A 276,583-nucleotide genomic window follows, 5' to 3' on the forward strand; every position below is an offset into this window, starting at 1 on the left:
CCTCCTCCTCCTCCTCCTCCTCCTCCTCCTCCTCCTCCTCCCTTAAAGATCTCCTTTTACTTCTCAGAAATTGTCCCTGGGGCTCTCTGAGCTGATTGCTCCCTCGCAGATGTTTTGGAACCCAAACTAGGCAACATCATCCGTGCTAATCAGAAAGACCCTGCAGTTTATAGTCCTTGCCAAATGTGGCTTTGCCTCTGCTAACAACTAAGATAGCTTCTTCTCTTCTGGTGCCCTCTAGATGTGTAGGATTCCAGGTCCCATAATCTCCCACCAGCAGGGTTAGAAAACTAGAAGTTAGGAGAGATGAATTAGGTTGGGGGTTGCTGGTAAATCAGAAGGTACAGGAGGTACAGAACAGAACAGCAGCTTTTCTGGTCAACATCTCCCTGTCTGGTCTTGTTTTGTACAGATTAGGTGCTTTCACTTCACAGAAATTGAAGCTCTGTTGCTGCACTTCTGTTTTCCCCCCCCACCCCCCCACCACACACACACACACACACACACTCCCAGCCCACCACCCCAGAGGGCAGCCACTGGCAGGAGAAGGGAGGAGTGTTTGCAAAGCCGCATTTCAAAACCATGAGGTCAGTCTGTTTTCCATGGAGAGCAGCAAATGACCCTTGAAGCACAAACAGAAGCCGCGGAATTGCTATCTAAGCAAACTGCAAAGAATGGGTCGGTCAGCATTCCACCAGGCGGGACCTGAGGACTTGCTTTCCAAAGCGGGGAGGGGGAGAGAATGAAAGCATCCTGCTGATTCTGGGCCTGGGGTCTTTTTGCCCAAGTGCTGGTCAAACCCTCCCTCCTTTCGGACTGGGGGAAGACAGCCAGTGGTGACCTAAATTAAACAGGTCCCTGGCTTATTAGATCAGTTGGAAGCTGTTTGCCTTGGGATTGTTGGGGGGGGGGAACCGTCAGGAATTTCCAGGAGGATGGGTTGAGAAATGATTCATGATTTGATTAATGATCAGTGAGTTATTGATCAGGTATGAAAACATACGTAAATTTCCCCCCCCCCCCCGGAGATCCGTTATCCGTTATGGTGGTTAAGTGTGAAAAATGATCATAAGTCGCTTTTTTCAGCGGAACTTTGAATGGTCACTAAGTGAATTGTCATTAAGTTGATGACTTCCTGCACAGCCAACTTGCTGTGGGTCCTTCTCTTTCTTTCCGCCTTTCCCGGCACTGGTGACTTCTCAAGAGAGCCGTGTCTCTGCGTAACAGGTCCAGACATGATGAGGATCCGAGCCTCAAGGGATCAACTCTGGCTTGATTTCTTCACTGAGACATGGCTTGTTCCCTTGGCTGTCCAAGGCTTGGCACCTGGGCCTGGAGGTCTTGAGGGGGTCATCAGGGATCAGGGCACTGCTGGCAGTTACTGTGCCCAGGTGTGCAGAGTGGGAAATTCAAGCCAGCTGCCACAGCCGGGATTTCTTCACAGGGGTGTCCTCAACTTTGGCCTGTGATCTTCAACCAGCTCCTCGACGGTCACTGCTGAGAGCCCCTGTGGCCGTCTGACTCTGGGTGACTGGACAGAGGTGACTCGGAAGAAGGGTTGCATGGCGGGAGGAGGCAATGGGCCAGGATCTCTCTCGAGCAACCTGGTGTAGACAGAAATGCCCCAACTTGCAAGTGCTTCTGTGAGGTGCTGCAGCTCTGCTGAGAACGTGCTCTGACCGCTATTGTTAGAGAAAGGACTGCAGACCAGGATCGCCACAAGCGAGCTGCTTGTGAAACCCACATGGACCTAGAGTAGGTTGAATGGTGACTATAGAACCTCTTGGACATTTGGGTATGTCTAGTTCAGGGGTAGGCAACCTTGGCTCTTTTATGACTCTGGGAGTTGAAGACCACGAGTCATAAAAGAGCCAAGGTTGCCTAGCCCTGGTCTAGTTTAATGAAGAGGAGGACCAGGGGTGACATGACAGCTGTCTTCCAAAATTTGAAGGGCTGTCACAGAGAAGAGGGGGTCAACCTATTCTCCAAAGCACATGAAGGCAGAACAAGAAGTAAGAGACGGAAGTTTATCAAGGAGAGATCCAGTCTAGAAGTAAGGAGAAATTTCCTGTCAGTGACAACAATTAATCAGTGCCGTGGCTTGCCTCATTGGAGGTTTTGAAAAAGAGACTGGACAGCCATTTGTCCAGAATGGTATAGGGCAGGGGTCTTCAAACTTGGCCCCTTTATGACTTGTGGACTTCAACTCGCAGAATTCCTCAGCCAGGCACGCGTGCCGGGCTGAGGAATTCTGGGAGTTGAAGTCCACAAGTCATAAAGGGGCCAAGTTTGAAGATTCCTTGTCTAGGGTCTCCCGTGTTGAGCAGGGGGTTGGACTAGAAGATCTCCAAGGTCCCTTCCAGCCCTAGTATTTTATGTTCTATTATGCATGTGTGTATTTATACACATAGACCTTTGTGTGTGTGCCTCTGTGTCTGTGTATTTTCTTCAGCCTATTTTCACAAGATGGACCCACTCGAAGAAGAATTTGGGGTTTTAGTTCGGCTAAATGACATTCTGTCTCTACACCAATTACTATATTTTAACTGTGGGTTGGTCAGATTTGACTTTAAATCCTGACCAAGTGCCTCAGTCCAGAACACGCATGGAGAAGACACAAGAGTCCTCCAGGGGTTTGGTGGTGTGACCACAGATGACATTTATGGAAACTTAGGCGAGGAGCTTTCTTTAGCATCAATTCTTGGTTTGGGTTTTTTATTTGGTTTGGGGTTTCTGCAGTCCTCTTGAAGAAAACTCTCTTACTGCATTGCTTGTTGATTGGGAAGACAGTCATGGACAATTCAATCCACCCCAACCATCTTAAAATTGTCCGAATGCATATACAGATCTAGTCACAGTGCCTAATAGCCTGACAGCTGTGAAGCTTTTATTTGGACAAATAACATCTTTGCAGAAGAGCACGCGAAGATGAACTTCAGATATTTAATGTTAAAAGTGACGCCATTTGAAATAAAAACATTTTAAAAAGTATCTCTCAGCCCAGCCCATACATACATACATACATAAAACAATAACAAAGAATCTTGGAATGAATCGGTTTATTATTGCATAAAGTTTCGGTGGATTGGAGCCCACTGAATTCAGTGTGGCCTAACTCTGAATGCACAATAATGATGACCATCTGAATATTATAAATCAGACTTTTAATCACATGACCAGATAATTGCTCTCCTCCCTCCGCCTAGTGATGCAGCGTGTTAGAAAAAGTTTTTTGGGCTCCAGAAGGTTATTTTTGCAAAACTGAGCCAGCGTGAATGTTTGCACAACTGAGAGCTGCTGCTGAACCTTTGAGGTTTTGCTGCCTTTTCACCTTCTCACTTTCCACCAACGTCCCTCCCCTGAGTCAGGTACACACACTCCGGTTTTCAACCCCCTTGTCCTTCCACCAGCCAAGATCAACACCGGTGGGGCCTTTTGGTCACGGACTTCAAAAGTGGGGATGACATCAAAACATGCCACCAGGAGAAGGGGAGAAAAGTGGGATGCCCTAGGATTTTTTTTTCTGGAACATAAAAACAAAGCCAAGGTCCTATTTTAGAAAAAAAGGAAGAAGAGAAAGAGGAAGAGGAAGAGGAGGAGGAGGAGGAGGAGGAGGAGGAGGAGGAGGAAGAAGAAGAAGAAGAAGAAGAAGAAGAAGAAGAAGAAGAAGAAGAAGAAGAAGAAGAAGAAGAAGAAGAAGAAGAAGAAGAAGAAGAAGAAGAAGAAAGTTGGAAGGGACCTTGGAGGTCATCTAGTCCAACCCCCTGCTCAGGCAGGAAACCCTATCCCATCTCGGTCAAATGGCTGTCCAACCTCTTCTTAAAGACTTCCAGTGTTGGAGCATTCACAGCTTCTGGAGGCAGGTAGTTCCACTGGTTAATTGTTCCAACTGTCAGGAAATTTCATCCTTAGTTCCAGGTTGCTTCTCTCCTTAAGAAGAGGAGAAGGAGGAGGAGGAGGAGGAGAAGGAAGAGGAGGAGGAGGAGGAACCTGAGCCTTGTGTAGGGCTTGCCTGGAGAGAAAACCCCCCAGGGTTTGTCTTAGAGTATAACTGAAACACACAAACTTCTTTGGCACCACAATCTGTGAAGGGACTCCAGCTCTCGTTTTGACTTTCAGATCAGGAAATCCAGATTTATGTCACGTTGGGTTTCTTCCGCTGTCTTTCCCAAGCTCACTATTGCGTGTTAATGGTAACAAAGGAGAATGTTTCTTTGAAAAAAATAATGTTTTAATTCTTTTTCTCTCTGTTTTTTTTTTGGGGGGGGGGGTTGGGAAGAACACGTCTGCCCGTGCATCTACGGTGTCACCCATTTGAGAAGGATGGCCAGCACAGGCGGTCCTCAACTTACAGCCACAACTGAGCCCAAAATTTCTGTTGCTAAGTGAGACATTTGTTAAGTGAATTATGTACCATTTTTACAAGCTTTCCTGCCACAAAGGTTAAGTGAATTACTTCAGTTATTAAGTTAGCAACATGGTTGTTAAGTGAATCTGGCTTCCTCATTGACTTTGCTTGTCAGAAGGTCGCAAAAGGGGATCACGTGACCCCGGGACGCTGCGACCGTCGTAAGTACATGCCAGTTGCCAAGCCTCTGAATGTAAACCACGTGACCGCGGGGATGCTGCAATGGTCATAAGTGTGAAAAACGGTCAGTGCCATTATTTCAGTGCCATTGTAAGTTTGAACAGTCACTGAATGCACCGTTGTAAGTCAAGGACTACCTGTAACTTGCCGATTTTTCAAAGCTCACAAGTCTTTATAGACTTTGAAATTCTTCCCCTTTTAAACTCAGGGTGTAGACAGCACTCTGAGCTCCCAGCATTCCAGCCTGCGCAGACCCCATTTCTAGGAAAGTCCAGACGCCCACTAGTCCTCTTGAGGTCCAACGGGAAATTTCTCAGCCTTTGAATCGTTCAGCATCTTCTCCCTGATCCCTGCCGGCTCCTGCCATCCACTGGGTTTACTTTTCTAGGGAGGTGGAACTACCAGGAGGAAACTGGCAGCTTCTCCTCCTGGGGCTGGGATGTGGGGGGAGGGGGCATTTGAACCCGTGTCTCCTGGCCAAGGCTCCTATTGTCTCTGTGGGGGCTAGCTGCAGGCTCCCTACAAGGACGGGACTACTGAATTGGAATTTAAATACTCGGCGATTGTTGTCTTGAGAATAGGGAAGGGCTGTGTTAAATAGAGTAAATGAGAGCTGAGAAGGAAGCCGCTGGGAAAGAAGAATGAATGGGCAGAGAGAGACATTCCAGGCCCTCATCCAGATGATTCTCAAAGTTTTCCCAATTACGGAAAGTTCATAGAGATTGATTCTGTCCAGGACTTTAATGGCTGTATCAATTTGACCTTTTACTAATTAATTGGGTTGATTAAAAGAAGTTGGGACCATTATGTGCAGTCACATTACTGCCCCCCCCCTTTCCTGGTTTGGAGAGTAATTATCCAAAGACATCAACTTGCGAGGGAGAGGCAGAGTAAGTGAGGGGTCCTTGCTGTTCTCTGTGCTTGGTTGCTTTCTTGCAGCTGTTTCGTTACCCAACTAGGTAACATCATCATTGCTAGAAGGGAGAGAGGTTTGTGGAGAGGAGGAGGAGGAGGAGGAGGAGGAGGAGGAGGAGGAGGAGGAGGAGGAGGAGGAGGAGGAGGAGGAGGAGGAAAAACTGTGGGGTCCTTGGTGCTCTCTGAGCTTGGTTGTTTTCTTGCAGATGTTTCATTACCGAAACTAGGTAACATCATCGGTGCTAGATAGAGTACGAGTTCCTAAAATCCTTTCTCTTTTTTTGCATAACCCTGTCATCAGCTTGCAGAGCATAACCGCCCCATGTTCTTTGTGATGTCATCTCGATAACAAGCCCTGATAATGTCCCCCACTGTCTCTACATGCTGGAACATTTTTTAGGAACCACAACCTCATTTCAGAGGGAGACGAGCAGTTCCCCGCAGGCTTGACTGAAAACAAACCGCTTGAGAACGATCACTTCTTCCTGTGAATCTTGTTGCATTTCTTGGCTTGTCCCACAACCCTTGAATCACCCACTGAATACAGTTTATTGTTTGTTAATACAGCAAAGAATGGCACTCTTCAGCATCTGCTTTTAAAAACCCCTCTGCGGGCTCCTTCCCTAATGGAAGAATGAAGGCTTGCAGCTACAGTTTAAAAAACCTCTAAAAACCCGCCAGAGGAAGGCGGGAAGGGCGTTCATCTGCTTCGCGGAATAAAACATGCCTGTTCTGATTTCCTATCGTTCCTGGGCTGATAATCCCTGTGCTTTGGGGGCATCTGGTATGGTAATGCAAGATTTGATCGGTTTACTAGGGTGTTAACAATGTCATTTAAAAATATTATTACTGCTTTGACTTTTTTTATTCCAGATGGTTTGGGTTTATCTTTCCCTTTTTGATTCTCTGGAAAGAGTGCAGAGAAGAGCTACAAGGATGATTAGGGGCTGGAGGCTAAAATATGTGATGGACAGTTGCAAGAATTGGGTATGTCTAGTCTAGTCTAGTGAAAAAGAGGACTATGGGTGACACATTTCTCTTGTTTTGGGCAGCACAAAAACTCAACTAACATTGTCACACTCAACAAGGGAAAAGGGGTAGATGTAGAGGGGGATTTTGGCATTGTACAGATCAGGTTATGGTCCGTTCCTGCTAAAACTCCTATATATTTCAAAGTAAGCACCGCTGAGACATTCATAGCAGACTCTGAGACACAAAAGTCCTTTAAAGGATTGCTTTGACTCTCCTCATTAATCTTACCGCTCTCCATTCTTGCCTTCCAATCCATACTTTTAAGCTTGCAGATCTTCTGTAGATAAACCTAGAACACTCATGTAATCCCTAGATTTTAGACTAGACAAATAAAGAAACTGGAAGTGATTTAAGACTGGGTGTTCTTCTCCTTTTTGTAAGTATGTGGGGGTTTTTTTCTGTTTCCATCAGCCCACATATGTTGCTGGAGACAGACTCCACCATATTTTCATTTCTTGCTAGAGTGTCAGTCCATTTTAGACACAGCAAAAGCATTTATAACTTGCCACACACACATGCACAGACACATACAGACAAATACATTTTTTGTAACTATGTGGAAATAGTCAAAATGAGTTTCAAAGCCAGCCTTTTGCAACATCTGGCATGTGGCATTAATATAATGTTGTTTTTCAGTCCATTTATTTTGCTGTTTGTTCTGCCTTTAATTCAAGGAGGAGGAGACTTTGCTAAACATCTGATTCCGTGAAGGAGTTAATGTGATTTCAGCCACATTCATCTTGATTCTGCAACAGAAAACTGCACGTAGAAACTGCTGCCCTGAATTTGTCCCTTTGCCAGAACCAGGAACACCAGTTCAAGACTGGAGGCAGACAGGTGTTCAGTTAGGAGGCATCTCATAGCTCAGACTATGCTTTGGAGAGGAGGTTGACCCCACTCATCTATGTGGCAGCCCCTCAAATATTGGAAGACTGCTATCATGTCACCCCCGGTCCTTCTTTTCATTAACCTAGACCAGGGGTAGGCAACCTTGGCTCTTTTATGACTCATGGACTTCAACTCCCAGAATTCCTGAGCCAGCCATGCTAAGGGGAAAAGGAGAGGTTTCCATGCTGAGCCACGCTGGCTCAGGAATTCTGGGAGTTGAAGTCCACGAGTTGTAAAAGAGCCAAGGTTGCCTACCCCTGACCTAGACATCCCCAATTCCTGTAACCGCTCTTTGTGTGTTTTAGCCTCCAGCCCCCTAATCATCTTTGTTGCTCTTCTCTGCACCCTTTCCAGAGTGAAGGTAATCCCACGGAAGATAAACGACTAGCTCTTTAATCTTTTGATAATCCTCCAGCCACAACTTCATACTCCTAGTTCTGAAAGAATGTGCTCTCCTTTGACTGCCGCTATCTCCACAAAGCAATCGCTGGAGGTCAACACAGGTTCCCATCGCATGGCCCTTTTACGGGCACTCCAGCGGAGGGGGGGGGAACTAAGGCAGCAGATTTGTAGAATAAACTGGAATTCCAGCCGGAGTCAGGGTTTAGAGAGCTGAAAAGCAGCCTCTAAAAGGCGGATAATGCTGAAGCTATGACAGACACATTCTTGCTCGGTGTGTTTTTATGGAAGAGAACCCAGAGAAGGCAGAACGGTTGCTATTCATTCTTTCTAACGATTGCTCACTTTCTGTATCCGGGGAAGGAAGGAAGGAAGGAAGGAAGGAAGGCTGGGAGAATTGAGCAGCGGCCTAAGGCTGTTCCGTTTCCGCAGAATACTCTGTATGTTCCTTCCCTGCCTGGAGCATGGCCCTTCCCCTTCATCCATGTGAGATAACGCACTATGGGTGGGAGGGAGGGTTTTGTTGAAAAGTGTTAACCACCCCCACCCATGGTCTATTAGCCTTCCCTGGGACCTTTCTAATTCATCCCTTTGGCTACTGGTGGTAAAGAGTGAGTGGCAACTTACCCTCACTCATCCCTTTAGTAGGGTGGAATTCCTCTCTCAGGCATTAACCTGAAACACCACTCAAAGAGAATATTTGTAGCTCAGGAGTCAACTGTGGCACCCACGATGCTCTCTAAGCTTGGTTGTTTCCTTGCAGATGTTTCATCGCTCAACTAGGTAACGTCATCAGTACCGTATCATAAGTGGTGACGTTGCCTAGTTGCGTAATCAAACGTCTGCAAGCGAAGGAGCCAGGCTCAGAGAGCACCAAGAGTGACCTGAAACACAGTAGTTGCTTCTCTCCTTGCCCTCATTCTAGCTTATATATTTGAATTTGGGGTGCCCAAGGAGAACCACAGTGGCCTCTAGGCAAACCTTTGTCTAAGGGAACCCCCCCCCCGGGGCCATTTTGTGGGGGTCCAATCAGTGGCGTAGCGTGGGTTGTCAGCACCCGGGGCAAGGCAAGTAATTTGCGCCCCCTAACCCGTGGATTTTAGCACTCGAGTCTGCCGCAGGGAGCCCCGCATCCTGGGCGTCCGCCGCACCCCCCACCCACGCCTCCCCCGGGAAAAGGGGGAAGGTCCGGCATCCCCTCCCTCACGTGCGGCAGAAGCGCCGGGACCCGAGGCCGTGCCAGGAGGCGGGCGGCGCAGCGGAGCCTCCGCTTCGGAGCCGGCGGGGGGGGCGGCTGGGGGCGCCGCCGTCCCTTTCTTACCTCTGATGCCTGGAAGAGAGCGGGACCCGCCAGCGCAGCTGCCCGTTTTGCTCAGGCATGCACCGCGGCTGGCCAGGGCTTCCGCCGGGGGCGCATCCGGGCGCGGGGAGTGAGGGAGGGGTCCGGCACGACGCCCCGTGAGCTTGGCAGCCCTTGGCCGGAGCTGCGGCTGAGCCTGGAGCCGCACCAGCCCGCACCTGCTGCCCCGGGAGAGCTCGGCTCGCTCCTCTGACCCCCCTCCCGCCACCGCCGCCCCCTCAGCCACGTGTGCCGGGCCGCCACCACGGGGGCCGCTCTAGCGCGGAGAGGGGGAGGCCGGTCCCCGTTCGGCCCGCCAGCCCCGGGAGAGCCCCGCGCAAGCGCCTCGCCAGCCGCTGAACTCTGGCTTTTGAGCAGGAGCGACCTTGCCCTGCTTGCCCTTGCCCGGCGCCGGGAGCAGCCGCCGCCGACCGCCCCGCTTTTCGCAAGCCCCGCTACGCCGCCGCCACCTGCCGCGGGGTGAGGGAGTCGGGGCCGCACCAGCGGGCGCTTCTCTGGCAGTGGGGCATGCTGGTGCCCTGCACTGCGCTCCGTCTGCGGGGGCCGCCCTGGGAAAGGTGGAAGTGCAGCTGTGGTCTGGGATGGCTCCGAGCCCTGTCTGGCCGGCTTTGTGCCTCCGTCCCCCAAGAGTAGCTGGTTGTGAGTTGCTGCTTCCCCGAGTGCGCCTCAGCCCCAGATCCCCCCCGCGGGACTCCAGCCGCGCGAAGGGCGCTTCGGCGCGTCTTCCATCCCTCCCGAGTGCGAGCGCGCCCCCCCCCAGATGTTGCGCCCGGTGCGGCCGGCCCCCCCTGCACCCCCCACGCTACGCCACTGGGTCCAATTCCTTCCATTTGGTATGGGAACAAAACCTTTGCTTGCTGGAGTGCCTTTCTTTCGTTCACAGTGCCACAGTGAACCATCATAACGGGGGGGGGGCTATTGCAGTTTTCTGGAAGGGTTTTAGCATTTAGTATTATCAGAACCTGGATGGTCTTGTGCAAAGCCAGCTGGAGCTGAACCCAGAAGGCCTGGAAATGCAGTCTATAATCTTCAGGCTAACTCAGCTGTTAAAATCGAGAGTTCTTCCCTTAATGGAATCTGGGTGTGCTTTCCCAGGTAACTGGCTGCTTAATATGTTTATATTTAAAATTTCAGATCATTTAAACTGATTCCTTTCTCTTTTGCTGGTGAAAAAGGATGAATTAATACTGCAAGAGTAGAAAATTTTACTTCAGAACCACATGTGGTCAGTCAGTGTTTTTGCAATGTAACTAACACTCTTATATATCCCCCCCAAAAAAATTTTAAAAAATCAAAATACTAACAGATAAAAGAATGATTGTGATAATTGATTAGGCCAGGGGTCCCCAACCCCCAGGCCGGGTCCCAATAGTGGCTCCACGAGCGACAAGCGAGCACATCTATGCATGCAGCTCTACTTGCACAAGCAGCAGGCGCTCACACATGTGTGCACACATGTCTGCCACTGGCGCAGAGCCATCCCCTCTCCCCACCACAACACACCAGTCCACCGTGCGGGAAAAGTTGGGGACTGCTGGATTAGGCCATATCTAAGCTGCAAAAATCTGCCCTCTAAATGGAAGACTTAAAGTCTAACTCTTTGCTGCCATCTGGCGGACATCTGGAGCTTTGCAAACCCATATTTGGCTACTCCAGCTCAGAGTTTCTCTAAAAGTTGGCAACTTTTAAGATGCGTGGACCTCAATTCCCAGAACTTCCCAGCCAGCGTGCCAAGATTGAGAAACACTGCTTAAGTAACTGAAAAAATAACTCCTAAAGTAAAGGCTTAAACAGGGGGCAGAAGCCACAGAGCAGATTGCTGTTTATATTTCTTTCCAATATTTCATAAATAAAAAATGTCTGTTCTAAGACCAACCAGTAGAACGAGCAGGTATCTAAGTAGGAGCTAAAAATAAAATATGTTTAGCAGCCTGGAGTTAAAAACAGCCCCAGTGGCAAGAGGTGGAAAGATTTTCAATTAGCCAGGGAGGCCTCCGCAGAAGGACCCACAATCTTTCCCAGCCATAAAGCATGAAAAGTTTTTTTTGTTTTTATTTATTCATGATCAGATATCTTAGTAGGATAGATATAGTCTGAAATCACAACAGTGGGCCTTGTTTCTAGGTTTCAAAAAAGTTTGGAAAGAGCATAATGGGAAAGTGGCTTTTCCCTCCACTGGAGTCCATGGGACCCGTGTCTCTTACGAGAGGTTGGCTGGCCCTTTCAGTCAAGGAGAGTTCAGAGTGAAACTGTAGCCGTGCAAACTCAGAAGACTCCAAAAACACCCCCTTAGCGCAGAGACTCTTCCGTCCTTCCCTTTTGTCCGTTCCGATGGATCTGAAGTCCTCAGTTGGACCTCCTCTCCTTTACAGGATGCAGGTTGCGGAAGACGAAAGCCAAGCAGAAGGGAAAGAAGGAGAAAGAATACAGACTGAGGGAGTCAGAAGGGACACTGAAGGTCTTCTAGTCCAACCCCCTGCTCAAGCAGGAGACCCTAGGCCCTTCTGGAGAAATAGCCATCCAGTCTCGTCTCGGAAACCTCCCGTGACGGAGGGAAGCCGTTCCACTGGTTAATTCTTCTAGCTGACAAGAAATTTCTCCTTACTTCCAAGTTGGATATCTCTCTGAGGAGCTTCCTTCCACCAGGTTACTTCTTGTTCTGCCCCTCTTTCCAACTGTAGCAAGAGTTTGGTGGAGCACAAGCCTCCCCAGTTGCCTGTTCTCCTTCAAAGGTTGTTTGCTTTACGTCTGGCATGTTTATGTAGGGTAATGGTTTGCTATAGTATCTGTCAGTCCAAACAAGCAAAACTACAGCAGTTGTAAGCCGATTGTGAGCAGAGGTCCCGCAAGCACTTCAACTTCATACAGAGACAGCTTTCCGAAAATGTTCCAGGCATCACTAAACGGGCCTTTATGAAAAATATCTGACATCTTTCTGCTATGAAAAATGTTTTCCAGGGGTTACTTTCGACAAAGTACAAGTGCTTATTTAATAAAGTTGGGTTACCTGTATTAAATACATTAAGTGAAGTGATGAGAAATATCTTTTTACCGATGAGAAAGAGCAGAAGGAATATCTTCTGACGCTAGAAATGTAAACTTTCTTATTTTCCCCCTTGCATTGAAACGTTGGGATGCAAACGTTGGGAATAACAGCTTCACACAGGGACACAATTTGCGTCCTTTGCATAATGATGTCTTGCCATTGTGGTGTTTACACGAGGGCTATTTTTATTGTAGCTTCTGGCTGCCAACGTGACGGGGATGAGATAGGAGCATTTTTTTTCCCCAGAACAACCCAGCAACTGAATTACAGTTCTTGGTTTTCACGTTTCTCCTACTGTTCCTTCATGAGGAACCTTTCTGATGATTGATGAGAAAACCATTTTTAATCAAAAGAGACTCCCAAGGTATTTGCCCGAGGGTACTTCTTGTTCTGTAGAAATACCTCATCCTTAAACTACACACCTTGAGGAGGGAGATAAGCAGACCTTTAGAACATGAATTTCTGGTCTTAAAAGGGGAGCTATCACACCCGTGCCTCAGGAGAAATATTGAAATGGAAAAAGTAGACCAAGGGTGTCTAGCCTTCACAACCTTAAGCCTTGTGGACTTCAACTCCCAGAATTCCTTAGTCCGGAGAATTCTGGGAGTTGAAGTCTACAAGTCCCTAAAGTTGCCAAGTTGGACACTCCTGGAGTAGATGGCCTGTTGTTGTTTTTAATTTCTCCATGGATGTTTTTCCACTGCACCTCAGTGGACCAGGGCTTGAGAGCGCAAAGGGTGGGTTTGCTTCAGCACTCAGAAGCTGAGCCCAAAGATGGTTATGAACTCGTAGGCTGTGGTAATTACTCTTCACTGTGAGCCTTTGAAGTTCAGCAGCTCTGCCAATTTTAATCGCATTCTGTCTTCCCTAAGGTGAAATAGTTCTGGTGAAGAACAGTTTAGTTCCGTGGTCCTCCGATGGAAATGTGTGCTGGAATCCAAACGGATGAAGTGAGCAACTTCAGGCAATATTCACGGCTTACCGGAGGAGTTCTCTGACTATATATAGGTAGACAAAATATTGTCACTTAATCTCAGTGAAGGAGAAGAAAACCTGGCATGGAGAACAGAAGTCAAATGAGTCACCTGTCCCCAATGAGCGAGCAGTTTTTCAGTCATTAAAACATGGAAAGGTCATTTCTGACTATTATGGTCCAGGGTCATGTGAGGTCAGGAAATTTCCCTGAGTGGATTAATGTACCATTGGTGTTGATAGCTCCGCAGGTGATGTCTATCTGCTATAGTTCACCTACAACATCTGGGCAACCCTTAGATGAGAGAAAGAGATGCAGAAAACTGCAGTTCCTCGCTGGTCTACACTGATAGGCTAGTGGTAGACTGCTCTCGGTTGGCATGTACATTTTGGATTGTGTAGTTTGTCTTTGCCTGCCCTGTTTTGCTGCATTTTAATGAGCATTTCATTAGAACGTAGAATAAAAGAGCTGGAAGGGATCTTGGAGGTCTTCTAGTCCAACCCCCTGCTCAAGCAGGAGACCCTCTACCAGTGGCCCCCAATCTTTTGGGCACCAGGGACCGATTCCGTGGAGAAAGGTTTTTCCGTGGACCGGAGGGGGCGTGTTTTTGTGTGCTGCCTGCATCCCGCGGATGGGGCTTTGGTTGTTTGTGCGGCCCAGTTTCTGGCATGCTGCAGACCGGTGCCGATCCATTGACTAGTGGCTGTCACCTCTTCTTAAAAACCTTCAGTGTTGCAGCACCCACGACTTTTGGAGGCAAGCTGTTCCACTGGTTAATTGTCCTCACTGTCAGGAGGTTTCTCCTTAGTTCCAGGTTGCTTCTCTCCTTGATTAGTTTCCATCCGTTGCTTCTTCTCTTGCCTTCTGGTGTTTTGGAGAATAGATTGACCCCCTCACCTTGTAGGAGCCCCTCAAATATTGGAACACTGCTATCTGGCCCCTACTACACACTCATGCCATCGAGTGTATAGTCATCGCTGGCGTCTCCGAGCATCTCCTGGCTAATGATCAGAACGCGACAATATCCTCCCGGAGCTACTGTGGCACCATCTCCCGAGCATCTGAACGGTGCCAACGTTCTCATCCGTCATCTCCGAATGCAGACGTCCAGTGCAAATTAGGTAGTGTCACAAGAAGATCTGGGTTTCAAATCACCCAACTGACAGCCCAGCCAGCTGCCATCTTTAGCTGCCTAATGGGGCAGCTGACGGCTCCGATCAGAAAGGCCGAGCCTTCCTCATTTATCTCCCTTGGCTGGGGGCTGCGATTCTCAACCGAGCCGTGAGTTCTTGGACGAGGCGTTCATTGTGACAAAGCCACCCTTAGTCTGCAGCCTCCTGTCTGGGTGACCATGTCACCACTGGAGCAACGAGGTCTCCCGGTTCTCACATCCTGCACTATGCACCGCAGCCTTCCCAATTAAATCAAACCATTGATTAAACAAACCAATGAGCATAATTGGCTTAATTAGATTCTCTCCCTATTGGCATCAGACCATTGTAGAAAAGCCCCTGCAGAATGAAGTGAACCAAACATTTCCCCCCCCCCCTCTCTGAGATAATTAAGAATTGGCCGGTGCAGTTTTAAAACCCCTGACTTTGAATAGCGTCTAAGGGGAGGGGCGAGGGGGGGAGAGCAGGGAAGGATGAATGAAGGGAGGATGAGAGAGAGAGAGAGAGAATAGGCCCTACCTCCAGCCAGCGAAGGGGTGGGTCTTCAATGGGGGCGGAGGGGGGGCGCTTCTGCTGAAATGCGTGTCTCAAGTGGAGTTACTCAGCTTCCCTTGAATCACTTGGTGTGCCCTTCCCCGATCACCCCAATTCACACATGACCTTTTTATTCAGGTGTAAATTCCATTCTGTTGAAACAAACTCCAGGGCCTCAAAGCACAGCCAAGTTAAGAGATTTGAAAGACTTCTACAGAATTTTCTTGGGGAGAAAAGCAATCACTAAGGGCGATGGGCAGTTTAGAAATAGGAAATATAAATAAACAAACAAATAAATAAATAAATCCATCACCCACCCGTACACACATGGTCATCTGCCTGAGGAAGGCAAGTGACATCTTGCGTGTCGCAGTGTCACGAACCAATTGCCAACCTGTTCTCCAAAGCAGCCGAAGGCAGGACGAGAAGCAACGGATGGAAACGAATCAAGGAGAGAGGCAACCTAGAACTAAGGAGAAACTTCCTGACAGTGAGAACAATTAACCAGTGGAACTACCTGCCTCCAGAAGTGGTGAGTGCTCCAACACTGGGAGTTTTTAAGAAGAGACTGGACAGCCATTTGTCCGAAATCAGCAGCTGGGTGACTTTGGGCCAATCAAAGCTGTAGGAAGAAGGTAATGGGAGTCACTTCTGAACGTGTTGCCAAGAAAAGGGCAGGGACTTGTCCAGGCAGGTCAAGAGAAAGGAGTCAAGGCTGACTCAGGAGTAGCTGGAGCAATGGGGCTCGGAGCCTGTCTCACTCAACTCACCTCGAGTTGCCTTCTCTGGTTGCATTCAAAATTCTTAGAGTCTCCTTTGATCTTATGAGTCATTGGCCCAGCAAGGAGGTTGCTGTGAAGAGTGGAGCTATGGAATCTTGGCAACTGTTCCACCTGTTGTCTGTGGACCTTCTGCTGAAGGTCTGTGGATCACCGTTCAAAGTTCTTCCAACTAGACCCCTGTCAGGTGCTGCTGCAGTTTAGCACCCAACTTCCTTTTTGCCCGGCTCACAATGTGTGAAGAGAATGAAAGAGGCCAAGTTTGGCATAAAAGTGGGGAGTCTTTGGTCTGGTCGAGCTAAGGACTTTATAATCACTCCTGCCCAAATCACCACAACTTAGCTGCAAAGGAATTTGTTGGTTCGTCTCCTCTGGGGCTGTTGAGTAGACAATGGCACCTCCTCATGCAGGAAAAGGGCCCCCGTAGATTACTCATCCTAATGAGCAATTAGGGAAGTGTGTGGAGCACTTCCTTTAATCCAGTCCTTGCCCGTTCAAGAGGCAAAGCTTTTCTTCCTGATTTCCTGTTTGTCAAATGAAGGGCCATTCTGGGCTGCTCGTTGGGGAGGGTTGAAAGGACGGGGGGGGGGAGGAGGAGGTTGGGTGAGGTGAGACGAATTAGTCAGCACTGACGGGAGGCAGGAGACACAAGAGGAGAGAGGAGCTACGGCCCTTGTCTAAAATGTCTCCACGTACCTGGATCCAATCGGAACGTGGTCTAGTCGTCATGACTGCACTCTCAGGAGAGTCTTCCCTCAAGGAGGTTAAAAACACAGTCAGGAAGGGATTAGCTGGAAATGTGGTTAGTGCCAGAAGAAAAGAGAAAGACACACCTTGTTTGAGGAGCATTTTGGCCCGTGTGACTTCAACACTGAAGCAGACAGAACGTTCTGGAAGGCAAAACTAGTCTGAACCCATGGGAGACTAAGTGGCTGCTTCAGGCCAGACATCTGGGGGCGATGAATAACAGAACGAGAAGAGTTGGCAGGCACCCTGGAGGTCTTCTAGTCCAACCCCCTGCTCCAGCAGGATAATCAATCAATCAGTCAATCAGAATAGACCTAGCAGTTTTTTCTTTTTAATAAGTTTACAGACATTTCTAAAATTCTGCGTTCATTTTCCCACTACTACTAAGTGTAGATGAATGAGGAAAAAAAATGATTTTCAACAACTATAGAATCAGGCTGCAGCATAACTAAGTTGACCAAAGTGAAGGGGGCCTGAATACTTTCCAAATGCTGTGTGTGTGTGTGTGTCTGTGTGTGTGTGTGTGTGTGTGCGCGCGTGTGCGTGTGTGCGCACGCACGTGTGTGTTTGTGCATCATCTATCTATTTAATAGAATATACATAGACTATATTTAGAATATACACATGCGCACACACACACTATACCATTTAAGACAAATGGCTGTCCAGTCTCTTCTTAAAAGCCTCCAGGGATGGAGCACCTACAACTTCTGGAGGCAACTTCTGTTCCACTGGTTAACCATTCTCACTGCCAGGAAATTCCTCCTTAGCTCCAGGTCGCTTCTCTCCTTGGTTAGTTTCCATCCGTTGCTTTTTGTCCTGCCTTCAGGGGCTTTGGAGAAGAGCTTGACCTCCTCCTCACAATCCCTCAAGTATTGGAAGATGCTATCATGTCACCTCTAGACTAGACATACCCAATTCTTGCAACCGTTCTTCATCTGTTTTAACTTCCAGCCCCCTAATCATCTTTGTGGCTCTTTGCTGCACTCTTTCTAGAGTCTCATCCTCTTTTTCCTATCCTGACAACAAAAAGTAATGAAGCCTTTCTCCTTCTCAACATGTGAAAGAGAGGCAGGTCCTTGATCATATGACCTTGGCTTCCATCTTGACATTGCTGACTTCTCCACAGAGAGCCCCTTTTCAGACAAGCCCAAGTGACATCCGAGCCTTGATGGGCAGCAAGGAAATGTACGTAGTTTGCTACTACTACTTACATTTTCCCATGGAAGCAGCTGGTCAACAAAATATTGACTAAATATTGACTGTTCCTCTTTCTCCTGAAGAGAGAGTCATTTCTAAAGAAGGTCAGTTTCTGGCCTTGGAAGGCCACCAGAATCTCCCTTGGGACTGATAACAAGAAAATTCTACACTTGAAAAACTGTGGTTTGCAAACATACAAAGTTAAAAAGAACAGTGGGAATGTTTAACTTAAAATGCTTCGTTTCATCTTTAGGGACATATGAAAGTAAACTTCCATAGCTCATATTCTGCGTTGGAGCCTTGGTGGAGCAGTGGGCTAATGCCTCCCTAAGTAACACCAGCTGCCTGCAATTAGGGCAGGTTCGAGTCCCACCAGGCTCAAGGTTGACTCAGCCTTCCATCCTTCCGAGGTAGGTAAAATGAGGACCAAGATTGTTGGGGGCAATTAAGCTGACTTTGTAATAATGCCGCTTCGGGGTGTGTGTGTGTGAAAGCCCTAATAAGCAGGCATATACATAGAATGAAGGCTACTGCTAAGCTTGTAAGCCGCCCTGAGTCTTCGGAGAAGGGCGGGATATAAATGGAATTAAAATAAATAAAATAAATAAATATTGTTTTCAGTTACAATATGACCATCGTCCACCCAAGCTTTCTTTTGGTTGTCCATATATATTGTCAGACAATACTTCTGCATGATGCTAATTTTCCATTCACCCACCCACACACACACACACACACACACACACACACACATGCTTGCTGAATTGTTAAATGTTTTATTACAACAATCCTCTCCCAAACCCCATGGCCTGGGGTGGGCAACTATGGCTCCTTTGTAACCTGTGGGCAACCCAACCTTGCCCACTCTACGATTTGTGGACTTCAATTCCCAGAACTCTGGGAGTTGAAGTCCACAAATCATAAAGTGGGCAAGCTTGGAGACCCCTGCCGTAGACTACTTTTAATATCCCTGACATTATATAAGAAAGTCTCTTGTCATTTTTTAATATATTTTCAGCTTTTTAGCTTTAGACTTTGTTAAGGGTCTTTATCTCTTCTTTTGGTGTTTGTTTCTTAAGATCCCATGTTTGTCTATGACTCATACAGGTTGATTACTTGTTCGTAAAAAGTTTTGCCCAAGATTATTAGAAAGGTTGTTTGTTCCTCTCTCACTGAAAACCAGGCTGAGGTGAGTGGGAACTAGCTCCTAAATAATATTTTGCTTGTTTAAAATTACAGAAGTACTGCAAAGGTGGCGTGTGTGTTTTTTCTTTCAGGTGGCACCTGGCTTTTCAGCAAGCCTGCCAAGAAGACATGGGAAAAGGTAGGAGCAAAGCAGAACCAAACAGATAAATAGGATTTAATTTGAATTTAATTGCAAAACAGATGGATTAAGAAGAATTAAGATGGTTGCCTCCTTGTTTTACAATAAAATCGGTACTTTTAGGGGGAGCCTGAGGGTCCAAGAGTATGTATAGAAAATGCCGCATCACCTTGGCATCAGGTTGAGGCATCCTAGAGCGGCTTCGTGTACGATGCCTTCCAAAAATCCTCAAGTTCTGAAGTGAACTGAGACAGGGAGATGTTGAAGCAAGGTTTTAATCCTCTTGGGTGATATTTCTTCTAATAAAAATTCCATCCAAGCTTAGATTCGGTAATGGAAAATGGCTCGGAGGAGAGTAGCAGTTGGAGGAACTAGAAGGAGAAAATATACAATCTTATATAAGATGCCTGGTGATGATTTGTGTCTCCTTCAAAGGCATCTGAGATCAGATCACAGCTACCCCTGGCATCGAGGGCGGTAGGGATGGTAAACCCAGATCTGTTTCAAATTTCCAGGCAGCCATGAAACCCTTGGGGTCACTTAACCCTAAACTTTACTATAACACTAAACAACCTGACGGAGTTGTGGCGTGGAGGATAAAACGAGGGCTGGGACAGTGTGTGTGTGTGTTAAAGCATATATTATTTTGACTCCCTTGAAGAAAAGACATAACACACATGAAACAACTAAATGTGCAACAAAGCAGGAGAAAGTGGTTTCAACCAGGGTAATCTTTGGGAATTAATTTTGACATAAGGTCAAGGATTTTGAAAGAGGACCGCACCAAAAATAATTAATCTGGGAAATATGGTTTGAAAAGGCAAGGCTTGGGTGATTCCAGCTAGGCTGGAAGGAGGGGTCAAGCGGGGAGCCAGCTTGGAATCATTAATGCAGCCACAAGTGGCAGAAGCTTGATTTCCCTCCAGATCCATGACCCCTTATTATCTGGTCGTTCCCAGGGAAAGTCAAGCAGTCTGGTGAGATTCTTGTATTATAGGGAGAAGACAATAAAGTTGCTCACTTTAGCTATTTACAATTTATTTAAGCTGCTGGCTCCAGTTGCTTGCACCTGACAAGTACAGTAAGAATCAATTACAAATGGAGCTTCTATAGATAACGCAGATGATGTAACCTACTTGGGCATCTGCTATTACTGATTCCTGGATAGCCCTATATCAGCAGAACCTCTGATAGCAACATAACCACACATTTTCCTTTGCACTTTTTAAAAATCTCAAATACACCCTGGTCCTATTTTCTCGTCTTCGCAGTGCCTAGCTTGCTTCTTTGTATGGAAACTTTTGGGATTATTTGGTAGTTTCCATGTGTTTTGGGGGTTTTTTTAACAGCAAGAGAAGGTCAAGGATCTCGACTGGAATTCCCACCACCACCATTTACATAAGCCCAGATTACTTTAATGATGGAGCCTTCGAAGGGGAAAAATCCTGTCCCTGAAGCTGCAGAGCACCACAATTTGGTGGCTTCCATGTAGAAGATCACATTACGTTCCTGATATGCTTTTAAGACCCAGTCCCCAAATTCTTCTCTGGAAAATTCTCTGGCCATCCTGACTCCAAGGGAAACCACAGTTTTGTTTGCTTATTTGTTGCAGTTGCCAAATTCTGGCTTTAACCTTCCCTCGTACCTTGGTTGACAAAGGAGGACGGCTTGGCGACCCCATGATTTCCAATGCAAAAGCCTTTTGCAAAAGCTAATTATAGGTTGTTCTTGGTAAGAAAGCAGAAGGAAGCCCCCACCGCAGCACTGGAGGCTGCTTCTGTTACACTTTCTTCTCTGCATGCAATTATTTAAAGAGAAAACACATCCTAACCGAAAAGCGGCCTCATTGTGGGGTTTCAAAGGAGAGTCTGCTGAAGCCATCGCAAAGTCCTTGGAGAGGGCCCAGGGCTCGCAAAATTATAAGCACCCACCTCTGGGACGGTCTTCGCTTTCACCTCCTCTGTGAGTAGATTGTGGTCAATTGTTTATAAAAGGGGTTGAAGAGATCTGTGTGGTTTTCACGTTCCCACCATGGAACAGGGGCTGTGAGCCCTTTCCGTCCCACGGAAGGAAAATCCCATGTGCGACTTGCAAAAGAGGACCTTTGTTGGGCTCTGTCTGACCAACTGGTGCCCCCAAAACTCATCCATACACGGCCTCGCAAGCCTCCCCTAAGGAGACTTTAATTTTTCTTTTTCCAAACAAGTCTGTGGGGAAGAACACAGGAGCTAGCTTGACATCTTCAGACAACAGTAACAACAAGAAGGAAGTTAATTTTAACCCCCAGCCTCCAGCATCTAGTTTGGGTAGGAGCAGTTTCAAGGGGGCAATCTAACATCCTGTGGCCTGGTCTCCCAGTTGCCCCAGCTGATTCAGCCTTGTGATCAGGCCCTGCTTTAGACGTATTTTCTGGAGTGTGGAAGGCCTTCAAGAAAATAATTTTAAAATTTCCCATTGCTTCTTGATTATTTATAATTTTGGGGATGAGGGCACTCACCAAAAGTGGGTCAGTTCTCAGTTTTAACTAATTCATTCATTAATTTAATCCTTCTTTTGAGTTCATGGGCTGCCCTTCACGTTGATAGTCTTCTCAGTGCAATTCCTGGTTGGGTGCTTTAGCATCTCCAAAACTCCAGGATGAGACCTCTCTTGTCTTCACAATTCTGCACATGTGATGTGTGCTTTCCTCTTTCCTTCTGGCCAAATGCCACAGCTAATCCACCACGTACTATAAGTACAGACTACAACGGATAGTTAGGACCGCAGGAAAAACAATTACAACCACCCTGCCTTCCATTGAGGACCCATATATTGCGCGGGTCAGGAAGAGGCTGAGAAAATATCTGCACACACACATACACACCACATCCTGGACATAAACTGTTCCAACTCCTCCCCTCGGAAGAGTGATGTAGGGTATTGTACGCCAAGACAACTAGACACAAAGATAGTTTGTCCCCTTGGGTCATCGCTCCACTGAACACCTAACTCTAACAGTGCTGTCTACTGTCTATGTACATTTACTCAGGTAGTATGGCTATAGCATTTATCCTTCTTATTATCTTCTTTACTCCCCCACCCCCCAGCTTATTGGCATTATTATTACAATGATGATACTGATTTGTTGCTTTGCATGTACACTGAGAGCTTCTGCACTGGAAACAAATTCTTTGTGTGTCCAATCACACACTCAGCCAAATAAAACATTCTGTCTTCTGTACTAGTAGCCTGATTGAAGTAGAAGACCACCTGCTGTCATTTTATGTTCTCTGTGTTCCTCCCTCTTCCCCAAATAAGATCTCCTGGTTCTCTAAGCTGTTGACCTTCTTTTCTTCATGAATTTGAGAAAAGGCAGCAAAGTAGCACAATCTGTTGGCCCTCCACCCGTCCTTGGTTCTTACGGAGATGCATCTCTTCCAACTGGTTGATGCGTTGGCTTTCATTTGAGCTAAAAATGTTTTCAATATTTCATTGACTGCTTTCTTATTTCATCCAAGTGGGAAGCTGTGTGCCACATTTAAACTGCATAGCTGGACAACAATTGAAATGTTCAGAAATTAATGGAATATAATTAACAACAGGAAACAACAGCCTCTGTTATTTATAATGCTGTTCAGACCATCCTTTTCTTTTGGATAACTTTGAAAGGAATTAGATCCTCTGAGCACTGTTCCTTTAGGTCATAGCAAGATATTTTTACATTAAAACATCATGCCTTTTGCTATAAAAGTTAGCCAGGCTCTGGGCAGGATGGAAATCAGAAGCTGTGGGTTTTCCAACACTGGAGGTTTTTAAGAAGAGATTGGACAGCCATTTTTCCAGAATGGTATAGGACTCTGGTGGCAAACCTCTGGCACACGTGCCACAGGTGGCACACAGAGCCCTCTCTGTGGGCACGCGCGCCGTCGGTCAGTCCTAGGCCTTCAGCTGGGTTTTATAAAACCATTTCGCTTTAGGACTCTGGCACCATGTGTAAAAAAAAAAGGTTCAATCAATCAATTTCAACTTCTCGCAGGAAAAAAAAGATCTCGCAAAGTTGGAATTGATTGAATTTTTTAGTCCCACCCAGTTTGCTGTTACCACCACAGCCACGCCCACCCAATGGGTCATGCCAACCCGGCACCCAACGATACATAAGTGGCTTTGAGGTTGCAGTTTGGGCACTAGGTCTCTAAAAGTTTCGCCATCACTGGTATAGGATCTCCTGCTTGGGCATGGGTTGGACTAGAAGACCTCCAAAGTCCCTTTCAACTCTGTTATTCTGTTAAATTTTGGATTAGTGTTGCAAAACTCCAGCTTCCTTTATCTAGTAGGATGACTTGAAATGATCAACCTCCTTAAACAACAGCGAGATAGGAAGTTTAATCTCATATGTTTCTCTCTAGACTAGCTACTATGGCTCCAGTTATGCCAACTATCCCAAAGGTACTAAGAAGGGTGAATCATTTTATTTGAAAGTTACCAAACTGATTTATACTGTTCATGGCTTGCATATTTCTCCAACCTTCCAGTCACTGTGGCCTTCCTTTAAGGAGAGGGAAAATAAATGAATGAAATAAGATCTTAATTGAAAACAGCATCTCCTTTTCTCTCACAACATTCAATTTGAGATCTTTATGCAGTATCCAAAAATAGTAATGAAACCTATCCCGCTAATAAGCATATGGTTAAAATATGCATTAGCCAGTCCTTAATAGACTGAAAGAAAGCATTTACATAAAGCCATAAAGTTGAACGTTTTCTGTAATAAGAGGAGCTTGACTCTATCTGATTTTATTGGGTAATTGCTATTTATTTGTGTGCCTGATTAGAACTACTTTCAAACAAATGTTCTTAGCACACACTTCTCTGAACCACAAAGCCTGTTTCATCTCATCCTATTTAGGTAAATGGATTGGGAAAATTTTAGTAAGAAGCTGATTCTCTCTCTCTCTCTCTCTCTCTCCCCCCCCCCCCCCAGGAAGTAGATAATTGTGTTTTCAACACATCATCCCTACAGACATTTGAAGCTCAGATGGCTTTGAACAAGGGTTGTTGTTGTTGAGTTAGCTGCAAAGTCGTGTCCGACCCATCGCGACCCTATGGACAACGTTCCTCCAGGCCGTCCTGTCCTCTACCATCTTCTGGAGTCCATTTAGGCTCAGGCCTCCTGCTTCAGTGAGTCCATCCAGCCACCTCCTTCTCTGTCGTCCCGTTCTTCTCTTGCCCTCAACCTTTCCCAGCATGAGGCTCTTCTCCAGTGAGTCCTTCCTTCTCATTGAGTTTCAGCTTCAGGATCTGGCCTTCTAAAGAGCAGTCAGGGTTGATCTCCTCCAGGACTGACCGGTTTGATTGCCTTGCAGTCCAAGGGACTCGCAGGAGTCTTCTCCAGCACCACAGTTCAAAGGGTTGGAGTTAGTCCAATTCACAGAAGTCCTGCAGCTCAAAGCCTCTTAGTTTTGATGACAGTGCAACTGTCTCTGATGGGCACCTAGAGAAGAGGGCTTCCTGGGACAGTTGGTTGGCCACTGTGAGGACTAGCTGGGCCAGAAGCCCGATCCAGCAGGGCACCGCTTGTGTTCTTATGTCAGTTCACAGATAACTGTTAAATGTCCATGGAGGTTCTCCGTCATCCAGGTCACAGTTGTCCCAAAGGTCCTTTTTCAAGAGGCAACTGGATCTCCAGGTTTTCATTTTGCTTCTCATCCAGAAAGCTTCTTCATTCCACCGAAGAAGCTTCTTGGATGTGAAACGAAACGTCTCCAAGGAAGAACAAAGTCCAGCTGCCTTTTGAACAAGCACATTTGGGACAGTTAATTTAACAAATCAGGTGCAGTATTTTCCTGGTTCCAATGTCCTTAACTCCCCGGTGCCTGGCTGCTGTTTCTGCCTGTTATGTAGTTTCTCAAAGTGCCTCTATGATTGCTTTCGTGTATTACTGAGTTATTTTGGTGCAAGTCAGTTTCAAAACGGTGGAAACCTATTTTTTGATATTTAACTCACCTGCCAATCTTCTCTATTGACTTCAGGTAGAGGGCAAACAATTGGTAGGCGCAAAAATCTCTTTTTTAAAAAAATCCTTTTTTTCACTGCATGCCTACTTATTCTGCAGCTACAAAAACCAAGAAACCTAAACACATCGGTCTTGGTCACAGATGGAGATGAACAACAATAATCTAATTGACTTCTATGGGAGAAAACAAATTACAGTAATTCAGTTTTGCTTCAGAATTTAGGTAACAGTCCCCGGCAAGTTATAGGTAGCTAATGAAATGGACTTGTAAAAAAATAAGAAACAGACAGCAATTTAATACTTAACTTTTCCAATTATATCAATTTCTGTTCTTCTGTCTATTAGTGCACAGCACACAATTGCATTCTAAGCACAGATCACACAACAGTTGCACTTGTAATGTGGGCAGTGGACTCTCAGGAGGAAGATGGGCTGCGGTGCAGATACAACCTTAGGCTTCTGATTCAGGCCAAAGGCCCTTCCCCTCTTCCCTGGATGCTCTGGCCTCTTCCTCTTTTGATCGCTTCCTCTTTTGTCCCACCTGATGACACTCTGGCTCTCTTCTTCTCTTTTCTCCCCCTATGAAATTCTTGCTACTCTTCCTAATTCCCAAGCGGTACGAGAAGTGGCATAAAAAGGGAACTGTCCCACTCTGAGCAAAGAGCTTCCATCCATAGTGGCTGCAGATGTTCCCTTAAGCAGGCCTTAGGGATATTTCACATGGAGGGTGGAGAATAGCAGCAGCCTGAGGTCACTTCCAGGCCTGTCCCACCATTTCCCCTCTTACTGTATCTCCATGCCTGCCTTGCTTGTCTGCTAGTCCCCAGTTGAGGGCTACTTCCCTCAAAGGAAGACACCGTAGGTGAGTTGACTGTAGCAGAACTACATCCACCTTACGATGAGAATACACCCAGGAGGATAAATGTGGCCTGAGAAAGAAGGGTGGAAAGAAATGCAGTATGTACACCAGGTGTAAGATGGGTTGCCTGGATTTATCTTCAGCTTCTTCTTTCACAACCATTCCCACATGCCCTCAAGATACCCCAAGACCTTGTGTACCTCTAACCATGAGCTTGAAGAAAAGGCAAAAAGATAGTTAAGTCCTATCAGGATATTCATTACCTCCAGATCTGAGATGAACCTTCCCAGTTAAGTCCCTAAACGTTTGGGCACCAGGGACCAGTTTGTTGGGGAGATATTTTTTGGTGGACCGGGGTGGGGGGAAGCTTGGTTTCATGTGCTGCCTGCATCCCACAGATGGGGCTTCACTTGTGTGTGTGGCCCAGTTTCTGACATGTCATAGACCGGTGCTGGTCCACCGACCGGGGGTTGGGGACCCCTGTGTTAAATGACATTGGAAACAAGCTAAGACTTTATGGAAGTCCCCAGGACAATTTCCAAGGGATGGACACAAATCTCCCAATACCAGAACCGAAGAAGCTTCTTGGATGAGCAGTGAAGCGTTTTCAAGGAAAAAAACCAAGCCAGTTGCTTTTTGGAAGATCCCCTTTGGGACAACCATGACCTGGATGATGGAGAAGCTCCATAGACATTCTCCCAATAACACTTTCTGGAAACCTTCAGGCAGAAAGGAATGACCACTGTAGTATGAGAATGGCACCTCCAACTTGCAGCCCCAGGCACGAGTCCTTCTACCTCCCTGGACAAAAGGTTGTCCATTGAAAACCTCCAGCATTGGAACACCCACAATTTCAGGTGGCAAGCTGTTCCACTGTTTAATCATTCTCACCATCAGGAAATTTCTCCTTAGTTCTAGGTTGCTTCTCTCTTTAATGATCTTCCATCCGTTACTTCTTGTCCTTCCTTCCGGTGCTCTGGAGAATAATTCGACACCCTCTTCCCCGTGACAGCCCTTCAAGTATTGGAAGATGGCTAGCAGGCCTCCCCTGGTCTTCTCTTTGAGAAGTGTAGCATCTCCCACGATTTATTTGGAGTTAGACTGAAATACGTTGGGTTTATGCAGCTGATCCTTTTACAAGAGACATCATTCCCTTCTAAATCCAGTTTTATACAATCTGACTTTGCTCTGGGGATTTTTGTGATGAGATTAAATGCAAAGGATCCTCTTCTAAAGGGCCCGAATTCTGTCTTGCACAACTGTGTAGAGGCAGGCGTGTGTTAGCCGAAACTGGAATGTGTGTTTCTGCAAACCATTTTGGGTACAAGAATGGCAGATCCTGTTATCAATTACCTTGGCTCTAAGTTTGTGGTTGCAAGCAAAGAAGTGTTATTTTCTCCATTTTTCAGGAGCGGAAATGGAAATATTGTTTATAGGTGGTTAGTCTAAGGCCACCCAGTAATGTGGTAAACCCTCCAGTGAAATCCTTTTTACATTTGAAACCCTCACATCTTCCTCTTTTAGAAAGAGCAGCTAAGTGAACAGATCAAGTCAGATTAAACTTCAGGGAACTCAGGAAGGTTTCAGCCTTTGATACACCAGATGGTACCAAATTTAGTAGACGAGGGATGAGGAGCTCCATCAAAACCATTTAAGAAAGAACCAGCCCCACGGATGCCTTCTCCCCCCATTAGGCATAAAGCTAAACGCAGGCAAGACAGAAACTCTTGTCTGGTCTCAGTTAAAATATCTTGAGTCGATGTGGTGTCATTATTAATGCTGGTTTGAGGAATGAGAGACACCCTTAGCAAGATAAGCTGTGAAACTTCACAACTATTTGCAGAGCCACGGTGTAAAGAGGGGAATCTACTAGATTTATTTGAGAATATTTGTCAACATTCAACCAGGATGGACAATGTATGTTTAATGTTGGCCATACATATGTTGTACACATTTTTATTATATATATTTTTTCTTGCTGTTGTGTTGGCAATTTTTGTCTTTTTGTTTTTCTGTTGTTGTCGTTTTTTAATATTTTATGTTTGAATGTCTATGGAGATTCTCCGACATCCAGGTCATGGATGTCCCAAAGGTGCTTTTTTCAGGAGGCAACTGGACTTTCTTTGTTTTTCCATGAAGACATCTCACTTCTCATCCAAGAAGCTTCTTCAGTTCAGAACTGAAGAAGCTTCAGAATTGAAGAAGCTCCTTGGATGAGAAGCAAAACATCTTCAAGGAAAAACAGAGGAAATACAGTTGCCTCTTGAAAAAGCACCTTTGGGACTTTTATCTTTGAAAGAAAAAAAACTAAAAAAAATATTTTGAGTTGAGGTGATATCTTTTATTAATGCTGGTTTGAGGACTGAGAGAGGGGGGGGGGTTGTAGAACCAGGGTTAGCAGAATAAGTGTCAACACTGCTAACATCGGATGTTCTTGCTTTGACAACAGACAGAAATGTAGCCATCTTTTCTCTTTTGTTTTTAGAGTTAAATGATGCTGGGAGGGGGGACGTGGATGAGGATCCAACTAGACATAACAACACTAAACGTAGCGTAAGAATCAAGGTTACTGAGCCCAGAGCTGATAAAGGATTGGTGGGCTGGAGAGCTGGGGAGGAAGCCCGGGCTTCAAGCTAATTGGGGAATGTGATTTATGACTGTTAATTGGAGGAGGGAATTACGCTTTGATACTTTGCGCCCAGGGGAGGGGAATTCAGTTTTTGGCTTTAGCTATGTAGTGCCAATACTTTGTTTCTCGAATAAAATTTTCTTTAAGGTAAACAATGCCTCAAAGTTCTTTTGAAGAGTTTCATCTGTCGGAACCATGACAATAAGCAGGGAAAACAAAGCACCCTCTACCCCTCATATAAAAATAAGCCACCATCTCGTATTCATTGTATTATTAATGAAACCTGGCCAAGAGGTATACACAAATTATAGTCAAAAAAGTCAAAATGGCCACAGTGGTGGGATCCATGTAGATCCACTTTTTTTAAAAAGTAGAGCTTTGATTCCATCTTGACTTTTGACCATACCTTATGGACATTGTTGGTGCAACCTGACAATAGATGGAATTTAAGTCAAGAATTTCCATCTTATACAGGAAATTAATATGCACACTATTAAAATAACAGGGCAAAAGAATTTCCCTAAATATAGATGTTTGCATCCTCAATATTCCATATTCAATTCTCTCCCCCAAATTCCTTCTACAGTTTTGCATCCCCCACTGCTCAAAAATGTTGTGATTTGTCTATGATACAGGTTTTTTTTAAAAAAAAATGCTGCATCATAACCTTATTTCAGATAATTCATGTTGTTTATTAGTAATTGTGCACCCTCAACGTGAAAGCTGATAACCATATTTTTGGGTGATGCAGATGATGGTGACAATGTGGATGGTTAAAGAAAAAAAAGAAAGAAAGATCGTGCCTGGTGGCTTTCTTCTCCCGAGGCCACTCCTGCAAAACTGTTTTCAAATATTTTGATCAAGTTAGCTTTTCAGACGGAAGTCTACCATCTTTTTGCTTCCAAGAATAACATTTTTCAAAATGTCATTAGAGCTAGAAATTCATTCTTTTTTTCCAATGAAAGATAGAATTCTAAAAATAGCTTCCTGGAAGATCCAACTCTTTGGGTGATTCTGCAATGATAGCTTTTTCAGATCTCTCCCGACCCTATAAATTCTTCCGTGAATACTTGGATATTTTTCAGTGTGTTAAAAGAGCTGAGTATAAATCAAAATGGATGGAAGTGCAAATAATCCCATTTTATTTGTATTCTATTCCTTTTTTTACGAGTGTTTTTCCTAGGCTATTCCAACCGCTTGCTGTTTTGATTGAAAAACTGCCATGAGAATTCAGCTTTAAAGCTGGAAGCATAAGACAGTCGGGAGGAGGTTAAATTGGTTCCTTCCACAGTTCCTGCTTGAAGGCCACACAAACATAGCTGAGCGTCTGTCCCATTCGCCCTCCTCCCACCCCCCACCCCCCGCCAGGAATTCTTGCTGTTATTTCAGTGCCTGTGTCCAAAAGCAAAGAGGACAGCTCAACTAATCGGATAGGTGGGTGTGGAAGGTCATGGGATGGACCCATGACGCTAGATAAACCAATAGGGAGATAGGCAGACAGGTGACAGGTGAGGGAGACAGAAAGAAACAGGGGATAAGGGGAGGGGGCAGGGGTAAACAGATAGCTAGACAGACACGTCAATAGATAATCATATAAGAGAGAGAGAGAGAAAGAGACAGAGATGGGTAGAGGTAGAGAGAGAGATAAAAAACCTTGTGAACCGCCCTGAGTCCTACGGGAGAAGGGCGGTATATAAGTCTAATAAAATAAATAAATAAATAAATAAATAAATAAATAAATAAATAAATAAATAAATAAATAAATGATAGATTACAGAAGGTACAAGATAGATAGATAGATAGATAGATAGATAGATAGATAGATAGATAGATAGATAGATAGATAGATAGATAGATAGATAGATAGATAGATAGATAGATAGATAGACAGACAGACAGACAGACAGACAGACAGATATATAGATAGGCAGGCAGGCAGGCAGGCAGGCAGGCAGACAGACAAACAGACGGTACATATATAAGGAGAAAAAGACAGATTAATAGAGATAGTGGTGATTAATAGATGATCTATTGATGACAGACAGTCATAGGCACAAACACAAATGCACTTTTATAGGCCAATTATAGAGAAATTACTCTCCTGGGCAATGTAAATGCCAAAAAAACTCACCCTGTACAGCACAGAAAAAGCCGTTTTATCTCTTGCCAAAGCAGGGATGGGGGTACCGCCATTCACAGACCTGAAGAGAGAGAGCAGAAGAGAGAGGGAGAGGGGGGGCTCTGCTCCCATTGGCTGCCTGGCCTTTGAAGGGAACCGGCCCCCCTTCCTCCCAGCCCTGACAGCTTCCCCCCCCCCCGCCCCGGCGGCTCAGCTCCAGGCCTGGCACAGACACCCACACCCACACACTCAAGGAGACCCTCCTTGGCAAAGTCAGGCGACCCATTGGCTGCGTTTTTCAGACGAGCGGCTCTCTAATCATAACCAGTTTAATTAAGGAAAAATGAAGAAACGTAAGATGCTGAGTAAAACTCTCCTTTTGAAATTGAGGTAAAACTCAGAAAGTGGCTCACATCCTGATCACCAGACGGCGGTTCCGTCGTCATGATAAAACTGCGCATCGTAAAAGGCTTCACCGATTGCAAATAATCCGGAGTATGGAAATACTTAGTTTGTGCCAAAAGTCTACATCCCTAAAATGTGGATAAATCTCTCTCCCGAATATTTATGTTCTAGTCTTTGCTCCGTTTAATATACAGGTTTTCCTCTCCTTTCCATGTTTTGAGTTGATTTTTACCTAATGTTAGATCACACTGATTTTTTCAGCTTTCTTAACGCTGTGCTCAGCCTCAGGGTCTTAACAGCTGGACACCAAATAATGGGGAGGGTGGGGAGAGACACAGCTTCTTTTAGGGAAATTGCTTTTGGGTAAAAACCCTGAAACTTCTTACTCTTTTACTTCTCCTGGTCAAGTTCCTGTCCAGCCCCCCCCCCCAACTATCCACTTTACATTCAGCTTCAAGCAAATCCTGCCCAGGAAAAATGGCTCTGACAGCCCTCTTCTAAAAGTTAAATATGCTGAGGAAATCTCTCGAACCCATTTCTCTGTCATTTGGCTGGTTTCCGTTGCTACTGTTTCCACAATTACGTCAAACAGCCAGAGTCAGCAGGGATTTGGATTTCAAATCATAATTTAGATTTTGTTCTTGATTTGTTTGGGGGGGGGGATAAGCAGGGCTGACAGCAGCCTGAGATTCTGAGAGAAATAATCCTTACTTTTAACCTCGTTTCCTATCACGCTTTTCTTCACTGTTCCTACCACTGACGTAACTTGTAGACCGGACTTTTTGCCCAATTTCCTTCTTTTAAGTAGAGTTTTGAAGAGAGAGTCATATTTGAAGACTTCCACAACCCCATGCCCCCCCCAGCATAATATCCATCGTAATTGGATATAGAATGGCAATTTCCATTCCATTCATCTTATTTATATATCGCTAACTAATGAGTTGCCTAAAGTAGCAGCTGATTATTTGGAATCTTTTCTGACCTACAAATGTCATCAGGATTTGTGAGCTTTCCCGAAATGAAGTAACTGTCAAATGCCCAGGAAATCAGGCAGTTCAAACATGTATAAAGATTTGTTGCAAACTTAAGCTCTCTACAAGAATCTGGGCTACTAGCGGTCAAAGGAAATGATCGGGAGATAAGAAAGGCATTCAAGGTTGGCTGGACTCAGATCTCCTGCAAGGTGGGGGGACTCATGACTGATGACCTGTTTAACCCCTCCCTCCCTTGGGCTTAGCCTGGTCGTCTCCTACAGTCAGCTACAGCTCACAAAAGCCGATGACTTTTAATAACATTTGTATTACAATTTTTTTCTACAACTTCAAGTAGGAGATGCAAGAATCTTATATCCTTGTACAGAAAAGTCTTTATATTTTTAACAAAAAAAAGATTTCATATATAGAAAGTTTTGAAGCTTATGCCATGCTGAGGTTGTCCAACATCAGAAGAACAGGGAGCTCTACGCTGCATCCAACTTCGAAGGATATTCCATGAAGTAATTCAAGCGAGAGAATCACACTCAACCAGATCTCATAAATAAGCCTAAAATTATTCCAAAAGATAATCTGATGAGATATCAAGAAAGTATTTCAGGATCAAAGACCTGTTAGCAGCAGCTGTCCCATCAAAGAAGATGAATGAATTCTAACTCACTAACAAAATGTAGTTACACCCAATAATAAGACTGAACAAGTAGAAAAGAATTTGCAAGGCGTTAAGGAACCCCTGGAGGGGTATCGCCGGCATTTGCGTTTTGGAAAAATACATTACGGTACAAACAAATTAAGTTCTTGATGTGGAGAAATTCTATCTGTGAATCTGCTTCAGGGTTTTCAATGGCTGTGTCACACTCTAGTGTTAAATTAAGAAATGGCAAGCAAGATGAAGGTACAAAAGGGAAAGATGAGGGCTGCAGAGGCTCCGTATCTTATTCATTCGTTTGTTTGTTTGTTTATGCCGCCCTACAAGGTGACTCTGGACTTGTAACTCTTCTTCAGTTTCTAACCAGAAAGAAAACAGTCCCCCACGGGTCCACAGGGAGTTTTCAAAAAGTGGCTGCCATCCATAACAATTTTAAAAAATTCTCCCTATGTAGAAATCACGAGATCCACACAATTTCTTGGTGAGTTTATCCAGGTTTGATGTCCACGCCATGTGGTGTTTATAGGAAGTTGACGTGCGGTATTGGGTTTGTAAGTAATGGTCCTATTAAAAGGTTTGAAATTATGTACCGCTGTAGAATGTAGAATGTGCTACTACTGCAAGCAAGGCTACCCTTTGTACATCCCAATAATGATTTATTATTAAGCACCCTCCCAGGACCGTTTCCTGCTTTGGCTTGTGTTTCTTGCTGGGAGGCCAGGCTACTGCTTGGCATCCACCTCCCTCTTGGCACAAGGAGCTCCCTTCGAGGGCTTGGTGCGTTTCCCCCGGGCCATTCGGGAACCTTCCTTGGCCTTCCCACCATTCGCCTGTGAAAACAGGGGTCCTTCTAAAGCATCCGAGGGTGGCATCGGCAGCTTATAGTGCCTTCCACCAGCTTCGCCCCATCAAGGAAGCTGCCAAGCCTTCCCTCAACAGCCAGGCAGCCATCTCCCTTCTCCTGGTTTTCAGAGGGCCTTCAAGATCAATTACACCTGCGACGCAATTCACACTGGAACACCAGGCAATTAGGACTGAATCACCCGGTAGAGTTCATATTTCCAATAAAATCTCACGCAGGGCGTTGTTCCCCTCTTGCATCTAACCATTGCACAAACTTGTCTTGGCAACATCATTTCTTCTCTGTGGCCCCATGACGCGGCCTTCCCCGTATCCCTGGCCCGTGACGGGGACGGGCTTAAGCCCTTAAGTGAATGTTTTTCTCCTTAAACCAACAGCCTCTACCCATGGCTGCAAGGGGTTTAAAACCTGTATTTCATTGCATCACGTCGTGTTTAAACCGCCCAGTAGTGAAAGCTTTGTGTAGTTTACAGCAGAGCTTCTCAACATTTTCATTAAGATGTAGATGAAAAGGTAAAACAAATGCGCATCCAGTTTTTGGGTTACACCAAACTCAGTGGCGTAATTCCAAACAATATTAACAATAATAATAATAAGTTGGAAGGGAACTTGGAGGTCATCTAGTCCAACCCCCTGCTCAGGCAGGAAACCCTATACCATTTCAGGCAAATGGCTGTCCAGTCTCTTCTTAAAAACCTCCAGTGTTGGAGCATTCACCACCTCTGGAGGCAAGTTGTTCCACTGGTTAATTGTTCTAACTGTCAGGAAGTTTCTCCTTAGTTCTAGGTTGCTTCTCTCCTTGACTAGTTTCCATCCATTGCTTCTTGTCCTGCTTTCAGGTGCTTTGGAGAATAGCTTGACTCCCTCTTCTTTGGGGCAGCCCCTGAGATATTGGAAGGCTGCTATCATGTCACCCCTTACTCTTACTATTGTCAGATTAGATACGCTTCTCAAAGTGAAGGACATCTTGGTCTTGCAGGACCACTGGCCTTGCCATACGAACTGTCCTTCGAGTCGCAGGAGAGGGGAAAAGCCTGTCCTTCAGCCTTCCAAACCCTGTGGGCCAGGTGTGGGGGCCTTTTAGGGCCTGGGGGTGCACGCCTGTGTTTTTGTGGGGCCAAGGTCTAGGAGAAAGCAGGGAGGCCAACCCTATCCATGAACTAAACAGAGATTTTCTGAGACTGAGAATAGTGTTGTTGTTTTTAAAAAAATAAATAAATAAATAAATAAATATTAAACTTTCTTTAGGAACTCCCTAATTTTGGTTTCATCCTTCAGCAATACTCTACTCTTCATCAGTATCCTAGAAATCTCTGGAATGTTCTGGACAGCCATTTGTCTGAGATGGTCTATGCCAGGGGTAGGCAACCTCGGCTCTTTTATGACTCATGGACTTCAACTCCCAGAATTCCTGAGCCAGCCAAGCTGGCTCAGGAATTCTGAGAGTTGAAGTGCATGAGTCATAAAAGAGCCGAGGTTGCCTACCCCTGGTCTAGGCCCTAGGGTCTCCTGCTCGAGGGTTGGACTAGAAGACCTCCCTTGCAGCTCTGTTCTGATTGATTGTTCCAGGTTCACAAAACAAGATGTAATGTCTTTTCCCACTCCTATAGGCATAATTAAGTATTTGCGGTCTTATTTATTTATTTTATTTATTTATTAAATTTATTTGATGCTCATCTCATATACTCATATACCCTGGATGACTTCATCAGACCCATCTCGGACAAAAATGGCAACTTGAAGACGGGTGGACTTCAACTCCCAGAATTCTCCAGAATGCTGGGTGGCTGGAGAATCCTGGGAGCTGAAGTCCACACCTCTCAAACTTGTCCGGGTTAAAAAACAACAACAGGAATCTAAAGCCTTCTACTTGTGATTACCATAGCGTTTGAGGTGAAGGGACCATGCCGATGGCATGGGAGGTGTCCATAACATCTCATGAAGGAAACTTAATTCAGGGGAGCTGGAGTGAAGACACTGCAAGCGAAGAAAGGCACAATTCGTTCTTCTCGTTGCCCTTTTCTTTCCCACTTCCAACAACAAAAGCAGCTTTTCTTCTTCTGGATAGGTTTTTAGGCGACAGTACTACAGGGCTGCATTTACTACAACCATTAGCAAGTCATGTACAGTCTAAGCTTTAAAAAAAAAACACCAACTGCAGCTCTATTTGCTTTCCAATTCAGTCCAACGAGAGGACTCTCTTTCTCTCCTCTGGGCCTGCAGCCAGAATTAAATGTTGCTTAATTCTGCCCTCTCTTTGCTTGACAAAGTACGAACCATCTCAGCCACAAACGCGCAGTTGAGAGAGGGAGAGGTTTGTTTAGACGGAACATCTTCCATTAAGCCTGATCACCCGACCTTAATTTCTGTAGCTCTTTCATCCTTCCTTTATATAAACAGATGCGGCCCTTCCTTAACAACCCCAGGTAAGATGTCCCATATTAGGGCTATGCAAAGGTTGCCCAACTAATTTTGAGGGCTACATCCGCCAAGGTTACTCTAGGTGTAGCCTGTTTGCACTTGTTCCCAAGTCCAGAGAGCAATTCCAAAGCTTAGATGTTCCACCCTCCCATTATTTAGCATGACAAAAATATAAACATTGTCTATGAATAAAAAGGTCTGTTTACAAAAGACCTAGAAGTCATTATGAAGTCATCAAACCATAAAAATTGGTGTCGGCTTTTAAGCTGTGCTCCTTTAAAATCTATTTTTATTCTGTCCCCATTTTCTTCTTTCTTTGGTGATCCTGAGATGGAAACTGCAGTTCACAATATACGTTCGATGTTCCAAGATGTCATTCTGTGGGAATGCATTGCTAGCTTCCTTTTTGTTGCAGTATTTCAGGCCTGAAAGAAAAGAAAAGCTAGATTGTTATTACCTCAGCTGCATAATATTTAGTTTATATAGCACTCTGTTAAACATGCAGGAGATAAAAACGAGTTTTTAAAGGCTGCACAGCAAATCTTAGGATAGCTGCTTCAGCCCAATGTTTTCTGGTTTGGATTTCAACTCTCAGAATTGACCGTCTGGAAATTGCAAAGCCCACACATAGTGTCAGACTGGGAAGGGTGCATGTGGATATCATTCTTCATTTTAAAAAAATCAGACAATCACTTGTAAGTTTAAATTTACAAATGATGCTTTCTTAAATCTGCCAGTTCTGGGCTGCAAAAATCTGGAGAACTACTAGATCTGCGATCTTGCTCCAAACTTTCTGCTGTTTTCCTCGTCTCTGACCGCTAAGGGATATTAACTAATATGATAATATTAGTATTATTAAATAATAATGTTAAATGTTTGTCTGATTGAGGGTTCGCTGATGTAAACACGGTAATGTTTCTTTACTGTATGTCTGTTCGTTGATGGCCTGGAACCAATATGTTTTGTAGCACAGATATTTTAAAGAGATGGGAGATGCTTTGAGTTTCAGACTTTTGCAGAATCGCTTTAGAAAGTTCTAACTTCTTTGTGTGTCATTCAGGATGGTCCTTATAAAAGGTTTCCAAATATGACATGAACACTTATGATGCTCTTAGTACTTTATGGCGATAATCATCATTCTCCAGCATCAACAGCTTTCATTTCAGTCTGTGAAAACCTCTGCCTGGGCCTTAGGAGGCACCCAGCACGGGCCCTTCACGGACCTCTGTAAAAAGCCCTCAAAAAGCTCAAGAGCAAAATCAAATGACAGCTTGAATGACAGCTCGTATACTGAAGTGTCAAAGCTTATCAGAGTTCGCAGCAGCAGGCAAAGCTGGCATCGATCAAACTGGTCTTCTAAACCCCAGAACTGTCACGGATTCCCATTTAGGGGGAAGAAGTTCCTAGGAAGACACAAGAACGAGGCAGGGGTGTAGAATGCTGTACGCCTTCACTCCAAAGAAAGGCAGGACTGAGGAGGAGGAGGAGGAGGAGGAAGAAGAAGAAGAAAAAAGACAAGAAAATCTCTCTCCGGGGTTGCATTTCCCACCGGTTCTGCTTTCTGGGATCTCTGGAGCAGAAGCTGAAAACGCCAGGAAGGTACATCCATGTAAAAACCCACCTCCCTTATGTGGTACACCCTCAGACTCTTCTTTAGATGTATAGATTAGCAGAATTCCCATGCTGTCCACCAAGAGAGCGATGGGCAGCCTAAGAAGTGTCCACTAGAATTCCAAGACCTTGGAGTCCTAGTGGACAATCGCTTAAATATGAGCCAGCCGTGTGCGGCGGCAGCCAAATACCCCAATGCAATCCTAGGTTGCCTCAGCCTGGAGGCAGAATCGAGATCACGCGAAGTGTTACTACCGCTTTATAAGGCCTCGCTAAAGACCACGCCTGGAATGCTGCATCCAGTTTTGGTCACCATGTTTTTAAAAAGATATACAGACTTCGGCTTCGGCTCAATCCTGACCAGACCGAGTGGTTGTATGTTCCGGCATCTCGGGAAATTCAGTCCATTCTATCTTTAACCATGGGGGGTGAGGTGTTACCCCCCGTAGATAGGGCTCGCAACTTGGGTGTCCTCCTGGATTCGCAGCTCAGTTTGGAAGACCATGTAGGAGCCGTGACCAGGGGGGCTTTTGCCCAGGTTTGCCTGGTGCGCCAGTTGCGACCCTATCTGGACCGGGATGCCCTGCGTACAGTCACTCATGCGCTCGTGACCTCACGGATAGACTACTGCAATGCTCTGTACATGGGGCTGCCCTTGAGGACCACTCGGAGGCTTCAGCTGGTGCAGAATGCGGCCACGCAAGTTGTGATGGGGGTCTCCCAATACTCCCATGTAACACCTCTTCTCCGCGAGCTGCATTGGCTTCCGGTTGCCCTCCGGGTGAGATTCAAGGTGCTGGTGATGACCTATAAAGCCCTAAATGGCATGGGTCTGGGATATTTGAGGGAACACCTGCTTCCCTTCGTCCTGTGCGCTCCCACAGGGAGGGCCTCCTCAGGGTGCCGTCGGTCAGGGAGTGCCGGCTGGCTGCCCCCAGGGGGACAGCATTCTCTGTGGGCGCGCCAGCCCTTTGGAATCAATTACCGGTTGAGCTCCGGATGGCTCCCGACCTTCACTCTTTCCGCTGTGATCTGAAAACCTATTTATTTGAACAGGCCAGCCTGGTTTATGGGTTTGGGGTATTTTTAATTATTTATTTTTAGGGCTTAATTAATTTAATTTTATTTTAACTTTTGTATGTAATGCTTTTACTGCCCTGTACACCGCCCTGAGTCCTTCGGGAGAAGGGCGGTATAGAAATTCAATCAATCAATCAATCAATCAATCAATCAATCAATCAATCAATAAGAGTGCAGAAAGAGTGCAGAAAAAAAAACCCAACAAAGATCATTAGGGGCCTGGAGGCTAAAATATATGGAGAACGGTTGCAGGAACTGGGCATGGTACAGTTTAGTGGAAAAAAGGACCAGGGCGAGGGGGGACAAGATAGCAGTGTTCCAATATCTCAGGGGCTGCCCCAAAGAAGAGGGAGTCAAGCTATTCTCCAAAGCACCTGAAGGCAGGACAAGAAGCAACGGATGGAAACTAATCAAGGAGAGGAGCAACCTGGAACTAAGGAGAAACGTCATGACAAGTGAGGACAATCAACCAGTGGAATGGCTTGACACCAAACGTGGGTTCTCCCTCACGGGAAGTTTTCGAGAAGAGACTGGGCAGCTACTTGCCTGGAATGGTATAGGTCTCCTTCTCAAGCAGGGGGCTGGACTAGAAGACCTCCAAGGTCCCTTCCAACTTTATTATTCTGTTATTCTGTTAATGGGGAATACTTGTTCCATGCACACTTTTTTGCAAGATCAGCCAAGGGCAGAAAAAGGCCTTTGAACATGACTGCAGTGGGAAACGTATCTACCCGTTGCCCCTAAGCCATCCATTTATATAAACACTCAGCAACGTGAACTTATATTTTTGGAAATATATGAAACTGATACCAAATAACCACATTCAGAGAAAATTATAGACTGTGTGCTAAAAACCCTCTTCTTTATTTATATTTTCCCTTGGTTTTGGTTAATATTTCCAACATATATATATATTTTTATTCATGGCAAAAGTTCAGTGTTTCTTGGTTAAGAACAGAAAACCAAATTGTGCTCTGAAAAAATCCCTCTGAGTGGTTTATGCAAAGCTATCATTTGACAGCTTTTCCCCAACAATTTGCTGAATGGTTTTGCTATCGAAATCTGAAGGGTGACTTTTAAGTCCAGGATGCCCTGAAATAACAAAACGAAGAGCAGAATCTGGAGAAAACATCTTGATGCTTTCTGGTGCTGTCGTAAACATTTCTGGCCAACATTAGACACAGCTACTGTGTGGCAGGTTACCTTTTTTAAAAAAAAATATATTTCATTGGCAATGGAGCCAAGGATACTCAGGTGTTGCAGCGAGGTGGGATGAAATAGGATGAGGAATTCCTGTGTTTGCATGGATGAACTTCAACCGCTCAACTGGTTGCTGAGGGCCTGGTGAAACTCAACTCTATGGAACTGGAAGCCCTTGGTGTTCCTTTACAACAGGGGTCTTCAAACTTGGCCCTTTTATGACTTGTGGACTTCAACTCCCAGAATTCCTCAGCCAGGCACGCGAATTCTGGGAGATGAAGTCCACAAGTCATAAAAGGGCCACGTTTGAAGACCCCTGCTTTAGAACAGGGGTCACCTACCTTGGTCACTTTAAGACTTGTGGACTTCAACTCCCAGAATTCCCCAGCCAGAATGAGACCGACCTGGGCATGGGGCATGAGGACTCCTCTTGGAAGGTGCCCACCCAGATTTTGAGTGTGGTGCCAGCCGTCACTTCAGCTTCATTCAAGTTAGCTTCTCTAAGTATCTCTCCATGTCCCGCAAGACCCAGCAGAGTAGACACCTCTAGGTCCTGTCTGGGAACGAATCAGTGGGTTCCTAGTAGAATCGGGGACGTGGGTCACCGCTGTTGAAGGGCCTGGCCTTGTAAAAGGACATTTTCCCCAAACTTCAGATGGCCCCATCCCTGCTGACCTTCCGCGAGTCCTGCAAACTTTTTCATTTTTCCTTCAGACTGCTAGATGAACCGTCCAGAAATGGTATGACTCAATTGGAATATGAGGTGGTTGGCCTGGGCTACATTGTATTGGGTGTGTGTTGTGTACACATTTTTGTTGTTAATGACTTTGTTTTTTAGACTTTTAACCATGTGTAAGCTGTCCCAAATGACTACTGCCACTAATTGAATCCTTATTGAAATTAATTTTAGAAATAAAATGTTACATTGCATGGTTTAATTAAGACGGTTGGTCAAAAACCACGACTATTATATACCTACACTCAGATTATATTTGGAATTTCCCTCTAGGATACGAGGCCCATAAGTGCGCGCAAGGGAGCAAAGAAAGTCAAACTAAGCATAATGAACATAGTTTAAAAAGCATCATACATCATTTCAGGATTCGCTCAAACCAGTTTTCTTGAGACGCTTTCAGGTTTCTGCCTCAAAGATTAAAAAAAACACACAATGTTTTTATTCACGCATACATTGTAGGCAGGATCAGCTTTGTCCAAGAGAACCTGGCGAAGACAAAAGCTTTCTTTCCGAAAACCATCAAGCAGAGAGATCCAGCCTTACCGGTGGAAGAGACCACGTCAGAATTGGGTCACGGGCAGCGTCTGCAATTCACAGGGATAAAGTCGTGCTGATCGTTTGCCTCGTTAACAGTTGCAGAAGGTGAGTCATCTCTACCAAATCTATTGAGCAAGAATCTCTTCCCGTTTCCATCGCTAAGCCCTGGGGAAGAGGACGAGTTGGCTCTGCCGTGTCAGAAGGGGAGTCTGAATGCTTTGTGATACCCCCGTGGGTGTCAACCTCATCTGGAAACTCCCCAGGAGCCGAAGAAGAGGCGACTTCTTCCAACTGCCCCTCCAGCCTCTTTGGGGCAACAACGGCCCTGCCTCCCTCACAAGGCCAGCGTCCGTCTGGCAGATTTGAAGGAGGCTGTTCTCCTTTGCTAAGCCTCGGAGGTCCCAAATGCTGCTTCTGCCTTTCCCTTTGCTCTTCTGATGCGAAAAACATGGATTTTGAAAAGGGCAAAGACAAAGCAGCTTTAGGCTGCGCGATTCCGGCTACAGGCCGTCCGTGACCTGACGAGCAGTTTGCTTAGTGGCCGTTCAAAGTTACGACGGCACTGGAAAAGGGGAACTGATGGCCGTTTTTCACACTTACGACTGTCGCAGCATCCCCTTCCAGTTCTGCAGTCCTGTTATTCTGGCTCATATTTATGACGGCCGCTGGGTCCCGGGATCACGTGACACCCCCCCTTTTTACGACCTTCTTAGAAGCAAAGTCAACGGGGAATCCGGATCGTTACTAACTTCACAACTGCAGTGACTCTGGGCCGCCTTTTCCAGTCAGATGCAATACTACCATACCCATAATTCTCAACCATCATCCCCAACAATGCATAATAATACTAACAGCAGCAGCAATAATAATACACCGCCCAGAGCCCCTCTTGGAGAGAGATGGGTAGTTTAGAAATATTAAATGTAAATAAATACATACATAAATAAATAAATAATCTTTGTTTTTGTTTTTTGTTTTTTTTAAAGGCACCAGAGCTTCAGCTGCACCCCTGTGGCCCCAATCTTGACTTTTTTTTCACTTGGCACCCTTCGGATACCCTGGTTCTAGAAATGCCCCCCCCAAACGTTAAGTGTCCAAACTCCTTGGGGTGGGGGGGTCCTTCTGCAGCTCAGAAGATGCTGGGGCTTCGGGAGAGGATGACTTCCCTCCAGAAGTCGTGGGTGCTTCTTCAAGAAGAGACGGGGCAGCCCTTTGCCTGGAATGGTGCCGTAGGGTCTTCTGCCTTGAGCAGGGGGGGCTGGACTAGAAGACCTCCGAGGTCCCTCCTGGATCTGCCATTCTTTTATCCCGAGCTCTCTCCCGCCGAAGGGATTTCCTTCTTTAGCAGAAGAAGTGGGGGAGGGGCAGAGGAGGAGAGAGTGGGAGGGGTGCCAAGGGGAGGACAAACGGGCTTAGAAGAGAATTGGGTAAAAAAGAAATGCCAGAGTTAGGATTGTAGCCCAGATGCCTTTTCTCCGGCCATCATTGTGCCTTTGTTTCGAATCAGTCAGGGGTAAAACCGGCCCTGTGAAGGATTCGGCTCTGGGCTCCTACGTTCCTCCTTCCACCCAGCTTCTCTCTTCAGCTCAGCCCATCCCTCGTTCACCATGGAGGAAGCCTTTCGGGTGGGGAACGAGACGGCCTTCTCCGTCTTTAGCAGCAGCTCCGCCCAGACTTGTTCGGGGGTCCTTCAAGGAAAAGCCCCGGCTTTTGTCCAGGCCTTGTCCCTCTCCTCACCCTTCCTGCACGAGACGTCGATTTTCCCGATGTGGGAAGACCACGACTGTTGCTTTTGCAAGCAAATCTGATGCCGAGAGCTGGGTTAAGTTGCATTAAGAAATAAAAGAGAGAGAAGGTTTTCCTTAATTTTTTAAAAAAATATTCCTTTGGGCCTTCCTCTCTCCCCCTGAGAGTGGGCGCTTACAAAGGAAACTTTAATTCTGCCTGTTTGCCCCACAAATCTGTCGCAACTCCTTGGCCAAGAAAACAACCCAGCACAAAAGCTCTGGATCAGAAATGCATCCCCTGTCGAGCTTAAGGCAACTTGCTGGATGGTGTGTCGGGGTCTGTTTCAACTGCTCGTCCCCAGGAAGCAAGGCGTGAGGATTCAGATGAAAACCCACCGGTGGGAAATGCTTCCTTTATGCGGCTTATCTAAAAAAATATCCAACTATGCATAGCAGGTAGATGGGAGGAAGCCATGTCTAATACAGCTAGTCCTTGACTTATGACATTTCTGTTGCTAAGCAAGTCTGTTGTTAAGTGAGTTTACGACCTGCAACTGTCATAAATACATGCCAAGCGTCCGAATTTTGACCAAGGGTTGCTGCAACAGTCGTAAGTGTGAAACAACGGTCATACGTCATTTTATTCACTGCCATTGTCACTTCAAATGGTCACTAAAGGAATGGATGTAACCTAAGGACTGCCCGTATCCTCTTTCCCCACCATTCGCCTTCAAGGTCTTCTCATCGAGAAGACTAACCAGCTTCCGCTGCATCAACTGGTCCTCTTTAGCCATCTTCCCAAACAAAGGCTTTTGGTGGCCCTGTTAGCATTCTTGGCTTATGCCTTCAGTCTGAAGAAGTTGGTTAGAAGAAGCTGCTTTTTGGGCACTGATTTATTGATTTATCCACTGATTTATTGTACTCATTATCAGGAAGTTTCTCCTTAGTTCCAGGTTGCTTCTCTCCTTGGTGAGTTTCCCTCCGTTGCTTCTTCTCCTGCCTTCAGGCCCTTTGGAGAATAGCTTGACCCCCTCTTCTCTGGGGCAGCCCCTGAGATATTGGAAGACTGTGGTCATGTCACCCCTGGTCCTTCTCTTTGTTAAACTAGACATACCCAATTCCTGCAAACGTTCTTCATACCTTTTAGCTTCCAGCCCACTGACCGTGTCTTGAAGGACGGTCCTACCTAGAAGAACAACCCAGGGATGTGCCCCCTATCTCAGTAGGGTTAGGGTTCCCAAACCAAGTGAAGACCAGGAGGTTTCTGGAGGTCTCTGCTAGGTTCTACTTCACGGACCTGAGGATCATTTCTCTTCTCCTGATCACCCTCCAGAAAGCTGCTGGTGGGCGGGGGGGGGGGGGAGACGAGCAGGAGCGTCAGACACCCCACAGCTCCTTTGGAAAGGATGGTTGTTGACTGCAGATATTCCCCGCCTGCCTGCCGGGAACCCAGAGGGCAAATCCTGCTCAGTGTGACTGGCCTACAAACCTTGGTTTGCTCAGAACTACGCGAGCGCCTCCTCGCTCCTGAAGTATTTGGGTATCGCTGTTTAAACACAGCAAGCAGTTCATTATCATTTGTGTTTCTCTGCTGAGCCTTCACCCTTTTGTAAATCCACTTAAGTCCTGATTGAGACATTGCCAGATCGCTCCTGCTTATCTTTCCCATGACATCCCGTCTGGGAAGCCTCCCGGGCCGTGGCAGCGCCCTTCCACACCGAGCGATTCTTCTAGCTGAATGGGGGTCTTCTCCCCCCGCCCCACCCTCTCTTTTGCTGGGGGGGGGGGTGGGCCAGCTCCGAACGGGGCCCAAAGACAATGCGGCAGATGCATGGAGTGGGGGAACCACGAACAGAATGTTAAATGGACCATCCTCTAAGTATAAAAAACAGCCAAACATGCCTGTTTGATTTATACTAATGCTTATTTTCTCTGTCTGGTCAAAGGTTTAGGCACTTCAAATAGTTTCCCAGGGCAACAGGGCTGTGACAGGCTTTAAAGGAGCTTCGAGGCATAAATTGAATTACAGTATGCTTAGCGCAGGGTTGCTAGGGAGATTCCCAGGATGGGGAGAACGCTCCTGGCAAGTCTTTGCTCGGTGGAGGATTGTGGGGATTTGGGGGTGGGGTAAACCTGTTAAATTAAACTTCTCTCCTGGGGCTAAGCCAAGATTGGCATGACCCACTGGCATCCAACCTGACAGCACAAGCATGCATGAAAGATTAAGCTCAGATAAGATGGGACTTTCCAAATTAAGGATTTTGAGTATGATTTATGAACCGTCCTCCTTCGCTTACGTGCAAAATTAGGGATCATTTGGAACCGAGGTGGAAGGGATCGAGAATCCAACCTCCTCTGCAGATGGATACACTCCTTCTAGGATTCGTGCGATTTCCAATCCTTCTCTTGTGACTAGGCAAGGTTTTTCCTGCAGGTGGGAAACGAAGCATGTCTGGATCTGATTTGGCTGGCGTGCTTTAGCTTCCCGTGGGAATGAACCGCTGTAAAAAAGGCAGCGTCCACCAACACGGTGCCGTCTTTGAAGTCTGGGGATAAATTTATATTTGAGGCAGGGTACGGGGTGGGGGGGGGAGCTAGCCTCCTACAGGTTTATGTTAGAGAAAAATTTTGTCCAGCGTGCAGGTGGAATTTTGCCCTTTCATTCCAACACTTTGCCAGGTGTAGAATATAGAATGACAGGATTGGAAAGGGACCTTGGAGGTCTTCTAGTCCAGCCCCCTGCTCAAGCCATTTTGGACAAATGGCTGTCCGATCTCTTCTTAAAAGCCTCCAGTGATGGAGCACCCACAACTCCTGGAGGCAGGCCGTTCCACGGATTGATTGTTCTGACTGTTGGGAAGTTTCTCTTTCTTTCTAGATCAGATCTCTGTGAACACCTTCATTGGCCTTCCTAAAGTCCTTTGGACAGAATCCGTCCTGTGGTCCAGTCACACCAGTTGCAGATAAAGAGCTTTGCTGGTGCTACTCACTGTATCTTGTCCTTCTCCGGTCCAGAGCGGATGTGAGAAAAACACAAACCGGAACTTGTGCTTGGAAACAGATTAGAATAGTTTAGTGTTCTTCCAGAATACAGAACAAGAGAGAATAGTTTTGAAATAATGACAGAGGGGCCTCTGGGAAAATGCTCTTCGTGCTCAGAGCTCTTCAGCCTTAAAAGTGTGGCCTTTGAGAGGCCGCGGAGTTTAAAATAAAGGCTGCATGGCTGTCAGTTGGACAGGCTGGATTTGTGCGCTAAGCAAAGGTTTCTCCCTTTCTGTGACCCAGTGAGGGCAACGGGGAAAAATTGAAAAATCAACACTCAAATGCCGTTGCTCAAAGTCTACCTGGGGCACCTAAAATCCGGCATTTTGAAAAGTCCTCCACAATTTATTTACAGTATTTTTTTTTTAAAGATAAGGTGGGTAGTTTGTAAGACAGTTGTGTGAGCGCCCCCTACTGGATACACGCCACATTGTTTAATTTGGAAAACAGTACTACATATATATCAAGGATATTACGAATGAAATGGGAGAACTGAAATCTAGACAGGAACTAGAACAACAAGGGATAAAATTGGAATGGTGGGCTTACCTACAGATACAAACACGATATGGGAAAGATAAGAAAGAGTGGGGGATAAATATTCAAGAAACTGCATTGGATAAAATTTTATTGGGGCCAGATTAGAAACAAATAAAGAAAATGTATAGTTTGCTATTGGGGTACAAAATGTTTGAGGAACAAGTTAAAGAACCAATGCTGATATGGGCTAAAAATTTGGGATATGGCATAGATTTTTATGTCTGGCAAACTCTCTGGGATAGAAATAAAAAGATAACGCTGGACTCAGCTTATAAAGAAAATTTATATAAAATGTTTTATCGGTGGCATCTCCCCCCAGCACGATTAGCCAAAATGTACAAGACAATATCCCCTAGCTGTTGGAAGTGTTCCGAAGAATTAGGTACTTATTTTCATGTTTGGTGGTCCTGTAATAAGACGCAAAACTATTGGCAAAGGATTTGGACGTGGCTAGAGGAAATGTTAGGACGGAGAGTCGAATGTAGACCAGAAATTTCCCTGCTTGGCATAACAAAAGAGAAACATAGCAAAGAAGAGTTATATTTAATAATACATATCATCACAGCAGCGAGAATGACGTTCGCCCAGAAATGGAAAAACAGTGAAATACCGGAAGAGAGTAAAGTGATAGGTAAAATTTGGGTGTGTGCAGAAATGGACAAGTTAACTTTGGAAATTAAAAATAAAGACCAGTCAGATTACTACAAAATTTGGAATAAGTTTTACTCATGGTGGGGTCAGAAAGGAAGGTCACAACAGAAACACACAGGATGCTGATTTCACATATTACTAGAATAAGGTGGTTGATAAGATTAAATATTCTATAACTGTATATAAATGATATGTACATAAAGTGTATATATGTATATAAAACACAAAAATGATGTAATGACAATAAGGATTGTCAGACTGTTAACACCTTGTCCAAAGTTTTAAATAATAAAATTTGTTATAAAAAAAGTAAAAATGTTAATACTTCAAAAAAAAAATTTCAGAGTTTGTTTTAAAACCATCCAATATAGAACATAGAATATATTAGCAAGGGTCTTCAAACGTGGCCCTTTTATGACTTGTGGACTTCAACTCCCAGAATTCCTCAGCCAGCTGGCTGAGGAATTCTGGGAGTTGAAGTCCACAAGTCTTAAAGTTGCCAGGTTTGAAGACCCCTGATATACCGGATATTCTATATTAGAATACTCTAGTGTAATATAATTTAGGAGGCATTGCACGTTTGCTACCAAATGCAGAAGCTAGTCTCTAGGCATGCAATACTAAAAGCAGTTTTAATTTTAGCTTCTTGATTTATTTCTTAAGATAAATTTCATCATAAATTAATCTTACAGATTTGATGTTTATATTGGAAAGAGAGCCCGACTGCTTAAACAAGCTTCTGAAATGAACCTTCGGGTTGCAACCGTGAAGAAATGCACGCTTTGGTTTTGTTTCATGTTGTTTTGTGTGGATTATTAAATGGAGCTGAGCAGTTGACGCTGGCTGAAGTCCACCGGGGGCTCCCTCCAGTGTTTCTGACAAGAGTTTCCAGAGCTTCTGGGGAGAAAAACATTTTCCCAGCTGTAAACAGATGCATTTTTCATGCAGGAAAAAGGACTTAAGCTGTTGGGTCTCAAATGGCAAACTTCATCTCTTTCAATGAATTTTGGAGACGTTGCTGAGTTGAGTTCCGGTCTCTTGAATCGGATTCAGTCAGTGTGTTGAGTCTGCAGACATTTGTTTTCCAAAAATATTTCCAAATGCTTTTAAAACCGTTAGACTTGTGCAATCAGCTCAAAGTCCCAGTTGGTAGAAAGCAGTCTTTGGAAAATGGCAACCTCTCTTCTCTAAAGCAGGGGCCTGCAGCCTTGACAACTTTAAGAGTTGTGGACCTCAGCTCCCAGAATTGCCCAGCCACTCAAGCCAGGATGCCCATCAAGCCAAGAAAAACTCCATATTGCTCAAGCTGGTTCCCTAGCGAGCCCCAACAGGGTTCAGGGGCTCCCCCTGAGCTGGATGAGATGCTAAATTAGCAGAGCAACCACATTAATGTGAAGCAAGACAGCACAGCTGGTGCAAATCCTGACTCGCAGCAGCTCAGGGACCAAAGAAGGGTTCAGACACAGGGCGAGTAGTCTTCTGCAGAAGAAGAGGGCTCCTCCTGAAAGTCAGAGCGTTGCCCCCCCCCATTCAAAACTGGGGTAGAGAGGGCAACGTCAGGGAAAGGAGCCACCAAGCACCCCAATATTTACTCTGCCGGTGAAGCCCTTCGCTCTTTGATCCAGTGATCCAGGCCCTCCGAATGATCTGAGAAGGATTAGGGCGGTCTTGGCATCTCTGCTGGTCAGCCTGGAGAATCCTGGGCTTATAGCTCGGACTCCTCCACATAAGGCAGCTACTTTGTTCCTCTAAGGAGGTTTTTATTGTCCAGACAACATAGCTCCACGCATATAATCATCAAAGAGTAACATATCTACAGACCAAGGCCGTGGAATATCTACAAGCCCAGGGCTGGAGCCTAAAATGATTAATAGAGATTCAGCCTAAAATCTCAAGGCTTTTGGGGGGGGGAAATGCCCCACTTTTCTATAACAAATTGGTCAGGGGAAAAATAGGCTAAACAAGGCTTGAAGTTTTCCCGGGAAGCAAAGTGCCAACTGGGTTATAAATTCTATGCATAAATCCAGATAAAACAAACTATCAAACAAGCCTTTTGACTTCCATTTCCTCAGAAATCACAAATAAATTTTCAGTTAGCATAGGATTTTTTTTCAATGCCCCTTATTCATAATGGACAAAGTTATGTCTGCTTTGACAGACTCTGGACCTTTCCTGCTGTATTTAACTATCCGTTTGCTCTCGATCCTGACCATCAGCCAGGTGATCCACCTTAAAGAACCAATTAATTTTATACAGGGAACCACCCAAATTCAAATTCCTGAAGTGGTTTCCAACATGACGTAATTTAGGCTACTTTGTTTTATTGGGGCCCTCAAATGGTATATCTGTAATGTGGCTTACTGTTGACCTTGCCTTAACTCGGTCTGCCTTGTTTCTTCGACTTAATCTCTCTTCGCAGTCCCGATGGAGGCCTTATCTTGTCTTGATTTATGTGTCCAGGAAAACAGTTGCTTTGTTGTCTCTTTCCCATCTTGTGAATAGCTTAACCTAGCTTTAGTGGGATCATGAGATTCTTTATGAATCTTTGTTGAAGATTTACAGCGTTAGTGATCAATAGCTTAGCTTGACACATGAAAATCTCAGAAGCTTTTCTTCGATTTATGAAATTATGCCACAGATGTGAATTCCTGTACTGCAACATGTCATGAACATCTGAATTTACCTCAGGATTAATTTAGGGTGGCTGGAATGTTGGAATAAGACGGTTAAAATCAAATTCACTCAGACACTGGGCAACTATGGGATATCAACTCCACAAATAAACAACATCATGGCATGGTGTGATGTTGCTTACCTGCAGTTACGTTGCGTGGGAACCTAACTCACACTTTGCCTCAGTGGGCTTCCGAATTGTTCTCCTAAAGGCCTGGCTCAAACCCCAGAACATTTCAGCAGCTTCCAATATTGGCTTCCAGTTCTCTCTATTTGGGAATTGCACAATGTTTGGATGGTTCTGTGATAGATTACTTAGAGGGTTGTGTTGTTATTATAAACACATAATGTGAAATCAGAATAAAGAATAATAGAGTTGGAAGGGGCCTTGGAGGTCTTCTAGTCCAACCCCCTGTTCAAGCAGGAGGCCCTATACCATTTCAGACAAGTGACTGTCCAGTCTCTTCTTAACAACCTCCAGTGATGGAGCACCCACAACTTCTGGAGGCAAGTTGTTCCACTGGCTAATTGTCCTCACTGTCAGAAAGTTTATTTTTAGTTCCAGGTTGCTTCTCTCCTTGATTGGACACCATCCATTGCTTCTTGTCCTGCCTTCTTTGGAGAACAGGTTGACCCCCTCTTCTATCTAGCACTCTATTAAATACTGGAAGGGGGCTATCGTGTCACCCTGGCCCTTTTTTTCCCTAGACTGGCTATACCCAAATCCTGCAACTGTTCTTCATAGCTTTAGCCCCCAGCCCCCTAATCATCTTTGTTGCTTTTCTCTGCACTCTTTCTAGAGTCTCCGCATCTGTTTTATATCATGGTGACCAAAACTGGATGCCGTATTCCAAGTGCGGCCTTACTAAGGCCTTGTAAAGTAGTACTAACACTTCATGCGACCTTGACTCTGTCCCTCTGTTAAGGCAAACAACTGCAAATTCTTCAAAAAAAACCGTACAATTTTTTTTGTGATGCTGAATTATCAACACCTACAGAAGAAGCAGTATTAATAATGAAACAGACATCATTTTGAAAAATCTGGCATATGAGTAAATGTTGTTCATAGTTTGCTGATTTTAATTTTTTCATTTTATTTTATTTGAGCGAGTGTCGCATTGCAGCTCCTGGGAGAATCCGCGGCAGCCATTCGGGGCGACTGAAATGGAAGCAAATGGAGGGAGGGGGAAATTCAGGTAACAGCAGCAGAGCTTAAAACCTCTGATGGGGCTCATAAGGAGCTCTTTCATTTCATAATAATGTTTTTGTAGGGTGGCTTACTGGGCACATAAAGCCTTTATGTTAGTTCAGAGGATTGCTGCTTTTCGATGACAGTCAAGAGGGGCTGCTCAGCTCCTGGGCCAAGACTGTCTCCAGTGTGCATAATTTCTGCTTTGTTATGTCGACAGGGCAATCCCAAAATAATTTAAATTCTCTGGCCATTAACTTCAGCCTGGTGAGGGGGGATTAAGCAAAGGCTGTCTTTTTCTTACAAAAAGTGGGATGGTTTTGAAATTCTTCCCAGCCATCTCTGTTTTTCCACCCCGTTCTCCATGTCCTCTCCAAGAAAAGCTTGGCCTGCCATTGTAAAAGCCGCTTATTATTAGAGAATAAATTCTGTAGGACTGGCTTTGTGAGATGGCCTCACGAGACCGATGGTTCGTTAAGGTGCTTCCAAGTAAAAGACCAGCACGCAGGGATGCAATCAGATAAAGCTTTATTAACGATAGAGTAAAGAGAAAGAATTCCCTGGCATGGAGGCATCCATGCCTGGATTGAGCTCATGGATCAGCAAGCAAGCAAGCAAGCAAGCAGGAGAGAGAACAAAGAGAGCAGAGGTTTTTATAGGGGGTCCTCAGCCCCTCCCTTACCAATTAACTCTCTCCAATGGGGCTGCAGGGGCCAGGGACCCCTGACCCACCAGTGCATCTCACGGGCTTTGTGGCAGAAAAAAGAAACACAAAGCTTTCTAGCATTTTTTTTTAAAAAAAAAACCTAGTAGTTCTGTTCCGGCCCAAAATTGTGTGGCATCTCTTTATTTATTTATTGCTTGATGGATTTTCAAAGCCGCTCGACTCTAAAATAGACTCTTCAGAAAAATGGCACCACACCATCTGTGGTTTTCTATGACGAAGCCAGGGGATTTGTGCGCTGGGTCTCCAGGTATTTATAAGCCACTTAAAACCGAATGGATAAGATGCTACTATATTCCTCAAGACCCGCCTTAGCCACAAAAGCTGACTGGGTGACTCTGGGTCAATCACCAGGCGACTGAGAGTTCTAGTTCCACCTTGTCACAGCCAGGAAATTTCCCTCTTAGTTCCAGGTTGCTTCTCCCCTCGATTCATTTCCATCCGTAACTTTTTGTCCTACTCTCAGGTGCTTTGGAGAATAGGTTGACACACACACCCTTCTTTGTGGCAGCCCCTCAGATCCTGGAAGACTGCTATCATGTCTGCACTGGTCCTTCTAAATCCTAAATCCACCTCTCTCTGTTCTTCCTTTGGGACATTCTGAGTTGTAACTCCCATCATCTCAGCACATCTGTTGACTTTGGGTTCCTTCTCCCCTTATATTTTGTACCCAAAATGACTGTCGACTGTTATACAGATGTGCACTTTTCAGAAGTCTGGATGTAGAAATATCTGCTTTCTAGAAAGCTACATGAGTAGACAGACAGTCAAAGTTTGTCACTAACCAGTTTTTAGTAGCCTGTTGTGTATGTTGGAGAGGATGCTGGTGGCCTAAGAGGCATCTTCAAGAAGCTCCCAATGTTGGACTGGGACCCTCAACAAGAAGTCCTGTGGAATACATTTCCATGTTTTACATCACTATTGTTGTCTACGCTTTACAGTAGAAGGATGTTACATCTCATCGATATGAATAGATGGATAAACAGAAGCACAACTGGAGACTTCAGACATTAAAAGTGCAAAATTCAAGGACACAAAAAGGCTACACCAGCCAAAAGGCATAAAGTGGAGACGGGAAAGAGGCCGGTGGCAAACATTAAGATCAACCACACCAGCCAGAAGAGACGGAGCCACAGCAACTTCTCCTGCTTGCTGACTTTGATAACAACTCACATGCCAGCATCCTCAGCAGCCACTCCAGCTAAGGATTATGGAGTTTGCAGTCCAGCGTGACTGAAAAGCACTCAGTTATCAAGCACTGTTTTGGACTGACATCCTGCTTTTCCTCCCAGAGCAAAATGGCTTTTCCCTTCCATTTTGCTGAGAACCTTCTGTGTGATTGTTGGCTGGGAGAGGGCCAATGGCCGAGGATGGACCCGGCCCAACCGGAGCTTGCTGGGATGGTGTACCTGAGTCACTCACCTGGTAGACCGGTCACCATGGCAGCCTAGACCAGCCCCCGGTGCTGAGACCCCCAGGTTCTCTGCCCAACACGGGATTCCAAAATATCCCCCAAATGTGATCGTTAACCTCAAGTATTGGGAAACGAAGATCACGCCAAACTTCGTTCACATCTTCCTCAGATATCTGGAAACTGAAAAGAGAAGATTTGTCCAAAATCTGTTGGACGTTTCAGACATCCCCAGGTACTAGTTTATTAACTTTCGGGAATAAAAACCAAAAATGTGGCTTCTTTTTTCCAAGAGAATCAATCAATCTGCATGGCCCACCAAGAGCTTTTAGATTCAGATTTGGGTGAGGGGCAAAGTATATTTTCTGTCTTTCTTTCCTCATTAACTCTGAGATTTGGCTAGGAGGCAAGAAGCTTTTAACAAGCCTCTCCCTGGTTCAGGCAGCCTCCATCGTGTAGTTACGCTTTCCTTGTCATCTGCAGGGGTGAAAAACACGGGGAGGGTGTGTATTTTGAGCACAAAGACGCATGTGTGTCAAGGAAAAAAGCAGCTTCCTGCATTCTGACATGGCATATTTTGAAAGTCAGCCGGCCCCTTTGCATTCTGGGATGGGGGCTGTTAAAGGCAGCTTGGTATGGAACACCCACTAAGACGATGTGCTCCCCCCCCCACACACACACACACTGCACACTGCACACACAAGAAGTGTGGCAGGGTTTCCCCAGAGAAGCCATGAGGCTGGAACTGGCTCTCTGCTTCAGTGCTGGAGAGGAGTGGGTTTTGTGGAGAGCAGGAGGAAGAGCGGGAAGGGGAGGAGGAAGACCGTGGGGTCCTGGCTGCTCTCTGAGCTGGGGGGGTTGCCTTGCAGACTTTTCACGACCCAGCTAGGGAACATCTAGTTGCTGGGAGGGAGGAGGAGTTTGCAGGCACACACAGAGAGCCAGTCTGGTCCAGCGTCTAAGGCACCAGGCTAGAAAGTAGGAGACTGTGAGTTCAAGTCCTGCCTTAGGCATAAATGCCAGCTGACTGACCCTGGGCCGGTCACTCTCGGCCCAGCCCGCCTCACAGGGTTGTTGTTGTGGGGAAAATAGGAGGAGGCGGAAGAGATGTTCGCTGCCTGGGGTTATTTGTAAGGATAATAAAGGCAGGATACAAATCCATGAATAAACAACATCTACTTACCATTCAAAAGGGACAATCAAAAACTCCAAAAGGAAAATCAATCAACTCGCAGATGAGCAAAGATTAACACCAAGAATAACACTAGGCCAACAATCAAGACATAATACTCCAGTCAAAGAACGGCCAGTTCTGACAAACAGGATTAACAGCAAACAGCAAACCTAATCAAGGGACTACCAAGATCACCCCCACTAACACTGTCAGGGCAAGCCACTGGTGTGTAAAATGAGGGCAAACTCCACTCCCTTCTAGCACTGATGAGGTTACCTAGTTGGGTCATCAAACGTCTGCAAGGAAACAAGCAAGCTCGGAGAGCACCAAGGATCCCACAGTCGTCCTCCTCCTCCTCCTCCTCCTCCTCCTCCTCCTCCTCCTCCTCCTCCTCCTCCTCCTCCAACCCCACTCCCTTCTAGCACTGATGAGGTTTCCTTGTTTGGGTAATGAAACATCTGCAAAAAAGCAGAGAGCACCCAGGACCCTCATCCCACTAGCTTTTCTACAGCTGGAAATGACTTGGGATGAGATGCAATGTCTGCAAGGGTGCAGCACACGTCACAAGTGGGCAGAGCTTCCGTTGCACCCTCCCAGGGGCCACCTGGGCTTATGTTTCACCCCCCCCCCCACTCTGCAGACCCTGGGTTCTCCCTTCAGTCCGAGGATTTGGGTGACCTCCTGACCAAGGATGACCCTGAATGCAGACAAGATCAACCGGAGGGGGAGAAGAGAAGGGGAGAAAATGTATTGGAACTGTTATGGCGAAACAGAAGGATGGAAAGACATCAGATCCAGAGCTGAAACTGATCATGTGCGACCCAGTTTCTCTTGCTAGAGAATAAGGAAGGCACGGGATCTTCCACTTCTCCATCATCTTCCTTACTCAGATCTGGCTGGGGAATTCTGGGAGTTGAAATCCACCCATCTTAAAGTTGCCGAGATTGACAAACAGGGCTCTGTAGGTCTCTGGGGCGGGGGGAACCTTGAGGTCAGACTGAGCCATCAGTGGGCAGAGCTGCCTCTGAAGGGACCGCATCCTTCTCTGCCTCCCTTCAGCCAGAGGATCAAGAGTCAAGATGGCTCCATTCGCCAGCATAATATTCTTTAAAGCAGGGGTCCTCAAACGTGGCCCTTTTATGACTGGTGGACTTCAACTCCCAGAATTCCTCAGCCAGGCAGGCTGAGGAATTCTGGGAGTTGAAGTCCACCAGTCATAAAAGGGCCACGTTTGAGGACCCCTGCTTTAAATTATCAAGCTTCATGTGGCTCAACATTTTGTTTTAATTTGCATTCCAAGTCCTCATTTATGTACTTGTAACCACAGTGCAACTCTCAAAGCGTATTGAGGCTTTGGATGGCTGGGGAACGGAGTCAGAGGGATGTTCTCCTTTTAAACATTGGGGTCCATCTCTTCCCCCTCCCATTTCATATTTCTTTCCTAGTCCAGCTGTGTGATTGTGGGTGCTTTTGTGTGGGTGGTCTGCTTGAAACGATTCCATGGCAAAGCCCTGAACAAGGTCTTCACCAACCACACCGACACGCCCCCCCCCCATTGCTTTGCTTCAAAGAACTTTGTCTGGGTCTGAAGTGACTTCTCTAAAGCTCAGAGAGTTTAAAACTGCCTTGTGGTTTTAAGTTAGCTCTCCTGTTGCTCATATCTAGTCCTTCCCCTCAGTTGGTGTCAGAATATCTTCATTTATGGTATTCCACCCACCCCCCCACACACACACAAATATTAAAACAGATGGGATTAATTTGCAATTTCATTTCTCTCCATGAGCATGGGTATGGAGGAAGGAAGATGACAGAATTCAACTCCGTGAGTGAGTTTGTGAGTGAGTGAAACAGAAAGAGAGAGAGGGAGAAACAGAGAGAATGAAAGAGCTAGAAACCAAGAGACAGCGCATGACAGGAAACAGAGAAACAGAGAGAGACCCCCAAGGATTGAATACTTACCTAAAAATTGACCATTCAGAGCCAAGGGATCTCATGTGTTTAGAATAGAACAGAACAGAACAGAATAATGATAAGAATAACAGAATAGAATAGAATAGGAGTAATGAGAATAGAATAGAATAGAATAGAATAGAATAGAATAGAATAGAATAGAATAGAATAGAATAGAATAGAATAGAATAGAATAGAATAGAAGCTGGAAGGGACCTTGGAGGTCTTCTAGTCCAGCCCCCCGTTCAAGCAAGAGAACCTATACCATCTCAGACAGGTGACTGTCCATTTGCTCCCCTAAAACAAAAATCAGGGTGTTTTTTCCCTGGCCTTTCCCATTCATGGTTGGAAATGAGGGTTCCTGAGACCCGACAGGATCGAAGAGGAAGGATCTTAGGCGAGCCTTTGGGCAGTTGGTCACTTTAACCCTCAGCCAATCAGGTGTCCGCAGAACGTTCGCCTTAATAAACACAATCACCCGGTGGCCTTTTGCGATCCTGTAGCGCCACCTAGTGGGAGATTTCTCAGGCGTGCTGGCTTCTAGCAGCACACAGGATGTGTTATCACAGCCTAACGACACAATGAAGAATCAACAATAATTCAAAGAGCATACCTGTGGATCACAAAAGAGCCAGTAGGAAGCAGTGATGGAGATGCTGGATTAGAAGTGGGCAAATCAAGACGACCAAACATACGTATCTGCAGTTTTGTGAACTGCATTTAACTGCCCACCTTGCTTGGATGGGACTATGGGCAACACACTCGCTAAACAACTAGACAAACAACATAATGTATCTGTTTAAAGCAATTAAAAAGAAAAATAGTAATTAAAAAGATGGGGAGAATTATTTGCGACCTGATTTCAGGTAACGCAACGAGGTGAATCAAGTTACGTATTACGCTTTCCCTTTTCATCTCTTTTTAGCGTTGACTTTCTCTAGCATACATTTACCCCGAGGCCGAGCAAGAGACGGACCGCTTTCTCCTTTCAGGATCTCTGAGGGACCGCAGACCGCCTCCTCCCTCCGGTGGTCTCCTCCTGGGGTCCCTGGGCGAGATGGAAGCTCTTCATCCCTGCCAGGAGCCACCAAGTAAACTAATGCATTGCCCACCCACCTCCTATTAGGTGCTCCTGACGTTTGTACCTATCAACCTCTGGCTCGCCCAAAGGATGCTGAAGGGCGATTCGATGTCATTTCAAAGGAGGCTTTGAAGTTCTGTCTGCACTGCGCCTTGGTGTGAGTTGTTCTAGGCCTCTTCCAGGGACAGAGTAATGCATCCCACAGCAAGCGCCATCAGGCTGCTCCCTGCCCTGAGGGCCCACGGCACACCTCCCACGCCGAGAGTTGCGGGTCTCTGCGTGCAACTCCCAACCAGAAGAGCAAGGAAGTCATCTCGTACGAAGCCCAGAGCAGCTCAGAAAATCAAGTCATCTTAGAAAACAAAGCAAACATCGAATCCCAGGGCTGTTAAGGGCTGCTCAACACAGGAGACCCTAGACCAGGGATTTTCAAACCTGGCCCTTTTATGATTTGTGGACTTCAACTCCCAGAATTCTCTGGCTGAGGAATTCTGGGAGTTGAAGTCCACAAGTCATAAAAGGGCCAGGTTTGAAGACCCCTGTCTTATATCATCCAGGACAAAGGGATGTCTGACTTCAGGGATGTGATTAAAAAGACAACCAACTTCTTGGCTTAAAATTTAGAATTTTTTTTTTCAAAAAAGAAAAAAAAGGGGGGGCAGTGGAGAAGCAATAAGAATTTGAGAGGGAGAGAAAGAAACTGTTTTGGGTTTTCTAAGTCTCCCAAAGGACTAACAAGAAGCCTCCAATCGCAGATCTAAGGGCTAGAGACGGTGAATATAGAGAAAGATTCAGAAAAATGGTATCTGTTGAGTAAAGTCACCATTTTCAGCTAATACTTGCACTTGTTAATAATTCTATCATCACACATGTACCGGTTGAGCTTCAATGAATTGTTCAATTTGTAAAAAGCGAACAATTTAAAGCAGCCACACATTCAGAGAAGAGAACAAGCACAAACCGTGTAAAATCAAAGGCAAACGAGTAGCAAAAGTTTCAATCGTTTTTTATTCTGCTGTACATCAAGGAGTATCGTCTTTCAGTTCACATGATCAATATTGACAGGTATATTATATAAGATTTTATTCATAAATAATCCACGGTAAAAGAGGGAATATGATATAATTTTATTTAACGTGGTATTTTATATAATAATTTAAGCTTAGAAAGATAAAAAGGATTTTATACATATTAAACACAAAGCACCACTAGCATTACACACACACCATAATGCATTTCAACTCAGATCTTATGTAACTGGTGATGATGGTTTTCAAGGCTTTTTTCTAAAGAGAATCAAATTCCCTTCTAGAAAAAGGCAAGTCGCTTTGCTTCGTGCCAATTGTTAACATTACGAAATAGCATGAAATTTCTCTGCTACTAGATTATCTACAAGCTTAGATTGCCAGTTAGGCTATTTTAAAAAATTGCTGATTTGCCAATGTGCATTGATTTCCACCTCAAACCTTGATGAAGAAATAATGCCCCCGCCCAGTCTGGAGTGGAGTGTACAAGGGCCCAATTTAATCCTTACCCCTCCAGGGCCAAAAGGAGACAGCCAAACTGCATTCCCCCTCTTGCCTCAGTTTCCTTCTGGGACTAGGGGAGTCTAATCTCAAAAAACTGAAAGAGGGCCTTGTTTAGCTTGAAGACGCACCAATTACAGCCAAAAATCAAGTCTCTCTCTGGCTTGTCGATCCTATGGGGTTGGGGGTTTTTTCCTAAAACAAAAAAAAAAATGCTTAAGAAAAGTGGTTGCACCTTTAAAATGAGCACCTTTGCCCGGTGATTTCTTAAGCTTTTTTTTTTAATCGCAAAACTCATCCAGTAGTTATTTTTTCTAGGGCATCCTTGAATATTTATAGAATCACACGCTGGGCTAGGAGAATAATCTGCTCTGATCGGCCACTGAGAGCATCCAGAGCATTTTAACAGTAAATGGAAGAGTCTGAAGTCACCCTTTAAGATTTAAGACTTTCCCAGAGGGAGGGGGGGCTCAGGGTCTGATTCCACCCCCCCACTCAGTAACAGAGAAAGTGAATCCATCTGTTTGGCTGGCAAAACGGTAGTTACAGATTGAAAACTAAGCGTTCGGATGCAGAAATCGGTGGAAAGGGAGGGAAGGTGCACGTTAGTTGCATCCTCCCACCTTTAAAAAAAAAACAAGAAACCTCTGGGCTTTTTGGAGCTTTGAAGGCCTGGATGCAACCCGTTAGGTGAAAGTTTTAAAGAAGCTGCGCCTGTTTCAACAGCAGCCCTCATCAAAATATGGCCAACAGAACATGCTTTACAAGGAAAGGGCCTTGGTTATACTTTAAGGTAGACTGAATAGCATATTCTTTTTTTTACATCTGAACTAGGGCAAAACATCTATAATTTGATTACAAAAGATGAGATACATTCAATTGTCCTGCAAGTATCATCTCACAGTGCCAACCGACCCTGCTCCCTCGTCCATTATCTACGGTTGCCAGTTAACCCAAATAGGAGCCGAGATGAAGGCGAGAAACTCACCTCCACTTCTGCCTCTTATGGAGATGGAGGCAGCCGAGATCAGCCAACCCTGTGCCAAAATAACACTATGAGTTCCGGACAGAAATAAAAAACAATTATTTTCAGAAATAAGGGGAGGGGGAAAGGTTTGTAAATGCGGTTTGCCATATGAAATGTCACACGTTGCATAGCCTGCGTCTGAGGTTTACTACCAGGTGCTACTTCTCAGACTTTATTTCTGTATAGCTCAGGGATGGCCAGGAGCTGAAGTCCACGAGTCATAAAAGAGCCGAGGTTGCCGACCCCTGCCATAGCCGAAAATGAATGCTCACTGAAAAGACGGCCTCTCTTTCCTATTTTAGACCTTCACGCCTCTAAGCCTGTACAACCATTTTGCATTTAAATCCAAGTGATATTTATCCTTACCCCCCAGAAAGATATGTGTGCATGTCTATACACATGTGCAAAGGGCAAAGTACGCCTAATAGTATGTATATTTTACTAACACCAATTTATCAACCCACAAATACAGGAAGTTTATGATTAATCTGCATTGTCCTTTATGTATCATATAGCAAAGTTAAAAAGCTGTGTTATATTGGGATGGACGGCCAATTCATCTAAGCCAGGGCTCCCCAACTCCCAGTCGGTGCCAGAAACCGGCCCGCGCAAACAAGCAAAGCCCCATCCATGGGATGCAGGCAGCAGGTAAAGCCAGGCCCCCACCGGTCCGTGGAAAAGCCTCTCTCCCTGGAGCCGGTCCCCGGTGCCCAAAAGGGGGGGGGGCCTCGCCGGTTCAAGCTGTAAACGGAGGGGGGGGGATGCTGCAGACTGGAATTTTTCCAGCTGTAAGTGGGAGTTCTGGCAATTTCTATGTGCAAAACAAGACGGCCACCGCTTCCGTTAAAAAAAAAAAGATATATATAGGCCATCAGCTACAAAGGTTCTTTGTCAGAGCTACTGATGAAAGCTCCTGAAGTCAAGGTGAAAGAGAACCCAAATGAACGTAGCCGTCTCGTTTAGGACCAACGTGTGACGGGGTTGAAAAGCCAACATCTCTACCTCTATTCGTGACTGAAGGAAGAAAACCCCGTTGCTGGCAAAGGCACTGAAAGTCACCCGAGGGCACAGAAGGGGGCCTGAAAGTCCTCTTCTCCAAGGCCCTCATCCACGGAATCCACACCTTCTCTGAAGTTCACGCTGGTCAGCAACTAAGCATCCCAACTCCGAGATGCAGCCCTTCCTTTCTTCTCTAAAAGATGAACGCGGTTACTAGCGCCATCACGGCCAAAGGGCAGATGAGGTAGCTCCGATCTCCCCTCACCTTGTGTTCTGTTGCCCCTGCAAAATACACATCTACACGTGACTGCAAAAATGACAGTTCCTTACTACGTCGCCAGCCAAGGTTTGGACAAAGGAAAACGGTAGCAACGTGGAGCTGGAACGGAAATGTATCGCGGTGGCTTCCCTCAGCATACACATCAACTTACTGCACACAAGGCGAGCACCAGACTACAGAAATCTTAGTATCTACATTATGAACTTAATCACTGTAGTGCCTCCGGAAGTTGTGTGTGCACACAACTATTTCCAACAGCTGCTTCCAGTCTAAAACCGGCAAGGGATGTTTTAGCTTCAGCGGCGTGGCTTTCCACATCCTCTGCAACGATGCCGAAAGGGCAAGTACACAGATTTGACAGATGTACTTTGTAGCATCAACTAGCCGCTGAAACCTGACCTGTTGTGAAGTGGGGGGGGGGGTAAGAATGCTCAACGTTTTCCTTTTGCCCTCAGTAGCGATTCTCTCTTGAATTCAGAGTAGGCACTTGGAGAGATAGTAGAGTCCTGCTCCCTTTTGCTAATCTGCCACAGGAATAAGCATGCAATAAAAATTACGGTCCATTTTGCATGCCGCGAAAAGGGCATTTATCCCCATGGATTTTTAAGTGGCTATGGAAGGTTTTCACTCTTGATCCAAATTCAGCTGCAAACACACTCGCCACAATGAAACGTGTTTCGAGTCCGCCTAAAAGGAACTTCCGATGTCGCAAGACGCTGCTTCCCATAAAATCAATGCATATCACAACTGAAAGAGGAACGCGAAACTAAACGGGCTAAGTTTGCACCACGCCTGTCAACAGCACTAAGGCAGCAGCAAAAATAGAAAACGGTGACAAATCTACCAACGGTCAGAGTTTGCAATTTTAATTCCTCCAAACTGGGATCTAAAACACGTTTTCTATTCATTCCGATCTCATGTCTGGTAGGCCAAGGGTGTTTCCGTATTGCAACTCAATTAAAGAAAGGCAACGCAAATACTGTTTCTGAGCCAAGCATCATGATTGAAGAGAGAGTTGTTCAAGGCTCAATTAACCAATTTCAACAACAGACTTGGAATCACCTCCCTCCCTCCCTCAGAACAACCTAACCCCAGCCCTCTAAATGTTTTGAAGGGCCGCTTAAGAAAATCTGCAGGGAACCGTCACAGCAGAAGAGGCTGGATCAAAAGCAAAGTCAAACTAAGGAAGATACTTATTAGCAGCCTTTAATTCTTGTGATTATATAGGCCATGTTTATGACGTTTCCAGTATGTTGGATTAGTTATTTCATACCCCAGGTGAAAAATCTCCTAGTTAAATACACCTATTACACAAACAGTGATCTGGTAGATTTTCTTTTTCACAATTTCAAAGCTGCCTCGTAGCCAGCTGATATCTCATCTGTGAACTCTCGGAGTCCAGATGATGTATCGGTGAAACTGGATAAATGGATGAGACTTGAGAGCAAGATTAGTGGGATTACAGAGGGATGAGAGAATTTAAACACTTTTTAAAACTGTGTGTATTGTTAGCCAAATGGTGCAATATATTCTCTTTTTTAGCACTGAGAAATCAACCAAGCCAAAATAAAAATGTTCAAGAGGTTTTTTTTTAAAATATGGATTCAGTGCAATTCTACACGTTAACACAAAATAATTACAAAACTTTCAGAAAACAATTTTCACCTAGATTGAGCCATTTTTGAGTGATTTCAGTGTTGGAGATTTTGTGGTAGAAATTTTCACTTTTCCAAGAAGAAAAATGTTATCTCTGTGACTAGCAAACGTAACATTGTTTTAAATGGAGTAGCGATTCCTTTCACATTGCCAAGCAATTTTTAATTTATATCACAACCAGGAGACTGAATCAACGTACCACACCAGAGAATCAACCATCACTGCAGAAGATGGGCTGATTTCCTAGAAGACCAGAATGGTTTCTATTTCATGGAATGACCACCGGTCTCTGTTTGGACAGAGAAATGTCTCCCTAGGTCCAAAAATTACTTTATCTTTATGATTATTTGGAAAACTACCAGGCTTCTTCATCGCACCACTACTAAGGGCTGACTAAGGTGCCCAAGAGGTCTCCTTCGATTTAACCGCTGAACTTCTGTGGAGGTTAATTCTTCACTTCCGCAGCTTCCTTCTCTCCACTCTCCTTGGCCTTCTCCATGACTTCTAGTTTTTCTTCCTTCTGCAGCAGAGATACGATCTCTGCTACTTGCTTGGTAGAGATATCAATATCCTCCTTGTCAATCAATTCTATCACCTAAGAAAACATTTTAAAAAGTTAGGGTTACGTATGCCACTTGTTTAGGTTTACTTCCTGAGTATTTTTGAAAAACGTGAATAGGAAAGTAAAAAAAAAACAAGCAAGTTTGTTCCTAAATTCAGCCTTACTCAAGCACAAAATAACAGAAAATGAAATCGTTTAAGAACGTCAAAAGGCGTTTCCCAAAGAAACGGGTGCTTCCCATGAATGAATATCGTTGTTTGGGTACGTTATTTCTCTGACAAATACACAGGAGCACCCACTTTTTTCCTTCATCCTTAATGGTAAATATCTCTAGGGATTGAGACCGCGCAGCTGAAGGGGTCCGTGCTGGGGAAAGCCGCACGCCAGAACACATTAAGGAGACACAACTGTCCAAAGACAACTCGGGACACAGCCAAGCACAAGGCGAAACTCAGGCTCGGCCCCACATTCGCTTAGGGAAGCTTCTGCCGGGCCTCCAGGAATACGAAAGCAACGCTCTCGATTCACCGCTGAAATTAGCGCCCGAACAGCTGCTCAGTGGACCCACCTTGACCACGTCATCCAGGTTGATCTTTCCGTCCTTGTTTTCATCCAGCGCTTCGGCCAGCCTGTTCAGTTTGCTTTCGGGTATTTCCTGAAGCTGCTTCAACACGTTAATGAGGTCGTTGATGCTGATGAGGTTCTCCCTAAATGGGAAACGCAACCTGTATATGAAGCAAGCAGTTACTAGCAAGGACCAGGGCGTGCATGCTGAGCCTCTGTAACCCATCTCTGTAGCTCATTCCGGTGGAAATCAGTTATTTGCCACCTAGTTACTTTTTAAAAAAAAAAAATAAATTAAGGAAGAGCCCAAGAGCAACGAAGCCTCTCCAAGACTAGGCATCCTTCAGGAGGCAGCCCACTTCTTGTTCCTTCCCACGGCGACAAAAAACCCCTCCCTTGAATGGACGGCAAGGGTCACTTGCATTACCCATCACTCACCCAAAGTGGGCGCTAGCCTCCCCGCTCAACTGTCCGTCCCCGTCTCTCTCCAGCTCCTGAATGATTCTATCCATCTGCCCAATCATTCGGTTCACTCTTTTGGTCAGCCTCCTGCTGGCTTTGGATTCCTCAACGATGTCTTCTGGCCCACTCTTGGATAATTCCTTGATTTCTTGCAGATCCTAAGGACAAAAGAGAAACCTTTTTACCCCACAGAACTCTGGGTAATAGAGGGGGGAGGGGGAGAGCTGGCGATGGGGGCCATTGCCGGCTTACAGGCAACCCCCTCCAGGCCTGCGGAGGCCACTGGGGGGGGGGCTGCACTGAGGGAAGGTGCCCGACTCTCCCTGTGACCGAGACTCAACCTGGCCCTTTCCCCTGCCTCCCAACCCAGAACCGGCGGCAAGGCCCAGGAGTGGAGGAGACACCCAGGGGATGAACCGAATGGAGCCGGTGGTTCTGGTCCACCCTGCGGTGTGAATCTCCAAGCGCTGAAACACCTGAAGCAGGAGTGTCTCCAACCTTGGCAACTTTAAGCAATCCTGGGAGTTGGAAGTCCACAAGTCTTAAAGTTGCCAAGGCTGAGGACCCCTGACGTAAAGGCGGCTGTGTTTTGAGCAAAAAGGAAACAAGGGCTGCAGTTAAAAGCGACCGAGCACAACCCAGCCGGCGGGGAAGGGCCTCTGTTCCCGTCTGCCAGAGCCGGGAGGCCTCGGAGAGGACCCTCTGAGCAGCAGCACCCATCACGCCGGCACGTTCATTTTCCTTTCCCAACCAAAGCCAGGTCGGGCCTGGATTCCTTCCCTCCCTCCGGCCCTCCCTACCTCGCTGTATTCCTGCACGTCGTCCTTCAGGTCCTCCAGCTCCTCCTTCTCCTTTGTCAGCAACTTCTTTTGTTCCTTCAGTTTGGTGCAAGCATCGCTCAGCATGTCAATCTCTTCTTTTGTTATTTCTTCACCCTAGATAAATGGAAAGGACAAAGGATTTTAAGCCTCGCCTGTCCTCAATATACAAGAGGCTCCGGGAGAGATCCAGGGATCCAAGAGATCTAAGGGTAAATGATGCTGCAGCGAGACACTCTCTCTCTCTGGTTGCCATTCCACGAATTTAACCTGAATCCTCACGGCGGCGCCGTGTCCAGGAAGAGATCGACGTGATTGATGTTGCACTTTTATTTATTTCATAGATTCACTCTGCGTAATATGCAACCATCTTTCCTATCTATGGATATAAAAGAAAGCGCAGAGGTACGAGTGGCCCCAACCGTAGAAATCACCATTCCACGTTCTTCAGAGAATCAAGTGAAAGTAGGCAACTATTCCCAAGGGGTTTCTGGCTGGATTTCCACTGAGGCCTCCCTGATTATTTGGCTCCTCTGGATCTTCTGCCACCAACCTCTGAGCGCCAAAGCACACGACGACTGGGGCGCCTGCACCTGGCGAGTCCCTGGGGGGGGGCTGGGTCCTGGCCCAAGGGGGCTGCCCCTCTGTTGCCAAGCTGAGAACGTGTCCCCTGGGCAGGTCCAGGACAACAGGCCAGGCCCTGAAGAGGAGCCATGGTGCTTTCACCCGCCAGTCCTGAAGACCAGCTTTGCTGGTACAGTCGGGTAGCGTAGCTCTTCTCCACCGCGCCCCCCCCCCACGGGCCTATCCAAGATAAGTTTATGTTATTTGTATCCCAGCTTTATTACTATTATTACGAAAAACTCAAGACGGGTGTTTATCAAATGCTTCCCCCACTCTTTTCTTCACCACCACAATCCTGGGGAGGGGAGCTGGGCCGAGAGGGAGGAACCGGCCCAGTCACCCTGCCTAAGGCGGGACTGGAACTCACCACCTCCGGGCGATTGGCCCAAAGTCACCCAGCCGGCTCTCATGCTTAAGGCGGGACTAGAGCTTGCCACGGCAGCTCCTCCTTTGCAGCCCGGTGCCTTCACCACCCCGGACCAGACCGGCTCTCGGCCACGTTTGGGAGGGTGGCTGTGGTGTGAAGAGGATTCGGCTGAAGGAGCGCTTGGACTAGAGGAAGGAAGGAAGGAAGGAAGGAAGGAAGGAAGGAAGGAAGGAAGGAAGGAAGGAAGGAAGGAAGGGAAGGAAGGAAGGAAGGAAGCTCTTGGCCCAGTTATGTCTCCCTTCCCTGAAGCTGAGCGGTCCAAGGGCAGGTGGAGAATGGTCCCAACCCTTCAAGAGGGAAGCTCTGCGGAGGGACCGGGGACGGCCCACCACCTCCAAGGACACAGGCTGGGCTTCTGCTCCGGGAGCCCTTGGCCTGGGCAGAAGGGAGACCCCAAGAACGGCAGTGCCGACCGACCAGGCGGGGCAGTCCCAGTAGGGGGGGGGGAAAGGGGCAAAAAAGAAAAAACAGAGGGGGGAAAATAGCAACAGCTTAATCAGAGCAGACCGAAGACCAGAAAGGTAAGCGGTTGCTGGCTTATAACCTCTAGAGTCCCCAAAACAATGTTTCAGATTTTTGTGGAAAGGGCAAATGCTCAAGTGAAAGTTAACAAAATTTCTATTTAGGCACAAATATCTTTTAAACCTGGGTAAAGCTGGAATAACTGAACTGTTAATTAAATTCCAAAATAGTAGATAAAACTTATTTTATGCTACGGCTAAATTCACATACCTTCTTGTGCCTTTCCTGCGTCCTTCTGCACTACAACCTTTCACAGACTGAGTTACAAACTGGCTACCTTATGAAGTATGCTACGCTAGGCAGCGCACTATGCAAGACAGGAAAGAGTTATAACAAATTATATGACTTGCTTAGAAACACTGTATCAATTTTATCTACACTGCACGTAAGCACTAATAAAACACTTTACCGAGACAGGCTGACATGAAGCGGAAGCTGTTATTCTCCTTGTACGGCAGTAAATAAAATGGTCTTTGTCCTACTCGTAGTTGGCAGCTATAATACCGTGATCAATTTCATTTTAAGCAGCTTAGCTGAAGAGGTCTTCTTACGGATTTTCCTTATATTGTACGGCAAACTGTATCTTTATCTCACGGCGGTGCCGATGCTCTTATCTTACGTAGTCAAACTTTTATCACCCAAAGGCTGCCCACCCTTACTTTAGGCACTGTAAGCGAAACCTTAAGTGACCAGCAGGGAACGGATTAAGTCAGCCCCAGCCTTCTCTGCATCTCTCGTAATTGGACGCATCGGCTCATCTGGATGGGGCAACCTCCCGATTCCCCTGGCAGAACCGCCTCGCGTCCGTCAAAGGTTTTACCTTCGTGCCTTCCAATACCGGGGCCGTATCTTTCAAAACCTCTGACTGCAGGGCTAAGTTCACTTTGGCCAGTTCTCGTTCGGCAGCAGCATCTACAGAGCCTTGGTTCAGAGCTGAGGAATCCAGATCTACTATCGCCTCCTTCCGGAACACACAGGAAACACAACAATTAGACACGTTTTAAATACCAGGTTACATTTGGAATCGCTAGATGGGTTTTCGATGAAAGCTTTCGGAAGAAGATTTATTTGGCTCTCTCTCTTTAGCCGGTTGGGAGGACTTATAGCCCGCCATTCCTCCAGGAGCTCAGCACGGCACCCGTACCGCTCCCTCCTCAAACCTTACGCCTTATCTACTCACCCTTTCGGCAGCGTGGAGAGTCTCTTTGGCTTTTTCAGCCGCTCCAGAAAGCTTCTCCAACTCTTTCTCGTGATGCTCCTTCCGGATGGCCTCGTCCTCTTGAAGAGTCGCTTCCAGCCTGGCTTTATTGTCGACCTGCTCTCCTTCCACCTCTGCCGCTTTCACCTGAGCCTCTTTTGCCTTTTTTTAATCGGGGGGGGGGGGACGGGACAAAAAGGAAACGCAGAGAGATACAGGACTTTTCCAGAGGATACTTTTTTTCGCTTGCAGACCAAGAAGCTAGTTCTTGCAGCCTGCGCCACAAGAAGCCCAGTCCTCTTTTCACCCAGGGATGCAACGTCTCTTCAACAGGGACCAGCCTGAAGCTCTGAGAAGGCAGCTAACAAGACGGGAAGAGAACAGCCCAGGGGGGGGGGGAAATGCCTGCAGCTCTCCATTATATCAGGGCTCCTCGACCTTGGCAACTTTAAGATCTGCGGACTTCAACTCCCAGAATTCCTCAGCCAGTCAAGCTGTTAAGTGAGTTTTGCCCCATTTTATGACCTTTCTTGTCACAGTTGTTAAGTCAACCACTGCAGTCGTTAAGCTAGTAACACGGTCGTAAAGTCAATCTGGCTTCCCCGTGGACTTTGCTTGTCAAAAGGTTACAAAAGTGGGGTCACCTGACCCCAGGGCACTGCGACCGTCATAAACATGAGTCAATTGCCAAGCATCTGAATTTTGATCACGTGACTAAGGAGAGGCTGCAACGGACATTAAGTGTGAAAAATGGTCCTAAGTCACTTTTTTCAGTGCCACCGTAACTCGTCGCTGAATGACATGTCGTAAGTCAAGGACCAGCTGTATTGGACTGCACCACCTGTCACCTCAAGCCCACAGCCAAGGATGTAAAGAGGCAACATACAAGAGTAGTAAGATAAACGTTGCAAGTATATTATAAAGGTATTGCCTTTCTCAAATTACGGCTACAAATATTCAAATAAAACAAATCTCATTACTCAGTTACTTTAAAAATAAATTTAAATGCCTTGGAGATAAGGACAAGTTGTAGAGGTGATATAAATGAATAGGTTATTCTTCTGTCCCAGCCTAGGTGAGTCCTTGTTATGCTCACAAGGAGAAGCCCCTCTTCCAACAAGCAGGCAAGAAACCGCAAGAAAAACCAAGCCCTTTTATTATTCAGACCTGAGTCAGTGTCCAAGGCAAACAAACACAGTTCAGAGAAACTCGATCCTCAACAGGAATGGTGGCCTTTGGCAACCAGCATCTCCCGCAACTTCCCTTTTATAATTCAGCCAAGGCATGGCTTCCTAATGCCTTCTCCTTTGCCTTTGGAGCCGCCCCATTGCCTTCCTCAGTCCTACTCGCTTCTCTTGTATATGCATTCATGCATCCTGGATTTGTCCCAGCTGTGCTTCATCACTGTCCAACTCAGCCTCCCAGCACAGCTGTGTCTCAACCTGAGCGTGAGTATTATATTTACATTTATATTTATTTGATTTATATACCGCCCTTCTCCCGAAGGACTCAGGGCGGTGTACAGGGCAATAAATACCAAAAGTACAAAATACAAAAATTTAAAAAAATTAAACAATTGTGCCCGATACAATAAATTAGTTAAAATCAATAATTAAAACCCCAAACCCATCAGACCAGGCCGGCTTGTTCGAATAAATAAGTTTTTAGATCACGTCGGGAGGAGCGAAGGTCAGGAGCCATCCAGAGCTCAACCGGTAAACAGTTCCAAAGGTCTAGCGCGCCCACAGAGAACACCCTCCCCCTGAGGGTCACCAGTCGACATTCTCTGACCGGTGGCACCCTAAGGAGGCCCTCTCTGTGGGAGCGCACTGGACGGAGGGAGGTTGACGCCGGCCGCAGGTGCTCCCTTAGGTACTCCGGACCCATGCCATGTAGGGCTTTATAGGTCATCACCAGCACCTTGAATCTCACCCGGAGGGCAACTGGGAGCCAATGCAGCTCACGGAGCAGAGGTGTAACATGGGAGTATCAGGAGACCCCCAACACAACTCGCGCGGCTGCATTCTGCACCAGTTGAAGCCTCCGAGTGGTCCTCAAGGGCAGCCCCATGTAGAGAGCATTGCAGTAGTCTAACCGAGAGGTCACGAGCGCATGAGTGACTGTACGCAAGGCATCCCGGTCCAGATAGGGCTGCAACTGGTGCACCAGGCGAACCTGGGCGAAGGCCCCCCTAGTCACAGTTACTATATGATCTTCTAAGGAAAGCTGTGAATCTAGGAGTAGAGGGGCCAGGCTCGTCAAGACTGTAAGTCTTGGAGCTCCTGAGAGCCTTCCTCTGGCTCTCATGTCACTCCAGGCCCCTCCTCCTCCTCCTCCTCCTCCTGATTCCTCAGACTCAGCTGCCAGATCCGAGGAATCACAAGAGTTATTCAGGTATTGCAGTGGTTCTCAACCTGTGATCCAGGGACCCCTGCAGGCCGCAACGTCGTCCCAGCGGTCCGTGAATGCTTGAAGAAATGTTATAATTTAAATCGGGCTCCGTGGCCGCAAAAAGTATTTAAAGGGGGTCCATGGCGAAGAAAAGGTAGATATCGCATAGAAAAGAGCTTGGGCCAATTGTCTCTGTATGAAGAGACCAATTAATATTACAGCTTGTCCAGCCATATTTTTAGTTCTCAAAGATCTGCTCTGCTAAATCTGAAGACAAGCTGGTCCCTCACGGCAAGTTAAACCTTCAATTTTGTCTTGGTGTCCACGGTAAAGATACATGAACAGTTGTTGGGGGACACCAATCGTCTTTAACAACCAGACTGATTTCCACCGAACAGATAACATGAAAACTTATTCCAAAATGAGCAAAGTATCACCACGAGCTTCCTATGAATTCTAACACAAAAGTCGAAATAAAGGTGTGCATGTGGAACACAGAACAATGTATCCCCCAAATGCGTAAAGTTCCTAATGCTACAAGCACACCAACTGCTTCAAAAGACCACTAATTCATAGAAAAAAGCTGGCCACGTCAAGCAAAGCATACCACGTTCTCGGGGAGTATTTGCAAAGTTGTTTTCAGCTGGTCAGCCGGTGAGAGAGTTTCTGGGAGGTAGAGCGCTCTGGATAATATCAGCAGGGAAGTGGGGATTTCCTGATTCAGGTGCAAGTCTAACCACTGCAATTAAAAGATAAAACATCGTAGGTTTCTGGGGCGATGCAGAGACCCTACTAAAGCAACCATTCCTTTAAAAGGTCTTTTTCAGGTGGAAATTAGATCTTAACTGGCAATTTTGTTTCCAAAGGGGACACAAAAATGGGAGGTTCAGTAATTAAAAAATGAAATAGAGGGACTGTATAATTTGCCTCAGAGCAGCATCTCTTCTTAAAAGAAGGTTTTGGATAGCATAAAGTATTAGCAGTTACAATATACTACATAATACTGAAAATATAATCAGGAAGGCCTGAAATTACCAAGCCCAGGGTACCAAAAACTATGGCATCTAGCTGTTCCACAGATAAAGTTCCAAGTTCTGAAAAAGTATTAAGTTGCTAGGAATATCATGACCTTGATTATTCTATCGTATTTTTATAGATTTCACAAGCGAGGGTTTGTGAAAAGTTGTAGGATGGTAAAATCTCTTTCCAGATTTGGTCAAAGGCTGAGCGTCAAAATACAGATGGGGCTGCCAAGCGAGAGAGACAGCACTAAGGGTACGGCTCTCTCAGTGATTGCTTAAAAATCTGGATGTCTGCAAGGACCAAGCCTTCCCCAGCAGAGGCAGAAACGTCAGGGTTATTCCACCCAGGAAGGAAGGCCTTTGTTTCTCCCCTTCTGGCGTAAAAGGCGTTTGTGCCACCATGTACATACAGGTGTTTGTGCATACAGACACACACACCACATGCAGTGCCCTCCCCTGCTTAGTTCAAAATGTCAAGCTTGAGTTAGAATTGGACCCTGGCAGTTTTTATCAGAGCTTTGCTAGCTCTTGAGCCGGTCTCTCTCACAAAGAATATTCTGAGCGCTTCTGTGCATAATTGTTCCCCTCGGGATCCAGTGTGAGTTTTGGCCTCGTAACAGAAGCCTTTTGATACTCCCAGCTGATCAAGTACCTGCTTCAGCTGATCCTTTAAGCGCTCTTCCGTGACCCCGAGGGCTCTCATGCCCCTCGCTCGGCAGGCTGCTTGTAACTCTTTCACCGTCAGGCTATCCACGCCTTCCTCGGTTATCAGCTAGACGGGAGAAAAGATAAGCATCTACAGCGTGTAGAAGCTCCTTATCCAAAGTGCTCAGAAACAACGGCTGTAATAAATAGCTATATTCATTCATAACAATTCTCCACTTGAGCCCTTCACCCTGCCTGTCTGGCTGGCGTTTCCCAACACAAGACATGGTGATTCTGAAATTAATTACATTTTCTTTTCCACAATAGTTTCTTTAGATAAACCGTAAACAAAAAAGATCCCCTTACTTTATCATCCGCTTTGATAGTTCTCAGCCTCATTAGTAGCTGGAAGCGAAGGAAGTTGTTTGTCCCGATCGACTGAAGTTCTAGAAGTTTGCACAGAGCCACCAGCTGGGGCCTGGTGAGATTGTCCAGGGTCAGCTCGTCTTCAAAGAGTTTAGAAAATCGTAAAATCTCTTCATTACTTGGCCTTTCACCAGTTTCGCGTATCTGAAATTAGAAATCGTGCGCTATAAACACGGTCTCTAGAACTCTTCACTCAGAAAAGCAGGGATTTACCCTAAGAAACGTCAACTATTGCATCAGATGTGTCTATTATTAACATCTGCTTGGAAAACCAATGATAAAATGTAACAAAATAGTTTAAATTTTTAAGACAAATTAAATACCTTTTGAAAGAAGGTGGAGAAATCTTTAGTAGCATTCCCTTTAGCTGCTTTATTTTTTAAGGCAATCTCTTCGATGGTGTCTTGAAGAAATTTAGCCACTTCAAGCTTGACTCTCAGTTCTTTCTTCAACCTCTCTTCCTAATGAGGGGAAAAAAAGCATTTTAATAGAAAGCTGCTCCAGACAGGCATTAAAAATTAATGTCCTATTACGTCTGCTAAGGACACTGTTAAATATTGGACAGAATACAATATTTAGCAACATTCTTATATAAGCTCTTCTAGCCTAGGAACAGCTATTGAAAAACAAGGGCAGCTAAACAAAATAGACTCATTCCCAATTAAGCATGCACGTCTGCAGCTTGCCATAGGGTTATCTAGTGGAGCAGCCACTCTCCAACTGCTTTATCAAGGCATATTTTGAGCCCTCTCGCTAAAAATTAACTTTCCCATTTAGATTTACGGTCCTTCACGTGCACATTTTCCGAAGTCAACTTCCCTCAGTCTACGCTGAAGTGAAAGGCGCTCCAATCCTTTATTCCGTGGCACCCCTTTGAACATTTAATTAAGCAGACGTAAAATGAATACCTGGCTATAGGAGAGAGGGATCCCCCTTCCACTAGCAGGAGGGGTCTGAAGCACTTGGGGTCACCTGCTCAGGTGTGCAGGTCAGTGGGTATTTTAACCAGGGATACCCTCACTCTACAGACTGTTCTACAAGCGTGTCTCAACGTAACTGTCACCTTCTTAGACTTTGTCTCAAATGTTGAAGGAAGCATGTTGGGGAACAACTTCACAGCTACGGGAAGCAAGAATTCCATGAAAGGAACGACGACGAAGACGAGAAAAGGGACCAGGCGGAAGAGGTCAGCGCAGATCCGAAGGAACTGCAAACAAAAACAAGTTTCCGCTTATCGCAAGAGGAGAACGAAAACAGTCCACAGCCTCACTCCGAGCATTTTTTTAAAAAAAATAATAAAAAGACTGAAGGTGGTATTATCCTGTGGCCGACTGACCGTATCTTTTTTTGGAGCTTTAATTATAAAACAAAGCTCCACGTGATCAATCCGATCGATCTTATTTCTTTGATATCCTTCCTGCTTTCAACAGAGAGAAAAACAGTCTTGACAAACTTGTCCTTTACTGCAAAGGAAGCTGCAATCTCACACAGGGCCAACTGCAGGCTTCTCTCTCAGCAGAGCCGGCATAAACGGCACCATTAACTATAATCATCACGGAGTAAAAGGGGGCCTCACATCCACTGAGGGCTGAAATTGTCTCTGCATTAGAGAGAAATTGTAGGCCGTGCCGTGCCAGGGTCATGTATTACTGTGCTCCACTTACGTTCACGCCACAGCCGCACTTCTCGTTAAAAAACACATTTTTCTTTGCAGTTTTCTAATCTGACATAAATTGGGCTAGTTTTTAGGCTTTTGCAAAAAAAAATATGAAATAACGAGGATCTATTATTATGTTTACAAGCATGATGGTAAAATCTATACAGGCAGTCCTCGACTTACAACCACAGTTGGCACAATTTCTATTGCTAAGCAAAGTGGTTACTAATCACACCCAACCTTTTGGCCACGGTTGTTCAGTGACTCCTGTGGTCATTAAACGAATCACGCTTCCCCCCACTGCCTTTGCCTCTCGGAAGCTGTCCGGGAAGGTGCAAATGGCGATCGCGGGACCCTGGTGCGCGGCAACCGTTGTCAATGCGTGCCAGGTGCCAAGTTTGCGGCTTTTTTATCATGTGACCAGGGGGCTGCTCAGGGGTTGTAAGCGCGAGGACCGGCCGTCACTTTTTCCAGTGGCGTTGTAACTTCCGCTGTAAGTGGAGGACTGCGTGTGCTGGTATAACGTTTCAACCTGTGTTGCTGAATTATTCAAATCTGGTCCTGCCTTCTACCCTCCCTACTCTACCTTGCACTTTATATACACACACTGAATAAAGATGTTCTACAGGTTTTGTGTGTGTGCGCACACACACACAAATTTCTTTCTGAAATATTACTCCACGTTTAATTTCTTTACTTCTGATGTTTCATTTGTTCAAGACAAGAACTGAACACCTAAGGTTACTTAAACATTAAAATTCCTACAATTGTTTGTTAATAATATTCAGTTCAGTTGAATTCCAAGCCCAAGAAGAGCAGTGTGTGTCACGCACCTGTCTGCGTTCCCGGCGGGTCATGGAGCTGCCGTGAAGGATCTGCCAGAGCATCCTGGCCGCAATTTTGGAATCGATCCACAAGAGCCGAAAGCCGTGGTAATAGTGCTTCACCTCATCAATGACCCTCTGCCCAATAGATTTCTTAACTACGGCTTCTTCTACGGTTGGACTGTACACAGGGCCTCCTTCTTCCAACTTCTTACTTTTGTCTTTAAGAGACTTCAGCGATTTTTCTATGACAGAGTCATCGTTTCTGGACGCTGAAGAGTGCCACTTCCTTACTGTAACCCAACAAGGTCCCGGGACGCCTCTGTCGGGAGACCGCCACCAGGGGTCAAGCGATCTCAGGGCTACCCCCTGCCTTTCCTCCGGTCCTTTTGTCCAAGCGTAGCCATCATTTGTACAATAAACATAAGGTGAGATATTGGTGCAATATTTAAAATGGGCAGGCCTGTGAGAGAGAAAAAAGTGGACTTTAACAATAATAGCGTGTGATATACTTTTCATCCCATTTATTTCTACAATGACCATAAACTACGTTGGCCCACCCAAGCCAACTGACTGAGAAGCTTCCCTTTGTTCTCCACAAGCTGAAGTGCCTTTTTCCCCCTGCTAGGAGATTCACGTCCTGGGAAAATATCCGGGAGCGGAGAAAGAACGGATGGGCTCTTTGCAGATCATCTGACAAAATGGCTCTGTGATATTCTGATCAGCAAGTTAGGTAAATGTGCACCGCCAAAATAAGTGGGTACAAAATGTTTGTCGGAGAGTGGAGTTCAATGAATTGTGAAGCACAGTTCGACGCATGTATTAGTGGCTTGGCTGAAGAGGGGAAGGATTAGGAGATTATTTATTATTTATTATTTAAATTTATATACCGCCCTATTCCCGTAGGACTCAGGGCGGTTTACAGGGAGAATTAAAATACATAGCATACAAAAATTAAAAGCAGTTAAAAATTATAATTAAATTACAGTCCCTGAAATTAAACTAAAACCCAATTATGTTCAGGCAGAAGCTACAGAGTTCGGCTGCTGAGGGTGCCCCAGTTTATACCTTTGCCCTGCAATCCCCTGACTAGGCTTGGCAGCCTAAGTCCAAATCTGTGATGATTCATTCGTATAAAGCGTGCGTATAATTAGATGTTCCTAGGCATAAACACTGCTGCAGCACGCCCGAGCCTGTGAAAGCACGGAGCACTATGACAACGGGGAAAAAATGAAGAGCTGAAAGAGGAAATGCTTCAGTGCTGGACGCTCCGAGTTTGCTGCTCAAACTGTCAGCCAGCAAAGGAAGAGGCTTCACCAAAACCCTTAAGAAAAAGTGTTTAATAAACAGGCCGGGGTGAAGGGAGCCCGTTACTGTTAGCAGAGATGGTTTGGGAGTAGCCAGGAGAGAAAGGAGACTGATGTTGACCAGGCTTGTCTGCCAAAAAGGGGAGACAAGGAAAACCCAAAATTTCTGACCAACGAAAGAAAAAAAGAGAGAGAGAGAGAGAAAATGTTTTCCATCTAGAAAAGAGCGGCTGGAGTCATGCAGGCCACGAAAGAGAGAGCAGAAAGGATCCCTGAAGGGGTTCCAGGCAGCTCACAGCCCCCCCCCCGCATCCCCTCCCCCCCCCCCCCCCCCCGGTCAAGCAAAGAAGAGTTGAAAGGCTAAGCAGAGCCATGCCGGCTCAGAGCCGTTGCTCAGCAGGCGAGAGATTTTGCCATCTTTTCACGGGTTCTTCAGTGCGTGACTCAATTCTTTCCTGGCATTTTCTCCCATGTGTTGGAAGGACATTACTGGAATCTCCCACCAATCTCTAATTGCCTCTTATGAGGCTACGGAAAACAAAAATAATAATTTGAGGGCTGGCGTTAGGTTGTTTTTTTTTTAATAAGAGCACGGTGGGACGTGGCTTTTGTGGCAGCTGCTGTGCCGGTGGGGGGGGGGAGGGAGAGAGAGAGAATTTGGGAGGAGGAGATCAGGCACAGGGAGTCCTCAACTTACAAGTTCGTTTAGTGACCATTCAAAGTTATGACAACACTGAAAAATGTGACTAGTGACCATTTTTCATCATTACGACCTTTGCAACATGGTCGTGGTCACGTGATTAAAATTCGGATGCTCGGCAACTGGTTCACATTTATGACGGTCGCTGTGTCCCTGGGGTCACGTGTGATCCCCTTGTGAGACCTCCTGACAAGCAAAGTCCACGGGGGAAGCCAGATTCACTTAACAACATATCAACTGCAGTGATCCACTTAACAACTGTGGCAAGAAAGGTCGTAAATAAGGGCAAAATCCACTTCCTTAATAACAGAAATTTGGGGCTCAAATGTCGCCATAAGTCAAGGACTTATGCTGTTTGGCCTTTGCTGTCACACAGCAAAATAAACACAAAACACCCCAGACTGACTGACTCTGGGGAAAAATTCACAGGCAGGAGCCCCCATAACTGTAAAAGAACCCATGGTCCCCTTATGACTGTGCTGAAAGCTTGGGAAAGAATTTTTCTAATATAATTTATACACAATTCATTTCATTAAATAACTAGGTGACTTACATTTGATGTACGGGCAGAAAGGCAGCATATAAATATGGGCATTTTTAAATTTGTGTGTGCAAAAGTCTATTACTTCAGTATTACTCCTAGCTTCTAAGTCAGATAATTTCCATGAAAGAAACCTAATTCTATGGACATCCTTCTCCTCTAGTAGAGAAAAAAAATGATGTATTTTTTTCTGTGATAGTAAGCTATTCTCTACGCTGATAACCATTCATAAACCAGAGTACTCCCAACAGCTTATCTAGAATTATTTTTCTTTGAACAAAACTCTTTAAAAAATATTCTTAAAAGCATACTTGCAAATTAAAACACGTAAACCTTACAGAATAATTGTTCTAATACCAATTCATTTTAGCTTGCTGAATGTTAACAACATTCAATATGAACCTCTTCCTTCTGTGTATTGGTTTTATCATATGATATTTCAGTTACTTATAGACACCATAAGCAGGATAAACAAGTGATAATTATGTCCACCCTTCCTATCTTCAAAGAGAGGGAAAATCAGCTTGTCACTCTCAGATACTATTGGTATTAGACAACGCACCAATAATCTCTTAGGCCACCAATAACTCTGTAGTAGGCCATGTGGCTACAGATGATGAGTGTCTGAAGTCATAAATATCTAGAGGACCGCACTTTCATTTTCTGTCTTCATAATGGCAACATTACTTTGCCATTTCTTTTCTGGATTGGATTTTTGGAAACACATTTCAAAATTATTCTGCTTCTTGCTTTGCACTGCACATTAGAAATACTTAAAAGGGCAACAACTTTACTGTTCAAATTTAAGCCTGTCTGTACTAAGCCAAAACAGAGTAACAGCCTTAAGACAAGATATCTTATTTACTCAAAATATGTCCACACCTCTTAGGAAAAGATAAGCAAAATCCTGTGCAGTGCCTAGCTTCTCACCGTATCAACCTAATTTGAAATCCAGCTGAGACCCATCCTGCAAAGTTCCTCCTCTGGAATGAATGTGGACACATCTCACTTTTCTATGTGAGCACATGAACATACGCATCTCCAAACAAACTTGCCAGAAGTTATATTCCACCAAAGGGGAATCAAAATCCTCTAATTGGGATTATCTCTTCCATGTTAATAACAAACACTGTCAACATAGGTATACCCCATTCATTATCCAACACAAACAATAAAATAAAATAATGGGAGAGAGATGAAATAGTGAAAGGGAAGGATCCATTGAGAAGAGAAGAAACAAAACTGGATGAATATGGGAAGTTGTAACTGAACAGGAATGGAGAAGAAATTGAACAGAAAGACTTATTTTGGCACCGTGAAAAGATAAAAGAACCACACGAGCATCATCTCCTATCGAAGGCTAAACTTTAAGCTACACCTCAAAGAATGTTTCAGTCTTCGGTGATTATTTATTTCTTCAAACATGTATATATACCGCCTATTATAAGACACAGGTACTTTTCAGAAGATTCCTCCATTATGTAAACTGTCAAAATAAGCAGGTTACCAGTAATAATTGTGTTACAAAGCTATATACTTACAGGTCTTTTATTAGCCTCATGGAGGAACAGTTAAGACAAGCAAGGTTCTCCAAATGACCTACAAGTAGAAGAAAAGCAGTCTTGTGTAGGCAGGCCAGAAATAGATAAGAACACTTTACTTGTGCCAGTCTGGTATCAAAATAACTTTGTTCACAAACACATTCAATACGTCAGGAAGAAATAATACCATAGTTCAGATCAAGCGCGAGATCCTGCAATGGGTTTTGTTAGAGCTCGCATGACAAGAGATTACAGGCAGTCCTTGACTTACAACCACGATCGAGCCCAAAATTTTTGTTGCTAAGAATTTTGCCCCATTTTACAACTTTTCCTGCTGCAGTTATTAAGTGAAGCACTGCAGTTGTTAAGTGAATCCGACATCTGCTTTGCTTGTCTAAAAGTCATATGAGCCAGTTGCCAGGCGCCCAAATTTTGATCATGTGACCATGGTCGTAAGTATGAATAAAGGTCGTAAGTCAACTTTTTTGAGTGTCATTGTAACTTCGGTCATTAAACGAACTGTTGTAAGACGAGGACTACCTGCACTTAAACTATAAAAATTCAGAGCTGAGCCTGACGAATTCTTTCCTGGGCACGACGGGCGCCTGAGCCCTGTTGGTTTCTCCCAATGGCACCCTGGGCAGAAGGTTATTAACCCTAAAACTTACGGGCATTATATAAACCGCAACTGCTCCAAAGGTCTCACAGAACTAGAAAATCTTTCCCTGAAAAAGAGGGAGCATGAAAAACACAAAGGTGGTGCTTGGAAGTCCCGGGCATTAAAACTGTAAGCCCCGAGACTAAAACTGCGCCTCTGATGGGGAAAGGATAAGTCACGGTGGTGCGATCTGCAGAGTTATTTTTTTCTGCCAGGCAAACAAGCTGGTGATTCGCCTTAGGATATTTATTTTTTCCCCTGTTTATAATTCCTGTGCAAGTAGGCATTTACTCTTATACTTTCTTTTTCTGAAATATTCAGCATGTACATTTAGCGACTGTTGGAAGTGACGACATCGCTGAAAAATGGGACTTATGACCGTTCCTTCTCAGTGACGACCTTTACAGCATCCCCAGGATCATGAGATCAAAATTCAGATGCTTGGCAGCTGGTTCGTACTTATGACGGTTGCGGTATCCTGGGGTCACACAATCCCCCCTTTGCGACCTCCTGACCAGCAAAGGCAACGGGGAAGCAGATGCACTTAACGGCCGTGCTACTAACTTATCCACTGCAGTGATTCACCTAAGAACCGTGGCAAGAAGGGTCGTAAAGCGAGGTAAAGCTCACTTAACAAATGTCTCACTCGGCCACAGAAATTTTTTGGGCTCCGTCGCGGTCGTAAGTTGGGGACCGCCTGTCCTGCCCTGAACACAAAAGAGGCAAGCCTCAAGTCTCTGGGAGAAAAGCGGAAAGGCTCCAGCCCGGCTCCTTCTTCTCTGCCTCCCCCCGAGGGGGGGGGGCAACGGACAGGCTTTTTTTTGGGGGGGGGTGTCCCGAGAGCCTCCCCGATTCTGAAGGCGGCGCCAGGGCTCCTCCCGGGGGAAAGCCAGGCCGCCTTCAGGGCTTCCCCCCCCCGCCCGGCTGCCTCCCAGGGGCCCGCCTGGTTCCCCCCCCCCCCCCGCCAGGCCCTTGCCGGGCCCTTCTGGCTTCGGGCGCGTCTCCCGGCAGGCAGGCAGGCAGGCAGGCCCGGATAAGCCTCTCAGGGAGGCCTCCGGGGCCTTCCCGGCGCTCCTCGTCCCGGCAGGCGGGGGTGACCTGAGGACACCCGGGCACGTCCCAGACAGCGCCCCGGCCGGGGAGGGCAGAGCTCCGCTTCGCCTCTCCCGGCCGGGCCTCCCGCGCCCACGGAGCCGCCTCCCCTGCTCCCCGCCCGGCTCCCCGCGCCCTCCTGCTCCTCCCGCGGGCCTTCTCACCTGGCCCGGCGGCCTCTGCGCTGCCCGGCCGGGGGAGGCCCGGCGCCCTCCGCGCGCAGCGCCTCAGCAGCACGAACGCCGCCATGCCTGGGCCTGCCAGCCGGTCTGCGCCTGGGCGGGGGCGGAAGTGGCCGCGGGGCACGCCGGGAGGTGGAGTCTTCCGGCCGGGGGGGGCCACGTGCTGCGCCGCGTCTCCTCGGAGAGCGGAGGAAAAAAAAAGGCGGCGGCGCTTCCGGGCGGCGCTCGGAGGAGTCTCTGCCCTGCCAAGGGGAGGGGGAGGGGCAGGGTCCAGAAAGGGTCCCCGGAGGTCCTCTAGCCCGGCCCCCTGCGCGAGCCAGGAGGCCCCCGCGCCACCGCAGACCGGTCTCGTCCGGAAAAGCTCCGGGGCTTTGACGCCGTCTGTTCCACCAATGTGATACGCCCGTGTGTGCGTGCACAACCACCCTGGGGAACCCTGCTTTGAACGAACGGTCGCAAGTCGGGGACTACCTGCATAAATATGAACAGAATCACAGTTGGAAGGGACCTCGGAGGTCCTCTAGTCCAACCCTCTGCTCAAGGCAGGAGACCCTATTCCATTCCGGACAAATGGATATCCAGTTTCTGCTTAAAAACCTCCAAAAACCCACGGTTTCTGGTGGCAAGCAGTTCCACTGATCGATTGCTATCGTTATCAGGAAACTCCTCCTTAATTCCAGGTTGCTTCTCTCCCTGATTAGCTTCCATCCCTTGCTTCTTGTCCTGCCTTCGGGCGCTTTGGAAAAGAAGTTGAGCCCCACTTCTCTTCGTGGCAGCCCCTCAAAGCTCTCATGTCATCCCTGGTCCTTCTTTTCACTAGACTAGCCATACCCAATTACTGCAACCGTTCTTCGTATCTTTTAGTCTCCAGGCTCTTTAATCATTTTAGTTGCTCTTCTCTGCACTTTTTACAAAATCTCAACATCTTTTTTGTAATGTGGTGACCAAAACTGGCTGCAGTATTCCAGGTGTGGCCTTGCTAAGACTTTCTGGATGACCTCGCCAGGGATCGCTGCCTTGGAAGAGTGAGGAAGATTCTCAGGGACGACTCACACCCTGGACGGTATCTCTTTACTCTCCTACCATCCGGTAGGAGATACAGGAGTATAACCAGCCGCACCAACAGGCTGAAAAACAGCTTTTATCCGTGGGCTGTTAGGCCTTTGAATGGGAAATATTTTTTATAAACTTTATGCATAATTGACTTGCGAGGCCGGTGTGTTGTGCAATTAGTTCACAGGGTGTAATAAGATGGAGGGTTTGTGTCACTGTGAGTTGGGGGGTGGGGGCACGAAGGGGGGCTCAGCCAATCTCAATCTATACATGGCTGTACTTTGACAATAAAGGTTCGTTCACTCATTCATTCCAAAGCAGTACTAAGACTTTACGTGATTTTGATTCTATGCCTCCTTGATTAATGCAGCCTAGGATTGCATTGGTTTCTTGGGTGCTGCCTTGGGATCTAAAGGCAGCCTTTGGCTTCTATGCCACAGGCCCAGTCCAAAGACTTACTACTGGCAGTCCTCAAGTTTCAACCGTTTGTTCAGTGACCGTTCAAAGTCACCACAGCACGGAGAAAAGTGACTTAGGACCAATTCACACACTTGTGACCATTGCGGCATTCCCCATGGGTCACATGATCAAAATTCACATGCTTGGCAACTGATTAGTATGTATGGATGGTGGTGGCCGTGTGCAGGGGTCACGTGATCCCCTTTTGTGACCTTCCCCCAAACAAAATCAATGGGGAAGCCAGATTCACTTAATGATCGTGCAATGATTCGGTTAACAACTGCCAAAAAAGGGTCATAATATGGGGCAAAACTCACTTAACAATTTTCTTGCTTAGCAATGAAAAATTGGGGGGGGGCAACTGTGATTGTCAAGGATGAGCTGTATACAAAGTCCTTGAAGCCTCTGTCTCCCAAAGGCAGAAAATTCCTTCCCTAATTTTTTTTTCCTTTTTGGTTTTTATCTACCCAGAGAGATCCTGGAAATTCAAAAGCTTTTCAAGTAATTTAGATGTCCTAGAACAGGGGTCTTCAAATTCGGCCGTTTTATGACTCACGGACTTCAACTCCCAGAATTCCTCAGCCAGGCACGCTGAGATCCCTGTCCTAGAAAAACTGTAGCCATTTAAAAGAAACAAGGCAGGCCACTTACACAGTAAGAATGTAGGCCACTGGCTTGACTTTGTGGTTTGTTCCGATTCAGTTGTAATTTTCACCCTGGGAGAAAGGAAAAAGTTAAGGCGTCCGTTGTTCCAGGTCAGAAGAGGAAATGGGGCCTCCCTGCGCATCGGTTAAGCCTCTGATTTTTTAATAAGCCGTGATTTAACTGTTATCTGCTGAGCTGCAACTGGCTTCAGAAATAATAAATTGTAACAAAACCAATGATTGGTTTTATCTAGCACACAAACCAAACATGCTAATCAAAGCACACACTGACCCAGAAGTGAGTAACTTTATTTGTCATGGGGGAAAAAGTTTGCAGGCTTAAGACAAAATTACAATTAAGGATTGTATGAAAGTCAAAAGCGGAAATAACGAATCTGATACGGAGAAGAAGGAAAAATGGGAAATCCAGGACGAAGGACACAGCCCTCATTCTGTGCTAACTCCATACCTCTGAGGTATATTATTTATGCATTTTTATTAAACCAGTTTCTCTGAGGGAGATTTTTGTTTATAATTTTATTGGCTGCCCATCTTATAGGGTACGTCTGGCAGGCTTACAATCATATGTCCACACGTATATAATGAAAACAAACAAAAAACATTAAAACCTAAGGGCACACGAGGGGGGAGGGGGATCTGTTGTTCCTCCATCAACCATCTCTCCGTTGGGGCCCCAAGACCACCGGCTGAGCCACAGCTTCAGGCCTTTACAAAAGGACAGGAGGGCTGGGGCCAAACTGACGCTGGGGAGCAAGAGGGCCAGTTAAGAAATAGGAAATATAAATAAATAAAGCTCATGTGGTCCAACACACACCAGCGGTCAAGGCAGCAGCGAATTCCAGGATGAAGCAGCCTGTCTTCTTAATGGGGCATCTTTTTTTTCTCAAGCAGCCCTGCCCCTCCCACTGAGAGAAGAGCAGACAGAAAACCAAAAGGAACTACAAAGATAAAAATCCCGCCATGAAGTGAAAAGGGAAAAGCCCCAGAGGAGAGGAATCACCCACGGTCAATTCTCCAAGCAGGCTTTGCAACCAGATTAACTTTACCAGCACCGAGTAGAGGGGAAAGGTATAAAATGTAATACAGGCAGTCCTCCACTTACAACGGTTCACGTAGTGACCGTTCAAAGTGTCACTGCACGTTTTTTTTTGTTCGTCAGAAAAGTTCATTTCTAACTGTACATTTTCCCTGCTTTCTGCACCTGTGGAGATACCACTTATCTGGTAACCATAGTGAATCCCATATGACCAGTTATGTTATGGCTTCAGACTGTTTAGTGCGCATGTCTAGAAAGAGTTCTCACGGTTATTCTTTATTGTCTTTCACTTTGCTGTTACTGTCTGTTACGTTAGGATGTAGTCAGCTAGCTCTCTTTATAATATATATTTAGTTTTTATATTTTTGTAATTAAAAGGTATTTAGTAAGATTATGCGTCGTGTTTTATTTCCTTCCTTCATGCACATCATGCATCCTCTGAAGCACCACGGTCCTTCGCCCTCTACTAAGGCGGTTTATACCTTGACACAAAGTTACAACGGCACTTAAAAAAGTGACAGCCATTTTTCGCACTTACAACCATTGCAGTATTCCCCTGGTCACGTGATCAAAATTCACACGCTTGGCAGCCGACTCATATTTATGACGGTTGCAGCGTGCCAGGGTCACATGATCCCCTTTTGCAACATTCTGACAGTGGGGGTACCAGATTCACTTAACAACTGTGGCGAGGAAGGTCGTAAAACGGGGCAGAACTCACTTCACAAATTTCTCACATTTGGGGCTCAATTATGGTCATTAAGTGGAGGACTGCCTGCGCCAAACTCTCTCAACTTGGGGGGGGCGTTCACAGCTACGAAGATGCCAGTTTTAATTCCCAGCCCTGCCCCTCCCCCCGCCTTGATCCCTGAGGCGGGTGATCCACGATACCCCAAGCAAGGTCTCTCTTCCCTCCCTGCCTCCGTCTTCCTGCAGGTTTGCTTTGGATCCCCCGGCCGAGTCCTGCCTCCCTCTGGCTGTCCTGAGCGCCTTTCAGATCAGATCCGGAGTCATCTCGGTTTTCCTGGTTCTGTTTTTCAAAAAGCGCCCCCGCCCTCCGGCTTTAAGAGGACCGAGGGGAGAGCCGGGCCAGGGATCCCCCGCGCTGGGCTTCACTGGGACTGGACGGAGCTCCTGGTCCCCGGCTTCCAGCCCTCCCCGCCGGCCCTCGTCTCCGGGGCAGCCGTTGCCGAGCCTCCCGGGGCTGCCCGGCGCCACATCGGTGTCGGGAGGGGGGCTCGGAGGGGCCGGCCAGATGCCCGGGACTCCCCCGTCCCGTCCCGGCTGCGCTGCCCCCTCTGCGACGCAGCCAGGAGCCCCGCACCGTCCGCGGGCGATAACGGGGGGCTGCGGGGCCTTCTGGGGGGGCGGCCCATCCTGCCCGGGGGTCCCTCCGGGGCCTTTGTGTGCAAAAGGCGCCCTTTGTGCCGGGAGGCCCGGCCGGAAGGGAGGGGGCTGCCCTGCGCCGCGGGGATGCTCAGCCGGGAGCCCGCGGGCGCCGGGCTGCTGCTGGGGGGCCTCGCGGGGCCAAAGCTCTCCGGGGTTGCTGGGGGTCGCGGCGCCTGGTCTCGCGGGCGGCCCCGCTTCCCCCCCCGGGGCTCCTTCCTCCTCCTCCTCCTCCTCCTCCTCGGGGCGTGCCGTCTGCGGGCTCCCCTTCCAGCGGGAGCGGCTCCCCCCTTCCTGCCGCGGGGGCGCCCTGCATGCGCGGGGGGGCCGGCGGGGGGGTCTCCGGGGGGGGCGGGGGGCCGGGCTCCGTCCGCGGCGGCGGCGGGTTTGAATGGGGCGCGGCGGGGCCTCCGGCGGCGCGAAGGCGGCGGCGCAGCCAATCAGCGCGGGGCATTTTTCGCGCTGGTTTCGGCTGGCGAGGAGGCGGGTCCGCGGGGCGGTTGGGCGGCCGGCCGGGGCGGCAGCGGCGGGAGAGGCGGCCAGCCGGAGCAGCCAGCCCAGCGCCAGGTCAGTGCACGCCGGAGCCCCGCCGCCCGCCCGCCCGCCCGGCTCCCCATCCCTGCAAGCGGCGGGCCAGGCCAGGCCAGGCGGGGGTCCGTGCGGGGCGGCGGGGAGGCCATGTTGGCTCCCTCCCTCCCTCCCTCCCTCCCCCGGCTGGCCTGCTGGATGCGGGGCGGCGGCGGCGGGGAGCGGGGCGCGGCCACGTGCGGCGGCGGCGGCGGCGCTTTCTTCGCCCGGCCCGGGGGGCGCAGCGGCCGGAGCCGCCACGCGGAGCAGCGGCCAGGGCGGCGGCGATGCGCGGCGGGCCCGGCCCCTCGTCCTCCCCGGATCCCCCCCGCCCCTCTCCCGGGAGGCTTCCTGCCCGCCGCGCCGGGCTCTCTCCTCCGCCGGGCGGGCGGGCGGGCTCCCTCCCCGGGGCCGGGGGAGGCTGCGGGGCGTCTCTGCGGGCTGCCTTCCTGCCCGGCCCACGCGGGGGGACCCTCCGGGCCTCCTCCGCCGCCGGTTTGGATGGTTTGGATGGCGGGCTCCCCGGGGCCGCCTTCTGCCCGCGAGGCTTCCGGAGCGGCGATGCTGGGCTCCGCCGCGTGCCCGTCGGGAGCGGGCCGTCCGTCTGACCGGCGCTTTGCGCGCTTCCTCGGGGCGGAATCCAAAGAATCGCTGCGCCGGCTCCGTGTGGCGTCTCCGCTTTAAAAAAGGAAAATGCCGCCTTTCCCAGCCTGGGACGAGCCTGCCGCGCAGCGCCGGCACCGAAGCGGGTCCCCCCCCCCCGCTGGCCGGCCAGGGCGCTTTCGGGGCGAAGTGGGGGGTTGGCCGGCGCTCGCTCGCTCGCTCTGTGGTCCGGGCGGGGGCGGCGATTTGTTTCCCCGGGCCGGCCTCTTGGGCGAAGAGGCGGCTGCTTTAAAGAGCCGCTACTAGCTCGAAGCCGGCGGCGGCGTGTGCCCCGTCTGGGGAGCCCCCTCGGGGCAGCTGCGGCCGCTTTGTGCCTGAGGGCGGCCGGCGGGGCGTCCAAGGTGCCCCAGATCTCCGCGTTTGAACTGCCTCGTCAAAGAAATAGTTACTCGGAGCGGATGTGCCGGCGGGCCTCGGGTTCCCTTTGCCCTTAGGAGAATTTGGATTCCGTGGAAATGCTAAGCGCCGCCGTCGGGTTTTGCCCCCCTTCCCTTTGTGAATTCTAGTTTAATGGTTTAACAGGTGTGACCCTTAAGCCTATGTGGTCGATTCGGCCTTTGTTTATTGATTGATGCGTCTCCAACCTGCGGTCGATGGCTTTAAGGGCCCATAAAAGTTCCAGAAATATCTCACGGGCTTCTTTTTGTTCTTCTGAGTGAGGGTCATCCGGTATCCAGTATCCAACAAAACACGAGTTTCTCATCCAATTGCTCCCGTAAGGGGACTAACAAAGAGCCGGCGGGCTTATCCCCAAGACTCGATTTATTGGTCCGATTTGGGCCGTTATCTTAGTTAAAATTTTAAATGGATAAATTTTTGTTCTACCAAAGTTGGAATTCTCTCGCTGGTTTTGATAAGAGTTAAATCTGTGCACGTTTAAAAAAGCAATTTGGAATTAACCTGTGCTACTCAGTAAAACAGAGTGACTTATTTATGTTTATTTTAATTAAATTCGTACGCTACCCTTCTCCCCCAGTAAGGTGAGGTTTTTTTGGAGAAATTGTTTGTTTGTTTTTCACATCTGCAAATCAAGATGCTGTTGCTTTAAAAGTTAACTTTGGTGACTAGATCCCTTGAGCAGCAGTATTTTTTAGGTTTTTGGAAATTCCTGAAAAAATATATGTTCCTTTAATTAGTGGTTTGGTCTTGCACAGACACAAGGTTCAATTCACGTCTTACGAATCATTTAAGCACGTACGGTTCTTTTTTCCGTGTACTCGTCCAAATTATTAATAAAAAAATGGTGCAGGACAGTGTAAGGCCCTACACAAAATTGTGTGGTGCCGTATTTGATGCTACTTAGAGTTTCACGGGAATTGCTGATTGTGTGGGATTGTAAATTGACCCTATAGTAGTCCTTTAAATTATCCTGTCATCTAACCAAGGATCTGCTAAGGAATCAAGAAATAAGATAAGGTTGGTCTCAAAAGATTTGTTTCTGACTAATCCTTCCTGATCACTAACAATTGCGTGATTTTCAAGCTGTTACAGATTAATTTCTTTTATGATCTGCAGATCATCAAGTTTCTTTAATCTAGCCAGTGTTTCTCAACATTGGCGACTTTAAGATGGCTGGACTTCAACTCCCAGAATTCCCCAGCTGTGCTGGCTGGTGGGGGTTCTGGGAGTTGACGTCCAGCCATCTTAAAGTCGCCAATGTTGAGAAACGCTCTTCTAGACTATAGTTTATCTGGTCCTAGAGATTTAGAAAATAAATAGGTATTTCCTGATTGTGTTTTCCCAAACAAGATTGAGTATTTCCTCTTAATTCTTCTTCCGTTTATGCCACCATTTCTCCAACATTGCTGCTACTTCCATTTCCCCATCTAAGGCGTCCCTAAACATTTGACTGATTGTATATTACTCTGCCTTCTGAGGGAGAAAGTTCAGAGCAAGATAAATTGGGAATTTCCTGAGAGGAATTTGTCTGGCAGAACGGGGTGGTCCCTGAGGATATCAAGATAATTCATATCTTCCGCCGGTGTTTCTTGGAAAGACCAATACTTGCTGGTGGAAACAGTGGAAAATAGACACCAACAAATGTGGAGATAGTGCTCGACTTACAACCGTTCATTTAGTGACCCTTCGAAGTTACAACGGCACTAAAAAAAGGTGACTTTTTCACTTGCAAGCATATTTCACACAATCGCTGCAGCATCCCCATGGACATGGGATCAAAATTAGGTCCTCGGCAACCGACTCATATTTATGACGGTTGAGTGTCCCTGGATCACGTGATCCCCTTTTTGCGACTCCTCATAAGTAAAGTCAGTGGGGAAGCCAGATTCGCTTAACAACTGTGTCACTAACTTAACTGCAGTGATTCATTTAAGAACTGCGACAAGACAGGTCGTAAAATGGGGCAGAACTCACTTAACCATCACACTTAGCAACAGAAATTTTGGGCTCAATTGTGGTCGTAAAGCGAGGACAACCTGTACTCCTTTTATGTATTCCTCCGCTTCTTTCAACCCCATGGAGATAATCAGTGCAGTAAGGATGGACAGTCGTGAGGACTGTAAGTTGTTACGGTCATAAAATGGGTTGATTTTATTTGAAACTTGATTTTACTTTTTTTGCATTGGTTGTTAAAAGGAATGTTGCGCTCGTTAACCAAACTCGTTTCCTGCTGTGCTACGGTTTTGCCGAAAATTGGGGGTGCCGGTTCTGAGTAAAACATGGTCACGTGACTAAAAAAACAGCGGTGAAGGCAGCCATGTTGCTGAGCGCCCAAAGTGCAGGTCACGTGACTGCGGAACCTCTGATCTGGGCCGCACGTTCCCCATTTCCGGGTAATTAATACATTTGGACAGTTGCTGAATGACCGGTCATAAGATGAGGACTGCCCCTTCTCCCTTTTTTGTCTTTCAGTTCCTTTCCTAGTTTTCCTCCTCCTCCTCCTCCTCCTTCCATGGCTTGCAGCTAATCCTGGGAGTCAGATTACACTTACTGATTCTCACATTCTGGTGCTAGAAATCCGGGTGTATCTTGTTTATTGCCTCTGCTTTCAACGTGATTATTTATTACCCATAGTCTGCAGGGGGGAAGGGAACTGACGTTCTATCTGTCTTCCTCAGGAGCCTTTCAGGACTTTTGGCCCTGAATAAAAGCATTCATAGAGACTTAGTTAAAACCCTCCTGATGGGGGGGGGCATATTTTGCTAGTTCTAGTGGCGTCTCGAGGCCTCTGCCCTGCCTTCCTCTGGAGAACCTGAATCGAGGGACAGGTTTTCCCAACTGATATTATTTACACAGTGTAATGTACCAATAAAGGAGAATACTTGTAGCTCGGAGTCGGAGTTGAACCGCGGAGTTCTGGGTGCTCTCTGAGCTGGCTTGTTTCCTTGCAGACGTTTCATGACCCGCCTAGGTAACGTCATCAGTGCTAGGAGTTCTGGCTACAACCGAGGATGTTACCCAGTTTGGGTAATGAGATGTTTCCAAGGAAACAGCCGAGCTCAGAGAGCATCAGGGACCCCTCATTGTCTCACCTACAGGAAGTCCATGACTTACAACAGTCTGCTTAGTGACTCTTTGAAGTTAACGGTAGCACTGAAAAAAGGGACTTACGACCGTTTTTCACACTTCTGACCATCACAGCATCCCCCGTGGTCACGGGATCAAAATTCAGATGCTTGGCAGCAAACTCACACATTTAGGACGGTCACAGCCTCCGGTGGGGGGGGGGGTGTTTCACGTGATCCCCTTCTGCAACTTTCTGACAAGCATAGTCAATGGGGAAGCCAGATTCACTTAACAGCTGTGTCACTAATTTAGCAACTGCAGTGATTCACTTCACAAATGTGGGAAGAGAAGTCGTAAAACGGGTCAAATCTCACTTCACAAATTTCTCACCTAGCACAGAAATGTTGGGCTCAATTGGGGCCATAAGGCGAGGACTGCCTGTAGCTGCTTAGTTATCTCCCAGGGCCAGTGGAGACCTTGTGCTCCAAATTTCTTTTCCATCTAGGATTCCCAACACACACACACACACACACACACACACACACACACACACACACACACACAGTGGTGTTACACACTTTTGTCTTCTTTTCAATACCATTTTGTTCCTATAGGAATTAGCGGGGGGGGGGAATTATTGGCAGGGGCACAGTAAGTACTGGAAATTGTTTTGTCACATCCTTAATATTTGCTCCTGGCAAACAGCGTGTTTCACATACCACCGATGAGTTGGAGTTGGCACAGATTTGTTCCGGTTGCTCACAGTTGTGAGTCACCAAGTACCACGAGCTTCAGTTGACTTGGTGCAATTACAACTTTTCTGCCTGTCAGGGATCCGTCATCCTGTCTCCTGTTCATAATCATATTTGATGTTTATCTCTCTTCTTTATGGATAGACCAAACTTGGTTACCTTTGTGGCATAGTATTGGTTACTTAGGCCTTGCAGTGGTAATGTTTCCGCCTTGTTAGCATGCACACGTCAATTGATGCCCAAAGGGCACTTGCTGCGCTCTTTCGCTCTTTCGCAGTACAGAAAGAAAACTAGAAAGTGGGCAGAGAAGACTAACCAAGATGGCAAAGAGTCTGGAGGCTGAATCGTATGGTGAAGGGTTGAGGGGACCCGTTCTCCACAGCCCCAGCGGGTAGGAGAAGAATGGAAGCTGGTGGCTCCAGGGAACTAAGGAGAAGCTTCCAGCAGGGGGGACGGTCAGTGGAACAGCTTCATCACTGGAGATTTTCAAAAAATAGACTGAACAGCCATTTGATTGGGATGGCATTTGCAGGGGTAGGCAACCTTGGCTCTTTTATGACTCGTGGACTTCAACTCCCAGAATTCCTCAGGCAGCTATGCTGGCTCAGGAATTCTGGGAGTTGAAGTCCACGAGTCATAGAAGAGCCAAGGTTGCCTACCCCTGGCTTGAGAAAGGATTGGACTAGAAGACCTCTAAGGTCCTTTCCAGCCCTTGGATTCTATGATAGCCATGGTTTGTTAGTTCAAGGTGTGAAATTTCTGGGAAAGGGAAGAAAAATACACATGCAGTAATTTTTACCATCCTTTTTTTAAAATAGAAAGCTATTTTTGTTGAATAAAATTCATTACAGATAGTCCTGAATGGGAAGACCATACCCGTTTAGAATGAGTTCAAATTTGAACTCATGAATGCTTAGATGTTCATTTTATGCAATGCCTGTACTGCTGCAGTCATGATATGGACAAGAGTTCAAGAGGACATAATCAGTAATATAATAAAACTGCAAAAGTATAATGCAGATCCAGAAAATACTGTATATACCCGATATGCTAGATGACCTCACACTGCGCTCGGACCACATAATGTGCGTCTTTGTGGAGCCAGCCTGGAAAGGGGGGAGGGGCGGCTTTTGGGTCAAGCTGAGTGAACATTTAAGGCCTGGTAAAGGGCTGGAGAGCCGAGGAGCTGCAGGTGTCTTCACAAAGGGAGAATGAACCCAATTCGAGTCCTGTCTGCAAAGCCCGATACGTGAGAAAATTCTAGAGTGGATCCTAAAGACGGAGTTAATTCAGTGCTTGCCAAGCATCCGGTGTGACCTGGTCAAGAACAAATCTGTTCCGTCTAACCTTATCTCTTCTCTTGACTGGGTCATTTCCTTAGTAGATTGTGAGATGCTACAGATAACTTGACAAAGCACCTGTTACAGGACACCCTGATTAACAGGCTACTTAAGAGGGGGCGGGATGCTGAGATGGAAGTGGGGGGGGGAATCAAAACTTTTATCAGTGGCTCCTAGTAAAATTGGAGAAAAAGTAGTGAGTGGAAGGAAGGCTGTAAAGTTCAGGAGTATCTTTGATAGATAAATGTGTGGACACGTCTTGAATCCTGAATTCTTCAGTATTTTTTTGTTAATGACAAAGAAGCAGAAGGAAGAAATTTGGATAGCATAGCCAACCATGCAGAAGACAAATACAATTTTTACATAACTATAGTGGGCTGATAATCTCAGAATAAAGTTGGGGAGAAATTAATTGCAGTAAGGAAAGGAGCATCAAATGCACAGGTGTAGCGTCGTCGTACAAGTAGTTTTCACTTAACGCCCCTAATTGGGACTAGAATTTTTGTCACTAAGCAAAGTGCTCGTGAGGTGAAACGTCACATGACCCCCACCGCTTGGGGATGGATGGCCCTTCTGGTAGTCCCAGTTGTGGTGGTTAGGGCCTCCCGTCCGTCTATCTCACCCCCACCTCTTGGCTGCCCTGCACTTTATTTATGTATTATTTATTAATGGGACTTATATCCCGCCCTATCTCCCAGTCGACCTTTGCCATGTTAGGCTTCAAAGGGGGAATAAGTATATTTTGCACTGGTCAAGGTTTCCCTTGAGTATTTTGTCTAACCCTAAGCATTGCATTGAAGGATTTAGCAAAAAAAAGCTCAGAGGATGAGAAATTAAATCATAAGAAGAGATATTGAAGGGGTTGGACCAGTTCAGTGGGGATATGATGGCACTCTTCATATACCTGAAAAGATATTGCAAGAATTTGGTCAAAACTCTGTTGTTTCAGAGTGCAGGACATCAAAGCATGCTTTGAAGGTATGGGAAAGCAGATTTCAATGGAATATTACGAAACACTTTTCTTATGGAACAAACTTTGCAAGAGAGATGTCGGGCTTCATTTCTTTGGATATATGCAGACCTTGGATAGCCATCTCTGTGGGACCCTTGAATTTGGATTCTACACTCAACAGTGAATTGGGTTCAATGGCTACTCTAACTCTGATTGTGTGGACATTGGCAAAAATACCATGAATTTAGTTTTTACTAGACAACCTGTGACCCCTTGCGTCATCCTTTCTGAGATATTTCCCTCAACACCTTCAACAACGTTGGAGCTTCTAATGTCCTGCCTTCACTGGAAAAGTTGGGATAGATTCGGAGAGGGTATCTGGCTTGGCCTGTGTAGCAGAGTCAAACATCTGCACAGGAAATGTTTTTATGATATGAACTGTTTTATGATAATTTTTCTGTCATAACACATTTTATAAAGTTTCAATTTCACAGGCGTCATGGGTCCCAGACATTGGACACATTCTGAAAATCAACCCATTTGAGGCACCTTGGTTCAAAACATTTTACCCCATAATGTACTATTCTGCCTATTAAAGCTTAGGGGAAGGGAGGTTTTAGTAGTCAATGGATAAGTTGACTTCATCAACAACAACCCTTTTGTAATTAGATCCAGGTAACTTAGAACCTCTAATTAAAATCACAGTAAGCCCACCATAATTACATGTTGCATTGTTCTTTAAAACGGTTTAGATTAGCGTTTCATGACTTAATTCTCCAGTCAACATGGACGTAGCTCAGAAGTCGGGGACATCCACCTATCTAGTAGCTGATTATAGGATGAGGTCCTTAGGGTCCTTCTAACGTGTCTTTCTGTTGGAGAGGCTGGTATTTTGTAGGGGTTTTCCCCACGCCCTCACTGGGCGTTTTTGTGTGTTTCTAGGGCAGGGGTCTTCAAACCTGGCCCTTTCATGACTTGTGGATTTCAACTCCCAGAATTCCTCAGCCAGGCACCCCTGTTCCTATTTTCTGTGAATTGCTTGTTTCAATAGAGGATAACTGCACCAGTGGTTTTCAGCCATTGTGACTATCAGATTTGGATAGCGTATTTGCTATCCGTATATATTCCATACATATTTCAGATGTTTGGAATATTTAGTAAGCTGTGGGCTCTGGGTCTATGAATTGTCCTCTTCTGATTTATGGATTACGTAGTGAGTTGCTGAATGGAATTTCAGAACTTTCATCCTGAAAGCAGTGGTTGGGTCATTTTTATCCCCATGTGAATATCAGTATTATTATTTTTTTTTAAAAAAAACCAAACATTGGAAGCTTTATAAAAACAAAAACCTTTCCGTTGGAAGTGATCAGCCATTCAAATATAAAGCTGTGTTTTTAAACGGGAAAAGTGAAGTTGCTTTACCTTTTGGCTGGAAGATGAATGTTTTATTTCTTGTTTTCTTTATTTTTCTTCATTTAATTTTACAATATATCCCCAAATCCCCCCCACCTCAAACCCACCCACTTCCCCCTCCCACTTCCCAGAGCTAAATACAGGATTATAGTTACAATAGTCATATTCTAAATAAAAATTATGCATAATATACAATTAGCCAAATTCATAATGTGCTTTAACTCCCCTTTAACATAACTACAAACAAAGTACCAATAACAATATCCCACTAAGATCTACTCATAAGCTAAATGGAAGGAAGATGAATGTTTAAATTGTTTCCTAACTTGCACTTGGTTAGATCAATTATTTAACTGCTATAAATACCCTGCAGAATGCACTCTCATGTGTCTAGATAAGTCAAGATTTGTTTGTCAAAGAGTTTGATACAGTTGCTTTGTTCTTTCCTGCATGTAGCCATTGCAGCTCAGCAAAACAATATAATTTTATATTATGTCCTGTTAGTAAATCTAGATACAGAATGAGGCATATACATAGATATCACACAGCAAGATATATCATAGTTGCACACTAGGATTTTTTTTAAAAATTTGACTTTGTACACATATTTCCAGGTAAATGGCGCTCCAGTGTCCTGCAGTGTCTTTCTGCTGCCTTGACCATGTTACTAATGATGGTGGTGGGGAATTCACCTGGGGGGGACCATTTGGGGAGATTTGCACGTTCAGAAATGTGTGCTTATTTGTGTTATTTAAGCTTGTGGCCCTGGGCATGTCTGAACATTGCTGGGATGTTTGCAAGTCTTCCGTCTGGCTAGCTGCCATACAGGCTTGATGGATAGCATCGCCACGGATTTGAACATTTCATACCTAAATCTCCCAGGGTCTGCATCTGTCCCATTGCTCTCTTGGCCCGGTTACCTGGTGCCCTCCTCTCGGCTTCCAACCCCGGACGCCCGCCCCTCTGGGTCCACCCAGCAGGCCTTGGTGAGCAGGGATGAAGAACCCTTGGCCAACTCCCCTTAGTCTCTACACTCTCTCTCTCTCTCTCTCTCTCTCTCTCTCTCTCTCTCTCTCTCTCTCTCTCTCTCTCTCTCACACACACACACACACACACACACACACAGACACAGACACAGACACAGACACAGACACACACCGATTGCCTTCTTGTTATAAACATTTTCGGGCCTTCCGCCTTTGATGTGTGGAGTTGACCTTGTGGAGATAAGCAGACAAATGGAAGGGCTCAACAGGAGCCTTTTCGCAAACTAAAAAAAATTAAGTTCAGCTTCCATGGTTTTCAGTCCTGAACTTAACATTTATTGCATTTATCAGTTACAGATGATGTAATGGAGACCTGTCCGTTATGCTGGTATATCAGGATGGTTATAAATTGATTCCTTCATGTGACTAACCAGTCATAACTCAAGGATTATCTGCACAACATTCCAAGTGCAAACCGTCACTAAATCATTCTGCATTTGCATCCTTCTGTTTGTCTTCGACGTTTTACGCCAAAGAATCACCTATCAATCGCCTCCTTGGGATAAAAAATTCTCAGAGGTTTCCCTGGGAATAACGGGGCAAAGGCTACAAGGCTGTCGGTTTTACTGGGTTGCCTTATTTCTAAATCCTAGCAGTTTTAATTCCCACGCAAGTTTGCCACTGGCACTCTTTGCAGCTTTTGTGCTACGAACAAGAATGAGTCATTTCTATCCCACATCCTTTAATTTCCTCTCAAGATCAGCCTCTTGTTTATCTGCAGCTTGCTTGTGCCTGGGATGGATTTGGATGGAGTCGCGTTATTAGCAATCGCCCTTAGCTCCCGTATTTTTCTAGACCTTCGATTCTTTCCTGTGTTTCTTAACAGACTTTGCTTTAATGCATCCTACAAAGTTGACAGCCACAACAATGCCTGGTTAACAGGAGTGGGTATTCTTCTCTCTCTCTCCCCTTCTCCCCAAACAGAATAGGAATAAAATACAGTTCCAAGTAAACAACTCAAAATAATACTTTCTGTCTCTGCTTGTTCTTTTATTGGCGGTCTTCTGCTGTAATACTGTAAAACAGCAAAATGTTTGTACTTGCCCTTTTTCAAACAGCATATTGTCTCGCTCTGAGAATAGCTAGAACAATTCAATATGATTTTTAAAAGTAGGGAACACGAATACTTTATCTTAGAAGTTACGCTGCCTAATCCTTCTCAGAGATTGGGTTTGGGTTATATTATTTTGGTAATATCATGCTGCCCAAGCATGCTCGGTACGCAACCTCCAGTACTAATAATACAATTTTGTTCCCTTATTTATGCAGAAATATAATCAATAAGCTGGAAACGTCCGTGATGGATTTCAAAAGCAACTCGCTCTTGCTCCCCAAGAAAGGAGCCAACCACATCAAGATGAAGCCGGTTCCGGAGATCCTGGGGAATCCCACCGGGAGGCCCCCGAGCTGTGAAGTGAGCCGAGAGTGCTCCGTTTACCTGGGCAAGGCCCACCTTTCCGCCACACTACAGGGCGATGTCGTGCCCAAATGCAACGGCCACGAGGCCCTGCCCTTCATCCCCGTGGAGAAGCTCCAAGACCTCACCTCCCGCGTCTTCAACGGGGAGTCGGGAGCGCAGGAGACCAAACTGCGCTTCGAGTCTCAGGACAGCAAGGAAGCCGGGACGCCCCCCAACACTACCCCAGCCAAGAACGGCTCGCCGGAAATTAAACTGAAAATCACTAAAACGTACATGAATGGGAAGCCGCTCTTTGAATCCTCCATCTGTGGCGACGGCGTGCTGGAGGCCGCGCAGGCGGAGCCCAACCCGGCCAACAAGGAGAAGAGGAGTAGGAAGAGGAGCATCAAGTATGACTCCCTACTCGAGCGGGGATTCGTAGAAGCGGCGTTGCTGTCCGGCTCGTCCAGTTCCTCCTGCGAAAAGGTACCGCGGGTCCCCTCGGCTCCTTGCGACCGTCGGGCGGTCGGAATTTGCAGTCAGTCGGCTATCAAATTTTCAGATCGCCGCGCCGAGGAATCTTTGCTCGGATTAGTGTGTCCGTGGTTTCTGACAGTGTAAAGACATCCTTGGTCAGCTTTGGTAGCTACAGAATACAGGAAGTCCTCGACTTAATGACAGCTCGTTTAGTGACCGTTCAACGGCGCTGAAAAATGTGACTTGTGACCGTTTTTCGTAGTTACGACCTTTGCAGCCTCCCCGTGGCCACGCGATCAGAATTTGGATGCTTGGCAACTGGTTCACATTTATGACGGTCACAGTGTCCTGGGTTCACGTGATTTCTCCCCCCCCCCCCCCTTTTAGCGACCTTCTGAAAAGCAAAGTCAGTGGGGAAGACAGAGTCACAGATTACTAACTGGTCAGCTGCGGTGCTTCACTTAACAACTGTGGCCAAAAAAGTCATAAAATGGGGCAAAACTCGACAAATTTCTCATTTAGCGCCAGAAATTTTGGGCTCAGTTGTGGTGATAAGTCGAGGACTACCTGTAAGACCGTATAGTTTTCTAGCAGCAATATAGAAGTGGTTTACTATTGCCTTGATTTGGGGTATTTTTTTCAGCTCCCAGGCTGATGCTCTTAACCTAAAATAAACCAAGGGCAGCTGTGGCCCCTTTACAACCCGCGGACTTCAATCCCAGAATTCCTGAGCCAGCCTTTCCTGGCTGGCTGAGGAATTCTGGGAGTTGAAGTCCACAGGTCATAAAGGGGCCATAGTTGCCTACCCCTGCTCTATACTCCCGTTGGCTAGCTTTATTAACTGGGGCCATAGTTGCCCACCTCTATTCTAGAGCAGGGGTCCTCAACCTTGGCAACTTTAAGACTTGTGGACTTCAACTCCCAGAATTCTGGCTGAGGAATTCTGGGAGTTGAAGTCCACAAGTCTTAAAGTTGCCAAGGTTGAGGACCCCTGCTCTAGAGGGTGTGCATCCATTTCCAGAATCATTTAGGTCCCCCCTCTTTATTTCTCCCATCTGGTACTCCTTGTGTGGGTGTGAATGGTAGGATGTTCTTCACCTGGTTCTGCTCTTCTGGAAGAGGAGGGATGGGGTCCAGAGTAGATTAAAGAACCATCCAGAAGATTTAGAAGCGATTGTGACTTCGGGTTATGCTGCTTGGAAGTTATGAAAGAGTTGTGTCTTGCGCAGTGTTGCTTCTTTTTTCTTTGTATACATTGAGCAAAATTTGCTTTAAACATTGTGAAAATGAGAAAAAAATAGCTCTCAAATCAGAGAATAATAATGCTGAACCAGAACCAGTCATGTTAATAGTGTACTATTGGATGTTGAAAAGGTTTGGATTCAGATATTTTGATGTACTATTTCTGGCTATTTTTAGCAATATGATGCTTGTCCTGCTGCTCTGCTGGTCATTTTTCTGTCTATACATTGGTGATCCTGGAGGAAAGGCTGGTAACATTTCTCCAACCACTTGCAATCTTTATTTCACTCTTGAGATTATTCATTGCAACTGCCTGCAGAGCGTCACTGAAAAAGGTAGAATGATTTTGAGTTTAAAAATAAAGTGTTCGAATAGAGTCAAGGAGAAAAAAAGTGCAGGAATTATTTTTGTTCTGGTGTTAGACGCCAGTCATTGCCACGTGTCCAGATTTCGAACTTAATTCCTTATCTTGCAGCTACCGTACATTAATTTTCTAGTCTACAAAGTTTGTACTTCTCACTCCCTACTTTTGCAGCTATTTGGAGATGGCGCCCTTGACACGTTCCTAAGTTTTGAAAAGTATTCTTGCTTATAAAAAATGGGATTTCAATATAAATATATTAGTATTAGAAAGCATGAAAGGACACAACGAGGCAGAATAAATATGGAAGGGAAGGAAATTTATTTATTTATTATTTATTTATTTATTTATTTTTTATACCGCCCTTCTCCCGAAGGACTCAGGGCGGTGTACAGGGCAATAAATATCAAAATACGAAATACAAAAGTTAAAAAACATTAAATAATTATGCCCGATATGATACATTAGTTAAAATCCATATTCAAACCCCAAACCCATCAGGCCAGGCTGGCTTGTTCAAATAAATAAGTTTTTAGATCACGTTGGAAGGAGCGAAGGTCGGGGGCCATCCGGAGCTCAACCGGTAAGCGGTTCCAAAGGTCAGGCGCACCCACAGAGAACGCCCTCCCCCTGGGGGTCGCCAGTCGACATTCTCTGACCGGTGGCACCCTGAGGAGGCCCTCTCTGTGGGAGCGCACTGGACGGAGGGAGGTTGACGCCGGCAGCAGGTGTTGCCGTAGGTAATCCGGACCCATGCCATGTAGGGCTTTATAGGACATCACCAGCACCTTGAAATGCTGGGGTGGCACATCTGGATGTCCTGGCAAGGCTTCCTTCCGTCCCAGTTTGAACCACAGCTGATACCAGATCCCGCTACCCCTGCCTGGAGGTCAGAGATAATGAAAGCTGCGGTTGATTAATCCTCATCAGTAAATAGTCTTGATTGAATGCACGGCTTCCTATGGCATACAACATTAAATACGTGGGGATACGTAATATTAAATATATGAGGGATACATGTAGAGCAGACATGTCAAACACAAGGCCCGGGGGCCGGATGCAGACCGCGAAGTGGTTTCATGTGGCCCGCGAAGCCATCCTGGAAACAGCGAGGGAACTGCCCCCACTGCCTTGGCCCTGGCCCAGAGACCCTCCTCCTGCCAGAGACCCCCAGATCTGTCCCACTCCTGCCCAGGCCCCCATAGGCACCCCTGATGTGAACGATGTAGAGCTGGCTATGCCCACCCAGTAGGCCATACGCACTCTAGCCACGCCCACCCTGGCCATACCCACCCGGCCCCCTGAGGGCAACCGCAATGCTGATGTGGCCCTCAATGAAATTGAGTTTGACACCCCTGATGTAGAGTATGGTCATAAACCTAAGTCAGTGCAATGCTTTTGTACTATGAAGGGGTGGATTTGGCGCACACACTCACACGCACGCACACGCACACACACACAAAACTGAAATTCCCTGCAGAATGCCATTGTCCTTTGTCTGCTCCGTCCCTGTTCAGGACAGGACCCAGTTAGAATTCCCAGGGTTCCACTTATTTTTAAGTTCAGAGTACCCCAAATGTAGGACAAAGCAGAACATTCCTCAACTGCCCTCTTGAGAACCTGCTCTTCACGTTTTTATCAAAGGAGGGTTTGTCCCAAAGGTGCTCTTTGGTCTGGACCGAACCAAGAAAATCCCGTTTCCTTTTGAAAAAGCACTTTTGGGGCAACCATGACCTGGATGACTGAGAATCTCTGAAGACAAAGTAGGGCTTTGGTCTTGTGTAAAACGGAGCTCTGAGGACTCCCTTTGCGCCTTTCTCCAGAAATTCTCTGTCAGGCCCCTCAAATACATGCTAAGCCCAACAGGGCAAGCCCAAATGTCATTTCTGGCTAAAGAGAAAAGAGTTGCCTTGTAATTTTAGACATATCGTATCTGGGTAGATTTATATTGGGATAGGAACTGTTTTGGTTACTTAATAATAATAAAGTTGGAAGGGACCTTGGAGGTCATCTAGTCCATCCCCCTGCTCAGGCAGGAAACCCTACACCATTTCAGGCAAATGGCTGGCCAGTCTCTTCTTAAAGACTTCCAGTGTTGGAGCATTCACCACTTCTGGAGGCAGGTTGTTCCACTGGTTAATTGTTCTAACTGTCAGGAAGTTTCTCCTTAGTTCTAGGTTGCTTCTCTCTTTGGTTAAATGACGTACTCAAAGAGATTACATGGAGGAAGTGTCAACCTGTCAGTGCTAGATATTTTGGCTGTTTTCCAAGACCATATTCCATATGGACCATATGGTAAAACTGGACCTTAAGAACAGTGTTACGATGATTTGGGTTGTTTCTCTGAGCTCATCTCCAGGAGGTGTAAAGCTGTTGGACCCCTAAAATGGTAGCCCACAGGCTTTCAGACGCGTCCATCTCGCCCCATGCAGCGTTCAACATCTTCTGAAATGGTTCTGCTTGCTAGAGATTGGAGCGTCACTAATAAGTTCATGAAGCTGAGAGCCATTCCTTCTTGCTGACCGATTCCCAGGAAGCAATCGGCAGCGTTGAATGCTGTCCACGTTTGAGAATAAGTTGCATGAGGGAGAACACTTGGAACAGTCAAGACGTGAAAGAGATGCTGTAGGAAATTAGATTTTGGATTTGGGCTTGTTTGGGTGGATTTGTACTTGGAATGTATTTGTATTCGGAGACTGGAAATAGAATAGGAATAGAATAGAATGCAGAATAGAATAGGAATAGAAAAGAAAATAGAGTAGAATAGAATAGAATAGAGCTGACAGGGACCTTGGAGGTCATCTAGTCCAGCCTCCTGCTCAAGCAGGAGAACCTACACCATCTCAGACAAGTGACTGTCCAGTCTCTTCTTAAAAACCTCCAGGGATTGAGCACCCACAATTTCTGGTGGCCAGCAGTTCCACTGGTTGATTTTCCTCACTGTTAGGAAGTTTCTCCTTAATTCCAGGTTGCTTCTCTCTTTGATCATTTTCCAACCGTTGTTTTCTCGTCCTTTCCTCTGGTGCTTTGGTTAATGACCCCCCCCTCTTCTTTCTGGCAGCCCCTCAGATACCGGAAGACTGCTTTCACGTCTCCCCTATTTCTTCTTTTCTTTAGACCAGCCAAACCCAAATCTTGCAGCTGTTCTTCGTATGTTTCAGTCTCCAGGCCTTGGATCATCTTAGTTGCTCTTCTCTGAACTTTTTCCAAACTCTCGTGGTTTTGAACACAATGCAGAGTTAACAGGTTGCATGTAAATTCACTGCTGTTTGTAAAATCTTTGTTAGAGGAAAGTTAGATTTAACAATAAGCGTCTCTTGATGTTTTCCACCTTAAATGTGGCAATGTGCATGTGCTTTTCAGATACTGTTGCTGTGGTGTTAGCAGTTCAGTTTCTTCGATGGAAACAACTAAGCAGCTTTGATTTTTAAGCTTGGCAGATTTCCAAAAATGTGCACTGCACACCTCCATTTGTTAGAAACCTTAAGCTGGAGAAACATCTTGAGAAGCTTCCTGCTTATTCGGGACTGTTATGGTTTGTCCATGCATTTCTTGGCAACAAGATAGGGTCCACTTTCTTCAGGGCAATGGAGCCCAATCCTTAACCCCGTTATGGGTTACTCCTAGCTTCCCCCCAATGCATTTGACGTATTGGTGCCATTCTCAGAATGATTGCAGCTGCTGAGCCCTCGTAAGGACGGTCATCTCCAAAAGGACTCCAGATGGGTCTCTGTAACATCTGGAGAAACGTAGGTAGAACTGCAACGTCAAGGATTCCATTTATCTTAGGCATTGGCTAATTTAAAGCCATAACTCACCTTGAACGTTCCTATCTGGAGAAAAGTATATGGCCCCAAATCCTTAATTCCACAGAAGCCAAGTGAAGAAGCTCTCTTCTTAAGATACGCAGGGAGCCCTCGACTTAATGGCCACGATTGAGCCCAACATTTCCATTGCTAAGAAGGGCAGTCGTTAAGTGAGTTTTGCCCCATTTTACGACCTTCCTTACTACAGTTGTTAAGTGAATCACTGCAGTTGTTAAGTTAGTAACATGGCTGTTAAGTGAACCTGGCTTCCCCATTGACTTTGCTTGTCAAAAGGTTATAAATGGCGATCGTGTGATTCCCGGGACACTGCAGCCCCCGTAAGTACAGGCCAGTTGCCAAGCCTCTGAATTTTGACCAGATGACCGTGGGGATGTGGCCTCGGTCATGTGAAAAACGGTCGTAAGTCCCTTTTTTTCAGTGCCGTTGTAACTTCAGTCACCAAATGAATAGTTGTAAGTCGAGGACAACCCGTAGGCCAGGGGTCCTCAACCGCGGCAACTTTAAGACTCGTGGACTTCAACTCCCTGAATTCCTCAGCCAGGAAGCTTTGCTGGCTGAGGAATTCTGGGAGTTGAAGTCCACGAGTCTTAAAAGTTGCCGCGGTTGAGGACCCCCGCCATAGGCCACCTTTTCATTCCTGAAGCTCAGACTTCACCTGATCCTTGAAGATCAGAGGGTTTTGCGTAGCGTTAGAAGCGAAGTCCCGCCTGCCTTTCTCACCTGTCTTCCTAACCGCCCAGAGTACTCCAAGGCTGCATGCATTCGGGCTGGAGATTAAGACTGAAGGCCGTAGTGCTGATCTGAATAAGTGAAGGTGCTTCACTGTTGGTCAGCTGTAAAAGTCTTCTCATTGCCAGAATCTGGGTCTCTTCTCTTTCCCCCTCCCCTCCCTAAAGTTTTCTGCCCAAGAAGACTCCCCTCTGGCGGCCAAGAAAGAGGACCGAACGCAGGTCTTGAAGTACGGCGTGGGAGACGTGGTCTGGTCCAAGGTGTCCGGCTATCCGTGGTGGCCTTGCATGATCTCCACTGACCCTCTTCTCCATCACTTCACTAAGCTCAACGGTAGGTCCTTCGGGGGGGGGGGCAGGGGGCCCGCTTGGCTCGGTTGCAGACAGCGGCCCACCAAGCCAAGTATTAAAAGCAAGAGAACTCAGCCAATAATCCTTCATTCGCCACAGTTGTGTTGGTTTTAACTGCAGCCCACCAACACTCAACACTGCAAAACTAGGCAGCTTTCTGAACATGGCCTCGCTGACCCTCGCAAGGTCATTCGTGAAGACCTCAATCGTGTATCGCGTGGGGGGGTGGTTTTGAAGTACGCCAAAGAGTGGGAGAAGCCATTGCTTCAAGCCTACATTGCTTGAAAGATGGAGGCTTGGAAGTGGGCCAGTTCAGGTGTTTGTTAATTAAATCACCTCTTTCAGAAATGGTTTGGTTTTGCTCTACCTCAGGGGTTTTCAAACCTGGCCCTTTGACGACTTGTGCAAGTCCACAAGTCATCAAAGGGCCAAGTTTGAAGACCTCTCCTCTACCTTAATAAGCCTGCACAGCCAAAATGGACAATGCCGGCTGGATTCATTCATTCACGGTAAATTTTATTTTGCTTTATTAGCTTGTTGAACAAGCTGTGGTTTTGCTGAATCCATACACGGCGCTAAGCCAAGATATAATTCATCACCAGAATGGCAGCTCAGCAAGCCAAGAGTTTTATGTTATACTGTGATAGGTGGGACCCCTTCTCAACCTGGTTATTCTTCAAATGTTTGGATTTCAGCTCTCAAAATGCCACCTCCCTCCTGGCTACGGCCACGAATAGAGAAAGCCACCCACATCTAGGATGCCAAGCTGGTGTTGAACAACTGAACTCAGCAGGAATACTGGGAAAAAAAATTAACTTCATACAGTCAAGTGTTATTTCATCTTTGCACATGGCTCTGTTACGCTAAGACCCTGAATTGGTTGAATGTGCTGTCTATGTTTTCAGGACAGAAAAAGAGTTTTCGCCAGTATCACGTACAGTTTTTTGGGGATGCACCAGAACGAGCCTGGGTGTTTGAAAAAAGCCTTGTCACGTTCAAAGGAGAGGAGCAGTTTGAGCAGTTGTGCCAGGAAAGTGCAAAGCATTCCATTAGCAAGGCAGAGAAAATAAAGGTAAGGTTTCTGTGTCTGCTCTTTGGGGCTTGCTAATATTTGGGCTACGTTACCTGCTTGCTCACGGCATCTTGTTATGCATTGATAATGAATGGAGAAAATTAGCTTTTCCGAGATTCACCAGGTAGGGCTTTTCTGTTGTTAGTCTAAGTTACCTCTTTTTCTTAACGGGTTGTGTTTTTTTTTCCCCCTGCAGATGTTAAAACCTGTTTCAGGAAAACTGCGTCCCCAGTGGGAGATGGGGGTCAAGCAGTCCAAAGACGCCTTGTCCATGTCCGTGGAGGACAGGAAGGCTAAATACACCTTCATTTACATCAGGGGCAGGCCAGTCCTCAACCCCCAAGTGGCGAAGGAAGCCGGACTCGTAGTTAAGTCTTTGGAAGAGATGGATAAAATTTATTCGGACGAAGACCTTTTACAGACTCTGAAATCGAGCAAAGAATACGACGTCCCAGCCAAAAGGGGGAGAAGGACCAAGTCGCTTTGCGCAAGTGATTCGGAAGACTTCGGCCCCAGGCCTGTCCAGAGCACCCCTTCCGGAAGAAGCCCGGAGGAGAGAGGAGGCACGGGGGGGTCCCCTTTCGGTCGGAAGAAAGCCATTGCCTTCGCTCCCCGAAACCGAAAGAGCGATGGGGTCCCTCAGTTCCTGGTCTTTTGTCAGAAGCACCGAGATGAGGTTGGTGTCTTCAGAATTCGTATCGTGACGCTTCATCCTTTTTCAGGTGTCTGGATGGGTCCCTTAGAGCAGAGCCCCCCCCAACCTTTTGGGCACCAGGGACCACCGCTTCCGTGGAGAGAGGTTTTTCCACGGACCGGGGCATATGTGTTTTTTTGTGCTGCCTGCATCCTGCGGATGGATGGGGCTTGGCTTGGTTGTGCGGCCCGGTGGCTGGCATGCCGCGGCCTGGTACCAGTCCACAGACCGAGAGTTGGGAACCCCTGCCTTAGAGTCACCAAGTGCAACACCTGTGTGTCTTCTCCTCGCGCACTTGACACTCATCCAGGTTCTCAGAAGCTTTGCCATAATTCTGTTGGGCGGCTTCTCCTGCCTGCTTAAGATAGCAAATCTGTGAGTGAGTTGAGTCTCAACTGAGAGGCTGTGAATACTGACCCTCACGTGATTTTGTGTGTTGGGAGGGGGGGAGCCCTCAGGATTTTGGAACTGGGTCATAAGTACCTCTGGGGCGGTCTGTCCTGACTTCAGATAGCCACTAAACGAGCAGTTGTAGGTCAGGGCCACCTGTGCCGTGTGGCTTTACCTGCCAGTTGCAGGTGTTCATGACGTTGTTTTTGTACCCCTGAAATCAAGCGGGGGCCCTTGTTGTTTTTCCGGCTGAAGAATTTTCAGTGATTTTGTCTGTTCTGTTCATGGAGTTTCAGGACCTTTCAGGTAGACAGAAAATCTGGGTCCTCTAGGAGAATCGAAAGGTTTTTAATTTTTTAAGAAAAAACACTTGGAGAAAACTAGACCGTTTGTCTTACTTATATACAGGTAGTCCTCAATTTACAACAGTTCACTTAGTGACCATTCGAAGTTACAACGGCACTGAAAAATGTGACTTGTGACCGTTTTTCATAGTTACGACCGTTGCACCATCCCCAAGGTCACGTGATCAAAATTCGGACGCTTGGCAACTGGTTCGTACTTACGACGGTCGCAGCATCGTTCAGGGGCACAGTCAGTTGCGGAGCCACTTAACAACCGTGTTACTCATTGAACAAGTGCAATGATTCACTTAACAACTGTGGCAAGAAAAGTCATAAAATGGGGGGGAACCCGAGGATTATCGGCAACTGAGATTAAGCATTCTTGGGGTGAGTCCATGTCCATCCTAACTGGGGATTCTCCATCGTTGTCCTTTTCCAAAAGGCAAGTGGACTTTCTTAATTCGTTTTTCCCCCACGAAGACGTTCTGCTTCCTTGAAGTCATAAGGGAAAAACCGGAAAAATCCAGTTGCCTTTTGGAAAAAGCGCCTTTGGGACACGTCCATCGTGCAACAAAAATAAAATAAAATAATAAGTGAATAAATGGAAAACGAAAGGTGGAAAACAAGCCAAGAGCCAACTTGAAAGGGCAGGCCTCTGGGTCTTTCTCTGCCATCAACTCTCGTGTGTTTCTTACGTCCAGGTGGTCTCTGAGCATCCCGATGCGTCGAGCGACGAAATAGAAGAACTGCTGGAGTCACAGTGGAACATGCTAAGTGAAAAACAGAAAACACGCTATAACACAAAATTTGCCCTAGTGACCTCTCCCAAATGTGAAGAAGACACTGGTAAACGTAAAACTGTGCTCGTATACTCTAACTAAGTTTAATATATGTAGCCGTGTTTAATTAAGCACACAATTCACAGCCTGTAGGGAAGATCAGCTTTCACTGTTTCTGTCTCTAATTTTGGGATGTTGTGCCGATGAGCAGTGAATGCAGTCCTTTTCTTCTTTTTCTTTTTATTTATTTAAACCAGAAAAGTTAATAATGTCTACATTTCTTGCTCATTGTTCTGCGAAGTTGCTCTGTGTAAACCTGTTGTAGATATGCTGGTGTCTCGTTCCCTTCCTGCCTCCAAGCAGCCGCCGCCTGTATCCCTGTCAGTGAAATGGGAATTAAGGAGATGGAAAGAAATTAAGCTAGAATTTAAATTAAAGACGTTCGCTCCGAGTGTAACTCTTCTGTCTAAAGTTGAAGTGGAGGTTGATTCCGTGTCCCTGTGTTTGCGATAATTAAGGCCGTGTGGATGTTCAAAGACACCCAACGCTTAAATGTGTCCAGGACAGACAGGGTGTAGCTAGTGGTGGGGAATATTATTTGAATCTGCAGGAATCTGGCCAGATCTCCATCTTTATAAAGCATTTAGCTATAGATTTGGAAGAGTTGATATGCCTAAAGGCAAAAAAAATAAAAATTAAAAAGCCATATTTTTTGTTTCTCGGTATTAATATTATAGTCTGTATAATGTTGTTGGATTGTGACAGAAATTTTTAGATAACAGGTTGCTGCTTTGGACAATGAGAAGAATGAGAGTGTGTTGGAAAGGTTTCTCAATTTTGGACAAAATGTATTAAAACTGTAGTCAGTTTTGTTATTTGTGTGTGAAATGACAACTTGTGGGGAAAGTTGAATGCTTTGTCTCGATGTATAAAATATGTGGGTGTCGATTTTAAAAGCAAACAAGACTACACAACATTCTGTATCTCTCAAGGTTCAACCGCGAGGAGCATGAGCAAGGCCACACGTAAAGTCTTTCAAGGATCACGTAAACGAAGATCAAGATCCAGAAGTAATTTAAATTTGTGCTGTGTAATATTGATTTTAAACTAAGTAACCCTTAAGTGTGCCTTTCATGTAACTGCTCAATCCTACCTTTTTCTCAAAATGTTGTGCTCCTTCAGTTTTAGCGTTTTTATGGATCTTGAATTAAATATTTGAGTGCTGTAGTACAAAATTCTGTCCAGCTTTATGGAGGTTTCTTCTTACGATCCAATTAAAATGAATCTTGCTTCCTCAGTTTGTTACACCTCTGTAAGATGACTTTCAGACCTGGGCATATTTAGGGATCTGTGAAAGACCGTTTTTGCACGTCGATATAGTTATGTCAAAATCTTGGCCTAGGCCACAGCTTTTCCCAATAAACTTAAACTTCACCCTTGGCGTGTGGAAACGAACAGTTATCCACACGTTTTTAAAAGAAACATGTTGTAGGATAGTAAGATGTGTTTTGAGGCTTGAAAATTTAATTACCAGCAAAAGAATATTGATTTTTTCCCCCAAAACATTTGAATGAAGTTTTGTAGCTCCAAATTAAGTAATAGCAATTTGGTCCTAGGCTAAAAAGTATACTTGGGGAATAATGAACAATAATTAGAAAGTTTTGTTATGATCCAATAGGGGATTTTGGGGATAGGAAATAGAACCTTTACATACAAAGGAGAATTGGTGAAATAAGTTGTATAAACTAGTTGTGATCTTCTCTCTTAAAGTTTTTAACATTGAACTTTATTATTTCAAATGGGTTTAATTCAGACCCACTGGTTTCAGGTATAAATATGCGAGGTACTTAAAAACCTTTTTCCCCCACTGTCTTTGTCTAAAATATTCCTCCCCCCCCACCTACCCTTGGTCTTTATATGAAACAAATTCACTTTAATACATGTAATTGCTTTATATTTTCCAAGCCTTAAGGTGATGGTCTATAACATAATTTCAGAAAATGGGATAATTGCTTTATATAACACTAGTGCGCTTTTAAAAGAAGTTACTTCAGAAGAAAAAACTTCCGGTTGTAGATCCATTATAAATTGAAAGGAGAAATTAAAATTAAATGTACAGATAGGCGTAGGATGTTTTCGTATATAAGATCAGCTCTCATGGGTGTGTAGTGCAAAGCTAGTTTTAATAAGAGAAGTTGGGAGTCACAAGATGTTTAAGGTTAATAAACATTAGCAAGCTGTATTAGAACAGTAACATAACTGCTTTGGATCGAGATAATTTCTGCATGAGCTTTAAGTTTCCCCATCCCTACTCCAAGGTAACTTATATGGAAATAAAAGGAAACCTGTAAAGAGGACAAGGAAACCCACGGAAGATTTCGAAGTTCAAGAAGCATCTAGAAAAAAGCTGAGAATGGATAAGAAGAACTATCAGGAGGTAACTGTTCTTGGCTTACACTCTAATGGCAACCGAGGGGATTGTTATTCGACTTTGTTTTATCAAAATAACATTCTGCTTCACTGGAGCAGGTGATTTAATGGACGGGGTGATCAATGGATGGATCGACAAGTGGTTAACCAGAGAGCTCATTTCAAAACATCGAAATAGGCAATGCCCATAAAAGCTTTGATTTCATATTTTATATTTGTGGGTCTGTTTGCTGAATCTTTCCGCCATGATAGTAGAGGTACAAGCGAACAGCTGAGAAAGGAAGTCAGCTGCGTCTTTGGGGGGGGGTTCATCTGGAAAGGGGGATAAAACGCCCTTTCATCTGTACTTTTCAGATGGCCAGTCTCACCTTTTTTTTTCATCTTGAACTAGTTGTTTATTTGCATCCAACACTTCACATATTTAGGGTCAAACAAATTGATTAACAGGTGCGGAAGCAACAGTTCATGTATCCAGAAATGTTACAAGATCCAGTGGAGTTATGATATTTGTGCAGGTAACCCTTGACTTACCACCATTCATTTAGTGAGCATTTGAAGTTACAACGGCAACGAAAAATGTGACTTAGCACCATTTTTCACACTTTGTGAAAAAGGACATCCCCACGGTCACATGTTCAAAATTCGGACCCTTCGCAACTGGCTCATATTTATGACGGGGGCAGCCTCCTGGGGTCATGTGGTCCCCTTTTGTGACCTGACAAGCAAAGTCAATAGAGAAGGCGGATCCACTTAACAACCAGGTTACTAACTTAACAACTCCAGTCATTCACATAACAACTGTGGCAAGAAAGACCGTAAAATGGGGCAAAACTTAACAACAACAGAAATTTTGGACTCGGCTGTGGTAAAGACTCCCTGAGTAGTTATCCTCATTTTTTGAATGCCTATTTTGTGAACTCACAAGCAACGTTATTAGCACTTAGAAATATTGTGTTTTTCCTTCTTCTTTTTTTTAATACCTTCACCAGTAAGGCATGTCGACTGTTGTTAAAAGAAACATGGACATTAGGTCCTAAAGCTGATATGTTACTTCAGCTACTGTAAAATAGTTGCGTGCAGCATACTTTATTGGCCCTGAACTAACAAATTCCCGAGTAGATTGCAGCTTCCATTCATGTTCCCTCGTCTTAATCCGCGGGGAGGGAGCGGAAAGGCCCACCTGTCCAGGCAACACTCTGGAACTGAGGCGGGGGGACGCTTGTGCTCGCTGGGACACGGGGTCGCTCCTGCCTTTTTCATCGCTCGGAGATATCGGCACATGCCAAGCAGGGTGTCTTAACCCCGTGGTCTTGCGGTTGCCGCTGTTGAGTAGTCGCACCAACTAACCCACGTTGTCCGGGAGACCTTCCCTTACGTCCTTGAACGGAGCAACAGGAATGAGCCCTGGGTTGGCTCCTTTCTGCCAAAAGTCACAGATCTGGTTGCTTCTGCACAGGGGATGACTTGATGAACTGCTTTTACAGGTAAGCTGCCTGCCCACAGGTATCTATGAACGGATGGAGTTTAAAAAAAAGAAGAAACCAACGCCCTTTGCGCGTAACTTCCCAGCCACCTCATAGGAAACTTGGATAGCAACGCTACCCTTGGCCAGGCAGACCTGCGACTGCTTTTGGGAACAAAGTTTAAGTTGTAAGTCGAGGCACCCGTGTGGCCAGACCCAATTTTACAACCGACAAGCCACCGTCTCGTGACCGCAGGATGCCGCAACTAGTCGTAAATATGAGCCTGTTTGCCAAGCATCCAAGATGCAGCTGTGCAGCTGTTAGGGTGAGGCGTGACATTTTGACAGCCGGAAATGATGTAAAGAATGTCCTAACTCTGAGTGATCAACCACTTGTCAGTCAACCGCTACCTGTAGTCATAAGTCCTTTTCTATTGGAGGTGCTGCTATTAAATTTGTTTTTAACCTTCAAGTAAAACTAATCTTTGCTTAGTAACCTATTTTTTTTCCAAACTTACACCCGGTCAGGTAACTAAACCACGTGTTCAGCAAAAGATGGTTCCCCAGTGGGAGTTTTAAATGGACGCTCTAATTAGTCCTATCACAGAAGTCTTAAAAGTGCTAACTTTAGACACGTTGTTTTAAAATTAAATGACTGCTTTAATAGATGTATTTTTATTTAGAGTCTGTTTCAATGAGGTGATTATTTTCTTCCTGTATTTATCTAAATTAGGAAGGCTCTTATTTTTGTTATTTCATTTTCTCTCTTCCTCCCCCCCCCCTTTTTTTTTTAATAACAGAGGGAGAGGAGCAATGACAAAACAGCAAAAACAAACTTGGCTAAAGTCACAGAAACCTCACAAAAGAAGCCGTCAGGTAATGTAGTCCGAACAAGCTTGATGCGTCTTCTAACATGAACCAGGTTCTGTGTTCCGTGGTTTAAAGTGGATGCTGAAATGTGGAAAAATAAACGGTGGCCCTGTTTGAATGCTGCTGTAAGCTTGAGAAGCGGGACACACGCCTTTTATTTGTTGAAGGTGGGGGTCCTAATTGTTACCCCTCCCCCACTAACTCACAAACCAGTCAGGAAGGGATGGGAAAGCCCGGTGGGATTCTTAGAATTGGTAAGTGGAATTCTGTTCTGTAACTAGATGGACAGACAGACAGAGATTGGTTGGTTGGTTGGTTGGTTGGTTGGTTGATTGATTGATGATAGAGACAAATAGACATATGGAGACAGACAGACAAACATAGACAGATGGATACATATAGATAGGCATAAGCAGAGACAGACGGTTAGAGATAGAGACAGATGGATAGATTAGATTGATGACAGACAAGACAGATATCCACCCAGTGCTACTGGCCTTATTTCCAGCTGTGTTTTTTAAGCCTCACTGAGGAAGCTAGGCAATTAAATGTAGTCTGGTTTAATGTAAGTAGTATTAGTCCCCATGAGTATTTAAAAAGCTCTGACCTTGTAAAATTGATTTGCAAATCTTCTATAGAAACATCAGTAATAAATTATTGACCAAATCCATCCAGGTCACATCTTTAGAAAAAGATGGGGATACCAATGGAACGCTAGATTGCAAACATGCTACGTGCATTGTATCTTCACTCTTCTTGTATTTCTAATTCCATGCCGTGGGGATCTCAAAAGAATATTCTGAATTCTTGATACATCAGTCAGGCGATGTTGACTTCAAGGAGAGACCCTGGGGACTCTTGAGTTCACTTTGTAAACCAGAATTATTTTACCACAACGGCAGGTCTCTCAGATGCATATAAGCCGCTGAAGAAACGGAATCGGGCCCCGGGACCAGAATCTTCACATCTCCCTTATAGCAAAAGCTCATCTCCTTCAGCGTCCTTAACTGAGAATGAGGTAAAATACAAATGAACAATGGGAGGCAGATAAAAAATATGCAAGCAACTTAAATTTGGTTTCTTTAAACGGTGGAAAGAAATAAACTGTGAAACAGGATTCATTTGTTGTTATAAAAACCTCAGTTCACCTTTCTCTGTAGATACAGTGTGGTAAGTCTATCTCTGCAGAAGAAAGAGGAAAGGTTGGGTGAGGACGTGACTGTGTGCTTCATGCCAGCTTTTCTGAATTTTGGTTCCACGTAGTATTACGAGACATCAAAGTCGGGTACTGCGAGGATTTTAAATACGGAATAGGCCAAGGAAATGGAGACCATCCAACTATCTCAGATACCAAGTCTACATTTGTGGTGCTGGCTGGGACTACCTCAGACTCTCCAAAAGCTGCTTAATCCCAAATATTTCAACCAAAGCTTTTCTTAAAATGCTTAGGAAGAAGCACTTCTGCCAAAAACATAAAACATTCAGAAGTTAATCGGGCCCCGTTGGCACAGTTAAACCAAGGTGAAACAACGTTCAGCTCGGCTCAGATCACAAGCAGGATAAATGAGAGGAAAATGCCTTGTTCTGGTTACTGGGATTTTTTTCCTCCTTAAAATCCATTCAGACTCTGCAAGGCTTGGGACAGGAAGGAGAAAATTTGGGGCTTTGGGGCCGGATGTGGTTGTGCAGGTCACGCCCGTCAGCTACTCATTAAACTGAACATTTTCCTCTTGAGTCCTTCGACTTTAGAGCCCCACGCAGTCCTGAGGTGCATGCTCACACGGTGCGGTCCTTTTGTATACGGCAACCTCAAAGCTCAGAGCAACACAATTGCAACACACAGTGCAAGCCTTTCTACAGGTGGTCCTCAACGGTCGCTTAGCAACCATTTGAAGTTACAACAAAGCCCGAAAAGGGTGTTTACGACCTGGATGGCCGCCTTCCTCCACCCTGACCACATTTTGGGAGCTTGGCAGCCTCTCCCCCCCCCCCCCGTGCCCCCTATTTACGGCCATTTGCAGAATCCTGCAGTTACGAGACCACAATTTATTACGTTTTTGCTAGAAATTGGAGTTTACTTCCAATCATCATCAAAAAACGCCCCATGGTAAACAATGGGTTCACTTAACTGTGGCACTCATTTTAATGACCACCACAAAAGGGTCATAAAATCTGGTTAGCACGAATCTTCGTGATCACTGGTAATAAACATGGATTAGGGCAATGGGACAATTTATCATATAGCATAAAGCAGTTTCTGCTGCGAGATCCTTCTGTCACATTGCCCAAGAGAACGCAGCGATCAGTAAAAAATGGATGGCCAGTGTAGAGTAGAGGTATACCTCAGCTTGCTTAGTGACCGTTTGAAATTACAACGGAAACCCAAAAAGTTACTGAGGACCCAGATTCGAAATTCTGACCACTGGCTCTGTCACCTGATTGTAAAAACTGCCCATAGGAACCCATGGATCCCCTCAACAACCGCTCTCTTAGTATATAACTTGTATTAGACTGCAACTAACTTCCACGGTATCCAAGCCAGCAGATTCAGATGTCCACATTGTAGTCCTACAAGTGGTGTGGCCTTCTCCACCAGCCACGCGTCCATCTTCCAACCCCTCGATTCTGTCAGTCAGAGCCTCCATTGCGCTGCATTGATTTGAGACGGCAGAATAACTGGCCATTTCGGCATAAGAGCTACAGTGCGATGGTCCACCTCAAAGGAGAAGACGGAAGGGATTGAAACTGAGCAATCCTTCACTTCATGAGGCCGAATTCTAAGTTCATCCACAAGGAACTAAGCTCATCAGCAGAGAGCCACCGCTGTCTCAGCTGCGTGACTTTCCTCCGTATGTCATCCATGAACCCAGGCAGCTGTGTGCGTGTGATCAGACCAGGACTGCCCGGGTTTACAGCTCTCCTTTTCCTGTCCAGGGGCCTCTGCCTGTGTCTTTCACAAGTGTGGCAGATCCTCCAGGCAAACCTCAGCTCTCTTAGTTCCACAGTAGATGCGGTCTACTCCAGGGGTTCTCAACCTGTGGTCCATGGACCCCTGGGAGCCGTGATGTCGTCACAAGCGGTCTGTGAAGGCTTGAGGAAATGTTATGATTTAAATCTTGAGTTAAGGCTTTAGGGTCCCTGGCCACAAAAGGTATTTAAAGGGGGTCCGTGGTGAAGAAAAGGTTGAGAACCACTGGCCTGGTCCATCAGAAAAGGTCTACCAAAAACACTGTGTCTAGATATTTTTCAAGAAGGAACTCATGCTGGACAATGGTCCTGCTTTTCCTGTGTGAAATGATGGCCGTATTTCCATTTCTCCTCTGAGTAAAAGACTTGCACTGTTGCACAGGGACAATCACTGCATAACATGTACCTGCAGAGGCTGTAGTTGTCTGCGAGTCCCTTGGACTGCAAGGCGATCAAACCGGTCAGTCCTAGAGGAGATCAACCCTGACTGCTCTTTGGAAGGCCAGATCCTGAAGTTGAAACTCAAATACTTTGGCCACCTAATGAGAAGGAAGGACTCACTGGAGAAGAGCCTAATGCTGGGAAAGATTGAGGGCAATAGAAGAAGGGGACGACAGAGAAGGAGGTGGGTGGATGGAGTCACTGAAGCAGGAGGCGTGATCCTAAATGGACTCCAGAAGATGGTAGAGGACAGGAAGGCCTGGAGGAACGTTGTCCATGGGGTCGCGATGGGTCGGACATGATTTCACAACTAACAACAAGCACCGTCTTATGCCTTGACTTGACCTCAGCACTTGTTTTAGCCAGCAGATGTCCATGCAACATGTTCTTTTTTTTATTATTATTATTATTAGTTGTATTCATTTGTAACATAAAATGTGAAAATGCAAAAGCCAATAGTAGGGGACAACAGTAGAGAAAAGAAAAACAAAAAAAGGTGTGAAAAAAGGGGGGGAGGAAGAAACAAAAAGCATTGACTTCCGACTCTCTCTCTCTCTTGCAGTAAAACCAGACATTAAAGTCAAATCTCAACATTTTACATTTCTATAGCGGTGTGCAATAGCCATTTCTGTGACATGTTCACGCACCTATGTAAACTACCACACACACACACACACACACGTCTCTTGGCAGAGCTGTGTTACCCTCTCCTAAATTAACGACCGGCCTTTTTATTTGTTAACCTCCAGTAGCAAAGAAAGTGGGAGGCACCTAGATCACACACCAAAGAGTACTTTACCTGTAGTGTTGTTGTTGTTGTTTTCTTCAAATGGTCGTCTCTGCATGCTCACCTTTTGCACACCTTTGGATTCTTGGTTTGTGGAGTACAGGTGGTCCTCAACTTAACAACAGTTCGTTTAGTGACCATTCAAAGTTACAGCAGCATTGAAAAAAGTGACTGATGACCGTTTTTCACAGGTACGACCTTTGCAGCATCCCCTCGGTCCTGTGATCAAAATTCAGGCACTTGGCAACTGATTTGTACTTATGACGGTCGCAGCGTGCCGGGGGTGTGTGTCACGTGATCCCCTTTTGCGACCTCCTGACCAGCAAAGTCCATGGGAAAGCCAGATTCACTTAACGACTGTGTTACTAGCTTAACAACTGCAGTGGTTCACTTAACAATTGTGGCAAAAAAGGTTGTAAAATGGGGCAAAGCTCAATAACAGAAAATTTGGGTTTGATTGTGGTCGTAGTTCGAGGACTACCTGTAGTTGGCTTCCAGAGCGGCTGCATCTGTTGGGAAACTGAGGAAGGCTTACAGCTGTGATTAGGCAATCCCAAGGGGAGGGGCTTCCTGCCAAAGCCACAGCTGTAACACCATCCATTAAGAGTTTCTGGCCAGGTACAAAATTCACCCGGAGGGGCTCATTGCTGGCCCCCAGGCAAGCAGCCTCCTCTCCAGAAATAGTCCACGTTAGAATTCATTCGGCCGCCGAATGTGCATCAGGCCTGTCACAAGTGAAAGTTGGCGGGGAACAGTTTGGGGGTCTAGGATTTCATGGGTGTTGCTGAAGAAGAAATCTAAGGGCTCCAAGCTGGCCGGGGATGCTGGTACCTGTAGTCCAGCAACCCCTGGAGAGCTGAAGGGGTTGATAAATCATAGGGTTTTTCCCCCCACAGAAGCAACATTAAATCAGAATGCACGGCATACAGGAAGCTCTTAACTCCTCCTGTGGTTTTCAGGTTTCAGATGGTCCGGGAGACGAAAGGTCCGAGTCCGCCTACGAGAGTGCCGACGAGGGTCTCGGGGAGGCCTCTCAGCTGTCCAAGAAGTCTGAGCGGGGGGCTGCAGCCAGGAAGGAGTACGTTTGCCAGGTAAGGAAGGAAGGGGCTTGTCAAGCGAGCCCTCCGGGTAAACTCTTGGGACGGCCAGCTTAGGGAGAGATCGTGTAAATCTGAAAACCTAACATGAACAAATAGGTTGAAATATCCGTGGGAAACCCGTCACCGGAATCGTCTTCCAGTACACCTCGGTTGACTTTCAACAGGCCTCCTCCTGACTTGGCCCTTTAAACGTGTCATTTGGGGCAGAATGAATATTCCATTTATAGGTGATAATCAAAATGGGGGACGACGTTCTTTTGTCGGTATCCAAACAATCGTGTTCTAAAGAAACTCTAGTATTACAGACTTTGCTAATTAGGATAATATGAATACTGCATAATGCAAACCAGAACCAAACAAGGTCTGTAGGGTAAACTAAATGGTCAAAAACCTATCTGCTGCAGACAATTTGCAAATCTCATAGGATCTATGCCAAGTCCAATTGCATTTGTCAGAATGTGCATTTTAAAAAAAAACATGTTCTGACCTTGGAATTAATCACTCCCACCTGGAATGTGTCTTTTTCTTTTTCTTTTCTTTTTCTTTTTTTTTGGGGTGGGGGTGGGGGAGAAGAGAAGTGGTTGTATGTCCCACTGCTCAGCCTATACAGAAATTGGCCAAGCAAACAGTGGGAGCCTTTAAGCAAGTACTTGTTGCAAATACTGCCTGACCTTCGTAGAACAGAACTGAGGGAAGGACCAGTAAAGCGTGAAGTTTCCCCCAAGCGGCCCGGAGAAGGTAGTCACGGGCAACAACACATCCATCACGGCTTGGCTTTCCCAACTCACGTACTTTGCCTTTTTAGGCTGATAGCTTTAAAATGCCACGACGCAGTGCTCGTATTTTGGGCACGCAGTCACATGTGGAAAGTGCAACCCACGTGCAAACCACCTGGCCGCTTGAAAACCCATCGTGGTTCTACCTGTAGTACAGTACTTGGGTGTGGTGGGTTTGTTTATTGGCTTGGAAAGGAGCCCAGCTGCACAGATGCTGCATCTCCTCAAGCTTAACTTCCTGTAGTAATCCAGTTCCAAGATGGCAGCCAGTGGCCGCCTCCTGCCCTGGCAAGCAGATCGTTTACCGACTGATGCTGCAGCCTCACGGGGCTCTCAGCTCCGGTGGCCTCCCTTTGACCAGGCCCTGCTGACCTCTGGGGCCAGGATCTCACCAGCCAGGGGACGTTCCTTCGGGTGGGGCCTGTGGCGGCCACTGGTCCGGAGATAAGGAGCTGGATGCGGGAGGTCAGGTCCAACTTCTGCAAGTAGCTCAGAACGCCCCATTCTCCGATACAGGCAGTCCTCGACTTACAACCACAATTGAGCCCAAAATTTATGTTGCTAAGTGAGACATTTGTTAAGTGGGTTTTGCCCCATTTTATGACTTTTCTTGCCACGGTTGTTAAGTGAATCACCTGAGTGGATAAGTTAGCAACCCCGTTGTTAAATGAATCCGGCTTCCCCCATTGGCTTTGCCGATCAGAAGGTCACCAAAAGTGATCACACCATCTTGGGACACAGCGACGGTCCTAAGTACGAACCGGCAGCCAAGCTGCTGAATTTTGATCACGTGACCCTGGGGATGCCGCAAAGGTCGTAACTGAAAAACGGTCATAAGTCACTTTTTTCAGTACCAAATGATCAGTTGTAAGTCGAGGGTTCCCTTTGCTCAAGGAGTCTGCAAATGCTTCTTTTCTCCACCATAAGAAGCCACGAATGTTCACCCTCCATGGAAACTCCCTGTTGAAGCCAGCACTGTGGCTGCGGCTGCTGCTGGAGGCTCCTCTTGGCACACACTCGAACGAAGCTGACTGTGGACCTCTACTCAGTGGATCTGATTTTTTTTTAAGGAGTCCCGTGCCCTTAAAAAACACGGCAGCCTCAAGGGAGATGTTGTGATTCAGTGTCAGCCTGTGCTCCCAGCAGCTGAGTCTGAGGAATCTGAGGAGGAGGAGGAGGGGCTTGGAGAGCCTTCGGTGTCAGAGGGAGGCTCTGATGCACTGCAGGACTCTCAGCCTGGCCCCTCCAGTCATGTTCCTCATGAGGCTCAGCTGTGTGAGGAGGAGGTGTCGGACTCAGAAGAGTCAAAGCTGAATCTGTTCAGAGACGCTAGAAGCAGAAGGCAATCCAGCAGAGCAGAGCAGAGAAAATCAATGAGGCAACTCAGTGAGAGGAGGAGAAGGCAGTGAGAAGCCTTGGGACTGATAATAAGAGGGGAAGGTGTGGGCGGGGCTGGTTGCTGAAGGCAACTGTTTGGAGACATTCTAAGAGAATCCTGGTCTGTTCTTGCTACTTCTGTTTAACTCTTGTTTGTTGACTCTTGTTTGATATTTTGATTCATTTATCAAAGGAAATATTCTGTTGCTTTTTTGTTTGAACTGTAAATAAATTTGGGTTGGGTTTTTCCAGCCTATTGACTGTAAAAAGGAAAAAGGGGTTGTCCCTGACACACAAACAGGGCCGGTCGTAGGCTGGAAGAGAACAGGAGAGGGACCCTAAGTTTTTTTTCCCTTCTCAAGGTCTGTGAGAAGCCCGGGGAGCTGCTGTTGTGTGAAGGACGTTGCCTGGGGGCTTTCCACGCCAGCTGCAGTGGCCTCTCCGGACGGCCCAAGGGGCACTTCAGGTGCAGCGAATGCACTTCAGGCAAGTCTCGTCTCCTGGGGGAACGGCAGCCTCTGCCCGCTCTGGACCCTCATTGCCGGACTCCGCTCCCCACGTTTCCAACTGGAAATGTGAATATTTTGCATTACAGCCACCATTTCATTTTCTCCAAATTTCCTTACTATTCTCTAAAAGAGATTTACAAAGTTATTAGACATTTAATATTGAAAGGAAGATGCTTATGGGGGCAAAAATGCCTGCGAAAAATGATCTATTTATTTATTTATTTATTTATTTATTTTTAAAGGGTAGCTACTTTTAATTCCACGCACTCCGTTGGCTCCGGCTAAATATGAACTCGGCTCTGTTCTGTTCTTGAGCAACACTAAAAGGATGTCTTGCGCTTTCACCAGGGGTCCACGCCTGTTTTGTGTGCAAGGAGAAGCAGTCGGAAGTCAAGCGCTGCGCCGTCTCTCACTGCGGAAAGTTTTATCACGAAGCCTGCGTGAAGAAATCCCCCCTCACCGTTTTTGAGAACCGGGGCTTTCGCTGCCCTCTGCACAGCTGCGAGAGTTGCCACATTGCCAACCCCTCCAACCCGAAAGTCTCCAAAGGTCTTCGCTCTCCTCCTCTTCTTCTTCTTCTTCTTCTTCTTCTTCTTCTTCTTCTTCTTCTTCTTCTTCTTCTTCTTCTTCTTCTTCTTCTTCTTCTTCTTCTTCTTTCCTCTGGCTCTCCGGGTGCCGCCTGGCGCTCCTCCCCGGAGGTCCCAGAGCACAGAGAGGCCACCTGCCACGAACACAGGCAGTCCTCCACTTACGACCACAATTGAGTGCAGAATTTCTGTTGCTAAGTCAGGCGGCTGTTAAGTGAGTTTTGCCCCGATTTGCAACCTTTCTTGCCACAGCTGTGAAGTGAATCACTGCAGTTGTTAAGTTAGTAACACGGTTGTTAAGTGAATCTGGCTTGACTTTGCTTGTCGGAAGGTCGCAAAAGGGGATCACGTGACCGTCATAAATGTGAGCCAGTTTTCAAGCCTCTGGATGTAAATCGCGTGACTGGGGGAAAGCTATAATGGTCGTAAGTCTGAAAAATGGTCACAAATCTCTTTTTCCCCCAGTGTCGTTGTAACTTTGAACGGCCACTAAGCAAAGTGTTGTAAGCCAAGGACTAGCCATAGCCTTTTATTTGTTCGAAGGCGGGTATTCTTGGGCAAAGAGACGCCAGTTTCATGGTGAAATTGGGGACGCTCCTGTTATGAGCCGAGCTGTTCATTTGTGAAGGGCTTTCAGGTCGGGACTGATTTTGCTGCTTAAATAGACACCCCGGCTTCTTTTCTGTCTAGCGATAGGCTCACGTGGATTAGTCATATCATCATTGTGGGTCCGTGGTACCACAAATGGTTTACACAATTGGGTAAGCTCTTCCGTCCATAGCAGGAGAGTCCTATCTGCTATGACACCGAAGTGGGGGGAAATCATGTTGAGGCGAGCGTCTTCCGGTCAAATGAGGGCATTGGGGTTTCTTAGTTTCTGCTTTGGAAGGTTTGACTCATGTCTAAATGCCCATTTTAGAGATGTTTTCCCCACCCGCCCCTCTGGGGCCTCCCTTTGTGATTCCCCACATTCAGCCTCATTTTTGTGTCCAAGTGCCTGCGCGTCTCTGAAGATGACGCTCGCCTGCACTTTAGAGAGTAGTTCACGAAAGCTTAGGCCACAATCCAGTGTTTCTCAACTCTGGGATGTGCAGACATCGACTCCCAGAATTCCCCAGCCAGCACAGCGGACTTCAGCTCCACATCTGGCTGGGGAATTCCGGGAGTTATAGTCTGCACATCTCAAAGTTGTCAAGATTGAGAAACGCTGCCATAATCCACTAGCTAGTTATGGATTTTGGTGCGCTGTGCTCCTTTTTAAGTTCCTAAAGCATTTTTGTCAATATATTGACAGGCAAAATGATACGGTGTGTTCGCTGTCCGGTGGCTTACCATGTGGGCGACAATTGTGTGGCTGCCGGTTGTGCCATGCTTTCCTCCAGCAGCGTTGTATGTACCAACCACTTTACTGCCACAAAGGGGAAAAGCCACCATGCTCACGTGAACGTCAGCTGGTGTTTTGTGTGCTCAAAAGGTAAACAACTGACTTAATTTTATTCAAACGGTTCTTCAGTGCCGTGAAGGGGTCTTCACGGTGGGTGAGGGGATTTTGTTGTGGCTGGTCAGGCTTTTTATTAAGTTTAAAGCCCCTTTATTTCGTGAAGACCTTCAGTCTTGGTGTGTGAGTTAAGTCTAGCTTCAAATCCATGTTTAAATCTAGTAGCCTAGATTTAAAAATGTGTGCTGAAAGAGTAGGCAAGCCATCATCCATGGATGAACTTGACGTGGGGAATATCACCCACATTTTAAAGCTTTCTGTCTTCGGATAGCATTTGTAGGCTGCTTGTCCAACTAACACAGTTCAAATGTTGTGCTTCCAGCTTTTCTTGGTCACAAAGGGAGGTGTTGATAGTAGGCACATCTCTTAGTTTACTAGGAATTCGTTCTGCTGTGGTTCTCAAAATAGAGCCTAGCAAACACGGTAATCTTTGTATAATTCCTTTTTGCTTGCATGGACTTGAGCTTTAATCTTTACAGAGAAAAACATTAGCATTTTTATGCCCAAAATAAAGCCTTTTTCCCCCCTGTCATTGAGGATTGTTTTGTGCCTTTTCTTACAGGGGGAAGCTTGTTATGTTGTGAGTCTTGTCCTGCTGCGTTTCATCCCGACTGCCTGAACATTGAAATGCCAGACGGAAGCTGGTATTGCAATGACTGCAAAGCAGGGAAGAAAATCCATTTTCAAGATATTATTTGGGTCAAACTGGGAAATTACAGGTTTGGATTTATAAACGTACCTTAAATATTTTAAAAAAAATCATTGTGGGTCTATGATTGTGTCTCACTCTTCCTTGGAGCTCAGAAAAGGGGGAATTTGTAGGCAGAAAGATCTTTGATGGAGAGTTCTATGCATTAACAGAATCTGTTCTGCATGAGACTGATGTTCATTTGTTTCTGAGATAACAGTGGCCTCAATTTCTTCCTTTCGTTGGGTTGTTTTTGTGGTAGGTGGTGGCCAGCCGAAGTCTGCCATCCCAAAAACGTCCCCCCAAATATCCAGAAAATGAAGCACGAGATTGGAGAATTCCCTGTGTTTTTCTTTGGCTCTAAAGATTACTACTGGACCCATCAGGCCCGTGTGTTTCCCTATATGGAAGGAGACCGGGGAAGTCGATACCAGGCCATTAAAGGGATCGGGAAAGTCTTCAAAAACGGTAAAATATTTCACCATATTTCAACTCAAAGGCACTCTTGCTATGCAATCAGTTTCTGTTGCGTAGAATCGGAATCTAGTGCAGTTCATCCACGAGTTTGGATTTCAGTATTTTACTTGGTTGCGCCTGGTGATAGCGCCTAGCCAACCTTGATTTCAGAAAAGCTAAGCAGGGTCAATGAGGTTGGTAACTATACTATAATTATTGTATACGGAGAGTTCTCAACCCGTGACAAGTTGTTTGGCAAACATTGGAAGTTACCACAGACCCTATTGATTTTGAAGGTCCAAAGGTCCCTCCCCTCCAGTGTCACATGACCAAACTTCAGGCGCTTCTCAACCTGCCCCCAGCAAACCATTCGCTCACTTAATCAATCAAGGTTCCGGTGGCTGCGCGGCGCCGGAGACAGCCTTCCCGGGCTGCCCGCGGCTCAGCTGAGTAATTTTCACCCGAAACAGCGCCGATCAGCTGTTCGGGTGAATTTGAAGCCCCCTCCTCGGGAGAAGAGGAGGGGGTGAGGCCCCAGGTAGGGGTTGAGTTCTCCGGGGCCGCCTGAGCTTGTTGCTTGGGCGGCTGAAGGATCGAACTCCCCCGTAGCCTGGGTCGCTCCCAGCTGGCCAGCGTCTCTGCTCCGGATTTTTTGGAGCAGAGCCAGGCGTTTGCGACCACCCCTGCCTGAAGGAAGGACTATGGAATAAAAGGAGCAGGCAGAGGAAAGGATGAAGAGGATTATTATATTTTACTCTCGAGCTTGATGGACTTTTTTAAACTTAAAGTGAAAGTGCGTCACAAGTGGAAGTAAAAGATGGCGGCTAAACCTCCCTCAAAAACTCTTCGGAGTGCTGGAACTTCTCCGACGCAACAATCATCATTGCAGGCGTTGCATCCTCCTGATGTATTGACACCGAAGGATCTACAAGATGCTCTTGAAAAACATGCTCAGGTAATTCTGGAATCAATGGGTGATAAATTTGCACGGATGGAGGAGAAATTGGAGAAATTGGAGGAGAGAATGGAAGAGAGGATGGAACAGAAGTTCAGTGTGATGAAGGCAGACATTTTGTCTTCAGTGTATAAAGTGGCTGAATGTGTGGAAGACCTGGATGAAAAAGTGGAAGATTTGACTCAAAAGAATGCCATATTAGAAGCAAAAGTATTGGAGAATGAAGATTTAAGAGACAAAATGGACAGAGAATTGAGTCTTGCTCAATATTACCAGATGCAGTTTGCTGTTAGAATCAGAGGCTTAAAAGAGCCTTAAGGAAGATCTAAAGCAGCTGATTTCTGAGGCTCTGGAAGTGGTATTGAATCAGCCAGCATCTGAAATAAAGGGAGGCATGGATAAAGTGTTTCGTGTGAATTCATGGATTGCTAGACAGAGAAAGCTGCCTAGAGATGTGGTGGTTTATTTTGTAAAGAGGGAAATTAGAGATGAAGTTATACAAGCTGCCTATGATTCTAAAGTTGTGATTGCTGATCAAGAAGTTTTGGTTCTAAAAGAAATTCCTCCAAAGATTTTAAGGAGAAGGAAGGATTTTACATTTCTTGTGCAAGAGCTCAAACAACGAGATATAAGGTTCAGATGGGAGATCCCAGTTGGGTTGATGGTGATGCATGAAGGTAAAAGGTACCGTTTGGTTACTGTGATGCAGGCGCGTGATTTTTATAATAACGTTTTAAAAGCAACCCCATTATTACTTTTGGAAGCTGCAAAGAGATCTGGAGAAGGAGAACATCAAGAGGTTGAAGATGGACAGACAGAGGAGAACGGTGCTGGAGGAGATCAAGCTACAACTTCTTTGGATGATCTTAGAGAGCAGAGGGTGACGCGTGCTGCTTTAAAACGATTAAAAAATAAAAAATAAAAGAACAAGATCAGCAGATGCCTATGGAACTTTCACAACGTACTTATAGCCAAGCAGTGGGAGGAGCACGGCCTAAAAAAGATAGTCCTATCAGAGCAGCGCTTTAAGAGCTTTGGGATGATATGCATGACAACTAAATTTTTAACTTGGAACGTTAATGGACTAAATTCACCACAGAAGAGGAAGAAAGTTTTTCAATATTTAAAACAATTCAAGATAGATGTTATATGTTTGCAAGAAACGTATATTAGGGTTGTGGATCAAAAGTATTTACTGAACTCAAGGTTGGGTACGCGATTTGTTGCTTCTGCAATGAATAAGGAAAATGGAGTGGTTGTTTATGTTAAAAGTGCTTTAACAGCAGACTTAATTGAAGCAGATAAGCATGGAAGATACGTTATGATAGAGCTGCTGCTAGAAGGCAAAAAGACGCTTTTAGTTGGATTATATGCTCCTAATCAACAACAAGCTGACTTTTTTAGTTTACTTTATACAAAGCTTACCCAGTTGGATTATAAATCTGTTATTTTTATGGGGGATTGGAATGGTGTTTTGGATGTACAGATGGACAAGGCTGGAGCTTTTAAGCGCGTCCCAAGTCATGCTAGATTGCCTAAATCTTTTTTTTTTTTTTTTTGAAATGAAGATTTTATATTAATAGTGTTTGTAGTTATTCTATATGAGCTAGAGAGTGATAGATTTTAGAGTTTACGGTTGTTAGCATGTGGTTGTTTATGATTCTTTTTTTTCTGTTTTTTATACCTTGTACTTAGCTCTGGGAAGTCGGGGGGGGGAGGGGGGGAGGGGTAAGGAGGGAGGGATAGGGGAGGGGTAGGGGGGTTTGTTAAAGATAAAATGTATGATAAAACTTTTTAATAAAAAAAAAATCACTGGTGATTAAATGGGTGACCGTCGCAAAAAATGTTGCGAAATCAAGACCAGCCACTCCATTGCAGTCGTACGTCAAGGACTACTCGTACACAGTTGTGTGAAATCACAGCTGCCAGTCCCTTAACTGGGGTTGGCCTTCATAGGCATCGCATTCTTCCCAAGAACCTGAGATGCTGTAACATATTGATATAATACCGTGTTTCCCTGAAAATAAGACCGGGTCTTTTTTTCATTTTTTTTTTCTTTTTTGACTCCAAAAGAGGCATCAGTTCTTATTTTCAGGTTAAACCTTTCCTCACCTCTGGCACCAACAGTCCCACCCAGCCAGTCCACTTCTTCTGGGGCCAAAGTTCTGCAGCTGCATTTGGGCCTGCATTTTACAATCAGGCCTTCCTGAAAGGCCCAAGCAGCCAAGTACCGAGCTATGTATTCAATCCATCACTTGGTGCTCGGCTGCAGAGGTTTGCAGAGAAATGCAGGTCTGGCTGCAGAAGAAGAAATGGGCCAGTGAGGAGAGGCCTGGCTGCCAGGTGAGCGGGTGCAGGGCAGGTGCGGGGTGGGTGGGCCCTAGCTTGATTTTTAGGTGTGTGCCTTGCCCCAAAACTAGGGCTTATTTTTGGGATAGGGCTTATATTAGGCCCACCTCCCCAAAATCAAGCTAGGTCTTATTGTTGGTGTAGGCCTTACTTTTCGGGGAAACACAGTAGATATGCAGATCAAAGCAGTTAATGAAGTTGAGGCCTAATTCTTATAGGGAATATGTGTAGTTGTAATTTTACCAACTCTTTTTTTAAAGCTTTGCAAGATGCGGAAACACGCTTCCGAGAGATAAAATTTCAGCGGGAAGCCAAAGAAACTCAAGAAAATGAACGCAAACCTCCCCCTTACAAACATATCAAGGTGAGATGCTTTGAAGGACGGGTCTGGTCCCTCTCTTACCCCCAAATTAATCAGTCCAGGGATGGGCCCAGGATGGCCTGGGGTGAAGGAGAAGAGGGTAGATGGGGGTGAAAACTTTTGAGTTTTTGTAGGTCAGTTTTAGCCTAAATGGGGTACTGTGTTGTATCAATCGTCAGAGTAAAGGAGTGTATTTCTTGAGAGATGAAAGGCTTTAATTGTCTTTTTGTTCTAGTCAATTCATGTATCTTAATTTATTAAATAAGAATTTGCTGGAGAAGGGATATTTCCAAGGGATCTTAGTTCTACTTAACAAGCTGAACGATAATAACCAGGTGTTTGGATTTACAGTATAGAGGTGTGAGAAACAGAACTGAGCAACTATAATTTAAAATAATTAACTCTTTACCAGTTACTTAAAGGGAAATATTTGTGGCAGAATAGTGTTTTTTGTTTTCAGAATGTTGATCCATAAAGTAGGGATTAGTCATCTTCACATCCAAAAAGCATTCGATGAATCCTCTGGGTTGTGTGTTTTGTTAGGCGGAATTGGTAATATTTGTATGCATTTCTGTATATGTGTAATTACAAAAAACACTCGGAAAAGAGGTATGCTTTCTTTAGTTCTCAAACTCACCCTTCCGTACAGCAAAGAAGGCTAAAGCCGGGGCCTGGCCTGTCTTCTCTCCCACCACTACCCAGAATATCTAGGGGTCTCCTGGCTTCTTTTGCCCCTCAGACGAACCTAACCCAGTTAGTCGTTCTCTTTCCCCTCGAAGGAGGAGGCTGGCTGGGTTAGGGTTTTGCCCTCCTGTTGGCTGGAGAGAGGCCCGTGGGGGGTGCTGGGGAAGTGGAAGCAGGCGAGGCTGGCGGAACCATGGCGGCCTGCCCAAGAAGGAAACCCTCGGCGCCTCTGAGCAACAGGAGCCGCGAATGCCTTCGAGGTCCCATGAAAGCCGGTGTGTGTGTGTTAGAGCGCAAGGGATGCGCAAAACCCACACGAGCGTGAAGGGCGAGTTTGGGTCAGGACCTTGTGGGCCTTTTTTGGGTGGTGGTGGGGAGCCCAGTCAGCGCCTGCTCTGGCTCTTTCGTGTGCAGGTCAACAAGCCCTTCGGGAAGGTCCAGATCTACACGGCGGACATCTCGGAGATCCCCAAGTGCAACTGCAAGCCTTCGGACGAGAACCCCTGCGGCCTGGACTCCGAGTGCCTGAACCGGATGCTGATGTACGAGTGCCACTCGCAGGTCTGCCCGGCCGGAGGGCGCTGCCAGAACCAGTGCTTCACCAAGCGCCAGTACCCGGAGACCAAGATCATTCGGACGGAGGGCAAGGGATGGGGCCTGGTCGCCAAGAGGGACATTAAGAAGGTGGGGCTGCTGACCGGGCGGGGGGGGCTCCCAAGGGGCCTTTCGGTGTGCTGGTCTCTCCCCTTGGTTTGCATCCCATCTTTCTTCCCCCCCCCACCCCCCAATTCAAAAGTCCTCGATTTTTACTGCAGTTCGTTTAGTGACCATTTGACGTTACAACGGCACTGTAAAAAGTGACTTATGGCTGTTTCTCACAGTTCGTGACCGTTGCAGCCTCCCCCGTGGGTCACGTGATCAAAACTGAGACGCTTCATAACTGACTCAGAGTTATGACGGTTGCGGAGCATCCCGGAGTCACGTGATGATCCCCTTCTGACCAGCAGAGTCCGAGGGGGAAGACAGATTTGCCTAACCACTTGGTTATCAACTTAACTGATTCACTTAACAACCATGGACAAAAAAGGTCATAAAGTGGGGCAAAACCGACTTAAGAAATGTTTCAGTGAGCCACAGAGATGTTGGGCTTACCTTCATCATAATCAGCCCAAGGAAAAGGGAAATTGAGCAGAGGCCGGCAGCCTTGGGGGCCAGACTTGATTCTTACACCCAGGGCTGAAGGTTGTGCGAAGGCCCCCCCCTCTCCTCCTTCCCCCCCCCCCCCCGTTTTTTTCTCTTGGTTGGCTGAGCAGCTGCGCTTTCCCCCCCCTCAGGGCGAGTTTGTGAACGAATATGTAGGCGAAGTGATTGACGAAGGGGAATGCATGGCGAGAATCAAATATGCTCACGAGAATGACATCACGCACTTTTACATGCTCACCATTGATAAGGTAGGGTACTTTCATATGGCTTAGCTTGACCTCAATCTTAACCCTGGTACCTATAAATACGGTATTTATAAACTTGCTTTTTATTCAGCCATAGCCAGACTCTCCGTTCCCTGCCACAGAAACAGCATCAGCAAGGCTGCTGATCAGCACTGCTTTGTTTGGCTCAAGGAGTTCAAAAATATCTCTGTAGAAATTTGGGCAACAGGAAGTGCTGATATTTCCTTGACACCCCATTTTGAGTTAGGATTAAAACTGCAATCCTATATCCACGTATTTTGGGGAAAACCTTATGTGTAACGGCATTCATTTTTATGAGGGGGGGATTGGATCACGCTCCAAACTGTATATAGTCATATTCAATTATAAAAGCTGAATTGAGGAAGAGAAGCTTGCATTATATGACAGTCCTATATGTTTCATCTACAAATGCTTTTGTCCAACAAAGCTGAAGCTTCAGCTTCTTCATCTACTTTGGAACTAGGATAAAATAATTTCTGAATGGTCTGGGAACTGAGGAGAATCAACCTCCACACCAGGGCTCTTCAAACGTGGCCCTTTGATGACTTGTGGACTTCAACTCCCAGAATTCCTCAGCCAGGCCTTTGAAGACCCCTGCTCTACACAAAGAGTTTTGCTTGTTTGCTTACCCTTTTGTGCTCCCAGGAAATACTTCATGGCAGCATCTGTATCCTCCCTGCTTTTTAGGAAAGGGCTATCAAGGTTTGTTTTTAAAAAACAGAACAAACCCCATTTCTATGCATTGTCCATTGAAAATCCAATACATCTTCTCTGTCTAATCATCTCAAGACAAGCAGAGAAAGAAGCCAAACTAAGGAATAATTATATTTCTTTTACAATTTTCTATGTTTTCCAGGTATCTTAATTTAGCTAGGTGATGTGACATGTAAGGCAAAATTAATCAAATCCAGACTGTCAAGCTCTGAAATTCTAGGTTTCTCTTGAAAGGACTTTCTTTAAGTGTGATAAAATTTACACAGATTACGGATTTCAGTTCGTCAAGGAAGAACTAAATGCCAGCTGGGGGGGGGAGGGGCTAGGGCTCCGTTCCCGATGAAATGGGACTGCCCTGAATCAGATTTTTGCCTGATTCCTTTGATTTCCAGGACCGCATAATTGACGCCGGGCCAAAAGGGAACTATTCTCGTTTTATGAATCACAGCTGCCAGCCGAACTGCGAGACCCTGAAGTGGACGGTGCACGGCGACACCCGAGTGGGCTTGTTTGCAGTGTGTGACATTCCCGCAGGTACGAGCTGCTCTCCTACTGTGCAAGGTTTTTTTCTTAAAAAGAAATCGAGCCTTAAAAACCTGTTCAGAAAGATTCTTCCATTGATGTAGCTGAAACATCCTTCAAGCTTCAAGCGTGCGCTTAACCTGCCCTCTTAATGCAGCAGAACAAACACAGACAAGATAAAAAAAATATTTTGTTTGACAAAGCTGCAAAAAACTGGTGGGCTGTTTCCAAGCTAATCTTTTATTTATTTATATATAAAAAATATTTGGATAAATATAAATATTTGGATTGCTGACAAAGAATTAAAGGGAGACTATAGAGTTAGGGATAAGGTGGAGTTGGTTAGGGTTAGGATTGGTTGGGGTTTTTCCAAATAACATTTTCAATATTTAGCAAACAGCATAATGTCTGGGTATTTAACAATAAAAGGTAAAGGTTCCCCCGCACATGTGTGCTAGTCGTTTCCGACTCTAGGGGCCGGTGCTCATCTCCGTTTCAAAGCCGAAGAGCCAGCGCTCGTCCGAGGATGTCTCCGTGGTCATGTGGCCGGCATGACTAGACGCCAAAGGCGCACGGAACGCTGTTACCTTCCCACCAGAGTGGTCCCTATTTTTCTACTTGCATTTTTTACGTGCTTTCGAACTCCTAGGTGGGCAGAAGCTGGGACGAGTAACAGGCGCTCACTCTGCTACGCGGCACTCGGGATTCGACCCGCCAAACTGCCGACCTTCTGATCGACAAGCTCAGCGTCCTAACCCTCTGAGCCACCGCGTCCCTTTTTTAACAATAATATAGTTAATTATCATAAACAATATGTTAATTAAGCATTCAGTAGCCTTCTTGCTAATACATATTCAAAATTACATATCACGTTCCTTTCTGGCTTGTTTTTTCTAGCCATTGATAGAAATTTCCCCATGTTCTAAAGTACACCGAGTCTTCTTTCTGTTTAATCTTTAAAGTCAATCTATCCATTTCTGCACACTCTAGAATTTTCTTAATTACTACTTCTTCAGTTGATAAGTTTTCATTTTTCCAATGTTGGGTAAATACAATTCTTGCTGCCGTTAATATGTGTAGTACTAGTTATCTGCAATCTTTCTCATAATTAGCTCCTGTTATTCCTAACAAAAATAATTCTGGTTTAAAGTCTTATTTGTTTTTTAGTCATTTTCCCCAACCGTAAATGGGTTTTAACCCAAAATCTTTTTGCTTTAGGGTATGTCCACCAGATATGATAATAAGTACCTGGTCTTTGTTTGCGTTTCCAACTCCAAGCTAATCTTGTCGGTTGGCAACAATTTCCCTCTATGGTCCAAACTTCCAGGGATGACTAGAAGTCTTAAAAGTCAGGGAACGCTGCCTGAGGAATTCTGGGAGTTGAAGTCCACAAGTCATAAAAGGGCCAAGTTTGAAGACCCCTGGTGTAGATGGAGAAGCTCTTTCTCTCTGCTGAGGATGCTCGTCCCGCTATTGTCTATGGAGATTTGCAGTCATCCGTGTCATGGTGGTCCCCAAAGGTTCTTTTTCAAAACCTTTTGCCTTTTGAGAAAGCACCTTTGGGTTGCCCAACTGTTGCAAATCCAAATAGGTTTGGATGACCTTCATAATAGTTCAGTTTCCCTCAATGCTAGCACCATGGGAAGCTGTATCCAAATTCACTGCTTGAACAATGATGAGATAAACTATGATGAACAATGATGAGTGACCCTCCGATTCTATTTTATCTGTTGCACAAACAGATTTATGTCCCTCTTAAAAAGATTTCAAGTCTGAATTCTGTATTTCTCAGCTTTCAAAAACCAAACTGTAGGCTTTTCCAGTAGAGCGACTCAACTTTTGTGCCTTCTTGTTAACACATTTCATAGCTTATTGGCAGAGTTTCAGGTGTCCTATTAACTTTTGAGATTGTAGGAAGCATTTCCAGGTCTCCGTGTGCACCTGCCCCTTTTTGGGATAGAGCGGGAGGGGGGGTCTTCCCTGTCCTTTGACGTCTTGCTCCACGGTCATCCTGAGGCGAAGCGGGAGCATCTTTTGGGAAGTGAACTCATGTTCCTGTTTTAATGATGGTTACAATTAGCATTTCCTCTCGTTTTCCCCTCAGGTACAGAATTAACCTTCAATTACAATCTTGATTGCCTGGGCAATGAGAAGACAGCGTGCAAATGTGGTGCTCCCAACTGCAGTGGCTTCCTTGGGGACAGACCGAAGGTATATTATGTCAGCAAAGAAGAGAAATCTCCACGGGCTACTAAACTCTCGCTGAGAGGTTTCTGAGGGACCTTTCAGGGGCCAAAATGGGGCAGCCTAAGGCAACGCGTTTCGAACCCAGGCACCTCAAATGAACTAGCTCACAGAACGTGTCTGAAATCTGGAACCCGTAACTCCCAATGGAATTCGGCAAATTTTTTAAACAACATTTTGTGATGTTAAAAAAAATCACCATAAAACAATTTATGACATCATGTAATAGGTCATAAAACATTGACTGTGGTCAACTCCTGATGTTTGATTGTGCAATAGAGGTAGTCCCTGACTTACGACCACAGTTGAGCCCAAATTTCTGTTGTTAAGTGAGAACTTTGTTAAGTGAATTTTTCCCCATTTTACGAACTTTCTTGCCACACCTATTAAGGGAATCACTGCGGTTGCTGTTAGTAACATAGTTGTTAAGTGACTCTGGCTTGCCCCTTGGCTTTGATGGTCAGAAGGTTGCAAAAGGGGGTCATGTCACACACACACTGCAACCATCATAATAAATATGAGCCAAATTCCAGGGGGTCTGAATTTTTTATCACATGACCCATCAGGATGCTGCAACGGAAAGTGTGAAAAACAGTCATAAGACAGTTTTTTCAGTGCTGTTATAACTTTGAACAGTCACTAAGTGTTGTAAGTCGAGGACTACCTGACTTCCAAGCCAGATACCCCTCTGAATCCATCCCAAATTTCCCAGTGAAGCCAGGACATATATACATACATATATATAAATACATATATATATACATATATACGTATATACATACACACACACACACACACACACACACACATATATAAATATATATATATATATATATATATATATATATATATATATATATATATATATATATATATATATATATATATATATATATATATATATATACACATACATACACATACATATACATACACATACATACATATATATATACATATATATATATACATATATATATACATATATATATATATATATATATAGAGAGAGAGAGAGAGAGAGAGAGAGAATTGTGTCTATGGAGATTCTCCCTCATCCAGGTCCTGGTTGTCCCGAAGGTGGTGGACTTCCTTTGTTTTTCTTTGAAGACGTTTCGCTTCTCATCCAAGAAGCTCTGACAGGACGGTGGAGGATGGAAGGATTTGTACTTCTGCATAAAGCACAGCTCCCACTTCTCAATGACTCGGGTGACCCCGAGGACACAGACAAACCTCCAAGTGGCCTCAACGACCCTCTAAAAGAAGGCAAATGACCAGCGGTCTGCAAGGACTAGAAATCCCGCCATTCTCCCAGCATCCAGTCAGAGCCAAAGAAGCTTCTGGGATGAGAAGAGAAACGTCTTCAAAGAAAAAGTCCAGTTGCCTCCTGAAAAAAGCACCTTTGGCCCTACCAAGGACTGTTTTTTTAGTGGAGGAGAGCATTCAGTAAAATTACAAAATTAAGTATTCTCTCCCCCAGGAAGGCAAGAGTGGACCATGGTGGCATTTTGGCCAACAATGCTTCTCTTTAGTTCCATCTTGCACGGCAATTGTCAGTCACCACACTGGAAACATTTTGCAAGAGAATTCCCAACGAGTTTTTATAACATGAAATGGCTAAAAACAGTGGGGCAACTCCTTAAAGGCTGCACTAATCTCCTAATCTGCAAAACGGAAACATTTTTTTTTAAAAGAATTCATCCTCCAACGGCACAGAAGAGAAAGGAAAGAAGGCCAAAAGGAGGGCAAGGAGACGCAAAACGAAAAATGAAGCCAGGAAAAAAACGGAGGACTACTGTTTCCGCTGCGGAGATGGAGGGCAGCTTGTTCTGTGTGACCGGAAGTCTTGCACCAAGGCCTACCACCTCTCCTGCCTTGATCTGGTAAAACGACCTTTCGGTGAGTTAAGAAGGCGCCTCAATTTCATAACAAGGATTTTGGACCCGCGAGGATCGCAATCCAAAAATCCCAAGTTTAGAAGGAGTTTGTTTTCCTTTGGGTGGGAAGGTTAAGAGTTGACGACTCCGCTGCTTGAGACGGGGCTCACCATCTCCAGCCGAGCTGGTCCAAGGGAAAGGTTGGTGTAGTTGGGTTGAGGGATTGGACCAGGCAGAACTGTTCAAGCTCTTCTGTGCGCGTGTGTGTGTGTATCCCCGCGTGCCAGCTACGTAGGAGAGGGGTCGGTGGTGGGCAGGAGAGGCTGGCGGCCATTCGGCTCGGCAGGGCCACCTTCGCCTGCCTGCCGCGTCGTCTTCAGGAGTCGTCCTTGGGAAAGATTAAGCAGAGAACCAGACTCCAAAGCTAAACCCTACATGGTTAAGCTAATCATAGTTTATTCAGCGGGAAGGAAAAGTCCTGAAAGAGGCCCTCTGAATGGGTGCGTCTAGCTTTAAACGCTTTGGGTTGCCTTTGCTTAATGACAGGTTTATTTTTCATTTTAAGTTGTTTTTAATCCACTAGATTGGTAAGAGTCAGGGAGATACACCGGCTGCCTTTGTCCGGTTCATTTGGGCTGGAAGATTTTAGTGGATGTGTGGACATCGTGGCAAATTTTTCTGAGTTGATATTTTGTTCTCTCCTCCCACCCACCCACCCCGGTAGGCAAATGGGAGTGCCCTTGGCATCACTGCGACGTTTGTGGCAAACCCTCGGTTTCCTTCTGCCACTTCTGTCCCAATTCCTTCTGCAAGGAGCACCAGGAGGAGGCCCTGCTGGAGTGCAACCTGAGCGGACAGTGGTTTTGCCCCGACCACCCCGGGGAGAACCTCACGGAGAAGAAGGCCAGGCGGCCTGCCCGGAAAATGGCCTACGGCAAATGTAAACGGCAAAGGAACAAGTGGAAGAGGACATAATATTGAGAGGAACAGACTCCCCGCCAGTCCCGCTGCCAAGGTTGTCTTGTAAATAAGTTGTGAATAGGGTCAGGGAAGGACACACATTTACACATCTTGCACAAGAACTGGCTTTGGGGGGGGGAACGATTTTTTTAACCCACTGAGCCAACCCCGCAGCTGGCCGCCCGCTGCGTCTGCACTGATCATGAACTCTGGCGTGCCAAGTTCAGACATTTCAGGACAAACCAGGTTTTCTCTCCAGAAATAATGAGAATACTTCAACTGTTAGGAATGAAACAGTTCTTCCCCGGTGCTTCCTAAACGGAGGTGTGTTGATTTTCGGCCGGCGACGGCGTATATGGACAGTCTCGTAGCTTTTGAAATAGTAATCACCACTGGGAAATGTTTAAATAGAGGGAGAAAGAGAGAGCGCTCGATTAGCTTTTGAAGCCCAACGTGGTGCGGAGATCCGCTCGGCAGGATTGCATTAAATAAGGGGGAGGGGGGGGAATGTCGTACCATGGATTTTGATTTTATTGTTTTAATTGTAATAACATTCTACCAAGACGCTGAAGACAAGGAAGCAGCACACCTCTTGAACCCGTGGCAAGCTTTGGAAGAAGAGTCCAGTCAATTGTGCCTCAGGTCAAACTGTTTAGTTCCCATAAGCAAAAAAAAAAGAAGAAAAAAAAAGCATTACCAGTGTCTTCCTTTAAATGGATATTAAAATCTGTGCCCAATTTTTAGATCGTATTTGCATAATAAAAGTATTTCAAAATCGAACCTATTTTGAGATTTCTTTTGAGAAGTAGACTGAAATAAGCCTCAAAACGGTGCTGGAAGCAAACGCAACTCTGAGGTGACCTTCCTGAGCAGACTTCCCCCGTTGTTTTTTTTGTTTGTTTTTTGCAACTTCTGGCTAAAAATGGGATTTGAAGCCCAACACAAATAGACATTTTTAGTGACCCGGAAGCAGGTGGACTAGCGCTCTGCTCTCCCTAGCGTCTCAAGCTGCTCCTAGTTGCTTCTCCTTTAGGAACGCATTGCAGCAATTTTGTAGGTCTTTTTCTCCGTGCACCCTGACTGGATCCAGGCCATTAGTTCAACCTAATCCTTCTGCCTGCTTCTCCCCTCACGCCCAGTTTAATCCCGTTCTGTTCTGTTTTCAAGAGATGCTGTGCTGATGGGAGGATGAGGGAATCCCAGCTTCCTTTATATAAGATTGTTGTTGTTGTTGTTGTTTTAAAAAGGGAGGGTGTTCCTGCGTTCTGGATGTGAACAGAAGTAATGTTCTGCGTATGGCAAAGATGTGAACAGAAGTAATGCATTATACAGTTTTACATGTGATGTGGAGTGGATGTTGATAAAATTTCCCGATAGAAATTGTAGGAGAGTCATGTTATGCCACAGTAAGTAAACTACAGATTGCCATTTTCAGATTACAAATTTCGTTTAAAAACGTGAGCTTTCATGAACTGCACCATGCCTCCTAAAATACTGAATAGATGTAAGACTTGAAATAGAATCAGGGGACAGAAGCGTCGCCCGTTGAATTGCAGCAGTGACCTGATAGTAAGTGCTACCATTCATTCAGCTTGCTCGGTGGAGCAGGGTCTAAAAACATTCGCCATTTAGTTAGCAGGTCATTAGGGCTTGCGCTCGGGAGCCACGTCAAGGATGAGCGGATGCCAAATAATAGCACCAGTGGGGCAAGAAGAAAAATGTACTTAGAAAAATCTGAACTTTATTACAGATATTATGCCGAAAATACGTACTCAAGGACATGAGGTTTTGCATTTACATCTGTACAAAAAACAAAATAGATAGAAAACATCTGGCCTGCTCTACTAGATAGGCAACATTTTACAAAACAACATTGCTTGTTAAAAAGGTACCAGAATCCCACGGTCTCAAGGGTTCATCTCGCCTTTTCTCTCCCGTTCAGTTGGTGGCCCGGGGGGGGGTGTTGGGGGGGGCACGGCAAGGGAAGCCCCAGGGCTGCCAAGGACTTCTGCTAAGTGGTAGGGCAGGAGGGAAGCTGCGTGGTTTTCCCAACAGTAACTCTTCAGCTTGTCTGAAGCTCCTGGATGCTGGATACTACAGATAATCTTACAGCTAAAATTAGACTCTTAAAATATCTCCCCCCCCCCCAGATTAGAACTGCGGACCATACTGGTCATTTGTCTTTTTCGGTCAGAATCAGAAGAGTCCCTTTTAAGCCAAGCGGGGCCACAGGGAGAGAGAGCCTTGCTGCTCTGGCCCAGCTGCATCCATCCGTCAGGCTGGCTGGCTGCTTGGGCCGCCCTGCTGCCTCTCGCCCCTGCCCCGTGTCCAGCCTCTCTCCGCAGGGTCCACTGCTGGCGCTCTCTGGGCAGCCAGACCTCCAGCTAAAGATGCACGGCACGGGGAGAGAGCGCCAGGAAGAACACCCCACCGAAGAGCTTCCTGGACAGAGGCATCCCTCGGCTTCAATGCAGTGTGTCAGCACTTGCCAGCCCAAATCCGACGGCCGTTTCCCAAGCGCTCAGCAGCGACGAGGATCTAGTCAGAACCTCTTTGAGGACATCCACATTTTTGTACCTGAGTTGCACGACGCCCTTCCTTGCACAGACTCTGAAATGAGAAGCTTCTAACTGGAGTAAGAGCTGCTGGCTGTGCAGGGCCAGGCAAAACTCTTCTCAGATATGCCAGGTTGAGACTATTTTGAATTCATCTGAGTGGATTCCACCACAGACGACCGCATGGACGCTACTGCTTCCAAGGGAGGGAGAGCGAGAAAGTCAAGGTGGCGGCCACAACTCTCTACTCAAAGCCGTGCCCTCTTCTGACCAGCTGGACCCTTTTTTTTGACACCCCCCCCAGCTACGTACTCTAGAATGGGGTGGAGGGGGTGACACCTGCCTTTTTTAAGAGCAGAACCATAAACACCTGTTAGTTCGTATCGCTCCAAGCCTTTAGAGGTATTCTAGAGAACAATGTATTCTAACTTCAAACCAAGTCTCTGGATAAAAGATGAAATCTAACGTCCTCCAAATCAGATGGCCACAATGTTCAAGCAAGCAGTTAATATTGCCTTTACGTTTGAACACGCCAGGACATGTCCTGCTACATGCCAGCAAAAAAAAAGGGGGGGGGAAGGCTTCCAATGTTAAAAGAATGTAGCCAGGTGGCCTCTTAAAATAACCTGAAGAAGCCAGGTTGATACTGCATAAAACTGACTAATTTAGTAAAATTAGCCCTATTGTTTAAAATCCTGCTTCCAGGTTTAGGTCTGGCTGAAATGTTACATCAAAGGAAGCTGCACAAAAGCCTCTTCTGAAGCCAGCCCTTTGTGATGCTTTTCTGACCCTGGTTAGGCCTAATTTAGGTATCATTTAGAAACAAACGCACAATTCGGGTGTGTTCAAACAAAGCCTCTTTCCAGGTGCTCCGAACAGGAGCTCAGAGCGCGTCCGTCGTTCCCACCTGCAGCTTGGCCAAGGCCTGCATTCTTTCTCTTCCTCTCCTGGCCCAAACAGCTTCCCTTGACCTTCAGCTTAAAACATCCTAACATCTCCCAACCAACAGAAATGAATTCTTCATTCTTCCAACTCTTCCTCTGCATAAATGATTTCAGCTATTGAGCTAAGGCTTGCGAGAGGAATTCCCCAGAAAGGAGAAGAGCTGTTCCGGGCTGAGTGAGGAAGACGGGCACCGGCAAGGATGGCGCCCCTGCAAGCAGCGTCGCTCCTGGCGAGGCCCTGCAGCCCTCGAGAGGACCAACAGATTCACGCAGAAACCTGAGCCCCGCGTGATAAACCATCTCGGATCCTCCTTCAACCACAGGGCTGCAGGGCAGGGCAGGGCAGGGGTGCCTGACTTGCTTCAAGGGGAGCGAGATCCCCCAAAAGCTTCACCGTGCTAGGACGCCCACCGAGATTCGCCTTTGGCAAGCTCAAAAGGGAACGCTTTGGTGCCACGTCCTGCAAGGCGATCGTTAGCCCGAAGCACCCAATTTCATACCCATCCTAAGAGTATTCAGAGGCTGCTCCTTGCACCTCTGACACTGGGGAAGAAGGCAGCTCACCGTGGCACCCCCCACCCCCGAGATCGTAAGCTTTTGGGGGACGGGGGGGGTGTCGCGCTTTTTACATATCCATGTTAAAAGGCAACCCGTTTATGTGAGGAATAGTTGGGTGGTGGGTGTTCTCAAGGAAACAGGTTTATTATTCGGGCAATCCTGAGAAGCAGGAGAAAAGAGGGAATATCCTGCAAGCTTTTCACGGTGCCTCAGAAAACCAGCCCCCCAGGGACAAAACGCTACTTGCCGTCAGCTGCAAAAGGAAAAAAGAAACGGCAGCGGTGCCTGTTTTTAACAGAACCGAGAAAGTCAACCGAGGTCCCTCCTGTGAAATCTGCCTCCGTTCTCAAGGCAGGCAAATAAAACCCCTTTTCTGCCAAACTTCTGGAGGCCACGAATCACCGCGTCCCTCCGCAATCCTATGACGAGAGACACGCGTTGCCTTCCTACTTTAGCCAACCGTGGCTGGGACACGGGCCGGCTACAAGTCACACGCAGGAATGTTGTTCCGTCTGAGTTCCGACACACAATGTAAAAGCTGGCTTTTATTCTAGGATCTACTTGGTCTACATCTTCCCGTTACCGGATTATTTAAGAGGCGTTTGTCATCGGCTTGTACTTGGTCAGCCTGGTCCACTCGCCGGTTGCGTAATTCATTTCAAAGATGGTGTCCACCAGCCTGGTGGTGCTTCCGCTCCCGTCGGGGTTCGGCAAGACCTCGGTGTGCTCGCTTAGCTTGATCTGGATGACGTCGCCCTGCTCTTGGCAGGGGTTTTCTGGAGAGGAGAAATCAGGGAGTTGAGAATCGGGCGCGTTTGCGGAATTGAGTCACACCAGAAATATGGCTCAGGGCAAGAACTACGAAGGAAACTGCATTCCTCCCTGGTCTCTGCGTGGTGCCCTTTCCTTCCCAGGAGGGGCTGCCTGCCTCCCAGGACAGGCCCTGAAGCGAATCTCTCTCGGGGAAAGCAGCCTAACCTCCGTAACCGCTTCATTTAAACTGAGCTTGTATATTAGTGATTGCCTGGCCTCTGCGGATGCCATGCGCTCACTCAAGCAAAACCACCTAAAGTGCTAAGTGCCAATTCTTGGCCTGAGGAACTCTGGTAACTAAACCGTCTTCTCAGTGATGTTCGTTTAGTACAAATCCAGGAGACACGCCGGCCGCTTGCGTTTCAACAGATGAAGTCTGAAAAGGGATCAAAATGCTCTATAATAAATTGGTTTATAGAACCACCGTAATTTTTCCTATCTAGATCTACATCTAAATGTTGAACAAATATTATTTTAGATAAAAGTTAAAGATTATCCTGATTCCCAATTGATCAAATTAATTGGCAATTGGCCAGGCTTGGGCTTCAGAGTTTAGTGACCAAATATACCCGTTTAGTGATGGGCACTGCTGGCGGACTGGAGGCCGCAGGACGCAGGACGTCCTCAGCGGCAGGAGAGGAGCTGCTGAGCTGGGCCACGGGGATCGTGGGGCTGCAGTGGGCGCTCCCAACATCCAGCCACTCAGGATGTTTGCCACTGAGACCCACAAACCTCCTAACAACGTTGACAAGGAAGAGGTCCGAGGCTGAATAAAGCTTACGACTCCTGCATCCCCCACCAAGGGCCTTAACCCCAAAGCAGAACCAACCACGAAACAGACACACACACACGGAAAATCAGAAACTTGCTTGGAAAAGGACCCAATCGGGACTCAGCCGAACCCACCAGGCGCCGGCATCAGCGCAACAAATCAGAAACCGGCACTCGAAAAACGGCCCAAGCTGCCTAGTCAGCCACGAAAGCCGGCGTCCACCCAGCGGTCCTTGGGTAGAGGAATGTCAAGATACCCACCTCTGGATCCTGCCATGAATCCAAGGATCAGAGACTTCTCGGGCCTCGTAACTTTGTTTGCCATCTGGAATATTTCATGGGCCGCAACCAACTGCTCCTTCTGCAATGAGTTTCAGGAATATATTCCGTTGAAAACAACAGTAGAAAAATCGTTTCCTCATTGCTGAAATCCTCACTTGTCTCTTCAAAAGAGGAAGGCTGCCATCTTCACCGTCTTTCGCCCACCGGCAGCCCCGGCGGCGCTGCCTGTTTTCCCGCAAACTGGGACATTTTAATACTTTTCCAATGGCCCTGGGCAGCTAGTAACGCAGCCCCACAAGATAAAAAGATATCAAAAATTAAGTGAGGTTTGTTATTTATATGCATTAAATACGTAATATATTTTATACGCGGCCCAAGACAATTCCTCTTTGCTCAATACAGCCAGGGCAAGCCAAAAGGTTGGACAACCACGATTTAATGGAAAGTAACTGCTCACAACTGCTTTTCCTCTACAAATCCATCAGCTGAAGGGGGTGACAAAGCAACCGCCTTCCATGGCAGACACTCGCTCCGTCCACTACATCTTTATAGGCGTAATTTTAAAGAAGAGAAGCCTACGAACAGACCTACAATATGTAAAATTATTTATTAATCTGTTTCCTTGCTTTATTTATCTCCCTAGCCCAGGGGTCGGCAACCTGAAAAAGGAAAAGAGCCACTGGGAACCGGTTCCATCACACATAAAAAAAAGTGGGAGCCACGTGCGTGCGTCCATGCACGCGCATGCGCAAAAAACTGTTTTGCACATGCGCAAAACGTTTTTTCTTGCGCATGCGCAGATGTGCGCGGTTGCAATTTTTTTTATGTGTGATGGAACCGGTTCCCGGTTGCGCGACGGCGACGGCCCGTTTGCAGAGCTACCGTCTTCGGCAGCCTGCAAACGTGCCGCGGCAGCTTTCTCAAAGAGCGGCACCGCTGCCCGTTCGCGGGGAGATGTGCGCGCACCTCTCCAAGGTTTGGGGAGGTGCGCGCGCACCTACGGACGTTCGGAGAGGTGCGTGCGCACCTCTCGGAATGGGCAGCGGCGCCGCTTGTTGGGAAAGCTGCTGCAGCCCGTCTGCAGAGCTGCCGCTTTCGGCAGCCTGCAAACGTGCCGTGGCGGCTTTCTCAAAGAGCGGCGCCGCTGCCCGTTCACGCGGAGGTGCACGCGCACCTCTCCAAAGGTTTGGGGAGGTACGCGTGCACCTCCGCCCATTCGGAGAGGTGCGCGTGCACCTCTCCAAACGGGCGGTGCCACTCTCCATTTGGAGAGGTGCGTGCGCACCACTGCCCGTTTGAAGAGGTGCACGCGCACCGGGTGGCTGGGAGCCACAGGAGACGGCTCAAAGAGCCGCATGCGGCTCCGGAGCCACGGGTTGCCGACCCGTGCCCTAGCCAGAGCGACTCTGGATGGCTCAATAATGCTGCCATACGTGAAAAAACAGGAATTATTAAGCTCTGCTGGGCACAAATTCTGCCTCTCTGACTAAATTAGCCATCGGTGTTTGTATGACGGTCAGACCTAAACCATGAAACCCGCACCCCAAATAGCGACAAAGCCATATGCGTACAAGCCTGGCGACGTAGCCCGTGCCTTCCTCCCATCTCTTACTCCGCCTACCCCGAACCCCCCCCACACACACATACACACGGCCGGAGGAGGCGCCTGGGTGCTTACTGTGAGAGAGAGAGACTTCTTGGCCGGGATCTCCTGAGGGGCACCGGGCGGTCCCTGCGTTGCTGGAGAGGTGACCGGAGGAGGCGCCGGAGTCTCGGGGGCTGGTGCTGCTGTTGCTGCCGCCGCCGCCGCTGCCACCGTGGGGGCAATTAGGTTCAAGTGACTATTGTACATGGGCGTCCTCTGCTTAAACTGGGCCACAGGGAGAGCAGTGGCGGCCGTGGTGGTGGTGGTGGTGGCTGAAGCAGCTTCTTCCTTAGCTTGCAGGGGGTCCCAGGTGGAGCCAGCTGGATGTCAGGACAAACAGGCTGTGAGAGTAGAAGGGCTCATTAAGGCATACCTGTTGTATCCCATTTCTCCTGCTAGTCTCCTCCTCCTCCTCCTCCTAAGCTTCGTAGGGCAACGTTGTATTCGCTTCTCATTCAGCGGAAAAAGTCCACGGCCACCACAGTGCCTTCAAAAAGCCTCACGTGTGGGTTGTTTTTCCTTAATCTGAATTCTCGTGGCGAACCCGGGCCAGGACGTGTTCGGCACAGAATTCTAAGCTGCAATCAGCTGCTGGGAACTAGGAACAAATCTACAGAAAATCATTGACACAGATTCAGACTTATACACTATGGGTGCAAGAAAGAAAGATGCACGAGGAAGGAATTAAGTCTAGGAACGTGAGATCATTTCGAAACGGTGACACCTTCCCAGAGAAATGAGGCCATATGCAGCCTGGATCCAGACTGTAACTCAGAGTCTGCCTCGTTTACCTTCTCCAAGTTCTGCTTCTTCCTCCAATTTTATTTTCATTGTATCAGAACTTTCTGCTTTGGGACAGAATGCTCTTCAAGCACAGCGGCCTTCACATGTTCACCAAGCCCAACTTTGCAATCCCTTCCTTCGTACACCCTGTGTGCGTTTACACTGTCACTCCGAAATCTGCTCTGGAATCGTCCACCCAGATGCCGAAGACAGAGGTGGTCACTGACCTGGCTGGGGGTCGGAGCCCGGGACGTAAGAGGAGGACGGCACCGCGCTGGGCACTGCAGGCAGGTAACTCGTAGAAGCGAGCGCCGGGTCGTTGTTCAGGGAAGCCAGTTTCTGCAAAAGGACCACACACACACACAAGCCCGTCGGGGCCCTTTCAGAGTGGGGGGAGGGCACGTTCGCTACACCCATCCGTCCATCCGCTCAAGTGACTGGACTAAGGCAAAGAGCCACAGGCACGACACCGGTCCTTGTCAAAACTATGACATTTAAATGTCACTTCAAAGAATGCAAAGAATCCCACCCAGCCAGAGCTAGATTTAAAAGCAGTGATAAGCCGGAAGAAGGAAGAGCCAAGTACGTCCAAGAGCCTCTTAAGGGCTTTGGGTCACGGGGCCAAACCCCAACCCTCCCCACCCGGGCCAGGAGAGGGAGGCCGGGGACCCAAACCTCCCTATAAACCTACTGCCTGGAATTACGCATTTACTCCCGTTATTTGACAGAGGCTTTTTTAAAAGTCCCGACGGACGTAGGGGGAAAAAAACAAGCCTTCAGATGCAAACCGTACCTGGGTTGAGCCCAGCCCAGCCGCGTAATCCGGGGTGGCGTTTTCCACCACCGTCTCCTCCTTGGCCTGCTTTGCGACCACGTCCGTGTCTGCGGGAGGGAGAAGGCGGAGAGTTCAGCCGCTTCCTCCTCTTCCTCCTGCAGCCTTTCCCCTACCTTCGGCAGAAGCCAGACTCCGAACACCGCGGATACAGGCAGTCCTCAACTTACAACGGTTCATTTAGTGACCTAAGTTACAACAGCACTGAAAAAATTGACTTAGGACCGTTTTTCACATTGATGGCTGTTGCAGCATCCCTCTGGTCGCATGGTTTACATTTATGACAGTTACATTGTGTCCTGGTGTGTGTGTGTGTGTGTGTGTGTGTGTGTGTGTGTGTGTGACGTGATCCCCTTTTGCGCCCTTCCGACAAGCAAAGTCAGTGGGGGAAGCCAGATTCACTTAACGACCGGGTTACTGACTTAATTGCCGTTGATTCACTCAACAACTGTGGGGAGAAAGACCGTGAAATGGGGCAGGACTCCCTTCACCAGTGTCTCCCCTGGCAACAGACACTCTGGGCTCAATTCTGGTCGTAAGTTGAGGACTGCCTGTATTTTACACGACCGCACTCTGATCTGCAACATTTCTATGCCCTGCATTCCTGACAGGATGGATGGATCCTTCCTCCCTTCCCTTCCCTTCCTTCCTCGGGGACGCTCTTTGCACCACCACCCCCTCCGCTCCTCTGAAACAGGGGCCACTTCTGGAGAGCCCCTCCCCCCCAATTCCTCGCAGATTCCTGGCCCTGGACTGCTGGCGGGGGAGGGGGGGTAGCCCCACCACACACCTAAAGTCTTCCTCCTCCTTTTGGCCTCCCGGGCAGCGTCCACGGCTTGCAGCTCTTTGAGGTTCAGGTACTGCAAATACATAATGAAAATCTTTACTTCCCCATTCGAGGATTTCCTGGGTCAGGGATTTCACAAAACAGCTTCGAGGCATCTTCTTTATCGCCCTGAAGAGCTGCTTCACATCTGGCTAACAATTGCAAAGCTCGGAGACTTTCAGACTGTGCATCCATGTTCCACTTTACTGAGCAACGTCCAAGAACGTTTTTGCGTTGTCATAAACCTAAAAATAACAACTATCGGGGGGGAAAAAGGGTTTGCGTTCTCTTTTAACAGTTTATCAGTCTATTAAATATCTTCTCCCTTTTCTAAACTTCCCCCCCCCCCGTGGCCAGACTTTTTCCCCAGTCTGCAAAAACCGTGGGGCAAGCACCACACGTTCTGTTTTGAGTGCTTATTTTTATAAACATCCACTGTTAAATTTGACGCATTTAAATATAGCGTTTTGCACATATAGAATTTCAGCACCGTCTTTTCAGAAGGTGTCGGGGATGAGGCACATCAAAACTGCACACTGCCGTCTAACTTACAAAATGCACCAAGCCTGTTTTATAAATTGTATCGGTCTCAAAGTGACACAAATGAGAAAACTGATTTTAGCAAGCAAGAAGGTAGAAGCCTGAAAACAAAAGACAAAAGAGCGGATGAGATTTGTTCCCTCTCTAGATGAGATAGGCAGGCAGCTTGTCGTCAAAGTGTACCCGTGCATAACACACCTTTAAAGGCATCCCCCTTGATTACTTCCAGGGCTGCTTCTTCCAATTCTCTCTTTCTAAAGGTAAACATTTCGGCAGAGTAATCCTGAGCTGCACGGAAGACTATCCGGAGAGATTACTAAACAATTCTGCCACCAACGTTAGGCACAAGTGCCGTGTCTCGTAACAGAGAAGCTTCTAAGACTGCAACTAAGGAGTGGAGGAGAAGCAACGCAACCCGGGAAGGCGACCGGCCTGTTTCTGAAGGCAACGGGCAGAAGCCCTTCGCTTCTACGGGGGGGGGGGGAGATACCTTCACGCCCCTCTCCTTGCACAGAGGCACTTTGGAGGACAGAATGCTGGTCAGGTTCCCCGTCGGGCTGAAGACGATCGGAGCGGTGGGGTTCCTGAAAGGAGCTTGCTTTGGGATTCCCTTGAGTGGAGCTGCCAAGAGAACAAGGGACAATAAAGACAAAATCCTCACCTCCAGGGATAGAATATTAACATTGCCTACGCTGTTCGATCCAGATGGGCAAATCCCCCCTAAAGAAGAATTTCAAATACGGGCATTTGTACTCATCGTTCAAAGCTGTAAGGTTATAACATCTCAGGTTTGTTGTCTGGAAGCCCCTTTCTCCTCCCCCCCTCCCCCAGCTTCTGGAAGGACAGAAAGAGATGGCAAAGCACGCCAGAAGCTCTTCACCCGGTCTTCCTCCTCTGGATCCGAAGGGACGGGAGACATCGTGGTTCCAGAATGAGAACAGACCGAAAGAGAACTTGCCGGCATCCTGCCGTTTGGAGAGAGGTCCACCCGTCAAGTCTTCCGCCCCAACCGAGAGTTTTTACTGTGACCAAACCTCCTCCGCCAGGACAGTTGCGGTAGCTCATGTGAAACTGTTCATGTGAGACTCTGCGAGAAATCAGACAAAAGGTTCCTTCTTCTGACAGGTTGACGCAGTGAAGATGAATTAAGATGTCCACAAATTGACTTTTTAAGTCCAGCTGCTGCTTGTAGAAGAGGCTGGTCTCCCCCTTCTGCAGAATTAGCACTGTTTAGAAGTGCTAGAAGAAAGAAATGCAAGGCCATCCACCTTCAATCCCCGTCAGGATAGAGCCGGAAGGGACCTTGGAGGTCATCTAGTCCAGCCCCCTGCTCAAGCAGGAGACCCTAGACCATTTCAGACAAGTGACTGTCCGGTCTCTTCTTAAAAACCTCCAGGGATGAAACACCTGCAATTTCTAGAGGCAGCTTCTGTTCCGCAGGGTAATTGTCCTCGCTTTAGGAGGTTTCTCCTTATTTCCAGGTTGCTTCTCTCCTTGATGAGTTTCCCTCCGTCCTTTCTTCTCCTGCCTTCTGGTGCTTTGGGGGATAGGCTGAACCCCCTTTTCTTTCTGTAAAGGTTCCCCCGCACACGCGTGCTAGCCGTTTCCGACTCTAGGGGCCGGTGCTCATCTCCGTTTCAAAGCCGAAGAGCCAGCGCTTGTCCGAGGACGTCTCCGTGGTCGTGTGGCCGGCATGACCAGACGCCAAAGGTGCACGGAGCGCTGTGACCTTCCCACCGGAGTGGTTCTTTGTGACAGCCCCTCAAATGCTGGAAGGGGGCTATCAGTCCCCCCTGGCCCTTCTTTTCTCTAGACTGGCCACGCCCACTTCCTGCAACTCTTCTTGGTAGGTTTGAGCGCTGAGCTCTTCTTTCCTCTCTTGGGGGGCCTGGTCTGCAAGCCTCCTCTCCCCACAGCTGCTCGAGAAGGAAGATGCTGGCAACCACCGGCCTCTTTCAAGAGTCCGAGACGGCCGGCTTCTCGCTCTGGGCGGCAGCAGCTCACTTGATGGCACAGCCAGAACATTTCCAGCCACAAAGCTCGACTTCCCCGCAGACCTCTGTGCTCAGCGTTGCTCGTCTCTCACCAGAAAGCAGGAATTTGAGCTGGCAAACCCGTCGAGGGCCCCGAGAGCGTATTTCTGCACATAAACCTAGCCGCCTTTGTTGTATCCATCCAGGAACACGCGGGTGGCATTTCTTTGTATTGTCAATTTATCTTAAGGCTCAAAGTGGTTACATATAAAACGAGAGAAAAATGAAAACCTACTTGTTGTGTCAATTTTCTTAACCAATCCTCTTCCTTTGGCATGAAAAGCTACTCCGGCAGTCTTCTTCAGCTGTTGCGCAGTTTCAGCAGCTAAAATAAAAAAAAAACATAAACCTATTTAGTATCCAACTTTAAAAGAAAAGAAAAAAAAGGTCACACACTAATTTCAAAGAAAGCTTTTAATGCAGTATTGAACTTGAGTCTATCCAAAAAGAGGATAAGCTTAGGCACTAACTTTTTTCACATTACGGGGTTTTTTTTAATTAACATAACATCAGACAACACAACAAACACGGCATAACGCAACGCAACGCACTACTTTCTAGGATGGCCAGATGCAAATGAGGGAGGATTTCTTTACTTATGAAGTTTTGTAAAAGAAATAAAAAATTCCTACAGGTTTTATTGGTCAGTCAGACGTGGAAAAAAGCCGAGGCTACTGCAGTTGTCAAGTTAGTGACATGGTTGTTAAGGAATCTGGCTTCCCCCACTGACTCTGCTCGGCAGAAGGTCCCAAAAGGGGATCACGTGACCTCGGGACGCTGCGACCGTCACAGATACAAGTCAGTTGCCAAGTGTTTGAATTCTGATCACCGGACCACGGGGTTGCCGCAACAGTCGTTAAGTGTGCAACGCGGTCATAAGTCACTTTTCTTCATTCTCTAGAGGCACTGTTGCAAGCGGGGGAGCGGCTGTGCTCCGCTGGCCCCCCTCCTCGCCACTTACACTTCTGCAGGAGTTCCGCTCGGAGCGTGGCGCTTTTGGGCTTCCGCTTCAGCTGGAAGTGCTTGACGGGCGGCGCGAAGGGGCCGGCCAAGGTGGTCAAGGCGTTTTTGTTCAAGTACTGGCACTCCAAAGGCAGCATGGCTGAGGACTCACAATCGCTCACTAGGCAAAAAGAAACACAAGAGTTTGTCGTCAGGCGTTTTCTCGAGCACCGAACGAAGAGGAAGAGGAAGACGAAGAGGAGCCGGTGTGGGGACGAGGGGAGAATCTCTCCAAAAGGCGGACAGGACCAGAGGGAAGAGGCGTCTTCTCCCTCCCTGCTCCTTCGTGAACAGCTGCAAAGCAGGGAGGAAGACTATCCCTCACAAAAGAACTGGGGGGGGGGCAGGGGGGAGTTGATGCATGGAGATGCCTGAAGGACCGGAGAGGAGGTCTGGAGGTGTGTGTGTGTGGGGGGGGGTGTTCAGGGCGGAAGAGGTCGCCCTAAAACGTGGGCAGGCTGCGTCAGGTGGGGCGAACGGGACCTGGGCCCGCTGTCGGGGAAGGCCGGGCTACAGGGCTGCCAGGGGCCAGAAGGGGAAAGCGGCTAGAATTAAGACTCCGGAAACAGGAAGGCTGGGCTACCGTGGGGCGTGAGTTGGGGAGGGGGAGGTGTGGCGGGGCCCACTGGGGCGGCTGTTACAGGAGACCGGGCCCCTGAGCCTCCCTGGAGGGGGGGGGACAGCGGGGGCCACCCTCCTTTGGCCACCCCCTTCCCTCCCGAGAATCACAGGGCCCCAACCCGGCCGGCCTTGGACCGGCCAATCAGAGGCTTTTCCTTTAACTGGAAGACGGGCGGATGGAAGAGACAAAAGAAGGGCTGCTGGCATCGGGTGTGGCCAGTCTGGAGAAGAGAAGGGCGAGGGGGCAGACGACAGCCAGTCTTCCGGTATCTCAGGGGCTGCCCCAAAGAAGAGGGAGTCAAGCTGTTCTCCAAAGCCCCCGAAGGCAGGACGGAGACCCACCAAGGAGAGGAGCAACCTGGAACTAAGGAGGAATTTCCTGACAGGGAGAACAATTAATCCGTGGAACGACCTGCCTCCAGAAGCTGCGAATGCCCCGACATCTGGAAGCTCTTAAGAAGAGACCGGACAGCCCTTTGTCTGAAACGGTAGTTTTGTTTCCTGCCTGAGCAGCGGGTTGGGCTAGATGGCCTCCAGGGTCCCTTCCAACTGTTATGATTATGAACTTATGTTCGGTCTTCAGTTGCTCTTGAGGTTTCAAAGCCTACTTATATTCTCTTTTTCATACCAAGTGTTTTGGCCTTACTGAGCTACGTGAGATGAGGCGACTGGGAAGGTACCCAAAGAGAGGGTGAGTGAGTGAGTGAACGAACGGACCAAACCCTGGCCGGAGTTTATGCGCAAGTCCGGTTAATGGCAAAGGGTCCACTCCTCTCGGACCCGATCCGCGGCTCTGCTCGAACAGGCAGGACACCCCCCACACACACACACACTCCTAGGCTTTCCTTGGGAGCAGGGAGGGCCGTCGCTTCCACCTGGACCCGGGCTAAGATCATCGATTCTCAACCTAGCAACTGTGGCGGGCCAGGAGGGGGAGGTGAAGGCGCGCACGGGGGACAGTAATTCGGAAGATGACAACCACAGGATACAAGGACCAACGCAACACCTTGCTCCCAATGCGAACGCAGAGTCGTTATTTATGTGCAGCCCTTCCAAACTCAAGACAAGAAAGCACTTCCTGCCCCAGATCCAGGCATCTGGACACCCTTCCAGGTAGCGTTTCACATCACCTTCAACTTCTGGCCAAGCCCCTGCAGGTTTCTTGGCAATGTGTTCTGCAAGTATTTGCCACTGCCTCCTTCCCAGGGCTGAGAAAGGGTGACTGGCCCAAGGTCAGCCAGTTGGCTCTTGTCCAAACCACCACAACAAATTGGCTGTATATTAAGATTAGCACAGCTGTGGTGTACAAATCCTGAGCATCACGCGTGTGTAATTTCATTCAACATTTCTAAAGCTGTGCAGTGCCACACACAGAATGCAACAGATTACACAAAGCCAAAGCAGTATTTATTTTTTCTAGTTTTCACCAAGCTCAAATTGTGCCTCCTTGCACCCGGAAACCAACACCGCTGAATCACTTACTGCTCACTCCATCACCCTGGCTGCTCTCTCTGACCCAAGAAAAGCTCCAGCGATTGGAACATTTTTTTCCCCTGCCGACTGAGGCCGGGAAGCAGTTTTAAACTTCGAAAACCGACCTCACCCTAACCCTGGCAGCAAGTTGAGGAGAGAAGCATCAAGAGAAGATGAACGATGTGCGTTCAAAGGAGCATCCCCTCCTCTCAGGAGAGGCATGCCGCGTGTCCACAGGACCTTTTAAACTCGACACTGGCAAACCTTTACGGCTACCCCAGGGGTAGGCCACCTCGGCTCTTTTAGGACTCGTGGACTTCAACTCCCAGAATTCCTGAGCCAGCCTGGCCCAGCTTGGAAACCTCTCCCTTTCCCCTCAGCGTGGCTGGCTCAGGAATTCTGGGAGTTGAAGTCCACGAGGCCTAAAAGAGCCGAGGTGGCCTACCCCTGGGCTAGACGGTACAGGGCGCCCGGCGACAATGCATACTCCCCTCTGCACTCCTCTGTGCGTCATCGGATCCTGAACGGGATTGCTGAGAGGGAGAAACGCTTTCCCTTCCTCTCGAGCCATTCTTGTGCCCAGTCTGCCCGACAGACTCCTGGCACGTGCCCTGCTACGGGCAGCCTGGCAGCCTCCTGCTTACTCACTTCCTGGTTCCAAACAGGCTCTCCGGGGTCCCATCCATCCGTTGCAGGCCGCCGGGCTGGGGGAACCTGTCTGTCCCAGTGCGAGACGCTCTCCAGTAATCCAGCCAAGGTCTGCCGTGGAGAGCCGTGCTGGGTAAGCAGCTTTCTCAGCCGGAGAGCCTTTTCCAGAAGCCCCCCTGAAGCTGCCCCCTCGATCGCAGCGCCGGAGGGAGGCAGCTTAATTCATAGTGGGCCACTCGGGCAGCGGAGGGAATCAGCCAGAGATCAGAGGCTGCCTGCTTCACACTCTGCACCAGCAGCTCTGTCGAACAAACCCACTCTGTTCCAAAACTATTTGTAAATGACAAACGGCCTATTTTAGCTTTGGTTAACAGTCCGGAGAAATCCCGCCCCAGACGAGCTTTTATCGTGAAGGGCCAAAGCCACGGTTTGCGTAAAGACGGGCTCCACCGCAGCAAGGCGAGGGAAAGAGGAAGAGGCTCACCTTTTTCTCGCAGTTCTCCTAAGATATCCTGAACGTTGGAGTTCTGCTCTTCCAGATCCAGGTTAAGCGAGCCAATATCCGGAAAGGATTTCAAGATATCAGCCACCATTAAGACCCAAGGGTCTGGATCCAAAGTAGCCAGCTGGATAATTTCCGTCAGGGCAGCTTTCATCTAAGAAGAAAGAGGGGAGAAAAAAATGAAAAGTGGAACCTTCAAAACAAATGGGAACTTTGTTTCCGACTTGGCCCTTAGTCCCCCCCCCAAGGGCTTACAAACCACCAAGCGGCAGGGCTGAGTCTTTCATCCACCCCCAGCTCCGCTCTGCCCTCAGCCCCCCCGCAAGGAACACGAGGGGCCCTTGCAGAGGCCCCTCCTCTGAGGAAGCACCTGCGCCCCGGTAAGGCTTCTCTCCGACAGGGTCGCCAACCTTTTTAACCCGTGACTGTCATACTGAAAAAGGGCTTTATCACGGAGCTGCCACCTGTGTTCCAAGTAACGAACGCACGAGGCTGCCTAAGAGCCATGAAACTACTCTGAGCCCTTTTGGTCTGGCTGCAGAGCTCCAGAGCCCTAACTGGGCCCGTCTTTCATTGCTGGCACCTCCTCCGAGAGATGCGAGAATTGGATCCGAGAGATTTTTCAATGAGTGACGCTCTTTATCGATCTGCCAGCCAACGTATTGCAAAGGCTGTGAGGAGGCCAGAAGAGCGAGCATACGTTGGCTTAAGGGACAGACGTTAGAGTTGGCAGCTGGTGGAAACCGCCACCTGCAAGTTTCCCAGACCAACAGAACGGTATCGAATTAGATACGAAACAGTTGAAAACCACCGTCCTGCAGTCCCTCATTAGCTTCACCGCTGCAATTCATGAAAATGAAATTTAGCTCTTTATAGCTGGCCTGTTTTGGCAGGTAAGCAAGGAAATTCGTCTCGAGAGAGGAGGACCAAGTGGCCTCCATCCAATGCTTCTGTTGTGATTCAGGGTCAGCCTGTGGGTTCGGCAGTTGGGTCGGACGATTCAGAGGAGGGGGGTGTTGAAAAGCTTGCTGAGAATAATATTGAGGCTCCACAGAGCCCTCAGCCAGGCCCCTCCCACCTGGTCACGACGCAGACCCAGCTGTGTGAGCCTGACAGCGTGGATGAAGATGACCCACAGCTGGCCCTGTTCAAGGACGCCCGACGCAGGAGGCAGTCAATCAGGAGTAAACAGAAGAAGGCAATGGGGCACCTCGGAAGGAGGCAGAGAGAAGCCACGCCCTGAACTGTATAAAAGGGGAATGCGTGGGAGGGCTGGTTTGCTGAAGGCAACTGTTTGAATAGCTCGTTTCATGGTTCGTGTTTGCTCTCTTTGCTCTGTTTATGTTTTTACGTTAATAAATTTGGCAGGCTTAGTTCCAGCCTCTTGCCTTCTTGTAAAAGGGGTTGTCCCTGCCTTTTCTGCAGGGCCGGTAGCAGGCTGGTACAGAACAGCTTGACTGAGGCCGATCAAGGAGATGGAAGTGATCCAAATCCTTAGGAGAGGCCCGCTGCTCCCGTACAAACGTTGGTTGCGGTGTAATAATAATTATTAGGTTTAGCTACCTGCCAACCATCATTTTTATTCCCTTATTTTGTTGATTTTCCCCAATTCATATGGATACATACTCAGCATCTGTTTAATCTATCCTTCCAAACAAGTTTTTTTATTCTTTAACTGTCTTCCTTTATCTCTTCCAAGTTATTGTTTATCTTCCAGTGCATATTTTGGAGAAAGCAGCAAGGTGATCTACCACGGTAATCAAAACTATCCTTTTTTTTTTTGAACGGAGAACGAAGCAACTGCCAAGGCACAAATTAAAAGGCTGCTTTTCCCAAAACAACTGAAGGCGAAACAGTTTTCATGCCTTCTCCACTTTGGCTACAAATACAGTTGACAATAATGTCACAACCCAGAGAAGGAAAATGTAAACAAGGTCCAGTTGAGAACAGAGTTCATTCTAGAATGTTTCACATACTCGGCAATCCCACAGAAGAGTAAAAGAACCCAATGTTTCAATTTCTACTCTTATAGCAGTCCAGCCTCATGTCCTAAGACAGAAGTGGTTGGAAATAAAACCCACACCATCACAATGAAATTTGTATCTGAGCCAAATCTGTTTTTAAACATAAACAATACAGAATTTGGGGGAGCCTTCACACAAAACTCTACAAATACCTTGTTATTTCGCTAGAGGTGACAATGAACACTTAATAGGAAATATGAAAATAACATTACTGTCTTTTACAATGAATAATCTGAATAATAATTTGAATAATTTGAAAAGGAAGATGTTCTTATTTATTTACTGTGCAGCATGGCATAATCATAAGTTTATATAATTGTAGTGTAATGGATAATTATTTCCCAATTTGCAGTTGCAATTAAGGTTATTCAGTTATTTCCTTCCCATTTCCCAAAATTTGTAGAAAAAAATTTGTTGCTCCACAATTTTAAATGTCTATGGAGATTCTCCATTATCCACATCACGGTTGTCCCAAAGATGCTTTTCCAAAAGGCAAGTGGACTTTCTTGGGTTTTTCCTTGAAAACATTTCGCTTCTCATCCAAGAAGCTTCTTCAGTTCTATTGAGTTCTTCAGTTCTGTTCATTGAGAACTGAAGAAGCTTCTTGGATGAGAAGCGAAATGTTTTCAAAGTCCACTTGCCTTTTGAAAAAGCACCTTTGGGACTCCTGAATTTCAGTTACTACATTAAGAAACCATTCATACAATCTGTATGTGTGATGAATATGCAGCCTCTCCCAATTTGGTTTCAAGGTTCTAAGCGTCACAATATTGGCTGCCAACAAAATATGATTATAATTTTATTTATCTGATATATAAAGCGTCTCATGCTGTACATGACTCTGGGCAGCTTTCAATAAAAGATATTGAACATAACATAAAATAAAACTCGCAGCTGTTGAGCATCACAAAATGATCAACAAAGCCAAGAGACGGGCATCATCACCCTTCCGTGGCCTGGCAGAAACCCAAGTTTTTAGGGCCTCGCAAAAGACCGGGCAGATCCGGAGCTGACCTAATCGCGGAGAGAATTAGGTTATTAGAACGCCCTGCAGGCAAGATTTAAGCAGGCCGGTCGGAAATTCTGGGCCTTCTATTCAAAGACATCCGGAACGCAGCACGTGCCGCCTCTGGAGTGGGTTAGTGGTAGTGGGAGGCCATTTCCTTCTCCTTGGGCCAGTGGCTCCTTCGGTTGACTTGAGGGCTTCGATCGATCTGTGCGCCAGGGCGGCGCCATGGGGTTCCCACAGGGTCTCTTGGACGTTCCCGAAATCCTTCCGACGTACGACAGCCTTTTCCTTTTCGCCGCCTGTGTTGGCGATGCTGCAGCGGCTGGAATGGCATGTTGTGATACCGCTGCCTGTCCATTTTGTGGGAAGATGTTGCACAGGCGCCTTTCTCCGGTGCTCTGGGTTGCTGCGATGCCTTTGAACCAATCTGAATAATGCCCTTACCCGGCACCTGCTGAGGGAGGCTGGGTGTTACTCTGGCATCGGAGCGCTTGGTTGGTGGGCTTTTTAAAAAATAGTTTTACATTTCTAATTTGCTGTTTCCGATTTCTGGTAATGAAGATATCCAGGTGTTGTTTTCTTCTTTCCTTGTGTCATTCCTTTGAAGATGTTGTTGCTTCATGTGTCACCCCCACTTGTTTCCTTTTTATTACGGTGAAGGTGTCACCTACCTAACGGATCCACACTGTTGGGTTACATTTCTGGGAGTGCCGTGGTTTCTAGTCCAACATTTCTCAACCTTGGCAACTTCAGCTCCTAGAATCCTTGCCAAGTTCCTCTAAGTATCTGCTACTCTTAGGGGGAGACCTTTATCCTTTTGGGGGTCTTCCCACACTCCTGGACAACAGACGACACCCTGCCTTCCTGCGATGCCTTCCTATCCTTCACTTTCTTTAATGAGGGCTGTTCTGCATTCTTAGAAAGTGGCTTGCAGTCAGTCTTTCCCCTGATCCGTCAGCAAGGGAGACAAGATTTCAAGCGCAACGTATGTAAAAAGCACTAATTCCATAGTTCAGAGCGCCTTGGGGTTCCTACCCCTAGCAGGGCATGAGGATGGTTTGCTCCTCCTTCTGCTAAACCCTCATCCACACCTCTTGGCTCTCCTTTTCCCTCCCTCCGACCTGCCCCGGCCTTTTGCCAAAGAATGCACTCTGAGCTAGCCTGGGAATGTGGCTTGTGCGCTGGATGAATCAGCTGCCGCTGCGTAAGCCCCTCCCGCCACTCACACCACGTGCTCAGCAAACATCTTCCCTGGGGGAAAGTCACACAGTTCTGCTCCTTCAAGCCTAACAGCCTTTCCCAAAGTCGGAAGACCAGCTCCACAGCTCCTCCTTCGTAAAACCTGGGTGGTTCTGCCCTCGTTCCCCTTCGGTCTCCTGTTCAGGACTGGTGCCTGAGACTCACCCGTGCTCTTCTAATCTAAGGGCTAACAACTACCAATACAACACAACAGCGGGAGCAAATCTGAGAAGGCAGAGTTACGGTCTTCCCGAAGCAGAAAAGGTAGCATTGGCAGCTATTTAGGTTCAAGCAGAAAAGATGATTTTCTAGAAGTAGGAAGCATATGTACTTATGAGCACACTACCTTGAAGGTGTTTTTTTTAAAAAAAACACCTGATTTTACATTGTAGATGGACAGAGAGAGGAAAATACGAATTAAGGAGACAGTGGCCGGGCTCTGGGGCTTCGCTTCAGCAAATCCTTAACTCAAATTTTCCTAGCACTGCATGGCTACCACGTGAGCCCTGATCGCTTTCTCACAGCCTTTCCAAGGCACTTTTCTTCTGCGTTGGATCCAAATAGCTGCACACTCCCTAATATAGCTTTAAAACATAAAGCAAAATACGCACTTTCGGTGCGTTCCTGAATCAAAGAGTGAGAGATGGATTCTCACACTCGTAAGAAGAGACTTGCCGTTTCCAAGCAATCTACAGGTGAAGGCTGGGCTGCCCCCCCCCCAGGAAACAGGCCACCCGCCTCCCCATCGCATTGAAAGATCATGAGAACTGAACTGCCTCAATTTGCCTACATGTAAGTGTCCCATTTGGAAAGTACTCCCTGGGACTCTTATCTTTAGTCTTTCCGCTAGTAAAACTTACTAGTCTGAGCTCAGAAAGTTTGGTTCCCTGGGCTGATGGTTTCCAGGCCAGGTTTGTGCCAGAAAAGTTGGACACAAAGTGCATCTACTGATCTACAATTCATTACGTAGGAAAGAAACAAGCTATTCTCAATATTTTTTTCCATGACTCACTTAAGAATTCTGAGCACTAGATAAGAAGCATTTATTCATCCAGGCCTTTGAACACAGTATGACACTTAGCCTGCCTGCTCCTCAGCAGGGCAGAATGACTCACTGAGCTAGCACTGTTTATGTCCTACATTTCCTCTATGGAATTCCGGATGATAAACATTGGAGGCTGCAACAGAATTCCCAGGCACATCCTCCCTCCGCCAAGTGTCTCAAGGGCATCTAGACAAGCCTCCCCTCACCGGGGCTCCATCAAGAGCAACGCTGAAGATAACTAACTACCCTCATTTTCCCAAACCAGCACATCAATTATCACGAAGACTGAAGATATCGGGACTGTGATGCCAACAAATACAAAGACAAATGATTTTAAGGAGTCAGTTTCAAGCCTGGGGCAGTCTTATTAACCTGCCTAAGGTCCAAGGCAGGGATGGATGCTGAAACAGGAGAAAGAAGTAGACGAGATGGATTGCTAACAAATGGTTTTTCTGGACTGCAAAGTAAAAGTGAAGGGCTGTATCCCTATCACTCCTGTGCCAACAGTTCCAAAGCGGTTTGCCAGCAGAGGTGTGTGGAATTTACCTGGCCTTGTAGCAGGAAATCTACTTTGTCTTGTTCCAGGCTGACTAAACACAAAGGAGTAAGTTGCAGCTGGTGTACTTGTGGCCGGCAAAGCCAAAGGCAGGTAGGAGGCCGTTTCTGGCAGACTCACACATGCGTGGAAATACACAAAGCAGCGATATCGTCCTGCCACCCAGGTGCAGCTAAGCAGGAACCCGGCCCAGAGTCACCGCCAAGGGAGCGCAGGTGGGGCTGCCGGAAGGCCAGCACAGTGCCAGTTCCTCAACTTACGACCACAACCAAGACCCAAATTACTGTTGCTAAGTGAGACATTTGTCAAGTGAATTTTGCCCCATTTTGCGACCTTTCCTGCCACACTTGTTCAGTGAATCACTGCAGCTGTTAGAGACACAGTTAAGTGAATCTGGCTTCCCCCATTGACTTTGCTTGCCGGAAGGTCACAAAAGCAGATCACGTCACACTCGCACACGCCGGACACGGCAACCTTCATAAACGGGAGCCACTTGCCAAACATCTGAATTTTGATCACGTGACCAGGGGGATGCCGCAACGGTCTGTAAGTGTGGAAAATGGTCTTAAGTCACTTTTCCCAGTGCCGTTGTAACTTTGAACAGGCGCTAAACGAACCGTTTGAAGCTGAGAGCTACCAGTAGTCAACTGACAGAGAGCTTCCTAGTCTGGCCTGGGCTGCCCCACGGAGGACGGCAGGATGTGAGGGGGCAGGAAGGGAAGACCGATGGCCCAGCCACGGGGGAGGGGGGGTAGCTAATCGGGGGCACTGACACCTTTTTGGCTGCTGGAGGAACACAGCCGGTCTCCTTTGTTTTACTCTCTGAAGCTGCTGCCCCATCTCGGAAACGGACGTCCTGCCAGGATCCGGCCTCTCCTCCGCCGAGTCCTCGCAAATCCCAGCACGGAGCCAGTCGCCCGGGCCCGTTGATCTCCAGCTCGTCAGCCAGGCAGCCGGACGGATCGCAGCCCTCAGAGGTCTCCCCAAAGCCCTGTGTCCGTAGCGGCCTGATAGAGGGATTTCTTTTTGCGGCGGTCACAGAGGACAGCGCAGGGACAGGAAAACAGTCATTCGAGTTCAGAAGGGGTTACTGGAGCCGCACCAAGATACAAAAGTTTTGCCAGCACCTTTTCTGGGCCCATCCAACTTTCTCCGTCGGCGTCCTCTTCTTCCGGGGCGATTTCTCAGCATCCCAGTCTAACCGTACAGCCCTTGGGCATTTCCTAGTGGCCTCCCCTCTACGAAACCCTGGGGTCCAAGGGAAACAGGCGCGGCCACCAGCTGCAGCTGGCAGGTTCCCTGCTCAAAGCTTCCTCCTCCCCCGCAGAGCGAATCATCCCGCAAAGCGAGGACCAGCACGGAGGATGCGGCTCCCCACCGTCTTCTCTTGCAGCAAGACCCTGATGCTCGGCTCCCACCCCCCCAAATCTTCCACCCCTCCCCCCGTCATGAGGGGCCGATGGACGGCCCCACGAAGGACAACAACAGGGGGGGCGGCGGCCTGGGGCGGTCCCATCAGCACTGGGGGGGAGGGGGGAAGCAACAGTGTTTATACGGGCAGTCCTCGACTTACGGCCACAGCCGAGCCCAAATTTTCTGTTGCTAAGTGAGACAGTTGTTGAGTGAACTTTGCCCCACGGTATCACCTTTCTTGCCACGGTCGTTAAGCGAATCGTCGCAGTTAATAACTTGGTTGTTCAGTTTATCAGGCTCCCCCCCCCGACTGTGCTGGTCAGAAGGTGGCTAAAAGGGGCGCTGCGACCCTCCCCATAAGTGGCCAAGGGCTTTCGATCACGTGACCGTCACGCGGGCGCCGTTAAGGGTGGACAACGGTCCCCGCCCCCTCCTCTCGGCGCCGTCGCAACTCCGAACGGTCACTAAACGAACGGCCGTAAGCCGAGGGCTCCTGGCGTACCTCCCCCGCCCCAGACCCCAAAGCGGAGGGGCCGGGCCGGGCCGGGGGGGGGTCGACGGGTGACCTTACCGGCCCCTCCCCCCAACGGCCCCCCCGGCGGCCCCCCCGGCGGCGGCTGAGGGGGGGGGCTGGGGCGGCCCCGCCCGGCGGCCTCACCTCGTCGACGGCGCGGCGGGGCAGGTGGAGGACGCCCAGGAGCAGCTTGAGCTTGACGGACGAGGAGAGGCCGTGGAAGCAGACGCGGATGTTGTCGATGACCGAGGCGGTGAGCAGCGAGGCGATGCTCGGCGGCGCCCACAGCTCGTCGGCCGAGCCCAGCTTGTTGTGCAGCCACAGGCCGGTGTCGCTCTCCCGCATCGACGCCATCTTGGGGCCCAGCCGAGGCGCGCGGCCGGCATTTCACGAAGACACCTAAAAGAGCGGGGGGGGAGCGAGCGAGGCTCCGGCCCTCCTCCCGCCCAGGCTCCCTCCCTCCGCACCGCCGTCCGTAACGCAAGATGGCGGCGCGCGGGATGGCCGGGAAATGGCCGCGGAGGGGGCGGAAGCGTGCCGTACGTCAAGATGGCAGGCCCGGTTTCGTCTGTCTTCTCCTCAGCGGCCGCCGCTCGGGCAAAGCGGCTCCTGCGGGGATGCAGACGAGCCGGGTTCGCGGAAGGACTGAGCTGGGGAACGAGGAGGCGGGAGGGTCGTTTATTCGCCGAAAGAGGCCCGCCGTGTGGAGCAGGAAAACAGGAGGAATCGGGGATTAGATGGGGGGGGGGGCGCCAAACTTTTAAGACTTGGGGACTTCAACTCCCAGGGTTCCCCAGCCAGCCATAAGTTTACAAGGGGGAAAGTGTCGTTTACAAAAACTATCATGGGATGATGGTGCAATCTGAATCTGGCACACTTTCTGGCTTCCAGCCACCGAGTGATGGAGGGAGAAAAATCCGCAGAAGAATAAAATAACACAGGTGGTCCTCAACTTAGCGACACTTCGTTTAGTGGCCATTCAAAGTTACAACAGCACTGAAAAATGTCACAACAGTTTATCATAGTTAGGACTTTTGCAGCATCCCCATGTTCACGTGATCAAAATTCGGATGCTTGGCATCTGACTCGTATTTATGACGGTTGCAGTGTCCCTGGAGGGCACGTGATCCCGTTTTGCAATCTTCTGACGAACAAAGTCACTGGGGAAGCCACTTAACTAGGTTAAAAGGTAAAGGTTCCCCCGCACACGCGTGCTAGTCGTTTCCGACTCTAGAGGCCGGTGCTCATCTCCATTTCAAAGCCGAAGAGCCAGCGCTTGTCCGAGGACATCTCCGTGGTCATGTGGCCGGCATGACTAGACGCCAAAGGCGCACGGAGCGCTGTTACCTTCCCACCGTAGTGGTCCCCATTTTTCTCCTTGCATTTTTACGTGCTTCTGAACTGCTAGGTGGGCAGAAGCTGGGACAAGTAACAGGCGCTCACTCTGTTACTAACTTATCAACTGCAGTGACTCATTTAGCAACTGTAGCAAGAAAGGTCGTAAGATGGGGCAAAACTTAACAACTGTCTCAACAACAGAAATTTTGGCCTCAATTGTGGTCATACGTAAGGGACTACCTGTGTAGTGATTAAAACAAAGAATAAAAGATGACACAAACCAGACAAAAGCAAAGAAGGGGCCCTCAATCAGCCTTGTCAAAGGCCGGGGGGGGGGGGGAAAGAGCCAGGCTGTCAGACTCTCCAGAGTACAGCACAGAGAGAGGGAGAAACCCACCTGGGGGGGGCTGGTTCCAGTGGGCAGGTGCTGCCAAAGGGAAGGGGTGTTTCTGGGGTCTAACTGAAAGATGACAGTTGAGGGAACCCAGACATGCCAACCTTGCCAGATCAAAATAGGCAGCTAATATGGGAAATAGGCAGCCTTCAACTAACCAGGCCCCATGCCCGATAGGGTTTTATAGGTAATAATCAGCACCTTGAACTGCACCAGGAAGCAACCTGACAGCCAGCGCAGCTCGAAGAGCAGACATGGGCCTAACAAAGCATGCCCATCGCTGCCCCGGTTCAAGCTTCCAGATGCAGCAAGTCCGGATGCTAATTCCGGTCCCGTATCTATTATGGCAGTGTGATTACATGACCTCATCTGCAAGAGTGAAGCATACATGCCTGCTTGCTTGTCCTTCTCTGCCTCATCGTGTTGGGGAAATCACATTCAAAGGAATTTTTAAAAAATCAGAATTTGTAGGTCCAAAACCCACAGTGAGAACTTTTAGACTCATCCAGTCATTCTGTCATCAAGTGGCTATTGTTTTGAAAAGGATATCTTACGATAATTTCACTGAAAAACAGGTGAATTGGAATTTAGTTGGGAGCTGTAATGGAGTTTTAAAAAGGATACTTATCACATCATGTGACATTTTAATCAGGCCAAGAATGTCTCACTGAACTAATCTAATCTCCAATATGAGCTATAGATAACTCCTCATGTCTTCCTTTCCCCATCAGTAATAATACTCATTTCCTTTGCATGTGAAGAAGCGATCACTCTCAGAGGTGTATGTATCACACACGTGTTCACGTTTCCCTTGCCACCATTTTTTTATGTTGTGTCTTTCATACCGCAACGAGGAAAGCAAGGCCATTGTTTTGTGAGTCTGGGGCTCGGCACGGTTGCCATGGCAGATCCTTTGAGCAAGGATAAAGAGCAGCTGTGCGCCTGCTCAGAGGCAGCACTGCACATCTTGCGCTAACCAGCTGCGGCAGCCATTCAAAGCAGCCACTGCCAAGACGAGGGAGGGAGAGCAGGTATTTCAATCTTTGCTTTGTTGGGATTCCCTGAGGAGTGATCCGGAATGCAAAGAGGCCGTGCCCTGCCTTACGGCCACGGGCCCTCTGCTCGACACAGCAGTCGCCAGAGCCTGGGCGGAGAACAGGTGATCTCTCCAGCCCTTTTCTGGACCGGAGGCTGTTCTGAGCAATCGCCCTGGGCTGGGGGGTGGCGGGGGGGGGGACTAGGCAAGACTTTGCTTTGGGGAAAGAGGAGCTGATGTCACTTGAGCCAGAGGGAAGCTCCTTCTGGCAGCTGTCAGAAGGCAGTGGGGGACCTTCAGCTTCCGTAGATACTGCAAGGGCGGAAATGTATCTGATCCAAACATTTTCAGTGGATTTTAAAAAGCATTCTGATTACCACATCGGAATACAAAGTTCACCTGAGGATAATATGGAGGAAATGGAAAGATGGGTGTTAAGACCTTTTATTTTTCAGCAGAAAATGGTTTTGCTTTTATTGAAGCTTTGGTAAACACACCCGCTATGGGATTGAGGGCAAAAGATGTTTTTTTCAGGTGTCATAATTTTGACTGACTTTTGACTGACGAAATAGTGCTTCCCCTGCCCACCGTGCTTATTTAGCCTGCATTCTTACGCCATTTCTTTAGTTCGCTGCATACAAATATCCTGACTCTTCATAGCAATGCTTCATGGTTTATATGACTATGAAACCCCACAGCTACGTAATCTCCCTTCCTTACTGGGATCAAGAACGGTTGCTTGACCATATCTAAAAGCTTGCAATTATGGGATTGATGTCACATTATCTTGAGAACATCATGTCACAGCAGCGACCTGCTGAAATTCTGGGGTTAGATGGCTTGATGTATATCATTACTCCCCTGGTATTTTTACTCTGCTCACTGTTGCAGCCTGTTCTAAAGCTGTAGAACCAAATAAGAGATCAACATAAATGATGACGTTGACCAGAAATACTGTGCAATAGAGGTTCTGCTTTCTGCCCCATCTCTTTCCAGCCAAGGCCAGCTTTGGGGCTGAGATGCGGTTTTTGTCTCTGTGTGGGAAGTTACACAGAACGGACTAGAAAATAAATAAGGACCAGGAGCTTTCTTGAGGGTATGGAGGATAGAAAAGGTGAAGAAGGCAGCTAGCTACACCTGCACCTTCCTGGCCCTGGTCCTCTTTGTCTTACATGAGATATGCATAAAACTGAGGCAGACCTTTGATAGTGCAGGCACGGTGGCCATCTTGACTTGTTTGACCATGTCACTGTGGATGTTCCTGAGACGCCGCTGCTCTTGGAAGGACCTGGAGCGTTACGGTTTGAAATTATCCCTTCCCTTGCCAGTCCTATCCATAGATACGTGGAGAGAGTGTAAAGGAGATATTACAGTCCTCAGGAAAGTACGTCACCATTTTTCTTTGAAGAAACCTCTTGGTATTATTACCTCTTCTGTTATTACTGCTTATTTTTATTTAATAACATTATTGTTCTTCTATTTCTATCAATTGCAGATTTCGTGAGAAAAGGTGTAGCTAAAGACAACTTAATTAGTTGTGTCAGATAGTAAGAATGTGATATTGATTCATGAATTTTTAATTTTGTAGTTTTGACTCATGTGGATTGCTGGGGGGGGGGGAAATCACATTCAGCCAAACTATGTGCTTCAAAAGAGCTCTGTTATCCATAACCTTTCCTATTTTCCCCCGGGAAGGAGGAAGGCTTCATTAGCAAGATGCTCACGGTTTGCACGAAGAAGATGATACTTTTGGCCCCTTTACTCCTCATGATGGGGCTGATTTCTACGAAGGCCGCTACGGCTGAGGAAGAATCAGGAACAGCAATTCCTGCTGAAAGTAAGCATTAAATTTCATCTGTCCTCTCAACACCTCAGCAGGTCTACCTGTATGCGGTTGTGAGGTAAACCTAGGTTTGCAGACAGAGTGTGCTCCTAAAAAAGCCAACAACTACATCCCACTTATTGCATTGTGATGTGCTTCAAGGGCTTGGAACAGGCAGATGCAGCCACCGTGTTGTTGTTCTTTATGCACACACAGAGCTTCCGGGTGGGCCCGAAATCTTTGGTCTCCAGGTGGATCCCAAACGGCAGTTGCCTTGCGCACAATATAATTTTGCTCGGCTGCAAAAGATGAAACTGGCACTTTTCAACCCCAAATCACATCCAGCAGCGTGTGTCCCTCTCGGATATGCTCATTGCAACTGTCTTTATTGTATACATACTTTTCTATATAGTTGTGATTTGGTGTGTGTGCTCCAGACTAACACACCTGCAAGATTTTTAGTTGCATTCTAAAACTATGTTTTTGCTAGTTTAGTATCATAATAAACTACGTAGTATATATACTATATATATACATACATACATATACACACACACACACACGTGTGTGTGTGTGTGTGTTGGGAAGCATAAATTGAGTATGTTCACATTATAATACAGCCCAACCAAATTCTTAACAGTTACTCCTAGCCTTACAACCAGTATTGAGCCAAAAATTTCTGTTACTAAGTGAAACAGTTGTTCAGTGAGTTTTGCCCTATTTTATGACCTTTCTTGCCAAAGTTGTTAAGCAAGTCATTGCAGTTGTTAAGTTAGTAACACAGTTGTGAAGAGAATTGGGTTTTTCCCCATGACTTTGCTTGTCTGAAGGTCATAAAAGGTGACCACGTGACCCCGGGACACTGCAACTGTCACAAGCAGGTGACAACGGGGATGCTGTAACGGTCATAAACGTGAAAAACGGTCCTAAGTCGCTTTCCTCAGTGCCATTGTAACTTTGGATGGTCACTAAATGAACTGTTATAAGTCAAGGACTGCCTGTATTTGTTCTTGAACCAGAGTCGGCGGTATAGTCGGTGGTATAGGGTTTCCTGAAATGGTATAGGGTTTCCTGCCTGAGCAGGGGGTTGGACTAGATGACCTCCAAGGTCCCTTCCAACTACTACTACTACTACTACTACTACTACTTATTATTATTATTATTATTATTATTATTATTATTATTATTATTATTATTATTATTATTATTATTATTATTATCAAAGGAAAGCTTGCTTGGGCTACTTTGGAAACTTCATTGCACTCCACAGAGCAGTGTTTCTGAACCTCAGCAGTTTTAAGGTGTGTGGACATCAATTCCCAGAATTCTCTAGCCTTGTTGTCTAGGCAGTTCTGGGAATTGAAATCTGCACGTTGTAAAATTGCTGCGTTGTGGAACACCCCTCTGCATCCTGAAACCTCAAATGGTCTTCACTGAACCTAAAGCTGGAGGCCATCTTTGGTTAAACCATTTTTAGCTCAAGGGATGTACTTGTATTAATTTTGGGCCAATGCTATTTCCTATCCTTCTAAGCACCTTTGATCAAAGGAGAGGTGTAAATTAGCCTTCCAAGGTTTTACTGTTATAAATTTGGAAGCTAATTAAATACATTCGTTGAATTTTTTTCATTACAACTTTTTAAATGTCTTGGGGAAGCCAAAGAAGGATGATCAAGGCTTTTGGCATGAATTTTCTGCTTCATTGTTGTTTTTTTTAAAGAAATAATGCAATGATTATGAATTGCCACCAGAGGCAGTAATTTGATTGCAAGCCGCTTCCAGCACAATTTAAAAATATTTTGATTAGTATAATGCACCATCAAAGAAATATTGTACCATCTGTGAATTATTTCTATAATTATTTCCTGATGACATGCTCAGGTGGAATGATAGGCAGTTTTATGGCATGAAAAGCAGAGTCACAAATTCAGAATCCAAATTCTCAGGAAAGCAGGTATTGTAGAAGAACGAATGTTGCATAATATATTTGAAACTGTAGCAAAACATTCTTTCATTCCTGTTTAATTTCTTGCTTGATAAAATAATAAAAGGTTGGAACTTGTGGGCAATTATTCACTGAAATGTATTCAACCAAGATCCCTTTCCCATCAGGGATCAAGTCTCTCATTTACAGTATATAAATATACTGTATATAGGTAAATTTCCTGGCCATATTTCTTCCCCCCAGGCTAACTTTTTTAGGCTTTTCTGTCTAGTAAAAACGCCTGCTTATTCTGCTCTTGTCCAGGCAGTGGATCGCCTTCCCTTTTTTTTTGATAGCATCTGTCTGCACGTGGCTGTAATATTTAACTTTGCAGAAATATGTTTACATGTTTTATGATTGTAATGTTTTATGGGAACTTTTAAAACAAAAAGAAATATGTTTACATGTTTTATGATTGTGATGTTTTATGGGAACTTTTAAAACAAAAAGAAATATGTTTACATGTTTTATGATTGTGATGTTTTATGGGAACTTTTAAAACAAAAATTCTACGAAAGATGCTGTAATTCTTTTCACATATTAAGCCAAAGGCTCTTTCCAGAATTTGGGAGAAGCAGCTTTTGACCACTCTCCGGACAGGGAAGTTAAAGTGAATTGCCTTGGTGCTGCTTCTGGCAACGTTGCCATAGCTGCCAAATGCAAGTTCCAACCGAGGGGGTCTCTTCTCAGCCTCTCCAGCCTTTTTGAGGGGTGTCTGAACCCTTCGGAGAATGAAAGTGAACCGTAACATAAAGACGGGGAATTCCTGGTCCAGGGACGGGTTCACACCATACACTCTTTCCAAAGCCTTCCTTCTGCCTCGCCTCTTCTGCCCTCCAACTTTCAGGGTTCAGAAAAAGGATTGGAAAGTCCCTCCCTCCCTCTCCTCCCTCCCCTTCCTTCCCTCCCTCCCTCCCTTCCTATAGAAGAAAACATGGTCCCCTTGTCAGAACAAAGGCTGGAGCCTCATTCCCCCTTCTTCTGATTCAGAGACGGGCACAATACCGTCCCCTCGAAAGCCGACGGGCTGACTTCCTGTCTTTGCTGTAGACGCTTGCGCACGTTCTGTAGCATTTCATGTTCTTGAAGTGTTCCTATTAAAATCTCCTTCCAGGTCGCCCGTGCGTGGACTGCCATGCCTTTGAATTCATGCAGAGGGCTTTGCAAGATCTAAAGAAGACAGCGTACAGCTTAGATTCCCGAGTATGACATTTATTCATTTAATTCATTTGCCGCCCATCTTGTTTCGAAGCGGCTTTTGCCGCTGTTAATGCACATTTGCACAGTGTCTGAAGACAGGTAGCCGGCTTCCCTGGACACGGGCTGCAGGAAATGCCATGAGTACCAGGGTTGTTAGGTGGCAGCAGAACATTCACTTCCTGTTTTCTACCAGGGAGGTTGCAGAGGCGAAAGAGCAGCGAATATGGGGCGGGGGGGGAGGGGGGGTGCGTGGATGCAATAGTGGTTTCGCCACAAGCTCCTCTCCTCCGCACTCAGGACCCCAGGATGGGTTTGCCAGCTGTTTTTAAAGGACTTAAGACCACGTTCCCCTTCATCTGATCTGGTCCAGGCAGCCCTGGTCCATTTATCTGTCTCTGGCTGTGGCAGATTTAAAGAAATATTCTTCCCCCGACAAAGTTTGCTGACCCCTCATTAATCCTCTTGGCGATGAAGAGAGGAGATGCACCGGCCCGCATCCCATCGGCCACTCCAGGCTGTTACAAGCAGGTTGCCTTTCCCTCCCCACCCCCCGTCCCACCCCCCCGGTGGCTGGCACTGCCCTTCTTTGTGTCTTGTGGCCTGGGCTGCAAGAGAGAGCTGGCCTTGGGAGAGGCATCTGCTCTTAAATGCTGCATCTGGGGGGCAGCGCATTCGAGCGAAGCCCTGCTGGAAACATGGGGGCAGCCCAGCCCAGGATGCAGCGGCCTTTGAAAGATGGCCAGAGGCGCGTCTGAAGAAAAGGAGCCAAGGAGGGGAGCTCTCTGGAGCGGCTGAGGGGCTGGGCTGCCCAAGACCTCCGTTAAAAGGGGCCCAGATTCTGACAGTGGCCTCTGTTCCAAAGGAGCGCCTCATAAGTCCTGCGATGCTTTGCATGGTGAGGGGCCCTGCTGCCATTTTGCCTCCCCGAATCCCAGTTGGGTGCTCCTGAGTGCTGCTGGCTGTGACTAACCGCAGCTGCACCCCTTGCCATGCCCTCCATGCGGCAGGAGTTAGTTTGGGCAGCTGAGCTCGGGTGAAAAGATCAGTTCAGCTCAGCGGTGGGATTCAAATATGGGAACCGGTTCTCTGGATCCCGCTTCTGGAAGTCCATTCTGGGCGACAAGAAATTAGCCACCAGTTCTGCCGGAGTGGCGCGAACCGGCCGAATCCCACCACCGGTTCAGCTGAAGCGAGGAGCTGCGGGCCCAGGCCGAGGGGAGGGGGAGGGGGGCTCGGGCAGAAGGGAGCGCTCCATATGTTTTTGCAACCTCTGCGTAGTTCGGTAGGTGTGAACGGTCGCAGGAGCTGTTTCTGAACGGAGAGCTCACCCTCGGCTGGGAAAACGTTGGCTTGTGTCCGAATGTAGCCTGGCTAAGGGAGACTTGAGGAGGGGCCGGCGATGAAATGGGGCAGGGTCTCCCATTGTGTCACAGAGCTCCCTCTTGATTCGCCCCGTGTCCCTTCCCTGCCTCACGACTCTCAGCCGGGCAACTTGAAAACCGATTCAGGCCCCCATCCTGGGCATGACTTGCCCAATCCTCCCCCCCCCCTTGGATTCTGGTCATTCTTGCCGGCTGGCGAGGCCGTGGGACGCAGGCCGAGGAACCGGCCATTGATCCTTGTTGCCCTTAAAATCGTCCCACCCGACTAGAGTCACCAGGAGTCGGGAGAGCTCCCTTGCTGGCGCTTGGCCCTCCTTTCCTGCCCACTCAGGGTCCAGAGGAGGGCCTGCTGGCCTCGCCATTTGGCTGTGGTTTTGTCTGGTTTCTGATTCTTTAGAAGAGCAACTGCCTCTCTGGATATTTTCAAGTAAAACTGGAAAGCCGAACGGTCCAGGGGTTCTTCTAATTCAGCGATTAGAAACTGCGGTTCAGTGGCCGCGGGACGCTTTTCTGCCGCTGCTCCTCATCCGTTGGACGGAGTAGGAAAGCGAAGGCTGGGGGGGGGACGCTTAGTAGCTTTTTAAGCACCTTCCCACCCCAGCAGGAAGATGGCAATTAGTTGGTAGTTCTGCTGCATTGTTAGATAACCATAGTTAAAATAAGGACAGCCACATTTTTGTGTTGTAAGATTTGTCTTAAACCAGAGGTCCCCAACCTTGGCAACTTTAAGACTTGTGGACTTCAACTCCCAGAATTCTCCAGCCAGCCATGCTGGCTGGGGAATTCTGGGAGTTGAAGTCCACAGGTCTTAAAATTGCCAAGGTTGGGGACCCCTGTCTTAAACTAAGCATAAATCAGAATTTGAAAATCGTGTTCCATTTTTTATTTATTTATTTATTTATTTATTTATTTATTTATTTATTTATTTATTTATTTATTTATTTTTGCACTTGGTTTGTTTGCTTTTGTAACAAGGAGGGACTGTCACGAGAAATGGACTAACCTGCTTTGTCCCCTGCTCTCCTCCTCCTCCTCTCCTCCCCAGACAGAGACCTTACTCTTCAAAGTGGAAAAGCGAAGCTTATGTGACTGTTTAGCCGCCAATGCCCTGAACTGAGTCCTCGGAGGATCTTCCGCAGCAGCGCTTCTCCGACGGCTGTTAGGAAAGTAAATAATGCAAGCATGTGAATCCGGCGGCTTCTGAAATTAAGGGCGGAACGTGGATGTGAGATTGTCATGCCTGAATTCAGAGTGTTTTTGTCTTATGTCCACCTGACCTCACCTCATGTCATCAGGAGTTGCAAGGTAATTTCCAGAGAAAGGGGGGGAAAATGGGAGGGACAACGATGGACTTTTGCAAAACGTTAAAAGCTTTGTTTTCAGAAGCTTTCTTTTTCAATATTATAATCCCCCCCACCAACCAAAGAAACCTAAAATTAAAATTAATGAGTGAAGTCCACAAGGATCCTAGGGATCTTTCTTTGGGATCCTTCTCCTCACGAGTGTTTCTAGAAGGAATTGGACATTTATACCAAGTAATGTATACAAAGCAAGCTTTGATCATATGCAAAATATGATTTTGATAGTGTGCAAAAGATGTAAAATGAAACAGAATCAAGTCAGGGGCCGAGTCATTTAACATTTAATTATTATTCATTAACTGAACAGTGAAGGGGGAAGAGTTTCAGAAATGATCGGTCATGAGATCGAACGTCTCCTTGAGGTGAGGGAAGGTTTCACTGAGGTAAAAATCCTAAGATGCTCCTGAACGAGGCCTGTGGAGGTGGCCCATCTTCACCTTTTCCTCACAGATCGGGGTGGGGTGGGTGGGGGTGGGGGTGGAATCTCTCTCCATGTCCCCTCCTCCTCCTCCTGCACTGGATGCCCTGAGTAATTTGTAATTCATCTGTTATCTCCTAACCATTTTAGCTGAACACTGTTCTTCCACTATCAGTGTATCATAGACATTATCTGTGCATCATTTCTTTTCGAAGAAATGGGTTTTTGTAAGTCTCTCTGTGTGTGTGTGTGTGTGTAAATGTACAAATGCTCTAGTACTGGGGAAATACACTTTTTAAAATAAAGATCTGAGATCCTGACTTTGGATTGCTATATTCCAATTCATAGGAGGTTTTTTTTTAGAACCATAGATATTTTATGAATTCTTAATATTTCTACGACGTTAATATTTATTGACCTGATTCTGGCTTTAGCAATCTTTTCAGACTGTGCTTCACTCTTCTATTATTACTACAGTGTTCTCAAAGGACACAACTTCAGGTGAATGTCCACTTTAGCTTATAAAGGCTGAAAAATAGCACGTGGCTGATTGCAGAAAAAGCTTGGAAGCATGCCATAAATGAAAGCTACCTTTCAGAAATTAGATTTCAGGGACAGGTCTGCAAAGATCCTGGGATCCAAATACCACTATTTTATTTTGGCCACCAATCCGGATATAGCTTGCCTGATCTTTTTTATTTATTTTTAATCCTCTGTAATAATCTGCATTTGCTTGTATCTGCGATATAAAATTCCCATTTTCATGAGGAACTGGAAAGAGGCCGTGGGGCTCTGTACAATGGCGTTCTGCTTTTAGAAATAGAGAGGAAAGATTAAATACTTGGATAATTGTGGCTTCTGTGCAAAAAAAAGGGGGGGGGGAACAGGCCCAGCATGCTGCAGTGCTGAAATCATCAGCAGGAGAAAGTCTGGATCAGGCCTCAAATCTTTTAGCTACACTTTGGAGAAACGGCAGGAGATTGTGGTATGGCTAAAAATAGAAGAGCCGGCTCCTTCTTCCTCCCCCCCTCCCAATAATTCAACTCTCCCCCCCCCAATAACAATGCTGCAGCTGTTAAAAGAGCAGGAACCACATCCTTGTTTAAGGAGTCTTAATGCATTTATTTAAAACATTGCCGGAAAAGTAACTGTTGCTAAGTTGGTTCATCTCTTGGATGGTTCAGGTTTCTTCTCTTAACTGGATTCAGTGCAACACTGATGTGCGTGTGTGTGCGCGCACGTGCATGCAGATGAATGGATGTGGTGGATGGGTGTGTATGCACATACATACCGGTGGGGAGTTTTAAAATTACATCTGCCTAGCAGGCGGCGAGTGAATTAATCCTTCACCTCCATCAAGAGAGGGGAAACTGTCCCACCCAGGCTTCACTAGCTGGCTAGTCAACATGTTACAGTATTTTAGAACAGAATACAGCTGGAAGGGACCTTGGAGATTGTCTAGTCCAGCCCCCTGCTCAAGCAGGAGAACCTATACCATCACAGACAGGTGAATGTCCAGTCTCTTCTTAAAAACCTCCAGTGATGGGAGTGCCCCCAATTTCTGGAGGCAACTTCTGTTCTACTGGTTGATTGTCCTCACTGTTAGGAAGTTTCTCCTTAATTCCAGATTGCTTCTCTCTTTGGTCAGTTTCCAACCGTTGTTTTCTCGTCCTTTCCTTTGGTGCTTTGGAGAATAATTTGACCCCCTCCTCTTCCTTGTGGCAGCCCCTCGAATACCGGAAGACTGCTTTCATGTCTCCCCTATTTCTTCTTTTCTCTAGACTAGCCAAACCCAAGTCCTGCAGCCGTTCTTCGTATGTTTTGGCCTCCAGGCCTTTGATCATCTTAGTTGCTCTTCTCTGAACTTTTTCCAAACTCTCAACATCTTTTTTGTGTTGTGGTGACCAAAATTGGCTGCAGTATTCCAGGTGTGGCCTCACTGGGGTTTTATAAAGTGGTACTCATACCTCGCATGTTGCTGAATATTTGGCTGAAATGGCAATACAGTATATCACACCCACAGATTCTCCAGTCTAGTAAACATGCCTAATTTTTAAAAATAGCGAGAGCAAAGGGGTCTCTTCCGGAACAGCCCAGGCTGGCTTCTGGTAGTCGCCCCTTGTTTTCAAGCGTGGCCGTCACTGAACGAGGACCGGCCATTTGGGAAGGTCAGGGCGAGGCGGGCTCTCCTCTGGCGCCCGAGCCCTCCCCGGTTCTTCCGGATCGTCACAGATACGATACAGAAAGATCCCGCCAGACGGCCCCGTGGCGCTCTCACTGCCTCACCTGATCCCAGAGCAATAAAGCATGAAATAAAATGGTACGATGTTCCTTGATCCTGTTTCAATTGAACCTGAGCATCAACCCAGCCACTTTCTCTCGCTCTCTGCAACGTAATTTTTTTGTAAAATAAGAATGAACAAAATAAGAGGTGAGTCATTCTGCCTTTTTCAGTTCCACGCTAGCATTTTGCCATCTTCATTAAACCGATTCTTTATTTGGAAGTTCTAAAAAAACCCAACCACTTTGGGCTTTTCTTAGTCTTTGCTAACCTCCCTTCGTTCTGAGCTTTAGCTTTTTAAAAAAAGACAGGCGGTCCTCGACTTACGACCACAATTGAGCCCAAGATTTCTGTTGCTAATTCAGACATTTGTTAAGTGAGTTTTGCCCTGTTTTTACGACCTCACCACGGTTGTTAAGTGAATCACGGCAGTTGCTAAGTTAGGCCCATGGTTCTTAAGGGAATCCCCCACCCCCAGCATCGACTTTGTCAGGTCGCAAAAGCGCATCGTGTGACCCTGCGACAGGGCGACCGTCATAAACAGCAGTTGCCAAGCGTCTGAATTTTGATTACGTGACCACAGGGGAGACTGATGGTCGTAAGTGTGAAAAACGGTCGTAAGTCACTTTTTCCAGTGCCGTTGTAACTTTGTCACTGAACAAACTGTTGTGAGTCGGGGACTCCCTGCGTCTTCTCTGCAGGATGTATTGTTTTTGTGGGAGACCTGGACAACCTCTTGTCCCCCCCTCTCCCTCTAGCCAGACCGGGGGGGCTGGGGGGGTTGGCCACCTGAGCTTCGTGAGGGGTCATCTTGAATCTCAACTGAGTTGTGCTACCCCCCACCCACCCCGTGCAGAGCGGACGTGCCATTTTGGGGGTCCACTTAGACTCGCAACTTCTGCTAGGGGAGCAAGCGGCAGCCCTGGTGAGGGGGGGGGCTTTTGTGCGGGTTCTTCTCACAATCTCCCGCGTAACAACCCCACGGGTGATTTGCTTCATGGCCACAGGGGAAATGTGGCCACATGATGTTTTGCTGAATGTCCACATTGCTTAGGGATGGAATTGCCGGTCCCCGTTGTGGTTGTTAAGTCAGCACTACCTGTGCGTGATAAAAAAAAGCCGGATGACCCAATTCTTTTCAGTCTTGGGTGCGAACGTCTCTCTGAGCCACAAAGCGTGACCTGCAGGTCAATCAGAGAAGAAAGTCGGCCTGGCTGTCTCTTGTGAAACGAACTTCACTTTATAGAAGCCTCAGTCAGATCTTGATTCAAACGTTCCCAGTGAAATGAGAACTACACGGGTTGCAGTAGATTAATGGTCCCATACTCCAAATAAATTATTTCTGGTACTGGCAGTCCTCCTCTTACAAGCTTTGGGGACCGGCATAAAGCATGACGTCACGTGACTGCATTGCTCAGTACCAGCAATCCTGTTTGCCATCATTAAGTGAAGACTATGCCGGTCGTTAAGTGGGGCTGTCACATGATAATGGCTTCTGACTTCCTGCCGGCTTCCCCATTGACTTGGCTGATGGGAAGCCCGGCTGGGAATGTCAGAATTATGGATCGTGTGACCTCAGGGATGCTGCAGCCAGGAGTCTGAGAAGCGGTCATAACTACCTCGTGTTCAACGCCGTTGTAAGGTTAAATGGTCACTGAACAAGTGGTTGTAACCCAAGGACCACCTGTAGATGTTTTGTAAACAGAGGCCACCACACAAAGCTTGCAGAAGGAGCTCACCATCCCTGGGCTGAGCGGCTGCCGGTGCCGGCCGGGGGCGAGGCAGCTTTTCCAGTTCAGAGGTGCAAGTCGGGACTTACAGAACTGCCCTGCCCTGGCGGTCATTCCATCCAACAGATTTCAGAGAAATAGAAGTCCATTCACCCTCCTAACCATCGTAACAGGGGGGAAATTGCATTGCCTGAATTGCTGTTGTTCAGGGATATCATTCAGCGGAAGTAAGAATATACCACGTGTTCCGTCCTCTGTAACCCAATGTCAGAAGAGCAGGAAACATTTGAAATGATTTCTGTTTAAATGCTTCAATCCAAAACAGCAGTGACCTTTACATGACACGTGCTCTGCTTCCTCCGAGGAGGACCAGATTTAATTTAATCTGTTGATTAATATAAATTTCCCATTTGAAACACTTTGGGCCACTGTTCAATAGCACTTTCCAGTCACTTGTACTGTACATAAATTAAACTTCTCCTGCCCCGAGTGCTTGTTAGTTTCCATGTCGTTTCAGAAGCTCCAGCACAAATTATCCTATTGAATAGTTGGAACCAATCATTTCACAGCCGGTTAAATCCTGAGTTCCCTCCGGGGCAAAACCGATCTCAGCATCGCTTGATGGGTCAGTTGTTTGCAACTCCCACTATTCACGTAGGCGGAATCAGTCGGTGGCCTGGGATGCAGCTGGCTATTTGCTGTTATCTATGGTCAGATGCAAAAGATCACATCCAATTAAACTGGTTTATTGCTAAACAGCCCACGCACAGGAACCTTCTCAACAAACAGTTGGCACCTGCTCGGAGTTAGATAAAGGTCAACGGAACTCAAGGGGTTTGGGCTCAGCTCGCTTGTGGCTACGTAGGGATTCTAGGCTGCCCCCTTTTTGGACTCCACCCCCGCATTCTGCCACTCCTTTCCGTGTCTATAAATTTAATAAACCTAAACCTCTGTCACTGCTTTCTTCTGACTTTGCCCCCTTAAGTCAAGACACGGGGGCTGGTGGGCCTGAAAGCCCCGCTCCGCCAGTCCGCAGGCCCTTCAGAATTAAGGCTGATCTCAATCCACCACATCCCATCACTTGGTTATGAGCGTGTCATGACAGCCGGCTTGCCATTTTTGTAACTATACTGAATACAGGAATGCAGGTAACACTTTTAACACTTACAGACTGAATTTACACCCTGTATTAAACCACGTTTTGATTCTGATTTGCTTAAATCTTAATTGGCTTATGTTAGACAATAAGCAATGGCTTGCAAATTACAAAGGCCAGGTTCACACATCAAACCCCACAAGCCTTATACTGACGTATCAATCCCATCGGGTGGAATAGAGTTGCCCTGAGAGTGGGACAGCAGTCTGTAAATTTGGTAAATAAAGGAAAACTGAAATTTAATCCAAAGAAAAGGAGTTCTGAAGGCGACAGCTTCTTCTAGATGGCACCGATTCCCTGAAGAAGATAATTGAGTTTGGATGCAGTCCTAGATGTTGTTTGGCTCTGAATATGAAGCTTAAACTGCAAATCAGAATGCCATTTATCTAGCCTAATGAGGGCCTGGCTGTTAATTCTGTTTTTATATTAACACTGCCAATGCATCTTCCTTTTTGCTTAGAATAATTTGGGATGTAGCTCAACTCAGTGTAAATTAAGAGGCATAGGTGCCTGGAGGTGAGGAACAAATGATTCAATGTGTGCCGTGCTATTAAGAGCAAACGTCACCAGACTGTCGCTGATGTTTGAATCTCTGTGTGGTCCTCGTGATTTGGTGTGCCTACTATCAAAATTCACCCATTTGGAAGTATTTTCTGCAGTGCATCCCCCCATAAACGGCGAGTTCAGAGTTAACATGCGACAGCTTAACTATCTTTTACTGACTTAGAGGCAACTGGCTCAGTTCACGTGAGAAACCCAAGCCAGTCAGGTAGCTTGACTGCAAGGTACAGAGAGACGAGAAAGTGCGATTTCAGCCCCGCTCAAGGGCACCTTTGGCGCCCGCCTGCTGGAAGAGGGTGAGCTTGGCAGGGGCAGGGCTTGGCCAGAGGGCCCGCTCACGGAGCCGGCGCCAGGTCTGTCCACCAATGTGAAATCAAGAACAAAACTGGGTGCTTTCTTCACAGCGTCGATTCCTTCCTTTTAGAATTAAGGGCGGCCTGGATCAAAACCTAGAAGAAACCACATCTCAGGTTTTACTCAGCTTTATCCTAGATCACAGGTCTGCAACCTGCGGCTCCGGAGCCGCATGCGGCTCTTTCAGCCATCTCCTGTGGCTCCCAGTCCTCTGCCATGTGCAGTCCCCCCCAAAAAAAGTGGGACTAAAAAAGTTCAACCAATCAATTCAAATATGCAGGGTAGGTGCATATCTCACCTTGGCTCCACTCTTCAGTCAAACCTTGTTCTGCGCATGTGCACATGTACGCACATGCGCACACATTTTTTGTGGCTCCCATTTTTTCCTTTTGTGAGGGAACCAGTTCCGAGTGGCTCTTTCACTGTTTCAGGTTGCTGACCCCTGTCCTAGATAGTGGAGAATTACTTGGAAGTTATCCAAGTCAGCCATTCTTTGATTTCAATGCCTTTAATCCCATCACTCTAGGGACACTCCAATCTGTAAAAACTTATTTTATTTCCAGAACCTTGAAGAAGAAAAATCCCCATCGCTTGGTCAACTTCGCAAGGTTCAAGTCCCTATTAAGTTTTGCTTGGCAATTCACCTTTCTAATAGCAGTTCTGTCAGACGCTGAGGGGATGAAAACGACCCAGGGGGCCTGACGGCTACTTTTCCTTATTTCCTTCCATTCTGTTTCCTTCTGCGGTTCTTACGCTGGAGACCTGAGAAGAAGGCTCTTAATCTGCGTAAGACACTTTGGACATTCCCCCCCCCCCCCCGACTAAGTAACTGGTTAAATGTTTCTGAAATGTTTTATTTAAACCAAATAACACAAGACCTCTTCCCCAAATCTCTTGGGGCCAGTTTGGTCCATTGGTTAAGGCACCAGCTAGAAACCAGGAGACGGAGAGTTCTAGTCTCTCCTTAGGCAGGGAAGCCAGCTGGGTGACTTTAGGCCAGTCCCTCTCTCTCAGCCCAGCCCACCTCGGAGGGTTGTTGTGGGGAAAATAAGAAGAGAAAGGTGCGTCGGTGGATATGTTCTCTGTCTTGAGTTATTTATAAAATAATAAATACAGGATAAAAAAGAAAAATAATTAATTACAGCCTACATCTCATCCCATTCATTATTCAGTTGTTGATGGAATTTGCCGTAAAACCGGAACAATATGCTCAAATGAGCCATTTATCCTTGATGAACCATGGCCGTCACAGGAATACGGAAGGCGAGTCTCGCACCCTTTCTGAACTGCCCGGGGACCCGCCTCAGCTTCAATATCTATATATCACATTTTGTGCTTTCAAAATATGCACCACCGTTTGGACAAATTCCTGCAATTTCCTTGGCAGCCTTTCTCTAGAGTAGTTTTCCCCGCTTCCTTCTTCCTAAAGCTGAGAGAGTAACTGGTCCCGGCTGGCTTTTTCCTAAAGACAGTACGAATCAAGCATAAAATGCACAATCTCAATTACTTTTTACATGGTTCTGCTTTTGATAACCATGGGTTGCTCTGTGAGGGAAACTGGCAGCTACTAAGTGTGCAGGAGTGTGAGGGGGAGGGAGGGGGAGGGAGAGGCAGACAGAAATACAGTGTGTGTGTGTGTGTGCGCGCGTGTAGATGGATGGATGGATGGATGGATAAGAAAAAACCATTTACTCATGGCCACAGACCCTCCTCCAGCCTTCTGGACTCCTCCTGGGGGGGGGGGCTGTATGGAAACCGGGGAAGAGGAAGCCTCGGCTCCGTCTCTTTCTGGCTTCCGAGCTTCGCTTCTAGGCCTTCGGTTGACCGTCGCCCCTTCTCTCCGTCCTCCCTGGGCTTTCACAAGCTCTCCTGGAGGGAGGCCATCCTTTCCACCGGGCGGAGAGCTGAGCTGACGGGGCGGGGGCGCCGAGGGGGGGTTTCCTGCCCCCCGCCCTAAGCGCGCCCGGAGACCCGCTTTCGCGGCCCGGCCCACGCACGGGGGGAGGGGGAGGGGCGGGCGCCCCCACACGAGGCCGGGGGGGCAGCCGGCGGGGCCTCCCGGCGCAGAGAAAGCGAGCGGGAAAGGCCGCCGCTGCCCCGGGGGGCTCCGCGGGACCCGGGCGGCGGTTCGAGGGCCGGGGCCGGCTTAACAGGCCGCCCCTTCGGCAAGGCGGATTGGAGGCTGGGGCGCCGCGGCCTTCTTCCCAGCTCGGCCCAGCCGGCCCGGGAGGCTGCGTGGCGCCCGCGGGGAGCCCCGATGCCCGGCCGGCCTTCCTCGCCGCACCTGCCCCGGCGCCTCGCTCGGCCCCCTCCCTCCTGCCGGGCCCGAGGGGGGGCAATACCCCGGCCCTGATTGGCCAGCGTCGGCCCAATGGCGGAGCTGCTCTACCCCCCCCCCCGCCCCGCCCGGTCACCCGCTCTCCCTGCGAAGGCTCCGGGAGGGGCTCGGGCCGCTGCCCCGGGTGGCCCGAGGGGAAGGCCGAGGCCTGGGCTGACGGGGGCGGGGGACCCGTCCCGTCTGCGCCAGAGGCTGCAGCCCAGGCGAGGGCCGCCTGCGTCCGCCTCCCCCCTCCCGTCCCCTCGGGGCTCCCAGTGGGGAGGGGGCCACACCTGGGCAGACTCCCCGGGGAAGGAGGCCGGAGACGCGGCTCCCTGGCCGGCCAGGATCAACTTTTCCGGGGGGGAGGGGTTTGCAGCAGATCGAAGAGCCGGTTCCGGCGCTCGAATCCCGAAGCTCCGACTTCCTCGGTCGAGAGGCGCACGTCGGGCTTCTGTAAAGGCTGGGGCGATCCTGCGGAGATCCCGCCAGATCCCCGATCCTTTGGGGGGGAGCGGTGGGGTCCCGCAACGTTGCGAACCGCGAGGACTGGAACCCTCGGAAGCCTTTTGGGTCCCGCCCGCGGCCTCCCCCCTCGGAGCCGTCTGGGGCGGGGGCGCCGCGCTCTGCAGTTCGGCCAGAGCGGAGCAAGGGCGGCGGGGGGGCTCTGGCGGCCCCGCGCAGTTACCGCAGTGGGGAAATGACTCGTCCGGCCCCGCGGAGGGAGGCAGGCCGGGAGGCGCCGGAGTCGGGCCCGGGGCCCTTGCGGGGGGGGGCGGCCTCCCAGGGCCCGGGTTCCAAGGAAGCTGCGCAGGACTGCGGCATCCAGAAAGCAAAACTTTCCGCCGCGTCATCCTAAGGCGGCAGAAGCCGAGCCAGCGCCGTCGGCTGCCCGGGAGCCCTCGCTGGGCCGGGCCGGGCGAGGACCCCGTGAGAGGGGCGCTTCCCCGCCCCGCCTGCCCGCCGGCCCCCCTCGGCCCTTCGCCCTGCCCAGCCAGCCTCCCCCGCGGGCGTTCGGCGTCCCGTTTGGCGACGGCAGAGCGGAGAAGCGCCCCGAAGCGGAGAGGGAAGCCGCGGCCGCCCAGCCCGGAGCTCCTGCGGAGGAGCCGGGAGCCGCGCGGGCTTGGCACAAAAGGCAACCGGCCCACGTGCGCCGCAGGGCGGACCGCCTCCGCCACACCGCCCCGGTCCGGAATTGCGGCCCCTCCAGCCGCCCGACAGCGCCGAGGAAGGCCGAGCGATTGGCCGGGCAGGCCCGCGAGGGGGCGGGTCCGGGCCCCCGCCGAGCGCCTGCGCCCCTCCGGCCGGCGAAGCGGGGAGCGCGCGGGGGCCGGCCGGGCCGGTGAGCGGGGCGCTAGGACCCGGGGGGAGCGCGGGCCCGACTGCAGCGCCGCGGCTGCCTTATAAATTCCCCCCAAATGCGGCGGAGCTCTTTTCTGCCGCCGCCGCCGCCTCGCCCGCCCGCCCGCCGCCCCCGCCGCGGTCCTTCGGCAGCGCCCGCGCTCCGCCCGCGGCCCGTTTGCATGAATTGTCCGCCCGCCGAGATGGTTTGCGAGACCAAGATCGTGGCGGAGGAGCGCGAGTCGCTCGGCGGGGCCGCCGCCAAGGAGAGCCGCCTGCTGGCCGCCGCCGCCGCCGCCGCCGCCGCCGCGCAGATGTGGCCGCCCGGGGCCGCCGCCTCGCCGCCCGCCGCGCCCGGGGCCGGTCCCGGGGAGAGGGCGGCGGGCACGGCGGGGCTCTGCATCCGGCCCTTCCACCCGGCGGAGGGCGAGGCGGTGCGGCGCATCTTCTACGAGGGCATCCTGGAGCGCATCCCCAACACCGCCTTCCGCGGCCTCAAGGACCAGCCCTTGGCCCAGCTGCTCTACGCCGCCCTGGCCGGTGAGTGAGTGGGCGGGGGCGGCGGCGGGCCGGGACGGCGCTGGGGACGCCCGCCGGCAGGAGGCGGCGGCCGGGGCCCTCTCGCGCCCGCCGGGAAAGCGCCGAGGCCGGGCCGGTCGGCTGGTGAGGGACGCGGGGCCGCCTCCGCCTCCCCGCTCGGCCCCGCGGCGCCTCTCCGGTCAGGCGAGCCCGCGAAGACCTCCCCCGGCAGCTCGAGCGGCGGCGGCGGCGCCCTTCGCACTGCGGCGGCGGCGGGCGGGCCGGGCGAGGGCTGGAAGGCGGAGCGGCCGGCGGGGCTGCCCGTGCCGGCCGGGGGCGAGGCGGCCTGGCCGGCGCGGCTGAGGCGGGCGGGCGGGCGGCGAGGGCGGCTCGTCCTGCGCCGGGGAGCTTCGGGCCCTCGGAGGCTCCTCTGGCCGAGCGGCTGCGGCGCCCGGCGAGCTTTCCCCGCCGCCTCCCGCCTGCCTCGGCGGGGCCGTCGGGCTCAGCACCCTGGACAGCGGCGGGCCGGGCGCGGCGAACTGGCCGGGCGGGCCGGGCAAGGCTGGAGCCGGAGTTGCCGAGGCCGACGAGCCCCGATCCGGCCGAGAGGCTGAGTTTGCGCCGAGGCCGCCGCCCGGGAACCTCTCTCGGCTGCGGTAAAGGCGCCTCGGTGTTCGGCTTTGGCGACTTTAGGACTCGTGGACTCCAACTTCCAGAATTCCCAGCCAGCCGGAAGTCTTAACGTCGCCCAGGTTGGACGGCCCGGTAAGGCATCTTTTCTCAACCTGACAAGCTCGAGATGGGCGGCAGTTGGAGCGCAACCATCTCCAACTTGCGGAGGTTGAGAAAAGATGCTCTGGAGCACAGCGGAGTTTATGGAGAAGTTGACATTTTGCCGGTGTGCGCTTAATGGGCAGGGAAAGATCGTTAATGGTTACCAGTTTAAAAATTATATGTGGATGGTACCGTTTGTTGATTTAGTGCATCACCCGCGTACTACTTCAGGGTCCCATGAAAATTTAGCTAAAGTCTTTGCACTTAAGATTTTATGTAGCTTTGTTTAAATACCTTACCTTACTATTCAGGACAGTTTCGGTGTGTTCTGCTAACGGGTAGCAAATAAATAAATTACCTAGGGATCTGCGGTAAAGTTTTGGCACAGGTCCTCCATTTCAAGAAAAGGAAAAGAAATTAAAAATGAACCTTTTTATTTTGTTAAGCAACAAAGTTTGCAAGCCGACAAGGGAAGGAATCCCTTGAGAAGGGTATGATAGTATTCCAGAGAGTTTTTTTCTGAAATAAATGACATTTGAAGGAAACAGCCAGAACTCTCGGATATTGCCCTGAACTCTTTTTGTAACTTTAGCGTAAGCGAGTGAACTGTTTAAAGTAACCGGTTAAAGATCTTAGAAGGTTACGAAGCTTGTGCAAGCGGTTTAAAATGGATTCCACCGGGAAGGAAAGAAGTAGCCAGAGCTATGCGGAGCTTCTGTGCAACAGCTTTGAAGTCCTCCTGAGGCCTTCTGGGCAAGTCCCTCCCCCTCTGCTAACCCCTATGAAAGACGCCCAGAAGAAGTTTGGGTTGGTTATCAAAAGAGCCACGCTGAGCCTTCGCGCTTTGGGTTGGCCTTGTCGCCAGTGAAGTCTACACTGGTGCCAAGGTGGAATGATTTAAAAAAACAAACCACTAAGCAATAGAGCCGCTTATCAGCCAGAACCAAAGATTTCTTCGCTAAATCTAGATGCTGTGTTTGTGATGGTCCTTAAATTAAATGGCTGATCGTAGGCAGAAGTCACGGATGATAAAAGGACAAAGAAAAGGGCCTTTCTCTATTTCAGATAAGCATTTTGCACTTCAGCAGCATGCCACGCTGCTCACTCACGTAGGAAGATTGCTTTCGTTACAAGAGGGACGGGTTTTCCGGCTTGTTTTCATCTCTGGGCTCTTGAGAAAGCTGTTTTTGGACCTTCCCCTGGCAGAGTCCCTCTTCTGAGGATCTGCTCCTCCTCCTCAAATGAATTGGCAAGCCAAACAACTGTGATCCAAAGGCTGTTTGGCTAAGAAGGTCTAATTAAGTTTCAGCAACAGCGGCTGCACGACTGCTCTGCTTCTGAGCTGGGCTTCCGGTTTCTGATTTGAGTGGAACCTTGTCTTGTTGTGGCTGCTTGAGTTTTGTGATTCTGTTACCGCCCTCTTAACTATCCGTATACACCTAGAGTGTATGGAAGCAGGTAGCAAACAAGTCCCTTGTGATAAATGATTATGTAAATAATTTCCCCCTGAATTAGTCCACTTCGCTGCGTTCCTCATAAGCAAACTGCCACAATGCCTCTGCTTCACACAATGCCCCTCTTCTCTACAAAATTTAACCTGACCAAGAGAGATAGGAGGGGTTTTACAGCCACTAAGAGACAGACTTGAAAACCAACCAGGGATAAATTAAACATTATAACGCCAAATGAAATGACCTTTGGAAATTCACTGAATTTTTGTCATGGCAGAAGGAGCAAGTTTTATAATGAATCTGTCCAAATGCGGCTTGCAGCTTATTTAGCCAGCTACTGTGTGGCTGTGATGCTGCAGAATGAGCTTCGCACTTTGTGTCTATCTAGGCTGGGTAGTTAAAAAGAATGTTTGCATACACAGGCCAGTTTTGCAGAGTATATTGCAAGGTAAATAATTAGGATTCATTCTGATGGATGTTAGCAGCGGGTTGCATGATTGGCAGTTTCAGAATTTTATTTTGACCAGTTTACTATTACGAAACACTGCTGGTGCCAGCATATATATGCCTGCGTTGACACTCAACGAACAATCTGGGCTTTTTAGAAAATTAACTCAAAATGAGCATTGACAGTTTTGAAAGGGCAGGCATGTATTACATAGACATACGCAGCAGCAGCGGCAAAAAGTGCTGACAAGGATGATGCAGTAAAAAAAAAAGCTGAAGAATAGAATGAAGATTACAGGAAAAAAACTTCTGCATTACCAGGAAAAATAGGAATTTTGAGAGAAACAGGACATTTGGGCTGATCAATTTAGACAGGGAAGTTTTAGTTTTGCTACTGGAGTGTTAAGAAGGAGATGATGTACCAGTTTTACATACTTTAATGACTTTGGGCCTTTCAGCTGTAAATAAAATTTATTTCAATAAATTTTGAAGTAAAATGCTTTAATGCAGCTGACTCAGGAATTCTGGGAGTTGAAGTCCATGTAACTTAAAGTTTCTGAGGTTGAGATACTTTGCTTTTATTGTTTTGATTTAAGAAATATTTTTGCTTTTAGACAGAATTTACAATTTAAAAAAAATGCCTTGGTTCCTTAGATTACCATAAGGGGGATAATGAATGAAGCCAAAGGCCCATATTATCCAACATTTTGCGTTACCAAAGGCCAGTCAGATACATTAGATGTGCAAAGCTTATTTATTAGTTTAGATTGTCCTGCAGGAGCTCAAGATGGTAACTTCTGTTTTTTAAAATAATAATAATAATTCACAAACCAAGTTTGTGAAGTAGTTGAGGCTGAGATCTTGTGATTTCTCCAAAATCATCCAGTGAGCCTCCACTGGTGATCCAGTTTCAGTCTGAATTTCTCCAATCCTAGCCAGCTTTTTAACCAATAGGCATGACTGCCTCTTTCACAGTGTCCTGGTTGTGATTCGGGAGATTAGTAGGCACTGAAATCTGAAAGTTCCAGAAATTTAACCAGTTACAGGTTAGTCCACAACTTGCAACAGTTCCAGGTGGAAAGTTACAAGTTACATTGCAAAAATGACTTACGACCCTTTTTCACACTTATGACGGTTGCAGCATCCCTATGGTCATGTGAACAAAATTCAGACACTTGGCAACCGACTCACATTTACGATGGCTGCAGCATCCCGGAGTCACGGGATCCCCTTTTGTGACCTACAGATGTGCAAAGCCCATGGGGGAAGTCAGATCCACGTAACAACCGTGTTACTAACTTAAAACAACTGCAGTGATTCCTTTAACAACGGTCTCACTTGGCAACAGGAATTTTGGGCTGAATTGTGGTGATAAGTCGAGGACTATCTGTATTTGGCTGGCATCTAATTTACGGCATCGGATGGCAGTTGACTATATCTTGCGTGTGTAGGAAATATGTCTTTTAATCCAGCAAAGCTGGCTGAGGAATTCTGGGAGTTGAAGTCCCCAAGTCTTAAAGTTGCCCTGTTTTAATCGGTCCGGAATCTTGCCATGTTTACTTTTAATGGACCCCTTTGAATTTAGCAGCGCCTGAGGGGAAGAACATGACTCTGCCCACCCCTTCGGTGCTGCCCCTGGCAGGTGTATTTTGAACACGCCCCTCACGCGCCCTCCCCCCCTTGCTGAGCGGCTGCTTAGTTCAGATGCTCCCAAGGGCTAAAGACGTGCCTTTTCGTAGGGCTGCTCTGCTCCCATAAGCCCCCTTTTTTGGACTTTCTGGCACGGACTTGGTAGGTGGAGACGGGGCTGGAGACGAGGCATAGCTTTCTTTCTCTGCCCCTTGCCTACTTTGCCTGCGGCACCACAACTCAGGCAGGAAAGGTGACGGCTTGGATCGCGACTGACCTTTTGGCCTTTTGGCCTCGGTTTGGCTGGGAATGAGAGCTTTGGTAAGATCTGAAGCTCTCAAAGCTGCTCCCATCATTTCTGAAGGTGGGTTGGACTGGCACAAGGTGGAGAGCGTTTGGGAAAGGCCTCCTCCACTGAAGCAGCCTTGGGTGGAAAACAACGTGGGAAAGAAGCTTTGAGTTCTGACGTTGTGTTTCTTGGCTGATGCAGAGTTGTGAACTTTGTCCCGATCTTCATCTTTGCTGTGTAACTAATCTCTTTATTCAGTGGTTCTGCTTCTGCTATTTTAAACTCCGTACTGAGTTATGCTTGTGAGTTCTTCCTGCTGACCATGTGTTTATCTGGTGCTCCTTTTTTATTTGGACTTTTTCTGGCAGGAAAACTGCTTTCTTGCTCTTCTCTCTTTCAGCAGAGGTCTCCTCCTTAGATGCCCAGGTGCCTCTGCTCCATTTTGCACTTGTTGCTTCTCCTAGAGCCAGTTGACTTAAGGATTCAGCCCCCCCCCTTCCCCCCGAACAGTTGCCTTCAGAATTCCTGACCTGAACTGCCTATGCAGCCTGTGAGCCACACGGGACCCTTTGGGCAGGCTGTGAACCATTTCAAGGCTGGTCCACACACAGTGGCTCCCGGCCAGAGATGCTGGTGACTTCTGCTTGGTAACTAAAACTCAGCTGGAAAGAGGGACACTGAGCCACTACCAGGATAGTCTGGACGGTTGGTCAATTTTTAAAATATAGTCAATTCAACCTGGTCCAAATGTTTCTGCACGCTTGAAATAATTCATGACTGAAGTGTTCCTGGATGTACTGAACTAATTTTTCATAATTAATTTTGATAATATATTGATGTGGTCAGGGAAATGAGGAAGAGGGTCCAGAAAGATTTGGATGGGCAGTTTGGAAGGATGTGCAATGTGGGAACACTGGTGGAGGATGGAAGGGAAGGGAAGGGAAGGGAAGGGAAGGGAGGAAGGGAGGAAGGAAGGAAGGAAGGAAGGAAGGAAGGAAGGAAGGAAGGAAGGAAGGACCGAGTGGTCTGATAACACTTAAGAGACATAAGCAACAGCTGAGGGGAGGGACAAAAACCACGGAAAGACGGGATGCTGGTGGACCTGTAGGGTAGGCCACAGTGGGACTGGCTGAGAAAAGGGTAGAGGAGGCCAGGGGCGCCAAGCTGGCACGGCTGATCCAGTCTAGAGTTTAAGCAAAACTGGGAATAATTAATCAAAGGATCAGGATGCTGGCATGTTGGTATGTTAATGTGAACTTTAATTTGAAATAAAATGGTTCCAGGAGAGAAAGAAAGTTGTAAATTCATAGAATGGTAGGGCACTGTGGGTTCATAATCCACCAGATTAGAGTTCGTTCTGGGTAAAGTTAATTTGTCTTGGAAATGATACGCTTAGTTTTCTGTAGCTGCCTTTTACTAGATTTTTGGGTAACAACTACAATGATCAAAGCAACTTCTGAAATAATTTTGTGGGTAACAGTTTTCTGGCCATTTCTTGGTAGGATCAAATATACCCCTAGGGTCAATGTACCATATTGACAGTAAAGTTTAGTGGCTGTAACACACCCTGTGGAAAAAGACGGGAAGTTCTATGAAACGGAATACTGACGGCAGCATCACAAACAGTCCCTGCAAGAAAGGGGGAAAAACGGAAGAAACTTAAAGAAGCCAGGCTGGATCCATGCCAAGTTCACTAAAATAATAAAAGAGAAAAAGGATACATAGAGGAAATGGATGGAAAGTAGCAAAACCAAATAAATAATTCAGGATAGGCTCTAGAAACTGTCAGGAACTCGGTCAGGAAGGGAAAAGCTCCGAATAAGCTGAGATTTGCCAGAGATGCAAAAAATAACAAAAAATTGTTCTTTGGAAATAAAAAACAAAGCCAATGAGAGAATAGTGAAGTTAAGGGTGATGGTGAAAAATTCTAACTCTGTTCCTGTCTCAGAAGGAAAATAGAACTATAGCTCATAATGCCATGGGGGGAGGCAGGAACGGCAGCTTAGGAGAAAGAAAGAAGGATTTAGCTAGTTTAAATGAATTCAGGTCAATTCAAGTCATAGAAGCAACAGATGGAAACTCATCAAGGGGAGAAGCAACCTGGAACTAAGGAGGAATTCCCTGACAGTGGAACAACCTGCCTCCAGAAACACTGAATGCTCCAACGCTAGAATTTTTTAAGAAGAGACTGGACAGCCATTTGTCTGAAATGGTATAGGATTTCCTGCCTGAGCAGGGGGTTGGACTAGAAGACCTCCAAGGTCCCTTCCAACTCTGATTCTATTCTATTCTATTCTATTCTATTCTATTCTATTCTATTCTATTCTATTCTATTCTATTCTATTCTATTCTATTCTATTCTATTCTATCCTGTTCCTGTTCCTGTTCCTATTCCTATTCCTATTCCTATTCCATTCCATCTATTCTATTCTATTCTATTCTATTCTATTCTATTCTATTCTATTCTATTCTATTCTATTCTATTCTATTCTATTCTATTCTATTCTATCCTGTTCCTGTTCCTATTCCTATTCCTATTCCTATTCCATTCCATCTATTCTATTCTATTCTATTCTATTCTATTCTATTCTATTCTATTCTATTCTATTCTATTCTATTCTATTCTATTCTATTCTATTCTATTCTATTCTATTCTATTCTATTCTATCCTGTTCCTGTTCCTATTCCATTCCATCTATTCTATTCTATTCTATTCTATTCTATTCTATTCTATTCTATTCTATTCTATTCTATTCTATTCTATTCTATCCTGTTCCTGTTCCTATTCCTATTCCTATTCCATTCCATCTATTCTATTCTATTCTATTCTATTCTATTCTATTCTATTCTATTCTATTCTATTCTATTCTATTCTATTCTATTCTATTCTATTCTATTCTATTCTATTCTATTCTATTCTATTCTATTCTGTTCCTATTCCATATTTTCTGTTCTGTTCTGTTCTGTTCTGTTCTATTTCTATTCTACATTCCCTTCCCTTCCCTTCCATTCTATTCCATTTATTCCCATTCCATATGTTTCCTGGCCCAGATGGATTACATCCTCGAGTGCTGAAGAAACAGAGGCAACCATAGAATACTTTAAGCAATCTTCAAAAATCTTGGGAGGCCTAGAGAGGTCCTCGAAGGACGGCAGAGAGCAAATGTCACCCCCATCTTCAAAAGAAGAAACAAGGATCCTGGCAACTCCTTCGTGTTGATCTTGGGGAAGATCTTGGAACAGAGCATCAAGCAGCAGGCTTGTGAATGCTTGGATAAGTATGCTAGAAATAACAGGAGCCAGCATGGATCTGTTGCCAAGAAATTGTTGGGGGGAAATATAACGTGGACCGCCACCGGATTCTGTCCTTAGCTTTCTTTCAACATTCCCATTAATGACTTACGTGAGGAAATTGAGGGGGTGCTTTAAAAAGTTTGCAGATAACAGAGTGTTGGAAGAGGAAGAAGATTGAAAAAGATCTGGGCAGGATAGAACAAGAGGCTGAAATAAATAGGATGAGATTGAAGAAAGAAGAAATGCAAGAAGTGTCAGGTTGAAGTGTAAGATGGCGGACACTCTTGAAAGAGATCTAGGTGGCCTTGGTGACCATATGAAATATAATCCTAAAATGTCAAGTCCCACCCTGGGTCTGTATACAGGAGCATACCGTCTTGATCACAGGGAGTAATTATCTAGTCTTCTTTGGTCCATTCAGAAAGGACAGGGAGAAACGTGGAGGAAGTTGGAGGAAGGGTATCAGGATGGTGCAGAGTCTGGAAGCTTTCCAGTATTTGAGGGCTGCCCGAAAGAAGAGAGAGGGGGTGTGTGTCAGATTGTTTTTCCTAACCCCTGAAGGCAGGACAGGAAGCAACGGATGGAAACTAACCAAGGAGAGAAGCAGCCTGGAACTAAGGTGGTTTTGAAAAACAGCGGCTTTTTCTTAGTGCAATAAACACTGGTACCTCAGGCTGAAGTTGATGATAACCAAGGTCCTATAATTGTCCACGATTATGGGTTTTTTAAATGGCTGCTATGTTATCTTGTCTTCGAGGTGCTTTGTTGCTTTGGGGGTGTTTGGTGATCTGTAGTGGGTTTTTGTTGTTGTTAGGAAATATGTATCTCCACGTGATATGTTGCAAAATCAAGATTTCTTTTTTAAAAAAAATACATGGCATAAGTGCATTCATAATATTCAGATAGGTTCTCAGGAATTTGCAACCTCTCCTCATTTTGCAGGTAAAACAATTATTCTTTAGGAAAAATACCCAAATTTTCAGAAAGATAATTCAAACCCCAGCACAGTAGTCCTTGTTTAGCGACTGCAACCGGAACTAGCAGCTCAGGGGTTAAGCAGAATAGTCAGTAAATGAAACCACGGCTCATGATCAGCTTTCCTCGCTTTACGGACCTGCCAAGGGGTAAATGAGAGGCTCGGTTGCAAAATTCACTTTTTCATCAACCAGGGGAAATTCAGCACAGAAACAACTTTTGCACTTGGACAAAAAGGCTGACTCAGCATCAATCTCTCTCTCTCTCTCACACACACACACACAGACGCACAAACCAAAGGATCCTGAATGCTGCTAGATTTTGGGTTACATCTAGATCATACTCAATCACACACTGAATATAAATCAGCTGAGAAATATGAGGTGGCTGTGAAAAAAAAGGCTCCTGTAATTTATGAAGCAATTTCTTAGTTACAAGAAGTAGGAGTTGTACTTTAATGTACATCACTTAAGCACCAACGACAAATCTTGAAGTGTAAACGTGGTACCTTCAGATTCAAAGAAAGGCAGTGACTGATGGAAAACTCAACCTTTAAGAATAAAAGTCGAGAGAATTTTTATAGAGTGGAGGGAGACAAGATAGCATTCTGGAGAAATGCTGTACAGCTAGGTCCTCTACTTATGACAGTTTGTTTAGTGACTGTTCAAAGTTACAGCAACACTGGGGAAAAAGTGACTTAGGACCGATTTTCACCCTTACGACCGCTTCTGCATCCCCACGGCCACACAGTTCATACTCTGACTCACTTTTATGACAGTTCATCGTGAGGTCCCCTTTTGCGACATTCTGATAAGCAAAGTCAATGGGGAAGCCGGATTCACTTAATGACCGTGTTGCTAACTTCACAACTGCAGTGATTCACTTAACATCTATGGCAAGAAAAGTCGTAAAATGAGGCAAAAACAAATGTCTCATTTAGCAACATAAATGTTTGGCCCCATTGTGGTCGTATGTTGAGGACTACCTGTAGAAGGCAAAAAGGAATCTCGGAAGTCCCACTTGGATCGGGGTGTGTGTGTGTGTGTGTGTGTGTCTGTCTTCCCAGAGGAGGGCAGGGACAGATGCCCCGGGTCAAAGTGGCCTTCTGGGAAGCTTCCGGCAGTGACGGCAGCAGCCAAGGGAGCTGAAATCCGGCTGAGACGGGGGGGGGGGACGTGGGAGGTGGCAGGACTGTTTGTCATTCCCTGGAGGCCGCTTCATGGGAGCTGCTCTGTAACAAGCAATCCGTAAACCTTATGACAGGGAACCTCAGACAGTTGCTCTTAGTAAAATTCTGTTGGCGATGAATCGATTTGATATGCGCCCTTGAATGACTGAATGCCTAAAAAACTTCCTTTTCAGCACTGGAAAGATAAATGAAAAATAGAAGAAAATTCTAAATGCATTCCCAGCTGCATTATGTCATCAAAAATTGAGACAGATACGTATATTTCTGCTGCTTTATAGATCAATGAGGCCGGCTACTTGCATTAAAGATTTTGATGGTCCCAATAAAGTAGCGTGGATCAAATACCAAGAAACAGGATTAAGTGTTGCATGTTAAATAAAATAAATAAATAAATAAATTTGAATTTGAATTTTGTCATGGTTAAGCTTCATTTGATAACAGAGAGGGCGGTCAGTTCCCCCAGCTCCCTCCATGGCAGAGGCCCCCAACCTTTGGGGCACCAGGGACCGGTTCCGTGGAGAGAGGTTTTCCGCAGACTGGGGCGGGGCACTGGTTTTGTGTGCTGCCTGCATCCCGCGGATGGGGCCTCGCTTTTTGGGCAGATGGGTTGCCGGCATGCCGCAGCCCGGCACTGGTCCACGGACCGGGAGTTGGGGACCCCTGCTCTATGGCATGGGCCATTACCGACACCCAGATCCTTTAGTAGTTGACAATGCAGAAATCTCAACAGACATTTCCCTGAAGGCAGTGGGTGGCCTTCAGCAGGGGTGAGGGCAGATCAAGAATAGTCATTTTTCACTGCTGGCTGCAAAGATTGAAATATTTGGTTTTTTTTAAAAAAGAGAAGTCAGATCTTAATATGGGCAGTCTTCCACTTACAAACACAAATGAGCCCAAAATTTCTCTTGTTAAGTGAGACATTGTTAAGTGAAATTTGCTCAGTTTTATGACCTTCCTTGCTGCAGTTGTTAAGGGAATCACTGCAGTTGTTAAGTTAGTAACACGGTTGTTAAGTGAATCTGGTTGACTTTGCTTGTCAGAAGGTCGCGAAAGGGGATTACGTGACACCCCCCCCGAACATTGTGACTGTCGTAAATGTGAGCCAGTTGCCTAGCGTCCGAATTTTGATCACATGACCGTAGGTATGCTGCAATGGTTGTTAAGTGAGAAAAACGGTCCTAAATCACTTTGGAACTTTGGTCACTAAATGAACTGCTGTAAGTGGAGGACTAACCTGCATATTTATTATAGAACATCCTTTTATTAGCCAAAGAAAGACAGAAAGGAATGTACACTGTGTGACATAAGCAACCTTCATATAGTGGGTACAAATCAAGTTAACGTGTGTGGCTTTGGGGCTCTGTGTTCCAAAATGGACGCTGCATTCTCTTTTCTGACAGGTGTTGTTTATTTCTCTCCCTCGTCTCCACAGTAATATGCTTTGTTGTGACCAAGTCCTTGCTGTTGACCTGCTGCTTGCCCGTCTTTCTGATGGGCCTGAGGTACTACTTCAGCAGGAAAGTTATCCTCAACTATCTCGAATGCGCCCTGAATACGGACATGTCTGACATTGAGCAATATTACATGAAATCCCCAGGTGAGTGACAAGACCCACGAAGGGGCTGGCCGGCCATCCCAGAATAATGTAACATCTGCCCTTGTGCCCTCCTGACAGGCAGAGAACAAGAGGGCCCGTCGTGTGTCCAGAATATCGGGCTTATTGGCTTCCTGGGCAAACCTTCACATGTAAACAATGGGAAAATATTCTGCCGTTTTCTAAACACTGGTCCTCAGGTTCACATGCAAGCGTTGAGAGTTGCATCTTAGCGAATTTCCTTGGTTTCCACTTTCACCGTATTAGGTGTGTAATGCTACAGGCAATCCAGTCGATGGGACTTTACTTGGTTTTCCTGTAAAAATCTCCTGTATTTCTCAAGTATTGTAGCAAAAAGAAAAAAGAAATCTGGGTAAAGGTTTAGAGATTGTATTATTGGAGATATTGGGTACCTATACACACACAAAAAATGAACCAATCGGTTTGTACATATTTCAAAAACCATCCAAATTCAGGATATGTGGAAGATGCATTTGTAAAGTGAAAAGGAAAGTGTGGCTCCAATTGAGTTCAATCCCTGGTAATTACACAGACACCAGGTAGCTATCTTGGCAAGACGTGGTGGGCCTTGGAGGAGGGTCCCTCGCTGCCTTCTTTTGAGATCTTTTATCCAACACCTCAGGATGAACCTTGAACTTTGCGTTGACCCCTGCCCAAGCATCAACCTTGTCTGGCCTTTCTCAGCATTTTCAAGACCAGCCAGACTCAGAAATTCCTCTATGACGGCATGGATAACTTTGTAAGACAGATCTGTCACTCTTAATTTATTGAGAGGGGTGTGTTTGTGTGGTTTGTGTGTGTGTATTTTTAAAAACCTTGTCAAAACAGAGCGCTTGGTACTTATATTTATATATTTGTTTGTTTATTATCCCACCTTTATTATTTTATAAGTAATTCAAGGTGGCAAACATACCAATATTCCTTCCTCTTCATCTTTTCCCCACAACAATAACAACCCTGTGAGGTAGGGTTGGGCTGAGAGAGAATGACTGCCCCAGAGTCACCCAGCTTGGCTTTCATGGCTAAGGCGGGACTAGAACTCACAATCTCCTGGTTTCTCAGCCAGCAACTTAACCACAATACTGTATTTTGCTCTGTCTCAGAGAAAAAACATACAGTAAAATTTTTCTGTATGATCTGTGTGCATATATATATATATATATATATATATATATATATATATATATATCCCCTGTAGTCCATTTGTGAAGTATTTTGTGTGCTCCCAAAGTATCCTTCTAATCAATTCTTTGTCTGTATATAGGGTTTCTCTCTTTTAAAAAAAATGGTGTAAGTGTTGTCTTTCGTCTTGAAATCTAGGAATGTTGTTCAAGTGATTTGTGAACCAAGATATAAGTTCAATCTATCTGAATGGAGACTGAACCGTGTCTTTCCATCTGGCAGAAGGCTGCCCCGGTTTACGATATGTGAGTTTCGTCGTCACTATTTGGGTGCCTGAAAGAGTATCTGAAGGGAAGAAAGGCAGATCCCCAAGGCTGGCACTGATTTGCTGACCGCGTTTGTCGATGTCCAATGAGGAAGGGGTCAATCCTTAAAATGCAGTTTGGGATGCCCGTCCCCAGCAGAAGAAGTGGAGAGGCCTCTCTCTGGCAGAGTGTGGCCAAACCCTGGTTGTGCCTCAGGAAGCTTCCAGATCACTTCAGGGCAGGGGTTAGTAAGAAAAAAGGGTGTTAGTAAAATTGTGTTGCATATTTACAGAGCCTACAACGCTCCTGAATTAGTGGAATGTCTTCTTTATCCCAGTTTGGAGCATCTTTTCCCTTCTCTCCATGAGTTTGAAGACAGAGCAGCACTTCAGCTCTCTGCCATTTGGGGGGCATTGACGTCAGAGCAGGGTATCTCAGTGGGTTGGGGGATTTCAAAGTTGCCCTTTAAAGATTTCGGAGTGTGGATGTTTGTCTTGATTTAGACACATTGAAAATCCGGAGTCCCTTCAGCAGAAGCTGAAGGAGGACCAAATGTGGTGAACGGGGATTGCCAGGAGGGCTCGTTTGCCGCTTGACTTTCGGGAACACTGTGAAAGGTTTCTTAAAAATGTGCGTTTACAAGATTCCTTGCAACATCGTGTAAGCCATTTTTGCTTAATGTGGTAGTAGTGGTGAAGGAGGAGGAAATAACTTCAAATAAACACATAAAGCAATTTAAAAACAAATTATCTTCATTGCTAACTAGGAAATAAATCCTATCAGAAGTGAAATTCCAGCTTTTGCTGCCAATAGTCTGTTTCTCCAGAATATACGTAACGGTTCCATAGAGCCTTTGGACAAATAGAAAGATGGCGTTCCGATTTATATTGAATCTCTGGCTCTTTATGTTGAGATCCATAGGTGGGATGTTCCATATTTAAATGTTGTTTGTATACCCCCTGGATTGACCACAATGGTTGAGCAAAATCAGTCGAATTTACCCTGTTTTATGGGGTCCGGATCTTTTATGCCAATTACTGAATATTTCTCACTTGTCGCTTAGCGGATCAGGCGCTCCTAGGCTTTTGGGACCTTCTTCCATTCCCTCTATTAATATGCTTTTGTAATTTGCTTTGCTGATTCAGAAAAAATATTTCTACATTCCAGCCTATTGGAAAGCTTTGATTGATCCATATAAGGAATATATTTGAAAGGGGGAGACCTCTGTTCAGGTTGTGAAGGTTTACAAAAAATAAGATGGTCGTGCTCGCTTCGGCAGCACATATACTAAAATTAGACAAAAAATAAGATGGTTATGCCTGTGTAATTCCAAGCTCTTGTGTTAGCTAGCAGTAACAATCAGCTTTTAATCAAGTCAGTTCAGGAGCCGTTGCTTGTTGAAAAGGGGAAATGGATTTGGAATATATTTCAGATATTTTGGGAAACTTCAGGGAAGTTTTTCTAAAGATTTCTATAAACGGCATCTTGTTTCAAGAAAACTTCTGTAATCAGAACTTCCAGTATGACAGGTAGTCCTCAAATTACAACAGTTCATTTAGTGACCCTTCAAAGTTACAGCAGCACTGGAAAAAGTGGCTTATGACCGTTTTTCACACAACCGCTACGGCATCCCCAGGCTCACGTGATCAAAATTCAGGCGCTTGGCAACCGGCTCACGTTTACGACGGTCACAGTGTCCCGGTGGCTCACGTGGCTCCCTTTCGTCACCTTCCGACAAGCAGAGTTGGTGGGGGAAGCCGGAGTCCCTTAATAGTGCAGTGATTCAGTTAACAACCATGTCAATAAAGGCTGTAAAGTGGGGCAAAACTCACTTAGCAACAGCTTTGCTTAGCAACAGAAGTTTGGGGCTCAATTGTGGTCCTAAATCGAGGACCGCCTGTGTGGTTTCAGAGAGTTCCCAGGCTTTGCCCCTCCGGGGGGCGTCTTTCAATGTCCCGGGAAAACACCGGCTGTCCTTCGTCCGGAGGCTTGGCCAAAGGACTTGCAGGAAGTGCTGGGGAAGAGCATAACAAACAGGATCACCTTGCAAAGCAAAGCGGAGGTTTTCTCCGTTGGTTTTTGCTGCCTTGGGAAACGGACTGAATGGCCGGGGAGCCGAGTGCGTTTGCAGGACGCGGAGAAGGGTGGCTTCCCAACCCACCCACCCCCCTTTGTCAGCTGCGAATTTGGAACCCCTTGCAAAGTTAATTTCTGGTCCACCGAGGTCGGCTGTTCTTTCCCAGCACTGCAATTAGAGTAGGAGCAGCAGAAGAGAAGGAACAAGTCCTCATTCGTAGCACAATGCTTCACACACACACACACACACACACACACACACACACACACACACACACTGTTTGCGCTGGCCCTTTTCCACCGAGAGTGGGTGAGGGGGGGAAAAAGAGAGGAAAAAATATGAAAGGAAGCCATGGAGTGACAGGGCCAAAAACGGGGGGGCTGGCGGGTGCAGCTCCACACCTTGTGTCCGTCTGCGTCCGGGAGGCGAAAGGGGTGAGTTTTTGGGCACTCCTGTGATTCAGGGCCTGCCAGCTTGCAGATTTTGATCTGGAGCAGACAGATTCCCATCGAGGAGAATTTCCCCTGAAAACCAAAAGCATTTGACAGCATTCTAGTGCTCGGTGAGCATATTGTGTGTGCCAAGCTTTATGAAGCTGAGATTTTAGTAGACCTGAAATGCTCAGCAAAAATATTTTTTGTTAGTCATTTCTGAAGCAAAGTGAGAGGATGGCTGGGAAACAATTCCAAGGTGTGAAATTTTAAAAATGAAGCTACTTAGGGTGATACCGTGAGACCCTCATGTGGGAGGCACTGAGGTGAATGCACCTGTACAACTGAGCGATACCTGGGTGGGATGAACCGTAAGCATGCAAATTTCTGGGATCCGGGGAGCCTCCTGGATCCTTCCCCTCGGTTTTGTGAAGCAAAGGGAGTGTTGAATCATTATTTGGTTCATTAAATTGATTTAGGGAGAGCGACAAATTGAAGCTAAGCCTGAAGTGTGCCTTGTTGGTTGCTGGACTAAAGGGAAGAGGTGTGTCTTCTTTCTAAGACGGGGCTGGGAAGCCTGCAAAACACACACACACACACACACAGAGAGAGAGAGAGAGAGAGAGAGAGAGAGAGAGAGAGAGAGAGAGAGAGAGAGAGAGAGAGAGATGTGTTGGTGTCTCTCCCATTGTGGGCCATGTGGGCAGTTTGCTGAGGGTCACACACAGCCGAAAGCAGCTGGTCTTTAAACAGATCTCTTGCTACGCAAGGCAGAGTTTACTTACAAAGCAATGCAGACATGAATGAGCTTAGAGCAGAGGCTGGAGAAATGTCGAGGTGGAATTGTGGCCGTCTCACAATCCCTTGGCACACAGACACACAAACCCTCCCTTCCTCTCTGTGGCTCTCCTGAGCGTGTTGAACTCGGCTAATGCAGACTTTACTGACACAGGAAGTAGGTGTAGGTTGTTTTCAACAAATCATCAGACACTTCGATTACTATTTTAAAAACACAACTTAGGCATTTTTGTGCTCAACAAGAAGCGTTGAGAAGTTGATAACTATCTTCAAGCGAATCCAGAGATTTTGCAAAGGGAGGGAAAAGAAAGAAACGTGAGGTGTGATGGGGGGGAGTTAAAAATGGAAAGCGAGGGGCTCTGCGAGGCTTCCTGGCAAATCTTGAGAACGAGGCAGGATGTCTGCACAACAGAAGCCTCTTTGGGAGGGCCTGGAAGCTCACGGTGCCACTTAACACAATGCAAACCCAGAGAAGTGGGAGTGATGACAGAATAAGAGATAGGGGAGTGGGTGAGCAGAGGCAGGAACGAGAAGTCAGCTCCCGGGAAAGGAGCAGAAACAGAAACCCAGAGAGCATAAACAGTTGGAAGGGAGAGTGGAAGAAGAGGGAGGGAGGGAGGGAGGGAGGACAAATGGGGGAAGTGCAGAAAAGAGGGAAAGCAGGGAGAGGAAGACACGAAACAGCAAGAAAAGCGAAAATGAGACCTCGAATAGAGTGACAGGTAAAGGTGAAAGAGAAGGAAGGAAGGGTGGGCTCTGAATTCTAAAAAAAATAATAATCCTCTTTTGACGGGCCTTGGAGAGTTCTTGTGCTGTTAATTCTGTTTCTGCTGCTGATCAGCTCTGCCAGGGGTCTCCAGCCTTAGCAATGTTACGGCGTGCTGGCTGGGGAATTCTGGGAGTTGAGGTCCACAAGGCTTAACGTAGGTTGGAGACCTCTGAGCTATGCCTAAGCTGTCAACGGCTCGGGGACATCTTCTGCCTCACAGTTTCAGTCGGGAAGGGTTGGTCTGAGACCCACAGCGCCCTCGAAGCGGTCCTAGGCAATGGCCCCTGCGTGGGGTGGGGAAAGGCCATCGCCCTTGGCTTTTCTGCCCTTCAGAGGGCTGCTTCTCCTTCGAAGCCCAACAGTTGTTGGCTGGTGCTAGAAATGGCACTTCAGCTTGAGAAGACCTGGTCTTCTTCTCCACTCATTACTGCCTCTCCTTCTAAGTAGGTCAAAAACCAACCCTCTCCTCCTCCTCCTCCTCCCAGGAAGAGAAGGGTGGGTTTCTCCATCTTAGCTCCCTCTCCATGGGGATTGGGGTGTCTTCTGCCCCCTCCCCACTCCGGCCCCTTCGGCTTCTTCTGTGGGATAAGGCAGGGCTCCCGCCACGTCAGAACTTTCTCCTTAGGTGATGATGCCCTGACTTGCTTCCTGCCTCTTGGGCGAGGAGGCAGCGGAGAGGCCGTTTCCGTTCAGGCGATCCTTCTTCTCCCTCCCTCTCAGGCCCCCTCTTCCTCGCAATCACAGGCGGCAGCAGAACTTTTCTGTGTGGCGTGGGTTGGGCGGGTGGCGCAAAAATGGCGAAGGAGGGCTGGGCGTGCAGATAATTTATTGCCTCCCAGAAATGCCCTATTTTCTATTCAGCTGCACTTTCTCTCGTGTCCAAAGCCCGGACGGAGGTAGAGGCTTAAAACCACAACTGAGCCCCAAATCTCTGTGGCTAAGTGAGAGAGCGGTTAAGTGAATTTTCTTCCATTTTGTGACCTTCCTGGCCACAGTTTGTAACTGAATCACTGCATTCGCTAAGTTGGTCACACGGTCGTTTAGTGAATCTGGCTTCCCCCTTTGACGTGGATGGTCAGAAGGTTGCAAAAGGGGATCACGTGATCCCGGGAACTCTGCGACCGTCATCATAAATACGAGCCAGTTACCAAGCGTCTGAATTCTGATCAGGTGACCCGCAGGGATGGTGCAACAGTCGTAAGTGTGAGAAATGGTCAAAGGACACCTTTTTCAATGCCACTGTAACGTGGAGCAGTCACCCGATGAACTGTTGTAAGTCGGGGACCACCTGCACTATGACGGGAGATCCGTCGCAAGGGAGGCCAATCGGCCAGAAGAGAGAGACCCCTCCAATCAGCCGTTTGGGAGCCCCAAAGACCAAGGCTCCTCTTTCCTCGGTAGTAGCTGGGTGCCTTGCAGGGCGGATGGAAAGCAGGAGGGCCTTTGCCCTTGGCAAAAGGATGAATGGTTGTGAGCGAAGGGCAGAAGCTTATTAGGGTTTTCATAGCTCGAAGCCAGTGGTGGGATTCAGCCGGTTCGCGCCAGTTCGGCAGAACCGGTACCAGCTGAATGTACACCGCTTCCGGAAGTACATTCTAGGCCTGGGAGGCCTCCTAAGCCTAGAACGGCCCGCTGGAAGTGCGTGGATGCCACTTCCGGACGTCCGTTCTAGGCCTTGGAGACCCAGGCCTGCATCCAATAAGAGAACCGGTTGTTTAGGTATTTGAATCCCACCACTGCTCGAAGCCCCTTCTCTGGACTGGACATGCTGACCCGAAGGCCCTTTTGTGGCAATGTGTGAACTCCTCCGGAGAACAGTGGGCGACCGAGAGCAGCCGCCCTTCGGCGAGGCACGTTCAAAGGGAGGTTCACAGGCGACAAAACAGGAATTTAATAATTTAATAATAATTTAATTTGTATACCGCCCTTCTCCCGAAGGACTCAGGGCGGTGAACAGGGCAATACATAATAAAAAACATAATGCAAAAATTAAAAAGTGATTAAACAACTATGCCCGTAGTAATTAATACATATTAAAAATTAAAACTAATTATAAAAACCCAACCCCATCCCGTCAGACCAGGCCAGCTTGTTCGAAAAAGAAGGTTTTGAGATCGCACCGGAAGGAGCGAAGGTCGGGGGCCATCCGGAGCTTGACCGGTAAGCGGTTCCAAAGGTCCGGCGCGCCCACAGAGAACGCCCTCCCCCTGGGGGCCACCAATCGGCATTCTTTGATCGGCGGCACCCTGAGGAGGCCCTCTCTGTGGGAGCGCACTGGACGGAGGGAAGTTGAATTTGGCGAAGGGAATGTGAGATGAACTCACGAGAGATCGATGGATCGTTAAGGTGCTTCCAAGTAAAAGAGGCAGGATGCAGAGATGCAATCATTATGAAGCTTTATTCATCGATAGATTATATAGAAAGAGCTATATGGCATGGAGGCATCCATGCTTGTATGATAGAGAGAGAATGCATGCAAAGAGAAAGAAAGAAGGAGAACAAAGAGCAGCCCCTGAGCAGAGGTATTTCTGGGGGGGGTCTCGGCCCCTCCCTAACCTTAAAATACTCTCGCCAATGAGGCTGCAGGGGCCGGGGGACCCCTGACCCACCAGTGGAAGCAAAGAAGCCTCTTTGCTCCCATCTGATGACCTTTTGGGGGAACTGCCAATGGCTGGCACAAAACATCTAACAGGGAATTTGCCGAAGAATCTTCTCGGCCTTTAGTTGTGCTTGTCCCAGATTCAGGAAAGGCCCAGAACTGAACTTTGAAATGAAAACCTCTGCCAAAATGGATCGCAAAAGGATTGCTGTGTTGATCCAGACATTTAAGTTTAAAAATTCCGTGTTTGTTAAGACTCAGATGAAAAGTTGTTTTTCTCTGGTGAACTTTATATTTATTTTGGATTATTTAAGTGAATAATGTAACTAATCCTCGCCATGAATTTTCCCCAGACTGCGACTCAATTTGCAATGCAAAAACCAAATGAAATGCTTTTGAGGCTTGATTTTAAAAAGAACAAAAACAGCTAACATCATTTTTTTAAAAAACCTGCCCGTCGTTAGATAACTGCTTTCTGACTGCTGCCAAAAGACTGGATGGGGCTGTCAGTTCTGTTCAAGGAGAAAGAAGCGTGATTGGCAAAAACAGTTTCTCCTCTGGAAGCTCCTTCAGAGGCTGGGAAAATGGACCAGCCTCTCAGTCTGAGGTTATCTAGAATTTAACGTAGACTTTCACATAGGTGTTTAAAAAACAAGGCTACAAATACAGCTTCACATGGGTGAGAAAACTAACCTTCATCTAAACGTTAACCTGTAGTGTGATGCCACTAATTTATTTTTTTTTAAAAAAATCTTCCTGTGGTTTTAGACTGCATTAACTGAAGCAGTTCAGACCATGTGAACTGATAGGGATAGTCCTCAATTTACAACCATTCCTTTAATGATCATTCAAAGATGTGACGATGCTCAAAAAAGTAACTTTAGGACCGGTTTCCCCACTTATGACCATCGCAGCTCCCTCACGGTGATGAGAGGTCAACACCAGCCATGTGTTGGTGATGGTTGCAGAGTCCTGGGTCTCCTCTGCTGACCTGCCCAGGGCAGCTTTGACCCAGCCAGTGGAGGAAAGTCAGTCTGTGTTCTGCTCTAAGGCTGGAGGACTCAGAGGTGGGGCAGCGACTTGTGAGGTTTTCCACTTAGCCTCACAATCGCCCCAGCATTACTCAGGAATTTAAAAGAGCCAAAGAAACTCCCAAGCCGGGGTTTCAGCAAGCAAACAACTTTTATTTTGATCAGAATAGAGTCGGGTGGCCACATCTCTCTTCGTGGCTGGTACAGAGATGAAGGCAACAACCAGGAAAGATGTCTTCCACCTTTTATACCCCTTCAGAACAAAGAGATCTGGTCTCGGTACTAGGAACCAAAAGGTACAGAAAAATAATTCCTAGATGATGACTCGTACACAGCAACCCAGGCTCCACCACAGCTCCTTTTTCCCCCTCCCCTTTAACACGAGGCTTTTACTTTTCCAAAATACATAAAGCATCTGACTACAAAATAATGATTACAAAATAACAAAACAATGATTACATAATAACAGTACAAGTATCAATATAAAATGGTTACTATACAGTATATATAAAATGGCGGATAATGTCAAACTTACACTAAAATCATAAGCACAATAACATCCCTTCAGTCTCCTGGCAAGTTGTTTGAAATCTTCTCCATGATCTTTTGCACCTCGGAAAGATTTGCATCCAATTGTTTGGTGATCTTTTAAAATTTCTTTCCAAACTCAGGGACATCTTTCATCTTTCTGAAGGCCCCAGACAGCTCCTTTGGTCTAGGTCTGGTGATACCACACACTTCAACAATAAAGAGCAAATCACACGAAATGTCTGAGGTTTCAGTTGAAGAGGTTCCTCCCAGCTCTGCCTAACAATGGGCTTTTATCAATTTTTTCCCCATTTCCATTTCATTTCATTCCCCGCTGATCTGTTGCACCCAGTTTCAATTTTAGGCCTTTCAGGTCTTGATAAATGTAGGAATGGGGCTTACTTTTTCCATGTGAAATTTCCTGCAAATAATTAATCAGATGATCAAGTTGGTCAGTTTCTAAATCTTCACAAAGATTGGAATGCACTAGATTCAAAAATATATTGAAATATCTTCCCAATACCAAACTTTTCTCTAGAAGTTTCCTAGAACAGAAGATGTTAAATCAAGGGTGACTCTGAGATCAAAGGCCCAGGAGCTGTAATATTAAACTCTGTAATAAGGCTAACGTAAATCATACCAAGTAAATGCATAAATACTGTTCTTAATCATATTTGGATATCTCGGGATATGCAATAACTTTATAAATCTTTATAAATCCCCCTATTAACGTAGCCATCTCTCAGATGTTCATAGTTTTCTCAATTCTTCCAAGTATATCTTTGAAATGGTTTCTTGTTTCTCTTAAGCAATGCTGTATATTCCTGTATGATTTTTATAAATGCATTTATTATTCCAGAGGAAATTTCACTTTGAATTTCCTGGCATGTGTTTTTAAAGATAAACAGGCATTTTACAATATTAATCAAACCAGGAAACTGGTGTCGCAGAGAGAATAAATGATCCTAATTGTTGACTGAGCGTGGATCGACTTTCTTCTTAAACTGATAAGTGCTCAGAATATTATGTGGTTTTCTGCTACAGCAGGTTATCCTATAATCATGTTGATCCCCAGAAAGGAATTTAATCAATGTTTGGTGCTGCAAGACCACCCAGTCTGATATACTCCTGTGGCCCTTTGACTTGGCTGACCATCCATTTTAATCTTTCGCTGTTTATTTGCAACCAGGACAGGGGGCTGATTTGGGGTGTGGAACACATTATTTTAATCCATGTAATATTGGTGCATTTCAATCACCTACAGACTGTGTCATAAACCAATATTAAGTTTTAAGGCTTGCAAGAAACCATTTACTTTCACTGTTTGTGGGTAAATTAGTTCTAGCCACTGACTGTCCTCCCCACATTTTGGAGGTCTGACTCATTCCACTGTAGGGCACAAACAGTGTTCTATTTATCACATGCCTCACTTGTGTGCCTGTTGTTGCCTGGACGCTGTGCCTTGATTGCATCAGATTGGTTGCGTAGAGAGACTTTCTTTATTTGCAGAGGTCATTAGCCCTGGTGGATGAGACAATAACCCCAGCAGCTCTGGTAGTGGCTCCCCCCCTACCCAGGCCCTTGGCCTCTCCCTAGCAATGCCGCCGTAACGGTCTCCGCCTCACGGACCATCCGGGATAACTGGCAAGTATGAAGGCTTCTCCTGCAAACCACCAGCGTCCGCCAGCTCTCCTTTGGTGAGTGCATTGTGCTGTTGCCTGCTGTGTTGATGGAGCATATAGTGGGAGGCTTGACAGGAGGACGAATTTGAAGTGACAGGGCAGTTGCAAGTGAAGGTGGGCGTCAGGCTGGAGTTGGGTCTAGAAGGAGGAGGAGGAGGAGAGAGGTGGGGCAGTGGCGATTGAAATTTGGGGTATGCTTTTTCGAATATGTACAGATTCATATTTTCTTGCTTTTTTCAGGCTCAGGAAAAAATAACCCCAAGGCCTTCAGGTGCTGGAGATGAGGAGCAAGGTAGGCCTGTGTCAATGAGCGTTGTTGGTGGAGGGAATCTTACATCAACTGACATAGGATGGGATTCCTTGGGTTTTGTCCAGCATCCCTTTGGGTGGGAAGGACATGCAGCCAGAGCAGGAGAAGATCTTGGTTCTGCCTCCCTCCCCTCCTTCCCTCCCTCCCTCCCTCCTTCCTTCCTTCCTTCCTTCCTTCCTTCCTTCCTTCCTTCCTTCCTTCCTTCCTTCCTTCCTTCCTTCCTTCCTTCCTTCCTTTATTGAGATTTATGCTGGACTGCATGGTCCAGAGGCTCATATTTTTAAGCATCTGAGCCTAGGTAGAATCCAGCTAGTGTTTTTGATGTTTCATCCTGGCACCAGGGGTTTTGGGTGATGGGGCTACCTGAAGCCTCCCCAGTTTTGAGAAAGAAGCCTTGCTTCTCCTGGTTACAGCAGTGACCCCAAAATCTCCTCCTGGATCACAGAAACACTATTCAGAAAGCGTTGTGGGGAGAGAGCATTCTTCCTTTCTCATTTTGTAAGTGCAGCCAGACTTGCAAAATACTTAAATGTCACTTTCAGTTCTTAAAGCAATATTTCTCAAATTCTTGAGAATTTTAAGATGGGTGGACTTCAAGACTTCAGTCATGCTGTCTGGGGAATTCTGGGAGTTGAAGTCCACTCATCTTAAAACTGCCACGTTTGGCACACACTGCCTTAAAGAGTCACATGAAGAAAACTTTGGTTGAGTAAGTTATGCTATCAATTCACTAAAAACTGGACTAAGAGCAGCATAGTGCAGTTTTTGTATAAAAGCTAAAAGGACTTTACAAATTGCTTTCTACAACATGAGCTTAGAAGTTGGAACAAGAATCAAAAATGTGAAAGAAACATTCAAAGATGCATTTCGATATGGCAGCCACGACAATATTGTGGCTTTTCCTTTCTTAATTTCCACAGAAGCAGGAGTCCCAAGAAGCAATGTGACAGTCTTCGTGCCGGTGGTGGGCCAGGAATACCTGCAGAAATGTCGTTGCTTACAGGAAATATCCAGAACATTTATCGGAAGACGGGACTTTCTCCCCTCAGAGGGCCAACTCTCTCAGCCAAAAGGCAATGCACGCGTGCACCTTCTGCCTCTCAGGTCTTCCCCAAATGGCAGCCACTTCAGTATTTTTGAAGTTCTTCTAATTGGCTTCCCTTTTGTACTGCAGAAATAAATGAAGTTTGTGGGGGGGGTTTCCTAATGTTCCAGGTGGTGTGTGTGTTTTGTCCTGCACCCTGTTTATTGTCCCAGGTCCCCAGCAGTGGTGTGGTTAGATTCATCATTTTCTGTTTGAACCCCAATAAATGGGTTATCAGCACCTGCAGCAAAATCCTTAAGCTTCCCTACACAGAGAGAGAGAGAGAGAGAGAGAGACAGAGACAGAGACAGAGACAGAGACAGAGACAGAGAGACAGAGACACATTGCCCATACCCTTAAGCAGGATCCGGGACAGTTGGATCCAAGAGGGATGCCATCAATCTGCCTTGTTGTGGATGAAGCCAGGTGAGGCCAGGTGTCTCGGGAGCCTTCAGTTCTTCCCTTTATGAAGCTACAAGGGCGCAGGTAGTCTTCTGTGTATGGCCACATGTGGCAGGAACTTCTGTTGCCAAGCAAGGTGGTCGTGGTTGTGCCTGATTTTACAACCTCTTTTGCCACAGTCGTTAAAAGAATCACCATGCTAGGTGATTCTCGTATTCGCTAAGCGAATCTGGCTTCCTACCTGGATTGTGCTTGTCAGGAGGTCACAAATGGTGATCATGTTTGTCCTCGGGACGGCACCACCGTTGTAAACATGGGGCGATTGTCAAGTGCCTAAATTCTGATCGTGTAACGAAGCTCATAAGTTACTTTTTTCAGCATTGTAAGTTGGAATGGTCATTAAATGAAAGGTGGTCCGCTAAGTAGGAATAGAATAGAACAGAACAGAATAGGAGTAGGAGTAGAGCAGAGCAGAGCAGAGCAGAGCAGAGCAGAGCTGAAAGGGATCTTGGAGGACTTCTAGTCCAGCCCCCTGCTCAAGCAGGAGAACCTGTACCATCTCAGACAGGTGATTGTCCAGTCTCTTCTTTTTTTATCTTTATTTTTCTTTCCTATTTTTTTTATTAAAGAGTTTTACAAAAACAAAATTTTACAATATATCCCCAAATCCCTCCCACCCCAAACCCACCCACTTCCCCCACCCACTTCCCAGAGCTAAATACAGGATTATAGTTACAATAATCACATTCTAAATAAAAATTATGCATAATATACAATTAACCAAATTCATTTAAGGCAGGCATTTCTTCTCTTCACTTCTTCCACCCAAAATAGTGTCCCCATCCTCAAAAAAAGGGAGGGGAGTCCTCCACTTACCTGGGTGGCAAAGCTCACCTCTGCAAGAAACTGACCAAGATAAGTTGGGATTTGCCTATTAAGTCTTTCTTTAACACTTTCCCCCTCCTCTTTTCACACGGAGGCTAGGTATAAAAGGATTAGATAATGAGAATTGTCATTGTTGAACTTTCTTCAGCCTAAAATACACCCCCTCTCCCAATACACACACTGGTGATTAGCTGAGATTTAATTCACTATTGGAGAAGCACAGTCTTGGAGAAACAGAAGTAAAAGAAAGAATATCCTTTAGTTAAAACCATTTGGAAATTAATCCTTGCAACGGTGACCTACTGAAAAACGGAAGGGAAGAGGTAAAGAGGAGATGTGGTTAAATGAAGCCACCAGACAAACTTTGGTCTGCAATGATCTCAGAAGTATTTTACTTCCTCAAGACATAAGGAAATAATACCTGCTCAAACTTGGATAAGCTGGAAAAATTGAGATGGGAAGAGAGTTTACATATGTCACACGTGAGAAGAATTGTATTAAAATAAAAGTAACATGCGATGGGAGGAAATCTGCCAGGAAAGCTGGAAGCTGTGTTGGTGGGTGAGATAAAATGAAAATAGTAACTCCCCCCCCCATTTTTTAACAGTAGGGGGAAAATAAGTATGGTGAGACCCGGCTATAAAGTTGCTAAACTGCAAGAAACTGCTACCGACTGTTTTAAAATAAATGCTGCTGAATGCCTGGTTTGTCTATAATGCAGATAGTCCTCAACTTACAACCACTTCCAAACCCAAATTTCTGTTGCTAAGCGAGACGTTTGTTAAGTGAGTTTTGCCCCATTTTACGACCTTGCCCTGGCTGTTAAGTGAATCACTGCAGTTGTTCAATTAGTAACACGTTTGTTAAGTGAATCTGGTTCCCCCCTTGACTTTGTCAGAAGGCCACAAAAGGGGATCACAGGACCACCACCCCCAGGACGCTGCGACTGTCGTAAATACGAGTCAGTTGCCGAGCGTCTGGATTTTGATCACGTGACCCGGGGATGCTGCAACGGTTGCTAAGTGAAAAACCGTCATATGTCTCTTTTTTCCCAATGGTGTTGTAATTTTAAATGCTCATTAAGTGAACTTTTGTAAGTTGAGGACTACTTGTAATAATAATAATTTAAAAATTCTCATCCACCATTTTAATTATAGATTGGAGAGCAAAGTTGACTTGCTCTACTGGAAAAGGGGAGGGTGAAGAGGATGAACAATTCCTGCCCCCTCCCAGATTCCGGGTCTGGCTGCAGTCTTGGGGGGGGGGCAGCCATTGCCTTATGAGTCTGCCTGCCAGGTCAGATCGGATGGGACCAGTTGCAGTAAAGGGGGGATGTCTGTAGCTCAGGGTTGAGATGAGCGCGCTTGGTGGTCTCTGAGCTGGGTGGTTTCCTTGCAGACGTTTCCTGACCCAACTAGGTAACGTCATCAGTGCCAGGAGGGATTTGCAGAGAGGAGGAGGACGTGGAGGTATTTTCTGAGCTTGCTTGTTTCCTTGCAGACGTTTCCTGACCCAACTAGGTAACGTCCTCAGTGCTAGAGATGAGGCAGTAGCACTGATGATGTTACTGAAGTTCAGAGAGCACCAAGGATCCTTCAGGATCACTTCCCCCCCGGCCCCAAGCAGGCTGTCCGACGGGACCTTGGAAAGGGACGTTTCTGATCCCCCCTCGAATCCCCTCCCTCTTAAAATCTGGTCTCCCTCTGAGTTTCAGGCACAGAAGGGAGTCGTGCTGGGACTGAAGATTTGAATTTGGCAGATATATTTTTTTCTATTTTTTTTCTTTCTGCATAATTTTGCTACTGTGTTCTATGGCTGTCTTTATTATTTCTGAAGAGTTTTTGTTTTCACTTAGTGATGTTTCTGATTTTCAGAAGTTTCAGCTCTTTGATTTCGGTTGAACAAATTTCCCATCGTAAACTAAGACCTCTTATTCTGATGTCATCCCTGCCTCAGTCTAAAATTATTGCTGGGCAGGCAAGCAGAATCTTTCCAGGTGACCTGGCCTGGTTGTCGTAAACCTTTCCCTGCGGGCCTCTATGAATGCAAGGGATGGTATCTCCCATTGATTCTGTCTATCAAGTTGGAGTCCCCTCTTAACAACCATGAGGGCAGGACTTCTCCAGGGTCTGCTTACAAACCTTGGCCCTTCAGGACATCCAGAGGTGTTCCCATCGCTGCTGTAGTCAAATAGGCCTCATCGTGCTAAACCAAACCACGAATCTCCAGCAACCTAACACAGGCCTTGTTTTGGGGGATGAAATGCATCCCATACCAGATGCTTGTGACCCTGCAAGGGTAAGTTCTTCTTAATGACCACGCAGTCTGTTTAAATTGGACCTCACGGAGAGCAGAGTAGCCCGTTGCCTCAGCTTCACAATTATTTGACATTTCCATTAAAAAAAAACCTTCTGGTTCTTACAGCACTTTGGAAAAGGACCATCAAGTACAACACTTTACTCTCCGTTCTTGGTATGTCCTAGAGGTGGGGGTTGGATTTGACCCCAAATTAGCTTTCTCTCTCTTAACCGGAAAGAGATGGGAAATCACATTCCAAATTCCGATGGATCTTTCTGTGATTTTGTTCTTTGCCATTATCTGTAGGCTAGCCTAAAAGCAAATTTCCTATACAGCATTTATTTTGTAATGCATTGATACATTGAACATTGAATACACAGAATCATCAAATGCACAACACCAAAGGTTTTCAACATGTTAAAAGCATCCACATAACATTTTGATTAAGCCAACCCACTAAACTGTCGGGATAAAGTTACAGGCCAGCAAGTACACAAATGATGTGAACTTGCAGAGAATGGCGGATTTGGCGGTTGATGCCAAGCTAACTGGGAATGTTGGGTGGCTGCATAAGGCAGCTCTGTTTTCTGCATCGGTTACTTTGCCTTCTCGTGAGGCTGCTATGAAAAACAGGGCCAGGATGAGCTACGTGGAGTAGGTCTGTTCTGGAGGAACCATGGACATCCCCACATGTGCTTTGGTAGGGAACCAAGGCTCTCCGGACCCACCTTAGAACATTCTTGAAGGAATTCCTCTGAAGTAGACCTTCAGCCGAGAAGTTGCGCGCATGAAAAGCCCTGTTTCATTGATGTACCTGCCATGGGTCTAGGACAACTGGCTGTGCGACAACTATGTTACAGTAACATTGAAGAAATGGTGGAATAGAATCATTAAAGAAAGGATGCCAAAGGAGGGACAAAACGTGAATGACAAAAACTGAAACAATTTTAAAAACTATTTTAAATAATTGAATTGTTGAATTATCCTGTTGGCCACAGTGAGTTGGCTGTGGCAAGTTGTCCTATTCCGGCCTCGTCACAACTATCACTGAACCCTTGGTCACTTAATAATTCCTTGAGTCTTGGGGAGTCTTCGGCCTCTCTAATTAAAACTACGGTCACGAGGCATCTGGATCTGCTCGGAAAGGGTCCAGTCATTGTTCCAGAGAATCTTAACCTCTTGGATCTTGGTTCAAAGTCTCAGAAAGGCAAGTTCTTCTGGGAACTGAGACTCCTCTGGTGAGGATCTCCATTATAGGATCCCCCTTCAACTAATTAATGCAAACTGGTTTCTTGGGGTCAAAGGTGGACATATAGATAACATCAATATTTTTCCAAGAATGGATCTCTAGAGCAACCCTTACGTTCAACAAGTGTGCCACTGGCTACTCCTGATGGAAGGGAAAAGAAAGATGTGGTGAGTCCAGGGCAGTGGGGGATTTGGGGCGGCAGATTAGGAACCAGGAGAGAACAATAAAAAGCAAGGTGCATTTGTGGAGTCGGGGTGAAGAGGAAGGCAGTGAGATACTGACCCAGGCAGGTAGGGTAAGAGACCAATATAACACAGATTCGCAGATTCATTTTGCAAGTATCTCTTAAGGGTGGGAATAACAAATTGAGAACTGTTGTCTATATGGAAGTCCAGGCTGAAATGTCAGTTCATGAATACAAGCCTGTTTGTTTCACGAAGCTCTGTAATTATCAGGAACTCTTAGAGGGCTGGCCTGCCAATGATCTAGCGAGGGAGGCCAGCAGCAGCTGCTCAATGTTTACATCCCTAGTTAGAGAAGAATGTGGACTAGCCGAAGAGAAATACTAGGATGGCGTCTGGGGAGTGTTTATACAGTGTTTGGGTGGGCTGAGGTGTGATCCCAGTTCTAAAGATGGGGACTGGGGTCTTCTAAAAATACAGTGAATTTGGTCGCCAGTTTTGAGACTGGCTGTCTTCACCTGACAGCAAAAACACTTTAGTTGATAAGCATAGTGTGCTATTTCCCTTCCCGTTCTGAAGTACTCTTTAACCAAATGATTTATGCCTGTGTGAGTGAATGTCTGTGAGTTTTGTTGAAATTAAAATGGGAGAAGAGCAATAACTAGCTAATCCGCTCCGATTTAACTTCTAAACCATTTGAGGGAATTAAAAATTGCATCGGCCGCTTCAGAAAATATCACCAAATCTAACCTTAATTGCTAAGAGTTTCTCATTATTTCCAATGTCATTCCATTCAGCACAATGTGGGTCTATGAGACTTTGCCATCCCTAGAAGCTGTAGTGGAACCATCACGCTCTACAAAGACATGAATAAGGTACAAAGACTGAACTATGAAGAAAATACCTCATTAAGTCATTAAAATCCCTGCCGAACCATGTACTTAATGGTGCCCTCGATCAAAGATGATTTGAGATGGGAGGGGTCAGCTCTGTTAAGTTTGGGATAAAATGAGGAAACCAGTCGGAGGTTTTATTTCTTTCACTGTCTGCGTTCTTCCTACCAGGATAGGAGATCTTCTCTTTGACTTATCACTCCAGATTATGGCAAGAAAGGTTTGTGGTCTCAGGAAAAATAAAGAGAAATGAAGTTTAATGTACTTGCCAGATGTCCCAAAGGTGCTTTTTTGACAGGCAACTGGACTTCCTTGGTTTTTCCTTGAAGACGTTTCACATCTCAGAAGCTTCTTGGGTGAGAAGTGAAATGTCTTCAAGGAATAACCAAGGAAGTCCAGTTGCCTCTTGAAAAAGCATCTTTGGGACCTGGAAGACTGAGAATCTCCCTAGACATATTTGCCAGGTGGTGGTATTAAATCAGAATGTAATCCAAGGAAATACCGTATATACTTGAGTATAAGCCGACTCGAGTATAAGCCGAGACCCCCAATTTCACCCCCCAAAACTGGAAAAAGTTATTGACTCGAGTATAAGCCGATCCGCCATTCTGCAAGCCTCCGCCGCCGGCGGAGGCTGGATCCGCGCTCTGCAAGCCTCTGCTGCCAGCAGAGGCTCGATCCGCCATTTTGCAAGCCTGAATACACAGGAATACCCTGTGTGGCCGCGGCTCTCGGGGAAGCCCTGGCTGTCCGCTTCCTCGCTCCACGCTGCCATTTGGGGCCCGCGCGTTCCCCGGGCAAATCGCGGCGCCCAGCAGGCGAGGAAACACGCCCGCTCCAGTCGCCCCCCTTCCCTCAGGAGACGCGAAGCAAGTGACCGCCCGGAGCTTACCGAGGACTTGCGCGCGGCCGAGGCTTCGGTGCTTCCAGCTTTCCGCTGCGGAAAGAAGCAGGCAGGCAGGGCGCGGAGTTCCGGAGACCTGCCGACGTTTGGGGAGGTTTGGGCACCTCCCCAAACCTCCCCAAACTGCGCCAACAGGCAGCACAACTTCTTTCCCGCTGCGGAAAGAAGCAGGCAGGCAGGGCGCGGAGGTCCGGAGACCTGCCGACGTTTGGGGAGGTTTGGGGAGGTGCGCGCGCACCTCCCCAAACCTCCCCAAACTTCGGCAGGTCTCCGGACGGCGGTGGCTTGGGAGAGGTGCGCGCGATCCCGGAAGCACCAAAGCCTCGGCCGCGCACAAGTCCTCGGTAAGTTTTTTTGTTGACTGGAGTATAAGCCGAAGTGGAATTTTTCAGCCCAAAAAGTGGGCTGAAAAATTCGGCTTATACTCAAGTATATACGGTAAGTGTTTTACCTAAATACTGCTGTAAAATATGTAATACATAACGGTATATGTGTGTGAATCTGTATGTAGGTATGTATGTACATGAAATACTCTTACGGTGTGCATCAGAGTCTTCTATTCGACATGCCTCCAGGATCACAACATCAAAATTTGGTAGCAAGCTGCCCATTTTCATAATTACATTTTTGTGGTTTTTAAAATTGGGGTTAAAGTAGGAATGTTTAACCTCTGCTAGGCAGCACACTTATTTGGCATCTAAAACCTGATCCCAGACTTGGCAACCCCTACAGAAGGACGGTTCAAGTGCCTTTGATCTTCCAGTGATGTCACCTTATCACAAATGCTCCTTTCTATCCTTGCAGGCCAAAATATGCTAAGAACTTCCTGTCTTTTCCCTGAAACACAGGAAGTATCTGTTTGGCACTGCTGGAAGTAGTACACAATGCATATCCATAATCCAAATTGTTAAATATTTCTTTGTTGGCTTTGCTTTGTTTCCTCGCCCTTGTCCCGCCTGTTTCTATTTCTGAATGTGGCCCTGAGCGTGCCAGAATGTGGCCACGAACCTCCAGAAGGGTGGTGATCCCATTGCACAACCCCCTAAGTTGTCAAAGCCCCAGTCTTTGTAGCCAAAATGGGACTGGCTGCAGATGTGCACACCTGGCCTCGGAGTTGTTTAAAAGCCATCAGGAAAAAAATAAAGGACAGAATAATGTCTCCAACAAATTTTGTGGAGCCTGGACTTGCCCATACTTATTAAAACTGATATTGGGCTGGGAAGAGATGGCGGGCAGGGCCAAGGGCTTGTTTGTGAACCAACCTGCTGACAAGCAACGCATCTCTGGATGAAGTTAAGAGGCCTCCTTCATGGGCTGCTTCATCCAGACTTCATGAGGCCGATGATCCCCCAAAGCTTTTTAAAATTGTGGGTTCCAAACAATGGAGAACCGGCCAATTTCCTCTGGACCAGCTTTGAGCCTTGGTGGAGCAGTGGGCTAATGCCTCCTTAAGTAACACCAGCTGCCTGCAATTAGTGCAGGTTCGCATCCCACCAGGCTCAAGGTTGACTCAGCCTTCCATCCTTCCGAGGTAGGTAAAATGAGGACCCAGATTGTTGGGGGCAATTAAGCTGACTTTGTAATAATGCCGCTTGGGGGTGTGTGTGAAAGCCCTAATAAGCAGGCATATGCATAGAATGAAGGCTATTGCTAAGCTTGTAAGCCGCCCTGAGTCTTCGGAGAAGGGCGGGATATAAATGGAATTAAAAAAAATAAAAATAAAAATAATAGTGGGCAAATTAAGGCAGACATTCATAAACTGCTCTTTCACAGATGGCAAAGCTCACGAAACGTAATTCATTTTCATTACTCAGCGCTTCCAATATTGAGACAATATGCAATGAAACAGAAAATTATCTTTTGGGTATAATGCAAGAAATTTTATAGGAAGGCGTCTGACATGATAATTTGGGACTAATTGTGGTTTTGAAGGGGAACTTGTGTTGGGGGTTTCCTCTCGGTTTATGGCGCTTAGAAGGAGGATATTGATTCTCTTCCAATTCACGCTCTGCTTTGTGCCAACAGGTTCCTGCTTCTGGGTGGCAGTGCTAAATGGCAACGTGGTGGGCATCGTGGCGGCCCGAGGCAACGAGGAGGACAACACGGTGGAATTGCGCCGCATGTCTGTGGACTTTAAATACCGTGGTAAAGGGATCGCTAAAGCTCTGGGTCGCAAAGTGCTGGAGTTTGCCGTGGTCAACAACTACTCCTCGGTGGTGCTGGGGACCACGGCAGTGAAGGTGGCAGCCCACAAATTGTACGAGTCCTTAGGGTTCAAGCATGTTGGGGTAGTCGAACACTATTCCCTGCCTGGAATGACCCATTCTATTGTAGAGCAAATATTCTTCCAGCTTCGCTACCACCGCTATTGCCTGCAGCTGCGTGAAGAGTGAGGGAACCTCTTCTTCACAGTGGTCCTCCCCAGAGCCTCCTGGCCAATGTTTTGTGGGGGTTCCCATCATGGTTCCTTTGCCATTTCTTCATTTCATGTTCTTCATTAGCTTTGTACAAGTCCTTGTACAAGCGAAGGGCCCGTCTTCTTCTTTTCTGAAGTGCTTGTGGGGTGATGGCAGCACTAATGCTGGAGATACGGTGGACTGCTGCCCTTGGCCTGGCCTGGGTCAAGGTCAGGATGGACGCGCGCTCACTCTCCCAGTCTTATCCTGGTTGCCTACATAAGCACAGAAATGTCAATGCATAACAAGGCTGCTTGTCTGACGTGTGTTATAAATAATAATAATACTAATAACAATTAATAATCACCTTTTCCCCTCCCCCCAAGTATTAAAAAAGCGATACTTCATGATACAGCTCAGTGCAAAAGTTTTATGTGAATGCATTTCTCAGTATCTTATGAAGTCGTATGCATTCATGTCCTCATGATACAATGCTGGTTAATCATGCTGACAAAAAATGTGAAAATCCTGCTTGCTATAATGCATGAAGAGGAAGTATTTGCATGCATTCAAGCACACTACCAAGTAGGCGCTAATAATAATAATAATAATAATGCACTTTCTGGATGTACCTCCCTCATGCCCAAATTCTCAAGAATATTGGTGCATCTCACACCCAGGACCTGGTCCTTGATCCTAATTTTCTTCCTAAGCCAGCAACTACGAGCCCTGAGCCCAATGTAACATATGTAAATTACCAAAATATCAAATATGTGAATGTAGATAGACTTTGAGGTCCCCTGGCAGATATCTCCATCCACAGTGTTATTTTTCCTTTATTGAAGAGTTTTGTTTATTATGTTTGCTTAAATGATCCAAACTCTTCGCTTTTGTGGACTGGTTTCCCAGAGGCAAAACGGAGACTTCTGTTTCTATGGCAACACACCTGTACGCTAATAATGTGCACCAAATCTAAACGCTTCAGAAAAAGCAATATGCAAAAGAGAGACGGCTGGAGTTGCCAGTTCAGCTGAAGAGGGCTAGGAAAGCAAAGATACTATTTTAATCAGTTGCTACTTGCTAGTGGGATAACAAATTTAGGAGAGCTGCCGTACAACGTCACATTTGTGAGTTGTACAGCTCCATGCAAAAAGCAAGGCAACGCAACAGAGATGTGGCATGCTGTCTGTTGGAGCCCAGGCTGCAGCTTCTTCTGCCTTGAAATACCAACCTTTATTTCAAGAAACAGCAACTTCTGCATTCATTATGTCCGAATAGAAGTCGGGCAGCTTTGGGGTTTAAAAGGCAACAGATCAGAGAAGCACGGAAGAAGTCTGGTTGCATTTATTTGAGGGTGGGGGGTGAAGGACTCGGCTTGACCAGAGCAGCTCTCATTCAACGTTTCCTCCGGTTGAAAAAATTACGATAGAAATTAGGCCACCCCACTGGGTTGGAGGGAGAAGGTCCCGTTTGGATGAGGCTGAGGGGAGAGGAGAGCGGAAGGACTCCCGCCAAGCCGGTCCTTTGGTCTGGCCGCTTGTGGGGGGCCATTCTCCGTTTTGACAAGAGAGGACAGAAGCTGCGTTTCCATCTGGTGGTAGGGAGACTCTTTGTGTCCTGTTTGGGTCTCAAAACGAGGAGTGGGTGGAAAGATAGCAAAGGCCCCGCTGAGGATAAAGAGGCTGCCCTGAGTTTCCCTCGCTTCAGGGCCCGGGTGAGGAGCCTGCAGCCCCTTCCCCATCACTGTGCTTCCTGAAGACCAGCCGTAGCTGCATCTTTACCCAGGAAGGCCACTGATGATGGGAGAGGGGCTTCCTCATTGCTCCCGTCTCAAGCGTGGGGCAACCTGGACCACAGAGTCCCTTCAGGCTGATGACCAAATAAAAGGAGAAAGGCGGGTCGCAAACCCTGGTTTTCTGCTCCAGTGGCGAACGCCCGCTGGCCTCAGACAGGGCCCTGAGCTATAAATGGCAAGAGCAAACTGTGTCCCAGCAATAAAACACTTGATCAGTACTAAAGACTGACCTGATGAACAGAATGTACTTATTGGAAACGAGTGTGTGTGTGTGTGTGTGTGTGTGTGTGTGTAGAATGTATTTTTTTTTAAAAAAGAAAAATTCTATGCTGTACATTTCTCTTGAAGCTCAAATGTGTACCGTTTGAGGAGGGGAAATGTAGGACAGAGGTGTATAGTGTACAGAAATTGGTACGATATTTTATAGCTGTTTTTGGTGATTACATTAAACTGCGTAACCCAGATGAATACTATAAAGCGTTAGGGGAAAAAAGGGAAAGGAAAGAACTGCTTGTGCCTTTTAATTTGTTTTTCCTTTTGTGTTATCCTTGCACTAAATGATTTCTGGAAAATTAATTGTACTATATAGCCTAATGAATTGGATGATGAAAGGATATGAGTGGTACATGACTCCTATGGACTACGATTGATTTTTATTGAGGCACTTTAAGAATGTGAATGGTTTAATGCTTGTACCGGTGGAAAGATCCCCTTACGTAGCTGGGCGACCCAACACCAGATTGCGAAGTCTACTCTGGAAGACCTTGACTGAACTGTATGATAACATTTTTACGATTGCACATGGGAGCAAGTTTCTGAAAATACATGGGTTTTGAAGTGTTGCTTACCTGGCTTCTGCTGAATTCATTCATGCAATTAGTTGAACTCCAAGGGGTCTCTTGTCCATCTAGATGTATCTTCTTTCCGCTTCCTTTAAATTACAATATATCAGAAACATCTTTTCCCTCTTTCTGAGCTTCTCCTGCAAGGTCTCCTCTTGTTTTGGGGACCTATGAGGAACCCACCAGGGAAGAAGTGTTAAATCTCTGCAGTGAATGATGAGTTACGGAAGATCAGACTCTGACGAATGTGAATGTATGCTAAAAAGGAGAGGAGAGCGTGAAAGAAGGATGGGGCACATTAGGTAGGCACATAGGAATTATTATTCTAATGGACATGGGTGGTAATAATCTGAAAGGAGAAGCTGTTGGGAGGGAATTGTGTAACATTCAAAGCGTGGCTGTATCATTAATCTAGGAATAATGGGAAACACATTTTTCAGTAGAAATCTAGAAGGAACAATACTCTATTAGGTGGTTTTTACCTTGGAGGGGAAGAGATCCAGGATGCAGGAAACAAAGTTTTCCATCAAATCTTCATCAGTTGAAGGAACAGGCCACAGATGAGGGATTTTTACAGCATTTTGCATTTTAGAGCTGTTGAGAGGATATGGTAAGTGCAGCCAATTGTAATCCCCAGTGAACTATCCAGCACAATCTGCCTATGCTCTCATCTTCAGCCTGATTTTTTCTAAAAAAAAAATTAGGTATACTGTATATGTTTTTGAAAGGGATGAAGCAATGATGCCCATACAGATGCATACCGACTTACCAAACCCTTTTCCCAGTTCCCAGAGAGAGACGGCACAACCAATAGCAGCTTAAATCTGGACTAGTCGTGTGATCATAATATGTGTCCTACCTCACAAGCCCATCATGCTACCTTCCGTGGGCCTGTTTCCAGCCAGCAGCACGTGGGCTGAGGACCTTTAGAAAGACTTTCTGGCATCAGCAGCGCCACGTCTCCCAAGTGGCAAGATTTTTCACATATGACAGACACGTGTTCCTAGGGCTGACTGTATAACAGGCAGGTTTCCCCTGCAAAGGCTGCAGATATTTTTTTTGTGGGGGCGGGATATAGACCCCTGATGCGGTACGTGACCTGGGCTGGTCTTTTAAAAAGAACTTTACGAGGCCTGGACCCAGCCCCTAGGCCGAAGGGTAATCCCACCCCTGACTGAATGGGGCTGATTCTGGGTCTTCTCCTCGAGTCAGATATCTGGAATTTCCCCCAGATTTCTACATTGCAGGCTTTTTTGCTGCCTCGTTTCTCCAGCCACTGCTTGGAAATATCTCCCTAACCAAAATGAGACCTGCCTGTTACAACAGGACAGAGCAAACTTGCTATTTATGTGGATGATTTTATGGTGGCCAGTGCATGACCCCCATTTTTTATAGGCTGTAAAACCAAGGCAAAATGATCTCTCTTAAATTGGGATTTCTTTTATGAGTAAGGAAGTTTTTTCTTCTTAAATTATGGCTTGGAGCAAGAGGGCAAGGAGTTCTGGCATGGAAGTCTTTCTCACAGAACAGGCTGCTAGGGAGGTGAGGGACTGTCAGCCAAGGCAAGATGGCGGCCACAGTCCTTCCATCAGAGACCCACCAGGTGGGTCACAACAGGTGCAGAAAAGAGACCGAGCGTTGACCTTATGGCCGAGGCCGCCCATCTTGATTTCCCAGGGACCCCTCTGCTTTATCATGTTCACAAACACTTAATTATTTAATTAATCAATACTTAATCTCTTAATTGATTTCTTCCCGGAATGTATTGCATTATAGAAATTTCACTTGCAGAGCCCTGAGGCTCTTAGGCAACCCCCACTGAGTTTCTGTTCTGTGGCTGTCACGAGCTGCATAACTCCAAAATCATCCGGCAGACGGATACATTTTTTTTTTTTGGCCTTGCATCCAGGTATATAAAACCAAGCAGTTGTACTGTATTCTGAGAGTATTTTGTATGTATCTTTTTTATGGACTTGATAAAGATGCACCAATGCTTTGGAAAAAGATATTTCACAACAAAGGAGGATCCTCGTGAAGCCCCTTTTTTCAAATCAGCCGTAGCTGATTTGGATGCTGTTTCCAGCTGTCTCCACACCTGTGTGCATTCACTTCGTGTGTGCATTCGCTACTGAGGTTTCTGTGCAAGTCTGGACATGTGCTCACACGCTGCAAAGCACTTCTCCTGAAGCCATCGGCATTGACCACTGACCCAGAGGGAGGCCTCCCTGAAGCCCAAGGCCAGCAGGGCAGGTGGCTTTCACCCACAGAAAGGCCTGGAAGGCTGCTGTGAACACGGACTAAAAGCTCCGTGCATCGTGACAGGTGGGCAGTCAGCAGCTCTTGAAGGCCTCTGACGGTTCCAAGCAGTTCTCGCTTTTGTTTCTACCACTTGCTCTCAAGATGGAAACTGGGGCACCTAGCTCAAATCGCACAAAGTGAGAATACCTTAAATAAAAGACTTTCATCTCCTTCTTATCTGCTGCCCTGGGCAATCACCATGTTTTCCAAATACAGGTTTAGACAGCTTTTCAGCCTGTATTTAGCTTGATGCGTTTTGTCCTCTTGAGTTTCTAAACCTAGACCCAGCAGCCCACTTCTCTTGCAATCACTAGAAAAACACGAATCTTTCTACCTTTCTGATCCAAGAACTCTTGCTGTCATAACGTGTGACATATCTGAGCTTCTTCCAAATTTGATCACTCGAGATTCTGCTAAAACTGTCATCCGAGTTTTAATTTTGCTTCCTTGATGCAGGACGTGCCAGATCTTCCCCGATGGCTGTTAGACAATGTTCCTTTCAAGGTTGTGGCTCAGCTGAGCTTCCCCAAACAAAGCTGTGGCTGTGGCTTAATTCATCCGATGGGATTCCTCTACAGCTAGGTGGCATGGATATTTAATTATTTACCAGCCCAGCTTTTTGAAAAATATGTAAATTAAATTATGGTCAGCCAAGCATTTTTAGAACAAATTGAACATTGGAGTTTGAATTCTAAAAAATGTATTGCAAATTCAAGCATCTTAATAGCTTGTAAGCCGCCCTGAGTCTTTGGAGAAGGGCGGGATATAAATGGAATTAAAATAAAAAAATAAAAATAAAAAAATAGATACCAGCACAAAAAAAACCTGTTTATTAGTGAACCATCTAATGACTCTGCAGGGGTCTTCCCTCTACTTTCGCATCACCAGTTGTCAGATGACATACCAATCTCTAGCTATGGTGAGATTATCATATATGCCGTATGTGCGTGCAGTTGTGTGCACATACATGGTAATACTACATAATCATACATGTAATAATCTCTGTGTCTGTTATATATAGAAAATAAGTGCTGTCTCAGATTGAACAGCATATTTGTATTTGTTTTGAATATGTCCCAAAAAGAAACAACCCTAAAATTCTCCGGGTTTAGACTGAGTCCTATATTTAAGCCTGTATAGTAACGTCTTATTCTACTCCATCCATTGTTGTTGTTTCTCTATTTACTGTACAAGGTTAATATATTTCGTAAGACACACACACACACACACACACACACACACTTTTAATTCCCAAAGAGGCAGAAATGGGTCTTGACCACAGCCCTTCTGAGTGACCCATATGGCTTTGGTACTTAGGCACAGTCCCAGAAGGGATGTTTTACAGCAATTGTATCTCAAACGTGGGAACTTTTAAAATGTGCGGACGGGCTGGGGAGTTCTGGGGGTTGAAGTCCACACCTCTTAAAGAGGTGTCTATTTTCCAGCTTCAGGAACGGAGAGATAATGTTACCTTAAAAGGCCTTTTCTGAAAATCTGGACGCAAGCTTCCCCTTTCTCACGACCATCCTGTCTCATCTGTCTAGACCAGGGGTCCCCAACCTTGGCCACTTTAAGACCTGTGGACTTCAACTCCCAGAGTTCCCCAGTCAGCATGGCTGGCTGGGGAATTCTGGGAGTTGAAGTCCACAAGTCTTAAAGTGGCCAAGTTTGGAGACCCCTGGTCTAGAGGACAGACATGTGAACAATTGCTCCCAGCGCCAGCTTTTCCTGAATCATCCCCGGTGCATCTCTTTAAGAACGGCCTCGGTAATGCAACTCGGCAGCTTGAGAACTGAGCAGCTGCTCTGTAAGGATGTTCAGCTGGGTTCAAGCCATGGAGAAAAGCAAGAGGAAGCCGAAGGACGGCTGCTGCAAAGAACTGCCTGGATGCATCCGTCAGGCCATCCCGATTCAAGGTTCTGGATCCAGAGAGGGCCTTCAGCTTGCTTACGTGCGACCTGAAGCCTCCAATCTGAGTTTATGAGATAAGCTGTCAAGTGACTCACTCTCTTGTGATTGTTTAGGTCCGTGTTGTTTTCCATTCCTTTCCCAGCCTCCCCCTAATCACTCAAAGACCCGTCAACGCAGGACGTTTATATCTGGCCTTGGCATTTGAGATCTTCTGAGGCGCCTCTCCTTTGCTCCAGGGGCTGCCTGTGATCTGGTCCTTCTCAAGGTCAAGACCCAGAATCCTTGCAGCTGATTCGACCCCTTGCTCTTTTGCATACTTCTGCTGTTTATGGGCCATCTCCAGTGCTTTTGTCTCCGGTCTTGCAGATCTTCCTCTTCAACTTACCTGTCCGCTCACCTCTTCTCATCAAAGTGTTGTTATAGCTTATTTCAACAGGACAGGTTGTTGCACAGGCGCCATGGAAAACTCAGAGCTTCCCACAACTGTTGACCTTCTCAGAGACAGTCCTCACCTTCAGTGGTCATTCCCATGGTTCCCCCGTTGGCTCCCCCTCCCCTCCCGGGCCTTCCGAAGGGATTTCAGGCTGGGGACCTTGCCCCATCCTCTCTTCTTTCCCCTCCTGCTCGGAATCTTCCCCGTCTTTTCCTTCTGAATCTTCTCAGCTGCCCTCTCAGTCAACGTCCTTGGCTTTCTCCACTGTCGTCGGCCCCTCCTAGAAATGTTTGTCCCCAGACAGACACACACCCTGTTTCAGTCTGTAGCCAGACCAAGCGTGTATGCTTCTTTTGGGAAGTGGCTGGCTAACCCAAGGCTAACTGCTCTGTGCTTTCCTGCACAAAATGTCTTGCATGTCGAATATTAAGGACATACTAATTGCGCCACAAAGGTTACCGGGACTTGATCTCCAAGAAAAATGTTGATCCTGTCCCTTTGCCCGTTCAGAATTTGGGAGGATCGCTTCCCTTTCTTGAATCATAAGGATGTTCCTTCCCAGTTTAAGCATCACACCGATATCCCATTGGCTGCTTCTCAGCCTCTCGACGCCTAGTGAAAGGGTGCCTTGATCTTTGCCCACCATATTAAATCTGGTACTGATGTGAAGCCCACTCCTTGTGATGACAATGTGTGCAAAAAAGTTTTTGTCCTAAGAGTGCTCCCTCACTGCAGACTTTCTTCCTTGTGGCAATTATTTTGGAGTTGGTGCTTGAGAGAAGGCTGGCTTCCATCACAATAGCTTAATATCTGACTTGTATCTTTTCCCAAAGAATGGCCGCCATCCTTCGTGCGGGCTCTAGCTTCCAAAGAAGAGCTTTCAAGACTCCTCTCAACAAGGCCTTTCGAAATAAACATGTTATTAAAAGGGATATTCTTTTGTGGTCAATATCAATATTATATCCTACAACCAGGGCATAATGTTCCACATCCGTTGAAATTCTAAGCTTAGTTTTCAATCAGTTCAGGATGCTTCCTTTAGAGAAAGGGTTTTCCCATCAGCTTAGAAGACCATGATGAAAAATAATTGGTTATATACCTGAAACTGGCTCCTCCAGGGGGTGGTCTGTGAATTCATGTAACTATCTTCCCCCAACCACCTTTGCAGATTCTCAGTGAGCTGCCAGTTTTAATAGAGGAAATCCTTGACTTACGAACGTTTCTTTAGCAAGCATTCCAAGTTACAAGGGCACCGTAAAAGTGTCTTATGGCCGGTTCTCACACTTACAACCATCTCGGCATCCCCACAGCCACAATTTGGGCACTCGGCAACCAACATGCATTGATGACAGTTGCAGCATCCTGGGTTCACGGGACCTTCTCAGCCGGCTTGCGACAAACAAAGTCAATGAGAGAAGCTGGATTCACTTAGCGTGCATGGCGATTCACTTAACAACCGTGGCAAAAAGGGCTTAAAATCGGGTGTGACTCACTTAATGATTGTATCCCTTAGGGATGGAAGTTCTGCTCCCAATTGTCGTTGTAAGTAGAGGACTACCTGTATTAGCTAAATCAAAGGAAAGGCTGGCTAGCACAAGCCTTGGCCACCGTCGGGGGCAGTTCGGGATCTGGTGCCCTGAAAAATCCAAGCCATTGGGTTAAATTGTCTGTGTTTGTATGCGTGTGTGTGTCTACGGTACATGCATATACACTCAATTGTGGTTTACCCAGATTAATCTAGGGAAAGTATGTTTTCCCCCTCTGAGCTAGCGACTTTAGCTCCACGTTTAATCTGACAACCTGTAGCTCAAACTGGAAGCCCCTCTCGGCCTCCCGCTTCACCCAGCACTGCCTTCCTTTTGCTCTTCTTCTTCTGCAGCCCCAACGTATTTTGCCAGCTTGTGTATTTTCTCGTATATTTTCTCGGTCTGCGATACCCAGGCCTCATGGTTTCATGTTAAGATGGGGACTACTTTATATTTCAGGGTACAATGGGCGCACTGATCAGATCCGTGGGATCTGTTTTGCTTTTCCATCGGATCCACCAAAATTGCCCTTTTAGCCTTGTTTGTTGGTGAACCCAGCCCACTTAGGCAGCTGATGGCTCAGTGTGTTCCCACGAATCCCCAAAATTGGATTGTTAACCGTGGGTGTGTTAAGCAAACACAGCCTATGTTTTTGGATTATTATGATGGAAATGAAATGCGGGTATCAAATTTTATAAATAAATAAAATAAATGCAAGAATGCTGAATCCTTGTGGTTGTTTTGAATACCAAAACTGAAGGAAAGCTGCAAACTTCCGTGCAAAATTCCCTCTGCATTCTTCATTCTGCATTTTAAACTTTCTTTATTAGAGCAGATTAACATAGTTTGCTGCTATTCTAAGGTCGCTTGGAAGTTCGAAATCTGTAACCTTCGACTGCAAATCCTCAAGAGATCTACAGATGTGTCACAGCTCTCTTCACCCTCACCTTTACACAAAGGCTTCCTGTGGAGTAACTCAGCCAGCTAATTTTATTATGAACAAACTACTGGCAGAAGGAAGCAGATGTCCAGGGTCTCTGAGCCTCTAGAGCAGGGGTCTTCAAACTTGGCCCTTTTATGACTTGTGGACTTCAACTCCCAGAATTCCTCAGCCAGGCACATGTGGCTGAGGAATTCTGGGAGTTGAAGTCCACAAGTCATACAAGGGCCAAGAAGACCCCTGCTTTAGAGGGTAGGTGGACGAACTGAGGGTTCATGTGGTGGTTTTGCTGACCCTTCCAGTCGAGGGTCAAATGACCAGACTTTGAAAAAGCCGGGTGATAGGGTCAGTGAGTTCTATTGCCATGCTATATGCTGGAAATCTATAGTGCATGCAAGGATTTTGGCAGACGTGGTGAATTTCTAAGTAAGTAGATGTTGACCCAACCACCATGTGCTAGAAAGTTAGAAACACATTTTTCTGCAAATGTGAACGCGTGCTTACTACTTAAATGACATTATTTACAGATTCCAATTAAGAAAAGAATTAATGTGGCAGGTACAAAAATTTGGACAATCTTCCAATCAGTATTTTTTTAACATTTAACATTTCTTTTGGTGGAAATAAGAGCTTTCAAATATTTTTTGTAGCTAGCTAACGGGTTTTTTTGTCATTGTTTTTGGAGTTTCCCCCCGTCTATTTTGTAAAACATTTTTGGCTCAGATATACTCTTCGGCCTCCTTACATAGTACTTTGCAAATTTGAGAGATCTCTATTTGAATAATGTTCAGGTTTTGGGACCGTGAAGCCCATTCCAAACCCAGATCTTTTTTTCCTGCTTCATTTGCAGATGGTTGTCATGCTAACCCATTTTTTTCAGCTTCCTTTCTGTGGGAAAGTAACCCTGTCGTTGTGTAGCGGGTTCTTCACGCAGGAAAGGAGACCAGGCAAGTGAGTTCAACAAAGCTCATGGTTTATTGCTTGCAGGATCTGAACTGAGATTTGGGCTGCAGCTTGCAGCAATTTATAGCCTGGCCCCTAGGTGGCAGCCAACAGGTTTAAAGCAACCATTGTCGCCTAGGGACAGCCAATAGCAGCACTGGAGACCTGGAGTCTGGGTTGCTGAGCCCAATACATAACGCCTGTTATCCTTGAGATTATGAGAGGTGAGATAGGAGTAGAAGAAGTAGAAGGAGCAACAGGTGGAAGGTCATTAAAGAGAGAGCCAGCCTAGGATTAAGGAGAAAATTCCTGGTGGTGAGAGCATTTAATCAGTCGAATGGGTTGACTTCAGAAGTTGTGGGTGCTCCAACACTGGCGGTCTTTGAGAAGAGACTGGACAGCCATTGGTCTGGAATGGTGTGGGTTCTCCTGCTTGGGTGGACTAGAAGACCTCCAAGGTCCCTTCCAATTCTATATATTCTAGTCTGATGAGAACCTGGATGGCTGCAGATCACTTTTTGAGGCATACTGAGAACTGCTAGTCTCCCAGGTCTCTTCCAACTCTGTTATTTTGTATTCTCTAAATACACTTACATCAATCTCAAAATGGCTTCCAGGCCTACTGAACCTTTTAAACAGGGAGACTGCAGGATATGGTTAAAAAAAAAGTATGGAAGGCAGCAACACGCATACAAAGAGGCCAGACCTGGGTTTGCACCATCATGCCCATCCTCCTGACCTTTCCACCCAGGAGCAGGTCATGCAGGCCTGTGGGGGATGAGGATTGCGGTGGATTGGGCCCCAGCCTCAGGGTCTCCGTGGGTGAGGGTCTTGCAGCAGAACGGAGCAGAACAGGGGAGAAGGGTCTTCCTGAGACGGGTATAAGAGAGGCAGCTGAGATGACGGGCCAGAAACGAAGCATCCCGTTCTTCTGTGAGGGAGTGGCTGATGGAGCTACTCCACTCTGGAGGAGGATGGACTATTAACTGGGAACTTCAAGCCGGGAAAGAAGACAGAGCGAGCCTTTGTCTCTAGCTGCTTTCTTGTGGATGCCCCTTCAAGGCCTGGGGCCAGATCCGTTCTTCAGTAATGGGTACAAGGAGCTCAGGGCCCATGTGGGTTGCTGTTGGTGCTTCCCCCCATCCTTGAGTCACCAGAAGATTGTGCCAACACAATGTTCACCGCCTAGACTGTCAGCCCTGCTGCTTCTATTTCAGCTCTGGTTTGTATTGTGTAGGAAAATAATAGGAAACAAGAAAAGCAGTTGGTGCATTGCACATGCTGCCTCCCCTTCTTTCCAAGCTTCTCCCAATCAAAGGAAGGACATCCAAAGATTACCACTGCGGCGGGCAGATGGGCTGGCATCTCTTTGTCTTTATAGACTTTTACCTGGCAGAAGCCCTGGTTTCAGGGCCCAACTATAGTAGGTTGTGCTGAAAAGATTCCACCAGCCAAATCTTTCATTGCAGTCCTAGGCACACACCCTCTTTCCACATCTGGCTGATTGATGAGCAGGCCCAACAGCTTTTCCAGGAAGTTCCTGGGGCGTGGAGTTTTCCTAAACCAGGGGAGCATCAAGCAAGCGAGTAGGAGGCCTACAACTCTTTCACAACTCAATTGTCGATATGGCTTCACAGTACGCCTTTGCCCGGGTGTGCGTTGATGGCTTGTTGTTTCCACGAGAGGGGCAGGTATATAAATAAATGAAACCATCAAGGTGAGTGGTCAGCACTGTATTCTTTCTCTTCATTTATGACCCTCTGGCTGCAGACACACGTAAGGGAAACTGACTGGGAACAATTCAGACACTTCCTTCCTAACAAAAATGCAAGACAGCCGTTACTTCTGCTACCTTCTGTAAGAGCCTCAAGAGCGGCTCTGCAGCTGGCCTGGGGCTCCAAAGGCGGGGGGGGGCTTCACACTGGGGGTGGTTGATAATTAATATCAGATCCCACCTCCCCGCCCCCGCTCATCCTACTCCCTCCTTCCCTATCTTTTAGCTCGTGTATTTCGTATTTTTACAGCTTTGTAGTATTTTATTTCTAGAGTTTTATCTTTTAATTTTGCAAGCCAAGAGTTATTCTGTGGTAAGATGGGCAACCAGCACATCTGACAAATAAAATAAATAAATAAATAAAATAGTAAAAGGAAGGCTGGATCGTCCCTTGGTCATTGAATAAAAGCAGATCTTGTCAGTTTGCACCCACAGATGTGGGAAATACGCGGGAAGGAGCCTCTGAGGGGGCAGCCTCCCTGTCTTCCCGGGTCAATGCAGTTACGGGTCATTTCTGACATAACAGCGATTCAGCCTGTGGAAAAAGCGTCTCCGTGTTTATTATTGGGCGGAAGCAGCATGACACGAGCTGGTGGAAGCCCCGGCTGGGAGAGAAAACTAAATGAATCACATGCTGGAGATTATAAATACTTACGAAACGCCCCGCAGAGCTGTTGCTTAGCAATCCGGCAAGGCATTGGGGCAAGCCGGTAAGGCAGGCTAGAGCATTTTTCAAGGATGATTAAAGCCGCACATTTTGTGGTTCAAATCGATATATGGAAATTGGTCCGGCTTATGGGCAAGAGGTACCTTCAGGGCGATAAGGAGACAGGGGTGCATCGAGGATACGGAGTGGGCACAAGCTCTTCACCGAAATGGGCAGAGGACCTCTGCCAACCAAGTCGTAGTGCTTTCCAGGTAAAAATGCCAGCCAGCCAGCCAGGCATCTGAGAAGCTCAGAAAGATCACGAAATGGACCAGGGCCCCACAGAAACTGACAAACAGTCGCACCATGGATCATGGCATGAAAAAAATAAAATAAAAAAAAGACAAGAGCAGCAGAGGGACCTGTGGGCTGGAGAGCCCTGGAGGTGAGTCTCTAGAAAAAATACAGAGAAGATCAGCAAAGATAATAAAGGTTCTGGAGGCCAAATCATAGGATGAACGGTTGAGGGACCTTGGAGTGTCTAGTTTAATGAAGAGAAGACGGGGGGGGGGTGGCAGGACAGCAGTCTTCCAATATCTGAGGGGTGGTCACAAAGGAGAGGGGGGGGGGGGTCAAGCTGAAGCACCTGAAGGCAGGACAAGAAGCAACGTATGGGAACGTATCAAGGAGAGATCTCCAACCTAGAATAAGGAGATCTAAGCTCTGCCAGGATCACAGTCCTTTCAGAACAGACGTGAAGACTCTGTGGCCCTCCTCATGTTGCCGAAACACAGCTGTTCACAATCTCACCAGCCTGGCCATGTTGAAGCAACAACCCTACCAATTCAGCCATCCTGAAATTCCATTCATGTTTTCTGAAGAATTATTTAGATCTTTCAGTATATTTTTACATTATGACTTCGGTGAGGATACAATTTGGACCTGCAAAGTTCATAAGGAGACACAGGAGTTTGGATCTAGGCTGGCCTTGTCTTTCCACTGTAACTGAGAAACGTTTTTGCAACATTCTATGCTCAGTAAATCCATAGTGCTTTATATAGGATAATTCCAAATTTTTGTATATAATTCAACATTGCGTTCACATTTTAATGTGGTATCAATGTTCCCAAACCCATATTAACAACCCAATGGATATTAAACCAAAATAGGGTGATGGTGGAGGAAGCTTAAATCATTTGTATAAAGGTCCACTCAATCATTGCATATTTCTAGCATAATAACATTTACAGCCATCCTTTTTTCAATCTTCCCTGAGGTGTCTGGTAAACGAACCAAAAATATTTTGTTGAAATAGCCCCATCTTCGTATCACAAGAATCATACCTAGTGTTATTTAAGATCCTTAAGTGCTGATGACTGTCCATTTCATTCCCTCCAGGGCATTTTCTGTCTCTCCACTCCTCCACACACCAATAAATTGAGCATGTGACACGTGTGTGTGTGTGTGTGTGTGTGTGTGCACGCGTGCATGTGTGTGTGCGTGCGTGTGTGTGTGTGTGTGAGAGAGAGATATTGAGATGGGTGGCATATAAATTTAATAAATAAGGTACGTATGTCTATATTCAGTGGTGGGATTCACATATGTGAACAACCGGTTCTCTGTGTGTGGATGCCGCTTCCAGAAGTCCATTGTGGGCCTGGGCAACAAAAAATTAGCTACCGGTTCTGCCAAAGTGGTGCAAAGCAGTGCAGCTGAATCCCACCACTCTCTATAGATATGCTATACATATACTGTATGCACCTGACCAAATAAATAAATGACCTAGGCAAAAAGAAAAAAGTTTAAAATTCAATAGGGAAGCAGCCCCCTCCCCAAAAACATTCAGGTTAAACTTGCATTTTTCTGCAGCAGAGTTTCCAACCATTTGCTCTTCCCCCCCATCCACTGAATTTTCAGCTGCCATTTCATTCCTCTCGACTAAGCTTCTGGTGTTATCCGCAGCCCCTGAATATTCAGGGTAATACATTCAGTGGAAAGGCCAGTTCCATGAGGAGCTCTTTTATGGAGAAGCCTGGGCTGGAATTCATGAAAACATCACAAAACATTTCAGAACAAAGCGACACCATTCTTTCTAATCACACTTTATGTGAGAACCACAATGCAAGAATGCCTCCAGGGCCGTCTCCCACCTTTCCTTGCTCTAGTTTTTCCTTCCCCTCCTGCCCCCCCCAATTCAGAAAGCACCGATTGATATGCTGTTCCTGTTCAGGGCAAACTATTTTCTGAAAAGTGCCCCCCCCAAAAAAAAGAAAGGCAAGAATTAGTGGGCAAAAAAACTTAGGGGAGAAAAAAGAGGAAATCTTATGACTTTGTTTTTTTCTAACCTTGCGCACCACCCTTGTTTGCACGTGTCCCTCCATGATCTCACATCTTTTCTTTTGCCCCATAAACCCCTCACATTTCTGAGAAACTCATCAACTCCATCTAAGCACAACTTCCACTGTCTTTTCCTTCTCAGCTCACTCACTCTTCCTTTGTAGCTTTTTTCTCTCCTCCTCCTCCTCCCCCTCCTCCGTCATAATGTAAGGACCTTCGCTCCTTCCGACGGGATCTGAAGACCTACTTGTTTGAACAAGCCGGCCTGGCCTGATGGGTTTGGGTTTTATTATTGCTTTTAATGTATTTTAACTTATTGTTCTAAAGCATTGGGCACTTTGTTTAATCTTCTCTTAATTTTTGTATCTTTGTATTTTAGTATTTATTGCCCTGTTCACCGCCCTGAGTCCTTCGGGAGAAGGGCGGTATACAAATAATTATTATTATTATTATTATTATTATTATTATTATTATTATTATTATTATTATTATTATTATTATTATTATTATTATTATTATTATTATTATTATTATTATTATTATTATTATTACCACCTAGTGGCAAGGCTGCAGAAAGAAAGGGCACAAACCAAACATGGATTTACTACGAGTGAACACAAAGGGAGTCCCTTCCCTAGAAGCTACTACGGTAGTCTTAGTGTTAGATTGAATAGCACTAGGAGATACAGGCCAGGTACCAAGACTCAACATACTGAACTGTATTTGAATTGAATGCTTTATTTGGCTAAGTGTGTGATTAGACAACGCACAAGGAATTTGTGTCCGGTGCAGAAGCTCTGTGTACCTGAAAAGCAACAGAATAACGATATTCGTAATATCAATAAGAGGGGGATAAAGAAGATGATAAGGCGGCTTCTAATATTAGGGGGAGAGCCTTCTCTGTGGGCGCGCCGACCCTCTGGAATGAACTGCCTCCGGAGCTGCGGACGGCCCCTGACCTTCGGTCTTTCTGCCGTGACCTGAAGACTTGGTTATTCCAACAAGCGGGTCTGGACTGTTTTTAAAATTTGGCTTTTATTGAGTTAAAATGTCATGTACCTATTACATTTATTGTTTAATTCTTTTTTAAATTTTGTATTCCATGTTTCTTAATTTTTTGTTGTGAGCCGCCCTGAGTCCTTAGGGAGAAGGGCGGCATATAAATTCAATAAATCTAATCTAATCTAATCTAATCTAAAAGGTAAAGGTTCCCCCGCACATGCGTGCTAGTCATTTCTAACTCTAGGGGCCGGTGCTCATCTCCGTTTCAAAGCCGAAGAGCCAGCGCTTGTCCGAGGACGTCTCCGTGGTCATGTGGCCGGCATGACTAGACGCCAAAGGCGCACGGAACGCTGTTACCTTCCCACTGTAGTGGTCCCTATTCTTCTACTTGCATTTTTACGTGCTTTCAGCTTTCAAAATGCTAGGTTGGCAGAAGCTGGGACGAGTAACAGGCGCTCACTCTGTTACGCGGCACTCGGGATTCGACCCGCCAAACTGCCATCTGATCAACAAGCTCAGCGTCCTAACCCATTGAGCCACCGCGTCCCTAATGTTATGGTTTACCCTTAATCTTAAATATACTTAATTTGCTTTTCAAATTTTAATTCCCTGCATTCATTCTCTATTATCTACAACTATTTTCAGCTTTATTTAAGGAACCGTTACACATGGTATTACTTTAACAAGTGTGGCTGTGAAAAGAGGTTTTATTCCCACCTCCTAATGTCGACTTGTGAGAAAATGCTATTCTAGGCATCGGGGATCAAATTATTCTCAAAAATGCGCTATGAATTTACACATTGCTCTGTATTTTTTTTGTGATTTTAAATATGACATGTACCCACCTCTGGCTTCTCTTTTTCTTCCCCCCACCCCTCCTTTTAAGAAACTTTACATTGGTTCTTGTTTGTTTTTATCTTTTGATTAAAACCCTTAACAGAAATTAAGAAACAGGACTGCATGTGTTTTAGTCCCCCCTCCCCCCGGAGTGGCCCAGACCCAATAAACGGGGGGGGGGCTAAGCTGACCCGGGGGCCTCGGGAGACGCCTCCAGCCCATGTCCTGGACAAGCTCGACCTGCCCTGCCCGGTCAAGAGCCTAGACTGGAGCAAAGCAACCAGTCCCTCAGAATAGAGCTGGGAGGGACCTTGGAGGTCTTCTAGTCCAACCCCCTGCTCGAGCAGGAGGCCCCATAACCTTTCCGGACAAGGGGCTGTCCCGTCTCTTCTTAAGAGCCTCCAGTGACGGAGCACCCATAGCTGCTGAAGGCAAGCTGTCCAACTGGCTGATTGTTCAAATAAACTGTGAAAAAATGCTTAACAAAATGGTTAACTTGGTAAGGTGACTTTATCCATCAGGCAGCCCAACAGATTCCAGGCTTCCCTCCCTACAGTGCAGAGACTGGGCCACTCTGATCGGAGCCACGGATCGAGCGAGCGAGCGTCTGCAGATTCAGCAAGGGTGGAGAAAGACATCCCGCTGCCCTTAAGGCCACCAGGCAAGGGCTAAAATGAGGGAGGGGTGTCAGACTCGCCTCGCCTCTCCCTCCAGTGGGGCCCCCAGCAGATCCTCTGGCACTTCCACCCCGAACCCCCCCCCAAGGTCAACCAAGGTCCGCCTTGGGACCGGCACACAGGGAGAGCCGTGGGATCCTTGGCCCAGCCAACCCACTCCCTGTGGGTAGCAATCGGACCGCACCAGCCCCCGGATCCTTCAGGGAAGCCGCAAGCTCCCAATCCCCTGGGTGGGCTGATCTAACAGGCCCCGTCTCCCTGCAGTTTGTGCTGGCACCTGTCAATCCAAAGGCAAGCAGAGGGGCATCCGATCACGGCAATCGACCGACGTCTTCACTGCCAAATCACACCTCAACTGCCCGAATCAAAATACAGATCCAGCAAATTTCTGTCGGCATGCTTTTTATACCATATACTCACTCTGCCAAGTGTTTTTTGTTCTTGCGCCGATATCAATTTTTTTGTGTGTTTTTTAAAAGTAAGATTGATTTAACATTCGGCATCTTCCTTAATGACCCATCAGACAATCTAAACAACTGGCTTGAACATAAACTGTTCTCAACAGTCCCCCTTGTGTGCAGAAAGCAGGAGTGAGCTGAGCTCATGGGGCCAAGCTCCTGGAAGGATCAGCCGAAGCAGCAATGACTAAGTGAAAACCAGAAGCCACCGCCACCATTTTGCAGCTCAGAATATTGAATCATCTTTATTGAAAATATAAAAGATCTACAAAGCCACTGATACTCAGCATGGAAGAGTTCGTTAAACTGTACACACGTTTTTAAAAACATCAGAATGGCAGAAAGTCAATGATGTTTTTCACAAAGTCTCTTTTCCATTCTCCCATGTCGTTTTTCCGGTCGGAAAGTTCTGTGCAAGAATTGCTTTTCATGAGACAAACATTCTAAAAGCCATGAGTAAATTCATTATATTGTAATAGGAAACTAACATGACTAGCAATTTTTCCTATTAATGGTTATTAAAGCCTCTAGAAGAAAAACCACTGATTTGGAAATTGGAACAAAAATAATCAAAAGGAATTAGTAACTAATGCTGTTTTTATCAGCCACACACAATCCTTATATTGCTGTATACCCTTCCCCGTGGGGACTTTAGAAATATACAATGAGTTTAGCATACTCGTAATGCTAAAAAATAGCAAAGTAACGTAACAGATTTTATTAATCTTAAATGCAGCTGCCAGAAATAACCTTAGAGCCCCCCGGACAAAGGAGGGATGGCCTCAAAAGGTAATTTAATCTATCACGTTCTCGAGGACGAATCCGAGGCTACTCAGAAGCAAACCGAGAGTCGTAACCAGCTGCCAGAACTGAATTCCTAATTTTCTCTATTGTAGCACCAAAGGGGAAACAGGAAGAAACCAACCGTGTTAATTCCATCCATCCTAGCAGGCTATACTTCTCTCTAAGATTAAAAATGTTCAATGCTGAAAAGCACATAATTGTAGTTTTGGATTTTAATAGCCAAAGGCACTGAATTGATCCTGCAACCTGCCCCGGGTTCAAGAGCGGGCCCTGCCCCAGAGTCAAGCTCCCCTTTTCCCCTTGGGGCCTTCGGGGCGCATCCGAATTGGATCCATCCAGTCAAACCGCCATGATTGACGGAACGCTTGTGTGGAAGGACGCCAGTTTCTGGAGCAGGGAGGTTCTTGCGGCCCACCTCTCAAAGAGGCACAAGTATTACGCATTTCACTAAGGGGGGGGAGGGAGAATTATGGGAATGGGGGTTTCTTTTCCCACCTGCGGAAAGGTAAAAATAAGCTCACTATTTCATCTGAGGCAAAATGACACCGCCAAGAATTCTGACTGGGAGGGGAGGGGAGGGGAGGAAATAGTTAACAAGGCACAATATGATAAGCGTGAAGAGTCCCTGAGACTCTGGTTGGGTTCAATATCTCCTTTCTCTAGTTAAGTAGTTCAGAAGAATTAGGAAAATACAATACAGACTATTTTATAGGAAATATACCTACAGGAAATAAACCAGTTGGCTAGGGAGTATATAGCTTTTTATCACTTTTTTTTAAAAAAAGACCTTTTTCAAATGCAAAGATTGGTCCATTTTTAATTATCAGCAAGCCAGACTAATTACTTCACTAAGCTTAAACTGCTTTCAATTACAACTGTGCAATATTGCTACAAGTGGAGTAACTACATTCTAAAACGCTTGATGAATGCTAAATGAATGAGGCAATCTTAAGAGCTCTTTGTTATTTTGAAAACTGCCGGTATAGCATATAAATCACAGTATCAGTACTGAAATTTAAAGCTAAACTTTCCTTTAAGTTTATTGGCAACTCCACACAGAGAAACAGCACAAAACCGAGCAAGCAATGCTGCTTTAATTATCCTACCCGGGGTCATGCGATTCAAAATCCTCCAATAAAAATACTGAAATATTTAATGTATAATCTACTTAAGAGCAGTCGCTTAGCAACCGTTCAGTTACTATGGACCTATCTTGAGGCTACTTAAGATCCAAATTTTAATTTCCCCTTGCAGCCACATGACCAAATTTGGGGTGCCCGGCAACACCAGGGCATTTATGTCTGTTTGCAGCATCCCATGGTGAATAACCTCTATTTTATGACAGCTTTGTAAAAAAGTAGCACTTACTTGCTTTTCGGGGGGGGGGCGGGGGCGGGGAGAGAGACGGGACACTGTGCCCATAGCTACTCACTGGTTCATTTAACAACCACTTTTAATGACTGTGGCAGCTGTTCACAAGAGAGGTTGGTCACATCAGGGTGACAAGCCGAGGACTGCTTGTCATCCAGTCCAAGAAAGCAAGAGCTCCTGCCGGGCCTTCCTTCATACGGGCGGCTTCGGCCTGCAAGAGGAGAGAAGCCGTGGCGCCCCGGGGGCCTTGGCCAAAGGCAGACAAAGGCACCCGCCCCCCCCCTTGCCTCCTGGGTCCTCTTGGGGCTTCCCTACTTTCCTGGCATAGAAAGGAGCCTCCGTCCCACCCAGGAAGGGTCCTAGGAAAGCGGAGGCCCCACCTGGACATCTAGAGGAGGAGGAGGAGGAGGGGGCAGCTGGTGCTGGAAGGTATGCCAGAGACTTTGGGGTGCGGCTATTGCTGAAATCCTGCCAGGGGAGACAGCCCCCGGGGCTCCCTCCTGCCCAGCCCTTTCCCCCATCGGAGCCGCTGGAGGAAGAGCCGGAAACGGGGGGGGGGGGGGGGGGAGCTGCTGGTGTGTCGTGGTGGGTCACCTGGTTAAGAGAACCTGCTTTCCCACTTCCTCTCCTAAAGAACCGCCACGCGCCCTCCTCCGTAGTGATCCCTGCCTCGGGACGACCGAGACGAGCACACCGCGGCAGCCTTTGCAAACCATTCTTTTAAAAGGCAGTCTGCTTTAAAAGCTTCGCCTTTTCCTTTTTCAAGGAACCCAAAGCAGCTGCCAGCCAGGCGACGCACACAAAAGGGAATTTTTGCAGTTTGGGTTAGTTACGTCGGCTGACGTCTGCAAGGTTAAAAGTCTGGTGCCCACTCATTTGCCAAGCCACATTGTTAAACTTTGTGCGAATGTGTTAGTTCCAGGCAGCGTCCCTTCGCATTTTAATATCTAGAACAATTTATCAAAATGGGTCCAAGCAATTTATTCAAAAGCGGAAGTTCTAAGCTTCTGGGAGAGATCGACCGGGCCCCTCAATAAGTCACCGCTCGCGTTATGGGCAGGCGAAGAAACTTTAACCCCAAATTTTATCTACAATACCCCAAACCCAGGATTCCTACGGGCAATATTATCGACAGCCTAGGCAACCCCAGGCAGAGGCTTCCTCCCCAGGGGCGCTCTCTGAAGAGTGGCGGTCGATGGCAACTCCAGGCAGAGGAAAAGGGCTTCCGGGCGCTGGGCCGGAGGCTACAGGAGCCGGGCGTGGCGTCTGTGGGGCCGGGCGTAGCCGCTGTCGCTCGAACTGCCTTGCAAGCTGTCTTCTGCCTCGCTGCCGCTTCCGCTGCTGTCCGTCTCAGCAGGGGTGAAGCCCAGGCCTTCGATGTCCACCTCTGCATGGGAAGAGGAGGAGAGCGTCAGAGCGGTGGTGGGGGGTTATAAGCACACAGTAAACAGTACGGGTAGCCCTCGACGTGCGACCAAATTTATGTTGGTGAGACATTTGTTAAGTGAAGTTTGCCCCACTTTACGACCTTTCTTGACGCAGCTGTTAACTGAAGCACTGCAGTTGTTAAGTTGGGAACCGGATTGCCAAGTGACCCTGGCCTTCCCCACTGACGTGACCCCAGGACACAGCTGCGGTCCTAGGCATGAACCGGCTGCCCAGCATCAGAATTTTGATCATGTGACCCTGGGGACATTGGAAAGGTGTAAGGGTGAAGAACGGTCATAAGTCACTTTTTTTCACTGCCGTTGTATCGGTCACTAAGTGAGCTGTTGTAAATCGAGGACTACCTGTACTTAAAGACGCTACCTCAGAGCTGACTCCTTTCGCCTTGTTTCAATGGCACCCTCTGCCCCCCCCTTTCTCTCTCTCTCTCTCTCTCTGAGCAGGAGAAATAGAGGAAGACGAAGGACACCCACCTTCTGTCAATACTTTCTACAAAACTTGTACAAGGAGGTGTGCAAGCTTGAAAATCCTCGAAAATGATCATCCTAGCCCCTTCCCATTGTACGTCTTTGACGGTTGCTAGCAACCTCCTAGATATGCTCCCCTCAGTTCAGTCACCAAATGAAGGAAACGAATTAAGAAACAACACGATTATTCACCATTAGCTGTTAGCCGAGGGAGAGATGGGCAGTTTGAAAATGTGAAATAAATATGTTTCTAAAAACATTTTAGTTCTGATATGCTATTTCTTGGAATTTTGATTGTTTGTTGTCTATTCTGTCTAGCCATTTTACATACTGAAGCCACCGAAGCTGATTAATACACAGAGACCCTAAACTGAAATAAAGGACCTTAAAGTTAGTTATCAAGATTCCTATTTATTTGTGATTTGTCTCTGTTACTTTCTGATTCAACCCTGCTAGCATTAACTCATTCCATTCTTTCTATGAGAAAGGAAACAGCACCAGGAGGAAACGAGGCTGCTGCTGCGTCTACCGATCTGATCCTGGTTTCCGGTCTCCCACCTCACAAAACGCCCTGGAGGAGCACACACTTACAAGGGACTTGCACTCGGTAGTAGCTCTCATGTCCCTGCAAGGGACCTGGTAAATCCTCCTGATCAGCCTGCGAGTAACATCTTTGTGAGCATAAAAAGCTGCAACCAATGGGGAGTTGCAACTAAAAGCCCCAAATCCATCACGAGGAGAGCTGGAAGGGACCCTGAAGGTCTTCTAGTTCAACCTCCTGCTCGGGAAGGAGACCCCCCCGGGCCATTTCAGACCGACCGGTTCAGAATCAGGCAGGTTAAGGAGAAAATAACGAGACTGGGGACACACCACGTACCAATATAACTGAAACATCCAACTGCATTGTGAGAAAATGGCAAAAGCGATTCGTTTAGGCACAAGTTGGTCTTGGATTCGACTGGGCTAGTCCACCGAGTGGAAAATGTTGCCACAGGGTGAGGAAAAAAAAGAGGCCCCGTGATTCACAGGAACCACCACCTCCCCATCCTCATTTTAGCAAGGGGACTGAAAAGGTGGCCATTTCTAGTTTTATCTTTCAGCTCTTCCAATATTTTGCATTTTTTTAAAAAAAAAATCGTATTACTCACTTTGAATGTTCATATTAATGCAGAGGAAGACGGGGAGTTTTCTTGTAAAGGTAGGCGGGGAAGAGTTTTCCCCAGTTCAGTTGTCGTAAGCCATTATCCTTCCTAGTCTGAAAAAATCTGAAGGATTTTATTTATTTATGGCCAAGTATAGACAGATAGGCACCCTGAATCTATCCGCTGGGCAGTGTGCAATAGTGAGGGCATTTTTTTTTGGAAGTGGAGGAATCTGTTCATTCTATCAATATTCAGATCAGGGCGAGGTGTCTAACCTTGGCAACTTTATGACTTCTGGACTTCAACCCCCAGAATTCCCCAGGCAGCAATGGCTGGCTAGGGAATTCTGGGAGTTGAAGTCCGTAAGCCTCTAAGTAGCCAAGGTTGGACATTCCTGGGTTAGGATATTTGTACAAATGAGTTTCCGCTTGCAATAAATGCACTTAATGGGCAACTCCAAATTCTCAAACTAGCTCTTATCTTTTAGTAACCAAGAATAAAGTCTAGTATTCATTCTGCACAATAGTAGTAACAATGCAACCATCGCCTCAGTAGGCCCTGGGACATGGTCCAACATTAACATCGTAATTGTTGCAGGATTACCTCAAATTGGATTGGAACAAGATGTGGCTTACAGCCTGAGCTGTAATTTGTTTTGCAAAAAACATACCGAATCTTGATGCTTTGTACCTCTGACGTTAATGCTTCATTCTTCTCCACAGCAACCGGTTTTCTCTCTAACTGCTTATTCAATTTATTTTCCGGCCCATCACAAATTGCTATCGATACTTTGTTTTTCAAAAAGAAGTTGGATAGCTTTGAATGGCCTTAAGTCTTCCTGCCGCACACACTGTTCGTGCGTTTCAAGTTGTGGCTTTTAGATGACAGACTGCAGAATTCGAACCACCTACCTTGCTCTGAATCTGTCGATATCGTTGATCCGAGGCTGTCTGTGCGGACTCGCTCCAGGCCCTGCATGGACAGCTGCTCCAATCTGCGCTTGAGGTACCGATGTTCTCGCTGCAATTGTTCTTTAATGTTTAGAGCTTTCCGGTCCTGTTCTTCCAATTTCTACAGAAAAAGAATCAATGAAACGCCCCCCCCTCTGCTTAACAAAGAGAACCATCTCCTGCTTGCATCTGAGTAGCCCCTGGGTTGCAGGGAAAGGATCCTGAAGAGGACTGCCATGTCCAGACTGTCACTATCCCCACCTGGGTGACACAGCGGCTGCAACCTTTCTTGCAAAGGGTGGGGGCAGGCAAGGAAGCTGGAGACTTTTCCCAGAAGCCCCGATTAGGATGGGGGGGTAGAGAAGTGGGGGGGGCTCCAAATACTTGCTGCCCCAACTATTTCTACAGAAATGACCCAAATCCCTGCTGCTACTGACAACGCGGAAAATAATCCCAATTAACCGTGTTCCCCCCTCAACAACAATCCTTGGTTGGGTTCATGCACACATAAACTGACTTTACCGTTCTCCCAAGAGGTAGCCACAAAGAAAGGGAAAGTGCTTAGCTGAGTACAAAATGGGTGTTACAAGCAACTTGCTACAGATAAGTTGAGATTGTAACTCAGAACCCTTTTCCTGTTCGTTAAAATGGATGTTTCCGAAGGGCACAGGGGCGTCTGAGGCCTGCACAGCCTCTGCTGCAACATCCACATAAATCTATTTGCGCTGGAGGAGAACCAGGTGAAAAATGAACCCTTAATCCTCTCTCTTTCAGCTACCTTTGGCCTCCTCACCTCCCTCCCCACTGAGGCAAACATAACTTTGGACTCCAGGGAGTCTTCGACTCTTCCTGCCAATTCTTCTCTATGGGAATATTAGGCCCTCCCGTAGAGGTTCTGCGCCGGAGGTCTGCTTGCACGTAATTCAAACAAGGGCAGGTAGTTCACGGGCTGAGCCCACCGCTAGCGGTAAATCAAGGGTTTTTGAAACCACTTGAAATAAGCCACAGTGATCTGGCAGGCACGTTATGTTAAGCAAAAAAAAAAGGGGGGGGAGGGGATGGTTTTGTTTCCTAGATATCGAAGCCACTGTCTAGAAGTGTCCCTGATTAAATGTTCATTTGTGGCTAAGGAAAGCAAAGAGGTATACATTTTAAAATGTGACTTCTTCCCATTTCACACATTCCCAGTTGTGGGCGCAGGCTGCACCGATGGCCCCAAGGTGGTGAAGCCCGGGGGGGGGCTTCTTTTGTGGGACTTACTTGGGTTTGCTTGGGGCCCCAACGGCACAAGCCTCAGCCTTTGTGGTGGCAGGGTGACGCTCTGCCCGTTCCTCAAGGGCAGCCATAGCATAAAGTCCCCGGAGAATTTGGGGGAACTGAGAAGTTTAAATAACTTCAGGGCCAGTTTACAAATGAGATCGTGCAATTTCTGAGCTATTTCAGCAACATTTTTCGAAGTTGGGAAAAAAAATAATAATTTGAGCCAGAAAGTCTGAAACGATCAGAAGAAATGAAGGAGACCAGTAGTCAAGGCTGGAGTTAAAACCTTTTCTTATATACTCCTGCAAGGCCCCGTCCAGCGTCTGTCCTGGACACAAAAAGGGTGTGTAAAAAGGCGATAAAAATAATCCTACCGGCATTTGACGATGCTCTGAGTAGCGGGCGGCTCCAGCCGGCCGGGTCCCTGCCGAAGGCTACACAGCAGCTGTTTCCCAGAGTGATTTAGGCCAGGGCTAAAACAAAACGAGCCTCTTTCTGATTTACCTTGATGTGCACCTTGGCTCTTTTCAGCAGGCTGAGGGTGGTGTGCCTCGTGCTCTCGGCTCCTAAAGGGACCAGCTGTTTTAACTCTTCTAAGTAGAGCCGTAGCTTCGCTCGCCTGGAATGATCGAAAATTAGAAATCTGCTTTAGTGTCATCAGCATTCAAAATCTGCCCTACTCTCCACACAATATTAATGGCAAATAAATTATATTTCACTAGCATTTATGCCTCACAGCTACTACGCGCAAGAGACCTCCTCCAATATTCGAGGTGACGCACTGGAGGCTGACTGGACACTGAAGGGGCCCTAAACAGACTCTGCGTGTTCGATTCACCAAATACGTTAAAACCAAAAGCCCAGAGTAAGATCCACACAACACAGTCTATCAATCCAAGCAAACCAGACTACTGCAGTGCGGTATCAGGACGTGGTCTGTCGACCCTGAAGGCCAAGCCGACAATCAAAGACACCCCTGGGCCAAGCAGGATTCCTGGGGATGGAACCCTTGCCGTTTTCTTGGAAGCCATCCGCTCGTTCTCTTGCTTTCTGCCGACATGCTCTTAAAGCACCCAAATGAGTGACGAGTAACTCATTCAACAATTTTAATTACCGATACACAAAGCTCTTCTTTTTCTTTATCTCCGTTTTTCTAACTTTTGGCAATATTCTCTTTTGAGGCAGAGAAAATAAAAATGACAGGATCGCCAGCCTTTCCTCCAAACCAGGCGTTCTATTAGATCTCTTACTTGCTTCCCTCCGTCTCCAATCAAATTCTGGTCTTTGGATAGTTTTGGCTCAGCTGTTCCAGGATCTACAAAGGAGAGCCGAGGTGTGCCGCAGTGAGCTGAAATGTGGGCACTCTTCTATCGTAAACTCTGTACTAATTCATTTAGGCTTTTCCTCATGGGAATTTTCTTTCCTCACTGGCTGAATTCAGTATTTTCACTGAGCTATGATTTTTTGGCCCAGTGCTATTTTCATTCACCAAAGCCCAAAGAGTTCCGTTTGGAGGGAGGAGAAACAATTTGCCATTTAGAATAACACAAAATAATGCAGGAATCCATCAGCATGTTTATTTCCTCACTTGTAACAAAAGAGGGAGCATTCAACAAAGTTATTGGTAAAAGAACAAAAAAAAAACCCACTATCGGTTGGATGCAGAAAAGCTGAGATGCGGTCGCCAGCACATCTTCCCAGCAGTCTCCTAAAAAGTATTACTTGGGGCTCCTCAAATCTTCCACTGGCTCTGCTTGGGAACAGTGGTGCCTTCCTGGCTGCTACATTCAAACGTGCTTCTCAGAGCTTTGAAAAGCTTGAGACGAAGTTATTGGAGAAAAGAGAAGAGCCATTCCTTCCACGTACGTCTGCCTGCCCTTTAAACTCAGTTAACGTTAAAGTGAAATGAAGCACCTAACTAAAGTATGTTTTTTCCCAGTGCAAGTACATTTGTGTGATTTAAAAAGAGTCAGTCACAGGATTCTGAAACTTGGCTTTTACATTCACCAGCACATCCTGGAGCCTCGTGGTGAGCTGATGTTAACGATTCTCACGTGATAAAGGCCTTGGGTAGAAGGCCAGAGACTCGTCTGGTGAGTTTCCAGTAATGCAGAAAACAGCAGGTGCCTACCTGGCCCCCGTGGTCATTAAGAGAGCCCGTCCCTCCCTGCGTACGAAGTGAGGGTGGAGCCCAAAGTTTTTGAAGTGCGTATCTACGGAAGGGATGGCTGCTTCCTTGATCTTCCCTCTGCCCTTTCTCCTCCCCTCGCCACTTTCCTTCCCAGTCCAGCCCTCCGGGGCCTGAAGCCGTGCAGTGCTGGGCTTCAGATCTGGCTCCAAACAGGGTGCTCCCGTCTGAATGGGGCTCCTGGATAGCAGCTACCCATTTTCCCAGGACTTGGGGCGGGTGTCTGTGTGTGTGTGTGCTGTCCTCTGGAGCTACCATGCATCCCTGGAAAGTGTCAAGCCCATGTTCCATTCACACACACACACACACACACACACACCCGTCTATGCTCCAGAGCACCAGGGTGGGATGCGGTCCCAATTCAAAGAAATGGAGAGGAAAGAGGCCTTCTCTTCCCTTAGCAGCGTATTCTTTCAAATATTTATAACGTGGAGATTTACGCTAAGCAGAGAGATACATGCTGTGTGGTCTGCTTCACCGGGTGAATCCCAAAGACAAATTTCAAAGGAGGGACCGGAAATTAGAATAGTTCTTTCAAATTTGTAATGTATGTATTACTCAATAGCTTCATTAGCTAATTATGCCTTCTAATTAAGAGTAAATGATGAAATCTGTAACTGCGAATCTGCCTGAAGGAAAGGATCACGGATTACGTCATCCTTTTCCCTCAAGCATCTCCTGAGGAGAAAAAGAGGCCTTTAACATTTCTGTGTGGGCAAAAAACAGTCAAGACTTGAAAACGAAGCCAAGCAAGGCGTGTTTGGAAAAAAAAGTTTAATCCGTGTTCTCAGCCTCTGAAAACTGAAATTCTGCAATATCTCATTTATTTTATGTAATAAACTTACACGGCCACCCACTTGCCAAATGACGCTGGGCAGCTAACAAGCACTACAAATGTTCCCTAACAAGGAAAATGACAAAATAAAAAAATAATAATAAATTTGAATACAGGATCCAATCTGGGTCGTTCACTGCCACGAGAGGTTTTGTCTTCCGAGCTTTTGGACTGGTGCCGAAGCCCCCATCCTCCGGGGCAAGTTTCTCCCTGGCAGTGTGGGGGTTTGGGGCTCTTGTGGCATTTATAGGGTGCCTGTTGTGTGTGGGGGTTTTTAGGTGTTGATTGGGGGGTGTTGATGGCTGGCTATTAGGTCATTGGCGCTCAGCTTGATAAGCTGGTAGTAGTAAATCTGCACTCCTCCATTTTAATATAGTTTAGCGTATATTCATTATTAAAACTAACATCTTTTTGTGGCACGGCCTGAGAGCTGAATCTACGGCATCTTATTCAGCTCATTATTTTTCCCAAAATAAGTTTTCCTTTTTAAATAAATTCTCCAAATCTTTAGCAGCAGCTAGCCAAAATTTCAGCTTTTTATTGATTTTATCAGCAAAAGATGGGAAGTAACACGTGAATAAGCGACATAAAAAGGCACCCGTGTGGAAAGCCTCTTTTTGTTAATTAGGCCCTGCAGGTTCTTCAAGGGCATTTGGGCAGAGAAGGCAGATCTTTCCCCAGATTGACGAGGCTGCTGCTCTGTAAATCTGTCCCAGGCTGTCTCTACACATTCAGGCGCTGAGGCCGCGAAAAAGCCCCCCCCAAATAAATGCTATATTCACTCGCAGAGAGTATCTCTTATGCCCGCCTTTGCTTCCCACTCTTTCAAGGGGTTGTGCTACTGTTAATCTCGGCAGACCACCAAATTCTTCTTTAACCTTCTGGGGATGGGAAGTTGCTTTTGTTTTTTTCTTCTAGCTTAATTCTTTTAAAATTGCATAAATTCATTTAATCCTATCTCCAGAAAAGTCACGTGTCCGTAAGCAGTTACAATTCGTTAAAATGAAATCAGAATTTATTAAATGTAATTTTATTTGGAACCGAAATATAAATCACAGAGTTCTGTTTTAAAACAAATTCCTAAAAGCTTCCAAATTTGCTGCAAACTCCTGATGAAATATGTACGTATAAAATTACCCACATATAAATGGTATATATAAATATGCAAATGACTAAAATTTGCATACATTTAACTCACTGATTTCCATTAAAAAGCTTGTTTTATTCTATCCATATGCAAATGAATAATTATCAATCAATACCACATCTGAATTGCCATCTGTGTATATTAATATCTCTATCAATTCTGTTATTACTTACCTATGTTTTTCTAATTCATTATGCGAGGACCTATTAAAAACAGAAAATGTGATACTTTAGAATATTATGTATTAAGTCAAATAGAAACATTTATTTTAAACGTTCCTAACAGGAAATATTTGTAAAGAATTCAGGCACTTATCTCAGTACACAAAGAAGACCATTGCTTAGTTTTTCTCAGGTTTAACACAGTTTTAAGATCAACCCCGAATCAGTTTAAATTTCTGTAATATCTCAAACTGAAATTTGATGGTTGGGATGTAATAGAAAACTCAGTCACAGGACCAGCTGAAGATTAAATGAACTTGGACCGTGGCAGAAAACAATTACCCTAATAGGTATGTTTTTCCTCCTGACTAAAGGGCTTAAGCTAAACGTAGAAGCAAGGTCCACAAACAGCAAACCTTACAGGACACTATCACCGTATCCTGAGGAAGGAAGCCAACTCACGGGCCCTTCAGAATAAACCGATATTACCTCACCCTTACCTTTGGGAATCTACGTGGGAAAAAGTATTCCCATGAGTAAAAGTGCAATTACCACCGGGCCAAGCGTGTCACAGCAAAGATACCGCAGGTGTTCAACCCTGGTGCAGCGCACTCGGCGGGGAACAGCCGAGGTTTCATAGGCCAGCACCAATTAACAGACGGAGCAGAAGGCAAAAAGGCCACCCTGCATTAAAGGCTGGTGGCTCAGTCACGTGGCCAGAGAGGGGGAAAAACGCTCACCTCCTTCTTGGGCGGCCATTTCTTGGGATGAGATTGTACCAGACACGCAATGCTAACAGTGGGCTCAGTGTGGGGAAGGGGCCAGCGGTGGGATTCGGCCGGTTCCCACCGCTTTGGCAGGAGCGGTAGCTCATTTTTTGTTGCCCAGGCCCAGAAAGGACTTCTGGAAGCCACACAAGAGAACAGGTCTCTGAATCCCACCCCTGGGAGGGGGGACCTGCAGCTCTTCTACACACCTACACACACACAAACACACACACACAGGCTATCTGGTGTTTTATTCGACACAGTTTGCGAAATCCCGAGATCCACTTAGGGCGCTGCCACGTTCAAGTGGGCGCAGTGGGCAGGGAACACAGGGCCGGGCCGGGCCGGCCGTGGACCAGCTGGGCCGGGCCCCCCTTCCAGGGCAGAGCAGCAGAGCCGCCAGCTTCTTCCCAGCGGATCTGAAAGCGGATCCCTCCGGCCGGTGGTGCCGTCTCGGGCCGGAGTCCAGGCTGGGCAGGGCCTCCTCCTCCTCCTCCTCCGGGCCCCGGAACTGGCCTTCCTCTGGGGCTGCCTCGGCCGGCATCAGGCGCGCTTTGCTCCCAGAGGCTCCCCGGGGCTCTTTCCCTCCGTCCCCGGGCCGCTGGCAGGGGGGCAGAAGCGGGGCCGGGCCCGTCTCTCCCTTCGCCCCCCTCCCGGCCGGAGACAGGCAGGCGGGCGGGCAGGGCGAGAGGAGGACCGGCCGGGGGCCCCGCCCGCACTCGCTTCCCTTCCAGGCACGGATCTCCGGCCCCCCCGCGGGATTCGGCTGCCGGGCCGCGGAGGGTCTCCGGGGGGGGGGGGCGGCACGGAAGCCCGGCTGCCTTTTGGGGGGGCTCCCCCCGCCGCGCCCAGCCCGGGAGGGAGGCCGGCTGGGCAGGGCCGGAGGGCGACGTGGCGGCGGCGGCGGGAGGGAGCCCCGCGGGGGGAAGATGGCGGCGGCGGCGGCGGCCTCCCCGTCCACTCACCGGCTGCCGGGGGCCTTCCTGGCGGCGGTCCTCCCCCGGGCACAGGCCCGCTCGAAGGGCAGCGCGGAGGCGTAGCCGTGCTCGGCCTCTGCGGGAAGAAAGCGCCGCGTCAAGGCAGGCCCGGCCCCCGCCCGGAGCCCCCCCCGCCCGCCCCCCGCCGGCTCCCCGCGCACCCCGCTCGCGCCGCTCCAGGTACTCGGCGGCCTCCAGCAGCATCAGCAGCGAGTTCCACTCCATCGCCGCCTCGGCCGCCGCCTGCTCGGGCGCGCCGCCTCCCGCCCCGGTTGGCAGGTCGCTCGCTCGACGGGCAGCCGCGCCCGCCAGTCGCCGGAGGCGGAGCCGCCGCGCCGCCAATCGCGGCTCGCGCGGGGACGCTCGGCCCGCCCCGGGAGGTGGACGGCCCGGCCGTCGCGGGCGCTCATAGGCCGGCCGCTATAGCAACAACTCCGAAGCCGACGCTTAGCAACAGCACGTGGTGGCCCGGCCCCGCGCTCGCTGAGTGGCTGGGCTCGCGCGTGCGAAGCAGGGCGCGGCGCGGGATTGGGCGCCGGGGGGCCACGCAAATGAGGCCGGGGAGGCTGACGTCGCGAAGCCTGGGAGAAACGGGGGGGGCGGGGCGGGGCTTCCCTCCGGGGAGCGTGGGGGGGAGGGGCTGCCCCCGACGCCCCCAAACCCGGGACGGCCCCCCCCCCAGACGCCAGCCCCGCCCGCCGCCTCTCCGGCTGCAGCCACTCCGCCGGGATTCGGGATTCTGCCAAAAAAGAGAAACCCGGACGTTATCCCGAGCTGCTTTCTCCCTGCCGAAGGAGCCGCGGCTTGGAGTCCTGCAAAGGCCGGACGGTTCCTTGCGCGGTCGCCCCGCTTGGAAGTTTGCCAACTTCACAGAAAGCCCCCCCGCCCCCCCCCCTGTCGCCTGCGTTGAATGAATAAAGGAACCGCCCTGGGGTTCTGCCAATATTTCCACTCCCCCCCCCCTGCAAACACAATTGCAAGGAAAAGGATGAGCTGGCAACCGGTGGAGTTGGAAGCCGAGGACTGGAGCGCCCCTGGGATGGCCTTGGAGAGGAAGGCTAGGCTCATAAGGAGAATGATGACTTGAGGGTCGCTTTGAATGTGCACCAGTAGGCATCCATCAAAATGAAATTTCCTTGCGTGCAGCTCTCAAAGGGTCACCGCCTCCGTCGTTCGGGGCTGCTCAAATTTCACACTGTCCATTTTAGTCTCTAGGGAGTGAACGGTGGCACACAAGACAGATGGAAACGGGGCTCCATGTGGATTAGCCCTCGGATTAGCTTGTATTCTGACCACCTCGCCTTCTTTCCTTTTTCTGATCCTGACTCTTCCACCCTTTCCTTAAAGAGGCCTCGCTTCTTTTCGCCCCTGGAGCACGCTGCTGCCGCCGCCGCCACCAACTCCTCCGAAAGCCTCTCTCTCTTCCTCTGGGCCTGCCGACAGCCTCATCCAGTTCCTTCGCTCCGTAAGCTCCGGGTCCTCTCCTCCTCTGCCTCCTCTGGAAACAGCCCTGATTTGCAATACAATGCAGGTTAGTCAATGCCTGGAATGGAGTGGAAATATTGTCACAGAACTGGACTTACAATTGAAGGGAAGAAAAAACAAGTGGAGTCCTTGCTGCCAGCTGGGCTTGGTTGTTTTCTTGCAGATATTTCAGTACCCAACATCCTAGGCTGGCAAATTCAGAAAACCAGAACCGCTTAGTTTTCTGGAGGGCGATGTAATAGAATTATGGAAGTCTACTAAAACAGTCTCCGGATCAACTTATACGTGGTGCAACTAAGGTGGAGTTACTCTGAGTCTCTTTCTCACGCCTCCTTCTCCCCCCTGGACCTCGGGGTCCCTTCTGAAAGGGCCCTCTTCCCTCCCCCACATTCCTGCCTCCTTCAACCACCCAGGATTGGGACCTGCCTTTTTTTTTAGCCAGAAACAAGGATAAAGAAGGGAGGATGATTTTGAAGCCAGCTCTGCATCTGTTGGATTGTTCGCCCTCCAGCAGCCCGCCCTTTAATCAGCACGACACAGGATAATTTCCCCAAATCCTTTGTGATATTAAGATATCTGATGTCAACAGCATTTACACGATCGACTAAGGAGATCACTCCACGTGAGGAAAGGTTGATGTGGCAAGATTTGTCCTTGGCAAATCCATGCTAACATCTGGCAGGAGCTGTATTGCTTCAGATTGACCTCTTTATGATCTGCTCCAGAATCCTCCAAGTTATAGATTTTAATACTGATCTGTATGTAGTTTAAGGGATCTTCTTCTCTTTTTTTGCAGATTCCCCCCCCACACACACACACACCCTTCTGTCATCTGGCAGTTGCCAGTTCTGCAGGATTCTCAGTGACTAAGCAGTAGGTCGTCCAAACCAGCAGCAGGATCCTTCGGTATCCTAGGCGGCCGTTCATTTAATGCAGAGAGCTCTTCCCCAAGCATATTTCGGTCAGCCTCATTCTTCTTTCTGGCTCTTCGTCCTGCTTTTTGCATGGCATCTCGTCAGAGAAGATGGAATCAGAACAAGAATTTAGAACCACCGTCTCTGGTTCGATAGCGCTTTAGCATTTTGCCTTCTTTATTGAGCGGTTGGTAGCTTCCTCTCTTCACTCTGAACGCCTCAAGGTGCTCTGCGTTGTTCTTGGCATCCTTTGCTTCCTATCCTCAGTTCGAGTTTTCATTTCCTGTCACCAGATCTACAGTTCTTGGCTGTCTGCAGAGGTGCCCTTGTTCCCAGCCACCAAATGTAACTTCTTCTGGTTTATTTTTGCTTGTTTGGAGATGCCTGGGCTAGGTGAGAAGAACCCAGTCAAGGACAACGGATCCTCCCGTTGTCTGCCTGTGTCCTCTGGCAGCGTTTACCCCCAAGACCACTGGGAATTTCCCGGAAAGACCCTGCTTGCAAATGTCCCAAGCTCATTCATTCTAGATTTCTGAACGTGAATGGGTGTTTTTCATCAACAGTACTGTCCGTAGGTTTTTCCTGTCATCGTCTTCTTCCTCCTCCTCCTCCTCCTCCTCCTCCTCTATTCCTTCTGTACCTTTGGGACTAACAGTATGCTTCAACGTCCTTCCTTTACTATATTTCAGTCCCCCTACTGAGTCTCCATTACAAATACAAAATCCTAATTGCCTTTCTGTCCTTAAGGGCCCAGCGGGGCTGCTGCATTGTCCGAAACTCGTTGTGAGATTTCGGCTCTAGGGTGAGAGGGCTTTTTCAGGAACGGCTCGGGATGGCATAATCCGGGCATTCTCATTCTCTGAGTGAAGATGCAGAGCTTGGGGACTGACTCTGAAAGGGCCCACTGGCCCAGGGTAGACTTGCCAACCCGTCTCCTTCCTAGGCAGGGGGCGGACCCGTCCCAGAGGCCTGGCCTCACTGCGCACTCCAGTCTCCAGCTTCATAAAGGTGTTATTTCGTCTGCCCCTGGATGGATACACCTGCACTTGACTTAAAAGACCTGAGTCTTTGCAACTGCTTCACTTAACAACCCTGTTGCCAGTCCCAATTGGGTTTGCTAAACGAGGAGTGCCTGTATCTCACATTTGGTAGTTGCTGAAGCTTCGGAAACCTTCATGTGTATAACTGCTTTTGAGTTTCTACACCAGTTTTAAGAAAAGGTGCTGCCTCTGGTTTGTGCTGAAATATTTCTGCCTTTCAGAGTCAGGTCAGTTTGGAGGGTTTGTTTACCTTGCAAGGTCAGGTGAGTTTCCACCTCTCTAGAGACTCCCCCCCCTCCCCCCTTATTTTTTTTAGATTGAGCTCTGCAGCCTTCTTTTGCCTCCCTCCTTGTTTCCAGGTCAATTTCAGGAGCTCTTCAGAGGGTTTCCATAGCAATCGAGAGCCTTAATGCTAAGTAAATGGGCTGCTGTTGGCAGAGGGTGAGCTTTGAGCCAGACACATTCCGCTCGGAAGGCCGGACACGATGGTTGGACTGGCTCTTTTCCCAGAGTGACCTTTTGACGGCTCCTTTCTGGTGCTTTATGAACTGCCCTCTAATCCCAGCCATTCCAGGCGGCGCCCCAACATGGTTTGCAAACTGGTTTTAGGGAGGGGTTTTTCCTCCCCAAGAAGGAAGTTTGAGGATGCAAATGTTGCTTACAAGAGTTCTTGCCACCCCAAATATTCTCGAGGCTTGGGGGAAACATCTTGGTCTGTTCCCCTTGCTCTCTGATTTTACCTTAGGAAGTGTTGTAAACTTTATTAAAAGTAAACAAACTGCCTCCTATTAGATCAGGGTGTTATTCAAACTTATTTACGATGCGAGTTGAATTTTAATTCAGCTGTGGAGGTGGTTAGCAGCATCAATTGTCTGGCTGTGTAGTTGACGAGCAGGCTGGCTTGGTTGCTCAACAAGGGAGACGCTGGTGGAGCAGGCACAGCAGCGCCTGCATTTTCTGCGCTGCACGGGAAAGGCGCATCTTCCTTCCCGTCCTGACCGATTTCTACAGAGGGACGATCGAGAGCATCCCGTCATAGGGCATCGCGGTCCCTGCTTCAGACAGGAAGGCGGTGCAGAGAGTGGTGAGGACGGCAGAAAAAGATCATTGGCAGTTCACTCCCTTCCGTCCTGGACATGGCACGTAAACGATACTCGAGCAAGGTCTGCAGGATTGTCTGGGACGCTACACACCCTCTTCACGCCCTGCTTTCCTTGGGAGGATATATATGAGTATTACCTGCATTAGTTAGTTCAAGAGTTGATTCCAGCAGCAATAGTTGTTTTCTCATCATCTCAGGCTCCAGTGCTGCTATCGGTGACATTTTGAGGGAAGACTCAGGAAAACATCTGGTATGGCAAAGCCAGCTGGGAGATTCCAAGCCAGTCACTTTCTCTCAGCCTAGGAAGCAGGCAATAGCAACCCACTCCCAAAACCTTGCCAAGAAAACTGCAGGGTGAGGATGAGTTCAGGTACTTGCCAGGAGTCAACAAGGCCTCAAACATACATAAATAAATAAAACATAATCATAAAAAATTAAATAAAGAAAACGTAAATAATGAAAAAACCAGATCCTGGCTAGAGATTTATTTGAATTTATCCTCTTCTTGAAGGGCCCAATTATATTTACCACCTAAATCTCTTTAAAAGGCAGCCCTTCCGAGATGTTCCGCCAGACTTCCTTTTGTATCTCTTCTGAGTCTTGTTTTTAATCACTTCAGCTACATGCACATAAAATAACCCTGTACTTTGTTTCCAGTACAGAACTTGCAAGGGTTATTTTTTTTCTTTACACCAGTTAAAGCACCAGCAGATGCTTTTCAAAAGGACCTAAAGAGAAGTTTCAACTGGGACAGCTATGCCGTGAAGAATAATTTCTGCATCTGCAATTACGATCTACACGGCTTTAACGAGGTAAGTTTCCTAAGGAATATTGGAAGAAACGAAACCCTCCCAGAATAAGAAAGCAAAGCTTTCTATTTTAATGAGAAGAACAACACACGGAAAAATTAGGAAAATTATATACACTGTTTATTTACCTAATTACCTGTACAGGTTATATTTATTCTGTGATTTGGAAAATCACTGAGTAATAAAATAGTATCTATGTTCGTAATAGAAGATATTCTGTTTTAGAAAGTAAAGCATTTAAATTACTTAGTTCCGACTTTTTAAAGATACAATACACTTATTCACATTCTATTTGACTGAAAATCTCTCTACTCAAAATTCACAGCAGATTATTTTAAATATGTGTTTCACTTAACTAGGGTGCCAATAACTGGCTTATAATGAAATCTGATGTCATTGATATTCTAATACTTACATTAATTTCAGTTATTTTAAAGTTCTTTAAAATTAATTTATCTCCCTAAAGAATTGAAGCATTAATTTTTTAAAACAGTACGAGTGCTAATATTAAACAGAGCAATACAGAACAGTTTGGATTCTGTAAAACTTTTAGTATTTTAAACTGTTTTCTAAATGCCAATATTTTAAACCGAAAGATTATATACACACATGTCATTAAAAATTACCTATGTTCCCTGAACAATATAAATTTTTTATCTTATTTATAATACAATATATACTAGATGCAAAATGCAAACTTCAAGACTTCCATGCCCGGCAGAAATGCACAACAATCAATTTATAGAAAAGGCATGTCTTTTTGTAACTTCACAGCAACACACACACTGCTCTAATTCAAGTAAAATTTAATTATGAAAAAAAGAGCTTGCTTCTATTTTTGCACTAGATCTTGCAGCTTTACACTTCAATTACATACTCCATTCTCCCAATCTTTCCACATCATGTTTTCCACATACTTCAGTCATAACCTATTAAATGGGAATTTATCACACCATATTTTCTGCATAATATGTAGACATAATTTTAAGGCAAGGCAATCTATTTGCAAGGAATAAAAACAGAACAATGTCAGCATTCATCAGTATAAAGTTTTTGGGGGAAAAACAACCCACTGATGTATCGAAGTAGATTACATTTAAGTGCTGTACCTATACAATAAGCTGATTATATGGCATCTTCCATAAATTCACCATTACCACTTACATTCCACAAAGTCTGATGATTTGTTGACGTGTATGAATAATGTAACAGTGCTAATTACTGGACACTATTACTAAGGATTTTTTGGGAAGGCTTGGATATGTCCTTCAAAGTGATCCTGATGTACAGATTTTGAGTAAAAGGCATCTATTCTCCAAATTGGAGTGTTCCAAATTCTTTTAAGGAAGTTGGGACAGCAGATCTTCTCTGGATACAAAACAGAGCAGAGGAATTCAAAGACCAGAGCTATTTTCATCCTGGTAGGTGCCGCGTTATGGATCTTTAGGGATGCTTCTGAATTTGCAGAACAGCAACAATAACTCTTCCCCTCCTTGGAGGGATGAGAAGCTGGATGCACAAAGGCCAAGGACTTTCGAAAGGCACAACTAGGCCGGTGGCCTCCGACCACCCTGGATGGTATGAAGAAGCATCCTGCAGTTTGGCTACCAGATCATTATTTTGTTACTGACAAAAGGAGATTTACCTGAAAGACAAAGTATATTTACTTTTTTTAGAAGCACGAATGACTTCCTTGAAAATTTATAACGCAGATGTCCATTTGCAGTTTCTTCAGGAATTAAAACTACCCATGTCCTCTCTCCAGCCTTTCTACATTCTCCCTGTAGACTTTTGTACCTAAAATTTCACTCCCAAAATAAAGGACAAATAGTTTTACAAACAGAAACTTTTTTTAAAAAAGACAAGAAAATAAGCTGTTAGATACCTGTTCCATTGATGGGCAAGCTATGATCTGGAGATCTTCATTACTAAATTCTTCTTTTAAGACGGCATGCAGCTTTTGAAACACTTGCTGGATATTGTTCTTAAAGAGAAAAAAATACTTGTGACTTCCATTATCCTAAAAGCAGCGTGTATAAACGCTGGGCTCCAAGGTTGCGCGATGGGCTTCCACTCAATCTTGCAATAACGATGCCAAGCATGATAATGCAAAACAGGAATTTCACGTGTGCTAGGTCTAAAGGTGAAGGCGTTATGCATGTGTTTACAAATAACGTTTGATGCTACCAAAGACTTACCCTAACGGGCTTGAACAAGATGAATTCAGTGTCCTTGTTGGACAAATAAAGTGACATACTCTGTAAGGTTGGCGGCAGTTTTGTTTTTATCCTCTTGTATGTTGATGACACCAAGTCACTGATCTTCACTGTAAATAAAACACACACAAAGACGCTCATGCTACAGAATTTCTTCCGAAACAGTTCTGGAAAATATCTCTTTGTGTTTTAGGATGCTTTTCTTTTTGTTGACTACATTTTTATATACGTAGGCAAATCACTCCAAAATCAACAACAAAGCATGGGAACAAATAATACATTTAAGAATGTGATTACTAGGAATCCTTGATTTATAACTCTAGTTCAGCCCCACAATTTCAGTCGCAAGTTGTGATAGTTTTGAAGCCAGTCACCCTGTGACTGGACCTGATCTTATGAGCATTTCTGCAGGGTTAGTAGAGTTAAGCGGACAGGGCAGTTGTTAAGCAAACCCACTGTTTTGTAACAGTTACAAAACTGTTACACCTGTTGTGACTTCAACAGGTCACTAAGCGATCGGTTGTAAGTCATGTGCCATCATCCCTTCTGTGGGATGGTAGCTAAAAAGGACCAAGCAGTCTTAAGAGGGGTTCCACTTTAAAATACAACATTGATTTCTTCCACTAAGGTTAAATTTTGCCTAATTAAATTGGAAACAGATTGCAGCTGACTGGAGAGCAATCAACCCCCCCCCCTTGCACCTACTGACTAAAACTTGCACCGGTGATTGTACTTAAAAAGCCTTCAAAATAAACAGCTCCACATTGTGAGTTTAACAACCCTGTGCTAGAGAGATCACAGAGTTTGTCACTGTTGGAAAAACCTACCTGGTTGCGCCCAGGGCTGGTGCGAGAGATTGTACTTAGGGCCCCTGGCAGAAACCACTGCGGTCAAGGCCAAAACCTAAAGGAACCAGAAAAAGGAAATAGACGGACTGTGTTAAATAGGTGTATGATATTTCACAAATAGCATCTCGGTGGGCTCAAAAGGCTTCGAATGTCCCGGAGCCCTTTCACTGGCCTCCAGCAGCGAACCTGCCCATTCGCAGGTCGTCCTTTTCTTACTTACAAAGTCTCAAGCCTAAGCAGGCCAGACTGGCTGATCGAGACAATAATGGTGGATTCCCAGTATTTCAATACCTTTGACAGGAATTCCTGCAGGGGTTCCACCAGCTGCTTCGTCTGCTGCTGGATGAACTGCTCGCAGGCCAGCTTCAGGTGCCGGTCCACGTCCTTCTTGGAGTCAATGTAATGCTCCCTTATTTCTGGCGTGCCCTGCGAGAGAAAGGCGGTGGGGGGCGGGGCCTTCGGAAATTGCCACACCCCCAAAATCATTTTCTCACGCCCGTCCACGTTTCAATAGGTGTTCCTTTACCTCCAGTAAGAACTGTATAATTGCATTGCTGCTGCTTAGTCTGAAGAACTGGGGAACGGTCATGGGGTTCAGGATTTTAAAGGCAGCATCTGTGAAAAGAGAACTGTTTTAAGGAGTACTTGTGGATATTTGTCTTATGCATTCAAATGAAATGGAATTTGTAAGAATACTCATGCAAATTTTGAAGATCACATAGAAATCATATGTATGCGGTATGTAATAGTGATGTTTTCTTAGTAATATCCAGCCTATTGATAATGCCAAAGATGCTTCTTCAAGAGGCAACTGGACTTTCTTGGGTTTTCCTGTAATTCCTTTGAAGTCTGTATCTTAAGTAATATGTGGAACGAGTTCTCTCCTCTTCCTTTGAAATCGATGTACTATTCCTCCCCCTCTCTTTTGTACACATATCCACCCCACCCCCACCTACCATCCCTTTCATTTCATCAGTAACTCTGCTTTTATAGTGAATAACACAGGATAAAATTCTGACAGGCAAGAAAAGCCAAAGACAAAATATTGAGTTTTCTTAAATTTTGTGTAGGAGGAAAAAACAAAGGTGTTTTTTTTCCAGGAGGCAACTGGACTTTGTTTTTCTTTGAGGACGTTTCGCTTCTCATCCAAGAAGCTTCCTCAGCTCTGACTGGGTGGTGGGGAATGGAAGTATTTATACTCCTTGCAGACAGCTGGTCATTTGCCTTCTTTTAGGGGGTCATTGAGGCCACTTGGAGGCTTATCTGTGTCCACAGGGTCACCTGAGTGGTGCAAATGGTTCCTGTAGTCTCCTTCCCCCCCCCCCCCGGAAATCCATTCATACTCCCACACCATCAGAAGGGTGTTCTTCCCAAAGTGCCTGGCTAAAGGTCCATGGAGATTCTCCGCCCTCCAGGTCCTGGTTGTCCCAAAGGTGCTTTTCCAGGAGGCAACTGGGCTTTCCTGTTTTTCTTTGAGCACGTTTCGCTTCTCATCCAAGAGGCTTCTTCAACTCTGACTGGATGGTGGGGGAAATGGCAGGATTTATACTCCTTGCAGACAGCTGGGCATTTGCCTTCTTTCAGAGAGTCGCTGAGGCCACCTGGAGGTTTACCTGCGTCCTCAAGATCACCTGAGTGGTGCGAATGGGTGTGGAGCCTCCTTGGAACTGCTGAAAGGAGTGTGTCTTGTGGAGCTGTGCTTTCGGCAGGATGTTTGCGGAGCCTTCTTGGAACTGCAGAAAAGCATCTTTTGGACAACCAAGAGCTGGATGGCTGAGACTCTCCATAGGACATTCAGCCTATGATAAAGCTTTTATTGAAATGCATCTTGTACTCAAACCGTACAGGGTACAACTCGTTATCTACCCATTCCAATTTCTGACCAAGAACGCCCTCTACGGACAACGGAAGGCCTGCAAGATTCTGTTCCTGCAGCCTGATGCTAAAGTACGTTTAGCTGACCTAGTCCTGCTTCCTGCCTGCTCTGCCCAGCCGGACTCCCATCGGTCAGGGGGAGGAACTTTGGCTTCTCACCCCTGCTGCGCTTGGGATACCTTAAACTACAGCCCTTCAATACAAGTCAATACCTCTGGTTTTCTTCAGATCCAGCGAAATTTCCTTAATGGTGAATTCGGTGTGGAAGGGAGCAATTTGCTCACGAAGAATCAAAAGGTGCTTTATTAGAAAAAGCTGACCGTCGATTTGTGTCTAAATACAACAACAACAGAGGTCAAGGCAGGTGGACACAGAGCAGCGGCCTGTAACTGATCAAAATAAGCCCGAAGCGCTTTTGAGGCCACACAGACTGAATGTTGGCAGACTGGACGGCCTCCGTCCCATCAGAGCAACCCCCCCTGCCCCTCCCTGAATCCAGCCACCAATGCCTCCCCCTCCCCCTCGCAGTCCTCCTGCTTCTGACCAGTGTTTATACCGGACCTTGTTTTTAGCAATAGCCTCTGCAGCCGCCAACAAGGACTGTATGCAGGCCGAGAGCACCTCCTGCGACAACCCTTGGAAGACCGTTCTCTGGAGGAGGGGGGGAAAAAGGCAGCTTTTCGTACCATTTTAATTTCACCCAGCACAGATGATACAGCCGACACCCTCATTTTGCCTGGTTAACTGTGATTTATTTACCTTAACTTAGCAGGGAATAAACCTGAAGCAGCAGGCCAAGTTAATTTTAAAAATGTACATTTGTCCATGCCATTCTAATTTTTAACATATTGGGGGAAATTAAAATAAGTGTGAGGTAAAGTCAAGAGGTGCAAAACATACAAATGTGGGAGGAAATTCATATTTCAGAAGTGAAGTGATTTGTAATTCTGCAGCTGCAAAAGGATCATTAGGCTACTATTACGCATTTAAAACTGAAATATACATTATCAAATGATAAACTTTAACTCTTTAAATATTTCTGTGAAACGGCTGCCGTAAACTTTTAATGCCAGAGCTATTAAAAGTCTATCAGATATAACCCAGGAGTTGACTTTCTGTCTTAATTCTAACTTTAGAGAAGGTTAACCATCGAAAATCCTATGTGGTGTGAGGTGAAACAAAGCCTGTTTTTTTGTTTTTGTATGCACAGAAGACAAAATTTCAGTGTGCCAGCTTTGGCCTTACATGCACATGCTCTAAAATTCTTGAAATATTTTTTAAAAGTTTTAACGTGAGCCGAAAACCGCTTACATCCATGCACCTATAAAGCTTGGAGAGGCAGACCAGGGTCCTCCTGACGGTGGGATACCACATCCCGTGGAGGTCGGCAGGGGAGACGGTGCTGTGGGCTCTCGGACTGCAAGGCTCCGCCGTGTCTGTAAACGCAGAAGGTAGCAGATTTAAGGACACCCAGTTATTCTGCAGGGTTACCGGTAAGGTAACCAAATGCCTGCTGGGCCCATGAAAAGCATTCAAAGCTGTCACAAAGGAGGTCTTAAAACCCAAAATTCTTCAAAAGCTTTTACAGTCACACGTTCCCTGTGTAATCTACACTATTCCCTTCTGTGAGATGGTTTAGATCAGTGTTTCTCAAGCTTGGCACCTTGAAGATAATGTGGATTTCAACTCCCAGAATTCCCCAGCTAGCACAGATGGCTGGGGGACTCTGGGAGTTGAAGTCCACACGTCCTCAGGTTGCCAAGTTTGAGAAACAGTCAAGTTTCTAGTTTAGATCGTAAGGGATCCTCTCCCTACTGCACCGTATTACACCATCCGCTGTACTTGGAGCCGAAGGAAGCTTCTGAGCTTTTCAGAGCTGTTGGGCTGAAGCCCCAGGCTCTTGAAAGGCAGGGCAAGGCTCAATCCTCATCCTTTAAACCGAACAACGTTCAGAAAACAACAACCGTCCTAAAGCAACGACTGGTATAATCTTTCAAAGAGAGACTTAAGACTGATCCACACAAGCCAACGGAGTGGTTTGCGTTTGTTTTCCTCCTGAGATTTCTAGATACCGAGAATCAGGGGTCCAAATACAATTATCACCAGCAAGCTGTTTCAAGGACACAACTTTGCACAACTGCACATACATACCAAGTTTCACCTCGCTGCAGGCGCCTGGATCTTCCTGCTTTGGAGCTGACAAAGAAGCCTCAGGGGGGAGCTTCTTCTCCTCTTGTAAGCTCTGGGCAATTTGCTGCCAGGAAAAACCCATTTTGTGAAGAAGCCCATGAAAAACGTTTTGCTTATTTTATTATTTGTTATAATTATCTCTCTCTCTTTCTGTCCTCAGTGCTGATCTCACTCGATACAGAATGATTCTCTGGAGCTAAAAATCTTCCTGCAAAAATAGAGTCTGGTATAGCAGACGATTGATATAAAACTGAATCTTATTTATAGGACATCATTTTCGTTCGACCTCAGTCAGTGTTGTTGTACAAGAAAGCCCTCAACCCCGAGTGGGCATTTTGCTTAATAACTTATGACAGAAACTGCAGGCTCAATTGCGGTCATAGGTTGAGGACTGTATGTTTATACAGATTTAGTTTAAAATAGAATAGAGCTGGCAGGGACCTTGGAGGTCATCTAGGCCAGCCCCCTGCTCAAGCAGGAGAACCTACATCATCTCAGACAAGGGACTGCCCAGTCTCTTCTTAAAAACCTCCAGTGATGGAGCACCCACAATTTCTGGTGGCCAGCAGTTCCACAGCTTAATTGTCCTCACTGTTAGGAAGTTGTCCACATGGACGTGCAAGGAAAGGGGCAAAATGGAGACAATTTTGTGCCCTCTCCATTATCTTCTCACCAGCTTAACACAGTTCAATGCCTCAAACTCAGGGACTGCATGGCAATGTTTGACTCCTCAAAATAACAATTTTTATTTTAAAAGTATGAACATTATCAGTCAGTGAGCCGGTGTCCGCCATGCTCGTCATCCTTAACGGCCTCCTCCTGCCAAGACAACGCTTCGTTTTCCTCTGCCGAACGCTTACCTCCATCATTTCCAACTTGGCAGGATAGGCCAGGTCCCCGGGGGCAGGCTTGTAGCCCAGAATGTCGGTCTGAATGTAGATGTGGGTCCTGTAAACCAGCCGCTCTTGAACATCTTCCAACATCTGCTTCACTCCAGCAGCGAAAGCGCCCAGTTGTTTCACTGTGAAAAAAATTAAAGTCACCCCTCTCTTCTACTTTCTCCCAGTGATGATAAATAAAATTCTATCCACTAATTCTGTCCAGGTGCAAACAGTATTGCTATAAAGACCCTGAACTGAATTTAGGATCGATCTCTTCATTGTAACCATTTTTTACTTGCCGCTGTATTTCATTTCCCAACAGGGGAACAGAGTACTGACTCTGCAGAGGATGGACAGACTTCCAAGAATAAAACCAGAACAATTTTATTTGATACGTTTACATATTAATTACTAATGTTAAGATTGGTGTGTGTGTGTGTGTGTTCCGTTGTAATCCTGAAAAGGTTGCTAAGCGATTGATTGCTAGTGGAGGATTACCTGCACACACCATCCAGTGATGTTTAAAATGCTCCCTCTTACCTCGATTGCTTCATTCTTATTTGCTCCACTTACTGTTGTTTTGCACGTGATCTTCGAGCATTTCATTTTTAAGGATCCCGCAGAGTTCAGACAAAGTTTCCAAATGAATTACGTGGATGATCAGCGGCCTGAAGACGTCGTATAATGACAAGCACAGCTTTTCCAAGAGCTGACTAAAAGAGAGGAGAACAATCAATCAATCAAAAGATCGGAAGTGTTACTAAGTGGCTGGCCCTTTCCAACAAAAAATGAAACCTAATGCATCCAGCTAAAAGCGGATGGATAAGTGGGCAATTCCTCTCCACACTGCTAGTAGGATTTCGTACGACAAATGATAATAGGACATAAGTCACCTACTCCAGTTTGGGTGTTGGCTTCGTGAAGAACTCGTCAAACAGCTGATGCTCGTCCTGGCACACGTGAACCATAAAGGCACAGCCGCTTCGTACCTGAGATCAATTAAAAACAACAACAGATGCACAGACCTATTGCTATGATCCCTGAACTCCTTCCTCTACTGCTGAAATCTACCAAGGATGATGACTTGGCAGTCAGGAACACTTTACTGCCACTCCCTGAGCTGTCGGACCAGAGCAGCGGGAGTGTCACATGGCCGGCTGAGCCACAGCTTCTCCGTGTCCGCTTTCCAGGCCCTTAATTTATGGACTGGATGGTCACCCAATGCTATTGAAAGAAGCACTGCTTGCAGTTTCAGTCAAGATATAAATGACTATTGCAAAGTCAGATTAGGAAGCACAATTACTCAACACACGCTATTCGGGTTTTAGCCAACCTTAGTTAATTAATTCTCTCTCTCTCTAGGATCTCTCAGAGCACAATGAATTTAAAAACATGTCTGCCTGTAAGAAAACTGGCCAAATAAAATCAAAGTTCCCCAGGCAATTTTGATCTCTTTTGGAATTGTTAAAAAAAAATCACGGCTTGCTGCATGATAAAACAGAGAGAGAAAAATACATTTCACTGAAAGCTAAAAAAAAAATACTCTTATGTGAGTAGAATAGAAAGTATTTTTCTATTAAATTCAAAAGTAACCGTTTGATTAAAAAAAAGGAAAACACAGAAAGATAAAACGGTGAAAAACACGACTTTACCAGAGCACAATGATCTCTGTTGTTTCGATTTGTTAATTCTGTGACAGTGCTGGTAATGCTGGGCCCCAACAGGTGTTCCCTCTGATGAAGGTAACAGAGGTGGACGTCACTTAACAGCTGCCGATATCTAGACAAAGGAGCGGGTGTTTCAGAGAGAAATTCAATTTTAGAGATAGTAAACAAATCACTTTTTATATCCCTGTTCTCTGTTTTCTTCTCTGCGAAGAATAGGCAATAAAAAGTGAACGATTTGGGGGGGGGGAGGGGGGCTGCAGTCATTTGCATGCCTGAAATTATGCAGACAACCACTGTGAAACAAGAGTGCAGCTATTGTACCATTTTCAACGTTAGGTATAATTTTAAATCGTTCAGGGATGTCCATTAAAAAAACAACCCTGGAAATACTCAACCATTTATGGCCTCACCCACAAGAGGCTGCCTTGCCCAGTCACTTAAAAATAATTCTCAGCCCAGAAAACTATGCAAATCTTCAGCTTAAAAAAACTATCAAAAGATTGCTTGCTTCCAGTCGGTTGTTAAAGGCAAAAAAAAGGAATATGAAGTTGGCTTCTTTGATTGTGGCTAAAACATGGAATAGTTTTTGAACATTCTGGATTTTTGCCAACATTTGGACAGAAACAATATTTTTTGGATTGGTAAATGGTTGGGAGGGGGAGATGAAGGGAGCTATGTTAAGTAATCCCCTAGGGCAGGGGGTCTTCAAACCTGGCCCTTTTATGACTTGTGGACCTCAACTCCCAGAATTCCTCAGCCAGGCACACGTGGAATTCTGGGAGTTGAAGTCCACAAGTCATAAAAGGGCCACGCTTGAAGACCCCTGCCCTAGGGGGTGGAGGAGCCATCCATCTGCCTCTCCTTGCTGCAAAGAAGACGGGGAGAGTTAGTTCTCCGTCCTTTTTTTCCATTTATCTTCCTTTCTCTCCATTTTCTTTTTTTTTTCCTTTTTGCACTTAGTATTTCTTCTTTTTTCTTCCGATTTCAGTTTGCACTGGCTTCCACCACTGTAAAACTGTTTAATGAAAGGTACTTTTTTTAAAAAAAAAGAAACCGGCAGAATGCAGCAACTCTTGAGAACGTCTTAGGCGCGTCGCTCTCTTTCTAAGGCTTCCAGGACGGAAGGACGATGGACTGAAATGATCCTGGACTTAAAGGACCTCCAGTGCTACGTACAGTTCAAAGAAGAAACCACAGAAATGTGACTTCAAGAAGTGCAGTGAGAATGACGGAGAGACCAGAGACGAACGGAAAGGGAAGGAGCTGTCGGGGTCTTCCGAGGGCAGAGAAGCCAGGCGGATCCCCAAACTCCCCCGCCAGGTGGCCTCCTGCGTGCCTGCCACAGAGTCACCGATCCTCACCCGTCTCCAGCTGCTCGCAACGTCCCGAAGCCCTGAGCTGAGCTGAGCTGAGGGGGCCACAGGAGGAGAAGCCAGAGGCTGCCCCACTGGGGCCAGGGCTGGGCCTCCCCCACCAGGCCTGCTGTGCTCAAGGGCAGAGTGAGAATCAGGTGGCCCCTTCTTGGGCCTCAATCCACAGGATAGTACTTTGCATTAATTTTAATATAAAATGCAATAAATAAGATTCTACATACTCTGGCATCCTCTCAGATCGTTGCTCGATTTGTTCAAACAGCGTCTAGGGAAACAGAGGAAAATGAAGGTAAATGGCAATTTTTCTTTTAATCCCATTCATTAATTCCCCAGAATCCTCTCTACACTCCAAAAGAGTGGAAAAAACCTCACCTTTCTCTCCTGCTAGACTAGAGTAAGTGCCTTTCCTCTTCAATCCTATTAGTTCAAATCTCCCAATGTTTTTTTTTTAAATGAAGAGTCAGGTATAATTTCACGACCCAGTAGAGAAAGAATATAAAATCCCAAATCCCGACACGTTCAGGTAAAGCAGCCAATTCCAGAGACTAAGAGATAGCGAAGTGAAGCCAATATAACAAAAGTTTGTTTCAATTATATAAAAAGAGGATTAACTGGCTGTCATCTTTGATCTTGCAAAATGAACGATCTGCTGGTCCAGCTGGCTTTTATCCGAGTTATACGGCAGTATTCTCGGTGAGCGCCAAAGCCTGGACGGCCAGGACGCGGCGGAAGCATCTTCGGCACCCACCCGCCAGCTTTGGCCACAGACCCAAGTTCAGAATGTGGATCTCAGCACTAAGTGTGCAATTGTCAATTTTTAATGTATTCTCGTAGGCCGACAGGCATACATAAACAAAATGAGTAAGTTTTGTTTGAGTATAAAGTAAATAACCTTTCATAATGATGTTATATTCCTCCTGACAATCGCCCTCCACCGCTTGACTTACCCTGACTTTGGGTGCAGCAGCTCTGAACTTCAAATAAAATAAAGTAAAGGCGTTGTCTGAATTTGGAGCAACCAGAGGATCCTAAAAGAAACAGAGAGTTATCTCCCTGCTGTATTATTGCACAACGGGGGAAAATATGCACGACGTATTCAGGACCAGGGCCAGGCACCCGAGGAGGCTGGGGAACCACAAGCAGTAGAAACCACACGCAAACCCTTGTTCTAGAATACAAGAGATCTGCTGAAGTTGTCAGAATCAACACCTGGAAGCACAAACTGTAAAGTGCAGCCAACGGCTGAGGGCAAAATCTGGCTGCGGAAGCAAAACAAGAGCGCTGAGACTTATACGCCGCTTCACGGTGCTTCGCGGCCCTTCTCTAACCGGTTTACAGAGTCGACCTATTGCCCCCCCCCTTTTCCCAACTATCTGGGTCCTCATTTTACCGACCTCGGAAGGAAGGCTGAGTCAACCTTGAGCCAGTGAGGACTGAACTAGGGACACCAAGTCCTGTGAAAAAGTGTTTGTCCTCTTTGGGGGTTTTCTGAATCCAATTTTCTCTCTCTCTGTCCCTGAACGTAAGTCCTAACGAAATGGAAAAGGGGGGGGGGGGGGCTGGCTGAACAGAGAACACCAAAGGCGGGTATTTATTTCATCCAAGAGAAAATGCAACCTTTGGTCAAAACAAAGTTGCCCATCCTTGCATCACCAATAAGACACTGCTGAGGACATTTCTGCAGATGATTTTCATTCAGCGCACATGTAACACTAATATATATTAATTAATAACATACCCTTTTAATTAACTGATTTGTGAGGTTCTGTAGGGTATTCACAGTATATGTTTTCATAAGATGTACGGCTTTAGAGAGACACTGGTTACACTTTGCCAAATACACAGCGTAGTCCCTAAAATTTGGCTGCAAGAGAAGGAAAGTCTGTTAAACAAGAACAACAAATAAAAAAGATGGATCTCCTGCTTCAAACTGAACGTGCAGAAGCTTTTTAGATAATCAAAGCACCCTCTGCACCAAATTAAAAGCAAGCAAAAATGCCATTTCTGTTATGGTATCCATCCTTGGCAACTTTAAGACTTGTGGACTTCTGGGAGTTGAAGTCCACAAGTCTTAAAAGTTGCCAAGGTTGGACACCCCTGACTTAACTACTGGGGGGAAAAAGAACATAATCTTTTATTCATGATATTGCTCTGGCTTTAATAACTTTATTTATTAATTGAATTTATACACCACCCATCTCTCTCTCACACACAAAGTCCGTGCAAAAATAAAATTAAAAAGATGGGGAGAGAGCGCCCTCAAGCCACCAGAACGGCGGTTGTGCCCTTTAGAGAGAGCCCTGCGAAGGACATGAATAATACCTACGTGGGAGGAGACGTAGGCCACGCAGTCGTCCAGTTTGTTCAGCATCGGGATGAAACTTTCGCCGCTGACAGACAGGGTAGGTGAATTCAGTTTCTGACAGGGGCAAAAACAGACCGAAGTATAGAATAAATAAAAATGCACAACCAAAGAAATCTCAATTCAGTACAACTGCTACACGATGCGCTCTCCAGCTTTCACAAAAATAGTATCTCGTTAGCAACATTATCTCATTATTTTGTACCAGTTTTTACACTTTGAGAATTCTCTTTGGAACGACCGTCTTTTTAATCCCAGTTCCATTAACAGAGAAGATTTAGGAAGCTCAATCCACAGCCTTTCCACGGGCTTTGAAAAAATGCCAGCCGGTTCTCCGTAGGAGGAAAAGAATCAAGGATCCTCTGACTAGGGGAGGAGGAGGAAGTGGAGGGATCTGGGCCCCTGGATGAAATTTCTGTTGCTAAGCAAAGTGCAGCATCGCATGGCTGCCGTTGTTAGGTGAATCCTGCACGGTTGTGGCAGTGAAGGAAGGTCGTAAGGGGCCTTCTAAGTCGTGCGCCAAGTGCCCCCATCACAATCACCTGACCCCATGCTGGGGACCTGCTGTGAGTGCCCCCTCTTTCAGCACCAGGGTTAACTTTGAATGGTGGCTTGTGTATATGCTCCACCTTCCTCTACTGTCTTGTTTTTACTCTACCATTTTAATACATCTTACAGAGTTTTCCTCCTTTGCTGTCTTTCAGGATGAAAATAAGATTACTCGGAATAAAATTTTAATGAGTTCTATGTATATTTCTGAGTTTACTAGGTTTCAGGCTTAAAACAGCAACTATTAACTAAGAACAGCTAATCGTCAGCATTCATTATGTGCTTTTTAGAAAGAGCTTCTAATGCAAAGACTGGGCTGTTCTGGAGATGGTAAGAGGCTGAGCAGCAACAGACTTACTGTGTTAATATTTTCCAGTTCGATGAAATAGGAGAGTTTCTGATGGATATTTTCTGCCAGGTCCACCAGCTCTGACTATTTAGAAAGAAATATTAGCAGGTAATTAAAAGCATGGTATAAGATGCAACATGGAGTCTTTAGCTGCCTCTTAAAAAACATAAAATATTTGTAGGCTATTTATATTAGCATTTTAGTATATTTCCTAACATTTCACTTGGATATACATTTGATATGGCAGTGATATACAGAGGGCAATAATGCTATTGTAACGAACTAAGTTAACCGATTATTTTTTAATTCATAATTAAGGAGCAAGTTGTACTGCGATGACATCACTCTGGTGTCTTCATTCCAGTGTACTGGCCTAGAAACCAGGAGATGGTGAGTTCTAGGCTTCCCTTCGGCACGAGCGCCGGATGGGCGTCTTTGGGCCAGCCCCTCCCACACAGCCCAATCTGCCTCACAGGGTTGTTGTTGTGTGGGAAATAGGAAGCAGGAGTATTAGGTGTATTTATGCCACCTTACCTATATCTAAATTATAGATACAAGGCAGGATAATAGCTACAATAACCGTTCTTCTTACTTATGAGCCATTGGCTCACGGTTACAGACCTCCATCTCTTCAAGAGTTATATTTGTGGTAACTACACGTCAGAGGGGGGAAATACAGCCAAATCACACGAGGGCGAAGGCATGTGACGCTAGAGTCCAGAACATCCAATCCCTGCCTTGGGAACGCAAACGCCGATCTCGTTACCTGCTCTTTTAACAGTTGCTCGCAGGCTTCATGCAGGGTTCCCGTTCTGGTCGAGACAAAGAGGTATTGTTCCTGCAGTGACTTCAGGTGCTGAAGAGCACAATTCACGTCACTCAGTATGGCATCACACTGCTCTTCAAATCCGGAATAAGCTGCCCTGGTCAGCCTGGAGAAACAGGAGAGCGCCTTTAAGGGTTTGCAGCAACGAGGGCATTGATGAAACGATGCAGAACTTTTGGGCCGCCTGTTGAATAGCTACTGCACGCAGAATTACATGCGGTAATTCTGTGTGTACCGTGGTTCATTTGAGGCACTCCCACGGGAAGGGGAAACGGTCAAAAAGAAAGAAGTTCACTGAAAAAAATAGCTCTGGGTAAACTGGAGAAATAACAGAATATACAAAATAACTCTATGATTCAAGGCTGGGGAATGATGGTGTACAAGATCGAGGAATTAAAGTTTGTATCGGCTGCTTTAATTATTATTGATGGCTACTACACATTGTTATTCAAATTACAATTAAGGGAATAAATACATATACAGACCGATATTTGGTCTCTTCATCTTGATCCATCTGTGCACGAAGTTGATCAAACCACGAGAAGAACTAGACGAGTGAAAGGATAAAGCTCTTAAATATCACCCTTAACTCAGAAGAAGCAGACAATTCATTCTCTGCATTGTTTGCCGTTGCTCTAAAAATGTTGTTGAAGAAAATAACATTTTATCAATGTTAACCAAAATCTGAAGAGAGCTGCATAGATTTTTCCCCCCTTCCATCTTGGCAAGGTTTTCCACAAGTGGTTTGCCACTGTCTCCTTCCTAGGGTTGAGCGAAACCGACTAACTAACCCAAGGTCACAAGCCAGCTTTGTGTCGAAGGCTGAACTAGAGTTCACCATCTCTCGCATTCCAGCAGGATGCCTTAATCACTGCACCAAACTGGCTCTCAAGCGCTGTTATTATTTCTATTTGCATAAACGTGTGGGTTCTTCCCTCCCAAATCCCAGCATTCACTTTCCCTCCGATTTTCACCCAAGCTAAAAAGACAGAAATGTACTACGTCAACCCAATGTAACTTGAAAGCCCACTCTGCAGTTCGGGTAACAAATTAAGGTGGTTTTAGACCAGGGGTGTCAAACTCCCGGCCTGCGCGCCCGACGCATCATCCAGAAGCCACGCCCACCCCATTGCCAGCAATGGCAAAACTGTCCCGATACGTTGCACGACATCACATGACTTTGCAAGTTTGACAGGTCTGCTTTAGATGCATTGAATCCAACATCAGCAGACCCCTCAAAATGACCCAACTGAAGAAAGGAGAGGCAAACATTGCCAGCTATCCAGGAACTGGTTATTTCAGTCCCAACTGGAATTGGAAAGCTAATGGCCAAATCAGTAATTAGAGCTATGCAGTGATATGAATTTGAAAAGGAAAAGATAATTTGCTTGTTCCAGCCATCTGAACCTCTTTAAATCAAATGCATTTTTTTCCTGGCTCCGGCTGGTCAAAGAAAGACATTCTTCCTGTATGCTCCAAATCATATTTGCCTTTTGCAACTCAATCTCTGCACAAGTAGTCATCTGTAGTTTTTTGTATTATTCCAGAACCAGAGAAGAGTTTGCTGTTTCTTTGTCTCTTTTTGTTACCTGCTGCGCCGTTTCAATTCTTTCATTTTCCATACCAAAAGAAGAGAATCCTTTCAAGAGAATGTTCTCTGTGGATTCCGGCAATGTGGCTGTCAATGTCACAGTTAATGATGGCTGGACAAAACTATTTAAATCTTCTATGGGTAGCTGTTAAAAGAAAAAAAAAATCATTCAATAAGTCTCCTGGCAGTTGACAATATTGTACATTGTATCTGGTTTGTAAGTGATAAACTATTGAAGCGAGGTCTTTACGTACTATAAATATACATACAATATACACATTCAAGTCCTATTTAAATACCAAGGGAGAATCAGGCCTTAACAAACACACCACAATCCTTGAGTAGCAGTAAGAATCACACGGTCCGAGGGCCAAACTGTAATATTAAACTGCAATTAACATTCAGATCATGCTAAAAAGCCAAGCCACACATAAGTTTACCCGTGTAATCTTGACATCCTAAATTGTAATACGGGTACAATTTTCACTTTCCTTTCCCTAGTTCCGGTACATTAAGCTTTCAAAATAATAGAAGGTTAATACACGATGTAGCCAATGCAAAAGAGAACCTTTGTAGCTCAGGGTTGAAACAGGAGCCCCGGCTGGTCTCTCCAGCTGGGAGGTTTTCCTGCAGACCGGATCCCATCATCAGGGCTGGGAGGCTTTGCTAGAGCCAAACCCTCCGCCCCCCTTCTAGACCGACGGTGTTGATGCCCCCCCCCGTCTGGGCCACCCTCCGGCCCGGCTGCTCTCCCCACTTTTGCCCCGGGCGGCGTGTCCGGCCGGCCGGCCCGCGTTTTGGGGCAGCCTGGGCTCCTTCAATCGCTAACTCCTCCAAAGAGAGTGGCTTTCTCCGCCGCCCCGCCTGGCCCGGCCTTGCCCGCCGCCCCTCCCGCGGGGCTTCCGCGTGGCCCCCTTTCCTCCCGCCCTTCCCGCCCCCTGACTCCCGCGGGAGGGGCCGGCCTACCTCCGGCGGCAGGGGCAGCCCCGGCGAGGCCCCGCGCAGCTCCAGCACCGAGTCCCGCTGCCGCTCGCTGAGAGGCGCCGAGGGCCGCTCGGGGCGCTCCCACCAGCTCAGCCGCTCCGCCGCCGCCGCCGCCGCCGCCATCCTCGCCCGCGGCCAGCAGCGCCGACGAGGCGGAAGGAGGGGCCGCGCGGGCTACGGAAGCCGAAACGGGGAAACATCCGCCGAGAGCGGCGCCGCTTCCGGTGCGGGGCTCCGGAAGTGGGTGGCCCGCGGACCCTAGACTTGCGAGCGTTAGAGTGACCCGTGGAAGGCGATTCCAAGCCCGCCCCGCAGTTCTTTGCCTTCCCTCCGCGGGGAGCTGTTTTCTCGCGCCCCAAAATGCCCGCAGAGCACCCCGACATTGTTCTTCCCTCCAGTTGGTATTTGGAGGAGGGGTGGCCTCAAAATCTTGAAGAAGAACGAGTCTCGAGGCTAATGCCGACGGAGGAGGCTCCCATTGCCCCAGCTCCTGGTGTCGCAAAGGCAGCTGGGCGTTCTGATGCTTCTTAAAGAAAATGAAAAAATTCCTTAAAGAAAAATCAGAAATCCCGGCTGTCCTTAAAATAAAATCACCTCTGAGACTCTCAAGGCAAATCGCATTTATTTATGTGTTTATTAATTTAGGAAAAAACAGAGGAAACATTGGGTTCGCGGTTACAGTGATGACGTTTTTATGCGTTTTTTAAAATCTTGCTTTAAAAAAGAGAAAACAGTTTCAAGTCTGAAGGCTAGCAACACTTATTCATTTATTTCTCAAAGTAGGAAACAAGTCGTATTTATTTTGTTTTTCAAAATAAACTAACGTTTCTTTGTTTGATGGGAAACAATAAGCCCCAATGTGAAGGGTATTTATTTAAAGACAAACAGAGGAAAGAATAAGTTTCAGGGCCAATAGCGTTTGTTTACTTACTTATTTTTTTAAAACAAGGGAATGAATCTCAAGGCTAATGCTGTTTACTTAGCTGAAGACACCAGCTAAGCCATCTTAGCATTCTATGCTCCAAAGGGGATTGTCATTTGATACTAATCTAAATACTAAATACTATTAAGAAATGCAATGTATTTATGTTTGATAAAATGTTTACATTTGATAAATATTAATTAATAGCAAACAAGAAAAAGTGTTACCAAGCCACTCCATCCAGAATTTTCCAGACGCAAAAAACTCCAAGTATATTGCTACTAAAATTCTCCCTTTATCTTATTAGAGTAGAATTCACCACCAAACTATAACCCTTCTTCAGTGACTTCACGATGCACAATGTTGATATGTATATTTAATTGCAGTATGGAATGTATACGATGGTCATAGCAAACACTCTTTTCCAACAACCCAAGAGACGGCTTTACACATGGACATCACCAGACGGTCAACACAGAAATCAGATTGACTATATGCTCTGCAGCCAAAGATGGAGAAGCTCTATACAGTCAGTAAAAACAAGACCAGGAGCTGACTGTGGCTCAGACCATGAGCTTCTTGTTGCAAAGTTTAGGCTTAAATTAAAGAAAGTAGGGAAAAGCGCTAGGCCAGTCAGGTATGAATTAAATCATATCCCTGTTGAATATACAATAGAGGTGACAAATAGATTTAAGGAATTAGATCTGATAGACAGAGTGACTGAAGAACTATGGACAGAGGTTCGCAACATTGTACAACAGGTAGCAACCAAAACCATCCCAAAGAAAAAGAAATGCAAGAAAGCAAAATGGCTGTCTGAGGAAGCTTTGCAAATAGCTGAGGAAAGGAGGGAAGCGAAAGGCAAGGGAGAAAAAGAAAGATATGCCCAATTAAATGCAGAATTCCAAAGAATAGCTAGAAGAGATAAGAATGCCTTCTTAAATGAACAATGCAAAGAAATAGAAGAAAACAATAGAATAGGGAGGACCAGAGATCTTTTCAAGAAAATTGGAGAGATGAAAGGAACGTTTCATGCAAAAATGGGCATGATAAAGGACCAAAATGGCAGGGACCTAACAGAGGCAGAAGAGATTAAGAAGAGGTGGCAAAATTACACAGAAGAACTATACAAGAATGAGCTTAACGTCCCTGATAATCACAATGAGGTGGTCACTGACCTCGAGCCAGACATCCTAGAATGTGAAGTGAAGTGGGCCTTAGAAAAGCTGAGCAACAACAAAGCTAGTGGAGGTGACAGTATTCCAGCTGAGCTATTCAAAATCTTAAAAGACGATGCAGTAAAAGTGCTACACTCAATTTGCCAGCAAATTTGGAAAACTCAACAGTGGCCACAGGATTGGAAAAGATCAGTTTACATTCCAATTCCAAAGAAAGGCAGTGCCAAAGAATGTTCAAACTATCGCACCATTGCACTCATTTCTCATGCTAGTAAAGTTATGCTTAAAATTCTACAAGCTAGACTCCAGCAGTATGTGGATCGAGAACTACCAGAAGTACAGGCAGGATTTCGAAGAGGCAGAGGAACTAGAGATCAAATTGCTAACATACGCTGGATCATGGAGAAGGCTAGAGAGTTCCAGAAAAACATCTACTTCTGCTTCATTGACTATGCTAAAGCCTTTGATTGTGTGGATCATAACAAACTGTGGCAAGTCCTTAAAGAGATGGGCATACCAGACCATCTTATTTGTCTCTTGAGAAATCTATATGCGGGCCAAGAAGCAACAGTGAGAACTGGACACGGAACCACTGATTGGTTCAAAATTGGGAAAGGAGTCCAGCAAGGCTGTATACTGTCGCCTTGCCTATTTAACTTATATGCAGAGCACATCATGAGAAAGGCAGGGCTAGATGAATCAAAAGTTGGAATTAAGATTGCCGGAAGAAACATCAACAACCTAAGATATGCAGATGATACCACTCTAATGGCAGAAAGTGAAGAAGAACTAAAGAGCCTCTTGTTGCGGGTGAAGAAGGAGAGTGCAAAACTTGGGTTGAAACTAAACATTAAGAAAACCAAGATCATGGCATCTGGCCCTCTCAATTCCTGGCAAATAGATGGGGAAGAAATGGAGGTAGTGACAGATTTTATTTTCCTGGGCTCCAAGATCACTGCAGATGGGGACTGTAGCCAAGAAATTAAAAGACGCTTGCTCCTTGGGAGGAAAGCCATGGCAAATCTAGACAGCACACTAAAAAGCAGAGACATCACCCTGGCAACAAAAGTGTGTATAGTCAAGGCTATGGTCTTCCCAGTTGCAATGTATGGCAGTGAAAGTTGGAACATAAGAAAGGCTGAGCCCCAAAGAATTGAGGCCTTTGAACTCTGGTGCTGGAGAAGACTCCTGCGAGTTCCTTGGACTGCAAGGCGATCAAACCGGTCAGTCCTAGAGGAGATCAACCCTGACTGCTCTTTAGAAGGCCAGATCCTGAAGCTAAAACTCAAATACTTTGGCCACCTAATGAGAAGGAAGGACTCACTGGAGAAGAGCCTAATGCTGGGAAAGATTGAGGGCAATAGAAGAAGGGGACGACAGAGAATGAGGTGGCTGGATGGAGTCACTGAAGCAGTAGGCGTGAGCCTAGATGGACTCCAGAAGATGGTAGAGGACAGGAAGGCCTGGAGGAACATTGTCCATAGGGTCGCGATGGGTCGGACACGACTTCGCAACTAACAACAACATGGAATGTATGGAATCCTGATGGTCTAAGGCGTGACCAAGTGACAAGATAAGATCATGTCACGGAGGATAAGCTGATCTGGAGCGATTAGTCACAATGGCTGCATGGAATCTTCTGAATATTAGACCTGGATACCAGTTGCTAGGAAGACAGGGTGAAAAGGGGCTTCATTACCTTCTCATGGACTGTCAGAAAGCATCCAGCAGGGCATTTTAAGAAGGATGTTGAATGAGTGGTGAATCATCCATTTTGAACAGGGACTTCTGCAAAATTCATAGTGATGGGAGCTTTCTGCCACCCTCCTTAGTGCCAGCAGAGTGGTGGCAGAGTGGCAGGTAAAAACTGCACCACCAATAGCTGAATCATTCAATCAAACGAATCCAGTCTAATCCAATCAATCAGTCAATGGTTTGAATCTGAATTTGAATGATTTTCCAATCTTTACCCTTTCTCCATAGCTAGAACAAAATTGATAGAACTGTGATCTAGAGTTTTTCTTTGATGCTTTCCTACCTTTAAAAGCGGTTTCCTCATTGCCATCATACTGTAGGTACTACCAATTCTGTTGTTTCACTGTCCAGTTTGAAACTCTAACTTACTTTATTTCCCTTCAATTCTTCTTCCCTTTGGGGAGGGTTACTAATAAAGAATATGCTGACCAGCTCAGCTTTATAACTCATACTTTGGTTGGGTCCTCCAGCAAACATAGGAGATCAAGTACCCTGTAACAGAATTATTTTATTAGTACAATACATGAAAAAGCTGATTTTGATGGAATTATACGCACACTATTTCAGCTCTGAAGCCTCTGATGCAAAGAAGTTTCACCCAGGCTTACAGAAGGATAGAGAATATAAAACTTGCTGAAGATCAGACAGATGTATTTTGTAATGTCTTCTGGAATCTTTGATGCTCAGGGCCAAGTCTCAGTTCAAAAACTGTGAGGTGGTCTCACGAGGTCGATGGATCGTTAAGGTGCTTCCAAGTGAAAGGCATAACGCAGAGATGCAATCATATGAAGCTTTATTTAACGATAAAGTAAATAGAAAGAGTTTCCTGGCATGGAGGCCTCCATGCCTGGATTGTAAGCTAGCAGAAGAGAGAACAGAGAGCAAGCAAGCATAGCATGACTAGACTAGAAAAAGAGCAGCCCCTTGAGCAGAGGTATTTATGGGGGGTCTCAGCCCCTCCCTAACCATAAAACTCTCTCGCCAATGGAGCTGCAGGGGCCGGGGACCCCTGACCCACCAGTGGGAGCAAAGAAGCCTCTTTGCTCCCATCTGATGACCTTTTTGGGGAACTGCCATAGCTGGCATAAAACATCTAACAAAAACAGCATTAAACAAATATAATAATATTGATTCAAATATTGTATGTTTTCTTAGAAAAGCACATTTATCTTAATTGAAGAAATAATATACCAATGCTTTTTTTCTTTCAGAAAACAGTCTTGTTTCACGCACTGGAAATATGTCGAAGACCCCAAACCCCACAAAAACTGGTAGTAAAAAACAGTTGCCTTCAGAGGCATCCCCTGACCCAGCACCCAAGGCAGAGAGCAGCAAGCTCTCCGGCTCTCTCCTCACAGTTGAAAATGTCAAAAAGCATCAAGAGGAGAACCCTGTGGCAAAATCGAATCTTGCTCAATGGTCAATAGAAACCTACATTGAAGAGAGCAACCGCTTTTTGAACGAGAGTGGGAGCAGGAAGGAGCAGAGGGCGTCAAATGAAGAGAAATCAGGAGTTCTTCATGAAGGTTACCCAGAAAATGCGGATCAAAGTTTAGGAAAAGGTAGCTGTAGCCTATGTTCTTTATATATACCAGGGGTCTTCAAACTTGGCCCTTTGGTGACTCGTGGACTTCAACTTCCAGAATTCCTCAGCCAGATACACTAGCTGAGGAATTCTGGGAGTTGAAGTCCACAAGACATAAAAGGGCCAAGTTTGAAGACCCCTGATATATACCTATCCTATCTAACGAACAAATTAATCAAAAATCAGATTGTGACAACTTTAATGAGCCTTGGAGCAGTGGGCTAATGCCTCCTTAAGTAACACCAGCTGCCTGCAATTAGTGCAGGTTCGAGTCCCACCAGGCTCAAGGTTGACTCAGCCTTCCATCCTTCCGAGGTAGGTAAAATGAGGACCCAGATTGTTGGGGGCAATTAAGCTGACTTTGTAATAATGCCGCTTGGGGTGTGTGTGTGAAAGCCCTAATAAGCAGGCATATACATAGAATGAAGGCTACTGCTAAGTTTGTAAAGCCGCCCTGAGTCTTTGGAGAAGGGCGGGATATAAATGGAATTAAAATAAATAAATAAAATAAAAAATAATGTATTTTAGGATTTAGTTACAAATTAGTGGATAATATTGTATCTTATAGAGCTAATGAAAGCAATTTTCCTACTTTTATTATGATTTGAAAAGCATTTTTTTCTTCCTCCATGTAGATTTCCAGACAAGACCTTTGTCGACTCCAGTTCCTGAAACTCAGTTACCCAAGTAAGAGGCAGTGCTTATTTTGGCATTGTTACCAACATAAATACATCAACACACACTAATTTGACAGATTTATAATATATAGAATGAATGAATGAATGAATGAATGAATGAATACAGTATACATTTTCAGCTGTTCTCATTGGCCTTACTTCCAGGAATGTACACATATATTTTTTAAATATTTTATTTTTGTGAAATGGATTTAATATATTTGTCTAAGCATTTTGAAAACATTTGCAGATGAAGTAATAATTCTGAAATGGAATAGACAATAAACACTAATATGCATCATTTTTTCTCTCTCTTTCCATCCTATACTTGATAATGTTATCAAGTTATATATTTCACTGGCATGTCTGCACAATAAGGACAACAAAGTCAAGATGGTAGCCCCAAAAGTATAACTGAAGCTCTGCCCATTTATAATTGGATAGAAAGATGAGCAGCATATAAATTTAATAAATAACTGCTTATTTTGGAAAAACATTTGTAGATTTGGTTGCTGCAGATTGATTTGATATTTCAGACTGGTTTCTTCTGGTATAAGGCATGCTAATTACAGTAGTATCAACTGCTTTACAGAGAAGATTGTGATATATTTAGTTAATTCATGGACTTGTAAAACTGT

The 276,583-nt window shown here is 46.6% G+C and overlaps 7 protein-coding genes across 13 annotated transcripts; 3 read left to right on the forward strand and 4 right to left on the reverse strand.

Moving 5' to 3' along the window:
- Positions 1-58,200: 58,200 nt before the first annotated feature.
- On the reverse strand, positions 58,201-80,947 carry LETM1 (leucine zipper and EF-hand containing transmembrane protein 1). 2 transcript variants are annotated; one of them, XM_081326884.1, is made up of 14 exons: positions 80,844-80,947; positions 78,930-78,987; positions 74,850-75,303; positions 73,423-73,566; positions 72,683-72,820; positions 72,300-72,503; positions 71,941-72,060; positions 70,874-71,005; positions 67,858-68,037; positions 67,498-67,638; positions 65,087-65,221; positions 64,263-64,444; positions 63,829-63,967; positions 58,201-63,293 (listed from the first exon to the last, which is right to left on the reverse strand). In XM_081326884.1, the coding sequence occupies exons 1-14, from the start codon at positions 80,926-80,928 to the stop codon at positions 63,144-63,146; spliced, it is 2,262 nt and encodes a 753-aa protein (XP_081183010.1). In that variant the 5' UTR covers positions 80,929-80,947; the 3' UTR covers positions 58,201-63,143. The 2 variants fall into 2 exon arrangements, with proteins under 2 accessions (XP_081183010.1, XP_081183009.1); XM_081326883.1 differs by having other exon boundaries at positions 63,829-63,985.
- Positions 80,948-85,928: 4,981 nt separating this feature from the next.
- On the forward strand, positions 85,929-137,569 carry NSD2 (nuclear receptor binding SET domain protein 2). 2 transcript variants are annotated; one of them, XM_081326882.1, is made up of 23 exons: positions 85,929-86,027; positions 96,928-97,543; positions 103,861-104,026; positions 104,949-105,115; positions 105,312-105,791; positions 107,245-107,389; positions 108,315-108,392; positions 109,641-109,759; positions 112,015-112,090; positions 112,987-113,102; positions 117,239-117,370; positions 119,895-120,018; positions 120,390-120,590; positions 121,923-122,102; positions 122,689-122,845; positions 123,077-123,282; positions 126,835-126,938; positions 128,034-128,303; positions 128,954-129,070; positions 130,195-130,336; positions 132,429-132,535; positions 134,263-134,467; positions 135,170-137,569. In XM_081326882.1, the coding sequence occupies exons 2-23, from the start codon at positions 96,959-96,961 to the stop codon at positions 135,418-135,420; spliced, it is 4,128 nt and encodes a 1,375-aa protein (XP_081183008.1). In that variant the 5' UTR covers positions 85,929-86,027; positions 96,928-96,958; the 3' UTR covers positions 135,421-137,569. The 2 variants fall into 2 exon arrangements, with proteins under 2 accessions (XP_081183008.1, XP_081183007.1); XM_081326881.1 differs by lacking the exon at positions 85,929-86,027 and having other exon boundaries at positions 96,590-97,543.
- Positions 135,435-160,433, reverse strand: NELFA (negative elongation factor complex member A). 4 transcript variants are annotated; one of them, XM_081326887.1, is made up of 12 exons: positions 160,178-160,429; positions 152,216-152,387; positions 148,949-149,110; positions 148,223-148,312; positions 146,445-146,575; positions 145,379-145,448; positions 144,550-144,638; positions 143,984-144,095; positions 143,007-143,293; positions 141,308-141,407; positions 140,046-140,238; positions 135,435-136,053 (listed from the first exon to the last, which is right to left on the reverse strand). In XM_081326887.1, the coding sequence occupies exons 1-11, from the start codon at positions 160,385-160,387 to the stop codon at positions 140,054-140,056; spliced, it is 1,608 nt and encodes a 535-aa protein (XP_081183013.1). In that variant the 5' UTR covers positions 160,388-160,429; the 3' UTR covers positions 135,435-136,053; positions 140,046-140,053. The 4 variants fall into 4 exon arrangements, 3 of the variants coding, with proteins under 3 accessions (XP_081183013.1, XP_081183012.1, XP_081183011.1); XM_081326886.1 differs by lacking the exon at positions 135,435-136,053 and adding an exon at positions 136,289-136,321; XM_081326885.1 differs by lacking the exon at positions 135,435-136,053 and having other exon boundaries at positions 137,127-140,238; positions 160,178-160,428.
- Positions 160,434-162,697: 2,264 nt separating this feature from the next.
- NICOL1 (NELL2 interacting cell ontogeny regulator 1) lies at positions 162,698-171,274 on the forward strand. Its single transcript, XM_081326537.1, has 4 exons — positions 162,698-162,796; positions 164,497-164,638; positions 167,721-167,809; positions 170,234-171,274. The coding sequence occupies exons 2-4, from the start codon at positions 164,518-164,520 to the stop codon at positions 170,303-170,305; spliced, it is 282 nt and encodes a 93-aa protein (XP_081182663.1). The 5' UTR covers positions 162,698-162,796; positions 164,497-164,517; the 3' UTR covers positions 170,306-171,274.
- A 9,615-nt stretch (positions 171,275-180,889) lies between these two features.
- On the forward strand, positions 180,890-214,949 carry NAT8L (N-acetyltransferase 8 like; the record flags this gene model as incomplete). Of its 2 annotated transcripts, XR_014026446.1 has the most annotated exons (4): positions 192,686-192,871; positions 204,059-204,246; positions 204,472-204,523; positions 205,462-205,724. XR_014026446.1 is itself a non-coding variant. In XM_081327780.1 (3 exons), the coding sequence occupies 3 exons, from the start codon at positions 180,890-180,892 to the stop codon at positions 214,829-214,831; spliced, it is 891 nt and encodes a 296-aa protein (XP_081183906.1). In that variant the 3' UTR covers positions 214,832-214,949. The 2 variants fall into 2 exon arrangements, 1 of the variants encoding a protein (XP_081183906.1); XM_081327780.1 differs by lacking the exons at positions 204,059-204,246; positions 204,472-204,523; positions 205,462-205,724 and adding exons at positions 180,890-181,247; positions 214,464-214,949 and having other exon boundaries at positions 192,707-192,871.
- An 18,529-nt stretch (positions 214,950-233,478) lies between these two features.
- MXD4 (MAX dimerization protein 4) lies at positions 233,479-247,076 on the reverse strand. The gene is made up of 6 exons (XM_081326256.1): positions 246,929-247,076; positions 246,756-246,843; positions 245,036-245,065; positions 241,197-241,311; positions 239,394-239,553; positions 233,479-236,814 (listed from the first exon to the last, which is right to left on the reverse strand). Exons 1-6 carry the CDS (start codon positions 246,990-246,992, stop codon positions 236,672-236,674), a joined length of 600 nt encoding a protein of 199 aa, XP_081182382.1. The 5' UTR covers positions 246,993-247,076; the 3' UTR covers positions 233,479-236,671.
- A 5,146-nt stretch (positions 247,077-252,222) lies between these two features.
- On the reverse strand, positions 252,223-269,989 carry COG3 (component of oligomeric golgi complex 3). The gene is made up of 23 exons (XM_081326979.1): positions 269,811-269,989; positions 268,843-268,989; positions 267,739-267,800; positions 267,194-267,359; positions 266,437-266,511; positions 265,494-265,586; positions 264,906-265,031; positions 264,115-264,195; positions 263,389-263,432; positions 261,780-261,906; positions 261,025-261,116; positions 260,701-260,840; positions 260,107-260,267; positions 259,208-259,310; positions 258,368-258,492; positions 257,618-257,707; positions 257,269-257,389; positions 255,708-255,796; positions 255,473-255,607; positions 255,161-255,236; positions 254,316-254,443; positions 254,003-254,101; positions 252,223-253,762 (listed from the first exon to the last, which is right to left on the reverse strand). Exons 1-23 carry the CDS (start codon positions 269,949-269,951, stop codon positions 253,733-253,735), a joined length of 2,451 nt encoding a protein of 816 aa, XP_081183105.1. The 5' UTR covers positions 269,952-269,989; the 3' UTR covers positions 252,223-253,732.
- Positions 269,990-276,583: the final 6,594 nt, after the last annotated feature.

Source organism: Vipera berus, assembly GCF_964194415.1.
Source record: "Vipera berus genome assembly, chromosome: 4".
NCBI classification, from domain to species: domain Eukaryota; kingdom Metazoa; phylum Chordata; class Lepidosauria; order Squamata; family Viperidae; genus Vipera; species Vipera berus.

Bases quoted from the DNA above. Each gene is read 5' to 3' on its own strand.
- LETM1 (XM_081326883.1), bottom strand. From the start codon at position 80,928: ATGGCGGCGTTCGTGCTGCTGAGGCGCTGCGCGCGGAGGGCGCCGGGC. The intron at 73,567-74,849 runs GTGCGTGACACA...TTTTGTTTGCAG, and splicing joins CCCGCCGGGAACGCAGACAG to TTCCTTCGGATCTGCGCTGA. The intron at 71,006-71,940 runs GTACTTGATCAG...TTTTAATTGCAG, and splicing joins TAAAGGATCAGCTGAAGCAG to TGGTTAGACTTGCACCTGAA.
- NSD2 (XM_081326881.1), top strand. From the start codon at position 96,857: ATGCTGCCCAAGCATGCTCGGTACGCAACCTCCAGTACTAATAATACA. The intron at 109,760-112,014 runs GTAACTGTTCTT...TTTTAATAACAG, and splicing joins ATAAGAAGAACTATCAGGAG to AGGGAGAGGAGCAATGACAA. The intron at 126,939-128,033 runs GTGAGATGCTTT...TTTCGTGTGCAG, and splicing joins CCCCTTACAAACATATCAAG to GTCAACAAGCCCTTCGGGAA.
- NELFA (XM_081326887.1), bottom strand. From the start codon at position 160,387: ATGGCGTCGATGCGGGAGAGCGACACCGGCCTGTGGCTGCACAACAAG. The intron at 148,313-148,948 runs GTAAGTGGCGAG...TTTTTATTTTAG, and splicing joins AGCGGAACTCCTGCAGAAGT to CTGCTGAAACTGCGCAACAG. The intron at 144,096-144,549 runs GTACGGTTTGCA...GTCCTTTTGCAG, and splicing joins CTGGGCTGGGCTCAACCCAG to AAACTGGCTTCCCTGAACAA.
- NICOL1 (XM_081326537.1), top strand. From the start codon at position 164,518: ATGCTCACGGTTTGCACGAAGAAGATGATACTTTTGGCCCCTTTACTC. The intron at 164,639-167,720 runs GTAAGCATTAAA...ATCTCCTTCCAG, and splicing joins AACAGCAATTCCTGCTGAAA to GTCGCCCGTGCGTGGACTGC. The intron at 167,810-170,233 runs GTATGACATTTA...TCTCCTCCCCAG, and splicing joins CGTACAGCTTAGATTCCCGA to ACAGAGACCTTACTCTTCAA.
- MXD4 (XM_081326256.1), bottom strand. From the start codon at position 246,992: ATGGAGTGGAACTCGCTGCTGATGCTGCTGGAGGCCGCCGAGTACCTG. The intron at 239,554-241,196 runs GTAAATCAGAAA...CTTTTTCTGTAG, and splicing joins GAGCCAAGGTGCACATCAAG to AAATTGGAAGAACAGGACCG. The intron at 236,815-239,393 runs GTAGGTGGTTCG...CTTCCCATGCAG, and splicing joins ATCGACAGATTCAGAGCAAG to AGGTGGACATCGAAGGCCTG.
- COG3 (XM_081326979.1), bottom strand. From the start codon at position 269,951: ATGGCGGCGGCGGCGGCGGCGGCGGAGCGGCTGAGCTGGTGGGAGCGC. The intron at 267,360-267,738 runs GTCTGTATATGT...CTGTTTCTCCAG, and splicing joins GATGAAGAGACCAAATATCG to GCTGACCAGGGCAGCTTATT. The intron at 258,493-259,207 runs GTATGTATGTGC...CTGCGTTTACAG, and splicing joins CTGCAGCGAGGTGAAACTTG to ACACGGCGGAGCCTTGCAGT.